General features: G+C 45.1%; 1 protein-coding gene across 1 annotated transcript; it reads right to left on the bottom strand.

The window, feature by feature from the left end:
- Nucleotides 1–26665: 26665 nt before the first annotated feature.
- IQGAP1 (IQ motif containing GTPase activating protein 1) lies at nt 26666–184763 on the bottom strand. The gene is made up of 38 exons (XM_077263612.1): nt 184563–184763; nt 139656–139755; nt 100706–100862; nt 99941–100018; nt 99775–99851; nt 89536–89603; nt 84183–84296; nt 80708–80886; nt 78566–78656; nt 78099–78262; nt 72370–72454; nt 70897–71060; nt 69022–69182; nt 67851–67975; nt 66746–66909; nt 54618–54708; nt 53827–53994; nt 53448–53590; nt 52707–52877; nt 51306–51389; nt 51125–51196; nt 50970–51039; nt 43791–43999; nt 43032–43187; nt 41609–41772; nt 40392–40616; nt 40157–40297; nt 38924–39008; nt 36947–37179; nt 36234–36366; nt 35045–35147; nt 33286–33421; nt 33114–33201; nt 32746–32958; nt 31427–31593; nt 30756–30872; nt 30156–30264; nt 26666–27641 (listed from the first exon to the last, which is right to left on the bottom strand). Exons 1-38 carry the CDS (start codon nt 184609–184611, stop codon nt 27528–27530), a joined length of 4968 nt encoding a protein of 1655 aa, XP_077119727.1. The 5' UTR covers nt 184612–184763; the 3' UTR covers nt 26666–27527.
- Between the last annotated feature and the right edge of the window lie 84957 nt (nt 184764–269720).

Below are 269720 nucleotides of genomic sequence, written 5' to 3'. Positions count from 1 at the left end.
ACCTGGGGGGGGTTAAAGGTTCCCTTTCAATTTGCTCCAATTAGGCTTCGGCCTACACTCTGCTCCCCCTGCTGACCCTGGGCTCCAACACCGCCAGTTGGTGTCCGGAAGTGCTGGCTGCACAGGGAAAAACACTCGCCACTGTGTCAGTGGGGTTCAGTAACGCCAGCTGTTCCCCTGCTGTGTAGCCGCCAACGTGTCCTGCAAACGCCACGCAGATACAACAGATATTAAACTGCCTCGTGTGCAGGCTTCGGCCTACACTCTGCTCCCCCTGCTGACCCTTGGCTCCAACACCACCAGTTGGTGCTCGGAAGTGCTGGCTGCACAGAGAAAAACACTCGCCTTGCCACTGTGTCAGTGGGGTTCAGCAACGCCAGCTGTTCTCCTGCTGTGTAGTCGGCAATGTGTCCTGCGACCGCCACGCAGACACAACAACAGATATTAAACTGCCTCGAGTGCAGGCTTCGGCCTACACTCTGCTCCCCCTGCTGACCCTGGGCTCCAACACCGCTAGTTGGGGCTCTAGGAAGACAATCTTGAATAGGTCCCCCTGGTTCCAGTACCGTCAGCTGCTTCCGAGCAGAGCCTTTGGCTTAGGTGCCTCCTTCTGGGTATCCGAGTTCCACCAACGTCAGGTGGTCCTTGGTAGTGCTTTCTGGCACGGGTACCTCCTGCTTAGTAACCGGGTTCCAGTAATGTCAGCTGGTCCTCGGTAGTTCCATTGGCTCTTGTACCTTCGGCTACCCATCCGGGTTCCAGTACCGTCAGCTGGTTCTCGGCAGTGTCTTTTGCTCTTGTATCTTCTGCTCCCCATCCTGGTTCCAGTACCGTCAGCTGGTTCCGGGAAGGTGCCTCCTTCTGGGTATCCGAGTTCCACCAACGTCAGGTGGTCCTTGGTAGTGCTTTCTGGCATGGGTACCTGCTGCTTAGTAACCGGGTTCCAGTAACGTCAGCTGGTCCTCGGTAGTTCCATTGGCTCTTGGACCTTCGGGTAGCCATCCGGGTTCCAGTTCCATCAGCTGGTTCTCGGCATTTTCTCAGCCTTCTTGTACCTTCTGCTACATTTCCCAGTTCAAGACCCTAAAGACGATGACCCTGAAGACCACCCCTAAGATGACGATGACACCAGAGACGACAACCCCTGAGATGACGACCCTGGAGATGACGACCCTGAAAACCACCCCGATGACGACGACGACCCCGGAGACGACGACCCTGGAGACGACGACCCGGAAGACCGAGAACCAGAAGAACAAGAAGCTGCAGAACAAAGAGCAGAAGAACATTAAGCATAAGACTAAACATCAGAGCAAAAGATATTATCTAAATTATAAGCAGAAGAAGACTAAGCAGTGTATGGGGGTGAGTCCGTTCCTCCTCTTGGTGCTCCTGGATAAAGCCCGCTGCTGCAGGCCAAACTGAACACGGACAAATCCTGTTGTAACTCTTTTGTGACAGGCAGAACGGAAGGTGTAATCTTCAAACTTTTATAGATAACAACTACAGGAATGCCTGTCACAAATAAGAATATGATGAAGAAGTAGATTATGAAGAAGAATAAGTTTAATAAAAAGAATATGAAGAATGTAACAAAAAAGAATAATAGGAAGAAGGTGAAGAAGAAGATGAATAAGGTGAAGAACAAGTTGATGTAAAAGATGCTGCTGCTGAGGATGATGAAGAAGAAAGTGTCGGAGAAGTAAAAAAGAAGGTGAAGAGCATGGAATTAGTAAAACATCAATGTCTGACAAAATATAAAAAATCTTAACATAGTCAATATCTTTGTAACTCCGAACGTCTTAAAAAAAAAAAAATTAATTCCTGCTATTCCATTTGATTGGACTAAACCTCTATGCCTTTAATGTCTCCTCCACCTCCCCCAATACATCCTACATTATTCTTAGTTGTTTTCCTTCATGTAGAAAGAACCTACAAGGAAAGAAAGGGATTATTTTATTTCTGATATTTTCGTCCCATTGACTTGCATTGGTATCGGGTATCGGTATCGGCGATATCCGATATTTTTCGAATATCGGCCGATCCAATCCGATACCGATACTTTTGGATATCGGAAGGTATCGCTCAACACTAGTGGTGATACAGAATTGCCCAAAACATTTTTTTTTAAATCCAGAGGATGAGGAGAGGATCCTGAGAGGAATAGAAGGGAGCGCCAAGTTTTTGAGTACTCCATCCCTTTTGGACTTGAAACGTAAATATGGAAATGATAGTAAGCGATTGGTTACATTGCAATTGCACCTTATGACTTTGAAGGAATATTTTGTACAAAAAAGAATACCAAGGGGCTTGCGCTCCAATATACGGCCAAATTTATTTTCCACTGTTAATGGTTTTTGTGAACGTTTTTTTGCTTTGTCTAACAAATTTGCTATGGATATTTAATTGCTAAACATGGAGTTTTTACAGAAAGAGATCCAGGAGTTGCATGGGAGTATTCTTAGCACTCAGGGTACACTTAAGGAACAATTGGGAGATGATCTATGTAAACAGTTTAAAGAAACAACTGATTCCCATTAAAAAAAAACTAGAGAGGAATTAGAAGACATTAAGAGGAAGAAATGGAACAGAGATGCTTGCTGAGGATTATCGCCATGGAAGAATCTATAATTGGCAAATGGATGCTTCTAAGACCAATAAAAATTATAACAAAAAATATCAAGTAGAGCAAGGTGGTGTTCCGTCTAAATTAAATTCCAAAACCTTATGTACTAACTGTGCCATTGCTCATGACAATGTTTTTTTTAGAGGATCCATTGGTGGACCACACCAGAAACACAGAAGGAGAGGAGGCAGGAAGCACCATCGTGGACAAAAGAGAGAAAAGACAGAAAGTGCGCATACTTCCGCAACGGCAAACGACCCTGAAAAAGAAAGACTAAACCCTGTTGTAAATTTATCCTCCAAAGTATTATCTGCTAGCCAAATATCTTTGCTTAGTAAGGGCTTTTCATTTAGTCCAAATAGTCATGTGGACTGGTTTAAATTGGAAGTAGAGTTGTTTAAATTCTTTAGAACTATCAAATTGAAATGTTGGTTCGCACAGAACCCAGGTGAATCTATACCTATGAACACTATGTTTAGTTCATGTGATCTGATGTTGTTTAACCCCTTAGTGACAGAGCCAATTTGGTACTTAATGACCGAGCCAATTTTTACAATTCTGACCACTGTCACTTTATGAGGTTATAACTCTGGAACGCTTTAGCGGATCCCGCTGATTCTGAGACTGTTTTTTCGTGACATATTGTACTTCATGATAGTGGTAACATTTCTTCGATATTACTTGCGATTATTTATGAAAAAAAATGGAAATATGGCGAAATTTTTAAAATTTTGCAATTTTCAAAATTTGCATTTTTATGCCCTTAAATCACAGAGATATGTCACAAAAAATAGTTAATAAATAACATTTCCCACATGTCTACTTTAAATCAGCACAATTTTGGAAACAAATTTTTTTTTTGTTAGGGAGTTATAAGGGATAAAAGTTGACCAGCAATTTCTCATTTTTACAACACCATTTTTTTTTTAGGGACCACATCACATTTGAAGTCATTTTGAGGGGTCTATATGATAGAAAATAACCAAGTGTGACACCATTCTAAAAACTGCACCCCTCAAGGTGCTCAAAACCACATTCAAGAAGTTTATTAACCCTTTACGTGCTTCACAGGAACTGAAATAATGTGGAAGGAAAAAATGAACATTTAACATTTTTTTGCAAACATTTTACTTCAGAACCATTTTTTTTTTATTTTCACAAGTGTAAAAACAGAAATTTAACCATAAATTTTGTTGTGCAATTTCTCCTGAATACGGCGATACCCCATATGTGGGGGTAAACCACTGTTTGGGCGAACCGCAGAGCTTGGAAGTGAAGGAGTGCCGTTTGACTTTTTCAATGCAGAATTGGCTGGAATGGAGATCGGACGCCATGTCACGTTTAGAGAGCCCCTGATGTGCCTAAACAGTAAAAAAAAAACCCACAAGTGACACCATTTTGGAAACTAGACCCCTTAAGGAACTTATCTAGATGTGTGGTGAGCACTTTGAACTCCCAAGTGCTTCACAGAAGTTTATAACGAAGAGCCGTGAAAATAAAAAATGGCATTTTTTCTACAAAAATGATCTTTTTGCCCCAAAATTTTTATTTTCACAAGGGTAACAGGAGAAATTAGACCACAAAAATTGTTGGTCAATTTCTCCTGAGTACATCGATACCCCATATGTGGGGGTTAACGTTAACCACTGTTTGGGCGCACCGCAGAGCTTGGAAGAGAAGGAGCGCCGTTTTACATTTTCAATGTAGAATTGGCTGGAATTGAGATCGGACGCCATGTTGCGTTTGGAGAGCCCCTGATGTGCCTAAACAGTGGAAATCCCCAACAAGTGACACCATTTTGGAAACTAGACCCCTTAAGGAACTTATCTAGATGTGTGGTGAGCACTTTAAACCCCCAGGTGTTTCACAGAAGTTTATAACGTAGAGCCGTGAAAATAAAAAATCACATTTTTTCTACAAAAATTATCTTTTTGCCCCCAAATTTTTATTTTCACAAGGGTAACAGGAGAAATTGGACCCCAAAAGTTGTTGTCCAATTTATCCCGAGTACGCTGATGCCCCATATGTGGGGGTAAACCACTGTTTGGGCACACGGCAGAGCTCAGAAGGGATGGAGCACCATTTGACTTTTTGAGCACAAAATTGGCTGTCGTGTTTGGAGACCCCCTGATGTACCTAAACAGTGGAAACCCCCCAATTCTAACTCCAACCCTAACCCCCAACACACCCCTAACCCTAATCCCAACCCGATCCATAATCCTAATTACAACCCTAACAATAATCACAACCCTAACCCCAAAACAACCCTAATCTCAACCCTAACCATAACCCTAATCAAAACCCTAAATCCAACACACCCCTAATCCTAATCTCAACCCTAACCTCAAACTTAACCCTAATCCCAATACACCCTAACCCTAATCCCAACCCTAACCTTAACCCTAATCCCAAACCTAACCCTAATCCCAAACGTAACCCTAATGCCAACCCTAACCCTAATACCAACCCTAATCCAAACCCTAACCCCAACTCTAACCCTAACTTTAGCCTCAACCCTAGCCCTAACTTTAGCCCCAACCCTAGCCCTAACCCTAACTTTAGCCCCAACCCTAGCCCTAACCCTAACTTTAGCCCCAACCCTAACCCTAAATTTAACCCTAACCCTAGCCCTAACTTTAGCCCCAACCCTAACCCTAGCCCTAAGGCTACTTTCACACTTGCGTCGTGTGGCATCCGTCGCAATCCGTCGTTTTGGACAAAAAACGGATCCCGCAAATGTGCCCGCAGGATGCCTTTTTTGCCCATATACTTGTATTGCCGACGGATGGCCACACGTCGCGTCCGTCGTGCACTGGATCTGTTGTGTTTTGGCGGACCGTCGTCACAAAAAAAACGTTCAATGTAACCTTTTTTTTGTACGTCGCATCCGCCATTTCCACTCATGTGTGGCCGTAACTCTGCCCCCTTCACCCCAGGACATAGACTGGGCAGCGGATGCGTTGAAAAACTGCATCCGCTGCCCACGTTATGCACAATTTTCACAACGTGCGTCGGTACGTCGGGCCGACGGATTGCGACGGCCCCGTACCGACGCAAGTGTGAAAGAAGCCTAACCCTAGCCCTAACCCTAGCCCTAACCCTAAATTTAGCCGCAACCCTAACCCTAAATTAGCCCCAACCCTAACCCTAACCCTAATTTTAGCCCCAACTCCTCTCTCCTGCCGGCCGGCAGATGGCAGCAGAGAGCGGGCGCACTGCACATACGCCTGCCATTTTCTTTCCATAGGAAGAAGCTGGCGGGCAGGAGGGGACGCAGGAGGACCCAGGGACACCGGTAAGTATAGCAGGGTCCCCGAATCCCTCTATTTCTCTGTCCTCTGATGTGCGATCACATCAGAGGACAGAGAATGACCGATCACTTTTTCTTTTTTTTTGCGACCTCCGGTAAACAGTTAATTACCGGCGATCGCAAAACAGGGGTCAGTTCTTACCCCGATCATGTTCTTTGGGGTCTCGGCTACCCCCTGCAGCCAAGACGCCAAAGATCCTCCGGGTGCCGGCCGGCGGGCGCACTGCGCATGCACCCGCCATTTTTTTGCCGAAAGAAGATGACGACGCCCATCGGAAGCCACGAAGAGCACCGAGGGAGACAGGTGAGTATCAGGGGGCTATCGGGGACCCCATTTCTCTGTCCTCTGATGTGCGATCACATCGGAGGACAGAGAAATTAAAAGGGAGATCGCTTTTTGTTTTTGGCGATCGCCGGTAAACAGTTAATTACCGGCGATCGCAACTCGGGGGTCGGTAAAAAAAACCCCAAATCATGTTCTCTGGGGTCTCCGCTTCCCCCGGAAACCGAGACCCCAGAGAAAATCCGACTCTGGGGGCGCTATTCACTTTTTCCACAGCGTCGTTAATTAACGGCGCTGTGGTTTAAGTACTCTTAGCGGCCGCCGTTAAAAGGTGTATCGGCAGTCGTTAAGGGGTTAACAAGAGTGATTTTGTTCCTGTCATAAACGTCCCAGTCATCGAAGCCAACATTACTGCTGTAAATAAGGATATTGAACGTCTAAAGCAGACATATGATAGAAATAGATTCAGGTTTCCAAACATGACCCGTGAAGAAAATTTGGCTCTAGCAGAGTTGATCCATGACGGTGACATCACCATCAAGCCGGCCGATAAGGGGGCTGGTGTCGTCGTCATGGACATTTGCAAATATGAGGCTGAGATTTTACGTCAATTGGCAGACATCAATGTATATGAAAGGTTGTCGGGTGATCCCAAGTTTCAAATTGAAAAGAAAATTAAAATAATATTGGATGAGGCAAAAAAGTCTAAAATAATAGATGATAACCTATACAAATTTTTGTTAGTAAACAAACCTATTACACCAGTAATATATATATTGACAAAAATCCATAAATCTCTAACCAGTCCCCCCGGTAGACCGATCGTATCAGGGTGTGATTCAATTTTCAGTCACATCGGAATCTTTTTAGATAAAATATTGGGGCCCTTATCTACACAGACTGTTTCTTTCATTGAGGATATGACAGATTTTTTATGTAAGCTTGATAAGGTTAAAGTTGAACAGGATGTCATTGTAACAACTCTGCTGGCATCTCGGCATGGCCTCGCATCTCTCACACTATCTTACCCACTGCTCCAGGTCATGATGTGGTTTCTGTTTTATGCCAGCTCCATGTTCTGTGTCTCTGCTCGCTTCATGGCTGTGTGTATAGGGGGGCGGCGCCTGAACTCTCTGGTTCTTATAGGAATCAGTTGCATCTGTCTAATCTGTTCCTGACCAATTGCCAGGAGGCCTCCAGTATTTAGTGCAGCTCCACCCAGTGGTCTGGGCCTGTGCAATGTGTTAGCTCAGTTAGTGTTTAGCTTCTGAGTTTGTCAGGCCTTGCTCTGTGTTACTCCCTCTCTGGAGGCTTTTCTCTGTGCTATTGCCTTGGTCTTGTTGTCCGCCCTCCAGGAGGCAGAATATCCTGGTCCCTGTGTCTTTGTCCTTGTTTCTTGTCTTGTGCCAATTCATTGTCTGAAGTTAGTCTTATCTCGGTCTCCTTGTCTGTGGCTTCCTTCCCTGCTGTGTCTTTCCTCGTGTTCTCAGTCTGCTTACACTCCGCACTCTTGCGGCTCTCCCTGCTCTGTACCTTTGTGGCTTTACCTCTGCTCCGCACTCCTGTGGTTCTGCTCCTTTCTACTCTGCTTATCATCTGCTGCTGCAGTTATCCCTTGCTGCAGCTCCTCTCCACATTCCTTGTGGCTCCGCTCTGCTTTGCTGCAGAAACCTCTCGCTGCAGCTCCTCTCCGTATTCCTTGCAGTTCGGCTCTGCGTAGCTTTTGTTGCTACACTATCTCTTGCTGCTCTACCATTCCTATCCGCAGCCTTGCGGTTCTCTTCCTGTGTGAACAGGTCCCAACCTGTTCCTTCATTCTCCTTTCCTTCTGGCTTGTTTCCGTACCTACATCTCCTGTGTGAACAGGTCCCAACCTGTTCCTTCATACCTCTTTCCTTTCTGCTTGTTTCCTTTCCTGCACCTCTTGTGTGAACAGGTCCCTACCTGTTCCTTCATATTTCATATCCGTTCCTGCACCTCCTGTGTGAACAGGTCCCTACCTGTTCCTTCATAAACCACATCAACCAGTCCTGTGTTCTCTGCCGTGCCTTCCAATCCAGTGTTCCTGCCAGTCCTGCCGTTCCTGCTGTGCCTTCCAGTCCTGTGTTTCCTGCCGTCCTAGCCAGTCCTGTGTTTCCTGCCATCCCTGCCAGTCCTGTGTTCCTGCCAGCCCTGTGTTCTCTGCCGTGTCTCTGCCAGCCCTGTGTTCTCTGCCGTGTCTGTTGTGAATTAGACTTTTTGGCTCCCTCTTGTGGTCACTAGTGGTATGACTCTGGGATTGTCTTTTTTTTGTTTGGCACTCACCTGGGTCGTTAGTCCAGGGGTGTTGCTATATTAACTTCCTGGATCCTTAGTCCAGTGCCTGGCATCGTTGTAATCAGATCCTTCTGTTGCTCCTGTCTGCTGGTCCTGGCTCTTGCAAAATTAAGCTAAGTCTTGCTTCTTTGTTTTTTGAGTTACTTGCTTTGCTACTATTTTTGTCCAGCTTGTACTAAATGTGATTTCTGACCTTGCTGGAAGCTCTAGGGGGCTGGTGTTCTCCCCCCGGCCGTTAGACGGTTCGGGGGTTCTTGAATATCCAGCGTGGATATTTTAATAGGGTTTTTTGCTGACCATATAAGTCATCTTACTATATTCTGCTATTAGCTAGTGGGCCTCTCTTTGCTAAATACCTAGCTCATTCTTATGTTTGTCTTTTCCTCTTACCTCACCGTTATTATTTGTTGGGGGCTTGTATCCAACTTTTGGGGTCTTTTCTCTGGAGGCAAGAAAGGTCTTTCTTTTCCCTTCTAGGGTTAGTTAGTTCTCCGGCTGGCGCGAGACGTCTAGAACCAACGTAGGCACGTTCCCCGGCTACTTCTATTTGTGGTGCTAGGATTAGATATATGGTCAGCCCAGTTACCACTGCCCTTTGAGCTGTTTTTTTGTGTTTGCAGACTTGGTAGTTATTCCTGAGACCCTCTGCCATTGGGGTCATAACAGTATGCCAGGCCAACATTGAATGTTTAATGCATTGCAGAAGTGGGATATAAGAAAGGAAATTCTGAATTATTTTTTTTTTCCTCTCTCCCTCCCCTTTACCTCTGAGTGGCTTGAGCTTGCTGCAGACATGAATGTCCAGACCTTGATTACAAGTGTGGACCAGCTTGCTGCTCGTGTGCAAAGCATACAAGATTTTGTTACCAGTAGTCCTATGTCTGAACCTAAAATACCTATTCCTGAACTGTTTTCTGGAGACCGATTTAAGTTTAGGAATTTCAGGGATAATTGTAAATTGTTTCTATCTCTGAGACCCCGTTCATCTGGAGACTCAGTTCAGCAAGTTAAAATTGTTATCTCTTTTTTACGGGGCGACCCTCAGGATTGGGCTTTCTCGCTAGCGCCAGGAGATCCGGCATTGGCAAATATTGATGCGTTTTTTCTGGCGCTCGGATTGGTTTACGAGGAACCCAATCTTGAGGTTCAGGCAGAAAAAGCCTTGCTGGCTATTTCTCAGGGCCAGGATGAAGCTGAAGTGTATTGCCAAAAATTTCGGAAATGGTCCGTGCTTACTCAGTGGAATGAGTGTGCTCTGGCCGCAAACTTCAGAAATGGCCTTTCTGAAGCCATTAAGAATGTGATGGCGGGTTTCTCCATTCCTACAAGTCTGAATGATTCCATGGCGCTGGCTATTCAAATTGACCGGCGTTTGCGGGAGCGCAAAACCGCTAATCCTCTGGTGGTGTTGTCTAAACAAACACCTGATTTGATGCAATGTGATAGAATTCAGACCAGAAATGAGCGGAAAAATCATAGACGTCAGAATGGGTTGTGTTTTTACTGTGGTGATTCTAAACATGTTATATCAGCATGCTCTAAACGCCTAACAAGGGTTGTTAGTCCTGTCGCCATTGGTAATTTGCAACCTAAATTTATTTTGTCTGTGACTTTAATTTGCTCATTGTCCTCTTACCCTGTTATGGCGTTTGTGGATTCAGGTGCTGCCCTGAGTCTTATGGATCTGTCATTTGCCAAGCGCTGTGGTTTTGTTCTTGAGCCGTTGGTTAATCCTATCCCTCTGAGGGGTATTGATGCTATGCCATTGGCGGAAAATAAACCGCAGTTTTGGACACAGGTAACCATGTGCATGACTCCTGAACATCGGGAGGTGATTCGTTTTCTTGTTCTGCATAAAATGCATGATTTGGTCGTTTTGGGTTTGCCATGGTTACAGACTCATAATCCAGTCTTGGATTGGAAGGCAATGTCTGTGTCAAGTTGGGGCTGTCAGGGTATTCATGGTGATTCCCCGCTGGTGTCTATTGCTTCCTCTACTCCTTCGGAAGTTCCTGAGTATTTGTCTGATTATCAGGATGTGTTTAGCGAGTCCAGGTCCAGTGTTCTGCCTCCTCATAGGGACTGTGACTGTGCCATAGATTTGATTCCAGGTAGCAAATTTCCTAAGGGAAGACTATTTAATCTGTCTGTACCTGAGCATACCGCAATGCGTTCGTATATCAAGGAATCTCTGGAGAAGGGGCATATCCGTCCTTCCTCCTCCCCTCTTGGTGCGGGATTCTTTTTTGTGGCCAAGAAGGACGGATCTTTGAGACCTTGTATTGACTATCGGCTTTTGAATAAAATCACTGTTAAATTTCAGTATCCTTTGCCTCTGTTGTCAGACTTGTTTGCCCGAATTAAAGGTGCCAAGTGGTTCACCAAGATAGATCTTCGTGGTGCGTACAACCTTGTGCGCATTAAGCGAGGAGATGAATGGAAAACCGCGTTTAATACGCCCGAAGGTCATTTTGAGTACTTGGTGATGCCTTTTGGGCTCTCTAATGCTCCTTCAGTGTTTCAGTCCTTTATGCATGATATTTTCCGGAAGTATCTGGATAAATTTATGATCGTTTATCTGGATGATATTCTGTTTTTTTCTGATGACTGGGACTCGCATGTAGAGCAGGTCAGGATGGTGTTTCAGGTTTTGCGTGAGAATGCTTTATTTGTTAAGGGCTCAAAGTGTCTCTTTGGAGTACAGAAGGTTCCCTTTTTGGGGTTTATTTTTCCCCTTCTGCGGTGGAGATGGACCCAGTCAAGGTCCGTGCTATTCATGATTGGACTCAACCCACGTCAGTTAAGAGTCTTCAGAAGTTCTTGGGTTTTGCTAACTTCTACCGTCGTTTTATTGCTAATTTTTCTAGCATTGCTAAACCTTTGACGGATATGACCAAGAAAGGTTCTGATGCTAACTGGGCTCCGGCAGCCGTGGAGGCTTTCCAGGAGTTGAAGCGCCGATTTACTTCGGCACCTGTTTTGTGCCAGCCTGATGTCTCACTTCCCTTTCAGGTTGAAGTGGATGCTTCTGAGATTGGGGCAGGGGCCGTTTTGTCGCAGAGAGGCCCTGGTTGCTCTGTGATGAGACCTTGTGCCTTTTTCTCGAGGAAGTTTTCGCCTGCTGAGCGGAATTATGATGTTGGCAATCGGGAGTTGTTGGCCATGAAGTGGGCATTTGAGGAGTGGCGTCATTGGCTCGAGGGTGCTAAGCATCGTGTGGTGGTCTTGACTGATCACAAAAATTTGATGTATCTCGAGTCTGCTAAACGCCTGAATCCTAGACAGGCCCGCTGGTCATTGTTTTTCTCCCGTTTTGACTTTGTGGTCTCGTATTTACCAGATTCAAAGAATGTGAAGGCTGATGCTCTTTCAAGGAGCTTTGTGCCTGACTCTCCGGGAGTCGCAGAACCAGTTGGTATTCTTAAAGAGGGAGTTATCTTGTCAGCCATTTCTCCGGATTTGCGACGTGTGTTGCAGAGATTTCAGGCTGGTAGACCTGACTCTTGTCCACCTGACAGACTGTTTGTTCCTGATAAGTGGACCAGCAGAGTCATTTCCGAGGTTCATTCCTCGGTGTTGGCAGGGCATCCGGGAATTTTTGGCACCAGAGACCTGGTGGCTAGGTCCTTTTGGTGGCCTTCCTTGTCATGGGATGTGCGGTCGTTTGTGCAGTCCTGTGGAACTTGTGCTCGAGCTAAGCCTTGCTGTTCTCGTGCCAGCGGGTTGCTCTTGCCCTTGCCTGTCCCGAAGAGGCCTTGGACACACATTTCCATGGATTTCATTTCAGATCTCCCGGTGTCTCAGGGCATGTCTGTCATCTGGGTGGTATGTGATCGCTTTTCTAAGATGGTCCATTTGGTACCTTTGCCTAAGCTGCCTTCCTCTTCCGATCTGGTTCCTGTGTTGGGAATTAGGCATTCAGGACCTGAAATTACGTCACGGCTTGCTGTGATTGGTCGCGTCGCGGTCACATGGGCGGCACGCAACCAATCACAAGCCGTGACGTAATTTTAAAATGCGCGCGTTTCCTGCCTCCCGTGACGTCACGGCTTGTGATTGGTCGCGTCGCCCATGTGACTGCGACGCGACCAATCACAAGCCGGAACGTAATTTTAAAATCATGAATGCCTAGAATTAGGCATTGAGGACCTGAAAATTACGTCACGGCTTGCTGTGATTGGTCGCGTCGCGGCCACATGGGCGGCACGCGACCAATCAGAAGCCGTGACATCACGGAAGGAAGTAAACGTGCGCATTTTAAGCAAAGAACGCTGCCGGTTCCCTCGGTGAGGTCCAGGCTGCGTCGGAGAGGTGAGTATAGCAATATTTTTAATTTTAATTCTTTATTTTACACATTAATGTTGTTTCGATACCGATACCCGATACCACAAAAGTATCGGATCTCGGTATCGGAATTCCGATACCCGCAAGTATCGGCCGATACCCGATACTTGCGGTATCGGAATGCTCAACACTAGTGGAGATACATAGACGATGTCCTCCTTCTTTGGAAAGGGACTGTTGCTGAGTTGGAGGACTTTAAGACATTTTTGAATGGTCTAGACAATGACATAAAATTTACGCTAGTTCACTCTGACAAAGAGATTCAATTTCTAGATGTTATTGTGAAACATGAAAATAGGATTTTTTTCCACAGAGATGTATGTGAAACCTACTGACAGAAACAATCTGCTAAAATATGAAAGTTCTCACCCTCGCAGATTGATTGAGTCCTTACCTTTTAGCCAGTTTCTACGTGTGAAAACAATTTTAAGTGATGATAGTAGACTTGAAGCATCATTGGAGTTGATGACGGACAAATTTATACAAAGAAGGTATCCAAAAAATATCTTGGGTAGGTGTAGGGATAAAGTGAAGGATGTAGATAGGACCACTTTATTGCAGAAAAAGGAAAAAGCAATGCCCTGGCCAGAATTCCCCTGGTCACAACCTTCTGTGAGGAAAGCAGTGAAATAACAGAAATAATTCGAAAGCACTGGCCCATGCTGCATAAATGCCTTCCTGAGGTTGTAGAATTTCAATTGCCCCCTTTAATTTCTTATAAAAAGTCTAATAATATCAAAGACAAATTGGTTCATTCGGACTCTGGTCCAAAGAAACTGTCAACACAGACGTCCCTTACTGGTAAACAAAGAATGGGTTGTTACCCATGTTTAGGATGCGTTAATTGCATGAATATGTTGAAGGGCGATAGTTTTCGTCATCCGATCACAAATTAATTGTTTTACATTAAGCATTTCTTGACTTGTTCCAGCGAATACGTAATTTACTTGTTGGAATGCCCATGCAAATTGTGGTATATGTGGGTGAAACAACATGGGATTTTAAAACCTGGATAAATCACCATAGGTACACCATTAGTAAAAACAAACTTGATTTACCTGTCTCAAAGCATTTTGCGGAGAAAAAGCATGCTGAGAAAAGCCTTAAATTCCGCATCATAGATGATATCCCTCCATTGAGGCGACGGGTTGACCTAATTAAGTTGCTTAAAACCAGGGAATTATTATGGATTTGTAAATTGAACACACTAAAACCTCATGGGTTAAATGCGGACTATAAACTGCATACAGTTTTGTAGAATATATTTATATGACTTTATATGGCGTGCTTCTTTTATTGTTTCTCTGGACTTTTCCTCTTTCTCTATAGGGATGGCTATTATATATCTATTACGGTACATTTTATTATTCTCTTTTTCTAGATTGGTTGAAAAATTGAATATCTTTATGATCTATGTCCCATGGCTCATCCCATTCAGAAGTTCCTGTGGATCTGCTATATGCCGCCGATTTATTTATTTATTTATTTTTCTGATCTTTTGTATTCATTTTCTAATTATATTGAAATTGCCATTAAATCTGGATTTCTCCAATTAAAATTTTTTTTTTAATGGATTATATCACTTTGTCTTTGTATGAGTTCTATAGGCTTAAGGGTTATTATAAGCCTGGGAATAGGGGTTGAGGTACATTCTCTTGGCAAGGTATGTGCCTCCCCCTTCATGTGCGGTGTGTCATCAGCCCCAGCTAATGGGGGGGGTGCGCACCGTATTCCGGCTTTTTACTCAGCCTTGAACTCAGACATGAAGTGTATGGATATAAGTTCTGTATAGGTTGCATCCTTCCTGTGATTTGTGTGGCATTAGTGGAGGATTTCACCTAATACAAGGTTGAGGCCGGGGTGTGCGTTTCTCGAGGAGATGTGCATCCCGGTTTTTACTGTTTGGGTGGCCCCACTGTATGTACACGCACTCAGGTCTTTTGCTATTGGAGAGAATCCCTTATATGGTACATTTCTGGGATGCCAATACTGTGAGGTCCCCTATATATCAGGATTTAGAATCCTGATATAGAATTGCACTGATATTTTGCGCACAAACACTATGGAATCTCTTGAGGCAATTATGCCCTAGACGCATGCGTAGTGTGGCTTGGTCGCAGCACCAATAGTTAAGATGGCAGAATATGTGCCTTTATATCTTCTCCGCATACGTGGGATGGCACTGCTTTTTGTCTAATGGATGTGATTTCCTGACATGCGTGGTTAGAACTGCAGGGCGCCGAACAGCGCGTGTTTACATATTCTGAGTGGGTTGAGCCATGGCTATGATGATTTCATTAACAGAATACAGCTGTACGCTGATTGTTAGTTGTCTTGTAAAATGTTTTTATATGAAGTTCACTATATGCACTCTATGGCACTATATTTCATGTTGATGTAATTGATACAAGTCACATTTTGCACGTTTTTTTGCATTACTATTTATGATCGAATATGCTCTTTTCAATGTGATTGATCTTAAGCTTTGTAATTACTTGCACCCTATATATACTTGTCACATGCACCTATTCATTGCTTGAAAAAGGTTCACATCTACCAGAACCAAAACGTTGCTGAGATGGGCTAATAAAAGTAGCTTCTGCTTTTTCCACTACTAATGGTGTGCTGCCTCCGTTTTTTGGATTCCTATCTTTCTATCTATCTATCTATCTATCTATCTATCTATCTATCTATCTATCGGAGTGTGGGTTGGACAAACGTAAGGTTATGTGCACATGTAGGTGTGAAAACGCAGGTCAGAATCTGCGCCTTTTTTTGGTATGTGCACACGTTGCAGATTTTTGTGCGGATTTCTTCCTTTTTTTACCCTTGCAGATTTCTATTATGGAATGGGTGCAGAAGCGCAGCAGATCTGCCAAAAGAAGTGACATAGTCCTTTTTTGAATCTGCTGCGTTTTCTGTTCAGATTTTTCCACACCATTAGCACAGCATTTTTTTGTGCCATTGATTTACATTGTACTGTAAATCACTTGCGGATCTGCAGCGTTTCTTCGCGGGAAAAAAAAGCTGCAGATCTGCAGGAAATCTGCAACGTGTGCTCATGCCCTAAAAGAGGAAGTTGGACAAGAAATGACATCACAAATCATTTTTTTTTGTTCAATTATACATCTTTATTTAGCTTTCAAAAACGCATAAAAAAATGCATCAAAAACGCGCAAAAAACGCATCAAAACAGGCAAAATGTACCTGCGTTTTCTGCCAAGAGATGCAGATTCAGTGCAGAAAAATCTGCAGGCAAATCTGCAACGTGTGCACATACCCTTACTGCTGCGTGTTGTATTGTTATTCATGTGTTATAGCATCTTCTGTCATGTGTATTATTGTACGTATGATGTGGTACTACCCTGTGTGTGATGTAGTAATCCCCTGTGTGTGTGATGTAGTAGTAATCCTCTGTGTGATGTAGTAGTAGTAATCCCCTATGTGATGTAGTAGTAATCCTCTGTGTGTGATGTAGTAGTAGTAATCCCCTATGTGATGTAGTAGTAATCCCGTGTGATGTAGTAGTAGTAATCCCTTGTGTGTAATGTAGTAGTAGTAGTAATCCCGTGTGTGATGAAGTAGTAGTAGTAGTAATCCCCTGTGTGTGATGTAGTAGTAGTAATCCCCTGTATGTAATGTAGTAGTAGTAATCCCCTGTATGTAATGTAGTAGTAGTACTAATCCCCTGTGTGTAATGTAGCAGTAGTAGTAATCCCCTGTGTGTAATGTAGTAGTAGTACTAGTAGTAGTAATCTCCAAAAGCAAGAAAAAAGCGAATGGCACTGAGTAGCGCACTTTACTTTCTATTATCGCAGAGTAGACGCGGAATCACGGATACAATACAGTGGTTGAATCACGCTGTTGAAGGTGCTTGCTGGAAAGCCACATGAGGAAATCCCAAAATGAAGAAAAATAGCAGCAACACTCCAAATGTTGGTGAAAAAAATCCTTAGATCTGGACCCGCGGAAGCGTGAATAACGTGAAACGGCCGTCGTCCTGTTTCTCTTTTCTGCATAATCTGCACTTGTCCTTGCCCGCATAACCTTGTCCATGCAATTCTTTGTAAAATAAAGGACTTAGGATTTTTTTCACCAACATTTGCAGTGTTGTTGCTATTTTTCTTCATTTTGGGGTAGTAGTAGTAATCCCCTTTGTGTAATGTAGTAGTAGTAATCCCCTGTATGTAATGTAGTAGTAATCCCGTTTGTAATGTAGTAGTAGTAGTAATCCCGTGTGTGATGTAGTAGTAGTAATCCCCTGTGTGATGTAGTAGTAATATCCTGTGTGTGATGTAGTAGTAATCCCGTGTGATATAGTAGTAGCAGCCCCGTGTGTGATGTAGCAGTAATAGTAATCCCCTGTGTGATGTAGTAGTAATCCCCTGTGTGTAATGTAGTGGTAGTAGTAGTAATCCCCTGCGTGTAATGTAGTAGTAGTAATCCCCCGTGTGTGATGTAGTAGTAGTAATCCCCTGTGTAATGTAGTAGTAGTAATCCCCTGTGTGTAATGTAGTGGTAGTAGTAGTAATCCCCTGTGTGTGATGTAGTAGTAGTAGTAATCCCCTGTGTGATGTAGTAGTAATCCCGTGTGTAATGTAGTAGTAGTAATCCCGTGTGTAATGTAGTAGTAGTAATCCCGTGTGTAATGTAGTAGTAGTAATCCCGTGTGTAATGTAGTAGTAGTAATCCCGTGTGTAATGTAGTAGTAGTAGTAATCCCATGTGTGTGTGACATAATAGTAATCCCGTGTGTGATGTAGTATTAATCCTCTGTGTGCGGCGTAGTAGTAATCCCCTGTGTGTGATGTAGTAGTAATCCCGTGTGTGTGTGATGTAGTATTAATCCTCTGTGTGCGGCGTAGTAGTAATCCCCTGTGTGTGATGTAGTAGCAGTCCCGTGTGATGTAGTAGTAGTAATAATAGTAGTAGTAATCCCCTATGTGATGCAGTAGTAATATCCTGTGTGTGATGTAGTAGTAGTAATCCCGTGTGATGTAGTAGTAATATCCTGTGTGTGATGTAGTAGTAATCCCGTGTGATATAGTAGTAGCAGCCCCGTGTGTGATGTAGCAGTAATAGTAATCCCCTGTGTAATGTAGTAGTAGTAATCCCCTGTGTGTAATGTAGTGGTAGTAGTAGTAATCCCCTGCGTGTAATGTAGTAGTAGTAATCCCCTGTGTGTGATGTAGTAGTAGTAGTAATCCCCTGTGTGATGTAGTAGTAATCCCCTGTGTGTAATGTAGTAGTAGTAATCCCTTGTGTGTAATGTAGTAGTAGTAGTAATCCCGTGTGTAATGTAGTAGTAGTAATCCCCTGTAATGTAGTAGTAATCCCCTGTGTGTAATGTAGTAGTAGTAGTAGTAATCCCGTGTGTAATGTAGTTGTTATTAGTAATCCCATGTGTGTATGTGACATAGTAGTAATCCCGTGTGTGATGTAGTATTAATCCTCTGTGTGCGGCGTAGTAGTAATCCCCTGTGTGTGATGTAGTAGCAGTCCCCTGTGTGATGTAGTAGTAATCTCGTGTGTGTGTAACATAATAGTAATCCCGTGTGTGATGTAGTATTAATCCTCTGTGTGCGGCGTAGTAGTAATCCCCTGTGTGTGATGTAGTAGCAGTCCCGGGTGATGTAGTAGTAGTAATAATAGTAGTAGTAATCCCCTATGTGATGCAGTAGTAATATCCTGTGTGTGATGTAGTAGTAATATCCTGTGTGTGATGTAGCAGTAATCCCCTGTGTGTGATGTAGTAGTAGCAGCCCTGTGTGTGATGAAGTAGTAGTAATCCCGTGTGATGTAGTAGTAGCAATCCCCTGTGTGTGTGATGTAGCTGTAATCCCCTGTGTGTGTAATGTAGTAGTTATCCCGTGTGTGGCGTAATAGTAATCCCGTGTGATGTAGTGGTAGTAGTAATCCCCTGTGTATGATGTAGGAGTAATCCGTGTGTGGCAAAGTAGTGGTAGTAATCCTCTGTGTGTGATGTAGTGGTAATCCTGTGTGATGTAGTGGTAGTAGCAATCACCTGTGTGAGGCAGTTGTATTCCTGTGTGTGATGTAGTATTAGTAATCCCCTGTGTGTGACGTAGTAGTAATCCCCTGTGTGATGTAGTAATAGTAATCCCCTCTGTGATGTAGTAGTAGTAATCCCTTGTGTGATGTCGTATTCCTCTGTGTGTGATATAGTAGCAGCAGTCCCGTGTGTGACAAAGTAGTAATCCCGTGTGATGTAGTAATCCCGTGTGTGTGATGTAGTAGTAGTATTTCCCTGTGTGTAGCGTAGTAGTAATCCCGTGTGATGTAGCAGTAAACCCGTGTGTGACGTAGTAGTAATCCACTGTGTGATGTACTAGTAATCCCGTGTGATGTAGTAGTAGTAATCCCGTGTGATGTTGTAGTAGTAGTAGTGGTAGTAATTCCCTGTGATGTAGTAGTAATCGTAATTCCCTGTGTGATGTAGTATTCGTAATCCCGTGTGATGTAGTAATCCCCTGTGTGTGATGTAGTAGTAATCCCGTGTGATGTAGTAGTAGTAGTAATCCCGTGTGATGTAGTAATAGTAATCCCGTGTGTGCTGTAGTAGTAATCATCTGTGTGTGACGTACTAGTAATCCCCTGTGTGATGTAGTGGTGGTAGTAATCCCGTGTGTGTGATGTAGTAGTATTCCTTTGTGTGTGACGTAGTAGTAATCCTCTGTGTGTGGCGTAGTAGTAGTAATCCCCTGTGTGTGATGTAGTAGTAATCCCCTATGTGTGCTGTAGTAGTAATCCACTGTGTGATGTAGTGGTAGTAGCAATTCCCTGTGTGATGTAGTAGTAGTAGTAATCCACTGTGCGTGTGATGCTGTAGTAATCCCCTGTATGATGCAGTCGTATTCCTGTGTGTGATGTAGTAGTAGCAATCACCTGTGTGTGATGTAGTAGTAATCCCCTGTGTGATGTAGTGGTAGTAATCCCCTGTGTGATGTAGTAGTAGTAATCCCGTGTGCTGTAGTAGTAATCCCGTGTGATGTAGTAGTAGTAATAATTCCCTGTGTGATGTTGTAGTAGTAGCAATCCTCTGTGTGTGTGATGTAGTAGTAATCCCGTGTGATGTAGTGGTAGTAGTAATCCTGCATAAGACTTTCCCGCTGAGGAAGCCACGCTGTGTGGCGATACGCGTGGGGTTTCTCCCCCTCCTCTATGATGTGACCGGGTTACTCTCTTTCTCCAGGATCCAACAGGTCTTATGCAGCCTTAGGGTACCGTTACACAAAACGATTTACCAACGATCACGACCAGCGATACGACCTGGCCGTGATCGTTGGTAAGTCGTTGTGTGGTCGCTGGGGAGCTGTCACACAGACAGCTCTCCAGCGACCAACGATGCCGAGGTCCCCGGGTAACCAGGGTAAACATCGGGTTACTAAGCGCAGGGCCGCGCTTAGTAACCCGATGTTTACCCTGGTTACCATCGTAAATGTAAAAAAACCAAACAGTACATACTCACATTCCGGTGTCCGTCAGGTCCCTTGCCGTCTGCTTCCCGCACTGACTGACTGCCGGCCGTAAAGTGAAAGCAGAGCACAGCGGTTACGTCACCGCTGTGCTGTACTTTCACTTTACGGCCGGCAGTCAGTCAGCGCGGGAAGCAGACGGCAAGGGACCTGACGGACACCGGAATGTGAGTATGTACTGTTTTTTTTTTTTTTACATTTACGATGGTAACCAGGGTAAACATCGGGTTACTAAGCACGGCCCTGCGCTTAGTAACCCGATGTTTACCCTGGTTACAAGCGAACGCATCGTTGGATCGGTGTCACACACACCGATCCAACGATGACAGCGGGAGATCCAGCGACGAAAGAAAGTTCCAAACGATCTGCTACGACGTACGATTCTCAGCGGGGTCCCTGATCGCTGCTGCGTGTCAGACACAGCGATATCGTATGGATATCGCTGGAACGTCACGGATCGTGCCGTCGTAGCGATCAAAGTGCCACTGTGAGACGGTACCCTTAAGGTACCTTCACACGAAGCGACGCTGCAGCGATAGCGACAACGATGCCGATCGCTGCAGCGTCGCTGTTTGATCGCTGGGGAGCTGTCACACAGACCGCTCTCCAGCGACCAACGATGCCGAGGTCCCCGGGTAACCAGGGTAAACATCGGGTTACTAAGCGCAGGGCCGCGCTTAGTAACCCGATGTTTACCCTGGTTACCAGCGTAAAAGTAAAAAAAACAAACAGTACATACTCACCTGCGCGTCCCCCAGCGTCTGCTTCCTGACACTGACTGAGCTCCGGCCCTAACAGCACAGCGGTGACGTCACCGCTGTGCTTTCACTTTCACTTTAGGGCCGGCGCTCAGTAAGTGTCAGGAAGCAGACGCTGGGGGACGCGCAGGTGAGTATGTACTGTTTGTTTTTTTTACTTTTACGCTGGTAACCAGGGTAAACAACGGGTTACTAAGCGCGGCCCTGCGCTTGGTAACCCGATGTTTACCCTGGTTACCAGTGTAAAACATCGCTGGTATCGTTGCTTTTGCTTTCAAACACAACGATACACGACGATCGGACGACCAAATAAAGTTCTGGACTTTATTCAGCGACCAGCGACATCACAGCAGGATCCTGATCGCTGCTGCGTGTCAAACTAAACGATATCGCTAGCGAGGACGCTGCAACGTCACGGATCGCTAGCGATATCGTTACAAAGTCGTTTCGTGTGAAGGTACCTTTACTCTTTCTTTTCCCTCCTTTAACCCTCTGTTTATTTCCCAGAGGCTCATTTATCTTTTTTGACCATCTCTCAGGATTACTTAACTGCTCTTAGGGAGGTTATAAGACTTATTTACTTAATAATTATTATTATTTTACTATATTTTGTGAGTCTGCAGGCCTTATCCTGTTGAGTTATTTTTGTCTTTTGTACCACGATTGGATTTTGTCATCACATTTGCTGCTATCTGCTAATTTGCCGGAGTTATCTTGGTGAGCCTCATTAGCTCTGGTTACCATCCTGAGTAGCCTAGTGTGTTTTATCATAACACACTCCCGCTGCACATAGTGGAGGAAGGTCTCTGTGTGTGTAGGGCACTTACAAGGCCCTCCACACTGTTGTTCATTTGTTAACCTTGTGGTTTTTTTAATTGTTTTTAACTTGTTTGTGGCTTGTCTAACTTTAATTATCTTAATAAAATTAATATTCTTGCTTGTTATATTGTTTGTGGTGATCCTTACCTTTACACGCTACTTTCCTCTCTTTGGTCTCACTTAGTAGTAATCCTGTGTGATGTAGTAGTAATCCAGTGTGTGATGTAGTAGTAGTAGTAATCCCCTGTGCATGTGATATACTAGTAATCCCCTGTGATGTTGTTGTAGTAGTAGTAATCCCGTGTGATGTAGTAGTAATCCCTTGCGAACTGACCTGATGACGTAGCGGTCTCGCGAGACCGCTACGTCATCACAGGTCATTGTCTCGCAAGGCATTACTGGGAACGGGAGCTGCCAGGAGCATCGCTAAGGCCTGGGCTGGATCCGGTGGCCGCCAGAAGGTGAGTATATAACCATTTTTTATTTTAATTCTCTTTTTAACAGGGTTATGGTGCCCACACTGCTATATACAACGTGGCTGTGTTATATGCTACGTGGGCTGTTATATACTACGTGGGCTGTTATATACTACGTGGGCTGTGCTATATACTACGTGGCTGTGCTATATGCTACACATTTTGCACTTTTACAAATGTTCTATGTTAATACTTTCTAATGTTTACTTTAAAAAGTTTTCCATTTTGTCATTCAATGTGTGCAGTTTTTCTTTGCAGCAAGTTCAGCTAACAATAAAATGCCTACTGGTAACTGAGGAAGAGGGAGTAGGTCACAAAAATTGGCATATAAGGGGTTGACTTATATAAAGCCCCTCTGCTGTATGGTATTGTAGAATTTACAATAGCTATCACTCATGTAAGAAGTGAAATCTGGCATTGTACTATACCTATATTTCTCTGCTGTATCTGTGCATCATGAATCGTGGTATGTGTTAAAGGGGGGGTGGGGGGGCCCACTGAGACTGTCACCCGGGGCCCTCAAAAACCTGGAGCTGGCCCAGAGTGGTAGTAATAATCCCCTTTTTGATGTAGTAGTAGTAGTAATCCCCTGTGTGATGTAGTAGTAATTCCCTGTGTGATGTAGTAGTAGGTAGTAGTAATCCCGTGTGTGTTTGATGTAGTGGTAGTAGTAGTAATCCCGTGTGATGTTGTCGTATTCCTCTGTGTGTGATGTAGTAGTAGCAATCCCATGTGTGATGTAGTAATAGTAATCCCCTGTGTAATGTAGTGGTAGTAGTAATCCCCTGTGTGATGGTGTCGTATTCCTGTGTATGATTTAGTAGTAGTTATCCCGTCACACCAGTCTGGGGAAGCTCTTACATGTAATTTCCAGCTCAAGAAATGGAGGCCACACTCCGGCTTGCACAGAATGCAAAAATACAAAGAAAAAACACAAAAACTGAGCTTGGTTTCAGTTGGTATACATGCAACACAATCGCATGTTCACATTGGCCATAAAAATACAAGAAACAAAATGATAAGACTTGACGATTTCTGTTCACCAGAGGAAGCCATCTAACTTGAAGGAGCTGGAGCAGTGTCACATTTACAGTGACAGAGAGGAGCCAGAAGACCGCAGCGTCTGATTTCTCCTACTCCTGCACTGATTAGAAGCAATTCACCTTCAAATTAAAGGGTGTCAATTTCTTTTAGCAGTGCAGGGGTTAATCTGTTCAGTTGAAAGCTCCTGGAAGCTTTCTTGCCTTAAGGCTCTCAGTAGTGCACTGTTAGCCATGCCGATCTCCTATATAAATTAAGCCTTGGCTAGCACTCATTGTCAGAGTATATAAATTAGGCCCTGCCTAGCACTCATTGTCAGAGTTAGCTTATGCTGCATGCCTGGAGGTTCTTAGTAGTTGTTATTGGAGAAGACATTTGGTGGATTTATCTGTGACTGTTGCTAGGTTTTGTGTGTGTGATAATTCCCTTTCTTCTCCTACTTCAGTTTTACCCCATCCTCAACTCACCGGTGTTTACCTCTGTTGTTTGTGTGTGTGTGTATATTTGTATGATTGGTATTTTCCTTTATCCCTGTTCGTAATACCTTGTTTTACACTACTACTCCTCCCCTCTTCCCTGGGTAAGGGGAAGGGTACAGACTGAGGGCGAATTCAGTAGCTATGGCAAGGTACATGGCCCCCGCATCTTCACTATCACAAGTAATCCAGGGAACAGTGAGAACTAGGGCACCCCTAGTGTTAAGGACAGGGGAGGAGCCCCTGGTCTTGGGACACCCTACAACAGAGTCGTGACAACCAGTTTTGCCTTAAGGAATAGGCAAACATCCAGTGGCAAGGTGTGGAAAGCTCAGAGACGTACCAAAGCAACTTGCAACTGTGATTGCTGTAAAAGGAGGCTCTACAAAATACTGATTTTTGAGAGGTAAATCATTAGGCACACTGAAGTTTTCAGTTATTTTATCCTATTTGTTATTTGAATCACAAGAAAAAAAACTAAATGTTCACAGTTGTAGGAATGTTTATTTTTTTACATGAACTGATGTAAACCATCACAATAAAAAAACAGTGAAATTTCAGGTTATGAGCTAGCAAAACACGAAAAATGCCAAGCGGGTGAATATTTTCGCAAGCCAATGAACATATGGACCTACTACATATTACGATTGGATTAGGCCTAATACACCCAGCTAGACTACTGTAAGATCAGAGCGTGTGTGTATCATACTGTTGTAAGGCTTTCATTTTGACCACTGTGTGGGATGTAAGCATAATATTTAATGTTGTTTTCTTACTTTTCTGCCTAACAAGGTACTTTGTAACAAAAATGCAACTGGACATCTGTATAATACAAACTAAGGGACAGCACAGCATAAAATGTAACTGGATAATGAAAGGATAAAAAATAAATGACATCACAGCCCACAATATAAACAAATTATCTTTTTATTCAGCTAAACAAAATACGCATACAGGCAGGCAACCCCATATACCAGAAGGCACAACACTTGGGTACGGAAGAGAAATCAATGTACTAATGAAGACTTGTGTGGTTATCAATAAATACAGATGAAAGTTGAACATTCAAAAAAAATGGGCCACAAAATATTGATGACCTATTGGTAGGTGGGGGTCTGACACCAGGCATGCTTACCAGCTGTCCACATTGCATGCAGCCCTGTGCAAACGGTTTACATCCAGCAAAGCAAATAATAGTGGATCAGTGGAGGTACAGGGTGTCTGATCCCCCCGATCTCATAATGATGACCTATCCTGAGGATAAAAGATCAATAGGCTGTGACTGGACAACCCCTTTAAGACATGATCGGCGGGGTCAATCCAAATATCAGCCATGAGATCAGCATGATCTATTCAGCTTTTCCGAAGCTACGAGCCATTCCAAATAAGCAATCCTAAGAGCGAATCCCACGTATGCTACTAAATAAACCTCTGAGATCGTGTCATCCCTTTCTAGAAAAGTGATAAATAGACCTCTAATATGCGACTACGCAGCTCGGCGGACGTGAACATGGAGTCGCTTTGTCATACCAATTTAAAAATCAATAATACATATCTCTATTACTATAAAAGTCTTATTTTATTTTCTTAAAATGTCTAGGTGTATGAATATACTATAGCATCTATCTAAAGACGGAGCCACAGCCATGAAATCTGAAGATATACTCGTGAAATAGTGTTTCTTACGTTCCCCGTGACTCCTCAGGACCTCAAACACTTAGGCTGTGTGCACATGTAGCAGATTTTTCGCATTTTTTTTCGCTATAAAAACATTATAAAACAGCAAAAAAAAACGTTCACATTAAGCATCCTATTTAATAGAATGCAATCCGCATTTTTTGTGCACATGCTGCGTTGTTTTCCTGAGCGGAATCGCATTCCAGAAAAAACCGCAGCATGTTCATTAAATTTGCGGAATCGCGGGGATTCCGCACACCTAGGAGTGCATTGATCTGCTTACTTCCCGCATGGGGCTATGTCCACCATGTGGGAAGTAAGCAGATCATGTGCGGTTGGTGCCCAGGGTGGAGGAGAGGAGACTCTCCTCCACGGACTGGTCACCATATAATTGGTAGAAAAAAAGAATTAAAATAAAAAAATAGTGATATACTCACCTTCTGATGGCTCCCGGAGTCTTCCCGCCTCTCAGCGGTGCACGCGGCCGCTTCCGTTCCCATGGATGCTTTGTGTGAAGGACCTGCGATGACGTCACGGTCACGTGACCGTGACGTCATCGCAGGTCCTGCACACAAAGCATTTATAGGAACGGAAGCCGCTGAGGAGATTGGCTGCCTTCGGAAGGTGAGAATAACCATTTTTTTAATTATTTTTAACATTATATCTTTTACTATTGATGCTGCATAGGCAGCATCAATAGTAAAAAGTTGGTCACACTTGTCAAACACTATGTTTGACAAGTGTGACCAACCTGTCAATCAGTTTTCCAAGCGATGCTACAGATCGCTTGGAAAGCGCTAGCATTCTGCAAGCTAATTATGCTTGCAAAACGCTAGTTTTTAGCAGGAGTATGTATGCCAGTTCCGCATGCGATATACCCGCGGCAGGAGTTGCAGAATTTCCGCGGAAATTTCCACGGCAATTCTGCGACGTGTGCACTTAGCCTAAATAATAAAGAGTTTACAGTATTTTTAACTATTCTCATTGCTTCTTGGGTTTTATATAAACTTTTTTTCTTATTAAATTCTATTTAAATTTTCCTTTCCTGAGTAACACAAAATTGCAATGTGAAATTTTACATTAAACCTCCCGTTAGCTCTTTTAGATAAAACTGTTGCAAAATTTAAAGCATAATTCCTACAAAAAAAAAATACAAGAAACTGAGACACAGAAGGAACCGGTTCGACTTTCTGCAAATAAAGGAAACTGAGGCTGGCGTTTCATTCCAGTTTAGCAATATGTCCTAAAAACAGCCACTCTCCGTGAATGGGTTAATCTACAATGGCCCATTATTGGCAGTGGCTATGATGTCCCGTGTCCGAGCCCAATACAAGCGAGCCATTGAGTCAATACTGACAGTAGCCGCGGAGCTGACGACACATAACCCCGCCGTAAGGAGGCGCCGATACGTACTCATAAATAAGAGACGTCAAGAATAAATTCTCATCTCTGCACAGAAACATATCAAGCAATTAAAGGAAAAAGAAAGTGCCTGCACTGTTAAATAGAAACATAGATTTGCTTTTTGAAAATTGTCAAATAATATGGAATATAATCTATAAAGACCATTTTCATCTACACAAAAAAAAAACAATTAAAAACATTGTAACATGTAGGTATGTATAGATGCAGTTAGTGCAGGTCTGTGAGAGCGGTTATTTCGTATGCGAACTAACCCTTGGCAGACGGGGTGTGTATATCCCCCTCGCTCCGCTCCTATGTAACAGTATGTAGAAGCACTGCAGCCACATGTTGCACCAGCGAGATACAGTACTTGCAGAGTTTGGGCACAAGACCTCATACATATATAAAAGCATTTTAAGTAGGTTGTAGCCACCCTTTCTCGGTGACCGGGAGGCAGAAAAGGTCCGTAGCTTGCTCCTCAGATGTGAAAGCTCCTCTGGTTTTACTTCCCATAAAATTTCTTGTTTAGGAGGAAGATCAGGAGGTTTACGTTGACTTTCGCTCTGTCGAACATCTTCATGACTGCAACCCCTTCATACTGTAGCTGAAGAAGGTCCTATGCAAAAGAAGCAAGCCACATAGTAAGAATGCAGGACTGAAACACTAACGTGTAGTGATCAGTAACACAGGAGAATATAACGTTTCCATGGACAGCGGAGCCTAGTGATTATATAGAGGTGAGTAGGGGTCACAGCCAGATCCTACTGTTGCCCCTTCCACTTACACATTAAACATGTAGACTTTCCTCTATACAGAAAAGAGGTTCTTCAGCATCTCCAGTGAGTATTATACTCTGTATTGCTGCAAAACATCACAACACACACTGCAGATTCTGCAGAACTTCTTTTAGATGGATGGGCATCTATCTTATTCCTCAGGAAGAGGATCTGTAGCAGTTGAGGTTTGTATTATAATGCATCCCCCGATTTATATTATACAGATTAGAAATCCCCACTGGGCTCTGTGACCGGTATGAATGCACAGGTCACCGTCATCAGACATTGCATTAACAGAGGTCACCGTCATCAGACATTTCAGTAACAGAGGTCACTGTCAGACATTGCAGTAACAGAGGTCACCGTCATCAGACATTGCAGTAACAGAGGTTACTGTCGTCAGACATTGCAGTAACAGAGGTCACCATCATCAGACACTGCAGTAACAGAGGTCACCGTCATCAGACATTGCAGTAACAGAGGTCACCGTCATCAGACATTGCAGTAACAGCGGTCACTTTCATCAGACATTGCAGTAACAGAGGTCACTGTCATCAGACATTACAGTAACAGAGGTCACTGTCAGACATTGCAGTAACAGAGGTCACAGTCATCAGACATTGCAGTAACAGAGGTCACTGTTGTCAGACATTGCAGTAAGAGGTCACAGTCATCAGACATTGCAGTAACAGAGGTCACTGTCGTCAGACATTGCAGTAACAGAGGTCACCGTCATCAGACATTGCAGTAACAGAGGTCACTGTCATCAGACATTGCAGTAACAGAGGTCACCGTCATCAGACATTGAAGTAACAGAGGTCACCGTCATCAGACATTGCAGTAACAGAGGTCACTGTCGTCAGACATTGCAGTAACAGAGGTCACCGTCATCAGACATTGCAGTAACAGAGGTCACCATCATCAGACATTGCAGTAACAGAGGTCACTGTCATCAGACATTGCAGTAACAGAGGTCACTGTCATCAGACATTGCAGTAACAGAGGTCACCATCATCAGACATTGCAGTAACAGACGTCTGCGGATCTTGCCCCTGATGACAGAGAAGGTGAGCGCCATGGCAGAGTGCTGGGAATCCACATACACAAGAAACCAGAGTGGTCCCCAACCTGCCGGGAACAAGAAGTCAGAGGTCCCATGTTAAAACTCCAGTGTAGAAGTGTTTATGGTCATAGAGGGGGACTATTAAATCCTGATTTTGACCGTGCCCTCGTACTGACGTGAATCTAGTTCCAGGCTAAGTACTTTTAACCCTCAGTGTCAGCCTAAAGTCTGCATAATACACAAAGCACCTGAAGAACAATGAACACAGAAAATTTTACATCTTACAGTCAAGCAATACATGAAATCAAGAAATATTTCACAGTTAAGGATATACTAATGTATTCATGGTCCACAGGTATTAAAGGGGTATTCCCCTCTTGCACATGTATGGCATACATGTATAGCAGATGTGGGTCCCATCAAGCGAGGATTGTCAGAAATCCCCATTCATTTGTATAGGAATTCAACCACCTCTCCGCTACAGCAGCTGACAATGTGGCCCAATTCTCCAATTAGATACCGGTCTCATTTGTGGCACTGCATTTACCATACATTTCCATAGAAAGCCCAAAAACGTACAAAATGGGAATACTGCTTTAAGGGTTTGTCAGCTGAAAAATTAACGTGCAATACAGGATCTGGCGGGTATTTTACTAGAGAGTTACGCAGGCCATACACGTTAGTGGTCAGCTGAACGCTCATTTGGCCAACAGCAATTCCTCCAACACCCCACACACAGCTGCAGAATCATTCTCATAAGAAAAAGCAAACAGGCATGTAAAAATCTAACATGTCTGATCTCATTTTTCCAGCATCTGCCATACAGTAGGATCTGGAGAATAATAATATAGTGCAGCCTGAGCCTCTACACGTACACGGAAATATATCCAAAAAATTTTTTGTAACAAGTTGCACATAGGAGTTAGCAGTAATTCAGGTGAAAGAAGTCGATTAAATAGTAAGTAAAAATTGTCAAAAGTTTTTTTTGTCCCTTTAAGTGATTGGGGTTTCGGGGACCTGAGATCCAAATGAGTGACCCCTGAAAAGTCCTGCAAGGCATGCACTCAGAACGGAGCACAGATTCTACAAAAAGCCTATACTTTCCATTGAATCTGTGCATGGTCAGGCCGGAGATGTTCGCTCCTGATCAGTGCACTCCTCGGTGCTCTTTTTAGCGATCAGAGGGGGTTTCAGAATCCGGCACCCACTGATCCGCATTTACTTAAAGGGACAAAACAAATATGAAAACGTTTGGTAAAGGTTTAGTTACTATTTAACCAGGAGCCATTACCTGATAATGCAGCATGTAGGTTTCCATCTGGACTCCCATGAACTTGGCTTTCACTTCAAAATCCCCAACCTCTTCTGTGGGAGTGATTTCAAAGATAACGTTCTTAAACCTGCGGATAACAGGAACATTTTGGTTCTAGTTGTCAGACATTTTTTTTGGCGAATTGCATAGACCATACAGTACAGAAAACATGGCACACAACACAAAGTAAGGCATGCAATGCAGAAATGTATGTAGTGATGCAACAACCAGAGGAACGCAGCCGTGGGCTAAAAGGGAAGGGTGTTGCTCAAGGGATGGGAGGACAAAGGTTAAGCAATCCTTTCATAACACAGATTTTTGGTCGGCATTCGGTGTCTTGCAGGGCTGTGAAGACAGAACTGTGATTGCTAGTCACCTACATAAAGGGAAGAAGTAAGAATACAGGAAAGACATCTGTGGAGCAACTAAGGATCCGGACCCAAAATACTGCGAGGAGTGTAGCAAAACAGCATGTCCAGAAACAATACATTGGGAAAATGTCACTTTAGGGCTAGATCCATAGCACAAGTATATAAGCGCACAATGTCTGCGGAAGGAGAGACAGATGGCGACACGTACTGATTGACTTGCAGATCTTCAATCTCCAATAACACGCCTTTTTCATGGAGTCGGGCTGCCGAGTATTTGAGTGAAATCTTTTTACTTTTCTTCACATGTCCTGGCTTCTTGGAAACTCTAAGTTTAAGAAAAGAGAAAAAATGTATTTGACTCATTGACCTGTGTGTCATGGTGGGAAACAGCATGAGCAAAAATATTTCATATCCTACCCGCTGGAAATCAGGAAGTGACAAAATGGGATTTAGCTTCATCTGTGAAATTACTTAAAGGAATTTCCCAGAAATGTGCTATTTTATGATCAGTGGGGGGTCCGTGCCCTTCACATGAGCCCACGGGGGCTCTCAGCCACCAATCTGTGCCAGACACTGCAGACAGCACAATTTACTTGCTGATCCCCTATTCATCCGAGTGTTGTGCAGTGGAAAAACAAAGATGGATATGTAACCCTACACCAGCGCTGAATCCCCTTCATTCTCAGAAGTGGGAGACCTCCACCAATCTTAGTGATAAGAGATGACAAAGCCCCTTTAAGTGATGTTATTGAACATTTTAGCAAAGGGCAGATTCTCTCAGCACAGGATCATAGGGTGGGCACGCCGTATTCCTGGTGCATCACTTCCATCAGCGACATTAGTACCAAGTACACCATCACAGGAACAGGCTTTACTTACTTGCCCTTGCTTGCGAGGTTGTCCAGGCACGTTTTGATGTAGCTTTTGTAGTAGTCTACCTGCTCCTCATAGAACAAGGCCTTGGAGTTGAGAGCAGCATGTGTCTGTTGCAGCTTCACTAATTCTGCTTTTCTTCTCTGACGGTATCGCCTTTGATTACGGATATCCTTGAGAGAAAGGAATAACTCACAATTACAAAACAAAATGTGACTTTTAAAAGTTTAATAAAGGGGTGGTAGAGTTACCGAAGAATAAAATCATGCTGCAGCTCTACATAATGCCTCCCTATCAGGCATACACCATGGCCTATTAGGGGGTACAGACCTTAAAAAGGGGGATCAGGAGTGCAGACTATTAGCCAGAGAGCTGCCGCACACATGGTCTGCAGCTCCGGCAGAAGTGTCTCCACCATGTATTACATTGGCAGCAAATATTAAATATCTGTGAAGTAACACTACATTCTTCCGAAAGAGAACCCTGCTGGTGTGACATGTATGGCCGGCTGTCTTATTTAAAAAAAAATGTTTAAAACGGATCAGTTGCCATATTTTACAATACAAACTGCATACATTATTAAATAGATCACTTAGATTTGACGAGGCCGGTGTACTTAGTCTGATAATCCACATCAGAATGTGTCATATCTACTTAGTGATGAGCGAACGTGCTCGGATAAGTTGTTATTCGAGCATGCTCGTGTGCCGAGTGTCTTCGACGTGCTCAAATAATATGTTCAAGTCCTCATGAATTAATGTCTCACGGCTGTTCAACAGCCGCAAGACATGCAGGGATCCTCTGGGAAAATAAATATGCGAATATCCTCTTTAGAAAGGCAGAGGACTAGAAATCTAGTGCCATCTAATAGATGTAGCAATCCTAAAAGTAAAATAAAGTCAATATCGACCCGTTGACGAGCCTTGCCACATGACGTAGGCTGAAAAGGCAAACCAGACTCTCCAGCTGCAGAAACATGATTCGGTGTATTTGTCCCTCATCAGTGCAAACCCCCCGAAACACATGTCTGCAAATGGAGTGTCTGGTCTGGCATCTTGTACTACATCATGCGTCAAAGCACTCTAAGGGGTCGATATTGACTTTCAGGATTGCTACACCGACAGATGGCACTAGAGTTTTAGTCCTCTGCTTCTCTTCAGAGGATATTTGCATTATAAAATGATTACTTTGAGGATTATACAACCAATCTGACATGGGTTTTCAAAATTAGTACACTGACTCCAACAGGTCTAAGATATCCATTTAATAATGGATTGTATTGTAAAGTCTGGTGACCGATCCACTGTACGGTACTCTGAATTTACCTTGGCAATGTCATTGATGAGATCCTGATACCGGCTCTCTGGTTTCACCATTCCAAGCTCTGCCAACTTCTTCAGCCCAGTTTGTATCTTCTCTTTCTTCTCTTGCAGAGTTAGATTGTTTCCTTGCCGTAAATTTGTGGCCTTCTTCATTTTGTCAGGCGTCTTGGCATCTCTGATGGCCCTCCTCTGCATGGCTCTCTGATGATCGGCTTCCTGGAGAGAAATAGGCAACAGACGGCTGAATAAGCCAGAAATGACGTCTAGATATTGGATCACAAGGCAAAGTAGATGAAGCCTTTGTACTGTAATCACCATCTAAAGGACACGTGCACCAGTGGGTGCAGCAATGGAAAGAAAGGACACTTCACCTGTTCAGGGGTCGCAGGAGTATCCAAAATCTCTGTCAAGGTCTCTCCAGGTTGGAACCTAATGACATCCACGATCAGCCGTTTTGTGCTGGAAGATAAAGTAATGAATTAAGAACTAAGCCAATTGTTTCTCCAAACAGAACAAATAATTCCCCAGAACTGCAGCTCTTACTTCAGTAAGATGGTCTTGGCATCTTTTTCTGAATTCTCATCGCCAAGGACTTCAAACTTGTTAGTGAGGGTAAGGGACACCTCTGTCTTTGCCAGGGCCTCTTTACTGGAATCTGGCGAAGTTCCTGGTCCCTCACCTGAAGCACACAAGAAAAAGAAAGTCAGAAAAAAGTGCATAAAATCTGGGTCATAATGTCCGAAACTGAAAGAACCTCTTCAACACAGAAATACAAAATGCACTGAACGTGGCTGGAAAAGCCCCCCGCTGCTTACACTGCTGCCACCACACAAAGGGAGAAGTGCTGTGACATCTTCTTATGCAAATAATTACTTTTCTGGGTCCAGAAAGAAATCATTGAAAATGAGAGTCGATTGCCCATATTAGCAAATTATGAAAGTGGTTATTCTGTGCCTCTCATTCCCACATTGGGGGCTGCTGACATGGCATCTGACAAATTGGGGGCTGAAGGGGGCTGCTGACATGGCACCTGGCACATTGGGGGCTGAAGGGGGCTGCTGACATGGCATCTGACACATTGGGGACTGCTGACAAGGCATCTGACACATTGGGGGCTGAAGGGGGCTGCTGACATGGCACCTGACACATTGGGGGCTGCTGACATGGCATCTGACACATTGGGGGCTGAAGGGGGCTGCTGACATGGCACCTGACACATTGGGGGCTGAAGGGGGCTGCTGACATGGCATCTGACACATTGGGGGCTGCTGACAAGGCATCTGACACATTGGGGGCTGAAGGGGGCTGCTGACATGGCATCTGACACATTGGGGGCTGAAGAGGGCTGCTGACATGGCATCTGACACATTGGGGGCTGCTGACAAGGCATCTGACACATTGGGGGCTGAAGAGGGCTGCTGACATGGCATCTGACACATTGGAGGCTGCTGACAAGGCATCTGACACATTGGGGGCTGAAGGGGGCTGCTGACATGGCATCTGACACATTGGGGGCTGAAGGGGGCTGCTGACATGGCATCTGACACATTGGGGGCTGAAGAGGGCTGCTGACATGGCATCTGACACATTGGGGGCTGCTGACAAGGCATCTGACACATTGGGGTCTGAAAGGGGCTAGTGACATGGCACCTGACACTGGGGCTGTAAGGGGCTGTTGAGCTGGCTCCTGACACATTGGGGGCTGCTGACATGGCATCAGTCACATTGGGGGCTGCTGACATGGCACCTGACACATTGGGGGCTGAAGGGGGCTGCTGACATGGCACCTGACACATTGGGGGCTGAAAGGGGCTAGTGACATGGCACCTGACACTGGGGCTGAAAGGGGCTGTTGAGCTGGCTCCTGACACATTGGGGGCTGAAGGGGGCTTCTGACATGGCACCTGACACATTGGGGGCTGAAAGGGTCTGCTGACATGGCACCTGACACATTGGGGGCTGAAGGGGGCTGCTGACATGGCATCTGTCACATTAGGGGCTGCTGACATGGCACCTGACACATTGGGGGCTGAAGGGGGCTGCTGACATGGCATCTGTCATATGAATTATAATATTAGGCGATCGATCACTGGAGGTACCAGAAAGGTTGACCTGCAGTGACTACGTGATTACCAGGAGGGCATTTTTTAGAAAAAGGGTTTTCTAAATGACATATATAACCCTTTTTAGCAAGCTGGCAGTGAACCAGGGTTAACATCTCAAACTTGTTTTTTAATGATGTTGTCACCAAACATAAATCTTATTGTCTCAACCATTCATCACATGAGCCGCAATCGCTCACCTATAAGAGACTCAAGAGTAGGAACCTCTCCAAGATCATCTAACAGCTCATGGATGGGATCGTTGTGCTCCGGGGCTATGGCGTCCTGGTGGTCCAGAAGCAGCTGCAATGGAAAGACCATGGTTACCCACTGTGCTGTGGGATCAGTCATAGCATAGAAGAACGTATGTTCAGTGTAACATACACAGACACACACGTATGTATATCCATCTATATCGTGTAGGATGCATAGATGCTGGGTTTGCACACTATTCACACAGTGTTCCATAATATTTCTATTTTTTAAGATCTGTTACATGAATAGACATGAAACCTTTTAGTATGCTTTCTAATATTCTTCATTGTCCTTAAACATAATATTTCTGAAAGGATCTTGTTCTAGTATTTTGCTGCTATTTTATCACTTTGCACTTTATATGCACAGAAGACAAAAACTTTTGAATTCTTCAGACTGTCTTTACGCTATTTGTGGTAAATGAACCATTGTTTATATTATCTATGTATAGAGGGATCTACTGGATCCATATAATAATGACATCCATTACCCATCATATGTTTGATTGGGACAGTGTGTAAAGTGTATGTATAGGACTGACTGAGGCTCCGGGGACAGAGATGTGGTGGGCCTACGTCCCAGTCCGGCTAGGCCGTTTCTCTTGTATTATTGCCATATATTGGGCCTTTTAAAGGTTTTTAACTAGTGTTTTTGGCTTGTTATATCATTAATAAAAACAATTTTAAGGTGATCCTTTTTGTGTACATACCCTCAGAACTTTGGTACTTGCACAATTTTCTTAAATTTTTTGGACAATCACTTTAACATCTAGGTTTTCTGTGCCTTATTGCTTAAGAATGTGCTTCAACATCTCAAAAACTATGCCTTGGCCATGTTTTTCGGCAATCCCATATGTATTATCCTCTCCATGGACCTACATTACATGTAGGCTGCTGTATGGTGCGGTACTCCTATAGGCGTCTAATTACGGATACCTACTATGCCGTTTGTCTTGTGTTACACCAGTGATGCCTGCCGCCTCCTACAGGACTGGACCCATTAACCCTGCCAGGTGCTACGCTGTACGACAAGCTTAACTGATAAAGATGTGCTAATGGCAAATAGGATGACATATGGCAATGATGTCAACCTAGCCTGAGCCCTACCTACAGCCGACAGGGCTGACGTACTTACAGTGTGAGTATTAACGATTTCTCCTATAGAAATATAGATGACCGGTTTGGTGAGGGTGATCAGATCTGAATATTCATCCACATTAAATTTATCCTGTGGCTCTGGAACTTCGCAAGCAGCTTGGAAGAAGCGTCTGTGGACAATGAGAAATCAGCCTTAGGATGCAGACAGTGGTGAAATCTGGACGAGGGAAGGTGGCCACACAGTGCAGCCCATGGGCCAATGTTTTCAGCCCTTAGGCAGTCTCAGTCCTTGGGACTGAACTGAAACAGTCAGCTGCAATATGTGACTGCAGACTTCTGAATCCTGACAGCGTGTGCAATGTATGCTGTAAGGATTCTCCTGTGTTGCCAGTGAGAGGATGTGATTAGTATACTTCCGATCACATTCCGACTAGACCTGCTCACCGTCTCTCGGTGCGCTTCCATTGAGCGAGGCCGAGCAAGTCTAGATGGCACGTAACCACAAGTTTGCAGATCACATGCTTGCGGTCATGTGACCTGCAACACCAAAGAATCCTGACAGTGTGCAGAGAATCCTGACAAAGTGACTGCACACTTTCAACCCAAGCCTGGACAACCCTTTAATGGTCACTTATATAAAATTTGCTGCCCCATCCCGTACACAGTCGACATCTATACTGTGAGTCCAGAGTATCACGCATCATATCTTTTCTTTTCCATATAAAGGATTATTTTAAGATTTGTAACTACCTAAATTTCTGGTAGGACTGAGCGAGGTACTCATTGATCATGCTCAGGTGGGCATTGTCCCCAAGGAACATCTTGTTGGAGGCAGCATGTTGGAGCATCTTGGCAATGGATCCAAGGTTCCGGCGCTGATCTGTGGTTAGCTGACCTCCAGCAGAAAGGTCAATGATATCAAAGGCATCTGGAGCCACAATAGCTGGGTTCATGTAGCGATAGTACAGCAGATTTCCCACGATCTATTACATAGAAGCAGAGGCAGTATTAGGGAGAAAAATCACATTTTTCTGTTAAAATAATAGTAAAAAGTAAAAAAAATAGCAACAAATTGCAATAAGCAAATGACAGACGAATCCAAAATGTGCTAATTGCTTGCTTTTCGGGGTATAATGAAAGGTAGAATCAGAACTAACTACTGTGGGACACCACTCTTGATGGGAAATTAGACTGTAACCTCTATAGGGGCATGTAAGGTTTTACATTAATACATTTTCGGTAAATTATTCCATCAAGCTGATCTATCACTGAACTTGTGAAACAAAATAATCACCTTGGTCAGAGCTAGTGCATTATCGAGGCCTCAGTGCAAAGAAGCAGAAAGCTAGAAGAACAGGAAAGAGAAAAGACTTCAGATAAAGTGCAGTGGTTGTCAGCAGAAAGAAAGAACATTGGAAATAAAGCATAGGAAAAATCGAAAACAGTGATGCTGTTGTTCTAAGAGTGCACAGCAGAGGGCGCCATGTCACTAGACTAAACAGTTTTGCATAGGGCACAATCTAAACTAATGAAGCCAGAGGCAGCAAGCACTGTGCAGGTATTCTACACACATATCTACATACTGTATATACGGACAATTCATTTTACTTTAGTTTGACGTCATATGTACTTATTTTCATTAAAGGGTATATCCGGGACTTTTGAAAAAACAAACAAAAAAATATATCTAAGCACTAAAAGGCAGGTAATTGCAACTTACCTACTTGTTGTGCACAGTGCTGTTCTTTCCTGGTACAGACCGCTCCTGGAGGGTATTCGGCTACCTCTGCTGATGCGACTGGGCGGGACTTCCGAGGTCAGTCTGATTGACAGTCGGCTCCCCCAGTTAGGCAGCTGGGATCCGGCTGTCAATCAGACTGACCTCGGAAGTCCCACCCTGTCTATAGAGTGGAGCGGAAAAGAAGGCACCGCTCTGTAGACGTGACGTCAGCAGAGGCTTTTCAGGATCTCTGCTTTAATTTTAAGGTAAGCTGTTACTTTTTCATTTTCCACCCAAGTAACTGCACTCTATATAATCATATTCATTTGTAGCCCTACACTTTATGGCCTCTCTACATCGAACGTTCAGATTTTTTTCAACAGCACAAAGAAAAAAAAAGACTGTTACCTGGCAGCCACTTATCTCTCACAGGAACAAAGGGCAGGAGAGGACCATCAACATTCATGCAGAGACCCTGATTCCACTGATATATCACTTACTTTACTGGTTGCTGCAGTTTTTGTAAAATCAGTGTTTTCTCTGTTGCAGATCTAGCAGATCTCTAAATGCTGAGCTTTGTATAGCCCAGCCCACACCACTGATTGGCAGTTTTATGTGTGCACTGTGCATAGGCACAAAGATGCCAATCAGTGGTGGGCGGAGTTACACAGAGCTCATGAATGTGGAGAAATACACGTTAGCAGGTAGTGATTATCCCCTACTGATAAAACAATGATTTTAGTAAAACTATAGCAAGCAGCCCAGTAAGTGACACATCACTGAAATTCGGGCCTGTGTCTCTACATCATGCTACTTTCAGATCAGGTAGCAAAAATCTAGTGATAGATTCCCTTTAATAAAGTGATTTACAAAATTAAATAACTTTCGATGCTTGACAGAATATGCAAAGACGTTTTTGAAAGTTTAGCAGGGCTACAAAAAGTTACTGTGTACCCAAGGCCTAATGTGTGTCCAGCTTATCTGCTCCAAACATTATAGAAACTGACCTTAAGCAATTCATCTTCTCCAGCGTCAGGGAACTTCTCATGAAGGGTATGTTTCAGGACCTTTGCAATGTAACGCATGGCATACCTGGAACCGTAGAGGAAACATCCATGAGTTACAGAGAACACGTGGCAAAGGTAAAAAGACAAATATGTAACATAAATGCCACTTGTCATCATGGACATGGAGAACTCTACTTCACATCAATACAACTGCGAGATGGTGTTCAGTAAAAGGAAAGAATAAGGTCCTTACTACTGAGAGTTCTGCTATTAGAAAGATGCAAACGGATGTCGAGTTGTAGAACACAAGCTCCTCAATCATTAGCAGCTCTCTAATATTACACCTGGGTTTCCTTTTTATTATATAGGGGGCAGGTTAGACCTGTCACACAAGCTTCATGCCGAATAGATACGTGTATAATACAGGACAGCATTTTCTTAGCAAGTCATAGATTATAGTCAAGAAGTATTGTTTCTCCTTGCGGAGATTGACATGCTCAGCATGCCGAGATGAGGAGACTTAAAGCCGCAATGCTCCTCTGGGAAATATGCTGACACAATTTGCATAATTAGCATATTTCCCAAGGAGAAACAATACTTCTTGGATATCGGTCAGACGCCTCTCACACAGCCAAACCAGATCTCCACTATGCACTGACGAGGGGCAGTACCCCGAAACACAGTGTCTGCAAATTGAGATTCTGGTTTGGCTATTATCCTAAGTCATGTGACAAGGCTCGTTAAAGGGTCGACATTGGCTGTTAGGACTGCTACTTCCAATAGGTGGCACTAGAGTTCTTGTCCTCTTCCTCTCTGAAGAGACAATTTGCATAAATAGATTATAGTCATACTGAATTCTACTATGGAAGAAATGAACGCTGCTAGAAAGAGTAATTGGCATTAATGGGCAATTACCATCTTAGCAAGGTATCGCCAGGTAGGTGATAACTTGCCGATTGCTGGGAGTCTCACCACAAATCCTATGGACGAGACTCAGACATGCCCAAATATTATGGACCAGTGGCCGCTCTCTTTGAAAAAAACAGGTTTGGCATTGGATTTCAACAATCGTTTGTTCTCAATGGAAATAAAAAGCCCCCAGCGGAGTCTGCCAGTGCCGGATCTCCACATTGAGAAGACGTGCAGAAGCGTATCACTAGCATAATATACACTTTATAAAATAAATTGTAATAAATAATGGCATAAATTACAGTAGACACCAGGAAGACTTACGGGATCTTATCCACTGAACTGATGATCGCTGAGAGGAACTTGTCTGTGACCGTCCTCATGTTCTTGATGGAGGCATCCAGTTTGTGTCTCACCTCCTCGTGTGCCATCGCTTGCTCCGGAGTCACATCATAAGGCAGTTTGCTGTTGAAAATACAGTAACAAAAATTATTATGACCGTGACAACTACAAACCGGGAAAAGATGATAAGCCTTAGTGGCAGTGGAGGGCATCTCACCTAGCTTCTCCAGTCTGAGACTCCATCTGGTTTACCCAGGACTTGTAAATATCTACTGGGTCAGTTTTGATGTTGAGGGACTTGTCATCCATGATCTCTTTCACTACTGGCGACAGGATCTGCCTCAAAGCATTCTGACCACGAGCGCCACGATTAAAGCTCACCACCATCTTTATAACAGTCGGGTTCCCAGTGACTATTTCCTGAATCATGTCCACCTTGGATCTGTGACGAGAGAGTCAAATAGTTTAGGTTTCCAAGATATTTTATATGGATCCGTCATCATGGCTATGCGCTTCATCTTCAAACAGCGCCAACTCTCAGCACATACATTATAAAGAGGAGACATTTTGTATGATCCTTCTCAGTTTGTCCTTACTCTACAGCATAGAAGAAGGATTGCTGTAAGAAGCAGTGAACAAGCAGGCTAGATGCTTAGATCTCCTGTCTTCACCTTATACTGCAGTTCCAGGGACGTCGGCATCAGGCTCTCCCTGCTCTGGCACGACATTGCCATGTTATGTGAGTGCAGGTACTGATGGGGCCTCACGCACACTTACCACGGATGAAACTAGGACATTGGATGGAAGTGTGAGTGAAGCCCCATCAGCGACCATGCCGTGGCTGGAGCTCTCACGTGGCATGACCGTGTCACACATTTACTAGGAGACTCAGCACCGACATCCCTGTAAAGGCACCAGTGTGGGAGACGAGTGTTTTTAATTTTTTTATTTTACTCGGGTGGCTACAGCATTTAACAAGGGGCCGTCTTGGTAACATATAAATACATAATGACGTTATCCAGGCTTAAAAAACCATGGCTCCTCTCTTCCACAAATAGCACCACACTTGACCATGGGATGTGCCTGGTATTTGTAGCTTAGCTCCAACGAAAAGCAAAAAATGAGGCTGAGCTGCAATATACAGACCTATGAGGCACTGATTTCGGAAAAAAAGCAGCTATGTTTTCCTAATTCTTGACAACCCATTTATCACATCAAACTGAGGTTCATCCAAAATTGGCCCAAAAAGCATTCGAGTGCGTTCAGACTGGGGATCCTTTCTGTAACTTGTACGTCTGCATGTACTGCACAACACTGGGCCCCGAAGAGGATTTGTATTTAGGAATCCATAGAGAAAATCCATTACAATGCTGCGATGTGTGAACATGGGACAGAAGGCTCGGTAATCACGTAGCCCTTAGGTAATGCACTCACTTTATCTCCTCTTGAAGAGCGGTTTTGAAGAGACGCAGCAGCAGATATTCTTCTCTTTGATTGGACGCATAGTTATAAAGAGTGAAAATGACAGAGTCCATGAATTTAGTGGATTTATTCTGGGGCATTTGGAAAATGAGCTTCGCCAGATACGTTGGATTAGTCTGCAGGAAACAATGACAGGCAGTCAGTTGAAGCATGGCATTCACGATCGACCAGCGACAGAAGCTCACTCGGGAACATTTGTGACTTGGTTACAGTCGCAGGAGGTCACATAGGAAATCATTAGATGCAACGCTGCGATTTCAGTGCTGCAGGACCCAAGCTGCCGTGTACACAGGTGTTAACCAATCTAGGTTATCGGTAAGTAGGGAAATATGGCTCAGCTTAGCATTCACTGGTTTTATTACAGGGGATCGAACAGATTGACCCCTATAAGTGCTGACATATTCTAATTTGTAATTTAGAGTTTTTCATTATTCTCTGTATATTTTCTTATCAGTTAGACTTTGCATTCATGCATTGGATAAAAGTATTGTAGAACATGAAGATGTATTGACGTCAGTAAAGGGGTTGTCCAGGTGCAGTAAAACTTTACCCAGAGGACAGGACATGTAAAAAAAAAAACAAAACAAAAAAAAACCAAATTGAGTAATACTCACCTAACAGCACCCACCTGGATCCAGAGATAGGAAGCAGTGAGAATACCATTCCTTTATCACTTTAAGGAGTGCATCTTCAGATGTTTTATAATGACACGCACCTCAAAGTCACCCGACCACTGCAGCCAATCACAGGTTGCAGCATCCGGTGACTGGTGTAACAGTGACATCATTGCTTCCTGTCTCTGAGCAGCCTGTGCTGGATCCAGGTGGGTACCAGTAGGCGAGTATGTGACCACGTTTATTTTTATATTTCCTGCCCCCTGGGCAAAGTTTAATTTAGCCCATGCAACCCCTTTAACATAAGCAATTGGATGTCGATGTGTAGATTAAATGCTGGCGCAATCTAAAGAACCACGCAATGATGTGTACCATAATAGGATAGTTTATGACCTGCTGATCGATGTGGGTCTCACTGCTGGGACCCCACCGATCCCAAGAACAGAGCTGTGCTGTGAATGCAACAACCTATGGCCTCGGCTATCTCTGGCAGTCCTATAGGCTGGACAATGAATGGAGTGGTATGGGATCATCACTCCATTCAGACAGGGAACTGCAAAAGCCCTAATAGAGGGACCCCAAACTGGTGATAACTTGATTTATTGGTGCAAACCCTTTAAATGAAGAGGTAATGGCCCCAGGAAAGAAACTAAGCTCTTAAACACCAAGTGCATATTAACTTTAAGATACATAATTCTCCCAGCCAATCATTATCTTGTTCCCTAGAACCATAGTACAAACGTGTCAACCTATTCACATACCTGCAGTAAGTAAAAGAGGTGCTGGTAGGCCTCCAGCTTTTCCCTTTTCTCCTTGCTCAGAGCCTTCAGTCCTCCCTTCTGCTTATTCAGCATCATCATATCAGAGAGCTGCTCCTTATTTTTCTTTGTTAACTTTTTACTGTGGGACACAACATCCTGGAATAAAGAAAAGAATGAGTAAAGCTTCGTATTGGGTTCTCATATGTCTCAATATTGGTAAAAGTTTAGGTCTCCTTCACTAGTGATGGAGAAAAAGCATAAAAAGGTAAGAGTGACTTACTTCTTTCTTTAACGTCTACTGATGCGAATGACCGGCTCATGGAGCTCACGGCTGTTCGTACATTTCCCAATGTTGCTGAGCTTTGTCTGTTTCTAAAGCCATGCTCAGTATTTGGTCAGTATTTTACCTCAGTATTTGTAAGCCAAAACCAGGAGTGGGTGATAAATACAGAAGTGGTGACGGGTTTCTATTATACTTTTCCTCTGACCGTTCCACCCCTGGTTTTGGCTTACAAATCCTGAGGTAAAATACTGACCAATTACTGACCGTGGCCTTATAGTCACTATATGGCTTGAGTTCTACATGACTTTAGCTGCATGTTTCTATATGTCAGGGCCATCAGAATCATTTGTATTGAATGCTTGTATATGTAATCTCATGAGACCCTTTACAGAAATGAATTTCTATCATGCATTACTGAGAGATGTAAGTAATGCCATCAAGAAGCCCGGGCAGATGGCCTGACTGCAATAACATACCTGCAGTGTAATTTTGTTTTTAACAAGAAGTCCAATCTTGATATCCATAAGATTGAGATCATTCTCCAGCTGCTGGTTTGATCTGAGAAGAGTCACTACTTCTTCTCTCAGTTTCATAACTTCCAACTCTTCCTGGAAATCCTGATCGCTTTGGTCCAAAAGATGAACAAACTTGCGCACCACGGCCATTGGTGGATCTTCTGCATTAACTGGAAGCAAGAAAGACAAAAGTATATAATTTCTATTATTAACACCTTAACATCAATCCAAGAAGACATTTTTAGGAGACTGTAACCCTATGGCTGCCCATTCATATGGCAGCTCCATACTCATGCATGCTCAGCCAAGTGTCCATCAGAGTGGACTATCGCTGAAGAGCAGTGGCACTTGCTTTGGTGGATTGCAACAGTCCATGGATTTTTAGTATATATGTGCCCGAAAATTTCCAGTGGTTATAGTACCTTATCTCCATGCAGACTTAATTTTCATAAGGATCTGTGATGTCATTAGAGATCAAAAAAATAAAGTCTCCGAGAGCAAAAAAGACATCAGTGGGGGCGTGGCTATGGAGTGAAAGGAGAAGGACGCATGCTGAGAGAGCTCCTAAAATCCTGCAAATATCCTGCACATGGGACCCCCTTCTAAATACGCAATTTGCTCCTGCTGGGACCACCTGGAAGCCTGGGAGCTGCTGGCCCTTGGAGAAGACTGCAGCGGTGGCTGGGGAGATCCAGTGAGGAGAGAAACGCTGCAGAGCGTCGAGCTCCGCGTGTAGCGGCGGCCATCTTTCAGGAGGACGCTTCACTGGCAGACAGTGCGGCGCTTACTGTGACTGTGGTTGGAGCCCCCCTCCTGAGCTCCGGAAGGTACCGGACGCCTGCGGGAGGATTCTGTGAGACCCGGGTCCGACCGAGAAGAGGAGAGACCTGTATAGGCGGCGGCGGTGGTGGTTGTGGGCAGCGGCCATTGCTAAAGCGCCCGCTCCTGCGGTAGGAGACGCGATGCGACCCACCATCATTGCAGTGTGGCTGGGAGGTGAGCACATGCCTTATACATATTAAGGGGAAAACGCGGTGAGTGCCCTGGAAAATTGGGCCCCACGTCCCCCTATTGTTACAGCTCAGCCGGCTGCACATCAGATTGGAGATCTCTTAGGCCCCCCTCTCTGCTGCTGCTGCTGAAGAAGTCTCCCTGTAACGGTGATCACCATTATACCTCCAGCCTATACCTCCTGACTATACATAAGTGCACCTTCTGATTATAGTGGTGCCCAATTGTGCTATACGTTATATATAATAACTCTGGTGTGGCTGCACGACATCTTTGACAGACCAGACCTAGATTAGCTTGCTGTGCCAAATAACTCTGACCTTGCCAATCATGCAGCGTAATAAGGGCTCGGGGGCAGCTGATAAATTAAAGGAATTAGCTAGAGTCGATCCTTCTGATAACACACGCAACCTCAGAAACAACTCCTCTCAAGTGCAACGTAAAAATCGCCCCTCTGAGGGTGCTGAGGGAGGCGAACAGGATGAACTGACGCTCAAACAAGCGTCTGACCAACTGATGCAAGCTATTTCTTTAACCAGAACATCACTCACTGAAAAAATAGAGGATGTATATACTGAGGTGGGGCGCCTCCGTCAGGATATGCAGACTATGAAGGGACGCATTGTAGAGGTGGAAACGAGGGTGTCCCATGTAGAAGATACCATTACACCTATGGAGGCTAAGTTGACCAAAGTAGCTGGCTCTATAAACGCCTGGAAACAAAAGGCGGATGACCTAGAGAACAGGCTGCGCCGGAATAATATCCGTATTATCGGTCTACCAGAACATTCAGAGGGTCAACAACCTGAAGCATTTCTGGAGGGATGGCTTAAATCTTCTCTGGGAGATGAATTTTCTCCAACGTTCGCTGTGGAAAGAGCCCACCGAGTACCCACAAAACCCCTCCCCCCTGGGGCCCCAACTAGACCTTTTCTGGCACGGATCCTTAATTGCAAGGACAGAGATACCATCTTGCGACTGGCACGGCAAAAAAGCCCCATTAAATTCAACAATGCTGTGATCTCGATCTTTCCGGATTTTTCCGTGGAACTTCAAAAGCAAAGGGCCAGGTTCATGGAGATCAAGAAGCAACTCAGAGACAGGAACATCATCTATTCAATGATCTATCCAGCCCGACTTCGGGTTGTTTACAAAGGTTCTTCTGTGTTCTTTACGGATCCAGCGGAAGCGACCGAATGGCTACGATCCCATGGAGGGTCTTGCACAAAGGAACCCTAAATGCACCTAACTTGGCAAATTCTTCTGATTTCTAAATTTGGAGCTCTCTGGAAATGTCCAGAGTACCAACTATACCGGACGCTGAATCCAGCGAGGGTATCCTCTTACTTCTTTGATAATGGGAGCACAGGACGTTGCTCCTATACTGTTTGGTTCTTGTTTAATTTTTTCTTTTTTATTGAGTTTCTCTGTTATTTAAGGAAAAACTGCCACCGACAATGCTCTTGCTTTCTAAATGCTACCTTTGACCTTTGCTTGAGTAATAGTATATATCATATTTGGATGAGCAAACATGGGATCTGACATAATATGTATGACATGGAATGTACGAGGTATTAAGTCCCCCCGAAAGAAAATTAAGGTTTTCTCGCAGATCAGGCACCACCACCCCCATATAATAGCCCTGGTAGAGACGCACTTGACCAGAGATACGGCCCGGTGTGTGCAGAAGCCGTGGGTGCAATGGTATATCCACGCTTTCCATACCAGTTACTCGAGAGGAGTCTCATTGTTAATACATAGAGATGTTAGATGGGAAGCTAAGGAGGCCCGTAGAGACTCTGAGGGTCGGTTTGTTTTTGTACACGCGCTAATTAATTCTAGTGAATATGTTATTTTATGCATCTACCCCCCCCCCCCCCCCCCCGGCTAATATGATGGCAATGAGCTTTGCTCTAAACTACCCAGACGCACAAGTCATTTGTATGGGAGATTTCAATCTAGTAATGGATAATGGCCTTGATAGATTGAGACTAGATGATGGGAGACCTGGGGAGCCCCCCCTCTTCAGCCCCGACCCAGCTGGCATCGTTCATGGAGGGTAGTGGATGGCTGGACCTATGGCGGATGCGTCACCCTGGAGTGAAGGGATATATCTGTCACTCGTCTACTAAACAGTCTCTGTCCCGCATAGATTATATATTTGGTTCCAGCGGGTTGGCAACGTGGGTGGATAGTGTGGAACATGGTAATAGAGGGATATCGGACCATAGTCCGATTATACTTAAACTTAAATATGGGCAATTAAAGAGTGGCATGATCTGGAAACTAAACCCCTTTTGGCTGAAACTAATGGATAATAACGACAGAACAGAGGACCAATTGAATTGCTTTATTTCATCTCACCCAGAGCCCCAGGATATTAATTTATTTTGGGACACCCTCAAAGCATACCTGAGAGGATGCCTGTCCTCCACAATTTCATATATAAAGAGAGTAACATCGAGAGAAGATGATGGGGTGGAGCAGAGACTGAAAGATGCGGAGGCCGCATATATATCTAACCAAACTAGCGGTAACAGAATTGAGTGGTTGACCTCACAGAGACTGTATACTCAGCATATAGACACCAAATCTAAGCGTAAGCTGTTCTTTGCACGTCAGTCATATTTTGAACTGGGGAATCAAACCGGTAAATTTCTAGCCTATCTGGTGCGCCAACATAATACATCTAAGGCTACGTTCACATTTGCGTTGTGCGCCGCAGCGTCGGCGCCGCAACGCACAACGCAAACAAAAACGCAGCAAAACGCATGCACAACGCTGCGTTTTGCGCCGCATGCGTCCTTTTTTTAATTGATTTTGGACGCAGCAAAAATGCAACTTGCTGCGTCCTCTGCGCCCGGACACGGGCGCCGCAGGGACGCATGCGGCGCAAAACGCAAGTGCGACGCATGTCCATGCGCCCCCATGTTAAATATAGGGGCGCATGACGCATGCGGCGACGCTGCGGCGCCGACCGCAAATGTGAACGTAGCCTAATACCATATTACAGATTCGCGCACCAAGTGGCCTATTGGTATCCACAACGGAGGAGATACTTCACTGCTTTTACGACTACTATGAGTCATTATATAGCTCCAAGAGTGGTCTGGGTATTTCGCAATGTCTGGATTATTTATCAGATGTAGTATTCCACACTTTAAATTCCACTCAGCGGGACTTTATGGATGCCAAATTCACACTAGAGGAGGTAGAATATGCAATAATGGACATGTCCTCTGGGAAAGCTCCTGGGCCAGACGGGTTTCCCGTTGAGCTATATAAGAGATATCGGGGTATGCTAGCACCACTCCTATTGAAAGTATTTCAGGGTATATGGGAGGGAGGATGTATGCCCGAAACTTTCTATGAGGCGAACATTGTCATACTTAAAAAGGAGGGAAAGGATCTTCTGGAATGTGGCTCCTATCGGCCCATATCGCTAGTCAATGTCGATTATAAAATTTTCACTAAAATCCTGGCCATTAGACTGAATTCCATCATACTAGACCTTATCCACCCAGATCAGACTAATTTCATGCCTGGCAAAAATACCTCTATTAACATTAGACGGGTTCAATCCATAATTCAATATAGTTCTTTGGTGTCAGATAATAAATGGGCATTAGCATCCTTAGATGCGGCCAAGGCCTTCGATTCTCTCGAATGACCCTTCCTGTTAGCATGCTTACAGAGATATGGCTTTGGAGATAGGTTTATAAAGTGGATCACTGTATTATATAAAAATCCTAAGGCGCACATAATTATAAATAATTCCATCTCTAAACCCCTCTCATTGTTTAGGGGAACCCGTCAGGGGTGCCCTCTCTCGCCGGCTCTTTTTGCTCTTGCAATAGAGGCACTGGCAATACGTATGAGATCCTCCTCTGGTATCAGGGGCATAGATATAGCGGGCCGGGTGGACACCATCGGCCTATATGCCGATGATATGGTGGTATTCATGGATAAGACAGAGGAAACATTGCCAAAGGTGATTACTATTATAGATGTCTTTAGCAAATACTCTGGCTTGTATATAAACTAGGACAAATCTGCTTTGATGCCTCTCTCTTGTGCCCCAGTGCCGAATCTTGAAACCCTGTCCTTGCTACCTGTTGTATCCAATTTCAAATACTTGGGCATTTATATGTCCCAAAATAGCAACTTTGATTTACAACTTAATGCGTATCCACTATTAGAATTAGTCAAATCTAAGTTTGCATCCTGGAGCAAACTCCCACTATCTGTTGCAGGCCGTATTAACCTAATTAAAATGATTCTACTTCCTAAACTTAGTTATTGCCTTCAACATAGCGCGGTGCCGATACCTAAGTCCCTCTTTACTAGTTTGAACTCCCAAATTACTTCCTTTATATGGGGGAAATCTAGGCCTAAACTTAGATTATCTGTTTTGCAGAGACCTAAACAGGGGGGTGGAGCGGCACTGCCGGATTTTTTTCTATATTACCTGGCCGGACAGGCTAGGGCACTGGGCGCGTGGATGCCTGGTGGTTGTCTCCCTGAACATCATCTGCTTCATTCTGCTCGGGTGGAGTGTCCATTGAGCTTTTTAGAATCGGAAAAGATGGCCACCCCCCATCCACTGCCCATGCTTCGACTGGCAAGATTGGTTTGGAGACAAATAAAAAGGTTGTGGGATATACAGACATTATAGCGGAAATGCCCCTTTGGAAAAACAATTACTTTCCGGCGCTGCTAAACCACCCATCCACTGATTTCTGGGTGATGCATGGTGTTACCTCGGTAGGGGATTTATATGACCAGGGGACCTTTATGTCATTTGAACAGTTGCAGACTAAATATGATATTCCGAGATCCCAATTTTTTCGGTTCTTACAATTGAGATCAGCATTCCAGTCATATATGAGAGGGGTAGCTACAGGCCGCACAATCTCGTCATTGCCTCTGATAGGAATTCTCAAATCCCAGGGACCCCAGGGCCTCATCTCTTCTTTATATACTTATATGCTGTCAACGGGAGCGGGATTAGCCATAGGACTCATCAGGGGGAGGTGGGAGAGACTCATCCCTGGCACACAAGACGAAGAATGGGAGGAAATCTTAGAGTCCCCACTAAAGGTATCCCCATCGATTAATAATAGAATGACACAACTATATATAATATACCAGTCATATCTGACTCCCATACGGCTTTTTAAGATGGGTCGACTCCACTCCTCGGAGTGTCTGCGCTGTCATTCACCAGATGCGGATTTTGTCCACATGATGTGGAGCTGTCCTATCATTCTTCAATATTGGAAAGAGGTTACACCATTACTTTCATCTATAGTATCACCTTCCGTTCCCCTTGAACCGTTAATCTGTTTATTTGGAGTGTGGGATGAGGAGACCTGGGGTCATCATGCTGCAATTTTCTTGCGGGAGGCACTTTTTATGGCAAGGAAGGTGGTGGCAATGCGGTGGATGGGGGGGTCGTGCCCCTCCCTCAGAGCCTGGATTGAGTTAGTAAATTCGGTTATCCCGTATGAGCGTACTTTATATCAAAATAGGGGATGCCCGGGTAAATTTGAGAAAATTTGGAGCGACTGGAACTCCTCTCATCTCACTCTTTAAATTTATAGTTGGTTATGTTGATGCAAAGTGTCAAATTTCTCTAGATGTTACGCAAGAGAGGATGCGAGATTGTTGTTCGGTGGCAGAAAAGTAGTTAGTAAGATTTAGTTGTAGTTCAATGACTGTAAATTCTTATGACTCCACGTTAGATTGTATTGTTCAAATGGAGTACAAGATATGTCAAATGCACATTATGATATTCAGTCATGCGTACAGTGTACATATCCCATATTGAATGTAACACTAATGAATATTGATATGTATATTGTATGTTTCACTTTATGGTTAATAAACGAATTTAAAAAAAAAAAAAGACATCAGTCATCCTCACAAGAACAAACATTATAAGCTGAAATGACTATTCCTATTTTCTTAGAGTACATAAAAGCCAGAACCTTCCTAGAATACTTCTAGACCTTTAGTTAGGTGTATGGTCAACATAAATAAAAGGGTTTATGACCTGATAACTCAGAAAGGCAATATTGTGTCTGAGCTCACGGAAGAGTCATTCACAGGTTAGAAAACGGAACCTACTCAAAGTCTTGTAGTCATCTCGGGCTTTGTTGGCACGGATAAAAGCTTGGATTTTTACTATATCATTAATCTGTGGACAAGAAATACAGAGGTATTAGTTGCGATCCCAGTAAAAGCAGGTGCTATAGTCAGGACATGTAGGTCAATGTACTCACGTGGTCATTGAAGTACTTCAGTCTGTCTCTATAGCGTTTCCTGGCTTGATACATTCGAGCGTATGACTGAATCTAGAATAATATACAATGATGAATTAGTCTTTATGACATATAACAATGTCCGAAGTCACTCGATCATTTATTCACCATTATTCCGACTAATCAACTAGCAGCGCAGTACCTTCACTACTTCATCACTGTGATCGTTCAGATACCGCATACGGTCCCTGAATGCTTTCCGCTGCTTCTGACCTCTGTAGTGGGACTATCAAGAAAAAGATAGGGGTCAACCGTTATCATTGTCATTTCAGATTCTTTTACTGTATACATATGCAACCACCAACCTCAAATTCTGGACAAGATAGAGGGACGTGAACACAATTTATAATGACACCAACAAATGCATTTTTTTTTAAATATCTATGCACTACTTCTAATATGTTTGTGGTGTATAGATAAAGCCTATCACAGTATAATGTATATATAGTATAATCAATGATTTCCTGGAGTAACAGTATTCATTACACATAAGAAACCATAACGGGAACCTGTCATCTGATTGATGCTGCCCCATCCACAGGTATCATGAATCGGAGCATGGCCATTTTTTTGCAGCCAGGTATGTTTATTCTGAAATGCTGCTGTATTTAAGGTAAGGACAGAGAAAAGATGGCCAGGACTATGTGTATAGGATGACAAGACCATTGTAGGTCCCGGCAACTTCTCCTTATCAGGCCTCATCTGGAATACTGTGTCCTGTTCTGGGCAGCACATTTTAAAAAAAGACAATGAAAAACTGGAGCAAGTTCAGAGAAGAGCTACCAGGATGGAAAGCGGACTGCAAAGTATGTCCTACAAGGAACAGTAAGAGGATCTGGGAATGTTTAGATTGCAAAACAGAAGTCTAAGGCCTCTTTCACACTTCATTCTTTTTGTTTCCGTCAAAATCCGTCATTTTGTGAAAAAAAAGGATCCAGCAAGTGTTGCTGCTGGACCTGTTTTTTTCTCATAGACTTGTATTAGCGACGGATTGTGACAGATGGCGTTTGACGGATCCGTCGTAAATTCTGTGTCCATCGCCCGGAGACAACGGATAAAGTAAAAGTTTCTTGCGTACGTCGAAAAATTGGCCAGCGACCAATCCTGCGCTGTCTGTCGTTGGCTATAATGGAAGCATATAGATGCAGGATCCGTCGCTGTCCGTCAAAAGACAGAATCCAGCTACGGATCGCTCTCTCTCCTTTTAAAAAGGTTTTCTCTTAAATGTTGCAGCATTTCAGAGTAAAACGTACATGGCTGCAACAACACAGCCAGATTTTGATTCATGACGCCTGTGGTTCAGGCAGTATGAAGTGGATGACAGATTCCTTTTACATGCGGCTTTAGATGACGGCGTCATACTCCTTTCAGTTGTGAACAAGGGATTGCTTCATGTTCCTGAGCCCCATAAAGATTTTGAAAATAACAGGAAACCCGCTCAAGGCTGAATAAAGACTAAACCATTACCTGCCGTAATATACTATTACAAGACACTTCATGTTATTTAGGACATACAGTATATTAAATATACTATGGAACCAACCTGAATGCAGGTCACTGCAGGAGCCTGTTCTTTTAAAAACTTCATTCTAGAGTTAAATTTCTTGCGCATCAGGTAGCCTCGACAGCGAGCTTGCAGTTTGGTGATGAAGCTTTCGTTAGCCAGCCATAACTGTTCCCGGTTGTAAGCAGCCGAAACACCAGAAATAGTGCTCTGTTAGAGTAAACCACACAAAATAATACTTATGACAACAAATCATGAGGTAAAACCATGAGGTAAAACAAACTCCTAACCACAAATACAGGAATATCGATAAGTTCAACCTACATCATCCCTTCTTATACTCCTTGAGCAGAGTTAGGGATGGATTAGTATAGACAAGGACATAGACATCACCTCTCCACTGACATCAGAGGTAGTGTGACAACTTTGTGACCATTATGGTGGATTAACAGCTCATCATTTTACAGATGTCTCAGAGAGATTTAGACCAGCGTTTTTAAGTTATTTAAAGAGTTATTCCCCAAATAGAGGCTAAGTTACTGATCACTGGGCATCCACCCGCTGGAACCCACAGCTATCTCGAGAGCAATGCACAGGTCTGCACACCACCATTAATAATCAGAATCAGGCCTAAGTAAGGCATTAGTGAACATGACAGGATGCTGCTACCCATCCGATTACTGCAGCCTCTCGTGTGCTGCCTGCAGGTAGCGCCTTCCCGGACTAACGAGCACCTTGTTATTGGGAAGTGTTGTCACGCACATCGCTCTAACCATTTACCTGAAGGTCTTCCTTTGACAGCTGAGTGTTGTTCTGCACAAATCCTGGGGGCTCTTCCCAGCTCCCTTCATTACTATTCAGGTTAAAGTAATAATGATAACCGCCCTTCACCCAGTGCTGCACCCATTCACTGCCATTGTCCCCTACAAGACAGAAACGTTTTACATGAGGAATGACTTTAATTACTCCGCTCAGATACATCAATGTAATAATGCCTGCCATGTTCTCCAACAGATTAATGCTCACTAATAACACCCAGAATAGGAGAACAATACCTTATATATATAACATGCTAAAACCATGCGTAATGATTTCACGTAATAATGAAACCTGCAGGGCACTTGTGGTATCCGAGACAGATTTCTGTGTTGCATCTTACCTGCCGATGCTTTATGATCCTTCAGGTCTGCCAGTTCCGTCTGATAAGTATGCGCACACTCGGCAGTCACCCCATAAAGTCCAACATCGGGGGATCGGAGGGCATGGAGGGTTTGGGCACTGTCACCCTTCTCTACTGCCTCATTAATAGCTAGGACACCCTGAGAGACTGGGGGACAAAGAGAAAATCACTAGTTCCATTAAAAGCTTTCAGCAATATAAAAACAATTGGCAAATACTCGTGTGTGTATATAATATAGTGTGTGTGTGTATGTATATAATATATATACAGTATATACATAGAATTTATATATCGCGTTATGTATATACATACACACATATATACACACAGAACATTAATATATATCCATATATACAAAATGAACAATGAGGCAGCACTCCAATACTTGTTCAAAGTACAAAAAAGGACTTTAAATAGCCCTAGTGGCGTGACAACGTTTCGGATACTCTGAGCCTTTCTCTTCACTTCTAAATGACAATATTCATGAAGAATGACAGGTTGTTTTTGTCCCTACAAAGCAATAGAGCCTACAGAAATGCACAGTTCGCTTCTGTTCACACCAGCAGCACGGATTCCATGTAGATCAGACAAATCCCACATTAACCCATCGTGGCTCCCTGAGAGTAATGACTGGGCTGCACACTGCTCTATTCTGGTCGGCTAAATACCGGCCAATGGAGGCTTTCACAGCGCGCCGCTTTGGGGCTCTTCACAGTCATGTATAAAGTGTGATGAGGTTAGAAAACAGCGACAGCTGCACAGATACATACATCTTTGGGCATCTTCGGTTTCTTTATTAGAGCGGAATATTCCATCCTGAATCTCATCCAGCCAAAGAACTGCAGATTCATCCCTCGTTTCCTGAGAAGAGAAACATTTTAATAAAATTTATCATTTTTACAAGATTTTTGTTATACATTTCTTCATTTATCGGAGGAGACTGGGCATAAATAAGGTGTTCAGTGGTTGTCAACCAGCAGAGGGCACTGTTACCCACCATGTGTAGATCAAAGGCACAATTTACAAGCGATTCCATACACTGTACAGAAAGATATAGGATGGGTTATATACATATATATATATATATACACACACCGGATGCTTCATATGTTCTAAGTCAGTAAGTATTTTACAAGAATCAACAACTGACACCTCATGCACAGGACACAGTCCCATCTTCTAAAGCTTTTGTTTTTGCAGATGATCACATAAGACATTACTGACTAAAGCCACCCCTCCCCCATTGTCTTCAGATATTACAGATTTCTTTTATGTAGTTGGTTTTATGGATACACACAAGACGCAGTGTTCATTAGTGTAACTTCGTGTAAACCAATGAAAAAAATATTATTTATGCACTATAATTCCATCCCCACAATACAGATCATTGTAGCAGATATGTTATAAGCATATTAACCATGAGGGGCTATAGGGGGCGATGAGGAAGCAGTCACACCCAGGACATTGGCTATAAGAGAATTTGAAGGGTTTTCCGTGTAGTTTATCCATGAGCCCACCACCGCTCCTCTGCTTCCTGTTTGTCGGGGACGGTGCACCCCTGAAAAATGGCAGTTATCATGACTCTGCAGCAAGGAAGACGCACAGGGGGACTTGGGCCAGTGATATGGCCGGCTTCAGGGTATGTGCACACATCAGGATTTCTTCAGGAATTTTAGCGTTTTTTTTTGCGGATTTCCCCGATAAAAACGCTATAATTCTGCACCAAAAATGCTTACATTATGCATCCTATCTTTTAGAATGCATTCCACATTTTTTGTGCAGATGTTGCGTTTTTTGCGTTTTCCGCAAAAAAAAAACCTGCAATCCGCAAAAAGAATGAACTTGTTCATTCTTTTTGCGGATTTTTTGCGGATTTCCCATGATTTTGGAGTGTCAGGAGAAAAACGCAAAAAAAAAAACGTGAATTTTCCGCAAAAAAAAACCGCGCAACAAACGCATGCGGATTTCTGGCAGAAATTTCCGGATTTTTGTCAGGAAAATTTCTGCAAGAAATCCTGATGTGTGCACATACCCTCAAAGCAGCGCTGGCAGCCTCTAGACCAGTGTGCCCAACTCCAGTCCTCAAGAGCCACCAACAGGTCATGTTTTCAGGATTTCCTTAGTATTGCATTGGTGATGGAATTATTGCCCGTGTAGGTGATGGAATTATTACCTGTGCAATACTAAGTAAAGCCTGAAACCTGACCTGTTGGTGGCTCTGGAGGACTGGAGTTGGGGAGCACTGCTCTGAGCATAGGGTCTGACTGCAGGGCATGCCCCTTATTTAGCTAAACCTAGGTAATGAGCCACTCTGATCCTGAAGGGTGGCCAGTAATGTAGGGAAAATTAAAAATCCCTCCATTACTGAGAACGGAGATGATCTTTGCGGTTTGATTTTACAACCATTTTGAAATTGTACCCCCCTAAGAACTTAAAACAACCCCTGGTACATAAAGGATACCAGTATGATGAATACCAAATGGTAGATGGGGAATGTAGTCATATGTAGTCATAGATTTTGCATTTGGACCCAGGAACTTGCATTTCACCTAATTACAGCATTTCTGAGTAATGTAATAAAAAAAGAGCAGAGAATCTCTGAACAGAGATTGTACTGACACAGCTGGGCAAGGCATGGTCTGACATCGCAATGTTGGGAAATGCAGGATCTGGCACATAGCAGTACTGGGCAAGGCATGGTCTGGTTATAGAAAATACTGAACGAGAGACAGTATATAGATATATATATATACAGCTCTGGCAAAAATGAAGAGATCACTATAAAATGTTAAGTTTGTCTGATTTTTCTCTTTCTAGGTATATTTTTGAGTAAAATGTAAATTGTTATTTTATTCTATAAACTTCTGACATGTCTCTGAATTTCCAAGCAATAAATGTTGTATTTTTTTCTGACAAAGAAAAATGGTTAAAATAAAAAAACCAAAAACAAAACAGTGGTTTCAGACCTCAAATAATGCAAAGAAAACAAGTTCATGATCATTTAGAAACAACAATACTAATGTTTTAACTCCGGAAGAGTTCAGAAATCAATATTTTGTGGAATAACCATGGTTTTTAATCACAGCTTTCATGTGTCTTGGCATGCTTTCCACCAGTCTTTCACGCTGCTTCTGGAGCAAAAATGTAAGCAGTTCTTCTTTGTTTGATGGCTTGTGACTATCCATCATCCTCTAGATTACATTCCAGAGGTATTCAGTGGGGTTCAGGTCTGGAGATTGGGCTGCCCAGGACAGGGTTTTGATGTGGTGGTCTCTTAATTTTTGCCAGAGCTGTATATTATGTTTATGGTTTCAAGGTATATGTATTTATGGTATGTAACTATATACTAAATCCATATAAAAGGGACCAAGAATGAAAGAATTGGACAGTTGATACTACAATGGCAGAAAAAAAACCTGAAAAAATTGAACCAAAAAGTCCAGGTAATTCCGATAATGTAAGTAAATTCAGCCTTTACTGATAACCAGGTGATAAAGGGATTTACAAAAAGAGACAAAAATATAATCAATACAGAAAGGGGACACACAATCAGGAAAAATAAAACATGTATAACTAGTGGGATCTCATTATTAATGCATACAGAAATGGATCATGCCAAGCTATTTATTATATCACATCCTATATGCAAAATGATGCCAAATAGATAATAAAGTGCCACTGCATAATAATGAGATCCCACTAGTAATACATGCGTCTTATTTTTTCTGATTGTGTGTCCCCTTTCTGCATTGATTTTATTTTTTTGTCTTTTTTTTTTTTTTTTTTAAATCCCGTTATCACCTGGTCATCAATAAAGATCAAATTACTAATTTGGCATATATCAGTATCAGGTAAATCATGGCCTGGTTATAGTAGTATTGTGTAAGGTATAGCATGGCACATAGCAATATTGGGTAAGGCACATAGCAGTATTGGGTAAGTTATAGTCTGATTACAGCAGTATTGGGTAAGGTATAATTTGGCATATATCAGTATCAGGTAGGGTATGGCCTGGTTATAGTTGTATTGGGCAAGGCCTGGCCTGGTTATAGTCGTATTGGGCAAGGCATGGCCTGGTTATAGTTGTATTGGGCAAGGCATGGCCTGGTTATAGTCACATTGGGCAAGGCATGGCCTGGTTATAGTTGTATTGGGCAAGGCATGGCCTGGTTATAGTCGCATTGGGCAAGGCATGGCCTGGTTATAGCCGCATTGGGCAAGGCATGGCCTGGTTATAGCAGTATTGGGTAACATATGGCCTGGCACATAGCAGTATTGGGTAAGGTATAATTTGGCACATAGCAGAGCTCAGGAAAGAGCCGATATTGAAGCTATGAGACGTTCTTGTCTGGCACATGTGTATTAGACCCACTAGATGTAGAATAATTCCCATACAGTTTCCCAAGGACTGAGGAGCGGGTGATGCTTTTTGAAATGTGGTTATAACATTACAGGCTGGCCTTTGTGGTGTAATATTTACCAGAAATGGTCATCATTCTGAATTTTAAGGAAATAAAAATAAAACTATTGTGACAGGAAACTAGCCTATTGTACCATGTAAGCTGCACTGGCATGAAAATATCCCCCCTATAGAAACAAGGAGGTTCAGTTTCAATAAGGAGATGTGCCCGGCGAGTAAATCATTGAGGACGGCTGCCAGTAATTACTTAGTCAAAGTCCTTTTTGTTCCAAGAGACCACACAGGTTTTCAGTGTAAAACACGACCAAACACTAGTCCGGCTTTGTGTATACGCTGACTGGAAATATACAGCCATAAATCTCGCCAAGGCTCGCAGGAGGAAGCCAGATGGCAGTTCTCACAAATCATAAACTGTACACAAGGGCTGTTGTATCGCACACTTCTGGGGTCACACAATGAAGGGGTCAATGAAACACGTCAAGAGAAGTGTAAACCGATCAGTAAATGTCTACTGTCCTGGGAAAAACAAGGCGAGCGGGTGATTAGTGACACGACGTCCTAAACATCGGGCCTGTACAAGAATAAGGCTAGTGTCACACATCCGCGTCTATTTAACTCGGTATAAAACAGAGCGTTTTTCTCGTGTCATCCATAATGCTCCAGTTTTGCATTTATGTTGTAGCTCTTTCTTTCTCATCCAGTTTTAAAAACTGAAGCTGTAGACTCAATTTTCATTTATCCATTGATTATTACAGGGGTTGTCCACACTACTCAGACAACCTCTTCTCAATCCCTATGTTTCCCCCAGTAAAACAATAACACCTGCACTCAGCTCAGGCATCCTTCCAGCTGTGTCTGCACTGGCTCTCCCAGGGATTGTATGACATTGTTATGTCATGTGAGCCCCGTGAGCGCCATTGCCAACACTGCTGGAAGGACGCCAGCACCGCAGGTAAGTGTAGCTGTTCGTTTACTCAGGGGGAATTTCGGGATTGAGGAGAGGTTTTCTGAGTAGTGGACAACTCTTAACAATGGATCAGTGAAAATCAGAGACTGGCGAAAAAGTATGCCTTCCATATTTCATATGTGCTCACCTAATCTTCCTAGACTTTAAATGGCCAAGTCTAATGCACAAAACTTACTGAGTCTCATGAATCACATGACATGCACATCAGTTTTTAAAATGGAGGTGCATGGCTCAATGAAACTCTGGGTCCATATTATGTCTATTTAAAAAAGATTGGCACACGGACGTGTACAACAAATCTGTGGATGTAGCCTTAGGATTATTAGTCGTCCTAATAAGAGGGTTGTCCTCTTTGTGCACAATTAATTTTGTCATACAGGTTTTCCAAAAAATAAGGAGATGACATTCAGTCACACTGCTGGGACCCGCAGAGATCAGCAATGACTTGCGATATAACCAAGAAATAATCACTTTATTCTCTGTCACTGCCACTGTAGGAGAAACTACACTGAAATCACCGGGCTGTGTGAGTATGGAGGTGCTGGGTTCTCCAGAGCTCTTTGTAGACCCCCAGGTAATGGATGGCATCCTCTACTATCTATCAGCCACAGTCTAGGAGCCAATGTCTCCTTTACACCCACCGCTATTAAATACATCTTTATAACCCCTACTACCTATGAGGAGCTCCTATTACCATGACTTATACTAAACCTGAGCTTCACTTACACCAATCACTATTATCTACGTCACTCTCGCACCAACTATTACCTCTGCCACGCTGATACCAACCATTACTACATATCCCATAACTATTATTTCTGCTCATCTAATGCCAACCACTAGGGTTGAGTGAAACGGATCATTCATTTTCAAAAGTCGCCGACTTTTGGCAAAGTCGGGTTTCGTGAAACCCGACCCGACTCCAGTGTGGGATCGGCCACGTGGTCGGCAATCTTGGCGCCAAAGTCGCGTTTTGTATGACGTCTTCCCCGCCATTTTTTCAGCCAATTAAGGAGTGTGGGCAGCGTGATGACATAGGTTCCGGCCTGGTTTCTGCGGCGTCATAGAGCCATATTACCGTTTGGGCTGCAGTGATTTCCGCAGTCAAACACAACATATGCTTTGCACGGAGGAGAGAGAGAGAGCGAGAGAGCGAGAGAGAGAGAGAGAGAGATATTAAGTAAATGTAAAAAATAATCCACATTGACTTGCATTGGGTTTTGTGTTCCGGTCCGGAACCCGACTTTACAGTAGAATCGGCCGATTTCACGCGATCCGACTTTCGAGAAGGTCGGGTTTCACAAAACCCAACTCGATCCTAAAAAAGCAAAAGTCGCTCAACCCTACCAACCACTATTACCACCAGCTCTGCCAAAGCCCAGGGTAAATGCTCACACAAGTGCAAGATCCATTACATTTCTATTGAATTCAATCCGCCCCATAGATGCAGGTTTACCCCGAGGCTCCAGAATCTGACATTGGTTGGAATAATCTGACTTTACATGAGCGGGACCCATTCACTGGGAAACGTCTGAGATGTAAGATTTGTGTTCTCAAGTACTGACCATCACCCTTCAGAATAAAGGACACCACCTTCATACCAACCACTATTACTTATGATGCCTTTCTTATACAAGCCATCCTTACCTATGCCAATAACAGTTTGACTGACAGCTATCTCTCCTGACTGCCCCATACACATGTATGTTCCGGCAGCCGCTCATCTCTTGTGGAAACAAAAGGATCAGGCATGTAGATTCACACGGCTCGATCCTTCTATCCCTCAGCATTATCTGTCAGAGGAGAGTCAGGAGGCCCCATATACATTAGATGGCCAGCTGATCTCACAGATCTCGGTATTCGTTAAAAAGGATTTTCTGTGGTCTATACAAATTTCTGTTATCACTATGTGTCTACAGATTGTCAAATAATGGCAGTGCGCCATGCTAACACTATCAGGAGTCCCCTGTATTCCCAGTGCAAGTGCTGACTACATTCTTATCCGCTTTGCTCAAAGTTCTATTGAGAGAAGCAGATGAGAATCTAGTCAGCACATGACCAGAAGGATGCACATTTCACATTTACTGTAACATGACAGCCCATTCCCACAGGGAAATCTCGACAGTGTGAGCATTGCACACTCACAATTTGTCAATCTGCATTCTTTAGTGTGTATAGGGGCCTTATGCCCACCACTATTACCTATGCCTATCTTACTTATATAGATACCACTCTTGAACGGTTTTCACAATGTTTTCTTCTCATTGCTGATATGATTTAAAGCCAGTGTCCTTTTATTATACTCACCCCTGATTCTGTTTTCCACCATGTAATGCATGGTATCCAGCTTTATGTATCCTTCTAACCAGCACAGAACGGGCAGCCTGCTTATGCCAGGTGAATAAGACTGTCATTTACATTACTGGGTTGAGAACATTTAGATTTCTTTGCATACGGCCAGTAACTGTAATGCTAAAAGTAACAATACAGGAGATATATATATATATATATATATATATAATGCAGAAAAGGCACAGCAAACTGTAACGTCACAGCCCGGCCTCACTATTTCCAGTGCTGCTTCAGTAGAGCGGTGAGAGACCGTGACGTGTGTATCTGGGGAAGAAACTGCAGAGGAGGGAGAGGGAATATGTAATACACCAAGAAAGAGACAGAACGCCACCAGCTCTGCCAAAGCCCAGGGTAAATGCTCACACAAGTGCAAGATCCATTACATTTCTATTGAATTCAATCCGCCCCATAGATGCAGGTTTACCCCGAGGCTCCAGAATCTGACATTGGTTGGAATAATCTGACTTTACATGAGCGGGACCCATTCACTGGGAAACGTCTGAGATGTAAGATTTGTGTTCTCAAGTACTGACCATCACCCTTCAGAATAAAAGAATATACCAAATGGTACAGCTCAAGAACACCACTGCCTGTTATACCTGGAGTCCTAGAACTTGGAATCATTTTTTAGATGTTTTTCTTCATACCATAGACATTTATGGAGTATGAAATAGATAAGCCACTAAAGGGATATTCCAATCTGAATAACTTATTACCCATCTACAAGAAATATGATAATTGTTAGATCAGAGTGGGGGGCCACTTCTAGGACCCCACCAATTGTTATAAGTCCCTGGTTTTCTTCTTGTTCTTCTCGGCTCACACGATTGTGCCCAGGCGGAGCTGAATGGTTGGGAAGGGCACATGCATCAGTGATATAGATAGGTGTATGGCACTGGAGAAAACAGCCGCGAGCAACGCAGGATCCAGAATTCTTTGTATCATTAGAGCCACAATCTGTATGTGAACAGCAGGGGGCGTACATGTTCCTCCATTCAGAAATCCCTGACCATGTTATTGCGGCCAGTGAGGAACTAGGGCAGAATGGGAAATGAACACCCATCCCACAATTACTGCTTATTCACCGAATAGTGGATAACTTGTTTTGAATAGAACACCCCCCTGCGTGTAGACCACCAACATATTGAACCTTTGCCTTTTGTGAATAGAGGGTCCCCAGATCTAGTTTTGCATAGCAGCTGTGTATGCAGGGCACAATCCCTCTACCCAGTTCACCCTAGGATGCCACCACATTGCACTGCAGAATAAGGGAAATGTCTACATTCCAGTAGATGGGCGCCTAGAGGTCCACTTATTACACGTGTATGGGATGATTCGCCGTAGGTCACTATGCACATATGATTGATACAAGCCCCCGCACATCCATTCCTGAAGGGCTCCGCTTCTGCGGCAGCCGCTTGTCTTTCACTTACGGTACCTTCCACCGCCTCCATTCTGCTTTAAAATCATATTTGACAAAATTAAAAAAAATGCATTTTTCAAAGAGTCCATTAAGACAGCACTTTCCTAGGTACGTGGCCTGCTAATAAGGCAGCAAGGAGACACCATTACAGTATATGCAGGAGCTATTGATGCTTTCCCTGTACGGCTACATTGTCACCATGGAAGACAGTCAATGCTAAATGCAGAAACATAGATCTCGGTAAGAGATATATATATCTGCGCACTTACCACGGAGCGCAGTGACATTTACTTCCACATAGTCATCTCAAGCTTTTTTTCTTATAATGTTTTGCTAAATTTGGCAATTGTGTAACCATGTCCTACGTGGCTGTGCTTTGGGTGCACGGCGTACCTCCACTCATGACTAAATAAGGCAATACTGCCCAAGTGTGAAGTGGAGCCCGGCCTAGCAGCCTCAGCTCATGAATAGAAATGGTGATTTCAGCCCAGCTCAGCAGCAGGAGGAAATGCTTGGCCTGGAAACCAGTTCCTGTACAGTCACATACACCCTGCGCTGGAGCCAAGGCATGATCTCGCTGGAAGGTTTAACTCTTGTCCACACTGGCAGGACGCTAGAATCTCATGCTAAGAGAAAAGGTCACGTGTCCTTCTGAATGTTCACACATTGCGTTTTTGCTGCAGGCAAAACCTGCCCTCTTGGCAATAAAGAAGCTGCTTACAAAAAGCAAGTTTTGCTGTGTATTTGCTTCATTTTTTTTGCTGTTTTTTTATTGAATCTTTTGCATGCTGAAAAAGTTTAATGCCCCCCCAAAAATACATGATGCAACCTGCTTAAGGCTATGTTCACTTTGCGGTTTTTGCTGCGGATCCGCAGCGGTTTTGACGATTACATCCTGTTCAACATGAAAAATTTGGTGAAAGATTCTAATCCCAACCATGATGTTGATTAGTATGCAAGTATGTTTTGTATTAGGAGTGAGAAAAACTGAAAATTACATTTGGCTGATCATGCAAATATGTTAGTGGTTATATAAATTATCATTTGGCCAACAGAGGTTGGCTTTCAATCTAGGATATAATCTTGCAATCTCAGCAAAAAAATGGTGGATGTTATACAAATCAGAGGTGTATAGCCCGGTAGTGAATATATCCCGTTGCTGTGTGTATCTACTGTGGGGCGCTAGGTCTTGTTTGTCTTCATTTACCAAGATGTCTGCATTAGTGCGCCATAACATAACCATTACTCATGTACTGAGAGCGCGCCATCACCCAGACACAAAGCGCTGATAGGGTACACGTGTCACAGCCAGCCCAGCAGTCTCTGGCCACAATACTGGAATCACTCAGTACGGTGCTGGCTTTGCTTTGAACCAGCCGGATATTTTTATAACTTACAGTCTCCAGTCATATAAACACTATTATACACAATTCCCATTGTTCTTACAAGATCACATTGTCAAATATCCTCCTATTCTGATGGAGTTTGTGTAAAGGTGTCGTCCTCTACTGGATGACAGCTTCTTAACTGCTACAGTGCGGCACATAAAAGAGAGGTAGTGACCACTGCGGCCGATCAGAGGACCCTGGTCGGCTACGGCGGTCTCGTGACAATGTGGGTGTTGCACCGCCGGCGTCAGATGAAGACTTTGTCTTTGTAATGTGGGACACTTTAGGTGTTAAGAAGGGGTTGCCTAGTATCAAACAGATCTTTTAATTAAGAAAAAAAAAAAAAAAATAGTCCGCAGCGGCTGATACATTTTAATAGCGAAAGGAAAAGGCAATGACAAGCCACAGGACTTCCGGACTTCTTAGCTCTCTCCATTGGGCGGATTAATGCGATTTCTGAAGAGCCATATCAGTAAGGTCACAACTAAGTTACCACTGCAGCCAGTCACTCCGCTCAGCCGTCAAGTCAATGTTGATGGAGCAAGACCACTGAGCCGAGTGATTGTCTGCAGGGGTTGTGTGTTGTACTTTGCATTGTACGGTCAACAAAGATTAGGGCAGTGGCAGAGAGGCAAGACTGGAGCGGCGGTGGGTAAGTAATGTACATTTTGTTAATTTTAGATAAAGGAAGCCTGAGCCCCCAAAAAATAAACTTGGGCAATCCCTTTAAGTATTTTTTCTCTATTTCATAGAAAACACAATACAGTACAAAGAGTGATGTGTGTTTTTTTTCCTGGATAATTGGTATGTACAGACTTTCTTCACATCCATTTCCCCTGCCTCGGCAGTCATCAGTGATATTTATTCCCGGGTCGGCTATTTCCATACTACTGTATCTACAGATCAGATGGCATTTTTCTAAGGTTACAAGCAATCATTAAGAAACAGATAGGAGGGCTGTCATTATCCTGGGGACAGTGACAGGCAGCTCCGTTTATTATCTATGACCTTCATTTGTTAAATCTGTCTGATAATAAAGACACAGCATCAGTAACTGAGAAACAGAAGAGATGTATGCACTGCTGGCCATTCATGGGCAATGGTGGTCCCTCCTGGAGGCCACGGATCTTGGAGTACAATGTAATCTGCACATGGTTAATAATTCAGCAGGATAAAATGGAAGTTTTATTTCTAGACTTTTGTAAACAGAATTACTAAATGTGAAGTACTGAGCACCGATCATAGAAGCATCTAGGCACTTGAGATGTCAGAGGCCACTTGTACTTTTAAATAGTTTCTACTCCAGCCGAATGCATTGATATACAAGTGTAAATCCCCGGGAATGGAATAAAGCCACCAAATATCAAGGGTCTGTGGCAGTGAAGAATTATTTTTCGGTGGTGGAGAATCAGTATACGGACAGCTATACTGATAAGGCACAATGATTTATACCAACACTTTCTCAATGAAAACTGATAGTAATGATAATGGGAGGTTTACTTTAACGCATAACACCAGTGAAAAAAATAAAAACCTTACAGTGCGCCTAGGTCCTCATCTGCAATAGATTTGTGGAATTCTTCCCTTTAACTCCTTCATGACGGAGCCTTTTTCAATTTAGCGTTTCTGTTTTTGCGGAACAAGTTGTACTTTTGAATGACACCAGTGGTTTTACCATATCATGTACTCAAAAACGGGAAAAGAAATTCCAAGTGCAGCAAAATTGCAAAAAAAAAACAACTGGATTTTTTTACCATGTTCATCAAATGCTAAAACTGACCGGCCATTATGATTCCCCAGGTCATTACGAGTTCATAGACACCAAACATGTCTAGGTTCTTTTTTACTTAAGTGGTGAAAAAAAAATCCAAAATTTGTTTAAAGAAAAAAAAGATTGAGTCATTTTGACTGTATGCTTGAATCAACGCCTTCCCTGTTGTGCGGTAATCTGCAGGTTAATAGTGCTGGTTTCTGAGCCGGGAACGGCGGAGATGTATGCGATATGAATACTCCCGGCCAGAGCCCAACTAGTGGGCGCAGCCTCGCTCCATAAACTTGTATTGAGCGAGACCGCACCTACTAGATGGCCAAGTAACTAGACGGGGCATGGCCTCGATTCATGCACATGTGTGAAGCGAGGCCGTCCCACTAGTTGGGTTGGCCGGGATTATGTATAACGCATATGTACCTGGCGATCCAGGCTCAGAAACCGGCAAATCCTCGTAAAGTATTGTGCATGCACATGGGGAATTCATAAGTCTGCACTTATCATTTTAGACTGGACAACCCCTTTAAAGGTTTAGCAAACAGCTCACAAAAATTGGACTTGTCAGGACAGTACGGCTTACCTGTGCCTTTTCTCTTTTTGCTCGCACCAAAGTATCCTGGTAATGTTGAGCCACACTGGGTTCAACCCCTTCTAGCTTTGCAGCCGGCAGCTGTAATGCTTGCATGGTCTTCCTAGCATCGCCTTCATCCAAAGCTTCATTTATGAGCCCAATTGCCAAAATTCCTAAAAAGAGAAAAAAGTTTGCTTTCACAGTTATTCATGCATTAGGCATTTACTAATGGAAACCATCTCTCCTTAGAATATGGTCACGCTACCAGCCACAATCTCTCTGTTATTCTAGATAAATGTGAAAGGGACAAACATTTTTGTTTTGGTAAAACCAATACATTTGTGGGTTATAAACAAAGCTCAGACAGGCCCGCCTACACTCACTGGCCCGCCTACACTCATTGGCCCGCCTACACTCACTGGCCCGCCTACACTCACTGGCCCGCCTACACTCACTGGCCCGCCTACACTCACTGGCCCGCCCACACTCACTGGCCCGCCTACACTCACTGGCCCGCCTACGCTCATTATCCGCCCACACTCACTGGCCCGCCCACACTCACTGGCCCGCCCACATTTTAGTTTTAGGCTCACAGATAAAGAGGTGTATTGCAGATCTATCCAGCATTTAGTTTCATGCATCTAACCAAGACCTCATCTGAAACTCAGAGTAAGGTGTGAATTTTTGAAAGCCCAAATATATCAAAACCCAATACTGTATCTGCCAGCTGCACATTTGGCTGACAGCTTCTAACGACGTCTAGGGACGGCTTATCTACCCTGAGAATAAAAGCATGGAGAGTGGAATTCAAGACTCCTTATCCTTCCGTCTCACTGAAATATTGGGAGTTGCCCAAATATTAAAGATAGTTGTCCATTCCTGCCAAAATCAGGCATATAAGGGCCCCATTCCTCCTTTACTTAGATGAAATGTGCTGAAAGCATACAGAGAGCTGTAGGGACCAGGAAGAGGCAGTCTTTTCATTTCATGGCAAATCACCTACACACTGCAGTGTCTCAGAATCCTCCATCATGTCATTTTTTGACTGCAGGCTCACAATGGAATAGCCACATGTCTGTTACGATGGTTTGCAGTAACTATCATGACAACTTACTGGCGTGCTCCTCGTGTACAGTGTTATTAACCTGATGTACACATCCCTGGATATCGTTCCATGTAACAAACTCATTCCCTTCTTCCCGGGCCTGTTGTTTCAATTTCATCAATTCATCAACGTACCTGTCAAAAGGAGAATAATCAGTACAATGGACAGCAGTGTGTGTGACCAGGATAGCATATACTATAATCTAGAGGGACTGAATATTATTCTGTTTCCATGTAGCAATCTTCGTCACAATGACTGTTTCCAAGCATACGCAATGATAATAGCTGCTTTAATGCTCTAAAAGATAAACCTATTGTCTGCCATGAATCAAGATTGGACAGTTAGAAAAATCATTATTCCTACAGAAAAGAGTACTGGTAAACACTTAAACCTACTGGTAAGGCCTTTGTCTTTAATGGCATAAGACTCCTTATACTGGCATGTCTCCCTCTCCCTAGACTCAAAGCCAAACCAGATCTCATGCTTTGCACTGAGGAGGGGAAACACCCTGAAACAAGTGTCTGATATTGAGATTCTGGTTTGGCTTTTATCCCAAGTCCTGTGGAAAGTCTCTTAAAGGGTCGATATTGACTTTTAGGATTGCTACTTCCAATAAGTGGCACTAGAGTTCGAGTCCTTATCTTCTCTGAAGAGACCATTTGAATCTATATAAATGCGCAATTCCATGGTATCGTGAACAATATTCCAGATTTATATCACTGATGGGCTGAGCCTCTAGGTACAAAAATAGGAAATCCTCTTTCAAATAAGGGTGAAATATCCATGGCATACAGATGCTTAGCACTTTGCAATACTTTAATAATCTTTTAATGCAAAAAGGAAGCTTTTTAAAATATGCTCATGTTTTGTAGGTATAATCTGAGCAGCTACATATTACCTACTGAAAACCATGGATGTAGTATTGAGAAAAAATAAGCTCAGGTGTAGGCACCCACAGGCCTCATGCACAAGAGTAAAAATACAGTGGTAAAACCATGTAATAAAGTGCTGCATTAAACGTCACATAACAGGCCATGTTCACTATTATTAGCACTGAAGTAAATGACTTAAGAAATCATCAGTGAAAAGGAATCTAAATGTAACCGGATGATTAAGCGGAGGTGGATAAAAGTTCTTTCCCTAGAAATTCTCTAGTGAAGTCCAAGATGAATTCCCAAACCTCTGCAGGTTTTCGTCCTCCACGTCCATCAGGCCGGTGACTTGGTTGGTCAGCTGCTTGCACACACTGTTCACATCTCCAGTATCCAAAGCCCTGTTAATGAGAGCCACAGAGGACAACATCTCCACAGCAACGGAGAGCTCCGGATGAGTGAGGTTTCCCTGTCAGAAACGAGGTCTCAGATCAGCTCACTAATTGGGATCATTATTAGAGCAGAAAAATATATAAAGTATAAATCAGTATCACCCTGTATAGTGTATGTTTTCATGTGCTGAATGAGGAGTCCTTAAGAAGTACCTGCCGCCAGGTCAAAAGTGGCCAGTTTCTGCTCGTATTTTATTCCCACTGTAGGGATTCAGTCTCTCTGGTAGGCATTAGGCAGCATTCACACAAGCAATGCAGGTTTTACTACTTTCCACAGGTTGCACAGCACTAAAACAAACTCAGACCTAAATCCCTAGCCTTATCCAGGCGCTAACAGAACAGCCCCTGGCTACTCATACACTGCGGAGCTAACCCCAGCTCGGTCAAATAAAAACACTATTGTCCATGCATTTAATCACGATCACATGTCAGTTTGGGCTCACCCTAACACCCTAAATTACAGTCCTTTTTCCCAGAGCAGACTTCATAGACAGAAAAGGCACGATCCCACCATTTGTGGCATCCTCTCCTGTCTGAGCTCCAGCAGCTTCCAGCGCCAAACAGAAGTGTTCAGCTCTGGGTACAGTTCACATTGAACAGGCTGCAGCTACCATACGTCTCTACGCAGCTCTGACTACTTAACACAGTCTCCATTCAGAGAGACACCCCGGCATGTCTTTTTCTCCCAGCTACAGCTCACAATTTGGCTGGTCACTCACCAGCAGCACACAACTGTGCTCAACATCTAGCAGACCGACAGTCAGCAGACTGCCACACAATGAGATATTTCCTGGTTCTTAGCAAAACTCTACAGGTGTATCTAATCAAGACCCTGCAGAGCTGCAATTTAACCCTGTCCTTCCCAGCTATGCTACACTACTATTCCCCTAAGATTTCCATTTTTTTTTTTTTTTTTTTTAAATCCAACATCCGATTCTTTAGATATGGGCCTTTTAGTTTGGTGAAAATGTTTATGGTATTTTGCAAAGGGGCGTTGCTCACAGGGTAATAATGCACGCCACCAGAGAGCCTGGGAGCACCACCACTTGGTAAAGACAATAAACATTTGCACTAAATAAAAAGGCCCATAATTTTGGTACTGTATGCCGAACAATAATAATAAGGGAAGCAAAGGGAATAATATAAGAGCAAATTCTGGACAGTTGACCTGGTGACACATCCTCTTGAAAAGCCTAGCTGTGGGGTTATCATAGCATATACGGTTAATTCACCGACTCCTATGCCATGCAGTATATATGAAATGCAAGTTGGGTGAAGAACTTAGGCCGGGGTCACACTTGCGAGTTCTATGCGAGAAACTCGCACGAGTCTCTCTCATCAAGTCCCGGCACTCGGGACCAGAGTTTGCGGCTGTATGTATATCTATGTAGCCGCACGCTCTGGTCCGGAGTGCCGGTGGCAGTGCCGGGTATTGATGTGAGAGACTCGTGCGAGTTTCTCGCATTGAACTCGCAAGTGTGACCCCCGGCCTTAGAAGTTTGAACTGATGAAATGTGCGGAAGTGAATTATGTTCAGCCTTCGAGCAGTAGGACATAAACAGTATCTCCAGATGATCCTTAGTTTACCTTTTTCCAGTCCTTTAATCATGACAATTAAGCATTTCTGTATTTTTCATTCGTACAATGTACTGCCTGCGGTCATTACCATTAATAACTAAATCCCAATGGATCCCTTGAAACATTTCTGCTCGGTCACAATCTGGCGCTTACCTCTGGGCTCTGCTGCTGTAATGTGGCGAGCTCTCGCTGATAAAGGTCTTCAGCAAATGGGAAGACCTCTGGCAGCTGTGCATCGGGGTTCATCAACTCCTGTACAGTCTCCTCAGCCACCCCCTGTCTGATGGCATTATTAATCCGGACCACTGCAACGTGCCCTGTAAATAAAACAATTAAAACATTTTAGAGTTTCCAATGTCAATAATTGCAATAGATTCATTGCATCCACTTTTACCCACCCATTGAGTTTAATGTGCGGATCACCTAGTGTCTGCTGCAGTCTTCTGAACTGCCCTATTCACATTAGTCTGTTCTCTGTACATGCACGGTCTGTCATGGACACGGACAGCACACCAGAAGTTAAATGTTGCAAATGATGGCACTACGTTATGATAATGCGCTTACATAGCACACCTGTAGTTAATAAATTGATTTTAGGAGGAAAACTTGGGGGATGGCTTGTAAAAATTTCGACCATGCAGGAATTCCTGTTACTGTTGTGCGACTTTTTTCCCCAGCATAAAACATGGAGATGACAACAATTCCTTTGATTCCCGATATCTTGGCCATCACGTGTCATACATGGCCCCTTATTTTCTTGGAACTTGACCAGTAAAATCTTCTACATTGAACAGCAATCCACCCCAGCAACAGAACCATTACACAGCACGTTGCTTGACACTTGTGACATTGAAGGTTACAGGAGACAAAGGTCTTTAGAGACATATACTTGTGGTCAACACACAATCATGTACAGTGCCCCCCATTTATACAATCATGGACCCGTATATATAGGCTGCAAATCATCCAATGAACAAGTAAAACAATCATTTCCGCTTGCTTAAAAAAAATCTTCCTCCTCAGCAGCACATCGCCTTCTGTAAACATGACATGTGCTGCCGAGAACATGATGTTCTAGGAGCACAGAACAAGATCGTTCTCTGTGCATAAAAGTGCGGTCCGCCTGCCTAGTCACCCATTGATCGCTTTTCATATAGCTGATCGGCGGTTGTTCGTCGGCCAATGTCTGTGGATGCAGCCATATACAAAGAAATTAGAAAAGTATCTGATGCCGACAACATTTCTTTTTAAATGCAAACTACCAATTTTCTGCACAACTTTATATTTCGGCTTTGAACTGACAAAAATGACTCTGCAGTAGCCCCTGCAGCTACGCGGGTCTGGGGTTTAATGGCTGCAAAGTTTGTACAGATGTTATTACATCCACCATGAACAGGCTGCATTGTGTTCACCAGCAGCAATTACAGTAATGGCGGCCTCTTCTAGATAAGAGGCAGGGCAGATGGAGCAAGAATGCATTATTCCATCTAGTGCTACTATGGAGTACCTGGCGCATTGCCACGAGTGCATTCTGTACAGGGGCCGGGAGCATCCATTAGGCTGACTCATTCATGCCCTTACCTGGCTCCCACCATCACACACTGCCACACTGTTACTGATACCTACTCCTCTGCAGCTGCTGGGATAAGCCATTGGCAGCGTCCACTCCGGCCTGCAGCTCCTCCTTCTGTAGGGGGCCAGGGAAGCCGTTCTGTAGGGAATTCATGGAACATATCACATCAGTACATGTACTAACCCTGGGAAATACTAGAATACAACATGCTCATTATCACAGGTTACATACAGTGAAGTGCAGCTGCATATTAGAAATTAGAAAACTCTTATTTATATAGTGAGTTTTTACGGTATACGCACTGAATGTGCCCTAGAATGTCTGACAAATGTGTACAGTTTTCAGCAGTTTCCAGAAAAAAACAAAAACTTTATTAAGTAAATGCTAATCACATTGCCCAATTTCCATTACCTTAGGTATGCAGCAGATCTGGAAGATTTCCACCATGGCAGTAATCGCCAAACCCTGGCTCTGAACTGTTGCAAAACTACCACTCCCAAGTGCACAGAAAGTAGCTGAATACATATACATATATAAATATATATATACACTGCTCAAAAAAATAAAGGGAGCACTCAAATAACATCCTAGATCTGAATGAATGAAATATTCTCATTGAATACTTTGTTCTGTACAAAGTTGAATGTGCGGACAACAAACTCACACTAAAATCAATCATCAATGGAAATCAAATGCATTAACCAATGGAGCCCTGGATTTGGAACGATACTCAAAATCAAAGTAGAAAATCAAATTACAGGCTGTTCCAACTTCAGTGGAAATGCCTCAAAACAAGGAAATGATCCTCAGTAGTGTGTGTAGCCTCCACGTGCCTGTATGACCTCCATACATCGCCTGGGCATGCTCCTAATGAGGCGGCGGATGGTCTCCTGAGGGATCTCCTCCCAGACCTGAACTAAAGCATCCGCCAACTCCTGGACAGTCTGTGGTACAACGTGACATTGGTGGATGGTGCAAGACATGATGTCCCAGATGTGTTCAATCGGATTCAGGTCTAGGGAACGGGCGGGGCCAGTCCATAGCTTCAATGCCTTCATCTTGCAGGAACTGCTGACACACTCCAGCCACATGAGGTCTGGCATTGTCCTGCATTAGGAGGAACCCAGGGCCAACCGCACCAGCATATGGTGTCATAAGAGGTCTGAGGATCTCATCTCGGTACCTAATGGCAGTCAGGCTACCTCTGGCGAGCACATGGAGGGCTGTGCGGCCCTCCAAACAAATGCCACCCCACACCATTGCTGACCCACTGCCAATCCGGTCATGCTGAAGGATGTTGCAGGCAGCAGATCGCTCTCCATGGCATCTCCAGACTCTGTCACGTCTGTCACATGTGCTTACTGTGAACCTGCTTTCATCTGTGAAGAGCATAGGACGTCAGTGGCGAATTTGCCAATCCTGGTGTTCTGTGGCAAATGCCAAGCGTCCTCCACGGTGTTGGGCTGTGAGCACAACCCCTATCTGTGGACGTCAGGCACTCAGACCATCCTCATGGAGTTGGTTTCTAACAGTTTGGCCAGACATGCACATTTGTGGCCTGCTGGAGGTCATTTTGCAGGGCTCTAGCAGTGCTCCTCCTGTTCCTCATTGCACAAAGGCTGAGGTAGCGGTCCTGCTGCTGGGTTATTGCCCTCCTACGGCCCCCCCATGTCTCCTGGTGTACTGGCCCGTCTCCTGGTAGCACCTCCAGCCTCTGGACACTACGTTGACAGACACAGCAAACCTTCTTGCCACAGCTCGCATTGATGTGCCATCCTGGATGAGCTGAACTACCTGAGCCACTTGTGTGGGTTGTAGAGTCCATCTCATGCTACCACGAGTGTGAAAGCACAACCAACATTCAAAAGTGACCAAAACATCAGCCAGAAAGCATTGGTACTGAGATGTGGTCTGTGGTATCCACCTGCAGAACCACTCCTTTATTGAGTGTGTCTTGACAATTGCCAATAATTTCCATCTGTTGTCTATTACATTTGCACAACAGCATGTGAAATTGATTGTCAAACGGTGTTGCTTCGTAAGTGGACAGTTTGATTTCAGAGAAGTTTGATTTACTTGGAGTTATATTCTGTGGTTTAAGTGTTCCTTTTATTTTTTGGAGCAGTGTATTATATATATATATATATATATATATATATATATATATATATATATATATATATATACATATACGCATACATACATACACACACAGTACAGACCAAAAGTTTGGACACACCTTCTCATTTAAAGATATTTCTGTATTTTCATGGCTATGAAAATTGTGCATTCACACTGAAGGCATCAAAACTATAAATTAACACATGTGGAATTATATACTTAACAGTAGCCACCTTTTGCTTTGATGACTGCTTTGCACACTCTTGGCATTCTCTTGATGAGCTTCAAGTGGTAGTCACCGGGAATGGTCTTCCAACCATCTTGAAGGAGTTCCCACAGATGCTCAGAAGGACTGACTGACCTTCATTTCTTAAAGTAAGGATGGCCACTCGTTTTTCTTTACTTTGCTGCTTTTTTCTTGCCATAAAACAAATTCTAACAGTCTATTCAGTAGGACTATCAGCTGTGTATCCACCAGACTTCTGCACAGCACAACTGATGGTCCCAACCCCATTTATAAGGAAAGAAATCCCACTTATTAAACCTGACACGGCACACCTGTGAAGTGAAAACCATTCCCGGTGACTACCTCTTGAAGCTCATCAAGAGGATGCCATGAGTGTGCAAAGCAGTCATCAAAGCAAAAGGTGGCTACTTTGAAGAACCTAGAATGTAAGACATAATATCAGTTGTTTCACACTTTTTTGTTAAGTATATCATTTCACATGTGTTAATTCATAGTTTTGATGCCTTCAGTGTGAATGTACAATTTTCATAGTCATGAAAATACAGAAAAAACTTTAAATGAGGAGGTGTGTCCAAACTTTTGGTCTGTACTGTATATCTATATATATCTATATATCTATCTATCTATATATATATATATATATATATATATACATATATATATATACACATACATATATGCACGCACACACACACACACACACACACACACACACACACACACACACACACACACACATACATACATACATACATACATACACTCACGTGCATATAAATATATATACATACACAAGCACACATTCACGCTGTACATATGCACTGAATATAGAAAGTAATGAAGTCATTGATTGCAAGTTCCAGTTCTTAACCCATTTGCACCATGTACAGAAACACTGACAGACTGTAAGGTTTGGACCACTATGAGTCTTGCTGACGAGGGGTTAACAGATGACACATGAATGTTTGGCGGACTCCCTTCCCATACACACCTAGATTCCAGGCTCCGCACAGAGCGTCTTTTGTACTGCCGTCTATTTATAAATGCGGCACATACAGGAGCTATACATGTGCTTGTGGGCATGTAGGCACGTCCACGCCCAGCCAGCATAGAGGTTCAGGAAGAAACGGGCACGCTTGGCTTACACCAGATGTATTCAGGGCATGAAGACTAATAGCACGATCCAAGTAAAAACCGCAATTCATTTTCTGCTGACAACAGTGTGACGTGCTAAGGACTGTGTCATCAAAGGCTCCCGCATGAAAAGGCGGCTGCAAAAACACTAGGCGGAAGGGTGATGTGCACATAAATGCACCTGACAGAAAATGTCTTTGGGTCATGAATGTCTTCATAGACAGAGGACAAAGCGGGGACACACAATAGTCTGCCCCTCAGTGATGACAACCCGCAGTCTGCTGCCTCCCCTCCTGACTCACCCACAACTGCTTATGGGTAAACACAAGTATGAGGTGCGGAGGGCACGCCGTGTCCGTAGTACAGACAGCTTTTCTTAGTGCTAGGAATTGGATCATCTTTCTGTCCATCCTCTACGTCGGTGGCTCCATGCTTCAGAGCTCCAATTTACTTTTATGGAAGATGCGGATACTAAGCACCCGATTGGCCATTTCGGTCTTCCTAACCATCGCACATAGAGATGGGAAGACCCCCTTTAACCACCTTCGCATAACAAGCCCCCCACTACCTTCCTGATGACTTTCTTGTGCTGCACAAGTTCTCACAATTCATATCCTGACTCCTGTCCTTTTATCACCATTGTCCTCACATCTGCGCACACACTTACACTGGCAGACACAGTTTAAAGGGAACCTGTCAGCAGGAGGGGATTTTTTTTCAGTATATTTATATATACACTGTTAGAAGTCATACAGGTCAATGGAGCATCACATGAAGACCCCCCCCCCACAGGCCGCCCCCGGGGCACAGGCATATCATTAACTGAAAATAAAGATTAAACAACGACAAGATGATTTCATCAAGCCAGGTATCATTGTAATCAGTATAACCTCGCGGACCTGACACTGTCTATAGGTTACTGTGCACAATCCTGCTGACAGGTTCACTTTAAAGAGTAGCTATCATCAGTCTGGGGCTGCCCTTACCAATTTAAGAAAATAATGAGCAGCTTCAGACTGGTGATTTTTCCAAACAACTCATTAGCAGACGAGTCTCTACTGCCCCCATTAAAGATCCAATTTAGGGTTGAGTCAGCTCCCAACTTCCAGCTTGTGGTAACCTTGCATGCAAAGTGGGGTCTCACTGTAAAAGAGCGACATCTCATGTGTTATCGGGAGATCTCGTTCTTTGTACTAACCTAGCACTGCCACGTACTTTACCAAGCACTGCCTAGAAATCTATGTGACAGTGCAGGGTTAGTGCAAAGAGAAATAGCTCATTCTTCAAAGCATGGAGGTCCATGAGATTCCTGTTCTGCATGCAGGGCTCCCACATCTTGTAACAGACCAGACTTTTAATAAAGTCCTTAAGGGGGAGTATTACAGACCCCTCTATTTATTAAATATGTAATTCTACAGGATTGATTAGAGCCCCGTCAGGAACTAAGAGGGATGGGGAAGGTGTAGAGCAGGTAACTGCTGTATAGAAATCTATGGGCTAGAGAACTGACTTGTGTGCTAGGAGTTAACCCCTGTACTGGAATGTAAATGCGGCACACAAATTGGTCAGACTCTGGCGACCAAGCTCCAGAAAAAGCAGCTGTACACTACGTAAGATAAAAGCTCTCCTTACAGAAAAATAAAAGCAGATAGGAAAAGCAAGTCAATTGAAAAGTTGCTTATTTTCAAAATATGTAACTAATTAAAGCAAATTAATAATTTGAGAATACGCCTTTAAGTTTATACGTCAGTAGGTTAAAGGTATTGCCCAGGTTTGGCACAAAGTCTGCCGTTATTATATGTGAATGCAGACTTTCCAATCCTCACAGTGTGCATGTCGGGATTCTCCGGCGCCAGGAGCTGGAGTGGGGTCATGTGACTGTGTATGCAATATGCATACTCCCAGCCACATTCCAACTAGATGTGCACAGCGTTACTCAGTACAAGTGAATTGAGCAAGGCCACACACGACTAAACGGATTGTGGCTGGAAGTACTGGAAATACTCATATAACCACCTGCTTAACGCACCAGAGAATCCTGGCCGCATGCAATGGGTAAGCTGAGAGAATTCACAAGTCTTCAGTCATATAGAGTGACTGCAAACTTTTGTGCCAAACCTGGACAACCCCTTCAAGGCAGGTTTCTACTGTGTAGCTGGAGACCACACAGGGACAAATAGGCTCCTCGGTGTCACTGCAAAGTCATGATACAGATTGGCAGGCCTTACATAAAATAATAATACCGTATACTATATCTACTCAGATCAGCAGACAACTCACCTCCAGCTTCTGCTGCTTGTCATTCCGCAGCTGACTCAAGTACCATTCAGAATTGTCTCTCTGCAATGTTCTTAGTGCCAGCGCCTGACTGCTCAGAGCCTCATACAACACCGGTGGGCTGCCGTTCTCCAGAGCTTGGTCAACCCTTTCTATGGCGGATTTTACTAAACGAGAAGAAAAGCAGCAGAGTCAACAGGGAATATACTTCATATATACTCGTTCTGGAGCTAGGGTCCCCCTATCAGCAGATTTCAGACTACTGGATTTTACCCATCTGATATTTCTACCCAGTATCTGCCAGCCGCTCACGTTTTCTTGCTTTACCCAAATATCAGGACTAGCATTCTGCATGACGGAGACGGAGATAATGGTCTGACAAACAATGGATCACACCACCGTTATTGTAGAAGTGCTGGGTAACGTCTGTGAAAAGTCGCCGGCAATATACCGGTCAATGAGACACTTACAATTCACTTTGTTGACGTTGCCCTGTATTTCGGCTTGAGTTAGCAGTTCTTCATACACATCGCGTTCTCCTCCCTCATTCTCAGAAGTGATCTGACACAGAGAAAGCAGGAGATTGCCATTAATCTTACACCCAGTCAGCCACAACAAATGCTCAAATACAGTCAGACCAACTATTCATGGAAACACTCATGTACAAAACTACAAGAATTTTATGTGGTTTTTGGGTGGATTTTTTTATTCAGACACCATTTTTTGCATGCCATTTTAATTTACACAGATAAATTAGTGCCGTATATTACAGTATTCTGTATAACGATATATGGTTAAGAAAGAAAGTATACTGCAGACTGTACGTTTGTACAGGAAAAGGTGATGGAAAACAGAAGGCCATAGTGATTTTGTGTGTTCCTTTATTACAAGGCCATTTCCTAGATAGAGGTATCAAACTGTGGCTCGTGGGCCCACGATGTGTGGCTCGGAGCAGTCTGTCAGCTTGGTGCATTAGCACCAGGGATAGGAAAAGGCTATAAAGAGAAGATCTCCAACTGGTGACTCCTGAGAGTAGCCCTGAGCAGGACTGGCTGTGCAGCATATACTGGCAGTAGAAGGAGAGACAAATATGGCAAGTTAGAGATGGGGTGCTTGTAGAGGGATGCAAATAGTGCGGCGAGTGTGCTTGATGTGAGAATATCACATGGGGTAAGGTGGAAAGCTTTGGATGCAAGTATGCTGACAGGGACACAAGGTCTCTGTGTGCTTTTTTTGTGGGGAAGCTTTCTGTCATTATACCAGTTAGGATTGGGATCTAGGAGTTGTGACTATGGGGACAGGGGAGGTGGCGCAGGATGTGACTTGTGATCATCTCTCAGAGCAAAATGTGGCTCCCCGGGTAAGAAAGGTTCGGGACCACAATGTCAGAGAGAGCAGCCGCAGAGAATATGATCATCAAAGGTGAACCAAAGTTTTAAAGGTTTATTCACATCTGAGATGGGAATAAATGCTTGTAGGTCCCAACCACCAGAGGTGGGACTAAGAAAACAGACGAACATAGCTGCGTTATTTTGTTCGGGTAACTCCCATGGAAATGAATGGGGGTTATGGAAACATTAAAGAAAAGCGAACTACGCAGGGTATGTAATTCTGGAGTTAATGCCAACAGCAGCGCTCACTTTGCTACACTGTTCCTGTATCTCCCATTCACTTCTATCAGAGGTCTGCATACAGCAGCTCTGGCAGCAGACACCTAGAAGAAGCTGTTCCCATCTGGGTCATGAAAGGTAGACACAGGAATGAGTTACCAGCACACACAGGGGGCAGCACGAAATGCCTCGCAGATCTTGCTCCTGAGGAATGTCCATGATTTTCTCAATAGAATAGGCCACTGCTTATCTGACTGAGAAACAAGCTCATCTGCAGGAAATCCAAGATAACTAATCTTTCCATCACTGATGGGAACAGTCAGATACAGCCCTAAAACCTGTAGATTATAAACGGATCCTGCTCAAATCTGTGAGCTTGCTCAGCTTTAATCTCATATGTATATCCAGCATTAAAGGCGCTGGCGAGATGCCCTAAAGGTAACAGAGATCGGCAGGGACCGGAGTGGCAGCTGCTTACAGGGGTGGTTATTCTATGGTTATATTTCATTGACTGCCTTAAAAAATATATATATTATATGTAATAATTTGATTATTGTTTTTTTTTTTTTTTTAAAGGCAGGAGGTGAAATCAAACAGTAAAATAACCACCCCTGTAAGCAGCTGGCACTCCAGAACCCTGCCGATCTCCGTTACCTTTAGGACAGCTGATCACGTGGCACCCAGGGTACTGGTCTTGGCATTGACACCAGCTGCCTAGAAAAAAAATGGAGAAGCGGCAGCGGCGCTGGAGCAGTTGTGGTTTAAGGGTGAGCATTGGTCTCTTATTATTTTATCACATATATACAGATGGGGTTGTTCATTCATCAAGACATTCACCATGTATTAAATCCATAGAATGTTAAAAATGGAGGCATAAATACAAAAATAGAAATGGACATATTCCCAGCACATGAAGAAGACAGAGGCTTGGGTGTGTTCTCCATACTGCGGTAAAAGATCGTGATAGTGGAAGTTTATAGATTTGTGGAAATAATGACTCACCCGTTTCTTGGCATTCTCCATTTTATGTTGCTTGGCTTGATACAGGGCGTTCTGATAGACAGTAGAAAGGGGCTCATTAAGATTTACTAGCATGGCATTTGGATTCCTCAGGGCGGTGAACGTTTCTGCAGGAACTCCCCGGTCCACTGCTTCATTGATGGCAATTACAGCCGCATGCACTGCAAAATACCAGAGGGATTATACAGAACTTCAATATCCGCTCTTCCAAACTGACCGGCTCCAGCCAAGTATTACAACTCCTGGGGCGTCAGGCAGCAAGATGAGTGAGCGCTACCCCGTACACAGCCAAATGTCTAACCCCACAGTCCCCGCACATCAAGAGATGGTGCCAATCAATGACGTTTTCAGGAAGACTTTATTAAGTGTCAGAAAATGTATCAAGTACTAAAAGATCCCAAAATGTATAGATTAGATCCAGTCCCTAAGATCCCAAAATGTATAGATTAGATCCAGTCCCTACATGAAACATTGATTAAAGAAGGATAAAGCTTCCCTGGTGACCGGGGGGGCATGCGTGGCATAATGCCAAGGAGGACGCACAGCACTGGTACTACCCAAGTGGTAATATTACATCTTACTGGGCACATTTAGGTTGGTTTTATTTTCATGTATTGTCCATGCTCTTGCCTATTCTTCTACAGACAATCAAATATATTTTTACCATTATGGGGCCCTTAAATGTCTATTGTGTTGGAAAGTTTCAGTTGTTATCAAGTCATGTAATCAGAAGAACTTAATGGGGAGAATTGGCAACTGGCCCAGTGTGCCCAAAGAGTCATTTGTACACTTAACACAGATAATTACCGCCAGGAAATAGCCTCTAACTAGATGAATGTAGCAGAATTGGGAACAGAGTCTCTTGGAAATTGATATTTTACCAACATCAGAGGGCTCAGAACCTTTCAAGCAGAACGGCACAGCGTTATTAAGCCTCATTATAGCAGATGGTGGCACAATTACAGGAGAAACAGATGTACTCTGCATTAATACACCCCTGAAAATAAAGGAGACATTTAAAGGGAAACCCTAAAAGCACTAAACTTTTTTCACATATTGACTCTCTAAACAGTTATGGTACCACAACTCAGAGCACAGTGCCTTGAGGGATGCCCTAGCCAAGATGGAGGTCATACAGCGTTCCGATGCCACACCGCTTAGATGTCATCAATCAGTTGCTCCGTCAGTCTATAGCTATTCATCTCAACTCCTCAGCCTGTTTTCTCAATAAGGAAAGGGAAATAAGCAATGTTTCTCCTACTAGAAAAAAGGATGGGCACACTGAACTCCACCATCCTTCCAACCTTATGTTCCATCAGGGGGGAAAAAAGATCCCCCATGCCCATCAGATAATCAGCCAGTCCTGATGAAATTCATGAATTTGGATGGAATATATCTAATAAAGATGCCATGGCTGATAATTTTCCCTGGAATGACCAGCAACCTATGTTTATGGGGTCTCCTGACTGTCCAGAGACAAATTATGTCGGGGAAGAGGAGGATCACACATGTTCAATTTCAATGCCGGATCCATTTGTTGCCTTGGGAGACAATGTGTGCGGTGGCTGCCTAGTCTCCTCTCCCTACTGAAAGCAGGTCCGTGCTTAGCCAAGCAGCATGTTGGGTGGACAGCTGTTTAGGGTGTACAGACACCTTCACACTCTTGCTTGGGTAACACCAAATACACTTATATTCCAGCATCTAATGAGCAATGAAGCAATCTACATCTGCTCAAAATGGCATAACTGCCTAATATAAGACTCACAATACAAAAAATTAATTGTGCATGATGATGGTCAGGAAATGCCATCCACACCAATGTACGGTAATGGAGAAACTGCTCCGATTTTTTCCTAGAAGGTCAAATTTGGTCCTATATGCACATAGCTATCACTCTCGAGTCCCTCATACATAGGAACGCTCCGCTCTACCATGGGCCCTGTGTCCTCTAGGATAGCGCCGCTACCAGACTTCCCTGGCGGCTAATCTCCTACAGAACACACCAATGTACCCGATCCTTCTCTTCCGACACCATCTACCCATATGAAGAGGACATGACGGACCCCGACATGCAGAGATTGAACCACCACTTATCAAACATCCTTAAAAGGAATCTGACAGTTAATGTCAACCCAATACGTCTATATGAGCATGTAGGTCATAGCAAGCTGAATACAATGATACATTAATATCTGCAATCTGATGTCGTATTCCAGAGAAATACATGTTTTTCTTATATGTATTGTAAGGAGGCTAATGGCCGTCTAGTCAATGGGAGGTATGTGTCGCAGAGATGGCTGCTCCCTGCGATGCAACCCAGAGTATTTTGCTTTAGTAAGATGTTGATTAGTGCACCTGGGTCCGGGTTGTGGGTAGCTATGAGAGATGGGAGGGTCTGGTTACCCACATACCTCACCTGTGGGCTGTGGGTGTGCTTACAGCCTACATAATGGAGGCTGTTTGGCACATGGTCTGTGTCTGGGGAGGTAGAAGGCCTCGTGCGCGCGTGTGTGTGTGTGTGTGTGTGTGTGTGTGTGTGTGTGTGTGTGTGTGTGTGTGTGTGTGTGTGTGTGTGTGTGTGTGTGTGTGTGTGTGTGTGTGTATATATATATATATATATATATATATATATATATATATATATATATATATATATATATATATATGTGTGTGTGTGTGTGTGTGTATATGCGTGCTGGACACTGACCCAGGCTGTGTGCACACAGGCATGAGGGAGCAGACAGCCTGGCTAAGGACAGTTTTGTGTTTTGTCTGCTCTGTCGGCCGTTTACCGTTTGTGATTATTGCTGGGTTTATGAAGGAAATAAACCCGCGCGTACTTTCTACAGAAGCATGCCTCCTGTTTTCCTCCTGCCGCACCTGAGTACAAAACCCTTACAGTATATACAAGAAAAATGTGCATTTCTGCAGAATAATACATCAACTTATCATTGTATTCAGCCTCCCATGACCTACCAGTCCATATAGATGGCTTAGGAGGGCTGATTCTACTGGCCGATTCCCTTTAGGAGGCATTTACACTGCAAGATAATCGTGAACGAGTGTTGTTAAACCGCTAGCTTCACAATTATCTTACCATGTAAACGGGGTGCCAAACACCAGATGAACAAAGAAAATGTTTGTTCATCAGGTGAAATGTTCTTTTGCGCAGTGTAAAAGATGATCCTTCTCGGTGGTGCATCGTCCTGTGTAAGTTGATGAGAACAATGGCAGCCTATGTGCAGTAGTCTAGAGTAGGCCGCTCAGTGCTCATCGTTCACTGTAGTCTGCAAACAAGCACCAATCCATAAATGTCGGCGATCCATAAGAGTCTACCAATCGGCGGTCATACCACACTGCCAGTCGGTCCGGATCTTTAGGATAGGCTACTCCTTTTACAGACTCATATGATTACGCTGAGATCACCGCCAGCAATCCCAGCATAACCTGTACTCACATGCAGCTTCGTCTACAGAGAGCTCACTGGCCAAGATTCCTCCAATCTTACTGAAGGCAGGCATCTGAATCCCGTATTTCTCCAGCTCACTCTTCATGATATCAATCTCTTCCGCTGGAAACACAGGGGAAAAAAACCCATCATGACTCCTGCTTCATAAAATATTATGTTACATTCATAATCTAAAGCAACAGTGTAAAAGTATTAAGAAGCAAATTCATTTGAGCACCCGCTAAAATAGGCATTTCCTACAATAATGAAGTGATCTCAGGGAAATGCATTGTTACCATCATGTCCACATGCCGGGCACAAAGGCTTGAGCAATTTTTTCTCAATAAATCATGTCAGCTCGGACTATAGCATGGAACATACCCCAGTATTGGCCACACCATAAACTGTCACTTGTATGGAAATCATAACATGTTTTAATAATTGTAATTTAAATTAACACAAAGGACACATTTCTGGGGGGAAATGAAGAAAAAAGAAAAGAGGCGTCCCCGAAACAAGGGATTTTCACAATGTGAGATTTTGAGGGTAATATTAAACAGGTTTTCTATTCTCAAAAAACTTGTCCTCAAACCATTGCATGCTTGTACGGCAGCAGCTCCTTGGGCCTCCGGTCTGTGTTTTGGTAGCAGTGCTGATATGACGACTACAGAGCACATCACAGCCGCTGCAGACAATCATTAAGCTCTGCTGATGTAGACCGTAGAAGCTGCTTAGCTCAGTGATAGGTTGCAGCGGTGATGTGCAGTGTACTGATGGCGTCACTGCTACAACCAAAATATAATGACCGGAGCAGAGGCAGGAAGCCAGCGCCTGAGCCGAGAAGGGCAAATACTATCCTAGTTTATTGCTTTACAATTATGCAGTCATTTGGTCAGAAGTTTTTTGTAACTTTGAATGTTTATACTTTAATCCAGATAGTGGTAACACACCAAAACGTTAAAGGGCATCTGTCACCAAGCTTTTGCTACTCCATCTGAGAGAAGTATAATGTAGGGGCAGATACACTGATTCCAGTGATGTATCACTTACTGGGCTGCTTGCTGTTATTTTAATAAAATCCGATTTTTTTCTGCGGCAGACCTAGTAGTTGTCTGTTGTTGACCTCTGTAAAACTTGGTACACAAAGCTGCCAGTCACTGATGGGGACAGGGTTACACAGAGCTCATGGTTACAGAGGCATCATAGCATGGCAGCAGGTTTACTAATCCTCTACGGATAATATGACGATAAAACTGTGATTTTTATCAAAACGACACTAAGCAGCCCAGTAAGTGATGCGTCGCTGGAATCAGGGTCTCTGTCTACACATCATGCTGCTCTCAGATTAGGCGACAGATTCACTTTAATAAATAACTTTATATCTACATTTACACCATTTGTCAAATGTCCTTTTATTTCATTAAGATGTTAAAAAGTTTAGCAGCAATTTTTCAAGGAAATTTCCCAAAATTTTTGAACTGATTTTGTGGGACCTACAATATATACTGGAAAATTCTCCCCAAAGTGGCAATTTTTTAAAAAAAGAGCCCCCAACATAATAGAAACTGCAGACGGGTAGCTTATTATGGCTTCAGGTGCTTTTCAGGAATACACGCAAAGTGGAATGAGAAATTATATCTTCAGCACTAAAATATTGCTAACATATGGACAGCCACTGTAGCTATCAGACCCTAGGGCCATTACTTAGACCTGGAATGACATGGCAGCCATCAGGACCACACAATCGCAATACCATGGAGCTATAGTGATAGCCCCCACACTCTGTTAACCATTTAGATGCTGTAGACACTATTGACAGTAGCATCTAAGGCGTTAAGCAGCCATGGTCTGTGCCAACACCAACTGTGGCTGCTGCACCAGGTTTCAGCTACCGAGCCCAGCTGCTACATTTTCACCCTTCAGGGGGAGAAGGATGTAATTTGCTCGTATCGCAGGTCAGTAAAGATGCGGATTGCTGGCCATTCAGAGGTTTAAATCCAAACCTTTACATAACAAGCAAAAAACACTATCTGCCGACAGATAAGGAAAGGTGCAAAGAATATACGGCACAAACACGTTACAATAGTGGCTCACTAGTCCCAGAACTGAAGCCTCTTATATCTAGACTTTAATGTGCTATACGTATTTACATAAGTTTATGATTATATAGTTTGTTCCTGTCACCAGATTTGCTGGTGTAAGTCACTTTTTCCAGCACTTCACACAAACGTGTAAAATCAGTCGCCTTTACCTGCTGTGGCCGATCATGGGCCGTGCCACCCAAAACAGCAGGAACAAATAAAGCCTTCATGTCATGGATTGCTTTGTAAGGCTAAGTTCACACGTTGCAGAATTGCCGCGGAAATTTCCACGGCAATTCTGCGCCTCCTGCCGCGGGTATATCGCATGCAGAATTAGCTTGCAGAATGCTAGAGTTTTCCAAGCGATCTGTAGCATCGCTTGGAAAACTGACTGACAGGTTGGTCACACTTGTCAAACATAGTGTTTGACAAGTGTGACCAACTTTTTACTATAGATGCAGCCTATGCAGCATCAATAGTAAAAGATCGAATGTTTAAAAATAATAAAAAAAATAAAAAACATGGTTATACTCACCTGCAGACCTCTGCGGCGTCCGTTCCTATAGCTGGAGTGCAGTGAAGGGCCTGCGATGACGTCACTGTCTTGTGATTGGTCGCGCGAGTCACATGAGCGGTCACGCGACCAATCACAAGACAGTGACGTCATCACAGGTCCTGAACCACATCATCTATAGGAACGGAAGAGAGATCATGCACCGGAGAGGCGGGAACACTTCGGGGGCCATCAGACGGTGAGTATAGGACTATTTTTTATTTTAATTCTTTATTTTTTACCAATTATATGGTGCCCAGTCCGTGGAGGAGAGTCTCCTCTCCTCCACCCTGGGTACCAACCGCACATAATCTGCTTGCTTCCCGCATGGTGTGCACAGCCCCGTGCGGGAAGTAAGCAGATCAATGCACTCCTATGGGTGCAGAATCGCCACGATTCCGCAATTTTAAGGCTGTGTGCACACGTAGCATATTTTTTGCGGTTTTTCGCTATAAAAACGCTATAAAACCGCGAAAAAAACGCTTACATTAAGCATCCTATGTAATAGAATTCATTCCGCATTTTTTGTGCACATGCTGCATTTTTTTCCTGAGCGGAATCGCATTCCAGAAAAAAACGCAGCATGTTCATTAAAATTGCGGAATCGCGGCGATTCTGCACCCATAGGAGTGCATTGATCTGTTTACTTCCCGCACGGGGCTGTGCACACCATGTGGGAAGCAAGCAGATCATGTGCGGTTGGTACCCAGGGTGGAGGAGAGGAGACTCTCCTCCACGGACTGGGCACCATATAAGTGGTAAAAAATAAAGAATTAAAATAAAAAATAGTCCTATACTCACCGTCTGATGGCCCCCGAAGTGTTCCCGCCTCTCCGGTGCATGATCTCTCTTCCGTTCCTATAGATGATGTGGTTCAGGACCTGTGATGACGTCACTGTCTTGTGATTGGTCGCGTGACCGCTCATGTGACTCACGCAACCAATCACAAGACAGTGACGTCATCGCAGGCCCTTCACTGCACTCCAGCTATAGGAACGGACGCCGCTGAGGTCTGCAGGTGAGTATAACCATGTTTTTTATTATTTTTAAACATTCGATCTTTTACTATAGATGCTGCATAGGCTGCATCTATAGTAAAAAGTTGGTCACACTTGTCAAACGCTATGTTTGACAAGTGTGACCAACCTGTCAGTCAGTTTTCCAAGCGATGCTACAGATCGCTTGGAAAACTCTAGCATTCTGCAAGCTAATTATGCTTGCAAAACGCTAGTTTTCTGCGGGTATATGCATGCTAATTCTGCATGCGATATACCCGCGGCAGGAGGCGCAGAATTGCCGTGGAAATTTCCGCGGCAATTCTGCAACGTGTGAACTTAGCCTAATGAACATGCTGCGTTTTTTTCTGGAATGCGATTCCGCTCAGGAAAAAAATGCAGCATGTGCACAAAAAATGCGGAATGCATTCTATTACATAGGATGCTTAATGTAAGCGTTTTTTTCGCGGTTTTATAGCGTTTTTATAGCGAAAAAACGCGAAAAAAACGCGAAAAATATGCTACGTGTGCACACAGCCTAACAGTTGTACAAAAATAGACAATAAAATGAGAAAATAGCAGTCGGCTCCCAGGACATGTAAGGCTAGGCTCATAGTTATACGTTGTACTCCACTGGACGTATCCGTATCCATTGCGGAAAACTGCATGTAGACGTAAATGGCAGCATATCCATAGGATGGATTCCACTATGTTTTGTCAGGTTTATGTATATCATATTATGCTTTTTTTTATGCACAAAAACACAGTTTACCATTTTTTGTCCCCTCGAAAAAAACAAAAGATATGAAAGGCAAATACCTTTTGTTTTCAAACACATAGAGGTGCGTTTTAATATGTCAGACATATATACATTGTGACAAAGTCACTGGTAAAGTACTGGAGGGGAGATATGTGTCACTAGGCTTAATGGCGTTAGTGGTGGGAAAGCCAGAGTATTTTCCTCCAGCACACTAGGTGTTGTGAGGATTATGCCAAGTTATATATATGGGCTGGTTTTTATGTGGACATCCATAGAGTGGGTGGGAGGATGTCCACCTTATCTCCACCGGCAGAGCAGGCACCACTGTGTGCTGACAGGGCATGTGTGATATCACAGTCACGTGTTCAGTCTCATGGTCTGGGCCTTAAATAGCAGGGCTCCAGAGGCAGTCTTTGGTCAGCAGGACTGGAGAGAGGTTTCTCCAGTGGTTTGTGTCCTGAGGAGGAAAGACTGAGTGTGCAGCTCCCCGCAAAAGTATGGACTGTGTACAGCATTTTTGTTTTCTTTGTTGTTTTCCTGTTTTTGCCTGAAGGGCTGTGTTTATTTTCCACTGGTTGGTTTATACTGCCATAAAATAGACCAACCAAAGATGTAAAGACACAGTGTTCCTGTTTTCTACCTCCGTATACCGCCAAGTGAGTTGAACTACCACATGATGTATACGTTTTCTTGTCTGTACAATTCATAATAAATGCATTTTTTTTTTTTAAAAGTAAATGTATACATGTAGATGACGTATACATCGACATTGGGACAGAAGTAGTTTGATGTATGCTATGTGCTTGCATTCGTTTTTAAGGTATCGGTCTGCAGACACATAATTGTGGGCCCAGCCTAACACAAGCGGCTCTGTCTGCACAGAACACACCTTCCGGTAAGGACGGGTGACCTCCACGTGACTGCCAAGGAATAGTAGATAACTTCTATATAAACATGAAGAATGAATACTGACCTGTAAATTCTACTTTCCCGTACAAGTCCTGGATCTGCGGGGCGAGGCCTAGTTTAAACAGGTACAAACTGAAAAAAAAGAGGTCACAGAAACAATTGGTGATTGTATGAACGATATTTCTTATGTGCAGACAGCGGTTTCCAATGATTGGTTTCTAATATCTAGCTACAACTGAGAAATCCCACATTTATCCCATTGCTCTGCGGCAGATTAATCACAGTAGTAAATTCAGTAAAATGACGCAGAACAGCAGGACAAGTATTCCCGACACCAAGCCCAATATTAACTACAGAGCAAAATGACAGCGACTCGGAGAGAATCTCTCCAGATGAATGAAGCGTTACTTAGAAAATGGAAATAAACACAAAAGTAAACGTCAAATTCTGAGAGAATGTCAACTAATGAGCCGTCAGCGTGTGACTAATGAGCATGAAGAGCGGGGTGCACAGCAGGGGTTACAAAGTAAGGGCCATGAAACAACGTCTCCAGGTTCTAAGCCGAGCGATGGGTCAGATCTCAGTAGGGTCCATTCGGGTGATTGTAGAGGTTTCCCACCAGGAGCTCTATGTGACTGGCAGTCCGCATACCAGATTTCCTCAAAAGGAGTTGTAGCTTTCAATACAGAAAAAGACGCCCTCACACTGCAACCCTGGTAAATTATCCCAATCCTTCTTATTTCTATTACAACATGAAGGAGGTGTTTTGTTTTGGTGAATTAGGAAAGTTGATCTTTAAAAGGCTGACATTTACCACTTTTGTGACCCTATTGTCCAAATTATAGTGGCCATTTGTAACAGAGAAATACCAGAAGCACTCCGATGTTATTTATGAGTTATTGTGAAGTATCCCTATATTAGTATAGTATCCAGTGTAGTGTCCCTATCAGTACAGTATCCAGTGTAGTATCCTATCAGTATAGTATCCAGTGTAGTATCCTATCAGTATAGTATCCAGTGTAGTATCCCTATCAGTACAGTATCCAGTGTAGTATCCTATCAGTATAGTATCCAGTGTAGTGTCCTATCAGTACAGTATCCAGTGTAGTGTCCTATCAGTATAGTAACCAGCGTAGTATCCTATCAGTATAGTATCCTATCAGTATAGTATCCAGTGTAGTATCCTATCAGTATAGTATCCAGTGTAGTATCCCTATCAGTACAGTATCCAGTGTAGTATCCTATCAGTATAGTATCCAGTGTAGTGTCCTATCAGTATAGTATCCAGTGTAGTATCCCTATCAGTATAGTAACCAGCGTAGTATCCTATCAGTATAGTATCCTATCAGTATAGTATCCAGTGTAGTATCCTATCAGTATAGTATCCAGTGTAGTGTCCTATCAGTATAGTATCCAGTGTAGTGTCCTATCAGTATAGTATCCAGTGTAGTATCCTATCAGTATAGTATCCAGTGTAGTATCCTATCAGTATAGTATCCAGTGTAGTATCCCATCAGTACAGTATCCAGTGTAGTATCCTATCAGTATAGTATCCAGTGTAGTATCCTATCAGTATAGTATCCAGTGTAGTATCCTATCAGTACAGTATCCAGTGTAGTATCCTATCAGTATAGTATCCAGTGTAGTGTCCTATCAGTACAGTATCCAGTGTAGTATCCTATCAGTATAGTATCCAGTGTAGTGTCCCTATCAGTACAGTATCCAGTGTAGTATCCTATCAGTATAGTATCCAGTGTAGTATCCTATCAGTATAGTATCCAGTGTAGTATCCCTATCAGTACAGTATCCAGTGTAGTATCCTATCAGTATAGTATCCAGTGTAGTGTCCTATCAGTATAGTATCCAGTGTAGTGTCCCTATCAGTACAGTATCCACCGTAGTGTCCTATCAGTATAGTATCCAGTGTAGTATCCCTATCAGTACAGTATCCAGTGTAGTATCCTATCAGTATAGTATCCAGTGTAGTGTCCCTATCAGTATAGTATCCAGTGTAGTGTCCCTATCAGTATAGTATCCAGTGTAGTATCCTATCAGTATACTAATGCTCAGTATATAATGCTCATATAATCAGTATATACTAATGCTCAGTATATAATGCACTGTGCAGAAGACTAATGTGACTGGATGGAACCAAGCACTTCTATAAAACAGTCAGAAATCCAGTTTGTCCCACACAGCTATACTCATTACAAGGTATATACACACAAAATACACAGAAGAATGTCTTCACTTACAATCAGCAGCTGGAATATCCAGGGTCTCAATGCCTCAACCTTTGGATCTAAAACAAAGGACCCTGATTTTATACAAAGACTGAAAAATATAGACATTCAGATCCTCCTGGAAACATGGACCAGAGCCGAAAACGAATCCCTGGTGCCTATTGGATACAAGGAATTCTCGGTCCATTCCCAGAAAAATAAAAACATCAAACAGGGCCGGGGCTCAGGAGGAGTATTGATCTGGTATAAAGAGGAGCTCCACCAGTACATCAAACCGGTGAAGAAAGGAGGCAGCCACATATGGATCAGAATCAGCAGCTCCATCCTCACCTGCCAGTCTGATGTCCACCTCTGTGCCACCTATATACCACCGCCAGTCCCCCTACTTCAATCCAGACTGCTTCGAGATCTTACAAAGAGAAGCCACCCATTATCAGGCCCTGGGCAAAGTTCTCATCTTTGGAGACCTCAATGCAAGAACAGGGAGAGAGAGAGACTTCCTGACCACGGATGGAAACATCTACATACTTGGAGCAGAGAATGACGGCCAAGACCCTGTACACACTGAGAGAAAGAGCTATGACAGTACAGTCAACAAAAGTGGCAGAAAGCTCCTGAACGTATGTAGAAGTTTAGGACTTCATATCCTTAATGGACGAAGCAAGGGTGACTCCTTAGGAAGGTATACACTAAACTCCCATGTAGGGAGGAGTGTAGTAGACTACGCCATTACAGATCTGAACCTGGCAGATGTCAGCGCCCTCATAGTCACCCCACAAACGCACCTGTCAGACCACAGCCAACTTCTTCTGTACATGAAATCTACAGAGAAACCATCCACTCAGAAGCCACAGCAGAGCGGCCTCTTCACCTGGCCTCCATCCTATAAATGGTCCAAAATGTCGGCACTAAAGTATAAAGAAGCTTCCAGCAGACCTGAAATACAGCGGATGCTCCACCACTTCTACAACCTCGAGTACAAGCCAAACCCAGAGGGAGTGAGCCAAGCCGCAAAGGACCTCAACAATATATAATACGCAATGGCCAGACTGTCCGACCTTAAAAAAGTTGACTACAAGAGACCAAAAGAAACACAGGTCAATGGCTGGTTTGACAAAGAATGTAAAGCTGTACGGAAGACCCTGAGAACAGCCTCCAACAAGAAACACAGAGACCCCAACCACCTGGGTCTGAGGGAAGCCTATGACTCCATACAAAGGCAGTACAAAACCCTCCTCAGGAGGAAGAAGCAGAGTTACATCTCTACCAAGCTTAACCAACTCCAAGACGCCCTCCAAGACAACTCCTTCTGGGAACTATGGAACCACATGGGCACCAAAGACAAGAAAAACAACACCCATATCCAAAATGGCAACCTCTGGCTCCAATACTTCAGAGACCTCTATAAAGACATTCCAAAGGAAGAACTAAGCCAAGAACAGGAAAACATAATGGCGAAACTAAAAGCAATGGAGGAAAAAATAAAAAACTTCCAAAACCCGGTGGATACACCTATAACGCTACAGGAAGTAGCCGAGAGACTCTCCTCCATAAGATGTAGAAAAGCCGGTGGCCTGGACGGAATCCTACCAGAAATGCTGAAGTACAGCCCACCAGAAATACAGGCTGCAATGGTTAAACTCTTCAATATTGTGCTGAGTGCTGGCTACTTCCCTCGTATCTGGAACCAAGGCCTCATCACACCAATCCACAAGAGTGGGGACAGGTATGACCCAGCCAACTACAGAGGCATATGTGTCAGCAGCAACCTGGGAAAACTGTTCAACAGTATCCTGAACAAGAGGATCCTCACCTTCCTCACCGAGCACAACGTCCTCAGCAAGAGCCAAGCAGGGTTCATGCCGAACTACCAAACCACTGACCACATCTACACTCTGCACAGCCTCATTCAGAGACACGTCTACAATACAAAGAATGGGAAGATATACGCCTGCTTTGTGGACTTTAAAAAGGCCTTTGATTCAGTGTGGTACCCGGGCTTATTCCTGAAACTGCTGGAGAGTGGAATAGGAGGAAAGACCTATGATGTCATCAAAAGCTCCTACACTGAGAACCGCTGCAGCGTGAGTGTGAACGGCAGAAGAACGGCTTATTTCCAGCAGAGCCGCGGGGTCAGACAAGGCTGCAGCCTAAGTCCAACACTCTTCAACATTTACATCAATGAGCTGGCTACCGCCCTGGAATCCTCCTCAGCACCAGGTCTCACCCTCCACGACACGCAGGTGAAATTCCTGCTGTATGCAGATGACCTGCTGCTGCTGTCACCAACCGAGAAAGGCCTCCAGGACAACCTGAAAATCCTAGAGAAATTCAGCTCCACCTGGGCTCTACCGGTCAACCTAAAGAAAACCAACACCATGGTGCTCCAGAGGAGAAAGAGAAAATCAGACCAGCACCCATCATTTGTCCTCAACAACTGCGACCTCACAGGAACGGACAAATATACCTACCTGGGCCTAGAGATTCACCTGTCAGGGAGCTTCAAACAAGCCATAGAGACCCTGAAAGACAAGGCCTGCAAAACCTTCTATGCCATCCAAAGGAAACTCTACCATCTGAAGCCACCAGTGAGGGTCTGGCTAAAAATCTTCGACTCCATCATCGCCCCAATCCTCCTGCATGGCAGCGAAGTCTGGGGTCCTCACACCTACCCAGACTGGTCAAGGTGGGATTCCAGTCCAACAGAAATATTCCACCTGGAATTGTGCAAGCACCTTCTCCAGGTCCATCGGAGCACCTCCAACAGTGCTTGTCGGGCCGAGCTGGGCAGATTCCCTCTACACCTAACAGTTCTAAAGAGGGCGCTGTCATTCCGGGCTCACCTGCATAGGAGCAATCCAAGCTCCCATCACCATAAAGCCCTGATACATGTAGATGAAACAGAAAAACCAGAACCCTCGGAACAGCCAAGCCAAACCCAACCGGACCAGAACAATCATAACAACCTGACAAAAGCCGGAATCAGGAAGATGGCAGAAGAAGGCCAGGAGAGGTATGTCAGTGACTGGAAGAATGATATCAACAACTCACAGAAACTGATCATGTACCGGAGCCTACAGAGAGACTACAGACTGGCCCCATATCTGGAGAAACTCCCGGACCGTAAAGATCGCAAGATCCTGAGCCGATATAGACTCAGTGCCCACAGTCTGGCCATCGAATGTGGCCGACACAGGCAGAACTACAAGCCCAGGGAGGAAAGACTGTGCCAACACTGTGATCAGGAGGCCATAGAGGACGAAACCCACTTCCTGCTACACTGCTCCAAATACTCAGCAGTGAGGGACACTCACTTCAGGAGACTCTCACATCTCTTCCCGGACTTCATCACCATGAAGGAGGAAGAGAAGACATATATCCTGCTGGGAGAAGAAGAGAGAGCAGTGGAGATAGCAGCGCGGTATGTGAGCGAATGTCATAGACTGCGAGAAAGACAGCCATGATGCCATGGACTATAGCCCCCACAATTGATCTGCCTACATCCACCTTCCCTATGCCATGGACTATAGCCCCTACCCTGGATCTGCCCCCATCCACCTCCCCTACAGCTCCTACCCAACATCCCCACAGTCCCTATTCCAATTGCCTTTATACACTTGCTTTGGCAAAACTGATGTTTATTTGGTCCTGCCAATAAAGCTTCTTTGAATCTTGAATCTTGTGTCCTATCAGTATAGTATCCAGTGTAGTATCCTATCAGTATAGTATCCAGTGTAGTATCCCTATCAGTACAGTATCCAGTGTAGTATCCTATCAGTATAGTATCCAGTGTAGTGTCCTATCAGTATAGTATCCAGTGTAGTATCCCTATCAGTATAGTATCCAGTGTAGTATCCCTATCAGTACAGTATCCAGTGTAGTGTCCTATCAGTATAGTATCCAGTGTAGTGTCCCATCAGTATAGTATCCAGTGTAGTATCCCTATCAGTACAGTATCCAGTGTAGTATCCTATCAGTATAGTATCCAGTGTAGTGTCCCATCAGTATAGTATCCAGTGTAGTATCCCTATCAGTACAGTATCCAGTGTAGTATCCTATCAGTATAGTACCCAGCGTAGTGTCCTATCAGTATAGTAACCCAGCGTAGTGTCCTATCAGTATAGTATCCAGCGTAGTGTCCTATCAGTATAGCAGTGGTGTGTGTTCTTTACTGCATGTTTTTGCAGCTTCTGTGATCAGAGAAGTCCTATAACTTCACGCTGACTCCCTGAAGGTAGGGTTGCGAACCGTCAAGAAATTCCAGGACGGCCCGTAAAAATATGGCATTTTTTGCCTGATCCGTAAAAAAAAGATTAAAGGTGTCCTTGATTTTTTTTCAAGCTGAAGAAACTTACAGTTTACAGAGGCTGCAGCCAATGTCTTCATATCAGAACTATGGGCTGCAGACATAGATCACTTATAATCAATGTGTCTATAAAAAATATTGTCTGTCCACGATTATTTGGTAAGATGTCCAGAAAAATTAAAAAGTCAAGTTGGAAATCCTGGCGGGTAGTTACATAATTTCTATCTCTGACAGAGGTCAGTCAGTATGAGGTGTCCTGACTCATCTGAGGGCAGATGCTAGAGAAGATAAGGATCAGGCAGTTTACATTTCAACATGCCCAATCCTTTGTTCTTACAGAAGTCTGCCAGCAGTGTACTCCCCTCACCCCCACTGAATACACATGGGCATTTTAGGCTCAGTTGAGCAGGCAAATAAATAGGGGCTGAGCAGGAGGAATAGCTATTAGCCAAATAAACAATTAGGAAACAGCCATCTAAAGGTACCTTCACACTAAGCGACGCTGCAGCGATATCGACAACGATGCCGATCGCTGCAGCGTCGCTGTGTGGTCGCTGGAGAGCTGTCACACAGACAGCTCTCCAGCGACCAACGATGCCGAGGTCCCCGGGTAACCAGGGTAAACATCGGGTTACTAAGCGCAGGGCCGCGCTTAGTAACCCGATGTTTACCCTGGTTACCATTGTAAAAGTAAAAAAAAAACACTACATACTCACCCTCTGATGTCTGTCACACGTCCCTCGCCGTCTGCTTCCTGCACTGACTGTGAGTGCCGGCCGTAAAGTACAGCACAGCGGTGACGTCACCGCTGTGCTCTGCTTTTACTTTACGGCCGGCACTCACAGTCAGTGCGGGAAGCAGACGGCAAGGGACGTGTGACAGACATCAGAGGGTGAGTATGTACTTTTTTACTTTTACAATGGTAACCAGGGTAAACATCGGGTTACTAAGCGCGGCCCTGCGCTTAGTAACCCGATATTTACCCTGGTTACCACTGTAAAACATTGCTGGCATCGTTGCTTTGGCTGTCAAACACGACGATACACGCCGATCTGACGACCAAATAAAGTTCTGAACTTTCAGCAACGACCAGCGATATCACAGCAGGATCCTGATCGCTGCTGCGTGTCAAACACAACGATATCGCTATCCAGGACGCTGCAACGTCACGGATCGCTAGCGATATCGTTTAGTGTGAAGGTACCTTAAGTGGTATGGCCACCTTAAAGGGAACCAGTCAGGGTAATTTTACTACTGGTTGCTGTCTAAGTCATAGTACAGCAATAAAAACGATACCTGTTTTGCTGTAATCAGAAGTGTCATTACTGAGAACACATGCACTGGTAAAATCATCCTGAGAGATTCCACTTTACAGCCAATGAAGGAGTCATTGTATCAGAAAATACTATTCTTGAGGCCAAGTTTTGTCCTTAGCAGTTCCCAAGGCATACACATCAGCTATTAATTTCTGTCTCTGTAGAAGAATCTGGGTGCTTGTGTGACAAGTCCTCACCTGCCTTTATCCATCTATTCCCCAACCAGACTGCACTGGCTCCCAGTATCGGCGAGCCGCTTAATGTCTGACACCAGTAGGGAATACAGGGTAGATTCGCTAGGAAAAAAATCCTATATAGAAAAGAAATACCAACAATTCTAAAAATATGATCTATCCAGTAAATACTGCACGACAAACATATACCCAAAGAAAGTATCTACTGACAACTCAATAAATAATTTTAATCAAATTCATTTTATTTATATTAAAAGGACATAACACAACAATTATCATTATTTTATTAGAATTTTAACCGTTAAAATAACTGAATATATATTATTTTTTAAAAATATAAAAAATATATATATATATAAATATATAGCCTGTATGTGGGGGGCTGTGGTACATAAAAATGGACTGGCAACAAAAATGACAATAGACCAAATAAAGTGCTAATGCGATTACAATCAGGGTTATTTAAATATTAGAAGCACAGTCATAAACCGGCCATAATGTGCAAATAAAATAACATATGCAGAAGAATTGGAGACAAAATTTACATATAAATAATACAAATGCAAGCGCCTAATTGATATACTATTGGAAAAGCTGACGAAGCAGGTGCGAAACGCGCGTTGGAGTGGTGTGTGTGGGGGCTGCGGTGCACTCGTCCTTTTGGTAAGGTCCGGCTTCCATCTGTGTATGCCTTTGCATACCATGTGCATAACTTGAAGAAATGCGTTATAACTAATGACACTATTACTGCACTTTAGAATTTGGAGGGTTAAATGCATATTATGGCAATAATATAGATATACAATTGATTACAATTTAATTGATTCACATTATATTAATTCACATTTTGGCACATATATTTGTTTCAATATATATATATATATATATATATATATATATATATATTTTTTATTATTTATATTATTATTTATACTCACAGTTATTTGCTTGATGTATTCATTCAGAGTGATTGTTTTTTAGCTTTCTCACATATGATTTTGCAAATTTTATGTTGATTCACTAATTTCACTAATTATTTATAAATATATATACACATATATAGATATTTATTTGTGCTTGTTTTAATATATTATATAGATATATTCATTTTGCATTTGTTAATTATTCACTTGGATTATTAATTATTATATATTTTTTATTATATTGTGTATCTCTCACATATATTTATTTATATATTTATTTAATTTTTCCAATAGTATATCAATTAGGCGCTTGCATTTGTATTATTTATATGTAAATTTTGTCTCCAATTCTTCTGCATATGTTATTTTATTTGCACATTATGGCCGGTTTATGACTGTGCTTCTAATATTTAAATAACCCTGATTGTAATCGCATTAGCACTTTATTTGGTCTATTGTCATTTTTGTTGCCAGTCCATTTTTATGTACCACAGCCCCCCACATACAGGCTATATATTTATATATATATATATATATATATTTTTTATATTTTTTAAAAATAATATATATTCAGTTATTTTAACGGTTAAAATTCTAATAAAATAATGATAATTGTTGTGTTATGTCCTTTTAATATAAATAAAATGAATTTGATTAAAATTATTTATTGAGTTGTCAGTAGATACTTTCTTTGGGTATATATAGATTCGCTAGGAGACCGCACTGCTCCTGGGACTTGAGAATAATGTCCACCCTTGTCATCCAATGTGCAGATACACAGCGACATGGTAAAGAGATGCAATTTAAATGTGAAGACGTACAATTATGTCCTGGAAATGTGGGTTCTCCGGGGCGGATTTACAGACAGATACAATCTGAGCTGCAAAAATCTGCCACTCCTATTGATCACCTTGCAAAGACAAACAAGTCTAAACAGGATCTGCAGCAAAGACGCACACGCTCGGGTTTCACCAGCAGCTGGTTTGACCATTAAAAACTTTACAACAGTATTTGCGCCGATATTTCAACTTCCATTTATAATGGAGCCTTGACATATATTCAGATAATCCAATGATTTTAATAAGGTCTGTTGGGATTTATTTCATTTTGTCTTAGTAGAAAATTGCTCCAGATGCTGCTGATGTGGTCTTCAAAAATGGCAAAACCTCAGAAATAGCAAAACAAAATGGAAATTCCACCAGACCCCATTTAATGCTAATTTAAACATGGTCTAATTGTTCAATTCAAATTCACTGGAATGGCAGAACGTGAATATATACGGAAATCTAAAAGAAAACGCACAGGGTTAAAAATCCTTTACCTTAAAGCATGGATGCAATATATACAACGGGGCATATTCTTCCTATCATAGATGTCTGTGGTCTCGGGGTAAAAAATCTGAAAAAGTAGTATGGAGAGGATCAATGATATGACTGTGCAAAAGACACCTGGAAGACAACTACATGGAGCATATGGGATATACCTACCTTTGGGAGGCCAATCTCCGTCATTGCATTAAGCCACTGAATGACATTGTCCGTGTGTCTGAAGTGAAGACCGGTGGCCTAAAAAAGAAGAAGCACACAGATACACAACTGATAATTAGCAGCAGGTTCTATGAGGAGATGCCATATCACAGAGGACATCTCTTTTCTTGGATTCCCCTCTACAAGCAGCCCCTCTCGCTTAGGCAAACCAATTCTGCTCTGAATGACGACATATAACACTTAGCGGATTCCTCACAACTCTGCAGTGAAGTGTGGCCCCAGTCAGGTAATTGGGGCCGTGCTACACCCCCACCACTGTCCCAAGGCCGGCAGATTATGACCACCACTTTGCAGGGAAAATGTGCAATGTACATAATCAGAGCTGTGGCCCTTTGTTCTCGAGATCAGTGGTGAACTCCCCAGATTGATCATACCCTAGCAAGGAGTCATCACTTTATAAGATGTCCCTTTAAGCAGAATAACAGTATATATTTTGTAACCTTTATATTTTGACATTTCATGTGCCCAAAATATTAAGAGCAGGAACAAAGTCACCAGCAGTAATGTGATTCATGCATGTCCAAGGAGCTTGTCACATATTAAAGGGAACCTGTCATTAGATTCATGCTGCCCGAACCACAGGCATCATGAATAAGAGAGGCAGCATAAATGACAGGTTCCCTTTAAACATTCACTATCAGAATGGTATAAAGCTACATCTACTAGGACATTGTCGTCCATAATGGTGTACCAGTAACGGCTTACATTGTATCTGGTCTGCTCCCGATCATAGATTTTCTTCAGAGAAACCACTTTTGGACTGAAGAAGTTTCCAAGTTTTGCCAAGTAGACCCCATTCCTCAGCCCTTCCTCCAGCTCTGTAGTAGGGGGCAGATCTTCCATTAGGCAGGCTTCCATCCATCTGTAATAATCATACCATGGATTAAAATGTAAATTCAGAAAATAATGTAATAAGTAGCCCCCAGACAGCACACCTTCTCTGGGGTCTACACAGTGTATACTGTGATGGATTCTTCTCGGAGATCCTATGCTTGTACGTAATTAATCACTTTAATAGCAACGCCGTAATAAGGAAAACTACAAAGGCCAGGAGTGACTAAGCTAAAAAACGGAGAGCAACCATGGGGAGATCAATCGCCCACACGTGCTCTTACAGTAGAATACAGATTCAAATGCATTTCCAAATTGTGGCAGGAGAGTAGCTGTCATGATGTAGAGATGGCCATAACCAGAGCACCATAGCCCTCAGAATAAGGATATTTTCCCATGATAGGCATTTATCTTTTATCTGAAAAACTGATAAATGTCTGCACTGCGGACCCTAACCAAACACTAAAAGGCTGAACCCTGGAGTCAATCAATGAGGAGGAGGTGGAATGATAAGACAGTGAAGCATGCGCCCTGGGCCCGATCCAGCCTAAAAAGGAGACCTGAATTGGAGATGATCTGCAGTACCCAGCAGCGGCCACTACAGAGGGACAGAGTTGTGGTGTCTGCTCCAGATACTGTTACATCCAGCCACTACCGGAGCTAGTAACAGATGATCATTGGGGGGGTGCCAGTGTTGATCTCCGACAGATCTGATTTTAATGTCCTAGAGTAGACACAGGTCCTCAGTATCATAGTAACACCTGCAAGGAGCTTGCATATTCTCCCCAGGTTTGCGCGGGTTTCCTCCCACACTCCAAAGACATACTGATTGGGAACTTAGATTGTGAGTCTCAGTGGGGACAGTGATGTTGATGTCTGTAAAGTGCTGGGGAATATGATGGGGCTGTGTAAGCAAGTAAAATGAAAAAAATTACTAAATGGTAGTGGAAAACCCCTTTAAATGTTTTATGTAAAACAATTCAGCTTCCACATATAACAACTATCATCACGGGCATTTCTAGGGATCTATATTTAACTTTCAAGCTTTTTCTAGCCGTTCTCTAAAGTGAGTGAGAATGGGACATTCATAGCGTGACTCTGAAGGTGCAGCACCTTTCAATAGGAAACTTTGCATTTGCTGGAAAGAAAAGAGAACTGCATGAATGGCAATTACTAAGAATAGTTTTTTGTTGTTTTTTTTTTTTTTGTTTACCAAGTGAAAGCATCCTGATAATTGACAATCCGTAGTGGATTTCTTATTTTTTGTTACTAGTTTTATGTTAAGAAACTTTGTGAAAAAGAGCTGACCACCCTGTATGCTCTACATTACTATTGCAGGACTGGGCAACACCCAGACAAACCTGCAGCAGAATATCACATCTTGTCAGTCTAGTCACCGCCGACGTGCTGTAGAATTGCAGTCTGGACGCAGAACTGTAAATCTGCAGCAATATTTGGTATAATGCATGTAAAAACCCCATCCAAATATCATAGAAAACAGGGACAGAGACCCTGATTCCAACTATGCAACATTCACTAGGATGCATGCTGTAATTTTGATAAAATGCCTATTTTATCTGCTGCAGTTCTAGCAGTTTTCTGAATGCTGAGCGGTATAACCTCGCTCACACCACTGATTGTCAGATTTCTGTGTACACCGCGCATAGGCAGAAATCAGAGGTGGAGGAAATGTTATACAGAGCTCATGAATATGGGGGACTATATAGCAGCAGGTTTACCAGTCCCCTAATGAAAAAAAGTGATTTTACCAGCAGATCAAAACTACAGCAAGCAACCAAGTAAGCGGAACATTGGTGACTTTTTTTTTACCTGTGTTATTTAAAAAAAAAAACACACCGTGTGTGTTCTTTCAGCATCCCCCCCCAATTAAAGGGAATCTTTCACCACATTTTTACCACCTAATCTGAGAGTAGTACAGTGTAGAGACGCACCCCGATTCCAGTGATGAATCACTTATTGGGCTGCTTACTGTAATTTTAATAAAATCACAGTTTTAATCAGCAAGAGATTATCACTATAAATAAATAGATCTGTGGCCAGGTAGTCACGCACATTGATGAGCTCTGTATAACTCCATCATTGCCATTCCTGGTCCATAGAGGGCAGCATAAGAGACAATGCAGAAGATCTGCTTTCCATCACAGAAATAATGGGTAAATGTGCGAGTTCTAAGCCAATTACTTACACACAATGATCAGTCCTGTGCCAGGAATAAAAGCTTCAGCAGAAGGACAATTCCAGGCAGATGAATAATATATTGCTAGAACTCCTGTGGCCACAACATCAAAATAACAAATGTCACAGAATATGACGCATCTGCTCCTACAGACTCTGGCATCATGCTGGCAACTCATAAGTGAGTCAGATACACAGAAAAAGACGCCAGAGGGGCATTTCTATAAGGCCTCGTGCACACATTTGCTATTTGGTGAGTTTTCTACCTCAGTATTTACAAGCCAAAATCAGGAGAGGAAAAGTATAACAGAAACATGTCACCGCTTCTGTATTTATCACCCACTCCTGGTTTTGGCTTACAAATACTGAGGTAAAATACTGACCAAATACTGAACGCGTGAACGTGGCCTAACAATCTTGTCTAATTTTCCAACAGCAGTTTCACTATTTTTCTAAGGCCACGTTCACATATTCAGTATTTGGTCAGTATTTCTTATCAGTATTTGTAAGCCAAAACCAGGAGTGGGTGATAAATACAGAAGTGGTGACGTGTTTCTATTATACTTATCATCTGATTGTTCCTCTCCTGGTTTTGGCTTACAAATACGACTAAAGATTTTACACATTCTTAGGCCTCTTCACCTATCCGTATCTCCGGTACATGTGGTGACAGTTTTCACACGTAACTGAGACACATACACACATAGACCCATTTCCAGAAAATGGGTCTGTGCACATGTCAGTGTGTTTCCACGGACGATGTGTCCATGGGCAAAATACACTGGCATAGCCGTTGTTTTTTTTTGCTTATTTTTAACAGCAGCAAGGGCCTCAAAAGGTCCGCACATGTGCACAGTGATGACATCCATGTGCCACCTCAGTAGCACACATACCCATGCATGGGAAGTAGTGGTACTGTTAGTGCTGTTCCCCGGCGCCGGGTGCTGATGACGGCTCTCATCATTCTCCCCTGCTCTGTCGGCAATCAGTGCCAGCAGAGGAGATTGTTGACTGATAACAACAAGAGCAGGATGCGGCTGATGGGACTACTATTCCCATCAGCCTACACCAACTGCCACTATTAACAGTGAGAGCAGGCGGTGGCTGATGGGACTACTACTCCCATCAGCCTATACCTGCTGCAGCTACTAACAGTGAGAGCAGGCGGAAGCTGATGGAGTATTTGTCAGTCTGTGCTCTAGTTAAATAAAAAGAAACGGAGTGGGTTCCCCTTTATTTTTGCAGGCTGCAACCCTCAGCTGTCAGCGTTAGCATGGCTATCAAGAATAGAGGGGTCCCACCACTGTTTTTTTTTTTTTATTTAAATAATTTAAAAACACTGTGAGGGGTCCCCTTCATTTTTGACGACCAGCCTTGCTAAAGCAGACAGCTGGTATTCTCAGGCTGGTATGGGACCATGGATATTAAACCCCCCCAGCCTAAAACTGGCAGCTAAAGGTACCGTCACATTTAGCGACGCTGCAGCGATCTAGACAACGATGCCGATCGCTGCAGCGTCGCTGTTTCGTCGTTGTGTGGTCGCTGCAGAGCTGTCACACAGACAGCTCTCCAGCGACCAACGATGCCGGTCCCCGGGTAACCAGGGTAAACATCAGGTTACTAAGCGCAGGGCCGCGCTTAGTAACCCGATGTTTACCCTGGTTACCAGTGCTAATGTAAAAAAAAATCAAACACTACATACTTACATTCCGGTGTCTGTCCCCCGGCGCTGTGCTTTCCTGCACTGACTGTGAGCGCCGGCCGGAAAGCACAGCGGTGACGTCACCGCTGTAATCTGCTTTACGGCTGGCTGGCGCTGACAGTGCAGGAAAGCACAGAGCCGGGGGACAGCCACCGGAATGTAAGTATGTAGTGTTTTTTTATTTTTAGATTTACACTGGTAACCAGGGTAAACATCGGGTTACTAAGCGCGGCCCTGCGCTTAGTAACCCGATGTTTACCTTGGTTACCAGTGAAGACATCGCTGAATCGGTGTCACACACGGTGTCTGCGAGTCCAGCGACGAAATAAAGTTCTGGACTTTCTGCTCCGACCAACGATGTCACAGCAGGATCCTGATCGCTGCTGCGTGTCAAACTCAACGATATCGCTATCCAGGACGCTGCAACGTCACAGATCGGTAGCGATATCGTTCAATGTGAAGGTACCTTTAGCTTTACTCTCTTTTGTGGTCTTCAAGGTCGCCACATCATCAGTGCTTGGTGTGGAGGGGCGAGCAGACCAACATATTTCAAAAGCAAGGCCAGCCCCTTATCTGTCATGGTCTATGCATGGACAGAGAAAGGGGACCAGATTAGTAATGGAAATGAGCCAGTCAGCCCACCCCCTCTACACACAGTGGTAGTCACCAGGCCTAGAGGGGATAGCCGAAAGTACAGCCGCTGATAATAGAAGCATATGAAGAAATTGCGTAACTTAATATTTTAACCAGTTCAAGACCAGACCATTTACTCCCATTCCTGGCCAGGAACATATTTGGGGATTTTTTCATACATGCAGTTTTAAAGAGCTGTAAAAAGAGATGTTTGGGGCGGCTCTCAGAGAACACAGGAGCATTGGGCAAGATAACTGCAGGTTGAACCATCATGTCGCTGGCAGCCATCCACAGGGTAGAACATGCTTTGGTCACAGGAAACCCTTTTAAAGACAACCGGATTCATATTGCCCAGTCCAGACAGCATGAATCAGAGCCTTGTTGCTAGTTTACAGCCAGGTATATTTTGCTCTGAAACTTTCAGGAGCTGGCCAGGGACTATGTGTGTGGCCTGACTTGCCAACTCAGCACATGACCAGCTGCACCCGACGCTGCAGGTGATTGACCGGTCTCTCACTATGAGGGAGACCCATCATGCACCTCTACGAGAACGGCTTGGGCAGCATGAACCAACATACAGGTTCCCTTTAAAGGGAATCTGTTACCAGGTATTTGCTACTCATCTGACGAAACATAATGTAAGGACATAGACCCTGATACCAACAATGTGTCACTTACTGAGCTGCTTGCTTTATCTGCTGCAGATCTCCCAGTTCTCTGAATGCTGAGCTCTGTATAACCCAGCCACATCAGTGATTGGCTGTTTTCTGCTTAAACTGTGCATAGGCAGAAAGCTGCCTATCAGTGGTGGGGGTGGGCTCATGAATATAAAGGACTACATGGCAGCAGGCTTACTAGCACTTACCTCCTGCTGATAAAACAGTGATTTCCTCTAAACTACAGCATGCAGCCCATTAAGTGACACATCGCTCGAATCAGGGTCTCTTTTCCTACATTATGCTACTCTCAGATTAGCTTAAAACAAACTTGTGGACAGATTTCCCTTTAAGATTGCAATAGAATATTTTAGGATTCTGGAACTTCTTCTGGAAGCTTGAATAGCGTTTCAGTTTAGAAAAAAATAAGAGACGCCACATAATGTATGTGAATAATGCCGTAACATTTGGCTCCTCATTAACTTGATGACTTCTTGTAGTCATCTTTCTATTCAGAAACACATTTTCAGCAGATGTTGCTGTGGAAACCAGCCGTTGTGTAGACTGGGCCTCTGCCAAGAGCAGATTCTTGGTCTGAAGGGGGATGAGAGCACAGCGCTGCTGCCATCTCGGGAACGGTAGACCGCCAAATCATGGACATGGAAAAGCTATCTGATATTGAAGTGTTTCTCACAGAAATGGACTGTGGAAGCCCCGCATAGCCTGTTATTACTGCAGCCCTGAGCATTAGCGGAGGCGCTGTATCCTGCCACCAAGGCTGCCACCGCTCATTATATACAGATATTCAAATATGGACAGAAGAGGGGAAATACGTCACTTTATGGAAAGTACAGATGTTCTCATACATTCTGTAACAGGATAGTAGCAGGCCAAGACAGGAGTCACAGTCTGAAGGAACGATACATGAGAAATAAAGCGTTTGTCGCCAGCCAGATGACGAGCGCTGGATTATAACACTATATTAGGGAATAGCTATTTGCCCAGATCAGTCATAAACTGGCTTCAGTGAACCCATCTTGTATTTTACTTCAAATATCTCTAATTTTCTGCGATAACTTTCCAAGTCTAAAGCGTTAAAGGGAATCGGTCAGCAGCTTTTTTTGCTATGTAATCCGAGAACAGCACGAGGAAGAGAGCCTGATTGGTCACTTACTGGGCTCTGTTTTAGGTCACATGATCCCTGTAGCCAGTCAGTGGCTTCTTATCTATCACTTTATTTGGATGAAACTACCACTTGGGAGAAGTGAGAGCTGCAAGTCCCAGGAGAGGCGGCACCGACGCGCGCTCCAGAGGCGAGTATAGCCACTAACATTTTACATAGGAGAACCATGTTGATTGAGAAGAAGTCCGAATAGCAAACAACCCCTTCAAAGCTACGGGATTTCAGGGGGAAATTATAAACAGACTGCAATTGTGCCTCTGATCTAGGCAGCGAGATTCAGGTGACAGTCCGCTGTGTAGATTACGAACAGTCTCCCAGTTAAAGGGCAATTTACAATGTACTGTGAAACGTGCAACAATTGTAACATAAAAACAATGTAGGAATCTCGTTTTTGTTTGTAAAACGAATAAATAAGGTATTTGTAGCATAATGGGTTCACATGTCGCATATTTAGTGTAGATTTTCCACACAAAATCCACTGCACTTTACAGTATCTGAAAAGGGGATGAATTAACTTCATCTCATCTACATTCTGTGGAGGGGTTTATTTTGCATAATCTGCAGGAATTAGCTTTCATTGCATTTTTAAAACATTAAATTTTTTTTTTTTTGCTGAACTGGCCCTTTTAAGAGTGGATTTCCACTCATTTCAGGAGGGACCATATTTGGCAGCTGCTGTAGAAAACCAGCAGAACGTGGTAAACAGGTGGTGGAGCTGAAAGCTCAAGAGTCCTGTCTACGTGGATGGACACGTGGTAGAAGGAAAGCAGGTTGCCTTCCTGCCTAACATTTTAACATTCACAACATCACAATACAACTTGTCAAGCTTACAAGTGAAGCATATCTAGCCAAGCCATGTGGACGTCATGCCCAGGGTGGAATAGTCAGAAATAGACTGAACTTCTGATCTGTTCTTCCCCATTCCAAAACCCTGTTGTGAACCATGATCACAGACCAAAGAGAAAGTTGTCCTCTAGTCTGGAATGGAATGTGAAAAAAAGGAGAGTTATCTGAACTAATCTTGTCCTAAAGGCTACAAGACATTTGTAGACATAGATATGTTACTGGAGATAGGAAAGACCAGAGAAGTATGCAAGCTGAAGACAAAACAGGTCAGACCTGTTCTACACCTAAAACACTTCACACAGTCACACAACCTCCCAAACCACAAGTGAGACCACAGAAGGCTTGTAATATTCAGTTATGGACACATCTGGTGGACGCAGTAGGACACACCTGGTGGACGCAGTAGGACACACCTGGTGGACGCAGTAGGACACACCTGGTGGACGCAGTAAGACACACCTGGTGGATGCAGTAAGACACCCCTGGTGGATGCAGTAGGACACACTGGTGGATGCAGTAGGACACATCTGGTGGATGCAGTAGGACTCATCTGGTGGATGCAGTAGGACACATCTGGTGGATGCAGTAGGACACATCTGGTGGATGCAGTAGGACACATCTGGTGGATGCAGTAGCACACACCTGGTGGATGCAGTAGGACACACCTGGTGGATGCAGTAGGACACATCTGGTGGGCGCAGTAGGACACACCTGGTGGATGCCGTAGGACACATCTGGTGGATGCGTAGGACACATCTGGTGGATGCGTAGGACACATCTGGTGGATACAGTAGCACATATCTGGTGGATGCAGTAAAACACTGCCATAGGTTGCAATCAGCAGGACTATCCTGGTGGATTCTATCAAAGGTTCACCGATATGGAAGACAGAAAGGTAACCAGTAATGGTAATTTTCAAGGGCTCCAGGCAACAACATAGCTTCTGTAACAACATTCCCTAACTTGTCCTTAGCCGGGGCCACTATGCACAGCTCGGGTTGAAGACCTCAGATGCAGGTCACATCACATTTATTATCTCCGCTAACTGCATATGCTTGAATATCAACTAGTCAAATAGTGAAAAGAACATACGTTTGACCATTTTTGCCCTCCTTTAAGTTAAAATGCAATAAAAAAAATGTTACGACAATCTCTTCTTATTTTATTGTTTAAGAGTAAATTAAAAAGAAAAAATGGAAAGAAATATATCTTGGTACCGTGTTAGCCAGTAGATAGAAAAATATTTAGAATTGAGAGTCCTCAGTGGTTGATACCTTTTAATGGCTTTCAGTTAGCCATTAAAAGGTATCAACCACTGAGGACTCTCAATTCTGAAGAAAAAATGAAGAGAATACATTTTTTTCTTACACCACAATAAATATGCTATGTACGTAATGCTTTGTGCTTGTCGGAGTTAATACAACATTTCCTTTTTGGTGTAAGACAAGAAAAAAAAGAAGATTTAACAAACAGTATGGGACATTAAAATACATAACGCGAGCGCCTCTATATGCTGTAGGGATTCACTCGCTCTGGTTGGCATTAGGCCGCGTTCACACAGGCAACAAAGTTTTGGTCCAAAGTTTTTTTTAAACTTGAATGTGCGATTGTTATCCATGAGTCCACTATTTTTTACTTTTTTTTGCAGATACTCAGCCCATAAAATAACACTTACATGTCATCAGCCCCATAATCTAAAATGGGTACATATTCTTTCCATGAAGACACATACATGAATCACGGACGTCTGAACGAGGCCTTACACTTTTGGTGCAGCCGAAAGCGAGATGTGAACAAAGCCCCATGCAGGCATGATTTATCCATTACTGGTGGACCCCAAGGCATGGACGTGCCTTCACAACTCAGTATGCCTGAACTGGTTGACACGTCATGGATTTAAAGAAACCACTCTGGTCAGCCACAGATACTGGAATAGATAGGACTGTCCGTCAGACACATGATGACCTTTTATTTCCTTTACAACTTCCGAGACAGGGACACTGCATATATCAGGAAGTATTTGGAGATGTGTGGAGACCGGAGGTCGCTGTGGGGAAGCCTGGGTCATGATCTCTACATCCTCATGGGATCCCACAAGGAAGTAGATAAATAGATATGGAGAGATAACGGCCATAAGTCAGTCATCCGTTTCATGCTATAATAATTAGCCATGTTTTATTTTACATATTCTCACAACGCATCAATAAGAAAAGACATGTCCAGAGGCATCTTGGCATGTATGACTTATAAGAAGAAAAGACTGCATCATAGAAATGGGATCACCACAAATCAGGTTTCACAAAAATATCACAAATTTTATTTAGACCACACCACACAAACAACTGTATTAAAAACAATTAAAAACTCCCACACACAATGGGAGATAAGGGTCCATACAATACAAAGTGTAATACTATGAAAACATTGGAGAGTCAAGTAACACTAATAATGCCGGCTTATATAGACAAATAGTGGGCAAAGAGGTAATATATATATTGCAAAACCCTATGTGCATGCTGTGTCACCTATCAATATTGGATTAACCTCCTAATCTTCTGTTCAGGTAAATAAGACACAAAATTACCCATGCAGGCTTGTACGGGTTTGCAAACTGTCCAGAGGGAGCTGGCTGTCAGCGGCTGCAAGATAGAAAAGAGACCGCCCAGACTCCCATACCAAAACCCCCTTTACCACGAAAAGAGGCAGATAGCCGGATGGATAAATACCAGGACTCTAACAATGATTGACCCACGCGTATCAACGCTAGAGGCGTCTTCCTCAAGGTCCACAGTCATCTGGTGGCATGGACCAACTTTAAATAGTGTTCACAATAATTGGCAATACATACCAGGTGAGCAGCATGATAGCGGCCAGGGCTCATAGACGGTCCGTAGTGACGAGCACAACAGCAGAGATGCGCAGGCGCCAGGTTCCCCAAACATGATGAACTGCGCAGGCGTCAGCCTGCGAGTAAAGTTGCCAAGGCAACACCCATACACAGAGAAATCACACAACTAGTTGTGGTGATGGCGTAAATACGAGTTACATGCGCAGGCGCCAGGCTCACCCGGGACTTATTTGCGCAAGCGCCATCCTGCAATAATGGTTACCGGGGCAACCCGTATAAGAGCAGTGTCCATTGCGGTGATAAGAGACCATAATGCGCGGGTGCCCTACTCCAAAGGGAGCAGGCAAAGAAATCTATGCCCGCAGGTCTGATAGACATAGTGCTTCACATATATGGGAGAAATCCCAGGACCGGTCCATGGGAGTAATCGGTATAATGCACAGATATCAAATTCCCCAATTCCCAGGCTGCGCAAGCGTCAGCCCGTAGCCGCAAGGGCCATGACGATGGGTGATCCCATTTCTATGATGCAGTCTTTTCTTCTTGTAAAGTGTTTGGTCATACATGCAGGCATCAGGTGATCCCCTTTTAGTATTGTTGTTGGATGGTGCCCACTCAACTCTTGTTGTTTGACATGTATGACTTAATTTCAACATCTAGCTTCCCATTTAAAAAAAGGGGGAAAAAAAATTAAAGACTGATGTGGGATTTCCAATAAAGCCTGAGACAAGCTTGGGCTGCATAGTTCATTATGAAAAGGGAAAATGCCAGCGAATAAATGAAATCTATGTACTGGCACAGAATCAACTGGCACACCCAGAGGAAATAGATTTTAGACATTTTAGGTCAACCCATAGTAGAAAATAGGAACTACATTCCCTAATTCATAGTGACTGAGTAACAAGGATATGCAAATGTCACTGTCATGTTATCAATTAGCAGCAATGTCCTCTCACTTGTCTTTCTATTACTTAACAAATGAGCTGGATTATCACCCAGAAGTCAATGAATAATAGGAAAGGAAGGGGAGTGCACATGGCCAGGGACGTTAATGCCAGGGCAGGGGGAACGAGTGATTTTCTCCCATTTCTGATCTTTCATCTGTGTTTTTGAATGGATCATAAGAACTGACCATGTAGCACTCCTTCTACTATATAATTGTCTAAGGGTCACTTCCGTCTGTCTGTCTCGGATATTCGTTGGTCGCGGCCTCTGCCTGTCATGGAAATCCAACTCGCTGATTGGTTGTGGCTGTTTTGCCGCGACCAATCAGCGACGGGCACAGTCCGGCGCCAAAATGGCCGCTCCTTCCTCCCCGCAGTCAGTGCCCGCTCCATTATCCCCTCCAGTCAGCGCTCACACAGGGTTAATGGCAGCGCTAACGGACCGCGTTATGCCGCGGTGTAACGCACTCCATTAACGCTGCTATTAACCCTGTGTGACCAAATTTTTGCCTATGCAGCATCAATAGTAAAAAGATCTAATGTTAAAAATAATAAAAAAAATAAAAAATAATTATATACTCACCTTCCGCCGCCTTTCCCGCTCCTCGCAACGCTCCGTTGACCACTCCATGCAAGCGGCAGGTTCCGGTGCCAAGGATGGTATGCGAGAAGGACCTGCCATTACGTCACGGTCATGTGACTGCGACGTCATCACAGGTCCTGCGCTCATACCAACCCTGGGACCGGAAGCTCCCGTGTGCACCGCACACAGGGCCAGGACTTCAAGGGGCCTTCGGAAGGTGAGTATATGTTTATTTTTTATTTTAAGTCTGTATACTACGTGGCTCTGTGCTGTATACTCCGCCGCTGTGCAATATACTACGTGGCTGGGCAATATACTAGGTGGCTGGGCAGTATACTACGTGGCTGGGCAGTATACTACGTGGCTGGGCAGTATACTACGTGACTGGGCAGTATACTACGTGACTGGGCAGTATACTACGTGACTGGGCAATATACTACGTGACTGGGCAATATACTACGTGGACATGCATATTCTAGAATACCCGATGCGTTCGAATCGGGCCACCATCTAGTTATCAATAAGGATAGAGAATATGGAGACTGGAACAGGTTCACACCTATGAAGGCCCCCTTCACAAGTCAGTGTCTCCAGTATATGTAGAGACCGTTTTCACACGTACTAGAGACACTTACACATATACACCCATTCAAATCTATGGGTCTGCGCACATGTCAGTGTGTTCACAGGGATCATGTGTCCGTGTGCAAACCATGTAGACGTGTCCGTTTTTTGCTGGCAGTGATAACACAAGGATGACATCCTTATTTTTCCTAACCAGCTGAGGGAAAGCACACAGCTGGGGCTGGTGCTAATATTCTGGGAAAGAGCCAACATACATAAAGGTTCCCAGCATATTAACAGCTGACAGCCCTTTCCCAGCCTATTAATATCAGCCCGCAGCTGTCAGTTTTGCCTTTACTGGGTATTAAAAAGGGTGGACCCAAATAAATAAATGATATGGAGTCCCCCATATTTTTAATAAGAAAATGGTTTGGACAGCATGAAATAGCTGTAATTTCCCTTAAAAGTTCAAAATTATTTAACCCCCATAGCAAATTAAATTTATTAGCAAAATGTACATACTTTCAGAGGTTTGCTGTAAACCAAGCAAATTAGCAATTTTAAAATCTTAACACAACTAATGTAACAAGTGGTTTCTCTAACTGTCACTTGTAGGGGTCGGTCAAAGAAGTGAATAAATTGGATGAGTGCAATCCGATTGAAAATCGGAAAGCACTCTGCCCAGTGTTATAGTACGGGGAATTTCAGATCTACAATTTTTTTCTCATGTCGATTCTGCATTAGAAAAACACACCATGCTGCGAGTGGATCCCAGAATCGGATCACATGCACCCAAACAAGTCTATGAATGGGAGTGAAGCATCAGACTACACTCGAATGTCATCCGAGTGCAGTCTGATGTGCTCACACAGAGTCAATGGAGAAGATGGAGAAATTTTGCTCTCCATCTTCCCTGCACTTGTGCTGTGATATCATACTAAGTTGACACTAGGATAAAACCGTGAGAGTTTAATCAGAGTCATTAGCATAATCGGCCTGATTCTCTCGCATGAGAAAATATTTGCTAGTGTGACCCCGGCCTTACCGACGAATTATTCAACTCACTTTCACAACAAGCATCTTTGGTATTTAGTAGAGCCCCTCTGGCTGTTATGACCTGCTGCAAATGTGAAGCACAGCTAGGCACCAGATTCAGGCAGCATTCCTGAGGAATCTAAGCCCACCTCTCAAGGGCAATTGCTTCCAGTTCACTATCATGCTTGGCTTTCAATGCTGCAACGGCTTTCTTCCAATCCCATGAAAGATTGTCTATGTAGTTTAACTCAGACAACTGACGGCCATTCCAGAATCTTCAAGAAATTGACCTGAAACCAAGTCCTAGTGAACTTTGTGGTATGCTTAAAATCACTGTCTTTTTAGAAGGTCCAATGATGCCCTGGCTTCAGCCTATTGACTGAAGATATGACATTTTCCCGATACACGATTGAATGCATCTTACCCTCTACACACTGTTAGTTTCCAGTGCTAGAAGAAGCAAAGCAGTGGTAGAACATCACCAAGCCACCACCACTTCACTATAGGTAGGGTGTTATTTCATACTTCCACTTCCAGACATACAATTCAACTGATCACATAGGTCTGGAAAGTGCCAGTTTTCATTGATCGCTCCACACAACAGAATTCCAAAGCTTCTGTGTCATGGCACAGGTTTACATAGACAACCCCAATGTTCACACAGGCCCAGGGAGGCACGAGGAGTGAGAGATGGTGACCTACACAGTCACTGACGTGGCACCACACTCACAAACAACCCTAACACAAGCATTTAACCCTCGGGTTCTCTCCCCCCTGCCCTCTAGGCTGAACCTAAATCCCCTCCCCTGGAGCTTTGGAGATAAATTTCCCACAACCTATGAAAGATCATAACTCCTTTCTGGACATCATAGGGCAGCGGTTCAGGCGCCATCGGATCCAACCGGACCCCTGCTACTCAGACACTAAACACAATTTTGCTACCTAGCTGCTAGTGGCTGCTCTATGTATCTCCCTTCCCGTGCATGTTAGAATTACTCCAGACCTAGGCAGGCGCTTGCATTGTTCTGGGGATCTCGGAAATATACATGATGTACAGCTAGAACGTATAATATTTCCATATTCCATAATTCCTTTATGAAATCATGGCTGAACAAAGGATTCAGGTCACATGGCTTGGACCCACAGGGGGTCTTCCTGTGGAAGGTTGCATACCAGCTAGCTGGCGGGGGTGTGAATCCTTTGTTTGAAGATGGCCAGCTATCATGATTTTGTTTTTATAATTCCATGCCCAATAGTATACAGATGATTGACATGGAATTATGCCTCCAATATTCTTCACAACATCCACTTGTGGAACTTATTATTATTCAAAGATCTATTGATTAAGATATTGATTAAAATTAACTGTTATTGGGAAAACCCTTTTAACGCTGAACTTGAGAACTCTGTTTCCAGCTGTTCCTCTAGGAACATAATGCGTCTTTGGCATCTTTTTGCATAATTTTCCTTGTTTATTTAAAATGGGTTGTCCGATCTAGAATGACAAGTCTGCAGTCAGTCTTTGTGAATCCCACAGAGTACACACTGTGCGCTACAAGGATTTGGCGGTTTCTGAGCTGGGAGCGGCGGTGATGTATGCGATGTGCATACCTCCAGGCAGCAGTCTAGCGGGCGCGGCCTCGCTCCCATACACAGGAGCGCTCAGTCGGCAAAATATTGCAGTATAAGAATGCACCGAGGGCGTAATATGAGAACGCAGCCTAAATTGACCTTGTTTGAAAAAGTTTATTGCAAACAGCAGAAAGTTTGCAAATAAACCTAATTTGAAATGGGTGGTGGTGGGGTAAGGATCAATAATTTTGATTGCAACTGGAAGTACAGTGGGGCAAAAAAGTATTTAGTCATTCAGCAATAGTGCAAGTTCCACCACTTAAAAAGATGAGAGGCGTCTGTAATCTACATCATAGGTAGACCTCAACTATGGGAGACAAACTGAGAAAAAAAAATCCAGAAAATCACATTGTCTGTTTTTTTAACATTTTATTTGCATATTATGGTGGAAAATAAGTATTTGGTCAGAAACAAAATTTCATCTCAATACTTTGTAATATATCCTTTGTTGGCAATGACAGAGGTCAAACGTTTTCTGTAAGTCTTCACAAGGTTGCCACACACTGTTGTTGGTATGTTGGCCCATTCCTCCATGCAGATCTCCTCTAGAGCAGTGATGTTTTTGGCTTTTCGCTTGGCAACACGGACTTTCAACTCCCTCCAAAGGTTTTCTATAGGGTTGAGATCTGGAGACTGGCTAGGCCACTCCAGGACCTTGAAATGCTTCTTACGAAGCCATTCCTTCGTTGCCCTGGCGGTGTGCTTTGGATCATTGTCATGTTGAAAGACCCAGCCACGTTTCATCTTCAATGCCCTTGCTGATGGAAGGAGGTTTGCACTCAAAATCTCACGATACATGGCCCCATTCATTCTTTCATGTACCCGGATCAGTCGTCCTGGCCCCTTTGCAGAGAAACAGCCCCAAAGCATGATGTTTCCACCACCATGCTTTACAGTAGGTATGGTGTTTGATGGATGCAACTCAGTATTCTTTTTCCTCCAAACACGACAAGTTGTGTTTCTACCAAACAGTTCCAGTTTGGTTTCATCAGACCATAGGACATTCTCCCAAAACTCCTCTGGATCATCCAAATGCTCTCTAGCAAACTTCAGACGGGCCCGGACATGTACTGGCTTAAGCAGTGGGACACGTCTGGCACTGCAGGATCTGAGTCCATGGTGGCGTAGTGTGTTACTTATGGTAGGCCTTGTTACATTGGTCCCAGCTCTCTGCAGTTCATTCGCTAGGTCCCCCCACGTGGTTCTGGGATTTTTGCTCACCGTTCTTGTGATCATTCTGACCCCACGGGGTGGGATTTTGCGTGGAGCCCCAGATCGAGGGAGATTATCAGTGGTCTTGAATGTCTACCATTTTCTAATTATTGCTCCCACTGTTGATTTCTTCACTCCAAGCTGGTTGGCTATTGCAGATTCAGTCTTCCCATCCTGGTGCAGGGCTACAATTTTGTTTCTGGTGTCCTTTGACAGCTCTTTGGTCTTCACCATAGTGGAGTTTGGAGTCAGACTGTTTGAGGGTGTGCACAGGTGTCTTTTTATACTGATAACAAGTTTAAACAGGTGCCATTACTACAGGTAATGAGTGGAGGAAAGAGGAGACTCTTAAAGAAGAAGTTACAGGTCTGTGAGAGCCAGAAATCTGGATTGTTTGTTTCTGACCAAATACTTATTTTCCACCATAATATGCAAATAAAATGATAAAAAAACAGACAATGTGATTTTCTGGATTTTTTTTTCTCAGTTTGTCTCCCATAGTTGAGGTCTACCTATGATGTAAATTACAGACGCCTTTCATGTTTTTAAGTGGTGGAACTTGCACTATTGCTGAATGACTAAATACTTTTTTGCCCCACTGTATATTTAACAATGAGACATTTTATTAGATGTAGTTTTTCACACCAGCTCACGTGTGTCTATACACGGGTCTTTATAAAACACTACACGGGATTGCTAAAGGTGCGCTTCCCATTACAACACGCCATACAGATGTAAGCCACACTCATTATCCAGCAGTCATGTTAGTTGTCAGCTCACACAAGAACAGACAGGATTTGCAAATAATTCATTCGTGACAATATGGCAGACACAACTACACCAGGTTTTATGTGCAGAAGCATTAGCATATAAACAAGGGCCCATAGCAAACAATAACAACAACCATAGTAATCACCACTTCCTCCCAGGAAGTTCCTGAGCCGCTTAACCCCTTAGGTGTAAAGCAGATACATAATAAATAGTGTAGACCTGTATACAAGGAGGGAGCTTGTAAGGAATATAGTATACAAAAAATATACATATTCTCAATATTCTCACTACATTGTCAAAAATGAAGAATCTCATTCAATATGGAGATCTAATGTATAGCTTAGAATGAAGAGAAACTCCATAAAAAAATACAATTATCGTAATGCCTTTATTAAAGGGAACCTGTCACCCCCCCAGGGCCTATTAAGGTAAAAGAGCCACCTTCAGCAGCACTAAGGTTGCATTCTGTGAAGGTGGCTCTTATGTTTTTGCTCCCTAATTACGCTGAAATAATCACTTTTATAAATTGCGCGCCATACCTGTATTGAGTCCGGGGAGGTACGTTTTCTCCCCCTGACTCAGCCGCCTCGCAGCCGTCCATCCCCCTCAAGGGGCGCCACCTCTTCTGTGTTTCCCCACGTCACCGGCGCTGTGCTCTCATTTTTTGGGTATGCGCTGTGTGCGCTGCCCTGGAACTCACATCAGCTGATGTACTGGTATCGCGCCTGCGTGTAGTGGAGGCCCGAGATCCCACCCCGCAGTGTGCTATGATTTATTCACACTGCGGGGCTGGGAATCTGGCGCTGTGCACAGGCGCGATCTACTTACATCACTTGATGTAAGTTCCAGGGCAGTGCGCACGGCGCTTGCCCGAGAAATAATTGCAGAGCGCAGGCGCCAGTGACGGCACAGGACAGAGAGGAGGCGGTGCCCGGTGGGATGATGGACGGCTGCGAGGCGGCTGAGTCACGGGGAGAAAAAATACCCCCCGGAATCAATACAGGTGCGGTGAGCTATTTATAAAAGTGAATATTTCAGCAATTATAAGGGTATGTGCACACGCTGCGGATTTTGCTGCGGAACCGCAGCGTTTCCACAGCTGCGGGTCCGCAGCGGTTTCCCATGAGTTTACAGTACAATGTAAACCTATGGGAAACTAAATCTGCAGTGCACATGCTGCGGAAAAAAACGCATGGAAACGCAGAGGTTTATATTCCGCAGCATGTCAATTCTTTGTGCGGATTCTGCTGCGGGTTTACACCTGCTCCAATAGAAAACTGCAGGTGGAAACCCGCAGAGGAAACCGCACTAGAATCCGCGATAAATCCGCAGTAAAAACCGCAGCAGTTTTGCACTGCGGATTTATCAAATCCGCTGCGGAAAATTCCGCAATGGAATCCGAAGCGTGTGCACATGGCCTAACACCTATAATGCTCATAGTTCCCCAGTGCAAAGTACCTGTGGTCCTGTACTGGTATAGCACATAAGGGACCACAATATGGATATCTGAGTAACCGTATTAGATAGCACATGACAATTCCTCTGTTGACTTCACACAATGTTATTTCAAGCGGTCAAACCCACCAAGATCTCCTAGATGAAGAACCTTCAGAACCGTCAGCATTTTATTATTTTTCTTTTTTTCCATCCTATCCCGAGCACATTGTCAGTCGGTTTTGTATGGAACCTTCCCATTGCCTTGTATTATAAAAGTATGGAGTGTTTTTAGATGCCTGAAGAATAATCAGGTCACTTTGTTTAAGCGCTTGACATCTTTAGAAACGTGAAGTGTTTAGAAGACACTCAAAGACTGAACATAGATGTATCTGTTCATCCTTTGAGAGTTTTCGGGCTTCTTTTTCAAAACTGTTCAGACCTGTCTGAAAAAGATATCGGGTGCTCAAACCCTAAAGGCCCCGTCTCACACAGCGACGCTGCAGCGATACAGACAACGATGCTGATCGCTGCAGCGTCGCTGTGTGGTCGCTGGGGAGCTGTCACACAGACAGCTCTCTCCAGCGACCAACGATCAGGGGAACGACTTCGGCATCGTTGAAACTGTCTTCAACGATGCCGAAGTCCCCCTGCAGCACCCGGGTAACCAGGGTAAACATCGGGTTACTAAGCGCAGGGCCGCGCTTAGTAACCCGATGTTTACACTGGTTACCAGCGTAAATGTAAAAAAAAACAAACAGTACATACTCACCATCTGTTGCCCGTCAGGTCCCTTGCCGTCTGCTTCCTGCTCTGACTGAGCCGCCGTACAGTGAGAGCAGAGCGGTGACGTCACCGCTGCGCTCTGCTCTCACTGTACGGCGGCAGTCAGAGCAGGAAGCAGACGGCAAGGGACCTGACGGACATCAGATGGTGAGTATGTACTGTTTGTTTTTTTTTACATTTACGCTGGTAACCAGGGTAAACATCGGGTTACTAAGCGCGGCCCTGCGCTTAGTAACCCGATGTTTACCCTGGTTACCAGTGAAGACATCGCTGGATCGGTGTCACACACACCGATTCAGCGATGTCAGCGGGACCTCAACGACCAAAAAAAGGTCCAGGCCATTCTGACACGACCAGCGATCTCGCAGCAGGGGCCTGATCGCTGGTACGTGTCACACATAGCGAGATCGCTACTGAGGTCGCTGTTGCGTCACAAAACTTGTGACTCAGCAGCGATCTCGCTATGTGAGACGGGGCCTTAAGGAGTTTTACAGGAAAAAAAAGTAAAAGACTGCTTTGGATAGGATGTGATATGGAGGAACAACTACTATGAAATCAGATCAATACAGTAAGGACCCAAAGGGAAGACTGTTTTCAGTGGAATCCACGGCAGAGATGTAAGGCTGACCCATGGGTTTCTGCTGTGGACTTGTGGTCTACACACAAATTAACAGTAGGTCAGTCATAAAGGATTACCGTAATAATGACCAGTAATGGAAATCACTGAGTCTTCTGACAATTTTGCTCTGTAAACTACACAAATTTCTTTTTGCCTTTTTACTTGGTGATAAACACTATATGGAAAACCTACAAGAGCTAAATCCTCTTTATTATCTACCCCAGATAAACCTGTCTGTACGCAGCACAAAGGGTACAAAACAAGGAAGGAAACGATTCCATGTATCAACCAGGAACTCCGAACCTCTTAGGTAAGACTTTGTTTCACAACCAGATGAAGTGAAATCCATCATATGACACATTCAGTCCTTCCCTCCTCTATATCTGCTACTTGTCACCTTACAACAATGGAGACAGACATTATTATTATTATTATCACTGCACTGGACCAGAGATTGCCCCAAGTTCTTCTTGTTGAGTTGATTCAATTCCTAAACATTTTATGGTGCCATCGTGTGACAACCAAAATGGAAGCCATTTTAACTCCTACAGGATCATCACCCAACCTATACTATTCATCTGTCTGATTAGACAGAAGTATTGAGTGACTGTGTCCCTAAATAACCCACAGGACACTACAAGAGTCAAGGAGCTCTTCACTTTGGAAAACTAACACCTGTTAGGTGGGTCCCTTGTTTCACGTAACCTGATCACAATGTGGGCGATTATCTCATCTATGGGAAAACCTGCCAGTCAGTAATAAATGTCCTGCCAGAACTACCACAGGTAATATTAAACATTACATACTGATCACTAAAATCACTTAGTAGTCGGTGTAATTCAGGACAGGACAGGCAGAAGAGATGTTCTTTGTAACATTACTGGCCAAAAAATGAGGATACTGAACAGGGGAATATCCTCTAATTCCTTAATAAAGTATATCCAAAATAGGTTTTGTGAATCTAGGAAATACACTATTTTGGGGTCAATTTTAAGAAATTAAAGAAACCCTATTAAGGCACCAGTTAGGTAAATATCAGAAATATCAGCTGAACCCAACCATCCAACCCTTTATTGAGCATGGAGACCTTTCGACTCTTTCCTGACCGGTGGTGATGGAGTTGTGGAGTATCAGGCATATTAAACATTGACCATCTTTTGTTCTCTGTGAAAAAAATTGTGGCTGGTGATATCTACAACGTCTTACTCTCCTCTTACCAAGCACATGTAAGCTAGAAGCGGTCAACCAGGCATATGTATTGTGGAAGCATCGGGGGTGAACAGCTGAGGCGTATGGACACCTTAAGACCCTTCGACACTTTCAGGGTATGTGCACACGTTGTGGATTTTGCTGCGGATCCGCAGCGGTTTTCCATGAGTTTACAGTACCATGTAAACCAAAATCCGCAGTGCACATGCTGTGGAACAAAACGCGAGGAAACGCTTCGTTGTTTATTCTTTGTGCGGATTCCGCAGCGGTTTTCACCTGCTCCATTATAGGAATCCGCAGGTGTAAAACCGCAGGTGGGATCCGCACAAAAACCGCATAAAATCCGCAGGTAAAACGCAGTGCTTTTTACCTGCGGATTTCTAAAAACGGGTGCGGAAAAACCCGCAGAGGTTCCATCTACGTGTGCACACACCCTCAAAGTAACAGGTGTAGGAGAAAGACTGGCCATTTCCCACGTAGCACAAATACGGTGTCTTTTTGTATGGAAAATCTGTAGTAGAACTGTCAAAGCAAAGGGGGTGTGATTTCATGAAAACATTTAAAGAGTAACTAAAAGTCCGTCTTCACTGAATACAGATTTTACCTCAGAATTGAAAATTTTGAAGATGGCTGATCAATTCTGGCAGCGAAAGAACCACATTTTTACTTGCAATATATTATAAAGTTGCTTATTTTCATGTGTACTATTGATTTATGAAATAACAATTAAAATGCCGGTTACGCTTTAAAGATGTTGCAGAAAAAATGCATGTAGAAAAATGCAGTTGTGCTTTTTTCATTGCAGAATCTATTCTATACAAAAAAATAAAGATTAAGGCCCCATACACACGTTCAGGAATTGATGCAGAAAATTCCTGGGAAAATCCTGACATTTCTGCCGGTTTTCTGCATGAAAACCGCATGCGTTTTTTAATGCGTTTTTTGCACGGTTTTGACGCGTTTTTGATGCGGTTTTTCCCAAACATTTCCCAATGCATTAGACAGTGGAAAAACCGCGAAAAAAACGCAAAATTAATGAGCATGTCCGGATTTTTACCGCAATGCGTTTTTCATGCGGAAAAACGCACATCATGTGCACAGAAATTGCGGATTTCATTAAAAATGATAGGATGCTTAATGTATGCAGATTATTTGCGGTTTTATAGCGTTTTTATAGCGCAAAAACGCTAAAAAACCGCAAATAATCTGCACTGTGTGAACATAGCCTAAAAATGCTGCTTCAAATCTGAACAAAAAAACACATCAAATAAAGGGGAAGACTGCAAAAAACTTTAAAAAAATCAATCGCTATTGTGCATTTTGGTGCGGACACCCTTCGATAACATGCAAAAATACAAACCCAGAGCGTTCACACTACATGTGAAACCGGCGAGGAAAAAAACAGACTTCATTCAGACGTCAGTTTTTCTCATACAAGTGCTGTGTTCACAGATCCTACTTGTACCGAGTATAGTCTATGGGGCTCTGTTCAGATTTCCAATTTTTTCAATGGACTGAGAAATGCATGCAAAAGCTTGGAGATATGTCCAATATTGATCTAGGCGTCAGATTAAAATCTGCAATGCAAGTACATGGTACACTACAGAAAAAAATAAAATAAAAATCGGGAGAGCATTCAGATGCCATCCCTGTGTGGTTTGTGGACTGACAAACAGAATGTGGAAAAAAACTGATGAAACTGATGAAAATCTGTGACACTGATGAAAATCTCTGTTTTTCTTGGACGTAAAAAAAAAAACAGATGTCTGATTGAGGCCGAATACTGTTTAAACTCCATTAATTAGGGCCGGATTACAGTCAACTAGTGGAAAAAGCAGGACTTAAGGTACCGTCACACTAAACGACTTTATAACGATATCGCTAGCGATCCGTGACGTTGCAGCGTCCTCGCTAGCGATATCGTTTAGTTTGACACGCAGCAGCGATCAGGATCCTGCTGTGATGTCGCTGGTCGCTGAATAAAGTCCAGAACTTTATTTGGTCGTTTGATCGCTGTGTATCGTTGTGTTTGACACCAAATGCAACGATACCAGCGATATTTTACACTGGTAACCAGGGTAAACATCGGGTAACTAAGCGCGGGGCCGCGCTTAGTAACCCGATGTTTACCCTGGTTACCAGCGTAAAATGTAAAAAAAACAAACAGCACATACTCACATTGCGTCCCCTGCAGTCTGCTTCCTCCTCTGACTCAGCGCCGCAAAGTGAAAGTGAAAGCAGCACAGCGGTGACGTCACCGCTCTGCTCTCACTGTACGGCGCTCAGTCAGTCAGGAAGTGGACGCAGGGGGACGTGAATGTAAGTATGTGCTGTTTGTTTTTTTTACATTTTACGCTGGTAACCAGGGTAAACATCGGGTTACTAAGCGCGGCCCTGCGCTTAGTTACCCGATGTTTACCCTGGTTACCAGGGGACCTCGGCATCGTTGATCGCTGGAGAGCGGTCTGTGTGACAGCTCTCCAGCGATCAAACAGCGACGCTGCAGCGATCGGCATCGTTGTCGTTATCGCTGCAGCGTCGCTTAATGTGACGGTACCTTTAGGAGAGAGTATTATATTATTTTCTATATACTGCACCACCCAGGACATGCGCTCTTTGCATCGGGGTGTGCAAGGTGACATGTATGTGCTAGACATCCTGCTGCTTTTTCCTTCAGGGCTCTATAAAAATATATTTGTGTGCATGGAGTCTGATGCTCCTGTGCTAGATTTCTGGAATATTTTCACGGCACGGCCGCACAGATGATGTCACATCATTACCAAAAAGTGTGGACATCAGGATGTTGCATCATAAAGTGATTTTGTGATTTTCACCTCTTGGGACAGAGAAGAGATCTGCAGGGTTCAGTGGATGTAGTCACGGGTCACAGAATCGGCAGTTTTCTGCCTGAGATCAGCAGCCTCGTTCAGAGTCTGGTTTTTCACATTTATGAAAAAAGGACCAATTTCACCATACTGGATTCTTGGTACCTGGGATTTAAATATATTTAAAGGGAAAATATTTAAAGGGAATCTGTTAGCAGGTTTTGCTGTAATCTGAGATCAAAATAATGCAGGGCTGAGACCCTGATTTCAGCAATGCATCACTTGATGGACTGCTCGCTGGTGGTACTGGAGTCCACAAATAGAGGTTTATCTAGCTCTTCCAATAAAATACAAATTTTTTATTCCTTCATTTTAAAAACATTTATCAAAAAGTTAATATAGGAAAATTGACAAAATTATCAGAGGAAAAATCCCAGAGATCATTATGGTCTAGGTTGACACATTTCAAAGTAATACTTCTTACTCATAATCAGGGCTGTGGAGTGGGTAAGCCAAACCTCCGACTCCTCCATTTTCCTGACAGAGACTCCCCAGCACTGGTCACCATTGAGCATGTACATAAAGTGCACCACAGATTCATCTCCACAGCACTGGTCACCACTGAGCATGTACATAAAGTGCACCACAGATTCATCTCTACTAAAAGCCCAGATCCTTAGATCAGGAACTGAACAGACATTTATAGGACATTTCATAACTTTACCAAATTCGTATGGAAACATTTACAGCACATCCTGAACTGAACTATTGTACCAAATTTATTACATATTTTAGGATTCAGTCCATTTTATACCAACTCCACCAAAATGGACACCAACCACGACTCCACAGCCCTGCTCATAACCTGAAATATCACTTCAAAATGCGTCAACCTAGACCATAATTCTGTCTGGGATTTTTTCAATGATGATTTTGCGAATTTTCCTATTTTGTCCACATTTTGATATACATGTTTAAAATTAAGGAATATAAGTTTTGCATTTTATAGATAGTGCTGGATCAACCTCTATTTGTGGATTGCTTCTCCTTTTAAATTGGGATACCGTGCATAGGTAACGCCAATCACATTCTCCATTTTTTCACTGGTGGTACTCTAGCAGTACCAATAAAATAAGGCACATTTACAGCTTATTTTCAGCATGTACGATACGTAGGATTTTCTATCCAGTCACTGTAAAGTTGGAAAGGGTAAAGTGTTCAGTACAGCTGATGGCCTGATCATAGGAACTGGCACAAATGAATCACTACTGAGCCGTGACTGGCTAATGCAAATAATTAGGCATAGTTCTGTATCCAAAGGGAGCAAGCTGTGTGAGCCTGACCTTCTGTGCACAGAGCGCTCACTGGAAAATATGGGAAAGCTTTTATTTTCAAAAGAAAGTCCTGACCTCTTGTGAAGTTCATTTTCAGGACAAGAAAAACTACTCCTGATATAATATCCTAATTATACAAGGCAGCAGCTTCAAAGCAGCCTTTCCAACCTCTTCACCATTATATTACTGGTTGGTTCAAAGGGTCATTGTTACTGGAAATTAGGTAGCATGTTCACGTCATCTGGGCTAAAACTACATTTCTGCAGTACCTCAAATAGCCAAATCCTAGGTGTATGTGCACACAATGCGGATTTTGCTGATGATCCGCAGCGTTTCTGCAGCTGCGGGTCCACAGAAGTTTCCCATGAGTTTACAGTTCAATGTAAACCTATGGGAAACCAAAAACGCTGTGCACATGTGCGGAAAAAACACATGGAAACGCAGCGGTTTACATTCCGCAGCATGTCACTTCTTTCTGCGGATTCCACAGCGGTTTTACAGCTGCCCCTATGGAAAACCACAGTTGTAAAACCACAGTGAAAACCGCAGAAAACCCGCTGTAAATCCACGATAAATCTGCAGCAAAAACGCAGCGTTTTTACCCTGCAGATTTATCAAATCTGCTGCGGAAAAATCCGCAGTGGACAAGAATACGTGTGCACATACCCTAATAACATCCATACTGTCAGGATTTTGATCTATTGCCTGCTCAATTTGCATAGGAACGAAAGAAAGTGTATGAGAAGCCTTTAAAGTTTTCTGAGAATGAAACATAACATTTAAGAAACCGGTAAGTTATTATTGTCTGATCGGTAGGGGTGCCATCTTTTGGATTTCCACTGATTACAATAATGGGGCTTCCACTGTTTGAATGGAGCCGCTGAGTGAAAAAGATACGCTGTGTGACCACTGTTCATGATATAGAAGGGGCCGACTTCGCTTTTGAAATAAACCAATTATACAGCTCCTTCATACAAGTCACTGTTCAAGATCTCACCTGAGACAAGCCCAATTTGTAAGTGGAGCTGCCAAGGACCAGCGCTGATGACAGACGCAAAAAAAATGCATCATGCTGCATCCTCTGCGCCATGCCGCTTGCGCCAAAAAGGACGCATGCGTCCCAAAACGCAACGCATGTCCATGCGCCCCCATGTTAAATATAGGGGCGCATGACGCATGCGGCGACGCTGCGGCGCACAACGCAAATGTGAAAGTAGCCTTAGAAAGTTGTATGGAGAGAGAGAGGGCAGCGACAGAGGGGACAGAGTGAGAAAATGATTCAGAGAGGGGACAGAGAGGGCGAGCGGGGGAACAGAGGGCGAGCGGGGGAACAGAGGGCGAGCGGGAAGACAGAGAGGGCGAGCGGGAAGACAGAGAGGGCGAGCGGGAAGACAGAGAGGGCGAGCGGGAAGACAGAGAGGGCGAGCGGGAAGACAGAGAGGGCGAGCGGGAAGACAGAGAGGGCGAGCGGGAAGACAGAGAGGGAGAGCGGGAAGACAGAGAGGGCGAGCCGGGGGACAGAGAGGGCGAGCCGGGGGACAGAGAGGGCGAGCCGGGGGACAGAGAGGGCGAGCCGGGGGACAGAGAGGGCGAGCCGGGGGACAGAGAGGGCGAGCCGGGGGACAGAGAGGGCGAGCCGGGGGACAGAGAGGGCGAGCCGGGGGACAGAGAGGGCGAGCCGGGGGACAGAGAGGGCGAGCCGGGGGACAGAGAGGGCGAGCCGGGGGACAGAGAGGGCGAGCCGGGGGACAGAGAGGGCGAGCCGGGGGACAGAGAGGGCGAGCCACAGAACACCAGGATTAGCAAATTCACCACTGGCACCCCGTGCTCTTCACAGATGAAAGCAGGTTCATACTGAGCACGTGACAGACGTGACAGAGTCTGGAGATGCCGTGGAGAGCGATTTGCTGCCTGCAACATCCTTCAGCATGATCGGTTTGGCAGTGGGTCAGTAATGGTGTGGGGTGGCATTTCTTTGGAGGGCCGTACAGCCCTCCATGTGCTCGCCAGAGGTAGCTTGACTGCCATTAGGTACCGAGATGAGATCCTCAGACCCCTTGTGAGACCATATGCTGGTGCGGTTGCCCTTGGGTTCCTCCTAATGCAGGACAATGCAAGACCTCATGTGGCTGGAGTGTGTCAGCAGTTCCTGCAATATGAAGGCATTGAAGCTATGGACTGGCCTGCACGTTCCCCAGACCTGAATCCGATTGAACACATCTGGGACATCATGTCTCGCACCATCCACCAACGTCACGTTGCAACACAGACTGTCCAGGAGTTGGTGGATGCTTTATTCCAGATCTGGGAGGAGATTCCTCAGGAGACCATCTGCCACCTCATCAGGAGCATGCCCAGGCGTTGTAAGAAGGTCATACAGGCACGTGGAGGCCACACACACTACTGAGCATCATTTCCTTGTCTTAAGGCATTTCCACTGAAGTTGGATCAGCCTGTAACTTTATTTTCCACTTTGATTTTGAGCATCATTCCAACTCCAGACCTCCGTGGGATATTAGTTGTGATTTACGTTGATCATTTTTAGGTTTTATTGTTCTCAACACATTCCACTATGTAATGAATGAATGAAGATTTACAACTGGAATATTTCATTCAGTGATATCTAGGATGTGGGATTTTAGTGTTCCCTTTATTTTTATGAGCAGATGGCCCTCTATACACAATGTATGTACGGTATACACGTCCCACCTGTAGACCATTGACTGCGATTACCGGAGACTGAACAGAGGAACTCACTACATTGGGAAGTATGAGCAGCTCGGAAGTCAGTTTCCCAACAGACTGCTTTTTCCATTAAGTATTGGCACAATACATGAAAGAATTCACATTTCATACATTGACATACACATTAGCCATGATTTATATAGTCTGTGACTGGCGAACAGTCAGGGTATGTGCACACGTCAGGATTTCTTGCAGAAATTTCCTGAAGAAAACCGGAAATTTTCTGCAAGAAATCCGCATTTTTTTTTTTGCGTTTTTTTCCCGTTTTTTTCGCGTTTTTTTTAGCATTTTGCAAGCGAAATTAGCTTGCAGAATGCTAAAGTTTTCCAAGCGATCTGTAGCATCGCTTGGAAAACTGACTGACAGGTTGGTCACAATTGTCAAACATAGTGTTTGACAAGCGTGACTAACTTTTTACTATAGATGCAGCCTATGCAGCATCAATAGTAAAAGATAGAATGTTTAAAAGTAATAAAAAAAATGGTTATACTCACCTGCAGACAGCCGATCTCCTCAGCGGCGTCCGTTCCTATAGATGATGTGTGTGTGCAGGACCTTCGATGACGTCGCGGTCACATGACCGGTCTCGCGACCAATCACAAGACCGCGACGTCATCGCAGGTCCTTCACCACACACCAGCTATAGGAACCGAAGCGGCAGCATGCACCGCTGAGAGGCGGGAAGACTGAGGGGGCCATCGAAGGTAAGTATATGACTATTTTTTATTTTAATTCTTTTTTTTTTTACCAATTATATGGTGCCCAGTCCGTGGAGGAGAGTCTCCTCTCCTCCACCCTGGGTACCAACCGCACATAATCTGCTTACTTCCCGCATGGTGTGCACAGCCCCGTGCGGGAAGTAAGCAGATCAATGCATTCCTAGGTGTGCGGAACCCTGCAATTCCGCAAATTTAATGAACATGTTGCCTTTTTTTCCGCGATGCGATTTTTTCGCGGAAAAAAATGCAACATTTGCAGAAAAAATGCGGAATACCCTGAAAATAATGGGAGGCATATGTTAGCGTTTTTTTCGCGTTTTTATCACGTTTTTATAGCGAAAAAACGCGAAAAAAACGCGAAAAATACTGAACGTGTGCACATGGCCTCACTTGCTCTAATCTATAATCAGTCTCAATAATGTTTGACAATCAGAGGCTTAAGAAAACAAATTTGACTGGACTTTTATGATTCCCATGTCAGGTTCTTTCCATGAAAACAATCCATTCTAATCAGTAAGTAGATAGGTTATCTTAAGCAAATATGGCAAAATAGCACAATTATCTGATGGGAAGTATTGGGACTGGATCTGATCCAAGAATGTAAAGTTAATATCTTAAAAAAAAAAAAAAAGCACAAACAAAAAATAATAATGGGAAATCTTCTGCTATTTAACTTGAAGGGGCAATCTACTGTAGTGAAAATGTTTTTTATAACAATGTAGAAGGGTTTCTGGGCAAGAAGCAGAGTACAAAATGCTCTACCACTGATATTAATACAGTCATACAGATCTAGTAATAATCATAACACTGCCCCATACTCAACAAAGGGGTTATAGAATTGAGATTTAAAGGGAATCTGTCACCGGGCTTTTGCCACCTAATCTGAGAGCAGCATAATGTAGAGATAGAGACCATGATTACAGTGATGTGTCACTTACTGGGCTGCTTGCCGTAGTTTTTATAAATGATAGTTTTATCAGCAGGAGATTATCACTAGAGAACTAGAAAACCTGCTGCCATGTAGTCCTCCATATTCATGAGCTCTGCATAACACCACACCACTGATTGGCAGCTTTCTGCCTATGCACAGTGTACACAGAAAGCAGCCAGTCAGTGAAGCTGGCGGGGTTATACAGAACTCAGCATTCAGAGACCTGGGAAATCTGCAGCAGATAAAACAGGGATTTTCTCAGAACTGCAGCAAGCAGCCGAGTGCTCCTATGTTCTCTGTGAAAAAGTCACTGGCGGCCACTGCATATCTCACCGAGAACAAAAGGATTGAAATCTGACATGCTGGATCCTTACCTCTCCTGACATCACATTTCGAGGGATTGTTCACAGGCCCCCATAGACATTAGGTCTGAGGCCTGCAGTTATAGGCAGGTTAATCTGATATTAGTCTAATAGGTATGAAAGCCTTAAGAGCAGGGCACAGGGTAAGCAATAACTCCATACTGTCAGCAATGCTAACTATACACATTGATAGCCATGGCTAACAGGTATTTCTTCTAACGCTCACATAAATAAGAGGCGCAAACGAAGAGTCATCTTCTCTTGCTCAATCCTGTGGCTAACATTCTTCTGTATCTATAGTATGTGGTCAGAAATACACTCCAAGTAGAGAGGCGGAGGCTAAAACAACATTATTAAAGGGGAAGTATCACTTCCTAACTACTCATCCAGAAACTGCCAGCTGCTAGAAAGACTTGTTTTTTTCATAATAGAAACATTTTACTTAATTTAATATTGCATATATAGAGTATTAATAAGAAAAGTGACATGATCATGCCTCTACAGTTCACATTTTACTGAGAAAAATTACAAGGAATGGAGGCCGACCACGTGTTTTATATAGGGACAAGGGAGCAACCTGCTGTAAGCCACTCAGACCCCTCCGGCAGTGGCTTATCCCCCTGATGTCACGAGAATACAGTGACAGAGAGGGGTAAGAAGATGGCGGCATCTGGCTACACGTGCACCTAAATTGGATGGGTCTGCTTTGCCTGCCAATTAGCTGTGCAAATTTCCCTTGTTCAGGTATTGCAATGGTTAAGCTGTGTAGATTTCCCTTGCTCTGTTGTTGCAAGGGTTAAACAGTTTATTTGTCTCCTACAGCTCTCAGTCCTGAGTTCTCTTGGCTGCTCTGAGTTCTCCACTCCCCCCTGGTATAAATGCTGACCTCTTAGCAAGCTTGAGTAGTTGCCAGTGATAGCTTGCTATACCTTGGAGACGTGTTCCATGCTGTATACGTCTCTTTATAAAGTAGGAGGAGGATACATTGCTAAGAGGCTCCCAATGTACTCATACAGTGGGATATGCTGTATCCTTACCAAAGAGGCTGAGGACATGATATGAGCAGATTCATATATCTAGGTCTCGCAGTCTGATGCACGGACCAGCCACGGTGGAGGACCCAAACGCGACAGCCTCATGGATGCAGATGAGGTGGCCTACGTCAGGTCAGGTGACCCATAGCCAGTTTGTGCACCACGGGCCGTACATGGAGGGCAGTACACAGATGTGCGAATCCGGCATTAGATCCACACAGCAGAGATTCTCCGGATTCCCGCTGAGTGAACACTATTAGGTCATGTTCACACATTCAGTATTCAGTCATTTTTACCTCATTATCTGTAAGCCAAAACCAGGAGTGGGTGATAGAAACCGATCATCACCTGTATTTATCATACTCTTCCTCTGATTGTTCCACTCCTGATTTTGGCTTATAAATCCTGAGGTAAAATACTGAATGTGGCCTTAAAAGCATGAGCAGATTATTTTCACTAAAATTGTGTGGCAAACACAAGCAAGGTTTAATAGTAAAAAAATAATATACAAGGCAAGTTACGCAGATCTCCTTGACAACCCGAGGGGTTTTTTATCTATTGGAGGTCCCGGGGGAACTGGACCTGAGAAACCCTGCTCCAGAGAAGTTGTCTAATTTCCTATGGTATCCATGCGCTCACACGACCTCCTCATACATAGGGCTGCGTGGGAGAGAACATGTCTGTTTACACACAACAGTCAGCCATGAAAGAACCATGGAGGGCGCCTTTCCTTTCCTGTCCTCCGCTACTTCCCATCATCTTTTCCTTTATTGGAATATACATTATGCAGGGTCCGCTCAGTAGCTGGTATACAGTGCAGATGGACGGGGAAGGGGCTAGAGAATTTTATATTTTCTCGAAGGGAAAACCTTCGAACTCATGCCAGCAAAAATAAACATGCTACATTTAGCATGTTATTACACAATACTACAGGTTTACAGATCTTTTTGGTAAATTGATCAGTTTTCCCTTATTACAAAGTCCACAAACAAGTATCTGATGAATTTCAGAATTATATTTTACTGCGGGGTCATATTTATATACCTAATCCTAAGCTCATCTTTGGTCATAAAAAACGTAGTTTTACAGCGAAGGAGGTCACGGCCCGTATGGTAGCAGATATATGTGTATCTAAAATGGAGTAAAACAAAGACATTTCTGCTTTCGGTCTCTATACTTAGCTCTTCGGAGTGAGGTCAATGGGGGCTCTTTGGGATCTATTTGCATACCATGTTGAAAACCATCTTATTTGTCGCTACCTTCACCCACTTCCTTATAAATAACGGTAATTCACTACATATACACGGTGCCAGATCTTCCACCACACACATCAATAAGGACAAATGCTTTGTAGCAAAGATTCAATTTTCCATTTAAAGGGGTTGTCTTGTTGCGCCAATCTCTTCCTGTGTGAGAATGCCTTGAACACGGAGTTGAATTCCAGGTGATCTCAGCGCTGATGCTGTAAGAGGAGCTAGGTCTTCAGGAGGTACAGTCAAGGCTCGGTTCACAAGTAGCGTATTACCTGCGGATATTTTTGCCAATCCATAATATAGCACCAGCAATGTAGAGATTTGACAAAACTCACCTACCAGTTAGGAATATTATCCGTCCGTAGATTGGCACAGGGTGCAGTTTTCCAAATCCGGAACATTTTGACTCTGAGAAATTCCTTGTGGAATTCACCCTCAAAATTCAAAGGCTGAAGTCCGTGGAAATTCCGTAACAATATTCAACACGTGCAACACATTTGGATTTTGCAATGGATATGAGCTGATTTTGATTGTGCCAAATCTGATGCATGTGCATAAAGGGTATTCCTAAATTAACAACTTATCACCTATCTGTAAGATAGCAGGTAACTTGATGTTCGCTGGGCCTCGACCACTGGGACCCACAGCAATCCTGAAAACAGTCTCTACAGAATCCGTCCTGAATGAAACAAAGGTGCGTATGTTTGACCTCCGTTCTATTCAATGTGTATGGGGCTGTCGCAGAAAGAGGAGTTCAGTGCTTGTCTATTTCCAGTAGTCCAATAACAATGGTCACACACACATACACCTCTCCATTCCATTTAAAATGGGGCTGCAGATCCTGGTTCTCAGGGTTCCAGAGCCTCGTTCTTAGGATCACTGGTGGCCCCAGCATTAGGATCACAGTGACCAGCAAGTTATCCCTTATCTTATGGATAACTTGTCATTTTGGGAGTAACCCTTTAAGGCCTACATTCACAGTAGACAAAAGTTGCTCAAACCCACAAACTTCATCTTACAATCTAACATGTATGGGGGTTGGAATTTAATTGCCTGATCATTTACCGTATTTATTATTTGTCATCCACATTCTATGAGAGCCTAAAAAAGAAAATCATCAGTGTCCGTTTCTCTACAAATATCATAATCACACAGCAATCGCTATAGTTCTCCAGATCCAGTCAGCTCAGTGTGTTAATACGGCCATAAAAGATACAGCGCGCACATGCTTATGCAGCCTACACTAATAAGATTACTGTCGCGGCACTTATCATCCAGGGGTACAAAAAATAAAGAAATCAGGCACGGTGAAACTAAAGACTAATTTTGGCCAAATGCACCGATCCTGATGGATTCGGATGACACTCTAAAGTCCAGGTCAATTTATTGTCCGTGAAGATATCGATCGTGCATTTCTGATATAAGACTGATCTTGTTCTCCAGGAGATAAGCCGCCACCAGACAAGTCTGACGGCTTTCTTATAAAAAAAACACAGGAGCGCTCAGCCAAACGAGAGCAAACCTATGTATGGGGGGGGAGCTGGCCAAGATGGCTGGCGACCAATAATTGTATGAAGCAACCGACAGCCATCTCATGTTGGGCTTAACATGCCAATCCTCAACAAAACACGTCAGGTTACCCTTAAAAACTATACATCCACGTTTAAGGTGAAATTAGTAGTCATTTATCCAATGTAAATGGCCAGTGCACAATACAGGACTGTATCGCTGGCTGCATTGCTTGCCACATAATGGAGGTTATCATTAGTGTCCGCTCCCATACACACAGTATCAGATTTTCTGACAGGAAAATCCACCATTTTACAGTAATAGGACTGTGGATTGGCTTTTGCAAAATCTGCACATGCAGAATAAAGGTCCGCTGTAAACGTACCAGTATGAGGATCGGTTGGGAGATATTCCTCCCTCCCCCATTGACAGGCTTGATCTGTGGCGTAATTTCCGCTGATATAAGTGCAGCACCTCTGGGGTGAACCACACTTGTCAATGTATCCTACAGGCAGCTTAGTACTTTTACATGAATATGGCACATACTGTATGTGTATAGATATATATTATACATATTGAACAATATATATACCATACACATATATAATAGTGGGTGAAATGCCCTCCCATGCAGGACGCACACCTGTAGCCTCCGCTGTGATGGTACCCAGCACTGCCTGCTGGTCCATTCAGCGATCAGCACAGGCCGCACTCTGCCCGCGAGCTTAGTCTCCAAGCAACAAGTAACAAACATCCAGGGACGAGCGCAGCTGTCGGAGATGACTCACGTCCTGTCACTGTCACAGCAGCACAAAACCTTGACTTCAGCTTATGCTCTACCAGCCGTCTGTGGCTGAAAAGACAAGAAATAGCAGCTGTCTTTACACCTGTATTGTGGGCTGCACAGATGATAGTCCAGGAGATCAGGGTCTACAGAAAACACTTCATAATGAGCCATTAATCCATGACATGGGACGTGGTATTATATGGTATGGTGGTCCGAACAGAGAGCAACCACAAGTTCCTCAGGTTTATTGGTTAAGTCCTGCTGCTGATGAAGAAGTATGATGGCATATTGCGGTTTAGGAACTAAAGAGTAACCGTTGTTTTAATTTCCTCCTGCAAGTGAAAAAAATGTTGTAATATATTTTATCAGAGAAATCTGTTCCTTCCTGCTCGGGACTGATTGTTCATTCCCAATTTAAGAATAAAATCTGACATCAGTGAATACAGATTTTCCCATTGCAGAGATAGGACATGACGGTTGGTGCTCATAAGGTTCTATAGAGAACTGTAACTGTCATTTCAGGAGAATTTACAGCAGAATGTCTGTCTGCCTCTAGGGCTTCCTTCCTCCATAGACTTTTATAAGCAGCAACTGTCATCTTCCTTGTAACACCATTTTGGCCTCTTAAACTGCCCCTGCACCATATATATAATATGTATAAGTAATGTAACCTGTATAGTCAACATGATACGGTTACTCCAAACACCGCAGCATATCACTAAAAAGGAGGAAAAAAATAAATTACTTTTAATCCTCTGGCACCTGCTATGTAAATTACAGACATTCAGCCAAGAGGGAGGAGCTGGATCCTGAAACTGTCAAGGATAAGAGCCTGCGGTCACACCCCCCCGGGGTTTGATTGACAGGCAGAGAACTGTCCAAAGTCCCTCTGCTCCCTGCAGAAGTCTTGACCGTGCGCTGCCTGCTGGCTTCCCGAGGATGCGCTGTGGCATCAAAAATGAAGCTGGGGAGTACACTTTGCTTCACTAGGAAGGCAGCAGTCAGCGGGCTTGTGTGAGACTTCACCGCCATTTATCAAACTGCCGAAAATCAAAACTGACTTAGTAGCCCATAGCAACAATCCACACTTTAACATCCTAAACTGCTCTGTTAAAATGAAAATCTACACTGATTGGTTGCTAGGAGCAACAACAATAATTTTGATAATTCTGTCCTTGTCATTTCGTGGTCATGTTGTGCCCTAATACAATAGCTCTATAATACAGCTTGTGGTGACACCTTGACAAATACAATATTTTTCTACATTTATTTATTTAACCAGGCACATTTTCGGGTTTTATCATACATGCGCTTTTAAGAGCTCAAAAAAAAAAAAGGTTCTTATTCAGACTGTTAAATAATTTTTGCCTCTTTTTCACAATTCATGGAGCTTAATTTTTTGAATACAGATTTCTTTTTTACTTTTTTTTTTACTCTGTATATATTTATTTATTACGACCACAAAGAGTTGCTAAAAACATTTAGAATTACGTGTCCTTTGAAATTATTTTTATAATTTAGGACTTTTTATGGGTGTGGGGCTAGAAACAGTGATTCAGACTGGCAGTGTTTTATTTTTTTTATTAAAGTTTTGTTTTTCTTTTAAATTCATGTTTTTGATTTAATTTTTGCTGTTTTAATTTAATTTTTTTACACATTATGCCCCTCCCCCCCATAAGGTATTAAAATACCTTTTAGTGGAATATTAACATCAATACATTCTTTTTGTTTCTGATTTCCTCTATAACTGGGGCTGGTATTTATTAGTACCAGTTACAGGGGAACTTCAACCTCCTGCCTTTCCTAATTGGTATACACAAGCGCTGGTTCAGCAACGGAAAAGGTAAACTTGGCAATAAACCCTGTTCATCTTCTCTCTGGGGAGTCTGGCTGTGTCTGGCAGCCTGCTCCCGCCCCACAATCCCATTTAGTACATCAGTGCAGGGTAGTGTATAGTATATTGGCAGTCCAAAAGTAGTTAGTGTGAACTATATTATTCATTTTAAACTAAATGCTCTTTTTTAATTTTCCTTTATCGTTTCAGAGTTGAATATCTGGAATTTGATATCCAATATTCATAATCATCTACCCAGAGGACATAAGAGAGGTGTGAAGTACTAATTACTGGGCACATGTGGATGAGCTGATACTATGTGATGATTCAGTTTGCTAGACCTGGGTGAAGGTATTTTTTTTCCTTGGGGTAGGGTCATGAGCCAGATGCAATGGGTTCCCTGCGATAAGAACAGGGCCTTGATGAGTAAAGTTATTACAGTTACTGATTTTCTGATGTCTCTTGTCTAAATTGTTCAGAATTTGTCATGATTTGCTACAGTATCACTGAGTAACTATCCGCATGACTGGATCTCACATCATCACAAGGTTCAGCGTTTCGTCACCCCATCCAGACCACAACTTGGGCTGTGTAAGTTCATCTATGACATGATGACAGTCCTGTATACAGAAGTTAGCCATAACAATGGGCAAACAGCCGCCAGCATCTCTCCTCATCAAAGTCAGAACTACACAGCGCCTTTCTCCGCCAGCATGTATCTGTTAAAGTGAGCAAGTTATGAGAGGTCACAGGAGAACGCCGACCTCCGCATTCCACACTTACTCCCAGCTGAGCAACCATAGCAATAGTGCAGTCACAGCGTGTCACACCGCCAATATACCACACAGGACAGGAAGGACATAACATCTGTCATCCTTATTTCTGCTTTATTAAAGATCAGCCCCACCAGAATTTAATACACGTCATATTAGTAATTTCTGACTTCTAGTGTGCGCTAAGTGTTGCAAAAGGGAAGATCAAGTAAAAGAAAAACAGAAAATAAGCGTGTGGGAAAAGTACGGATTTACGGTGATGTCACCATGTTCCATATATCGGTTATAAATAATAGGAGAGATCACTAGATTCCTGGTGGAACCCTCCTGACACTTTCTTATTTGTGTTAGGAAGACAAGGAGTTAATGATTTTTGACACTCCTTTCTTCAGAAACATGCCATTCAAGTCTGCCATTGTTTATGAACATGTGTGCATGCCTGGGGTATACCGCACACTGTACGCTACATACCGTATACTGTGCCAGCACACGCCAAGGCTTTATGTATATGGGAGCACTTACTTTATAACACCATTATCTTCCTACCTCACTCTCCTTTATCAGATAATGTGACATAATAAAGACAGGAGCTCAAGAGCAGCTTTAGCTAAAGGGGGCGGCACACATGACTAGAGGGACGTCTGCCAACTCTCCCCAATGTCAGACAGTGGAAAAAACATGGACCGGGCAGGTGGTCTTCAACAAGAAGCAAGTGGTCTTACATTGAATTGTCCCTCTCTTCCCATAGAGTACACATGCACACTCAGCTAATGTGAGCATACATGTGTGTAGAGAGGGGCAGGATCACCTGTATCTTGGACAATCAGAAGCTACAGATATTCTCCATTACTGCGTCTTCCGTATAAAAGGCAGTATAACTGCTCCCACAAACAATGGCTTCTGTTTCCATAACTAAATCTCGGATCAGGATATGATGGGTTATTACATATTCACATGCAGCAAACTTGTTCCAGCCAGTTGGAATTTCAATGCCAATCCTTTTGCATTCACACGAGATAAGGCGCTGCCAGAGATTTCTGGCAGCAGCTTTCTCTTTTTTCCCCCCCATTAAAGGTGCCCATGCATACAGGGAGAGTCAGCCATCTGCAGATTGATAGCCAGCAGCCAGCACATGTGTATAGCCAGCTTTAGAAGATTGCTCTGCTTCCTAAGGACAGTTTTTGTGGTAATAGCTGTCTATTAGGGAATGACTACATGTGTTCACCAAACATGATGTTTTGAAAGTCTGCAATTATCAAGACATATTGGGGTGATTGATAAAAGCTTTGATGGGGGTAAAAAAAAATGCTTCGAAAAGTTGCATTTTTGTGCAAACTCAAGGCTGCGCAAAAAAAGAAAAAGGCTTTTGGCAAGTTCATGCCATTCTCGTCCCAGCTCCATCAAAGGGGGCAGAGCTGAGGCAGAAGGGGGGCAAAGCATGGCGGCTTCCGCACGTGAAATTCATGGCAAGTGGCGTCTTTGCTATGACACAAATCTTACAAACTGTGGTTTGCCCTGATGAAGAAGTGTTACACTTCAAAACACATTGACAATAAAAAACTATATGGATATTTGATTCCCGTCCATCGTCGCTTCCTTGGCTGTGCAGATCCGCTTATTTCCTACCTCTGACAGATCTTACTCCAGCAGTCACTGGAGTAAGATTTCTGGCGAGGTGAACATACCAGCGAATGCCACTATGCACCTTCCATCATTTATTGAGAGGCAGAAACGTCTGCTCCAAAACGCCCCCTCATCCCCTTCATCAAGGCCAGCGAGAGAATCGCCCCCACCATAGCGGTATGTACGCATTTGGAGAGGTAGTACTGTCCCACCATCGGTATGTGCAGATACCAGAGCATTACCTCTTAGCTTCCTCCAAGTGACACAAATACTCATAGGCGACATTCTGACGTCTCCTCTCATCCATCTCTTCTGCTGTAAGTCTTTCATCGTCCAGCACAGCTGTAGATAGAAGAAGAATATAACATTCAGATCTCTGCATCTGTCTCCATAGTCATCACACTACTTGTTTGTCCTGGGTTTACCCTTCTACCATTTTAATTGGAAGAGTAAGGCAAATTATTAGCATTGGATAAAATGATGAAAGTAGTGGGATAAACCGTCATGGACATAAAACTAAAGACTAGTGATGAGTGAGCGTGCTTGGATAAGCTGTTATCTCAGCATGCTCGGGTGCTAACAGAGTGTCTTCGGTGTGCTCTAAAAATATGTTCGAGTCCCCGCGGCTGCATGTCTCGCAGCTGTTCACCGCATGCAGGGATTAGCGAACAAACCTGCAATCCCTGCGTGTGTTACAGCTGTCGAACCGCGGGGACTCAAACATATTTTTCGAGCATGCCAAAGACACTCTGTTAGCACCCGAGCATGCTGAGATAACACCTTATCTGACCACGTTCACTCATCACTACTAAAGACCCATTTATACTGGGTAACCTGCACTTCAGGACACTGAATTATACTTATTTACAAAATTCTTATAACTTATATGCATGGAAAGGATTTATTCTATTGTTCACAATGAATGGACTCCACTGATGCGTATTCCTAGGCCTCTGCAGCATATACTATATGGAAGCTACTGTCGTATCCAGACTGCAAGACCTGTCTTCAGGCCAGGTTTTCTGACGGCAGTAGTGGTGGTCCTCCATGAACCGCTAGGCTCCAAATAGAAGTGTGAAAGAAGAAAGTGATGGGCCCCAAGGAGCAGTAGGGACCATTTTGGCCTTTTTGTGCACTTAGCCTCTGCCCCCTCTGTAGTGTGAGACTGTATGGACCACTCTTGAAAGGTCCTCTAGGGATGCAGCCAGGATCAAGTACAAGGTAGGTGACATGAAAGTTAGTGGCAGCCTTTGAGGCTTCCAGATAATTAAAAAGTAGTAACACTGCTCAATGTGCAGGATTTAAAGGGGCTGTGTCACTAAACAATTATTTATTAGCTAAATCAAGTTTAAATATGCATATAGTGTGTGTGTGTGTGTGTGTGTGTGTGTGTGTGTGTGTGTGTGTGTGTGTGTGTGTGTGTGTGTGTGTGTGTATATTCACAAAAAAGGAACAGCACAAATCTTTATATATATATATATATATATATATATATATATATATATATAGATAGATAGATAGATAGATAGATAGATAGATAAAAAAAAAAAAAAAAACAACCAGCACCCCTAATGTGAACACGTGCAAAGCTGCAAGCTGCATCATATAGACAAAAAAACACAGCAGCACATGTACATGAATCTAGGCCATGTGAAAACACAGACAAATATTCAATATGAATTATATTTCAAAAATATTTAAAAAAAAAAAAAACTTACAGTAATGAAGATTCTTAGCGCATAAATTGGCCAATTCATGTGTGCCCATCAACCACGGCAAGGTGATCTCCCTCTGATGGGTCCTACTCTACCGTACATGCCACTCTTGGGCCACCAGCCTACAACTATGGACAAAACATGTCACTCTGGGCTAAACCTACAATTTATGGGCAGGTAGAGCTGATTCATTACTGTAAGTTTTATGAAAAAAAAATTTGTAAAAAAATATTTTTGAAGTATAATTCCATATTGAATATTTGTCTGTGTTTTCACATGGCCTAGATTCATGTACATGTGCTGCTGTGTTTTTTTGTATATATATATATATATATATATATATATATATATATATATATATATATATATTCGTCTAAGGTCCACTTCCGTCTGTTTGTCACGGAAATCCACGGAAATGGTCGTGGCCGGCTGGGTGCGACCAATCAGCGACAGGCACAGTCCGGCCGCGAATTGGCCCCTGCCTACTCCCCTCCAGTCAGCGCCCACATAGCGTTTTAGCAGTCCGTTAAACGGTTGAATAAACTATCACAATTTTGACACTTATCTAAAGAGAGTGCGGTGAATTCTATAGATTGCGTTAAACGGACTACGTTGCCCCACGGCATAACGCAGTCCGTTAACGCTGCCATTAACCCTGTGTGACCAACTTTTTACTATTGATGCTGCCTATGCAGCATCAATAGTAAAAACATATAATGTTACAAATAATAATAAAAAAAAATCATTATATTGTCACCTTCTGGCGTCCACTGCAGCCTTTCCTGCTCTTCGCGACGCTCCGGTCCAAAAGAATGCATTGCGGCAACGACCCGTGATGACGTGGTGGTCTCGCGAGACCGCTACCTCATCACGGGTTATTGCCGCAAGGCATTACTGGGAATGGAGCGTCACGAGGAGCATCGCTAAAGGCCTGGGCTGGATCCGGGGGCCGCCGGAAGGTGAGTATATAACTATTTTTTAATTCTTTTTTTTAACATAACAGGGATATGGTGCCCACATTGCTATATACTACGCGGGCTGTGTTATATACTACGTCGCTGTGCTCTACACTACGTGGGCTGTGCTATATACTACGTGGTTGTGCAATATACTATGTGGCTGTGTTATATACTACGTGGGCTGTGTTACATACTACGTGGGCTGTGTTACATACTACGTGGGCTGTGTTACATACTACGTGGGCTGTGTTACATACTACGTGGGCTGTGTTACATACTACGTGGGCTGTGTTACATACTACGTGGGCTGTGTTACATACTACGTGGGCTGTGTTACATACTACGTGGGCTGTGTTACATACTACGTGGGCTGTGTTACATACTACGTGGGCTGTGTTACATACTACGTGGGCTGTGTTATATACTACGTGGGCTGTGTTATATACTACGTGGGCTGTGTTATATACTACGTGGGCTGTGTTATATACTACGTGGGTTGTATGCTACGTGGCTGTGCTATATTTCTCTGCTGTATCTGTGCATCATGAATCGTGGTATGTGTTAAAGAGGGGGGCCCACTGAGACTCTTTCGCCCAGGGCCCTCAAAAACCTGGAGCAGGCCCTAGCTTCACTGATTGTTCACGGCCGGGCATGACCAATCAGCGACAGGCGCAGTCCGGCTGCAAATTGGCGTGGAATTTGAACCACGCTTCGCTAATTGGTCGCGGCCGGCCGGCCGAATCCTGTGTATAAGTTACATTATTCTGAAAATTCATAAATAAACTACATACATTTTGTAGAATACCCGATGCGTTGGAATCGGGCCACCATCTTGTGATCTTGTGTGTATGTATGTATGTATGTATGTATGTATGTATGTATGTATGTATGTATGTATGTATGTATGTATGTATGTATGTATGTATGTATGTATGTATGTATGTATGTATGTATGTATGTATGTATGTATGTATGTATGTATGTATGTATGTACGTACGTACGTACGTACGTACGTATATATATATATATATATATATATATATATATATATATATATATAGTGTGTGCGTGTGCGCCAAGGAAAAATTTACTTTGCATATTGGCAAGTCTTACCCCTCAAATTCACCATGTAAAATATGTTGACATTAAATTGATTTACCACTTGCTCAAGGCATGTGAATTATTCCATGTTTTTAATTTTCCACAATATTGTACACACAATAACCACTCAGTTTGTCATCATATCTTTAACTGGATATACTATTTATAATTAAAAAAACATAGAATGGCAATAAACATTCTATTACAGTAAAATATGCACTACACAATTATGTACATTGTACATGTATCAGTACTTCGTAGCAGTCAGTTCAGTTTTTCACGTAAATATAATTAATCTGATTGGTAAAAGGCATAACATACCATACATAACGCGGGATATGCATGACGATAAATATTAAACAAACATTTAAAACTGCAATATGATGTGCCATTGATCAACCAGTAAATGATAATTACTCTTAAAAAAGAAAATAATAAAATATCTATGAACAAAATTAGGAGGTAAGACCTTCAAAAACTTGCTACTTAATTTTTACCATGCATTTACTTGGCACCCTAATATATCTATATATATTTTTTTTATTTCCCATATCACTATCAATGTTAAAATAAATTGTGTTATTTACAAATTGTTTTCACATTTTTTACACTAGCTACCAAGTCTAATTGTAGACTCACACTTCCTGTTCAATACAGAGGACTTTTCCAGTCTCATTATCATCATTACTAAGCGCTTAGTAACTCGATATTTACCCTGGTTACCATTGTAAATGTAAAAAAAAAAAAAAAACACTACATACTTACATTCTGTGTCTGTCGCGTCCCCCGGCGTTCTGCTTCCCTGCACTGTGTCAGCGCCGGCTGGCCGTAAAGCAGGGCACAGCGGTGACATCACCGCTCTGCTTTACGGCCGGCGCTTACAGTGCAGGGAAGCAAAACGCCGGGGGACCCGACAGACACCGGAATGTAAGTATGTAGTGTTTGTTTGTTTTTTACATTTACACTGGTAACCAGGGTAAACATCGGGTTACTAAGCGCGGCCCTGCGCTTAGTAACCCGATGTTTACCCTGGTTACCCGGGGACTTCGGCATCGTTGGTCGCTGGAGAGCTGTCTGTGTGACAGCTCTCCAGCGACCACACAGCGACGCTGCAGCGATCGGCATCGTTGTCTAGATCGCTGCAGCGTCGCTAAATGTGACGTACCTTTACAAGGAAAGGTAACACTTCTATTTAAAGTGGATAAGACAATACACCACCCACTATAGGTGGTCACAGCTCACCTCCATCCCCTCTCTGCACAGCAACTTTTGCCCCCAGATGCCCACACCGCCATCTCAGAGAGTTGCCATACAAAAGATAAGCTTTGAGCTACTCTAGGTCATGTACTCAATAAGTAGGAGCCAGTGTACCAAAAATTTAGATTTTATATTGTTTAATATAGAAAGTAAAAAAAAAAATTGATTTCACAGAACAATGTGATTCAAACAATGGGTCATTTTCTGATGACAATCCTTTTAACAAACTGTTTTCTTCCTGCAATAGAGAAGTATTGCACGTGCTAATAAAACAGGTGAACAGAGGTAACCTGCTCTGCTCGGTTTCTGTCTGGCCATGGGCTTAGAATAGAGGGGTGGGGCGATTTCTGGACTGCAGCTCTTTCTGGGGTGGGTTTTAAGATGGGGAGACACCAGACCCCAGGATGTACGGTCGTTGTTACCAGAGAGGCACAAAAAAAGCTAAAGACAGCCATCATTTGAAGCTAATTTTTCTTTTAAGCCAAAACTTAAAATGTTATTAAAAAAAAAAATCTGAATTATTGTAAAAAAACATTCTGCAACAGGAAATCCTTCCAGCATGTCTGATTGCAGCATGTAAATGGATGACCGCAGCTGAAACATCTGCAACAGATTGGCTGCTTGTGAACGTTACTTCTACTTATGGCTCCTGCCTTACGCATGAAAACCATGCAGAAAAACTGCAAAACGTGACCTTCGACCAAGGAAGATAATATAATAATGGCTAATATAACTCGTTTTCATTGAACATTTGCAGTCCATAATGACTAGGTGTAGGTCCTGTAGGTCAATCGTCTATAAGAGGCAGGATAGCAGCGTCCGCGCAGCACAAGGTGGCCATTCTGTTTGCAGGGAGCTATGTATAATGCATGAAGGGTTCTGAGTAAATTTGTCAAGTCTCCTAGAGAAATGCCACATACAGGAAACTAATCACTTCCTCTCCTGTTTCTACAACACTTTTTAGTGTATCTTCGAATCCGCAGAGACCTTACATGTTGGTGGATCCCGCGCTTTCCTTCTCGCACCTTTCACACAGTCACAACCCACTGTACTTACACCTGTCCTAAGAGACTGTCACATGTGTACAGATGTGTGACAATGAGGATAATACAACAATGCCCCTTATGGATTTTGCTGGTGAAAATGACTTAAGTGATTTTTAGGAGCACAATTAAAAAAAATTGCCTCAAATATTCTCTCTCTCTCGGACATTTGAATCCCGGAATTTCTCCACTGAAATTGTGGCAACAACACAAACGACGCATCCGTCTTTACACTGGATGCATCACACACATTTTTCAATATTTTCGTGACGTCCGTCAATGCGTCATTTTACTGCACAACGACGCACAGCAGAAGACAGAAGTGTGAAAGAGACCTTAGTCTTAAGCTTCTTTCACACTTCCGTCAGTACGGGGCAGTCACGAAGCGTCGGCGCGACGTACCGACGGAAGTGTTTGCCTTCACATTTCCGTCTGCGTTGCCGAGCAGGAAAGATCGTGAGAGCGATATTTCCTGCTGGGCATGCGCAGTGTGAAACACTGGATGCGACGTACGGAAAAACGTTCCCTTGAACGTCTTTCCGAGGCGACGGTCCGCCAAAACCCGACACATCCAGTGGACGACGCATGCAATGTATGGCCATACGTCGCAATGCATCACTAATGCAAGTCTATGGCGAAAAAAAGCATCCTGCGGGCAACTTTGCAGGATGCGTTTTTTCTCCAAAACAACGCATTGCGACGTTGGCCAAACGACAGAAGTGTGAAAGAAGCCTTAGGAGTAATTTCTAATCCTGCTGTCGAGTTTTTAAAACTTAGGAATTCATAGAATTTACTGATAAAGACTCATTTGAAGATTGTCAAATTCCTACTGATTTTTATTTTTAATGATTAGTTTCTCTCGTCTCTTGTGAAGTGACGGCATACCATTAGGATACAGTATTATGTTATGATCGGTGGTGGTCCGATTTATCAGACCCCCAGCCATCCTTTGTATAAACTGATATGCTGCATTTTTCCCCATTTCTGGTGCTTCCATCACGGATCATATAGTAATCTGCTACACAACCCCATACAAGTGAATGCGGCCAGTAGCTGGGAACATCACTGGGCGAGGAGAACAGAGGAGACGCAGGACGAGATCACACTATTTTCAGTAACGGTGGCGATCCCCTGCGTAAAGTGATGGCATTTCCTCAGAAATGTGACATCACATCATAGAGGAAAATGCACAAAAAAGTGAAACCCATATATAAGTAATCTATTTTTGGAAAATTGAATATCACAATATCTACGTAGATTTGCTCATTCATAATCATAGGTTTCATATGATTGATCATGGGTTCAAGACTTCGGATTGTGAAACTGTGTGGCCAAGGTCTGAACCCACACAGTACATTTTGATAATGCCATTGCTTCATATCATTCAGGTGTGGCATAGAAGATCAACCTGTTGGAGGGGGCAGGCCTGCTACCAATAAAGCCTCAGGAAAAATGGCATGTATGCTCACTGCACGTCGAGCATGTAGTGACCTATCCACATTTTCTACAGTGAGAACGCACAACACACTCAGGTGGTCTACTGCTGGATTTACCTGCAAATCAACTGACACAGCCCGTATCATTCGCCACTAAGAATAATCCACATATTTTGCATAGCACATGTTCTTCTTTAATGTAAATATTCCTCTAGTATAATTTCACCTGTGTTTGGCAAAGAATAAAAAAATAAAATAAAAAGGTCCTATCCTCAGGATGGTGAGAGCTCTAGGATGGAGAGAGTTCACTCTTGGCATACTAGCCAATCAGTGTGTTGAAAGGGATTCTGTGAGCATTGCAAACTCTTTAATTTTTACATTAGCTTTCAGGCCTATTGATACTTTACTGTGCCACCCTTTTCTTAGGGGTGGATGCAAGGTAGTATTACAGCATTGTCTCACTTAAGCCAATAAAAGAATGTTCCACCTTTCATTCTTCTACAAAAATATGGTTACCCTGAAACAAAATTCCACTTTCCTTGCCTCAAAGGTCTCTCTGTAAATGATTACAAAAATGCTCTAGTCTCTAAAAATTCTGTGTAATGTAAAACAGAGAACAGAAGACAGGGAGGAGGGGGATGCAGCTGCAGTCTCTCTGCCTTCGCTGTTTCTTACGCTGCATGCTGTGCAGAAGGGGTGGGGAGTACACATGATGGGCTCAGTGCAGGAGAACACTTACACCATGCCATGGAGCGCATGCTTATTTAGCAAGCATGCAGCATGAAAATGAATGTAGACCGGAAAGGGGAGGGGGGTGACTAACGTGAATGGCGAGTCTTATAACAATATGTTACAGTTCAGTTTTTCTCAATGAAGAAGGAATAATTATTTAGGATAACACGCACGCCATCATTAACTCATTGCAGGTAACAAGTCCCTAGCTCACACTACATCATGAATGACAGTCACCATACTGCCAGTCTGCCACGAATACTGGGCATCACAGAGGAGTGTGTGTTGGTATAAATACAGATTAACAGCAAGAATGCTGCAGGTGCAGAAATGATGCCAAGCTTTGGGGCAAACACAAAGGGAGTGTTCTTTCCAACAACAAGATGACCTATTCATGCACATTAACAGATACTCACATATTAGGTTCCTTCTTACTACAAGTATACAAATGGGACATAATGTATGTATTGTAACAGGTAAGGGGGGGGGGGGGGGGGAGTAATTGACTATGGTTTATAGGGAATGTATTTTCTTTCTTTCATCGTGACCTCTCGAATTATCCCCCATCCGTTATCTTGTTGCTGCATGCTGGAACAAATTAGAGGACTGACTCCCACCATGAGCTTTTGAAGTTGCAGAATTTCTGCACCTATTATGTAACTTGGGTTACTTGAGTTTTTTCATTGCATTTTTGAGGCTGCGGTTTTTGCTTCTTTTTTGGCGTGTCATGCTTTAAATAAAGCTGCCTTGTTTTTAATACTTCCTTGTATTTGACTTTGACAAAACTTTATTGATATACTTCTGTGCGAATTACATGGGTTTTTACCTGTGGATGTTCCACATCTAATGCATTTCTATATGGAAAATCTGCACAGAAAAAGCAGCTTACCAGCAAGAAAAGCCTATCTGCAGGTACATTTCTCAATGTGACAGGATCCCTTTAATTCCCGAAGGGGATCACTGCCAAAAATTATATTCACAGTAAAATTTATAATACTTGATTCTTCTTATGAGCAGTATAATTAGGGGAGGCAACTGGTCTTACAGATCTGATCAGGAAATTGATCAATGACTCTCTAGGCATAAAACTACATTGTATTTTCTCTAGCTCTAATTATGCACAATGTAGGTGTTCCCTAATGATACCTTTTACACAACCCAGTCATTTACCAATTGACTACAATTAAAAAAAGAGGTGACCTGAGGATTTCTCTTAGTTGATCCAAATTTTGATCAAATCTAAAAAGGCACACAGACACAATAGATAGCTGCTAGGTGAACCATCATTCAGCCGGCAGCTATCTATCCTGACTACTCCGCACACAGAAGCACCAACTCCGCAGCAACTTACTTCACCGAGAACAAATGGACCGGCTGTCCAAAATCGGTCATGCTGGACCCTTATCATGGCCCCCAATATCAGGTTTTGAGGAAAAGTCAGGAGACCTCAATATGAAGGGTTTGTCCTCATTAGTCCAATGTTTATGGGGGCAATAAAGCTCTGATCACGTGTCTAGTTGTCATCCTTTTCGATCCGTTCTAAAAATGGATGCATTCTTTGGTTTCCATTTTGCATCCATTTTTTCTTCTGTCTGTAATGGATGTTTTAACTAGAGGTGTCTCTTAAAGGGAACCTGTCAGCAGGATTGTGCACAGTAACCTACAGACAGGGTCTGATTAAAATGATACCTGGGTGATGAAATCCGTCTTATGATTGTTGTTTATTCTTTATTTTCACTTTTCAGTTAATGATATGCTTGTGGGCGGCCTGTGGGGGTGGGGGGTCTTCATGTAGTGCTCTGATTAGGTATGCATCTGTATGGGCTTATGACAGGTCACTGGTCCTTCACTGATCTGCCCCCTATATTTTCCATGATGTATAGAATATTGTGGGATTAGAAAAAAAATTACATTCGGCAAAATGGGGCTGGCAGTGGCAGATGCACAGTAGCATGTGACACAAAATGCATATAATATTAGATGCTACTGTGTGTGCGCCACCACCATTTTTCTGGACCAAAAATAAATTGTCTGCAGCAAAATGGTGCCGGAGCAGTAGCATCTATGGGCAACAGATGCTACTATCGGCGATAGATGCTACTGCGCCTCCGCCATTTTGCTGAAGGTTTTTTTTTTTTTCGAAGCCAACATTATATATTATATGCAGTATGTAGAAGAGGAGGCAGGTCAATGAGGGATCAGTGACCTGTCAGAAGCCATACAGATGAATATGTAAGCAGAGCACCACTTACTGTCCCCCCCATAGGCCGCCCCGAGAACCAGAATCCCATTAACTGAAAACTACAAATAAACATTAACCCCTTTACCCCCAAGGGTGGTTTGCACGTTAATGACCAGGCCAATTTTTACAATTCTGACCACTGTCCCTTTATGAGGTTATAACTCTGGAACGCTTCAACGGATCCCAGTGATTCTGACATTGTTTTCTCATGACATATTGTACTTCATGATAGTGGTAAAATTTCTTTGATATTACCTGTGTTTATTTGTGAAAAAAATGGAAATTTGGCAAAATTTAGTAAATTTCGCAATTTTCCAACTTTGAATTTTTATGCAATTAAATCACAGAGATATGTCACACAAAATACTTAATAAGTAACATTTCCCACATGTCTACTTTACATCAGCACAATTTTGGAGCCAAAGTTTTTTTTTGTTAGGGAGTTATAAGGGTTAAAAGTTGACCAGCAATTTCTCATTTTTACAACACCATTTTTTTTTAGGGACCACATCTCATTTGAAGTCATTTTGAGGGGTCTATATGATAGAAAATAACCAAGTGTGACACCATTCTAAAAACGGCACCCCTCAAGGTGCTCAAAACCACATTCAAGAAGTTTATTAACCCTTCAGGTGTTTGACAGGAATTTTTGGAATGTTTAAATAAAAATGAACATTTAACTTTTTTCACCAAAAATTTACTTCAGCTCCAATTTGTTTTATTTTGCCAAGGGTAACAGGAGAAAATGGACCCCAAACGTTGTTGTACAATTTGTCCTGAGTACGCCGATACCCGATATGTGGGGGTAAACCACTGTTTGGGCGCATGGCAGAGCTCGGAAGCGAAGGAGCGCCATGTTGCGTTTGGGGAGCCCCTGATGTGCCTAAACAGTGGAAACCCCCACAAGTGACACCATTTTGGAAAGTAGACCCCCTAAGGAACTTATCTAGATGTGTGGTGAGCACTTTGACCCATTAAGTGATTCACAGAAGTTTATAATGCAGAGCCGTAAAAATAAAAAATCATATTTTTTCCCAAAAATTATTTTTTTGCCCCCAATTTTTTATTTTCCCAAGGGTAAGAGAAGAAATTGGACCCCAAAAGTTGTTGTACAATTTGTCCTGACTACACTGATACCCCATATGTGGGGGTAAACCCCTGTTTGGGCGCACGGGAGAGCTCGGAAGGGAAGGAGCACTGTTTTACTTTTTCAACGCAGAATTGGCTGGAATTGAGATCGGACGCCATGTCGCTTTTGGAGAGCCACTGATGTACCTAAACAGTAGAAACCCCCCAATTATAACTGAAACCCTAACCCAAACACACCCATAACCCTAATCCTAACGGTAACCCTAACCACACCCCTAACCCTGACACACCCCTAACCCTAATCCCAACCCTATTCCCAACCGTAAATGTAATCCAAACCTTAACCCTAACTTTAGCCCCAACCCTAACCCTAACTTTAGCCCTAACCTTAACCCTAACTTTAGCCTAAACCCTAACTGTAGCCTTAACCCTAGCCCCAACCCTAACCCTAGCCCTAACCCTAACCCTAATGGGAAAATGGAAATAAATACATTTTTTTAATTTTTCGCTAACTAAGGGGGTGATGAAGGGGGGTTTGATTTACTTTTATAGCGGGTTTTTTAGCGGATTTTTATGATTGGCAGCCGTCACACACTGAAAGACGCTTTTTATTGCAAAAAATATTTTTTGCGTTACCACATTTTGAGAGCTATAATTTTTCCATATTTTGGTCCACAGAGTCATGTGAGGTCTTGTTTTTGACGTTTTTATTTGTAACAGTTTCGGGCACGTGACATTTTTTGATAGCTTTTTCTTCCGATTTTTATGAGGCAGAATGACCAAAAACCAGCTATTCATGAATTTCTTTTGGGGGAGGCGTTTATACGGTTCCGCGTTTGCTAAAATGGATAAAGCAGTTTTATTCTTTGGGTCAGTACGATTAGAGCGATACCTCATTTATATCATTTTTTTATGTTTTGGGGCTTTTATACGATAAAAACTATTTTATAGAAAAATAATTAAATTTGCATCGCTTTATTCTGAGGACTATAACTTTTTTATTTTTTCTTTGATGATGCTGTATGGTGGCTCGTTTTTTGCGGGACAAGATGACGTTTTCAGCGGTACCATGGTTATTTATATCCGTCTTTTTGATCACGTGTTATTCCACTTTTTGTTTTTTTTTTACGGTGTTTACTGAAGGGGTTAACTAGTGGGACAGTTTTATAGGTCGGGTCACTACGGACGCGGCGATACTAAATATGTGTACTTGTATTGTTTTGTTTTTTTATTTAGATAAAGAAATGTATTTATAGGAACAATATATATATTTTTTTTTGCATTTTTTTTGGGGGGGGAATTTTTTTTTATTTTTTTTTACACTTGTGAATATTTTTTTTTTTTACACTATAACATTGCCCCGGGGGGGCATCATGTTATAGTGTAAGATCGCTGATCTGACAGTTTGCACAGCACTCTGTCAGATCGGCGATCTGACGTGCACAGCTCCTCCAGGCTTCCCGGCGCCTGCTCTGACCAGGCGCTGTGAAGCCACCTCCCTGCAGGACCCGGATGCCGCGGCCATTTTGGATCCAGGCCTGCTGCAGAGAGGAGGTAAGAGACCCTCGGAGCAATGTGATCACATCGCGTTGCTCCGGGGGTCTCAGGGAAGCACACAGGGAGCCCCCTCCCTGCGCGATGCTTCCCTATACCGCCGGAACACTGCGATCATGTTTGATCGCAGTGTGCCGGGGGGTTAATGTGCCGGGGGCGGTCCGTGACCGCTCCTGGCACATAGTGCAGGATGTCAGCTGCGATAGTCAGCTGACACCCGGCCGCGATCGGCTGCGCTCCCCCCGTGAGCGCGGCCGATCGCTATGACGTACTATCCCGTCGAGGGTCAGATAGGCCCAGGTCACCTCGACGGGATAGTACGTCTAAGGTCAGAGAGGGGTTAAACAACAACCACAAGACGGATTTCATCAACCCAGGTATCATTTTAATCAGTATAAGGGTATGTGCACACGTAGGAAAAGAGGTGCAGAATTTTCTGCACAAAATCCGCATCTCCTGGCAAAATCCGCAGCCGCGGATTTACCGCGGTTTTTATGCGGATTTTGTGCGGAATTGATGCGGATTTTGTGCGGATTTTCAGCAGTTTTTGCCTCTGCGGAATTTTAACATGGAGGGGTGCAGAAACGCTGCAGATCCGCACAAAAGAAGTGACATGCACTTCTTTGAAATCCGCAGCAATTTCGCACTGATTTTTCCGCACCATATGCACATCTTTTTTTTTTGCTATTGTATAACATTATACTGTACATCACAGTGCGGATCTGCAGCGATACTGCGTGGAAAAATCCACTGCGGATCCGCAGCAAATCTGCATCATGTGCACATAGCCTTACGGCGCCGACCTGACTGTGTCTGTAGGTTACTGCGCACAATCCTGCTGATTCACTTTAACACCTCAAGTGCTATGGGTATGTGCAGTGCTTAAAGAAGCACTCCTCCTCCTCCCATCAAAGTTTTTATCCTCTTAGTATATTGCAGTCATCATATTATATAGCATCATGTACTTACAATTGTTTATTTTGCCTTTCTACCCACTTATTCTTCTCTACTATGTAGAAACAGGAAGTCTCTTGTCCATGCAGAAATCTTTCCTCCCTTCAACTCCTGACCCAGCTGCTCCCATCCACCCGCCACTGACTTTTGCAGTGACTTATGACTCATACAGGCCAAACTGATCTCCTGTTTCTACATGGAGCTTAGAAGGATTCAGATAGTCAGTTTGTAATGATGTAATGTCATAGACCTAATGGAAATGAGAAGAATTATCTGGGTAGAAAGGCAAAATGAGCAATTGTAAGTGAACAGTGCTATGTAATATGATGATTGAAATAGATTAAGAGGATAAAAGTTTCAATGATAGTGCTTCTTTAACAAAGTGGATCCATTAAAGGGAACCTGTCACCCCGTTTTTTCCGTATGAGATAAAAATACTGTTACAATAGTGTATTTTGTGGACCCCGATTTCCCACCTATGCTGCCGAAATACGTTACCAAAGTAGCCGTTTTCGCCTGTCAATCAGGCTGGTCTGGTCAGATGGGCGTGGTGTCTTCCCCCAGATCTTGCTTAGTTTTCCGTTGGTGGCGTAGTGGTGTGCGCATGCCCAAGTCCAGAATCCACTGCACAGGGGAGAGAAAAGAGCGCGATCTGCGCTATTCCCCTGGTGATCGGTGGGGGCGGCCATCTTCCTGTGGCCGCGCGTGCGCAGATCGAGCGCTCTGCTGCCCGGGGCTTCAGGAAAATGGCCGCGGGATGCCGCGCGTGCGCAGATGGAGATCGCGGCGGCCATTTTCCTGAAGCAGAGTTCGCATCTCGGCTTCAGGAAAATGGCCGCCGCGATCTCCATCTGCGCACACCACTACGCCACCAACGGAAAACTAAGCAAGATCTGGGGGAAGACACCACGCCCATCTGACCAGACCAGCCTGATTGACAGGCGAAAACGGCTACTTTGGTAATGTATTTCGGCAGCATAGGTGGGGAATCGGGGTCCACAAAATACACTATTGTAATGCACAGCTCAGGCCCTATTTAACAGTATTTGTATCTCATACGGAAAAAACGGGGTGACAGGTTCCCTTTAACAGATGAAATAATAGGTGACTATCCATGGTCTATTTTCCATAGTCGTCAATGTAAAGAAAAAAAACAAAAGAAAAAAAAAGCAGAACCAATCCATTGATTTCACCTTGACAAAATAGTTGTGCAGCCTACTTTTTTTGATCCAGATAAAGTCAAATAGAGGGCAGTTTAGGACATTTACATCTCCATTAAAAGGAATGGATCATTTTATATCTGTGCTGCGTTCCCTATGAAAGAGATGCTGCAAAACTGCTCGGATGACAGCTCATCTCCGGGGAAAACAAAGTAAATCAGTTGCCAAAATTCAGCAAGCTGGATCTTTCTCTGCCCTGATATGTCGGGGGAGAGTTGGGTGGCCCCCATACACTTTAGACTGTTGGCAAGTTCAGATGACTTTAGTCTAATGTTTATGTCTAAACTGCTTTGGCGAGTGGCAACATTTCCTCCTGGATTATGTTGCGTTGGGCGGAGAAGAGGATCCTACAGGCTGAGCTTCATCTTGCCTGAATCTATTGTTTTCCCAGTACTGTCTGGGTCTCGCATGCCCACCCGTTACACTATATAAAGTGAAAACCCCACTCAGACAAGGCAATCATGCATGTGTGTGAGCAGAGACTGAAAGGGGTCGGACAACAACATATGTGTGACCCAAATTATACAGATTAGGAATGGAAATAAAGATCTTCTACTGTGTTCTTAATTGTATCTTCCTAACATCAAAAGTGGGAATGTGAGGATCATCTAATTGGGTGTAAAATATAAATCCTCTTTAAATCCTACATTGTACCTTCATTTAATAAGAAAAACACAAAAAACAAAAAAAAAAAAGTTTGCTTATGAAAATTTGAAATATCCATGTTCTATTAGAGCAAAAGATTATTCTGAGAATCCCATGCTATGCATAAAGTGTCTTTCTTGTACGTTTGTGTGTTTTTTCATCTCCGCCTGCCCCTCGATGTATCCAGCTTCACGTAGCTGAATGGCCAATCCTATTCTTATTTGCTAAAACTACAATTCCCAGCAGCACTTGCTTCTCCTCAGTGCTGAAGACTCCTCCTCTGCTTGGTTGTGTGCACTTTCCTAGCTCTACCTCTCTGACTTATTATTATTTATTTATTTATATAGCACCATTAATTCCATGGTGCTGTACATGAGAAAGGGGTTACATACAGGGTTATAAATATCATTTACAGTAATCAAGTTTACAGTGACAGACAGGTACAGAGGAGAGAGGACCCTGTTCTTGCGGACTTACATTCTATGGGATAGTGGGGAAGAGACAGAAGGTCGGAGGTGCAGCAGCTCTGGCGGTGGTGAGGCGGCTGCTCTGGCGATGGCGAGGCAGCAGAATGGTTATTGCAGGCTGTAGGGTTTCTTGAAGAGATGGGTTTTCAGGTTCCGTCTGAAGGATCCGAGGGTGGTGGATAGTCGGACGTGTTGAGGAATGGAATTCCAGAGGATGGGGGATATTCGGGAGAAATCTTGGAGGCGGTTGTGTGAGGACCGAATAAGTGTGGTGGAGAGTAGGAGGTCTTGGGAGGATCGGAGAATACATGAGGGAAGATATTGGGAGATTAGTTCAGAGATATAGGGAGGGGACAGGTTGTGGATGGCTTTGTAGATCAGTGTTAGTAGTTTGAACTGGATTCGTTGGGGGATTGGGAGCCAGTGGAGGGATTTGCAGAGGGGAGAAGCAGGGGAGTAGCGAGGATAGAGGTGGATTAGCCGGGCAGCAGAGTTGAGGACAGACTGGAGTGGTGCAAGAGAGTTAGCGGGGAGGCCACAGAGGAGGGTGTTGCAGTAGTCGAGGCGGGAGATAAGGGCATGCACAAGAGTCTTAGTAGATTGTGGGGTAAGGAAGGGACGGATTCTGGCAATATTTTTGAGTTGGAGGCGACAGGAGGTGGCAAGAGTTTGAACGTGCGGTTTGAAGGACAAGGCAGAGTCGAGAGTTACCCCGAGGCAGCGGATTTCAGGTGTGGGAGAGAACGTGATGCCGTTTACCATAATAGATAGATCAGGTAGGTGGAATACGTGAGATGGGGGAAATATGATGAGTTCGGTTTTGTCTACATTGAGTTTTAGGAAGCGAGAGGTGAAGAAGAAGGATATGGCTGACAGACACTCCGGGATTCTGGACAGAAGAGAGGCGACATCTGAGCCAGAGAGGTAGATCTGAGTATCGTCCGCATACAGGTGGTACTGGAAGCAATAGGACTTTATGAGTTGCCCTAGGCCAAGGGTATAGATGGAGAAAAGTAGGGGCCCTAGGACAGAGCCTTGAGGGACTACAACAGAGAGAGGGCGGGATGAGGAGGTAGTGTGGGAGTGGGAAACGCTAAATGTGCGGTCGGAAAGGTATGAGGCAATCCAGGACAGGGCAAGGTCTTTGATGCCAAGGGAAGAAAGAATCTGTAGCAGTTGGCAGTGATCGACTGTGTCAAAAGCAGAGGACAGGTCAAGAAGGAGGGGGATGGAGAACTGTCTGTTAGCTTTGGCTGTAAGTCATTAGTAATTTTTGTCAGGGCAGTTTCGGTGGAGTGGTGGGGGCGGAAGCCAGATTGGAGGTTGTCAAGGAGAGAGTTAGATGAGAGGTGGGAGGAAATTTGAGCATGGACATGCTGCTCAAGGAGTTTTGAAGCAAACGGGAGCAGTGATATGGGGCGGTAGCTGGGCATAGCAGTTGGGTCAAGGTTAGTTTTTTGAGGATGGGTGTGATGGTGGCATGTTTGAAGGCAGAGGGGAAGGTACCAGAAGATAGCGATAGGTTGAAGAGATGGGTTAGGGCTGTAATGAGCATGTTAGTGAGGTTGGGGAGCAAGTGGGAGGGGATGGGGTCAAGTGCACAGGTGGTGAGGTGTGATTTGGAGAAGAGGCGAGTAAGCTCTCCTTCAGTGATGTTGGAGAGGGAGGTTATTAGGGAAGGGCAGAGGTCTGGTATATGGAGTGGATGGGGACGTGGAACAGTTAGGGTTTGCCTTGTTTGGTCGATCTTGTTTTTGAAGTAGGTGGCAAAGTCCTCAGAGGAGATGAGGGGAGTTGGGGGTGGCAGTGGTGGGCGGAGGAGGGAGTTAAATGTGCTGAACAGTTGTTTTGGGTTGTAGGATAGTGAAGATACAAGGTTAGTGAAATAGGTCTGTTTAGTGGAGGTGAGGGCTAATTTGAAGTCAAATGTAGCTTGTTTGAAAGCAGTGAAGTCGTCTGGCAGGCGTGTTTTCTTCCAACGTCGCTCTGCGACCCTGGATGCTTGTCGAAGTTTTTTTGTGAGATTGTTATGCCAAGGTTGCCTATTGGTTCGTCGCACTTTGCCATGCATGAGAGGGGCGACTGAGTCTATGGCTGATGTGAGAGTGGAGTTATAGAACACGGTGGCGCTGTCCGTGTCGTGGAGTGAAGATATGGAGGACAGGGGTAGGAGAGAGTCTGAGAGTCTCTGAATGTCTAGATGTGCGAGGTTTCTGCGTGGATGTGGTAATGGCTGGACATAGGGGGCAGGTGAGGAGGACAAGGATGAGAAGGTGAGTAGATGGTGGTCAGATAGGGGGAAGGGAGAGGTTGCGAGATTAGATAGGGAACAGAGGCGGGTGAAGAGGAGGTCTAGTGTATGTCCGTCTGTGTGGGTGGCTGTGGAGGACCACTGGGTGAGTCCAAAGGATGAAGTAAGGGCCAGTAGCTTGGAGGCTGCTGGCTGGAGGGTTATCAAGTTAATCTAAATGTAGAATTAATTCTATGCTTCTGTGTACTCTGTTCCTGTACAGTACCCTGCCTTACGGATTTTATCTTCTGCCATCCACATCAGTGTAGCTGCTGTGTGGTTTTATATCATCAGCTGGTTCAATCCAAGCTAAACTCTCATGATCTTCTCCACAACCACAGTATAGAGCTTTGATTATTGAAAGCTGCCGATAAATCAGTGATGTGAAACTGCAAATACTGTGCTATTTATGCATACAGCAGAAGACAATTCTCTGCCATATGCATCAATAGACCAGAATTTGCAGTTTCACATCACTGATCTCTCAGCAGCAAGCAACAAACACAGCACGACTAATCTCAAGTTCCTATCCACAGAGTCACATCCTGGAGAATAGCTTTCTTCTCAGCCCCTTTTTATACAGCCCATCATGCAGTATGCCTCTCATCTCAGCCCATTTATATACAGCCCATCATGCGGTATGTCTCTCCTCTCAGCTCCTTTATATACGGCCCATCATGCAGTACATCTCTCCTCCCAGCCCCTTTATATACAGCCCATCATGCAGTATATCTCTCCTCTCGGCCCTTTTGTATACAGCCCATCATGCAGTACATCTCTCCTCTCAGCCTTTATATACAGCCTATCATGCAGCATATCTCTCCTCTCAGCCCCTTTATATACAGTCGATCATGCAGTATATCTCTCCTCTCAGCCCCTTTATACACCGACCATCAAACAGTATATCTCCTCCTCTCAGCTCCTTAATAAACAGCCCATCATGCAGTATATCTCTCCCCTCAGCCCCTTTATATACAGCCCATCATGAAGTATACCTCTCCTCCCAGCCCCTTTATATACAGACCCATCATGCAGTACATCTCTTCCTCCCAGCCCCTTTATATACAGCCCATCATACAGTACATCTCTTCCTCCCAGCCCCTTTATATACAGACCCATCATGCAGTACATCTCTTCCTCCCAGCCCCTTTATATACAGCCCATCATACAGTACATCTCTTCCTCCCAGCCCATTTATATACAGCCCATCATGCAGTACATCTCTTCCTCCCAGCCCCTTTATATACAGCCCATCATGCAGTACATCTCTCCTCCCAGCCCATTTATATACCGCCCATTATGCAGTACATCTCTTCCTCCTAGCCCCTTTATATACAGCCCATCATGCAGTACATCTCTTCCTCCCAGCCCCTTTATATACAGCCCATCATGCAGTACATCTCTTCCTCCCAGCCCCTTTATATACAGCCCATCATGCAGTACATCTCTCCTCCCAGCCCATTTATATACCGCCCATTATGCAGTACATCTCTTCCTCCCAGCCCATTTATATACAGTCCATCATGCAGTACATCTCTTCCTCTCAGCCCATTTATATACTGTCCATCATGCAGTACATCTCTCCCTCCCAGCCCCTTTATATACAGCCCATCATGCAGTACATCTCTTCCTCCCAGCCCATTTATATACAGTCCATCATGCGGTACATCTCTTCCTCCCAGTCCATTTATATACCGCCCATTATGCAGTACATCTCTTCCTCCCAGCCCATTTATATACAGTCCATCATGCAGTACATCTCTTCCTCTCAGCCCATTTATATACTGTCCATCATGCAGTACATCTCTCCCTCCCAGCCCCTTTATATACAGCCCATCATGCAGTACATCTCTTCCTCCCAGCCCCTTTATATACAGCCCATCATGCAGTACATCTCTCCTCCCAGCCCATTTATATACAGTCCATCATGCAGTACATCTCTCCCTCCCAGCCCCTTTATATACAGCCCATCATGCAGTACATCTCTTCCTCCCAGCCCATTTATATACAGTCCATCATGCGGTACATCTCTTCCTCTCAGCCCATTTATATACTGTCCATCATGCAGTACATCTCTTCCTCTCAGCCCATTTATATACTGTCCATCATGCAGTACATCTCTCCCTCCCAGCCCCTTTATATACAGCCCATCATGCAGTACATCTCTTCCTCTCAGCCCATTTATATACTGTCCATCATGCAGTACATCTCTCCCTCCCAGCCCCTTTATATACAGCCCATCATGCAGTACATCTCTTCCTCCCAGCCCCTTTATATACAGCCCATCATGCAGTACATCTCTTCCTCCCAGCCCATTTATATACAGTCCATCATGCGGTACATCTCTCCTCTCAGCCCCTTTGTATACAGCCCATACTGCAGTCGCGTTGCTCCGCTTTATTACTAGAACACAGGCACAACACATCTTCCTTCTGTGAACTCTGCGCTGTAATGAAGGAGGCGCCACCTCTTTCGGTGACCTCCTTTGCAGTAGAAGCTTAATTCTAGACAAGTCCCAGAGCAAAGAAATGCAGGCAGGAGGCCAACTGGGAGAGGCTGAACTGCACAGGGCACCTGAAACTACAGGATGTTAGCAATGGCAACTGAAGGGTAATTAAAGCCTGGAGTAGCAGCATCCTTAGGTGGGTGATACGTGCAAAATTGGGCAGATTTAAAAATGGGTTATATTGGAGCAAATGAGTAAATCTAGGAGTACATTATTCTAAGACCACATTGTGATTTTGGGAATATCCCTTTAAATTTGTACATCTAAATGGCGCCTGGATTTCTACATTTAATTGACAACTCACAGGCAGGGAGGTGCGATAATAAAATGCCATGCAGGAACATGCCCGTAACACTGCAGTCTTACATTAACTGCACACTAAACATTTCAAAGGCTGTCAGGCTCGGAGCTGTAATGTAACGATATGTTCTTGTAACCAGGGAGAATGATCACGTTTAATGAAACAGCTAAGGCTTGCGAGATAATGATTTGAATGAATTTGCATAAAGCATAAAACAAAAACGTACTTGTAGGAGAACAGAATTTCTATTATTTCTAACTACTCTAGTCTTCTCAGTGGACAATAAATGTTAGCAAGAGATTTCTTAAAAAGTATCAGATTTTATCTGCAACCAGGTCTTTGCTATGTAATCTGAGAGCATTATGATGTAGGGACAGATACCCTAATTCTAACAATGTATCACTTATTGTGCTGTTTGCTGTAGTTTTGATAAAATCACTGTTTTCTCTGCTGCTGCAGATTTACCAATTCTCTGAATGCTGATATCTGTATAATCCACCCGCATCAGTGAATGGAAACCTTCTATGTACACTGTGCATAGGCAGAAAACTGATAATCAGTGGTGAAGGAATGATTACAAAGTACCAGACAACTTGCCCTCTAGTGATAATCTCATGCTGACAAAACACTGATTTTATTGAAACTACAAACAGCCTATTAAGTGCCATTACTGGAATCAGGGTCTTTGTCCCAACATCATGCTGCTCTCAGGATGCATAAAACTGCTGACAGATTCTGTTTTGAGAACAAAAGAAAAGTTTGACAGGAAGAAAGGTATGAACGCTACATAAGAGGAGTTATGGGCGTTAAGTCACCAGATATGCAAATGAAAGAAGAATTTGATGATGCACTAAAACATGCCACAGTATTCTGACTGATTGGGGGTCTGAGACCAGGAAACCAACAGGATGCGAGGACCACTCAACAATTCTCCTGCACAGTGACACCTGTAGCCACCCGATATACAGGGAACTGCGACATAGCGTTAATCAAGTGAAGAGATTGTGCTGAGAGTGGTCAACAGCAGCATGGTGGTCCTTTCATTCTGAGGATCAATGGGCAAAAGACCCTCAATCAGGAAGTGACAGCAGACACTAGAAATGTGAAAAGACTGATTTAACGCCCTTAAATTTATATTCATCAATATAAAATCAGTGGGGTCCAGCACTAGGAACCCGTAGTAGTCTAATGTAAAGGATGTGCAGAGCCAAAGCAGCACAACTCCATATACTCTGTTGTGGCCAATCCCGTTTCCTATTGAAGTGATTGGAAGATGAGCTGCAATACCATAGTATAGCCAATAAGTACAGAGGTGTGCTGTTCCAGCCCCGTACACCGCTTACGTCCTGCCTCCACCAGAGAGGAGTGCAGCTGATCATGAAGGAAGGGGTCCGATGTTGGATCCCCACTGATTTGATTTTGGTAACCTGTCCTATGGATAGGTTAACAGTTTTAAATTTGTGGAAACACCTTTACGTAGAGTAGAACACAATGCCACCTAAATTTACTTCAGTGGTTTACAAATAAACAGATGATTTCAAAAGGGCATGTCACCCAAAAAGCACTATAGTTATTTCTTATTCAGGCACATTTTAAAGAAAATTGTTACCATATTTTTTCTACTTCATCTGAGAGCACCATGATGTAGTGTCAGAAAACCTGAATCCAGCGATGTGTCACTTACTGGGTTTGCATTTTGCGATAAATCCCAGATTTCTCTGCTGCATACCTAGCGGTTCTCTGAATTCTGAGCTCTGTATAACCCCGCCCACATCACTTATTGACTGCTTTCTATATACACTGTGCATAGGCAGAAAGCTGCCAATAAGGGGCGGTGGGGGAGTTACACAGATGTTGTGAATATGGTTTAATAGGTCTCTAATGATAAAATCACTGATTTATCAGCTGGAAATGATCAAAACTACAGTAAGCAGTCCAATAAGTGACACATCGTTGTAATCAGTGTTTCTGTCTCTACATCATGACACTCTCAGATTAAGTGGCTAAAACTTGGTGACAGACTCCCTTTAAGAAAAACTTGACCCCCTCATCCGGGTAAATGGCACATACGCAGCACAATCTAGTGATACATTATACTGTGCTATGTATTAAGGTGAACAGAAGTTGTGGGAAAGTTTTAGTGATACTTCTGTAGATTTCAGGACCGCCCTTCCTACAAGTGCCGAACGAGGAGTCACAGCTAGGTCTTCTACTGATGAGTGGGTGACTAGGGAAAATGATGTCATGCATAGTGCTGATGGGAGAGGCTCGGAAATAGTTGCCAAGATCCCTGTACTTATTGGTGAACTCCCCAGCCTGGAGCCATTTCTTCCATTCACAGTTCCCCAACACAAGTAGTCAGACGGGAAAGCCAGGACTATGCAATCCAATCTGCAGAAGATCCCTCCACTACTACAGTATAGCCCACAAGTGACATAGAGGTTTACAAATGTGCTCAGGGCTGAAAATAGCTAAACCTGGCATTAACAGAAAGGACACGCATTAGTGATCTCACTGTTCACACTGGTCCATACATACAGTTGGAAAGTCTGCTGAGTATTACAGTAAATCTTGGCTTCTGGCTCTAGAGAAAACCTGCCAATGTATACTGCTGACTTTCCCCAGTGATTTCCCCCTTTACAATACAGGAAAGCGATCATCGCGATATGACCCATATGCACGGACAACAATGCTCAGCGGAGGCCATAGTCAGAGACGATTCTGGGATGACCCATTGTGAGTAACACAGGGAACCTGGGCATCACTATTTGCCACTTCTTTGCCCATCGTCAGATATATTTTCAGACTTGCAGAAGACTCCACACCCTTAATTGCTCCTTACTTTGTTTCCGTGAAGCTACACACAGCAATTACCATTAGGCCTCTCCCCAAGCTACGGACGAGCAGATTAACACACCTACATGCAACAATGGATACTGGGAGGAAATACACTAAGATCCGGAACCAGAGACTGAATGAATGGCGAGTACCTGCCCCATCACTAACACAGGAACAGTACCGCAGGCAGGACATTTTTTGACGTTAAAAGGCAAGTCCGATTGAAACAAAATTTCCCCCATTTTTGAGATAAGTGATAACTAAATAATAATAATAATCTTTATTATTCCGCAACGCTTTACAGTTTGCACATATTATCATCACTGTCCCCGATGGGGCTCACAATCTAAATTCCCTATCAGTATGTCTTTGGAATGTGGGAGGAAACCGGAGTACCCGGAGGAAACCCACGCAAACACGGGGAGAACATACAACTCCTTGCAGATGTTGTCCTTGGTGGGATTAGAACCCAGGACTCCAGCGCTACAAGGCTGCAAGGCTAACCACTGAGCCACCGCGCTACCATAACTTGCTGAGCGGTGAGTGTTCCACCACTGGAAACTCGCCTATCGGAAAATCAGAGAATTTGTACCCCCATTACAAGATGGCGTGGCATGTCGGACTCCCGAATGCCCTTTCATTCCTTCTCAGCGGCCCCTTAGGGAATGAATAGAGACGGTTGAGCATGTGCACTGCTGATCCATCACAACAGGAATTATAAGGCCTTGGTCTCCTGATCGGTGCAGATAGGTGATACCTAGCTTTAACCGCACAACCCATTTAGTAAATAAATAGGGCATCAGGATCACCTACAAAAGCAGCGCCAAAGGGGCAGATTTACTAACCCCGTACAACAGGCAGCATACACTAATCAGTTTTAGGCTATGTGCACACGTAAAAGGTGCAGAATTTTATGCACAAAATCTCCATCTCCTGGCAGAATCCGCAGCTGCGGATTTGCCACGGTTTTTATGCAGATTTAGTGCGGAATTGATGCGGATTTTGTGCAGTTTTTACCACTGCAGATTTCTATCATGGAGGGGTGCAGAAACGCTGCAGATCCGCACAAAAGAAGTGACATGCACTTCTTTGAAATCCGCAGCAATTCCGCACAGCTTTTTTTTTTCCCATAGACTAACATTATACTGTACATCACAGCGTCTGCAGCGTTTCTGCGTGGAAAAAAACGCTGCGGATCCGCACTAAATCCGCATCGTGTGCACACAGCCTTAGGCCGGCTCCACACATCCAGCATTTATGATCTAAGTACAGACCACCGTGATGTCTGGACCAGCAGCAGATCTCCTGACCTAAACTGGTCATGAGACCCAGGACCAGACCTGACAACTTACCGTATGTACGATATAGGAGACCATCTTCATAAAACACCATCTTTACCATAGTAGCCGCGCATGCTGTAAGAAACCGCCCCAGATTTATCAATTTCTAGACTGTCTGGTTTAAGTCTACACTAGATTTAATTACCTAACTTACGTTTATACCACTTTTCAACCGCAAAAATAGAGCAGACATTTAGCGACTGCTATAATTTACCGACAAACTTAGCGATAACTACTCAGTCTGGAAACCCGTGTGTTTCTAGCATTTCTCAGGTCATTTTTACAAGCAGTTTTGTTGTACTTTCTGGACTTTTTACATGCAACATGCATTTTTTGGGGTCTTGTTTTAAGTACACGTGGCAGGTCGATAGGAAAAATTAACAGAAAAAAAGAAAAAACAAAAAACACCCTACCCAAACAAAACATGCTTCACTTTAAAAAAAAAAGGCACAAACTGAAAAATAAACAACCTTAAAAATAAATTCCAGGTAGACTTTTCAATAACTTACTACTGACATTAGTCTATATTTTTTCGGCTGTAACTTCTGTAGCTTTAACAAAAAAAAAAAAACAATTTTAAGAGGACAACAAAAATGTAACAAAATGCTGAATGTGAATCCTGAATGGAACAGATAAAAGTAATGTAAAAACAAAGTTTTGAACGTGGCCAAAGACTAAAGTTTATTTAATAATTTGCATTTGAAGAATATTTATAGAGGATTGTTATTGCTGTCGTGGACAAACCATGTACTGCCCGGGGACTGCACACTGACTTCATTATGGGGGAGCAGTACAGATGATCAGTGTGTTATGCGCCATCAGTAAAGTGACCTCACATAGCTGGCCAGTCAGCCATGAACAAACATTTACTTGTAGGCTGTAGGGATAACATGCAGTTTCCTCAGGTATGTGGGATGCTTCTGGGCCAGCGCATTACAATTCGGAAAGCTAATGTACGTCCTTGCACTGCGGCAGCAGGACCCTTCTCATCCCCGACACCAGCACACACTTCACATCTGCAGACTTACAAGAATTTTGGTAACTCTAGAACAACAGGACAGCTTTTATAATATGTCGGCCTAGAAATGTTCCACACCTGACTACATCTACCATTTCATAATATGACAAACTTACCTACCTTGTTAAACGGAATCCGTCAGCAGGATGTCATCCCCCAAACTATATATATGGCAAGGAGCTTTTTCAAAGACATGCAATACCTTTATATGACCAGTCTGTTCCTCCATTACTGGGAAATCAGTGTTTGAATTGATGTAAAAATAGGCTATGGTAAAAAGGAAGCCTCAGTCACTCCAGCTCTATTCCCTGCCCAAAGCTGCCTTCTCCTGTTTCTTTGCTCGGCCACCGTTGCGATTTAATGTACAATAGGCTATGGTAAATCGGAAGCCTCAGTCACTCCAGCTCTATTCCCTGCCCAAAGCCGCCTTCTCCTGCTTCTTTGCTCTGCCACCGTTGCGATTTTTCTATAATTTAACCTACGACTAGAGAGCGGCTTCCCATAATAAGAATGTCCATCCCTCTTCTAAATCCTGAAGCAGTTGAAGGAAGTAACAAAATACTGAAGATGTGCACAGCAATGTCATTTTATTGTGCATTATGTTAAAGGGGTATTTCCATCTGCAAGAACCTATCCCAATATGCAGTAGGCGTAATATTAATAATATTAGAAATAAAGTACAGCTTTTTGATTCGCTATGTCCCCTTCCTCCTGAGCAGGCATTGCAGGTCCTTAGGTATCCTTGGTTAGGTTTTTCACATTGACCAAATGCCTACATGGAAGAAAGAAACAAAACCACAGCACGCACTAGTCTCGCCCGTATTTCGGATGAGATTACCCCTCCCCTCATCTAAATTAGATCACATGCGTGTCAACCGTATAGTGCTCAATATTCAATTTTAACAGATAAATGGCAACTCCGAACATAGGAAACGGTTTTCAGCCTTCTCTTCTGGAAGAAAACAAAGTTTATGCGGTCTTGTGAACTTGGCCTAAGTTTTAATAGAAACATATACAGTGGGGCAAAAAAGTATTTAGTCATTCAGCAATAGTGCAAGTTCCACCACTTAAAAAGATGAGAGGCGTCTGTAATTTACATCATAGGTAGACCTCAACTATGGGAGACAAACTGAGAAAAAAAAATCCAGAAAATCACATTGTCTGTTTTTTTATCATTTTATTTGCATATTCTGGTGGAAAATAAGTATTTGGTCAGAAACAAAATTTCATCTCAATACTTTGTAATATATCCTTTGTTGGCAATGACAGAGGTCAAACGTTTTCTGTAAGTCTTCACAAGGTTGCCACACACTGTTGTTGGTATGTTGGCCCATTCCTCCATGCAGATCTCCTCTAGAGCAGTGATGTTTTTGGCTTTTCGCTTGGCAACACGGACTTTCAACTCCCTCCAAAGGTTTTCTATAGGGTTGAGATCTGGAGACTGGCTAGGCCACTCCAGGACCTTGAAATGCTTCTTACGAAGCCACTCTTTCCTTGCCCTGGCGGTGTGCTTTGGATCATTGTCATGTTGAAAGACCCAGCCACGTTTCATCTTCAATGCCCTTGCTGATGGAAGGAGGTTTGCACTCAAAATCTCACGATACATGGCCCCATTCATTCTTTCATGTACCCGGATCAGTCGTCCTGGCCCCTTTGCAGAGAAACAGCCCCAAAGCATGATGTTTCCACCACCATGCTTTACAGTAGGTATGGTGTTTGATGGATGCAATTCAGTATTCTTTTTCCTCCAAACACGACAAGTTGTGTTTCTACCAAACAGTTCCAGTTTGGTTTCATCAGACCATAGGACATTCTCCCAAAATTCCTCTGGATCATACAAATGCTCTCTAGCAAACTTCAGACGGGCCCGGACATGTACTGGCTTAAGCAGTGGGACACATCTGGCACTGCAGGATCTGAGTCAATGGTGGCGTAGTGTGTTACTTATGGTAGGCCTTGTTACATTGGTCCCAGCTCTCTGCAGTTCATTCATTAGGTCCCCCCGCGTGGTTCTGGGATTTTTGCTCACCGTTCTTGTGATCATTCTGACCCCACGGGGTGGGATTTTGCGTGGAGCCCCAGATCGAGGGAGATTATCAGTGGTCTTGAATGTCTTCCATTTTCTAATTATTGCTCCCACTGTTGATTTCTTCACTCCAAGCTGGTTGGCTATTGCAGATTCAGTCTTCCCAGCCTGGTGCAGGGCTACAATTTTGTTTCTGGTGTCCTTTGACAGCTCTTTGGTCTTCACCATAGTGGAGTTTGGAGTCAGACTGTTTGATGGTGTGCACAGGTGTCTTTTTATACTGATAACAAGTTTAAACAGGTGCCATTACTACAGGTAATGAGTGGAGGAAAGAGGAGACTCTTAAAGAAGAAGTTACAGGTCTGTGAGAGCCAGAAATCTTGATTGTTTGTTTCTGACCAAATACTTATTTTCCACCATAATATGCAAATAAAATGATAAAAATAACAGACAATGTGATTTTCTGGATTTTTTTTTCTCAGTTTGTCTCCCATAGTTGAGGTCTACCTATGATGTAAATTACAGACGCCTCTCATCTTTTTAAGTGGTGGAACTTGCACTATTGCTGACTGACTAAATACTTTTTTGCCCCACTGTACATTTGGGACTAACATGTTAAATCAAGTATTTTTAGGTGGGGTTACTCCTAATGGCTTCCATAGTAACAGACCACTTACATTGGTATCAGACTTTTTTCAAGATCTTTAAAAAAATAAATAAATAACGCGATAGCTATTTATTATATGGCAGCTGGTGGAGAACCTAAGGCGTCTTTTCTTGCTCTTCTGTTTTTCATCTAAGACAAGCAGTGGTGGACGGGCCTAGCAGCTCGTCACCCTCCAGTCTATCCAAGGCACATACAGCTATGATTAATATGGCCGTGACACGTTCCTTTCTGTTCTGACATCACTTTTAACCAAAGGGCCTATGCGGCTGTCTACATACAAGACATTGGCAATTTAACCCGCAGCTGAGAACCCATGATACAGACAACAACCCAGGACAACATTCCTGCTACATCTGAACATGGCTACACCTTCAGGGCTCAGAATTTTCTTTTATGTACAGAAAAATGTCATCTTCTACTCCAAAAATCCCCAAAGTTAATACATCAAGGCAAAAAAATTAAACCCATGAACGGTGTTCAGACCAAACCCACAGTAAAGTTTCATGTCTATTATAGGCAAGTACAAGAAATCACTTAGAAAAATGTTTATACACCCAAACTTCTGTCTCCATTTATCAGAGTATTATAATAAATAGAGTAATTACAGGTCATATTAGTGGTTTGGGGATTTTCTACAAACACTTTCTGCCCACATACCGTAAATGAGGTAATCAACTGGGAAATATTTGTACGTACGATCACCACCTTGTTTAAGTGTGTCTGAAAAATGCAGCAATTGAATGAGCTTTCCAAGAGAATGACTTTCATATAACCAAGAACGTTAGGATTCGGGCAGAATAAGAGCAATGCAAGAGCTCCCATAATTAACTGGGAGAATGCTTTTATCCATTCATGTATTTCCTGAAGGGAAAATATAAGCAAACGTTTCCCATTACAGCTTTATACCGTGAACAACAAGATAAAAATTCAAGCAGTTTTCTGGTTTAGAAAACCCATTTGAAATTTTTAGGGAATTCTGAGTAAATGGAAGAATCCTTATTTCTTGGCCAAAGTGGGAGAGGTACAGAGAGCTCTGGAGGACCGGCATTGCACAGACAATTGAGAGCTATGTTCTCCTGTGGGGGTGCTGTAGGTAACGAGAACCCTTACTCCCCAAAGATTACATCTAATCACTGGTTGTCTTAGGATACCACTTCAAAAAAGTAGGGATTGTCTAAAGTAGAGAACTCCTTTTAGACATAAAAAATTTCAAGGCCTGATTCAGACATCCTTTTTTCACACGTGTTCTATCCTAAAAAAAAAACCCAGACTATGTTTTTGATCTTAGCTACAGCTCAAAATCACCCATTTTAGTTTGAGTGAAAATCCAATTTCTGTCCAGTCATAACATTACAATGAGTAGAAGGAGGTTTATATATTTTTCTACAGTATATGAGAAAAACACTGACAAAACACTGATGAAAATCTGATCCAAAACACAGACGTGCGAGTGAGGTATAACTCTGACTTTATGGTTTTCTCTCACATGTAAAAAATCAGTCTGTTATTACCTACAGAAATCCATCTAATGACACCGGACCGTGCATTTTAGATGAAATTTACAAGGTGGCTTTCTTACAGCCGTGGCTGTGACGCATGCTTCATAAAGCTTTTATGCGGTGGCATTTAGAGGAGAGTTGCGGATCCTCCCTGCTGCACGCTGTTACTTTTTACCTTGTTTTCGCTTTCCATATTCCCTGTAAATTCGATTGGACTTTAATTACTTGTTCCCACAAAAATCTAGTGAAAACCTCCTGAGGAAACGCTCCTTCTTTGAGGAGTTTTTTTTCTGAATCAGCTTGGACGTCTTTCAAGCATTTTTGAAGACATTTTTTTACTGGTGTTTTTTTTCAGCCTTTTTAATTGACGGCATATTCCATCGGAAGCAGTTTTAAAAGGGAACCTGTCACCAGAAAAAACACTATTAACCTGCAGATATTAATCTGACCGCTGCCTGCACTTCGGTAAACGCTGCGGGGAGAAAATGGACTATATTCCCCCCGGCAGCATTTGGCTCCAGACACAGGGGCTGCGCTGGTTCAGTCATTGCTCTGAGAATACACACCAGCGGCTGTAACCGCGCCCCGACCCTGACTGACACTGGCTCTGCGTTATGGCCGGATGTCAGTCAGGATCGGGAGTGCGGTTACAGCAGCCACTCACTGTACCCAGAGCGGTGGCTGAACCTATGATGCCCCCGTGACTGAAACCCTGGGGGGATAAAGTTTATTTTCTCCCAGCAGCAATCAGTTAAGTGGCAGCACTGAGGTTAGTAACGCAATTAACCTGCAGATTAACCCAATACTTGCAGGCTGATACAGCGTCCTTTTCTGGTGACAGGTTCCCTTTAAAACTGCAATCCACTTTCTTTTCTCCAACCAGGAATGATCATATGAACAACAAGCCGTTCTTCTAGAGAAATTAATAGGGATATTCTTTTTTAGAGTGTTGTGGGCACTTTTTCCACATTTTTAGGAGCGGATCTTCTCAAGAAATTCCAAACAAAACGCTCAGTGTGAACATACTTTCATTAGACTTTTCTGTGACTAATACTGATAACCTGTCCATATTTCCTGAAGGAATAGAAGACCCCTATTATAGAAGAGAGGTCCCTTTTTAGCTTCAAATGCGAAATGTTGCCTCTATATGCCAATATCATATCAAATTACAAATAAACGCAGATTTTTTTCCCAAGAGTTTTGTACTATCCAACGAAAACGTAAGAAAATGTCGGTCATTTTCTGGCTCGTACACATGTCATAAATGTCCAGCAGGTCAGCAGTTAATGACATCCTCCTCAGTTATATCTTACAGACCCCCGGTGTGAAGTCACAAGTCTGGTCTTGGAGGAGATACATGACTAAACAGGAATCATTTTGAGGCACAAGCCAGACATTTCTTGATAAGGCAGAAGGAAACTGTGACAACACTGACAGATTACATCATGGTTTGAAGTAAATAAGGATGCTTGAAAAATAAGTTTCTCTATAATAAAACTTAAAGGGGTTGTCCACAAAGCTAAAAAGGGTTTCAAACTGAAATGAAAGGAAACCTCTTTGACTGTCCTTAAAGGGTTACGCTCATCTCCATAGATGAATACAGCACCAGCAAGACAAGAATCACAAATTCTGGTGCTGACCAGCAAACCAGGCAGGAGAGCTGGATTTCTCTGCTGACACAAGGGACTGAAAAAAGGAAGAGATCTTTTGTAAGTAGATGAATGTTGTGAAATCTCTGTTATTACCACCCCACAGTTTGGGTAAAAGTTGAGTCTCACTGTAATGACCAATTCACATACGGTACTTGGGATTTTAGCAGCGGTTCGTTGTCACTCAATTCACTCACATTCTGTCTCCAATGCATGTGAATAAGGTTCGTTATTCCCCTTACATTTCTTGGTGAAATAACAAAGGAATGTGACAACACAGAGTTGTATGAAAAGATGTCAGAAGTGGTGATTGCTCACCTCCAAGATCAATGTTACTCTAAAAGGAATTATTTTTACATGATAATCGCGAGTGTGGTGTGTTACTCACTTATGTGACTAAAACTCACAGAATACGACCACAGCAGCAATAAAACACACGAGTGACAACTAAAAGAGCAGAGAGGCTACCACATACCTCAAAGGTGAACACTTCGGGTTCAGCACCCAATATGGCTGCCTCGTATAGGGCACAACAGTGCCCTATAAGTCAGTGACTAAACCCATTCGATTACCATCTGCTAAACCCGCGACCATTTAATGTGCATGGAGTCATAGATTTCTACATGTCTGAGCCTTTTATTTTCAGGAGAGATAAATAACGGGGTGTATGACAGTGACTTAAGGTGCATTTACACTGAAAAATGATCATAAAAATATTATTAGGAACGCTTAATCCATGATATTCTGTGTAAACAGGCTGCCGATCTCCCAATGAAGGAGAAACACACTGGTTCATAGGGTGAAATGATGCTTTATGTAGAATAAAAGATTATCTTTATAGGCGGTGCAAAGGCCTGTGTAAGCAGGATTTGCGGTGGTGAGAAAAATGGCAGCCTAGGCGCACTGAGTGATTACAGATCGTTTAGTGCTCAGGAGTTACCTCGGTCTGCCTGTGTACACAGGCTATTAAGAAAATGGACCAATGGCCCCAAGTAACAGTAAAAAACAAAATTCACCGCACTCTCTATATAATTCTTATGCAAAATTTGGTATAAATTTATTATACATAATCTGGGAGCGTAACAGAATATTACAGCATATGCGATCTTTGTACAACGTTTACAGCGATTACGTGACAAAGGCTCAGATTATGTATAATAAATTTATACCAAATTTTGCATAAGAATCATATAGAAAATTTTGGTTTTTACACAGGCTATTAATTGACTACCAAATGTTAAAAGCTTACTGATAGGTGGTCAACCAGAGCCACAGGTCGGTTCGCGTAAACAGACCCTTGTTCTCCTCGCCCCATTCAGATGCTCAATTAGCGGTCAGAAAACTAAAGTATATGGCCAATGTAAGGAGTTAAACTTTGTAGCATCTCCACTTGGTGCTGATCCGCTAATTCTGGAACAGTTTTTCATCTGTGCCTTCTGTTCCAAAGTTATGCCCCCCAGTATTAATGGTGACAATTTTTCCTTCAACGAACTGAGTGTGTGCCACAGAACTTCTCTGTGGATACTTGCTTTCTTTCCTCTGATGCAGGCCATTCAAAACACGGAAGCAACCACACTTTTGAGGTATACGTCCAGTTGGCTGAAGGTAAAACTTGCACCATTATTGCTGGTGGGGGGGGGGGGGGACATAACTTTGAAACAAAAGGGCAAAGAAGAAAAAGAAAAATGTTCCAGAATCAGTGGTTCAGAGCCAATTGGTGGAGGTACACCACAGATTTGATTTAAAAAATCCAATGTATTGTCCTCTTTAAAGTGGTTGTCTGGCCTCAGGCTACAAGTCTGCAGTTAGTCTTTTGACTGCAGACTTGTGAATCCTCATATCGTGGCCACTGCTCACTGTGAGGATTCTCCAAAGCAGGAAGAGGTGGTCATGACTGCAAGTATGCAATCTGCACACTGCCAGCCACATTCTGACTAGACATGTCCAGCTTCACTTAATACACATTGAGCAAAGCCGAGGACCGCATGTATGCAAATCACAAACCTGTGGTCACACGCCCGCCGCTTCCAGAGGCAGCGCCAGAGAATTGCACGTTTTTAGAGAGTGACTGAGGATTTGCAGCCCAAAGTCAGACAACCCCTCTAAAAATTACTTTCCCACACTATACCATTTTCCACCCCAGCAATGGGTGCAGAATATCCTCCCTGCAGCATTGTGAATGACATTTCACAAAATTTCATTTTCCTGCGACAAAGAAAATCCACAGCAAAAATTCAGTAGTGCTACAGACTAGTGTCAAATACTACTAGGAACGTCACCTCAGAGTTCATCCTTTGTATGTAAGGCTGCGCTTCCAATGAGTTTTTTGATACTGAAGAATTTCCGCACCATTTCTGCACCTATTATATAATTAGGTTACATGCGTTTTTTTCATTGGTTTTTGGCTTTGCTTTTAAAAACATTATTGATATGTGGATTATAAGTTTTTTTTAGGTGTTTCTGCTGTGGAAATGCACTATAAACGTATGTGTTTTTTTACCTTCAGATTTTCTTAACTTGATGCAAGTCTATGGGGAAAATCTGCACAGAAAACTCAGCGCAACCGCAAGAGAAATGGATATGAAACTCTCACCAGAGATCAGTTTACGCTGATTAAAATATAAGCACAGTGGGTAGGAGAGATCTATAAATCCCATCCACTTTGCTGAAACCGTAAGACACAACGTTTTTGACGCAGCGTCAAAACGCACAAAAATCACATTGCAGCCTAAAGGGTCAATTATGCTGTAACATCAATGTATTTCCACAACAAAATCCTCAGATTTCACTGTGTGGTCCTCTAAGGCCATGTGCACACGCTGCGGATTCTATTGCAGAATTTTCCGCAGCGGTTTTGATAAATCCGCAGTGCAAAACCGCTGCGGTTTTTCCTGCGGATTTATCGCGGTTTCCGCTGCGGGTTTTCACCTGCAGTTTTCTATTGGAGCAGGTGTAAACCCGCAGAGGAATCCGCACAAAGAATTGACATGCTGCGGAATGTAAACCGCTGCGTTTCCGCGCGTTTTTTTCCAGCATGTGCACTGCAGATTTCGTTTCCCATAGGTTTACATTATACTGTAAATGCATGGGAAACCGCTGCGGAGCCGCAGCTGCGGAAACACTGCGGATCCGCAGCAAAATCCGCAGCGTGTGCACATACCCTAAAAGTCCCAAGACAACGTCCCCACATAGGCCATATGCACACATTTAGGTGAGTTTTTTACCTCAGTATTTGAAAGCCAAAACCAGGCGTGGGTGATAAATACAGAAGTGGTGACGTGTTTCTATTATACTTTTCCTCTGATTGTTCCACTCCTGATTTTGGCTTACAAATACTGAGGTAAAAAACTCACCAAATACTGAACGTGTGAAAGTGGCCTTAAAGTTCACTGCAGATCACAATCCCTATTGTAAATGGCTGAGCAGAAACCAAAGGCAGAAAAATAAATCAGAGAGTGATTCATAAATGACTCCCAGTTTAATTCCAAATTACAGTGTGGAGTAAATTGCAGCTTCCAGCATTCTGCTTGTGTGCACATGATCTGTAGTGCGGCCATTTTGCATAGTTGTGATCCATTTTAATAACATATTTTGCATTAAATCTAAAATGTTTATGTACCATTACAGCAAAAGACCTTGCATTGTATGAAACATAAGTGTGTTGCCCATTGCTTTAAAGACTAAAAATCCCTGTTACATTCACTTAAACAGAATACAAAAATCCCTGTATAATGTTACAATAAGCAGCGGTGGATCCACAGCTTTTCTGCAGCACGTACAAAGATGCAACAAGTCTTTTGCAAGAGACCAACGTCCCATTTTTTTGGAAATATAACAGTTATACGGTTCTCAACAAGTACGGTAATACCTTTCTCCGTTATCTACATTGTACTTTTAAGGCTTGGGATATATAGCGCCTTCAGACAGGGCAGGGTCACGTCGAGAGGCCAAAGATGGCGTGATGCCAATGCTGCAACGCATGATAATGAAGCAAATTGTAAGAAATCTAAATCTGCTGGACATGCTTGTCATGGGAATTAGTTGGCTGTAGTGCGACTATATTCCCATTCATTATTGGGTGACGTAGCATCGGAATAGTGCAATATCTGGTCGTGCAACTTCTGTCAAGGACAAAACTGCCATGTAGTCCGAGCCTTGGTGTTTTATGCACAATGTAGACCCTTGTGTACAGGGCCTGTAGCGAGGCTCTACAGTGTGGTCCCCGGAGGTGTGGTAACGCGAGTCTAGAAAAAATATATCCTCCATACAGCTCAGCAAAGCACTGGAGTAGTAAAGCCGCATAGAAGTCTATGTACCACATGTTACAGTGTTGTACAACCGAGGATCATGAGGCCGTAATATGCCCGTGTGCATGAGACCTATAGGGATGTAGTCATGAGATAAAGCACCTATAAATCGAGACCGAGATCAGAACGCAGTGCATGGTCTGGCCATCAGCATGTCTGCAGAATAGAAATGCATGAAGGGTCACACTTGGGTTGGAAGAGCCGACTGCCAGTCCGTGAACTGCATTCTGATCTTGGTCCGATTTATACAACCGACTGACTGCAACCTAATAGAAATGCATATAAGGCCTCATTAAGAAGTCCAGATTTCACATAAATGTTTTATCCCCGATTTTCACGTACATAACATATACCCATTAAGGTCTATGGGGCTATTTACATGTCCTTGTTTTTTGTGGACCGTGCGTGTCTGTGCAAAGTCACATAGACATGTCCATTATTTGCTGGCATCATAGATGAAAAGTACCAATACAAGTCTATAGGTCCATGAAAATCATGAACAGCGCATAGATGGCATCAGTGTGCGGTCTATGATTACTGTTGGAAAGGACAGGAGAAGCTTTGTACTGTATTTATTCATCCATACGTGAAAACACTAATGCCACACGGATGGTAAAAGCTGACACACTGTCCAAGCACTGATGACACACGGATGGTAAAAGCTGACACACTGTCCAAACACTGATGACACACTGATGGTAAAAGCTGACACACTGTCCAAACACTGATGCCACACTGATGGTAAAAGTTGATACTGTACAAACACTGATGCCACACTGATGGTAAAAGTTGACACACTGTGCAAACACTGATGACAGACTGATGGTAAAAGCCGACACACTGTCCAAACACTGATGACACACTGATGGTAAAAGCTGACACACTGACCAAACACTGGTGACACTCTTATCAAACACTGATGACACACTGATGGTAAAAGCTGACACACTGACCAAACACTGGTGACACTCTTATCAAACACTGATGACACACTGATGGTAAAAGCTGACACACTGATGGTAAAAGCTGATACACTGACCAAACACTGGTGACACTCTTATCAAACACTGATGACACACTGATGGTAAAAGCTGACACACTAATCGTTTTTTTGCACACGTGAAACATGGACATCTGATTGAGGCCTAATGAAGCAGAGGCCTGCATCCCAGCTTCACTACAATGATGGAAGACATAAGACTGTGCTCGTTCAAACGAGTTTAGAATCTGACCGTGTGTGCCACGGACCGCCCACGAAGAGAATGCAGACCCATTAAAGCCAATGCACATGGTCGATTTTTCACACACCGACAGTCTGGGTGAACAACAATGGCAGCACACACTTCTTTGGTCGGTTATATGGACCAGAACAACACATACAATGTACCGTAATTACAGCAACAGCACCCGCCCAAAATGTGAACAAACACACAAAGTGGCACACACAGACCAGTCACATCAGTAATTTGTGACTGGACCATTTTTCAATACGACCATCTGGACCCGGACGTAGTCTGGAAACAACTTTGGGAACACTTTCCAGCTGGCGTCACACAAGGATGTTTAGCTCTTCAGCTATGAAGTGAACATATGGTTAAAAGGAAAAGAGCTGGAAAGAAACGCTTCTACTCCTCAGTCAAGACGTCATGTCGGCCATCTTCCCAGCAAGCTGCATCACAGTCTGGGAAGCTGGAGGGATGTTCATACATTGTCTGGCATTTGGCTTCATGGATAAGATTTAGTGCGCGCGTTTCATACAGCTTAATCTACGGCTTATCCTCAGGTAATAAAGTCTCTGCACCTGGGCTCCATACGTGACTCAACATATCACTCCATAATAAAGGAGAATACATGAGACTTTCTCTACAGAATAATAAGGCAACTTTGCTGTGATTACAAATAATTCATCAAAAAAGTGACAAAAGGTCTTTAACTGAATCCCTAAAAATCAGACAGTGCACTCCATCAGTCCAGCCAGGATCACCCGGGTCGCCTGGTTTACCGGATCTAGTATTTTTAGGCTTCATCCAGATCTGCATTTGTGTGTCCAATAAGAGCCTCTATCGCAGACATCAAAGGACGCAGGAAGAAAACTGTGCGGCAGCTGCGCTTCTGGAAAAATGAACAACACCATTATGGAAGTCCACGACGAGCCCCATTATTGGCAAAATGGTCTGATGGGCCGCAGCGGCATCCTCCATGCGATGGACCCAACAGTGCTGCTATCTGAATCATGCGGACTTTACCGAGCGTCTCGTTCTGCTATCAGCTGTGGATTTTACATCAACAAATCTGCACCTAAAATTCACAATTTTGTCCCAGGTGAATCTTTACATTTTTTTTATTGAATCAAGCTTTTCTACTACTAGATTACCAGCTATATAAGAAGTATTATCAGAAAAACTTCACTAAATATATACAACGGTACAAGTAAGATTAAAGGACAAGTGGAACAGATTTTAGTATGGATATGCACAGCATTGGGTGAAATCCATGGTATATCTAGGGGGTGGGGGGAATCAAACATGTTGCAGAATTAAGGAGAATCTGTCACCAGGCTTTTGATATGTAATCTGAGAACAGCATGGTGTAGCGGAACAGAGCATGATTCCAGGTATGTGTTCCACTAGGTTGTGTTTTGCTGTTTCAATACAATCAATGTTTAATCAGCAGGAGATTATCACTAAGGGACAACTGCCCTCATGACTCCTAGTCCAACTTCACACAGAGCACTGATTACCAGCTCTCTATCACAATACAACGTACACAGACAGTGTTGGACTGGGGTGCCAAGGGCCCACCGGTAACCAATTCCAGAGCCCCAATTTTTAACTACATGTAAATGTGACATTATCCTCAATCACAAATTTATATAACAATGAACTGGGTAGATAGATAAAAGAATAAGATGTCGCCTTTGCCTGTGCATAGTGATTCACATATATTGTGCCAAGTACGGCTCATATAAGAGGAAGGTGGCCCACCAGAGGATTCTCCAGTTCAAGCCTGTACACAGAAAGCTGTGGTGTGGATGAGGTTGTACACAGAACAACAACTAAACTCTGATAGATCTGCAGCACAAAAAAATGATTCTATCATAACTGCTGCACCCAGTAAACTAAGTGATATATCGCTAGAATCAGGGTTTCTGTCTCTACTTCATGCTGCTGTCAGTTTACACAGCAGATTCCTTTAAAAGCTGCATCGTACCCCCAATCCATGTTAGGCCGGTGTCACACTTGCGAGTGCAATGCGAGAAACTCGCGAAAGTCTCTTGCATCAATAGCCGGCACTGCCGCCGACACTCGCGACCGGGGCGTGCAGCTGCATAGAAATATATGCATCCGTACGCTCCAGTCTCAAGTGCCGGCAGCAGTGCCGGGTATTGATGTGCGAGTTTCCCGCATTGCACTCACAAGTGTGACACCGGCCTTATACTGCTACAAAAACACAACATGACCACACTGTGTGATTCCAAGAAAGAGGCCACCAAGTCTTCCTACAACTGTACCATCTCAATAAATCCACATAATACAGTCATCACACGACGTAACGTTAGGTGCCTGCAACAATCCGGAGGAGCAGTCACCCCCCATCAGCGGCGCAGTCTGGGTGTGACCATCATATTAGTTGCATTCATAATACCTTTGTGCCTACCAGTGTACAGAGAAATATCATTTATATTAATAAAATCATATATTCAGCTACTGAAGACTTTAATACGGAGGTCAGCAAAAGTTTTGACAGCGGCCCCTGGATGTGACCCCAGTACTGAGCCGCTGTAGATATACACATACACAGACCTTAGTGGACGGCTGAACGTTCCTGTATACTCTGATGTGACCCCAGTACTGAGCCCCTGTAGATATACACATACACACAGACCTTAGTTGGCGGCGGAGGGTTCCTGTATACTCTGATGTGACCCCAGTACTGAGCCCTGTAGATATACACATACACAGACCTTAGTGGACGGTGGAGGGTTCCTGTATACTCTGATGTGACCCCAGTACTGAGCCCCTGTAGATATACACATACACACAGACCTTAGTTGGCGGCGGAGGGTTCCTGTATACTCTGATGTGACCCCAGTACTGAGCCCCATAGATATACACATACACAGACCTTAGTGGACGGTGGAGGGTTCCTGTATACTCTGATGTGACCCCAGTACTGAGCCCCTTTAGATATACACATACACACAGACCTTAGTGGACGGCCGAGGGTTCCTGTATACTCTGATGTGACCCCAGTACTGAGCCCCTGTAGATATACACATACACACAGACATTAGTGGACAGCCGAGGGTTCCTGTATACTCTGATGTGACCCCAGTACTGAGCCCCATAGATATACACATACACAGACCTTAGTGGACGGCGGAGGGTTCCTGTATACTCTGATGTGATCCCAGTACTGAGCCCCTGTAGATATACACATACACACAGACCTTAGTGGACGGCCGAGGGTTCCTGTATACTCTGATGTGACCCCAGTACTGAGTCTCGTAGATATACACATACACACAGACCTTAGTGGACAGCTGAGGGTTCCTGTATACTCTGATGTGACCCCAGTACTGAGCCCTGTAGATATACACATACACACAGACCTTAGTAGACGGCCGACGGTTCCTGTATACTCTGATGTGACCCCAGTACTGAGCCCTGTAGATATACACATACACACAGACCTTAGTAGACGGCCGACGGTTCCTGTATACTCTGATGTGACCCCAGTACTGAGTCTCGTAGATATACACATACACACAGATCTTAGTGGACGGCCGAGGGTTCCTGTATACTCTGATGTGACCCCAGTACTGAGCCCCTGTAGATATACACATACACACAGACCTTAGTGGACAGCCGAGGGTTCCTGTATACTCTGATGTGACCCCAGTACTGAGCCCCATAGATATACACATACACAGACCTTAGTGGACGGCGGAGGGTTCCTGTATACTCTGATGTGACCCCAGTACTGAGCCCCTTTAGATATACACATACACACAGACCTTAGTGGACGGCCGAGGGTTCCTGTATACTCTGATGTGACCCCAGTACTGAGCCCCTGTAGATATACACATACACACAGACCTTAGTGGACAGCTGAGGGTTCCTGTATACTCTGATGTGACCCCAGTACTGAGTCTTGTAGATATACACATACACATAGACCTTAGTGGACGGCCGAGGGTTCCTGTATACTCTGATGTGACCCCAGTACTGAGCCCTGTAGATATACACATACACACAGACCTTAGTAGACGGCCGACGGTTCCTGTATACTCTGATGTGACCCCAGTACTGAGCCCTGTAGATATACACATACACACAGACCTTAGTTGGCGGCGGGGGGTTCCTGTATACTCTGATGTGACCCCAGTACTGAGCCCTGTAGATATACACATACACACAGACCTTAGTGGACGGCCGAGGGTTCCTGTATACTCTGATGTGACCCCAGTACTGAGTCCCGTAGATATACACATACACACAGACCTTAGTGGACGGCGGAGGGTTCCTGTATACTCTGATGTGACCCCAGTACGGAGCCCCCTATATATACATACACACAGACCTTAGTGGACGGCGGAGGGTTCCTGTATACTCTGATGTGACCCCAGTACTGAGCCCCCTATATATACATACACACAGACCTTAGTGGACGGCCGAGGGTTCCTGTATACTCTGATGTGACCCCAGTACTGAGCCCCCTATATATACATACACAGAGACCTTAGTGGACGGCCGAGGGTTCCTGTATACTCTGATGTGACCCCAGTACTGAGCCCCCTATATATACATACACACAGACCTTAGTGGACGGCCGAGGGTTCCTGTATACTCTGATGTGACCCCAGTACTGAGCCCCCTATATATACATACACACAGACCTTAGTGGACGGCCGAGGGTTCCTGTATACTCTGATGTGACCCCAGTACTGAGCCCCCTATATATACATACACACAGACCTTAGTGGATGGCTGAGGGTTCCTGTATACTCTGATGTGACCCCAGTACGGAGCCCCTGTAGATATACACATACACAGAGACCTTAGTGGACGGCCGAGGGTTCCTGTATACTCTGATGTGACCCCAGTACTGAGTCCCGTAGATATACACATACACAGACCTTAGTGGACGGCCGAGGGTTCCTGTATACTCTGATGTGACCCCAGTACTGAGCCCCCTATATATACATACACACAGACCTTAGTGGACGGCCGAGGGTTCCTGTATACTCTGATGTGACCCCAGTACTGAGCCCCCTATATATACATACACACAGACCTTAGTGGATGGCTGAGGGTTCCTGTATACTCTGATGTGACCCCAGTACGGAGCCCCTGTAGATATACACATACACAGAGACCTTAGTGGACGGCCGAGGGTTCCTGTATACTCTGATGTGACCCCAGTACTGAGCCCCCTATATATACATACACAGAGACCTTAGTGGACGGCCGAGGGTTCCTGTATACTCTGATGTGACCCCAGTACTGAGCCCCCTATATATACATACACACAGACCTTAGTGGACGGCCGAGGGTTCCTGTATACTCTGATGTGACCCCAGTACTGAGCCCCCTATATATACATACACACAGACCTTAGTGGATGGCTGAGGGTTCCTGTATACTCTGATGTGACCCCAGTACGGAGCCCCTGTAGATATACACATACACAGAGACCTTAGTGGACGGCCGAGGGTTCCTGTATACTCTGATGTGACCCCAGTACTGAGTCCCGTAGATATACACATACACAGACCTTAGTGGACGGCCGAGGGTTCCTGTATACTCTGATGTGACCCCAGTACTGAGTCCCGTAGATATACACATACACACAGACCTTAGTGGACGGCTGAGGGTTCCTGTATACTCTGATGTGACCCCAGTACGGAGCCCCTGTAGATATACACATACACACAGTCCTTAGTGGACGGCCGAGGGTTCCTGTATACTCTGATGTGACCCCAGTACTGAGCCCCGTAGATATACACATACACACAGTCCTTAGTTGGTGGCGGAGGGTTCCTGTATACTCTGATGTGACCCCAGTACTGAGCCCCATAGATATACACATACACATAGACCTTAGTGGACGGCCGAGGGTTCCTGTATACTCTGATGTGACCCCAGTACTGAGCCCCATAGATATACACATACACATAGACCTTAGTGGACGGCCGAGGGTTCCTGTATACTCTGATGTGACCCCAGTACTGAGCCCTGTAGATATACACATACACACAGACCTCAGTGGACGGCTGAGGGTTCCTGTATACTCTGATGTGACTGCTGACGCCTTATGTTTCCCATGTATACATATATACTCACACACACACCCTGTATATATATACACACATGTACACTGTATATAAATTCACTCCTGGCTATTCTCTGTGGACACAGTCACAATCCTATACTCCGCACTGGACCAAGAAGTAGGAAGTGACAGGCCGTCTTCATTTTGCTCTCCTGCTGCACAGAGCCTATATACTATACGCTATATACTGGCGGGGCGGAGCAGCGGCATTTCCACATTAACCCTATATTCGCTGTGCAGCTTAGGACACATCCTATGGGGCCCACTATAAGCATATGTAGTGGGCGTCCGTTGTTTCGTGTGACTGGCAGGAGAGCGGACCCGTGCCTACTATCAGACTGCAGACTTTCCTCCGCTGTCCCTCCTGGAAGCTCTCTATGAGAGGACCACTGGATGTCACTACTTGGGGGTGTGTCTTTAGTCTGACACCGACCAATGAACATGAATGGTACCGGACGGTAGACACGCCCGTTTGGCAGTAAAGGCTGGCGCCCAGATGTCAATACGCTGGTGCATTTCCAGGAGGGCAAACACTGGGATGGTGCAGTGTGAGGAAAGGTGACAGTGCTGGGAGATAGCAGAACTAGTGGCCAGTTCCGACCATCTAGGAGCCACATGACTTTTCTGCAGCAATAAGAACTTTATTAGATCTTACAGAAAGTATTGCAGAGGAAAGGCACTACCAGGAAACTGCTGGGACTAATAGTGCTGCCAGCTGCACTGACGGGCCACTTACTGAAGTCTGTGAGTGGCGCCCTCTCCCCAGCAGGACGCGTCTCCCCTGCACGGGCTGAGCGATGACACTTCCCCGCGGGGAGACAGCTCCGTGGCAGGAAGCGCCGTCCTCGCCCCTCTCACCCCTAGAAACGATCACAGATCCCACCCCAAACAGCCCCCCACAATGTCAGTCTGCAGGCCACCGGCGCTGCACGGGTTAACACGCCGCCTTCTAACTTACAGCCATAGTGAGGACGGAGGAGCCCGTCCACATCATCCGAGGAGGACATGGTGACCGCTGCCGGCGTCTGGGTCCGATCCGACCGGTTCAGTTCCACCCGATGGAGAGAAGGGGAGGGACGGTGAGAAGGGGCAGCGAGGACACGACACAACTTCTCCGGAGGTGCGGGAGCCTCCTCGGTGCCCGAGACGGAGCAGCCCGGGTGTGTCCGCCCCGCCCCTGCTATCCGCAGCCAATCACAGCGCGCAGCCATTCACACTGGCAGCTGCCAAACGCGGAGATCGTCACCACAGTCTGGCACAGGTCCTGGCACTGCTCATCTACCAGTACTACCACATGTCCTGGCACCGCTCATCTTCCAGTACTAACACAGCCTGCCACCGCTCATCTACCAGTACTACCACAGCCTGCCACCACTCATCTACCAGTACTACCACAGCCTGCCACCACTCATCTACCAGTACTACCACAGCCTGCCACCACTCATCTACCAGTACTACCACAGCCTGCCACCACTCATCTACCAGTACTACCACATGTCCTGGCACCGCTCATCTACCAGTACTACCACAGCCTGCCACCACTCATCTACCAGTACTACCACATGTCCTGGCACCGCTCATCTTCCAGTACTACCACAGCCTGCCACCACTCATCTATCAGTACTACCACAGCCTGGCACATGTCCTGGCACCGCTCATCTACCAGAACAACCACAGCCTGGCACCACTCATCTACCAGTACTACCACAGCCTGCCACCACTCATCTACCAGTACTACCAGAGCCTGGCACCACTCATCTACCAGTACTACCACAGCCTGCCACCACTCATCTACCAGTACTACCACAGCCTGCCACCACTCATCTACCAGTACTACCACATGTCCTGGCACCACTCATCTTCCAGTACTACCACAGCCTGCCACCACTCATCTACCAGTACTACCACAGCCTGCCAACACTCATCTACCAGTACTACCACATGTCCGGGCACCGCTCATCTACCAGTACTACCACAGCCTGCCACCACTCATCTACCAGTACTACCACATGTCCTGGCACCGCTCATCTTCCAGTACTACCACAGCCTGCCACCACTCATCTATCAGTACTACCACAGCCTGGCACATGTCCTGGCACCGCTCATCTACCAGAACAACCACAGCCTGGCACCACTCATCTACCAGTACTACCACAGCCTGCCACCACTCATCTACCAGTACTACCAGAGCCTGGCACCACTCATCTACCAGTACTACCACAGCCTGCCACCAGTCATCTACCAGTACTACCACAGCCTGCCACCACTCATCTACCAGTACTACCACATGTCCTGGCACCACTCATCTTCCAGTACTACCACAGCCTGCCACCACTCATCTACCAGTGCTACCACAGCCTGCCAACACTCATCTACCAGTACTACCACATGTCCTGGCACCGCTCATCTTCCAGTACTACCACAGCCTGCCACCACTCATCTACCAGTACTACCACGGCCTGCCACCACTCATCTTCCAGTACTACCACAGCCTGGCACCACTCATCTACCAGTACTACCACAGCCTGCCACCACTCATCTACCAGTACTACCACACCACAGCCTGGCACCACTCATCTACCAGTACTACCACAGCCTGCCACCACTCATCTACCAGTACTACCAAAACCTGCCACCGCTCATCTACCAGTACTACCACAGCCTGCCACCACTCATCTACCAGTACTACCACAGCCTGCCACCACTCATCTACCAGTACTACCACAGCCTGCCACCACTCATCTACCAGTACTACCACATGTCCTGGCACCGCTTATCTTCCAGTAGTACCACAGCCTGCCACCACTCATCTTCCAGTACTACCACAGCCTGCCACCACTCATCTTCCAGTACTACCGCAGCCTGCCATCACTCATCTACCAGTACTACCACAGCCTGCCACCACTCATCTACCAGTACTACCACAGCCTGCCACCACTCATCTACCAGTACTACCACAGCCTGCCACCACTCATCTACCAGTACTACCACATGTCCTGGCACCGCTCATCTACCAGTACTACCACAGCCTGCCACCACTCATCTACCAGTACTACCACATGTCCTGGCACCGCTCATCTACCAGTACTACCACAGCCTGCCACCACTCATCTACCAGTACTACCACATGTCCTGGCACCGCTCATCTACCAGTACTACCACAGCCTGCCACCACTCATCTACCAGTACTACCACATGTCCTGGCACTGCTCATCTACCAGAACAACCACAGCCTGTCACCACTCATCTACCAGTACTACCACAGCCTGCCACCACTCATCTACCAGTACTACCACAGCCTGCCACCACTCATCTACCAGTACTACCACAGCCTGCCACCACTCATCTACCAGTACAACCACAAGTCCTGGCACCACTCATCTTCCAGTACTACCACAGCCTGCCACCACTCATCTACCAGTACTACCACAGCCTGCCACCACTCATCTACCAGTACTACCACAGCCTGCCACCACTCATCTACCAGTACTACCACAGCCTGCCACCACTCATCTTCCAGTACTACTACAGCCTGCCACCACTCATCTACCAGTACTACCACAGCCCGCCACCACTCATCTACCAGTATTACCACATGTCCTGGCACCGCTCATCTAACAGTACTACCACAGCCTGCCACCACTCATCTACCAGTACTACCACGTCCTGGCACCGCTCATCTTCCAGTACTACCACAGCCTGCCACCACTCATCTACCAGTACTACCACAGCCTGCCACCACTCATCTACCAGTACTACCACAGCCTGGCACCACTCATCTACCAGTACTACCACAGCCTGCCACCACTCATCTACCAGTACTACCACAGCCTGGCACCACTCATCTACCAGTACTACCACAGCCTGCCACCACTCATCTACCAGTACTACCACAGCCTGCCACCACTCATTTACCAGTACTACCACATGTCCTGGCACCACTCATCTTCCAGTACTACCACAGCCTGCCACCACTCATCTACCAGAACTACCACAGCCTGCCACCACTCATCTACCAGTACTACCACATGTCCTGGCACCGCTCATCTTCCAGTACTACCACAGCCTGCCACCACTCATCTTCCAGTACTACCACAGCCTGGCACATGTCCTGGCACTGCTCATCTACCAGAACAACCACAGCCTGGCACCACTCATCTACCAGCACTACCACAGCCTGCCACCACTCATCTACCAGTACTACCACAGCCTGCCACCACTCATCTACCAGTACTACCACAGCCTGCCACCACTCATCTACCAGTACTACCACAGCCTGCCACCACTCATCTACCAGTACTACCACATGTCATGGCACCACTCATCTTCCAGTACTACCACAGCCTGCCACCACTCATCTACCAGTACTACCACAGCCTGCCACCACTCATCCACCAGTACTACCACATGTCATGGCACCACTCATCTTCCAGTACTACCACAACCTGCCACCACTCATCTACCAGTACTACCACAGCCTGCCACCACTCATCTACCAGAACTACCACAGCCTGCCACCACTCATCTACCAGTACTACCACATGTCCTGGCACCGCTCATCTTCCAGTACTACCACAGCCTGCCACCACTCATCTTCCAGTACTACCACAGCCTGGCACATGTCCTGGCACTGCTCATCTAACAGAACAACCACAGTCTGGCACCACTCATCTACCAGCACTACCACAGCCTGCCACCACTCATCTACCAGTACTACCACAGCCTGCCACCACTCATCTACCAGTACTACCACAGCCTGCCACCACTCATCTACCAGTACTACCACAGCCTGCCACCACTCATCTACCAGTACTACCACATGTCATGGCACCACTCATCTTCCAGTACTACCACAGCCTGCCACCACTCATCTACCAGTACTACCACAGCCTGCCACCACTCATCCACCAGTACTACCACATGTCATGGCACCACTCATCTTCCAGTACTACCACAACCTGCCACCACTCATCTACCAGTACTACCACAGCCTGCCACCACTCATCTACCAGTACTACCACATGTCCTGGCACCACTCATCTTCCAGTACTACCACAGCCTGCCACCACTCATCTACCAGTACTACCACAGCCTGCCACAACTCATCTACCAGTACTACCACATGTCCTGGCACCGCTCATCTTCCAGTACTACCACAGCCTGCCACCACTCATCTTCCAGTACTACCACAGCCTGGCACAACTCATCTACCAGTACTACCACAGCCTGCCACCACTCATCTACCAGTACTACCACATGTCCTGGCACCGCTCAGCTTCCAGTACTACCACAGCCTGCCACCACTCATCTACAAGTACTACCACAGCCTGCCACCACTCATCTACCAGTACTACCACATGTCCTGGCACCACTCATCTTCCAGTACTACCACAGCCTGCCACCACTCATCTACCAGTACTAACACAGCCTGCCACCACTCATCTACCAGTACTACCACAGCCTGCCACCACTCATCTACCAGTACTACCACATGTCCTGGCACCGCTCATCTACCAGAACAACCACAGCCTGGTACCACTCATCTACCAGTACTACCACAGCCTGGCACCACTCATCTACCAGTACTACCACAGCCTGCCACCACTCATCTACCAGTACTACCACAGCCTGGCACCACTCATCTACCAGTACTACCACAGCCTGCCACCACTCATCTACCAGTACTACCACAGCCTGCCACCACTCATCTACGAGTACTACCACAGCCTGCCACCACTCATCTACCAGTACTACCACATGTCCTGGCACCGCTCATCTTCCAGTACTACCACAGCCTGCCACCACTCATCTTCCAGTACTACCACAGACTGGCACCACTCATCTACCAGTACTACCACAGCCTGCCACCACTCATCTACCAGTACTACCACATGTCCTGGCACCGCTCATCTACCAGTACTACCACAGCCTGACACTACTCATCTACCAGTACTACCACAGCCTGCCACCACTCATCTACCAGTACTACCACATGTCCTGGCACCGCTCATCTACCAGTACTACCACAGCCTGCCACCACTCATCTACCAGTACTACCACATGTCCTGGCACCGCTCATCTTCCAGTACTACCACAGCCTGCCACCACTCATCTACCAGTACTACCACAGCCTGGCACATGTCCTGGCACCGCTCATCTACCAGAACAACCACAGCCTGGCACCACTCATCTACCAGTACTACCACAGCCTGGCACCACTCATCTACCAGTACTACCACAGCCTGCCACCACTCATCTACCAGTACTACCACAGCCTGGCACCACTCATCTACCAGTACTACCACAGCCTGCCACCACTCATCTACCAGTACTACCACAGCCTGCCACCACTCATCTACCAGTACTACCACATGTCCTGGCACCGCTCATCTTCCAGTACTACCACAGCCTGCCACCACTCATCTACTAGTACTACCACAGCCTGGCACATGTCCTGGCACCGCTCATCTACCAGAACAACCACAGCCTGGCACCACTCATCTACCAGTACTACCACAGCCTGGCACCACTCATCTACCGGTACTACCACAGCCTGGCACCACTCATCTACCAGTACTACCACAGCCTGGCACCACTCATCTACCAGTACTACCACCAGGGCCGGACTGGCCATCGGGCAGTTCTGGCAAATGCCAGAAGGGCCAGTGGCAGTAGTGGGCCGCTCGAGTGTGCCGCTGTCGGCACACTCTCCCCGCTGTCGGCGCACTCCCGGCCCCGCATTCAACTATACCGGCGTCATAGACGCCGGTACAGTTGAATGCAATGATGGAGGAGAGAGCGTCTGCTGTGTGACCGGGCGGGCAGACTGCGACTGCTGAGACCAGAGCCAGAGCAGCGCGGGGCAGGAGGAAAGGTGAGTAGAGTGTTTTGTTTTTTTATCAATGAGTGATGACTGGATTGTGGAGCTATTGGGGGGGGGGGGGGGAAGGGTTGTGCTGCATTCCATTCTATGGGCCTCGGCTGCATTATATTCTATGGGACTGTGCTGCATTCCATTCTATGGGACTCTGCTGCATTATATTCTATGGGCCTGTGCTGCATTCCATTCTATGGGCCTCTGCTGCATTATATTCTATGGGCCTGTGCTGCATTCCATTCTATGGGCCTCTGGTGCATTATATTCTATGGGGCTGTGCTGCATTCCATTCTATGGGCCTCTGCTGCATTATATTCTATGGGCCTGTGCTGCATTCCATTCTATGGGCCTCTGCTGCATTATATTCTATGGGCCTGTGCTGCATTCCATTCTATGGGCCTCTGCTGCATTATATTCTATGGGCCTGTGCTGCATTCCATTCTATGGGCCTCTGGTGCATTATATTCTATGGGGCTGGCTGCATTCCATTCTATGGGCCTCTGCTGCATTATATTCTATGGGCCTGTGCTGCATTCCATTCTATGGGCCTCTGCTGCATTATATTCTATGGGCTTGTGCTGCATTCCATTCTATGGGCCTCTGCTGCATTATATTCTATGGGCCTGTGCTGCATTCCATTCTATGGGCTTCTGCTGCATTATATTCTATGGGGCTGGCTGCATTCCGTTCTACGGGCCTCTGCTGCATTATATTCTATGGGCCTGTGCTGCATTCCATTCTATGGGCCTCTGCTGCATTATATTCTATGGGCCTGTGCTGCATTCCATTCTATGGGCCTCTGCTGCATTATATTCTATGGGCCTGTGCTGCATTCCATTCTATGGGCCTCTGCGGCATTATATTCTATGGGCCTGTGCTGCATTCCATTCTATGGGCCTCTGCTGCATTATATTCTATGGGCCTGTGCTGCATTCCATTCTATGGGCCTCTGCTGCATTATATTCTATGGGGCTGGCTGCATTCCATTCTATGGGCCTCTGCTGCATTATATTCTATGGGGCTGTGCTGCATTCCATTCTATGGACCTGTGCTGCATTATATTCTATGGGGGCTGGCTGTATTACATTCTATGGGGGCTGGCTGTATTACATTCTATGGGACTGTGCTGCATTACATTCTATGGGGGCTGTGCTGCATTACATTCTATGGGGGCTGTGCAGCATTACATTCTATGGGGCTGTGCTGTATTATAGTCTATGGGGACTGGCTGTATTACATTCTATGGGGGCTGTGCTGTAATGCTGGATACAGCTGTAATTATATGTTATATAGTCGTGTTACACTCCCCTCACTTCTTGTAGCCTACAAGTGTACAAAGATATTATACAGTCACCATGTGACAAGTGGGCCTGTGTGACTTCAAATGCCAGGGCTGAATTTTAGTCCCAGTCCGGCCCTGACTACCACAGCCTGGCACCACTCATCTACCAGTACTACCACATGTCCTGGCAACGCTCATCTTCCAGTACTACCACAGCCTGCCACCACTCATCTACCAGTACTACCACAGCCTGGCACCACTCATCTACCAGTACTACCACATGTCCTGGCACCGCTCATCTTCCAGTACTACCACAGCCTGCCACCACTCATCTACCAGTACTACCACAGCCTGGCACCACTCATCTACCAGTACTACCACAGCCTGCCACCACTCATCTACCAGTACTACCACATGTCCTGGCACCGCTCATCTTCCAGTACTACCACAGCCTGCCACCACTCATCTACCAGTACTACCACAGCCTGGCACCACTCATCTACCAGTACTACCACAGTCTGGCACCACTCATCTACCAGTACTACCACAGCCTGGCACCACTCATCTACCAGTACTACCACAGCCTGGCACATGTCCTGGCACCGCTCATCTAACAGTACTACCACAGCCTGGCACCACTCATCTACCAGTACTACCACAGCCTGGCACATGTCCTGGCACCACTCATTTACCAGTACTACCACAGCCTGGCACCACTCATCTACCAGTACTACCACAGTCTGGCACCACTCATCTACCAGTACTACCACAGCCTGGCACCACTCATCTACCAGTACTACCACAGCCTGGCACATGTCCTGGCACCACTCATCTACCAGTACTACCACAGCCTGGCACATGTCCTGGCACCGCTCATCTAGCAGTACTACCACAGCCTGGCACCACTCATCTACCAGTACTACCACAGCCTGGCACATGTCCTGGCACCACTCATTTACCAGTACTACCACAGCCTGGCACATGTCCTGCCACCACTCATCTACCAGTACTACCACAGCCTGGTACATGTCCTGGCACCGCTCATCTACCAGTACTATCACAGACTGCCACCACTCATCTACCAGTACTACCACAGCCTGGCACATGTCCTGGCACCACTCATCTACCAGTACTACCACAGCCTGCCACCACTCATCTACCAGTGCTACCACAGCCTGGCACATGTCCTGGCACCGCTCATCTACCAGTACTACCACAGCCTGCCACCACTCATCTACCAGTACTACCACAGCCTGCCACCACTCATCTACCAGTGCTACCACAGCCTGGCACATGTCCTGGCACCACTCATCTACCAGTACTGCCACAGCCTGGCACGTGTCCTGGCACCGCTCATCTACCAGTACTACCACAGCCTGGCACCACTCATCCACCAGTACTACCACAGCCTGGCACCACTCATCTACCAGTACTACCACAGCCTGGCACCACTCATCTACCAGTACTACCACAGCCTGGCACATGTCCTGGCACCACTCATCTACCAGTACTACCACAGCCTGGCACATGTCCTGCCACCACTCATCTACCAGTACTACCACAGCCTGGCACATGTCCTGGCACAGCTCATCTACCAGTACTACCACAGCCTGCCACCACTCATCTACCAGTACAACCACAGCCTGGCACCACTCATCTACCAGTACTACCACAGCCTGCCACCATTCATCTACCAGTACTACCACAGCCTGGCACATGTCCTGGCACCACTCATCTACCAGTACTACCACCACTCATCTACCAGTGCTACCACAGCCTGGCACATGTCCTGGCACCGCTCATCTACCAGTACTACCACAGCCTGCCACCACTCATCTACCAGTACTACCACAGCCTGCCACCACTCATCTACCAGTACTACCACAGCCTGGCACCACTCATCTACCAGTACTACCACAGCCTGGCACATGTCCTGGTACCGCTCATCTACCAGTACTACCACAGCCTGGCACCACTCATCTACCAGTACTACCACAGCCTGCCACCACTCATCTACCAGTACAACCACTTGTCCTGGCACCACTCATCTTCCAGTACTACCACAGCCTGCCATCACTCATCTACCAGTGCTACCACATGTCCTGGCACCACTCATCTTCCAGTACTACTACAGCCTGCCACCATTCATCTACCAGTACTACCACAGCCCGCCACCGCTCATCTACCAGTACTACCACATGTCCTGGCACCGCTCATCTACCAGTACTACCACAGCCTGCCACCACTCATCTACCAGTACTACCACATGTCCTGGCACCGTTCATCTTCCAGTACTACCACAGCCTGCCACCACTCATCTACCAGTACTACCACAGCCTGCCACCACTCATCTACCAGTACTGCCACAGCCTGGCACCACTCATCTACCAGTACTACCACAGCCTGCCACCACTCATCTACAAGTACTACCACAGCCTGCCACCACTCATCTACCAGTACTACCACAGCCTGCCACCACTCATCTACCAGTACTACCACATGTCCTGGCACCGCTTATCTTCCAGTAGTACCACAGCCTGCCACCACTCATCTTCCAGTACTACTACAGCCTGGCACATGTCCTGGCACTGCTCATCTACCAGAACAACCACAGCCTGTCACCACTCATCTACCAGTACTACCACAGCCTGCCACCACTCATCTACCAGTACTACCACAGCCTGCCACCACTCATCTACCAGTACTACCACAGCCTGCCACCACTCATCTACCAGTACAACCACAAGTCCTGGCACCACTCATCTTCCAGTACTACCACAGCCTGCCACCACTCATCTACCAGTACTACCACAGCCTGCCACCACTCATCTACCAGTACTACCACAGCCTGCCACCACTCATCTACCAGTACTACCACAGCCTGCCACCACTCATCTTCCAGTACTACTACAGCCTGCCACCACTCATCTACCAGTACTACCACAGCCCGCCACCACTCATCTACCAGTATTACCACATGTCCTGGCACCGCTCATCTAACAGTACTACCACAGCCTGCCACCACTCATCTACCAGTACTACCACGTCCTGGCACCGCTCATCTTCCAGTACTACCACAGCCTGCCACCACTCATCTACCAGTACTACCACAGCCTGCCACCACTCATCTACCAGTACTACCACAGCCTGGCACCACTCATCTACCAGTACTACCACAGCCTGCCACCACTCATCTACCAGTACTACCACAGCCTGGCACCACTCATCTACCAGTACTACCACAGCCTGCCACCACTCATCTACCAGTACTACCACAGCCTGCCACCACTCATTTACCAGTACTACCACATGTCCTGGCACCACTCATCTTCCAGTACTACCACAGCCTGCCACCACTCATCTACCAGAACTACCACAGCCTGCCACCACTCATCTACCAGTACTACCACATGTCCTGGCACCGCTCATCTTCCAGTACTACCACAGCCTGCCACCACTCATCTTCCAGTACTACCACAGCCTGGCACATGTCCTGGCACTGCTCATCTACCAGAACAACCACAGCCTGGCACCACTCATCTACCAGCACTACCACAGCCTGCCACCACTCATCTACCAGTACTACCACAGCCTGCCACCACTCATCTACCAGTACTACCACAGCCTGCCACCACTCATCTACCAGTACTACCACAGCCTGCCACCACTCATCTACCAGTACTACCACATGTCATGGCACCACTCATCTTCCAGTACTACCACAGCCTGCCACCACTCATCTACCAGTACTACCACAGCCTGCCACCACTCATCCACCAGTACTACCACATGTCATGGCACCACTCATCTTCCAGTACTACCACAACCTGCCACCACTCATCTACCAGTACTACCACAGCCTGCCACCACTCATCTACCAGAACTACCACAGCCTGCCACCACTCATCTACCAGTACTACCACATGTCCTGGCACCGCTCATCTTCCAGTACTACCACAGCCTGCCACCACTCATCTTCCAGTACTACCACAGCCTGGCACATGTCCTGGCACTGCTCATCTAACAGAACAACCACAGTCTGGCACCACTCATCTACCAGCACTACCACAGCCTGCCACCACTCATCTACCAGTACTACCACAGCCTGCCACCACTCATCTACCAGTACTACCACAGCCTGCCACCACTCATCTACCAGTACTACCACAGCCTGCCACCACTCATCTACCAGTACTACCACATGTCATGGCACCACTCATCTTCCAGTACTACCACAGCCTGCCACCACTCATCTACCAGTACTACCACAGCCTGCCACCACTCATCCACCAGTACTACCACATGTCATGGCACCACTCATCTTCCAGTACTACCACAACCTGCCACCACTCATCTACCAGTACTACCACAGCCTGCCACCACTCATCTACCAGTACTACCACATGTCCTGGCACCACTCATCTTCCAGTACTACCACAGCCTGCCACCACTCATCTACCAGTACTACCACAGCCTGCCACAACTCATCTACCAGTACTACCACATGTCCTGGCACCGCTCATCTTCCAGTACTACCACAGCCTGCCACCACTCATCTTCCAGTACTACCACAGCCTGGCACAACTCATCTACCAGTACTACCACAGCCTGCCACCACTCATCTACCAGTACTACCACATGTCCTGGCACCGCTCAGCTTCCAGTACTACCACAGCCTGCCACCACTCATCTACAAGTACTACCACAGCCTGCCACCACTCATCTACCAGTACTACCACATGTCCTGGCACCACTCATCTTCCAGTACTACCACAGCCTGCCACCACTCATCTACCAGTACTAACACAGCCTGCCACCACTCATCTACCAGTACTACCACAGCCTGCCACCACTCATCTACCAGTACTACCACATGTCCTGGCACCGCTCATCTACCAGAACAACCACAGCCTGGTACCACTCATCTACCAGTACTACCACAGCCTGGCACCACTCATCTACCAGTACTACCACAGCCTGCCACCACTCATCTACCAGTACTACCACAGCCTGGCACCACTCATCTACCAGTACTACCACAGCCTGCCACCACTCATCTACCAGTACTACCACAGCCTGCCACCACTCATCTACGAGTACTACCACAGCCTGCCACCACTCATCTACCAGTACTACCACATGTCCTGGCACCGCTCATCTTCCAGTACTACCACAGCCTGCCACCACTCATCTTCCAGTACTACCACAGACTGGCACCACTCATCTACCAGTACTACCACAGCCTGCCACCACTCATCTACCAGTACTACCACATGTCCTGGCACCGCTCATCTACCAGTACTACCACAGCCTGACACTACTCATCTACCAGTACTACCACAGCCTGCCACCACTCATCTACCAGTACTACCACATGTCCTGGCACCGCTCATCTACCAGTACTACCACAGCCTGCCACCACTCATCTACCAGTACTACCACATGTCCTGGCACCGCTCATCTTCCAGTACTACCACAGCCTGCCACCACTCATCTACCAGTACTACCACAGCCTGGCACATGTCCTGGCACCGCTCATCTACCAGAACAACCACAGCCTGGCACCACTCATCTACCAGTACTACCACAGCCTGGCACCACTCATCTACCAGTACTACCACAGCCTGCCACCACTCATCTACCAGTACTACCACAGCCTGGCACCACTCATCTACCAGTACTACCACAGCCTGCCACCACTCATCTACCAGTACTACCACAGCCTGCCACCACTCATCTACCAGTACTACCACATGTCCTGGCACCGCTCATCTTCCAGTACTACCACAGCCTGCCACCACTCATCTACTAGTACTACCACAGCCTGGCACATGTCCTGGCACCGCTCATCTACCAGAACAACCACAGCCTGGCACCACTCATCTACCAGTACTACCACAGCCTGGCACCACTCATCTACCGGTACTACCACAGCCTGGCACCACTCATCTACCAGTACTACCACAGCCTGGCACCACTCATCTACCAGTACTACCACCAGGGCCGGACTGGCCATCAGGCAGTTCTGGCAAATGCCAGAAGGGCCAGTGGCAGTAGTGGGCCGCTCGAGTGTGCCGCTGTCGGCACACTCTCCCCGCTGTCGGCGCACTCCCGGCCCCGCATTCAACTATACCGGCGTCATAGACGCCGGTACAGTTGAATGTAATGATGGAGGAGAGAGCGTCTGCTGTGTGACCGGGCGGGCAGACTGCGACTGCTGAGACCAGAGCCAGAGCAGCGCGGGGCAGGAGGAAAGGTGAGTAGAGTGTTTTGTTTTTTTATCAATGAGTGATGACTGGATTGTGGAGCTATTGGGGGGGGGGGGGGGAAGGGTTGTGCTGCATTCCATTCTATGGGCCTCGGCTGCATTATATTCTATGGGACTGTGCTGCATTCCATTCTATGGGACTCTGCTGCATTATATTCTATGGGCCTGTGCTGCATTCCATTCTATGGGCCTCTGCTGCATTATATTCTATGGGCCTGTGCTGCATTCCATTCTATGGGCCTCTGGTGCATTATATTCTATGGGGCTGTGCTGCATTCCATTCTATGGGCCTCTGCTGCATTATATTCTATGGGCCTGTGCTGCATTCCATTCTATGGGCCTCTGCTGCATTATATTCTATGGGCCTGTGCTGCATTCCATTCTATGGGCCTCTGCTGCATTATATTCTATGGGCCTGTGCTGCATTCCATTCTATGGGCCTCTGGTGCATTATATTCTATGGGGCTGGCTGCATTCCATTCTATGGGCCTCTGCTGCATTATATTCTATGGGCCTGTGCTGCATTCCATTCTATGGGCCTCTGCTGCATTATATTCTATGGGCTTGTGCTGCATTCCATTCTATGGGCCTCTGCTGCATTATATTCTATGGGCCTGTGCTGCATTCCATTCTATGGGCTTCTGCTGCATTATATTCTATGGGGCTGGCTGCATTCCGTTCTACGGGCCTCTGCTGCATTATATTCTATGGGCCTGTGCTGCATTCCATTCTATGGGCCTCTGCTGCATTATATTCTATGGGCCTGTGCTGCATTCCATTCTATGGGCCTCTGCTGCATTATATTCTATGGGCCTGTGCTGCATTCCATTCTATGGGCCTCTGCGGCATTATATTCTATGGGCCTGTGCTGCATTCCATTCTATGGGCCTCTGCTGCATTATATTCTATGGGCCTGTGCTGCATTCCATTCTATGGGCCTCTGCTGCATTATATTCTATGGGGCTGGCTGCATTCCATTCTATGGGCCTCTGCTGCATTATATTCTATGGGGCTGTGCTGCATTCCATTCTATGGACCTGTGCTGCATTATATTCTATGGGGGCTGGCTGTATTACATTCTATGGGGGCTGGCTGTATTACATTCTATGGGACTGTGCTGCATTACATTCTATGGGGGCTGTGCTGCATTACATTCTATGGGGGCTGTGCAGCATTACATTCTATGGGGCTGTGCTGTATTATAGTCTATGGGGACTGGCTGTATTACATTCTATGGGGGCTGTGCTGTAATGCTGGATACAGCTGTAATTATATGTTATATAGTCGTGTTACACTCCCCTCACTTCTTGTAGCCTACAAGTGTACAAAGATATTATACAGTCACCATGTGACAAGTGGGCCTGTGTGACTTCAAATGCCAGGGCTGAATTTTAGTCCCAGTCCGGCCCTGACTACCACAGCCTGGCACCACTCATCTACCAGTACTACCACATGTCCTGGCAACGCTCATCTTCCAGTACTACCACAGCCTGGCACCACTCATCTACCAGTACTACCACAGCCTGCCACCACTCATCTACCAGTACTACCACATGTCCTGGCACCGCTCATCTTCCAGTACTACCACAGCCTGCCACCACTCATCTACCAGTACTACCACAGCCTGGCACCACTCATCTACCAGTACTACCACAGTCTGGCACCACTCATCTACCAGTACTACCACAGCCTGGCACCACTCATCTACCAGTACTACCACAGCCTGGCACATGTCCTGGCACCGCTCATCTAACAGTACTACCACAGCCTGGCACCACTCATCTACCAGTACTACCACAGCCTGGCACATGTCCTGGCACCACTCATTTACCAGTACTACCACAGCCTGGCACCACTCATCTACCAGTACTACCACAGTCTGGCACCACTCATCTACCAGTACTACCACAGCCTGGCACCACTCATCTACCAGTACTACCACAGCCTGGCACATGTCCTGGCACCACTCATCTACCAGTACTACCACAGCCTGGCACATGTCCTGGCACCGCTCATCTAGCAGTACTACCACAGCCTGGCACCACTCATCTACCAGTACTACCACAGCCTGGCACATGTCCTGGCACCACTCATTTACCAGTACTACCACAGCCTGGCACATGTCCTGCCACCACTCATCTACCAGTACTACCACAGCCTGGTACATGTCCTGGCACCGCTCATCTACCAGTACTATCACAGACTGCCACCACTCATCTACCAGTACTACCACAGCCTGGCACATGTCCTGGCACCACTCATCTACCAGTACTACCACAGCCTGCCACCACTCATCTACCAGTGCTACCACAGCCTGGCACATGTCCTGGCACCGCTCATCTACCAGTACTACCACAGCCTGCCACCACTCATCTACCAGTACTACCACAGCCTGCCACCACTCATCTACCAGTGCTACCACAGCCTGGCACATGTCCTGGCACCACTCATCTACCAGTACTGCCACAGCCTGGCACGTGTCCTGGCACCGCTCATCTACCAGTACTACCACAGCCTGGCACCACTCATCCACCAGTACTACCACAGCCTGGCACCACTCATCTACCAGTACTACCACAGCCTGGCACCACTCATCTACCAGTACTACCACAGCCTGGCACATGTCCTGGCACCACTCATCTACCAGTACTACCACAGCCTGGCACATGTCCTGCCACCACTCATCTACCAGTACTACCACAGCCTGGCACATGTCCTGGCACAGCTCATCTACCAGTACTACCACAGCCTGCCACCACTCATCTACCAGTACAACCACAGCCTGGCACCACTCATCTACCAGTACTACCACAGCCTGCCACCATTCATCTACCAGTACTACCACAGCCTGGCACATGTCCTGGCACCACTCATCTACCAGTACTACCACCACTCATCTACCAGTGCTACCACAGCCTGGCACATGTCCTGGCACCGCTCATCTACCAGTACTACCACAGCCTGCCACCACTCATCTACCAGTACTACCACAGCCTGCCACCACTCATCTACCAGTACTACCACAGCCTGGCACCACTCATCTACCAGTACTACCACAGCCTGGCACATGTCCTGGTACCGCTCATCTACCAGTACTACCACAGCCTGGCACCACTCATCTACCAGTACTACCACAGCCTGGCACATGTCCTGGCACCACTCATCTAACAGTACTACCACAGCTTGGCACCGGTCCTGGCACCACTCATCTACCAGTACTACCACATCCTGGCACCACTCATCTACCAGTACTACCACAGCCTGGCACATGTCCTGGCACCACTCATCTACCAGTACTACCACAGCCTGGCACCACTCATCTACCAGTACTACCACAGCCTGGCACATGTCCTGGCACCACTCATCTACCAGTACTACCACAGCCTGGCACATGTCCTGCCACCACTCATCTACCAGTACTACCACAGCCTGCCCCCATTCATCTACCAGTACAACCACAGCCTGGCACCACTCATCTACCAGTACTACCACAGCCTGCCACCATTCATCTACCAGTACTACCACAGCCTGGCACATGTCCTGGCACCACTCATCTACCAGTACTACCACCACTCATCTACCAGTGCTACCACAGCCTGGCACATGTCCTGGCACCGCTCATTTACCAAGTACTACCACAGCCTGCCACCACTCATCTACCAGTACAACCACAGCCTGGCACCACTCATCTACCAGTACTACCACAGCCTGGCACCACTCATCTACCAGTACTACCACAGCCTGGCACAAGTCCTGGTACCGCTCATCTACCAGTACTACCACAGCCTGGCACCACTCATCTACCAGTACTACCACAGCCTGGCACATGTCCTGGCACCACTCATCTACCAGTACTACCACAGCCTGGCACATGTCCTGGCACCGCTCATCTACCAGTACTACCACAGCCTGCCCCCACTCATCTACCAGTACAACCACAGCCTGGCACCACTCATCTACCAGTACTACCACAGCCTGCCACCATTCATCTACCAGTACTACCACAGCCTGGCACATGTCCTGGCACCACTCATCTACCAGTACTACCACCACTCATCTACCAGTGCTACCACAGCCTGGCACATGTCCTGGCACCGCTCATTTACCAGTACTACCACAGCCTGCCACCACTCATCTACCAGTACAACCACAGCCTGGCACCACTCATCTACCAGTACTACCACTGCCTGGCACCACTCATCTACCAGTACTACCACAGCCTGGCACATGTCCTGGTACCGCTCATCTACCAGTACTACCACAGCCTGGCACCACTCATCTACCAGTACTAACACAGCCTGGCACATGTCCTGGCACCACTCATCTAACAGTACTACCACAGCCTGGCACCGGTCCTGGCACCACTCATCTACCAGTACTACCACATCCTGACACCACTCATCTACCAGTACTACCACAGCCTGGCACATGTCCTGGCACAGCTCATCTACCAGTACTACCACAGACTGCCACCAGTCATCTACCAGTACAACCACAGCCTGGCACCACTCATCTACCAGTACTACCACAGCCTGGCACCACTCATCTACCAGTACTACCACAGCCTGCCACCACTCATCTACCAGTACTACCACAGCCTGCCACATGTCCTACACCGCTCATCTACCAGAACAACCACAGCCTGGCACATCTCCTGGCACCACTAATCTACCAGTACTACCACTGCCTGCCACCACTCATCTACCAGTACTACCACAGCCTGGCACCACTCATCTACCAGTACTACCACAGCCTGCCACATGTCCTACACCGCTTATCTACCAGTACCACCACAGCCTGGCACATGTCCTGGCACCGCTCATCTACCAGTACTACCATAGCCTGGCACCACTCATCTACCAGTACCACCACAGCCTGGCACATGTCCTGGCACCACTCATCTACTAGTACTACCACAGCCTGGCACATGTCTTGGCACCACTCATCTACCAGTACTACCACAACCTGGCACATTTCCTGGCACCACTCATCTACCAGTACTACCACAGCCCAGCACATGTCCTGGCACCAGTCATCTACCAGTACTACCACAGCCTTGTACATATCCTGGTACTGCTCAACTACCTACGGTGATTTGCTGCAAGTTGTCAAGGGACCTCCACCACCCCCACCCACACACAAAGCAGTGGACTATTTCTGGGTCGGGGACGGGCCCTTCTGGTGCTGGGGACACATGGCTTTGAAGTGTCGTGGCTGTTTGCAGAGATGACATAGTCAGAGTTCCCCCACCGATGTGGAGAGGGAAGCTTGTGCAGGTGCCCCCTTGTGCTTTGGGGCAGTGACAGCAGGCACCACGTTCGTCTTACTCCCTCTCCAGCAGACAGGTTTCTTGTCCTCTGAAGACCTTTTGTTGGAGTACTTGTTTGCAACTGTCGCTGGTGCAGAGGCCTCCGTTCTCTTCCGGTCATGGATATAGTACTGGAGGTCCTCGGGGCAGTTCCACAAAGACTGCTTTGTCGCGATGAGGACCTTCAGCTGTTTGACGGTGGTGAGCTGCAATCCTGTGATCCATTCATCGACTGCTCTCAGTAGTGCCTGCATGAAATCAGCCCAGCTATCTGCATACTCCAGAGCTTCTTCCAGTACGTCTCAGGGGTCAAGTTGTACTGCTGGGCCAGAGCCTGCTTGATGTCCTCATAGCTCAGGGTGGTCTCGCTGGGCAGGTACCCAAGATTTCCAGGACCTTACCCCTGAGACGAGGGGTTAAGAACCAGACACATTGGTCCTCAGGCAGATGATACTGATGTCAAGTTTTTTTCAAAGGCCAACAAGAAAGTGTCTATGTCCCCTCCTTTGTCCAGCAGGGGGGAGAAGTCCTCGCACTCCCATTGATGTTCTTCAGCTTTCTCAAAACATTCTGCCGCTGCCTCGCAATATTCTTCTGCTGCCTCGCAACGTTCTACAGCTTCCACTGCCTCGCGACGTTGTGCTGCTTCCACTACTTCGCAACGTTTTTCTGCTGCTATGAGGTCTCGTAGGAGACCTTGTCTCCTTGCTTGAGTCTGGCCAGGGCAGCCTGTGTAACTGAGCTTGCCTGGCTGGGGGGACAGGCAGGTGGTCAGCGGCCACTGTGGGACTGACTGCCTGCGACTGACTCCTTGTGGAGCCTGGGCTGGACTCCCCCCCTGCTTGAGCAATATCGTCTTCCACCTCCTCTCCATTGTCTGTAGCATTGGGCATCTCCCTGACTCAAGGGCTTTGTTTTTATTGTGGTAGTGCTTCGCATTTACTCCATTCCTGCCCCTTTCGGTGAGGAGACTCCTTCACCTAAGTCAGATAGGAGAAGCCTCCTTGGGTGTATGTGACTCCTCTCTAGCTTAACTATGTCTGTCCAGATAACTTCTGCGAATGGGCGCTAATCTGTGTTGGCATATTTGGATTTGGGCGCGGCAGGCAACTTCAATTGTCTGGAGGAGGTCAAGAAGCACCAGATCACAGTCAGGATCCTAAAGGAGGCGCGTCTGATTTCTTCTGTGGATGGAAGGCCTTTACAAGAGACCGTCACGAGGGTTACGGAAGAGGTGGAGTTGCAGGTGGGGGCTCTGCATCGCGGGAGAATCGCATTCTATGTCTTGTCCAATTTATCCCATGCAATTCTTCTCGGGCTACCTTGGCTGAGAGCGCATGAACTTATCCTGGACTGGCGCTCGGGGAACGTTCTTCGTTGGGGCCAGCATTGCCATGATCAATGCCTGTTATCACTTCGCCCTGCCATAATTTCTCATCCCATCTCCACTCTGGCGGGATTACCAGTCGCTTATTGGTCTTTCGCAGATGTCTTTTGCAAGAGGGAGGCGGAGAGTCTTCCCCCCCAAATCGGCCATATGATTGCCCAATTGAACTAATTCCTGGCTCTAAGCCTCCCAGGGGCAGAATCTATCCGCTCTCTCCAGTTGAATCGCAAGCAATGTCGGAGTATATTAAGGAGAATCTCGCCAAAGGCTTTATCCAAAAGTCTTCCTCTTCCGCTGGCGCTGATTTCTTCTTTGTCAATAAAAAAGATGGCTCACTTCATCCTTGCATTGATTACAGAGGGCTTAGTGAAATTACCGTCAAGAACAAGTACCCACTGCTGCTTATCCCTGAGCAATTTCATCGCCTGCGAGGAGCTAGAATTTTTACTAAGCTTGACCTCCGTGGGTCTTACAATTTGGTCCGCATCCATGCTAGTGACGAGTGGAAGACCGCATTCAACATCTGGGATGGGCCCTACGAATATTTGGTCATGCCCTTCGGTCTTTGCAATGCTCCTGCAGTGATTCAAGAGTTTATAAATGACGTCTTCTGGATCTTTTGTATTCCTGCGTTGTGGTGTACCTCAATGACATTCTCGTTTTTTCTCCGGATCTGCCTACCCATAGACGGAACGTTCATCAAGTGTTACTTCATTTGAGAGAGAACCGTCTCTACGCCAAGTACGAAAAATGTATCTTCAAACAGACATCCCTGCCTTTTTTGGTGTACATCATCTCTGATTCCGGTTTAAAGATGGATCCTGAAAAGGTGTCCGCCATCCTCAACTGGCCGCGACCCCTCAGGGTGAACGCCATCCAAAGATTCCTCGATTTTGCGAACTATTACAGGCAGTTCGTGCCCCACTTCTCCTCGTTGACCATGCACCGCTCGCAAGGGAGCTGATCCCAGTGTTTGACCTTCGGAGGCCGAGGGCACCTTTTTGACTCTGAAGCAAGCCTTCGCACAAGCACCGGTACGTCATCGCCCAGACACTAATAGACCATTCATTCTCGAGGTGGATGCCTCCTCCACAGGGGCCGGGGCTGTGCTCTCCCAGAGGTCGTCATCTGGTCGTTTGATCACTTGCAGATTCTTCTCCAAGGCATTTTCTACTTTGGAATGCAACTATTCCATCGGTGACAGAGAACTACTGGCCATCAAGTTAGCGTTGGAGGAGTGGCGGTATCTTCTGGAAGGCGCGGTACACCCCTTCATAATTTTCACCGATCACAAGAATCTAGCTTATATTCAATCAGCCCAAAAACTAAACCCTAGGCAAGCTCGGTGGTCCCTGTTCTTCGCCCAATTTGCTTTTGAGCTTCACTTCCAACCAGGCGAAAAGAACATTAAGGCTGATGTGCTGTCAAGGTCCTTCCAGTCAGCTGATTTTGAAGAAGAACCATCTCACATTATTGATCCCTACAAAATCATCTCGGTGGCTACCTTACCCGCGGGTAAGACATTCATCTCTGAGAAAGACAGAGAGAGGGTGTTGCGCTGGGGACACTCTTCTAAAATTGCCGGTCATGCTGGAACTAAGAAGGCGTGCTTTCTTATCTCTCGCCACTACTGGTGGCCATCCTTGTGCCAGGATATCAAAGAATTTTCATCTTCCTGTCCTTCCTGCGCCTGAAGCAAGATTCCGAGACAACTACCCTCTGGGGTCCTGCATCCTCTTCCCATGCCCTCGTTTCCCTGGCGCCATATTGCAATGGACTTTGTTACTGATCTTCCTCACTGCATGAGTTGCACAACTATCCTGGTGGTTGTGGATCGGTTTTCTAAGATGGCCCACTTTGTCCCACTGCCTGGTTTGCCCTCAGCTCCCGAGTTGGCAAGAATTTTTATTCAGCACATCTTCAAATTCCATGGTTTCCCGCAACACATCTTGTCAGATAGGGGAGTCCAATTCACCTCTCGGTTTTGGAGAGCTCTCTGTAAACTTTTGAAAGTGACCTTAGATTTCTCTTCAGCCTATCATCCCCAGTCCAATGGTCAGGTGGAGGGATTAATCAGATCTTGGCCTCGTATGTCTGACATTTTTCTAATGCCCACCAGGACGATTGTGTTGACCTACTCCTTTGGGCCGAGTTTGCCTATAACCATCACTCTGGTGAGTCTTCTTCCAAGTCCCCATTCTTCATCGTCTCTGGACAACATCCCAACCTGCCTCTTCCAGTTTCTCCTGGTTCGGGTGTTCCAGCTGCCGACTCCCTGTCTTGGGAGGGCACCAAGGATGCGTTTGAGAGGTCTTGCATTAGGACGAGAAAGCATGCTGACAAAAGGCGTTTGGATGTTCCTCCTTATCAACCTGGCGATAAAGTCTGGCTTTCGTCCAAGTATATCCATATTAAGATTCCCTCCTATAAATTGGGTCCTCCCTACATTGGTCCCTTTGAGATCTTGGCTCAAATCAATGATGTAGCCTACAAGTTGAGGTTGCCTGCCTCGCTCCGTATCTCCAACTCTTTTCATGTGTCTCTCCTTAAACCTGTGGTCCTTAACCACCATCATTCTGTTGGTTCTTCTCCGCTACCTGTTAGCACAGATAACATTTTTGAAGTAAGAGATATACTTGCCAGGAGAAAGGTTAGGGGGAGAACCTTCTTCTTGATTGATTGGAAGGGGTATGGGCCTGAGGAGAGGTCATGGGAATCATGGGAGAACTGTTATGATCCTTAGTGGCTGAGGATCACGAATAGACCAGCAAGTGAATAAACTAAGGACAAGCTCTAGGGAGATGGTAACTGGACTGATCGCAAATCTGAACCTATCCAACACAACTAGAGGTAGCCAGTGAACGTGCCTAAAAAATTCCTAGACGTCTCGAGCCAGCCTGAGGAACTAGCTACCCCTAAAGAGAAAGAAAGACCTCGCTTGCCTCCAGAGAAATAATCCCCAAAGATATAGAAGCCCCCAACAAATATTAACGGTGAAGTAAGAAGAAGGCACATACGTAGGGATGAAATCAGATTCAGCGAAAGAGGCCCACTAGTACTAGAAAGCAGAAAATAGAGCAGGGGTCTATGCGATAAATAAAAAACCCTTACAAAATATCCATCCTGAGATTTCAAGAACCCACGCACCAACTAATGGTGTGTGGGGAGAAACTCAGTCCACTAGAGCATCCAGCAAGCGAGGGAATCACATTTTAGCAAGCTGGACAAGAAAACATGATAAACACTGCTGATCAAAAAAAGAGCAAACAAAACTTAGCTTGTCCTGGATGGACTGGGAGCAAGGTAGTCAGAAGGAATCTGAGTAGCACTGATTACATCGACAGCCGGCAACAAGTGGAAGTAAAACAGAGCTATATAGGAACCTCCCAGAGGATAACGAACCAGCTGATAGCCAGAGACCAGCAGGATAACAAACAAAGCCACCAGGGGGAGCCCAAAGCAAAAGTCACACCATACCACCAGTGACCACAAGAGGGAGCCTGAAAACAGAGTTCACAACAGTACCCCCCCCTTAAGGAGGGGTCACCGAACCCTCATGAAAACCCCCAGGGCGATCAGGATGAGCCACATGGAAGGCACGAACCAAATCGGCCGCATGAACATCAGAGGCGACAACCCAAGAATTATCCTCTTGACCATAGCCCTTCCACTTGACCAAATACTGGAGCCTCCGTCTAGAAACACGAGAATCCAAGATCTTCTCCACCACGTATTCCAATTCTCCCTCAACCAGCACCGGGGCAGGAGGCTCAACCGGAGGAACCACAGGTACCACATACCTCCGCAACAACGAGCGATGGAACACATTATGAATAGCAAATGATGCCGGGAGGTCCAGACAGAATGACACAGGGCTGTTGTGAATTTGGTTTCTGGGCTCCCCCGGTGGTTACTGGTGGTACTGAACTTGTGTGCTTCATCTCCTCTGTTCACCTGTTTCCATCAGGATGTGGGAGTTTCTATTTAGCCTTGCTCCTCAGTCATTTCTATGCCGGCCAACAATGTTACCAGAAGCCTTTCTGTTGCATGTTCCTGCTCCTAGACTACTATCAGCTAAGTTGGACTTGTAGTCCTAAGATTGTTTTGCATTTTTGTTCCAGTTCTCTGTGTTTGAATATTTCTGAGGCTGGAAGCTCTTGTGAGCTGAAATTGCCACTCTGGTGTCATGAGTTGATATTAGAGTCTTAAAGTAATTTCAGGATGGTGTTTTGAAAGGGTTTTCAGCTGACTGTGAAGTTCCCTTTTCTGTCTTCCTACTATCTAGTAAGCGGACCTCATTTTGCTAAACCTATCTTCATACTTCGTATGTCAATTTCCTCTAAAATCACCGACAATATATGTGGGGGCTACTGTCTGCCTTTTGGGGAAAATTTCTCTAGAGGTAAGCCAGGTCTGTATTTTCCTCTGCTAGGGTCAGTCAGTCCTCCGGCTGGCGCTGGGCGTCTAGGGATAAAACGTAGGCACGCTACCCGGCCACTGTTAGTTGTGCGGTAGGTTTAGCTCACAGTCAGCTCGAGTTCCCATCTTCCAAGAGCTAGTCCTTTTGTATGCTTTACTACGGTCTCTTGCCATTGAGAACCATGACAGTTTGGCCGGCCCAGGGTTAAAATAATTGGCAGAAGAAAGGAGAGAAAAGAAGTCTGCAGAGAATTTTTTTTTTTTTTTTTTTCTGAGTTTGCTCATTAGTTGATTCACTTGCATCTCTGCTTTCTGCAGCCTTCGTCTCTCTCTCCTTCTAATCCTTGAATGGTTCTGATTTCACCTGATTAAAATGGATCCTCAGGCTACGTTCACACGATCCGGATTTTGATCCGGATCCGTAGCGGATTTTCAGCTGCGGATCCGGATCAGTTTTCCATGTTGGTTACAGTACAATGTAACCCAATGGAAAACCAAAACCGCTGTGCTAACGATCCGTTTTTCCGCTGGAAAATCCGCGCGGATTTTCCAGCGGAAAAAAGAAGTAGCATGTCAATTCTTTCAGCGGATTCCGCACTGGTTTTCCAGCAGCTCCAATAGGAAACTGCTATTGGAAACCCGCAGTGGAAAACGCTGAAGAAAAAGGATCAGAAAACGCAGCTCAAATTCACTGCGGAATTTAGCTGCCGTTTTCCAAAAACGGGCAGGAAAAAAAAAGGATGTAAATCCTGATCGTGTGAACGTAGCCTCAGAGTTTAGCTACAGGTTTGGATAATCTCGCTATGAAGGTTCAAAGTTTACAAGATTTTGTAATTCATGCTCCTATATCTGAACCTAGAATTCCTTTACCTGAATTTTTATCCGGGGATAGATCTCGCTTCCAGAATTTCAAACATAATTGTAAATTATTTTTGTCTCTGAGATCTCGCTCCGCTGGAGATCCTGCACAGCAGGTCAGGATTGTAATTTCCTTGCTCCGGGGTGACCCTCAGGATTGGGCATTTGCTTTGGCACCAGGGGATCCTGCGTTGCTCAATGTGGATGCGTTTTTCCTGGCTTTGGGGTTGCTTTATGGGGAACCTCATTTAGAGATTCAGGCTGAAAAAGCCTTGATGGCCCTGTCTCAAGGGCAAGATGAGGCTGAAATATACTGCCAAAAATTTCGTAAGTGGTCTGTGCTTACTCAGTGGAATGAGTGCGCCCTGGCGGCGAATTTCAGAGAGGGTCTCTCTGATGCCATTAAAGATGTTATGGTGGGGTTCCCTGTGCCTACAGGTCTGAATGAGTCCATGACAATGGCTATTCAGATTGATCGGCGTTTGCGGGAGTGCAAACCTGTGCACCATTTGGCGGTGTCTACTGAGAAGGCGCCAGAGATTATGCAGTGTGATAGAATTCTGTCCAGAAGCGAACGACAGAATTTTAGGCGAAAAAATGGGTTATGCTTCTATTGTGGTGATTCAACTCATGTTATATCAGCATGCTCTAAACGTACTAAGAAGGTTGATAAGTCTGTTTCAATTGGCACTTTACAGTCTAAGTTTATTCTATCTGTGACCCTGATTTGCTCTTTATCGTCTATTACCGCGGACGCCTATGTCGACTCTGGCGCCGCTTTGAGTCTTATGGATTGGTCCTTTGCCAAACGCTGTGGGTTTAATTTAGAGCCTCTGGAAGTTCCTATACCTCTGAAGGGTATTGACTCCACGCCATTGGCTAGTAATAAACCACAATACTGGACACAAGTAACTATGCGTATTAATCCGGATCACCAGGAGATTATTCGCTTCCTTGTGTTGTATAATCTACATGATGTGTTGGTGCTTGGATTGCCATGGCTGCAATCTCATAACCCAGTCCTCGACTGGAAAGCAATGTCTGTGTTAAGCTGGGGATGTCAGGGGACTCATGGGGACGTACCTTTGGTTTCCATTTCGTCATCTATTCCCTCTGAGATTCCGGAATTTTTATCTGATTATCGTGACGTTTTTGAGGAGCCTAAACTTGGTTCACTACCTCCGCACAGAGATTGCGATTGTACTATAGATCTGTTTCCGGGCAGTAAGTTTCCAAAGGGTCGTTTATTTAATCTGTCTGTGCCTGAACATGCTGCTATGCGGGAATATATTAAGGAGTCCTTGGAAAAGGGACATATTCGTCCTTCGTCATCTCCCTTAGGAGCCGGTTTTTTCTTTGTATCTAAAAAAGATGGCTCTTTGAGGCCGTGTATTGATTATCGGCTTTTGAATAAAATCACGGTTAAATATCAGTATCCTTTGCCACTGCTTACTGATTTGTTTGCTTGAATAAAGGGGGCCAAGTGGTTCTCTAAGATTGATCTTCGTGGGGCGTATAATTTAGTGCGAATTAAGCAGGGGAATGAGTGGAAAACCGCATTTAATACGCCTGAGGGCCATTTTGAGTATTTAGTAATGCCTTTTGGTCTTTCAAATGCCCCTTCAGTCTTTCAGTCTTTTATGCATGACATTTTCCGTGAATATTTGGATAAATTTATGATTGTGTATCTGGATGATATTTTGATTTTTTCGGATGACTGGGACTCTCATGTCCAACAGGTCAGGAGGGTTTTTCAGGTTTTGCGCTCTAATTCCTTGTGTGTAAAGGGTTCTAAGTGTGTTTTTGGGGTTCAAAAGATTTTGTTTTTGGGGTACATTTTTTCCCCCTCTTCCATTGAGATGGACCCTGTCAAGGTTCAGGCTATTTGTGATTGGACGCAACCCTCTTCTCTTAAGAGCCTTCAGAAGTTTTTGGGCTTTGCTAATTTTTATCGTCGATTTATAACTGGTTTTTCTGATGTTGCTAAGCCGTTGACTGATTTGACTAAGAAGGGTGCTGATGTTGCTGATTGGTCCCCTGCTGCTGTGGAGGCCTTTCGGGAGCTTAAGCGCCGCTTTTCTTCTGCCCCTGTATTGCGTCAGCCTGATGTTACTCTTCCTTTTCAGGTTGAGGTCGATGCTTCAGAAATCGGAGCTGGGGCGGTTTTGTCGCAGAAAAGTTCCGACTGCTCCGTGATGAGACCTTGCGCATTCTTTTCTCGTAAATTTTCGCCCGCTGAGCGAAATTATGATATTGGTAATCGGGAGCTCTTGGCTATGAAGTGGGCTTTTGAGGAGTGGCGTCATTGGCTTGAGGGGGCTAGACATCAGGTGGTGGTATTGACCGACCACAAGAATTTGATTTATCTTGAGTCTGCCAGGCGCCTGAATCCTAGACAGGCGCGCTGGTCGTTATTTTTCTCTCGGTTTAATTTTGTGGTTTCTTACCTACCGGGTTCTAAAAATGTGAAGGCGGATGCCCTTTCTAGGAGTTTTGAGCCTGATTCCCCTGGTAATTCTGAACCTACAGGTATCCTTAAGGATGGAGTGATATTATCTGCTGTTTCCCCAGACTTGCGACGGGTCTTGCAGGAGTTTCAGGCGGATAGACCTGATCGTTGCCCGCCTAATAGACTGTTTGTTCCGGATGATTGGACCAGTAGAGTCATCTCGGAGGTCCATTCTTCTGCGTTAGCTGGTCATCCTGGAATCTTTGGTACCAGGGATTTGGTGGCTAGGTCCTTCTGGTGGCCTTCCCTGTCGCGAGATGTGCGAGGTTTTGTGCAGTCTTGTGATGTTTGTGCTCGGGCCAAGCCTTGTTGTTCTCGGGCTAGTGGATTGTTGTTATCTTTGCCTATTCCGAAGAGGCCTTGGACTCACATCTCCATGGATTTTATTTCTGATCTCCCTGTTTCTCAGAAGATGTCTGTCATCTGGGTGGTGTGTGACCGTTTCTCTAAGATGGTCCATTTGGTCCCCTTGCCTAAATTGCCTTCCTCATCCGAGCTGGTTCCTCTGTTTTTTCAAAATGTGGTTCGCTTGCATGGTATTCCAGAGAATATCGTTTCTGACAGGGGAACCCAATTCGTGTCTAGATTTTTGCGAGCGTTCTGTGCTAGGATGGGCATTGATTTGTCTTTTTCGTCTGCTTTCCATCCTCAGACTAATGGCCAGACCGAGCGAACTAATCAGACCTTGGAGACTTATTTGAGGTGTTTTGTGTCTGCGGATCAGGATGATTGGGTTGCCTTTTTGCCCTTGGCGGAGTTTGCCCTCAATAACCGGGCTAGTTCTGCCACCTTGGTTTCTCCTTTCTTCTGTAATTCGGGGTTTCATCCTCGTTTCTCTTCCGGTCAGGTGGAGTCTTCGGATTGTCCTGGAGTGGATGCTGTGGTGGAGAGGTTGCATCAGATTTGGGGGCATGTGGTGGACAATTTGAAGTTGTCCCAGGAGAAGACTCAGCAGTTTGCCAACCGCCGTCGTCGTGCTGGTCCTCGTCTTTGTGTTGGGGACTTGGTGTGGTTGTCTTCTCGTTTTGTCCCTATGAAGGTTTCTTCTCCTAAGTTTAAGCCTCGGTTCATCGGCCCGTACAAGATATTGGAGATTCTTAACCCTGTGTCCTTTCGTTTGGACCTCCCTGCATCTTTTTCTATTCATAATGTCTTCCATCGGTCATTGTTGCGCAGGTATGAGGTACCGGTTGTGCCTTCCGTTGAGCCTCCTGCTCCGGTGTTGGTTGAGGGTGAGTTGGAGTACGTTGTCGAGAAGATCTTGGACTCCCGTGTTTCCAGACGGAGACTTCAGTATTTGGTCAAGTGGAAGGGCTATGGTCAGGAGGATAATTCTTGGGTGACAGCCTCTGATGTTCATGCCTCCGATTTGGTCCGTGCCTTTCATAGGGCTCATTCTGATCGCCCTGGTGGTTCTGGTGAGGGTTCGGTGCCCCCTCCTTGAGGGGGGGGTACTGTTGTGAATTTGGTTTCTGGGCTCCCCCGGTGGTTACTGGTGGTACTGAACTTGTGTGCTTCATCTCCTCTGTTCACCTGTTTCCATCAGGATGTGGGAGTTTCTATTTAGCCTTGCTCCTCAGTCATTTCTATGCCGGCCAACAATGTTACCAGAAGCCTTTCTGTTGCATGTTCCTGCTCCTAGACTACTATCAGCTAAGTTGGACTTGTAGTCCTAAGATTGTTTTGCATTTTTGTTCCAGTTCTCTGTGTTTGAATATTTCTGAGGCTGGAAGCTCTTGTGAGCTGAAATTGCCACTCTGGTGTCATGAGTTGATATTAGAGTCTTAAAGTAATTTCAGGATGGTGTTTTGAAAGGGTTTTCAGCTGACTGCGAAGTTCCCTTTTCTGTCTTCCTACTATCTAGTAAGCGGACCTCATTTTGCTAAACCTATCTTCATACTTCGTATGTCAATTTCCTCTAAAATCACCGACAATATATGTGGGGGCTACTGTCTGCCTTTTGGGGAAAATTTCTCTAGAGGTAAGCCAGGTCTGTATTTTCCTCTGCTAGGGTCAGTCAGTCCTCCGGCTGGCGCTGGGCGTCTAGGGATAAAACGTAGGCACGCTACCCGGCCACTGTTAGTTGTGCGGTAGGTTTAGCTCACAGTCAGCTCGAGTTCCCATCTTCCAAGAGCTAGTCCTTTTGTATGCTTTACTATGGTCTCTTGCCATTGAGAACCATGACACAGGGCCAAGGACTTCCAGAATCTTATAAGGACCGATAAACCGAGGCTTGAACTTAGGAGAGGAGACCTTCATAGGAACAAAGCGAGAAGACAACCACACCAAGTCCCCAACGCGAAGTCGGGGACCCACACAGCGACGGCGGTTGGCAAAGAGCTGAGCCTTCTCTTGTGACAACTTCAAATTGTCCACCACATGTGTTGTGAATTTGGATTCTGGGCTCCCCCGGTGGCCGCTTGTGGAATTGGACTTGTCATCCTCTTTCCTGTTTCACCTGATTCCATCAGTAGTGGGTGTCGCTATTTAAGCTCATTTCTCTGGTGGTTTCTTGCCGGTCAACAATGTTATCTGATGCCTCTCAGTGCTTGTTCCTGCTTCTAGACTACTACTAGATAAGTTGGACTTTTGTCCATGTTTTGTTTTGCCTATTTGTTCCAGTTCACAGCTGAAGTTTTGTTACTGTGTCTGGAAAGCTCTCGTTGATCAGGGATTGCTACTCTGGCGTTATGAGTTAATGCCAGAGTTTAAGGTAATCTCTGGATGGTGTTTTGTTAGTGTTTTTCTGCTGACCATGAAAGTATACTATCTGTCTTCTGCTATCTAGTAAGCGGACCTCAAATTTGCTAAGACTATTTTCCTGCTGCGTTTGTTGTTTCATCTGAACTCACCGTCATTATATGTGGGGGGCTACTGTCTTCTTTGGAATATTTCTCTAGAGGTGAGCCAGGTCTTATATTTCCCTCTGCTAGCTATTTAGGTCTTAGGCCAGAGCTGGGCATCTAGCGATAAATAGGAAATGCTACCTGGCTATTTCTAGTTGCGCGGCAGGCTTAGTTCATGGTCAGTATAGTTCCATCTTCCGAGAGCTTGTCCCTCTATAGGCTTGCTATGATCTCTGCCTGCAGAGATCATGACAGTTTGACCGGCCCATAAAGTGTTAAAGACCCAGGTTGAGAAAGGAGAGCTATAAGAAGTCTGCTGAAATTTTTTTTTTTTTTTTTTTTCCTCCAGTCTGCCTTGCTGCAGTCTTTTCTCTCTCTCTCCTCCTAATCTCTGTATGCTCTGTGTGCACCTGACAATAATGGATCTCCAGAGTGTAACTGCGGGTTTGAATAATCTCATCACGAAAGTACAAAATTTACAAGATTTTGTGGTACATGCTCCGGTATCTGAGCCGAGAATTCCTTTGCCGGAGTTCTTCACAGGGAATAGAGCTAGCTTCCAGAATTTCCGAAATAATTGTAAGCTTTATTTGTCCCTGAAGTCTCGTTCAGCTGGAGACCCTGCTCAGCAGGTTAGGATTGTGATTTCCTTGCTCAGGGGTGACCCTCAAGATTGGGCCTTCTCATTGCCAGCAGGGGATCCTGCGTTACGCGATGTGGATGCGTTTTTTCTGGCCTTGGGCTTGCTTTATGAGGAACCTCATTTGGAACTTCAGGCAGAAAAAACTTTGATGGCACTATCTCAGGGGCAAGACGAAGCTGAAGTTTTCTGCCAAAAATTCCGTAAATGGTCTGTGCTTACTCAGTGGAATGAGTGCGCCTTGGCGGCAACTTTCAGAGAAGGTCTCTCTGATGCCGTTAAGGATGTTATGGTGGGGTTCCCTTTGCCTGCAGGTCTGAATGAGTCCATGACAATGGCTATTCAGATTGATAGGCGTCTGCGGGAGCGCAAACCGGTGCACCATCTGGCGGTGTCTATGGAAAAGACGCCAGAAAGTATGCAGTGTGATAGAATTCTGTCCAGGAGCGAGCGACAGAATTTTAGACGGAAGAATGGATTGTGTTTCTATTGTGGGGATTCTACTCATGTTATATCAGCATGCTCTAGGCGTACAAAGAAGCTTGATAAGTCTGTTTCCATTAGCACCATTCAGTCTAAGTTTATTTTGTCTGTAACCCTGATTTGCTCTTTGTCATCCATTGCCACGGACGCCTATGTTGACTCTGGCGCCGCTCTGAGTCTTATGGATTGGTCCTTTGCCAATCGTTGTGGTTTTGATTTAGAGCCTTTGGAGACTCTTATTCCTCTGAAGGGGATTGACTCCACCCCATTGGCTAATAATAAACCACAATACTGGACACAAGTAACCATGCGTATCAATCCGGATCACCAGGAGATTATTCGTTTCCTGGTGCTGTATAATTTACATGACGATTTGGTACTGGGATTGCCATGGTTGCAGTCTCACAACCCAGTCTTGGACTGGAGAGCAATGTCTGTGTTGAGCTGGGGATGTAAGGGTATTCATGGGGACGTACCTTTGGTTTCTATTTCGTCGTCCATTCCCTCTGAAGTCCCTGAGTTCCTCTCTGATTATCAAGACGTCTTTGACGAACCCAAGCTTGGGTCGTTACCTCCGCACCGTGAGTGCGATTGTGCCATAGATTTGATACCGGGTTGTAAATATCCAAAGGGTCGTTTGTTTAATTTGTCTGTGCCGGAACATGCTGCTATGCGGGAATATATAAAGGAGTCTTTGGAAAAGGGACATATTCGTCCATCTTCTTCTCCCTTGGGAGCTGGGTTTTTCTTTGTCTCAAAAAAAGACGGCTCTTTGAGACCATGTATTGATTATCGGCTTCTGAATAAGATCACTGTTAAGTATCAATACCCATTGCCATTGCTTACTGATTTGTTTGCTCGTATAGAGGGTGCTAAGTGGTTCTCTAAAATTGATCTTCGTGGGGCGTATAATTTGGTGCGGATCAGGCAGGGGGATGAGTGGAAGACCGCATTTAATACGCCCGAGGGCCACTTTGAGTATTTGGTCATGCCTTTTGGTCTTTCTAATGCCCCTTCAGTTTTCCAGTCTTTTATGCATGATATTTTCCGCGATTTTCTGGATAAATTTATGATAATATATCTGGATGATATTCTGATTTTTTCTGATGACTGGGACTCTCATGTCCAGCAGGTCAGGAGAGTTTTTCAGGTTCTGCGGTCTAATTCTTTATGTGTGAAGGGGTCTAAGTGCGTTTTTGGGGTCCAGAAAATTTCCTTTTTGGGGTATATTTTTTCTCCCTCTTCCATTGAGATGGATCCCGTCAAGGTGCAAGCTATTTGTGACTGGACTCAGCCCTCCTCTCTTAAGGGTCTTCAGAGATTTTTGGGCTTTGCCAACTTTTACCGCCGATTTATTGCTGGTTTTTCGGATGTCGTTAAACCACTGACTGATTTGACCAGACAAGGCGCTGATGTTGCTAATTGGTCCCCTCATGCTGTAGAGGCCTTTCAGGAGCTTAAGCGCCGTTTTGCCTCTGCCCCTGTGTTGCGTCAGCCTGATGTGAATCTGCCTTTTCAGGTTGAGGTTGACGCTTCGGAGATCGGAGCTGGGGCAGTGTTGTCGCAGAAAGGTTCCGACTGCTCCGTCATTAGGACTTGTGCCTTCTTTTCTCGCAAATTTTCGCCCGCAGAGCGGAATTATGATGTTGGGAATCGGGAGCTTTTGGCCATGAAGTGGGCGTTTGAGGAGTGGCGCCATTGGCTCGAGGGGGCTAGACATCAGGTGGTGGTATTGACTGACCACAAAAATTTGATTTATCTTGAGACTGCCAGACGCCTGAATCCTAGACAGGCGCGCTGGTCTTTATTTTTTTCTCGCTTTAATTTTGTGGTGTCATACCTACCGGGTTCTAAGAATGTTAAGGCAGATGCCCTTTCTAGGAGTTTTGACCCGGACTCTCCTGGTAATTCTGAACCCACAGGTATCCTTAGGGAGGGAGTAATTTTGTCGGCCGTTTCTCCTGATCTGCGGCGGTCCTTGCAAGAGTTTCAGGCGGATAGACCGGATCGTTGTCCGCCTGATAGACTGTTTGTTCCGGATGATTGGACCAGCAGAGTCATCTCTGAGGTACATTCTTCTGCATTGGCAGGTCATCCCGGAATTTTTGGTACCAGGGATTTGGTGGCAAGATCCTTCTGGTGGCCTTCTCTGTCACGAGATGTGCGAGTCTTTGTGCAGTCATGTGACGTTTGTGCTCGGGCCAAGTCTTGTAGTTCTCGGGCTAGCGGACTGCTGTTGCCCTTGCCTATTCCTAAGAGGCCTTGGACACACATCTCGATGGATTTTATTTCAGATCTGCCTGTTTCCCAGAAGATGTCTGTCATCTGGGTGGTCTGTGACCGTTTCTCTAAAATGGTCCATTTGGTTCCTCTGCCCAAGTTGCCTTCTTCTTCTGAGTTGGTTCCTCTGTTTTTTCAGAATGTTGTCCGATTGCACGGTATTCCTGAGAATATTGTTTCTGACAGAGGTACCCAATTTGTGTCTAGATTTTGGCGGGCATTCTGTGCTAGGATGGGCATAGATTTGTCTTTTTCGTCTGCTTTTCACCCTCAGACTAATGGCCAGACCGAGCGGACTAATCAGACCCTTGAGACATATCTGAGGTGTTTTGTCTCTGCTGACCAGGATGATTGGGTTGCTTTTTTGCCATTGGCAGAGTTCGCCCTCAATAATCGGGCCAGTTCTTCCACCTTGGTGTCCCCGTTTTTCTGTAATTCGGGGTTTCACCCTCGATTTTCCTCCGGTCAGGTGGAATCCTCGGATTGTCCTGGAGTGGATGCGGTGGTAGAGAGATTGCATCACATTTGGGGGCAGGTTATGGACAATTTGAAGTTGTCCCGGGAGAAGACTCAGCGTTTTGCCAACCGTCATCGTCGTGTTGGTTCTCGGCTTTGTGTTGGAGATTTAGTGTGGTTGTCTTCTCGTTTTGTCCCTATGAGGGTCTCTTCTCCTAAGTTTAAACCTCGGTTCATCGGCCCTTATAGAATATTGGAGATTCTTAATCCTGTTTCTTTCCGTTTGGACCTCCCTGCGTCCTTTTCCATTCATAACGTTTTTCATCGGTCGTTATTGCGCAGGTATGAGGTACCTGTTGTACCTTCAGTTGAGCCTCCTGCTCCGGTGTTGGTTGAGGGTGAGTTGGAGTACGTTGTGGAGAAAATTTTGGACTCTCGTGTTTCCAGACGGAAACTCCAGTATCTGGTCAACTGGAAGGGTTACGGCCAGGAGGATAATTCTTGGGTCAATGCATCTGATGTTCATGCTTCTGATCTTGTTCGTGCCTTCCATAGGGCTCATCCTGGTCGCCCTGGTGGATCTGGTGAGGGTTCGGTGCCCCCTCCTTGAGGGGGGGGTACTGTTGTGAATTTGGATTCTGGGCTCCCCCGGTGGCCGCTTGTGGAATTGGACTTGTCATCCTCTTTCCTGTTTCACCTGATTCCATCAGTAGTGGGTGTCGCTATTTAAGCTCATTTCTCTGGTGGTTTCTTGCCGGTCAACAATGTTATCTGATGCCTCTCAGTGCTTGTTCCTGCTTCTAGACTACTACTAGATAAGTTGGACTTTTGTCCATGTTTTGTTTTGCCTATTTGTTCCAGTTCACAGCTGAAGTTTTGTTACTGTGTCTGGAAAGCTCTCGTTGATCAGGGATTGCTACTCTGGCGTTATGAGTTAATGCCAGAGTTTAAGGTAATCTCTGGATGGTGTTTTGTTAGTGTTTTTCTGCTGACCATGAAAGTATACTATCTGTCTTCTGCTATCTAGTAAGCGGACCTCAAATTTGCTAAGACTATTTTCCTGCTGCGTTTGTTGTTTCATCTGAACTCACCGTCATTATATGTGGGGGGCTACTGTCTTCTTTGGAATATTTCTCTAGAGGTGAGCCAGGTCTTATATTTCCCTCTGCTAGCTATTTAGGTCTTAGGCCAGAGCTGGGCATCTAGCGATAAATAGGAAATGCTACCTGGCTATTTCTAGTTGCGCGGCAGGCTTAGTTCATGGTCAGTATAGTTCCATCTTCCGAGAGCTTGTCCCTCTATAGGCTTGCTATGATCTCTGCCTGCAGAGATCATGACACACATGATTCCAAATCTGATGCAACCTATCCACCACAACATCCACTCCAGGACAGTCAGAAGGCTCCACCTGACCCGAGAAAAAACGAGGATGAAACCCCGAATTACAAAAAAAAGGAGAAACCAAAGTAGCAGAACTAGCCCGATTATTAAGGGCAAACTCGGCCAACGGCAAAAAAGTAACCCAGTCGTCCTGGTCAGCAGAAACAAAACATCTTAAATAAGTCTCCAAGGTCTGATTAGTTCGCTCGGTTTGGCCATTCGTCTGAGGATGGAAGGCCGACGAAAAAGACAATTCAATGCCCAACTTAGCACAAAAGGTCCGCCAAAATCTAGACACAAACTGGGATCCTCTGTCAGAAACAATGTTCTCAGGAATCCCGTGCAAACGAACCACATTTTGAAAAAACAGTGGAACCAACTCGGAGGAGGAAGGCAACTTAGGCAAGGGCACCAAATGGACCATCTTAGAAAAATGATCACACACCACCCAGATGACAGACATTCTCTGAGAGACAGGGAGATCTGAAATAAAATCCATGGAAATGTGCGTCCAAGGCCTCTTCGGGACAGGCAAAGGTAACAGCAAACCACTGGCACGAGAACAGCAAGGCTTCGCCCGAGCACAAATTCCACAAGACTGCACAAAGGAACGCACATCCCGCGACAAGGAAGGCCACCAAAAAGACCTGGCCACCAAGTCTCTGGTACCAAATATTCCAGGATGGCCCGCCAACACCGAAGAATGAACCTCGGAGATGACTCTGTTGGTCCATCTATCTGGGACAAACAGTCTCTCCGGTGGACAGCGGTCAGGTCTATCCGCCTGAAACTCTTGCAGCACACGTCGCAAATCTGGGGAGATAGCAGACAAAATCACCCCTTCTCTAAGGATACCAGCCGGCTCTGAATCTCCAGGAGAGTCAGGCACAAAACTCCTAGAAAGAGCATCAGCCTTCACATTCTTCGAACCTGGCAAGTACGAGACCATGAAATCAAAACGAGAGAAAAACAACGACCAACGAGCCTGTCTGGGATTCAGCCGCTTGGCCGACTCGAGATAAATCAAATTCTTGTGATCAGTCAAGACCACCACACGATGTTTAGCTCCCTCGAGCCAATGTCGCCACTCCTCAAATGCCCACTTCATAGCCAACAGCTCTCGATTACCGACATCATAATTCCGCTCGGCAGGCGAAAACTTTCTTGAAAAGAAAGCACATGGCTTCATCACAGAGCCATCGGGGCTTCTCTGCGACAAAACAGCCCCCGCTCCAATCTCGGAAGCATCAACCTCCACCTGGAAGGGAAGTGAGACATCTGGCTGACATAAGACCGGAGCCGAAGAAAACCGACGCTTCAGCTCCCGAAAGGCCTCCACAGCCGCAGAAGACCAATTAGTCACATCAGAACCCTTCTTGGTCAAATCCGTCAAAGGCTTAACAACGCCAGAAAAATTAGCTATGAAGCGACGGTAAAAATTAGCAAAACCCAAGAACTTCTGAAGACTCTTAACAGATGTAGGCTGCGTCCAGTCATGAATAGCCTGAACCTTGACTGGGTCCATCTCAATAGTAGAAGGAGAAAAAATGAAACCCAAAAAAGAAATCTTCTGGACTCCAAAAAGACATTTTGAGCCCTTCACAAATAAAGCATTGTCACGCAGGACCTGAAAGACCATCCTGACCTGCTTAACATGAGACTCCCAATCATCCGAAAAAAACAGAATATCATCCAGATACACAATCATAAACTTATCCAGATATTCACGGGAGATGTCATGCATAAAGGACTGAAAGACTGAAGGAGCATTAGAAAGTCCAAAAGGCATCACCAAGTACTCAAAATGGCCTTCAGGCGTATTAAATGCAGTTTTCCATTCATCACCCTGTTTTATACGCACAAGGTTATACGCACCACGAAGATCTATCTTGGTGAACCAACTATACCCCCTAATGCGAGCAAACAAATCAGTTAACAATGGCAAAGGATACTGAAATTTGACCGTGATTTTATTCAAAAGGCGATAATCAATACAGGGTCTCAGGGAACCATCCTTTTTAGCCACAAAAAAGAATCCTGCACCAAGAGGGGATGAGGACGGGCGAATATGTCCCTTCTCTAAAGACTCCTTTATATAACTCTGCATGGCAGCATGCTCCGGCACAGATAAATTGAAAAGTCGTCCCTTAGGAAACTTACTACCAGGAATCAAATTTATAGCACAATCACAGTCCCTATGAGGAGGTAGAGAATTGAGTTTGGGCTCCTCAAATACATCCTGGTAGTCTGACAAAAACGTAGGGACTTCAGAAGGAGTGGACGAAGCAATTGACACCACAGGAGCGTCACCATGAATTCCCTGACAACCCCAACTTGACACCGACATAGCTTTCCAATCCAGGACTGGATTATGAGTCTGCAACCATGGTAGACCCAACACGACGACATCATGCAAATTATGCAGTACAAGAAAGCGAATCACCTCCTGATGAACAGGAGTCATGCACATGGTCACTTGTGTCCAGTACTGAGGTCTATTCGTAGCCAATGGTGTAGAATCAATTCCCCTTAGTGGAATAGGGAATTTTAAAGGCTCCAAATCAAAACCACAGCGCCTGGCAAATGACCAATCCATCAGACTCAGGGCGGCTAGGGTTGAGCGAAACGGGTCGTTCATTTTCAAAAGTCGCCGACTTTTGGCTAATTCGGCGTCTCATGAAACCCGATCCGACCCCTGTGCTTGTCGGCCATGCGGTATGCGACTTTCGCGCCAAAGTCGCGTTTCAATGACGCGAAAAGCGCCATTTCTCAGCCAATGAAGGTGAACGCAGAGTGTGGGCAGCGTGATGACATAGGTCCTGGTCCCCACCATCTTAGAGAAGGGCATTGCAGTGATTGGCTTGCTGTCTGCGGCGTCACAGGGGCTATAAAGGGGCGTTCCCGCCGACCGCCATCTTACTGCTGCTGATCTGAGCTTAGGGAGAGGTTGCTGCCGCTTCGTCAGAAGCAGGGATAGCGTTAGGCAGGGTCCACTAACCACCAAACCGCTTGTGCTGTAGCGATTTCCACTGTCCAACACCACCTTCGGTGTATACACAAGAACCAAAAGAGAGAAACATAGTTCCGAATAAAAACCAGATAATTTATTCAATAAATACAATTTTACTTGTGACATATATAAATATACAATTTTACATAAAGACAAAAGTGGATAGATATAACTTCACGGGTGTAACACCCAAGGCCAGCAAATATATGTGGATGGGAGGGCCAGGCAAGATAGTCTCCCTTTAACCCCAGACCGTTATCCACATTGGTAAAAACATACACCGCTAAATAGGATGATAACAGATATCAATCTTATAAAGTGCTATGTACACAGACAACGTCCATATGACTAAAGTGTCTATTGTATCAAAAAACAGCGGCTACGCCATACCATAAATCCTATAACAGGTCATTAATTCAGGGGGGACAAGTAAACCGCTAGTGGGGTAATGCCAGGCAAACTCACCCATGAATCTCCACGCTGGACCCTGAGTGATAAAGCCCCAACCAACTGCTTTTTTCAAAGAACATATCCTCTTGTTCCTTCCTTTCTGCACAGCTATCTTTTTTGTTTGTCCACACTTTTTATTTAATTTGTGCATCAGTCCACTCCTATTGCTGCCTGCCATACCTGGCTTACATTACTGCAGGGAGATAGTAATTGTAGGACAGTCCCTGTTTTTTTTTTTTTTTTGTTTTTTGTGGAAGATTAAGATTGGCATTTCTGCTACAGTGCCATCCCTGTGTGTGCCATCTCTCACTGAGTGGGCCATAGAAAGCCTATTTATTTTTTTCCTTGATTTGTGTTCTAAAATCTACCTCAACACAAAAACACTACATCAATCAGTGGGAGAAAAATATTGGCCTCAGTCAGGGCTTGTGTGCCACTCCTGTGTGTGCCATCTCTCATTCAGTGGGCCATACAAAGCCTATTTATTTTTTTGTTTTTTTTAATATTATTGGGTTTCTAAAGTCTCCGTGAAAAAAAAAAATACATAAAAAAACAGTGGGAGAGTAATATTGCCCTTTCAGCTTGTGTGCCAGTCTTGACTCCTGGGTGTGCCACCTCTCTCTCTCTAATTGTGGGCCATAGAAAGCCTATTTATTTTTTTGCTTTTTTTAATATTATTTGGTTTCTAAAGTCTCCCTGAAAAAAAAAAAATACATAAAAAAACAGTGGGAGAGTAATATTGCCCTTTCAGCTTGTGTGCCAGTCTTGACTCCTGGGTGTGCCACCTCTCTCTCTCTAATTGTGGGCCATAGAAAGCCTATTTATTTTTTTCCTAGATTTGTGTTCTAAAATCTACCTCAACACAAAAACACTACATCAATCAGTGGGAGAAAAATATTGGCCTCAGTCAGGGCTTGTGTGCCACTCCTGTGTGTGCCATCTCTCATTCAGTGGGCCATACAAAGCCTATTTATTTATTTATTTTTTTTAATATTATTGGGTTTCTAAAGTCTCCGTGAAAAAAAAACAAAAACATAAAAAAACAGTGGGAGAGTAATATTGCCCCTTCAGCTTGTGTGCCAGTCTTGACTCCTGGATGTGCCACCTCTCTCTCTCTAATTGTGGGCCATAGAAAGCCTATTTATTTTTTTGCTTTTTTTAATATTATTTGGTTTCTAAAGTCTCCCTGAAAAAAAAATACATAAAAAAACAGTGGGAGAGTAATATTGCCCTTTCAGCTTGTGTGCCAGTCTTGACTCCTGGGTGTGCCACCTCTCTCTCTCTAATTGTGGGCCATAGAAAGCCTATTTATTTTTTTGCTTTTTTTAATATTATTTGGTTTCTAAAGTCTCCCTGAAAAAAAAAAATACATAAAAAAACAGTGGGAGAGTAATATTGCCCTTTCAGCTTGTGTGCCAGTCTTGACTCCTGGGTGTGCCACCTCTCTCTCTCTAATTGTGGGCCATAGAAAGCCTATTTATTTTTTTCCTAGATTTGTGTTCTAAAATCTACCTCAACACAAAAACACTACATCAATCAGTGGGAGAAAAATATTGGCCTCAGTCAGGGCTTGTGTGCCACTCCTGTGTGTGCCATCTCTCATTCAGTGGGCCATACAAAGCCTATTTATTTATTTATTTTTTTAATATTATTGGGTTTCTAAAGTCTCCCTGAAAAAAAAAAAAAAAACATAAAAAAACAGTGGGAGAGTAATATTGCCCTTTCAGCTTGTGTGCCAGTCTTGACTCCTGGGTGTGCCACCTCTCTCTCTCTAATTGTGGGCCATAGAAAGCCTATTTATTTTTTTCCTAGATTTGTGTTCTAAAATCTACCTCAACACAAAAACACTACATCAATCAGTGGGAGAAAAATATTGGCCTCAGTCAGGGCTTGTGTGCCACTCCTGTGTGTGCCATCTCTCATTCAGTGGGCCATACAAAGCCTATTTATTTATTTATTTTTTTTAATATTATTGGGTTTCTAAAGTCTCCGTAAAAAAAAAAAAAACATAAAAAAACTGTGGGAGAGTAATATTGCCCTTTCAGCTTGTGTGCCAGTCTTGACTCCTGGGTGTGCCACCTCTCTCTCTCTAATTGTGGGCCATAGAAAGCCTATTTATTTTTTTCCTAGATTTGTGTTCTAAAATCTACCTCAACACAAAAACACTACATCAATCAGTGGGAGAAAAATATTGGCCTCAGTCAGGGCTTGTGTGCCACTCCTGTGTGTGCCATCTCTCATTCAGTGGGCCATACAAAGCCTATTTATTTATTTATTTTTTTAATATTATTGGGTTTCTAAAGTCTCCGTGAAAAAAAAAAAAAAAACATAAAAAAACAGTGGGAGAGTAATATTGCCCTTTCAGCTTGTGTGCCAGTCTTGACTCCTGGGTGTGCCACCTCTCTCTCTCTAATTGTGGGCCATAGAAAGCCTATTTATTTTTTTGCTTTTTTTAATATTATTTGGTTTCTAAAGTCTCCTTGAAAAAAAAAAATACATAAAAAAACAGTGGGAGAGTAATATTGCCCTTTCAGCTTGTGTGCCAGTCTTGACTCCTGGGTGTGCCACCTCTCTCTCTCTAATTGTGGGCCATAGAAAGCCTATTTATTTTTTTGCTTTTTTTAATATTATTTGGTTTCTAAAGTCTCCCTGAAAAAAAAAAATACATAAAAAAACAGTGGGAGAGTAATATTGCCCTTTCAGCTTGTGTGCCAGTCTTGACTCCTGGGTGTGCCACCTCTCTCTCTCTAATTGTGGGCCATAGAAAGCCTATTTATTTTTTTCCTAGATTTGTGTTCTAAAATCTACCTCAACACAAAAACACTACATCAATCAGTGGGAGAAAAATATTGGCCTCAGTCAGGGCTTGTGTGCCACTCCTGTGTGTGCCATCTCTCATTCAGTGGGCCATACAAAGCCTATTTATTTATTTTTTTTTTTAATATTATTGGGTTTCTAAAGTCTCCGTGAAAAAAAAAAAATACATAAAAAAACAGTGGGAGAGTAATATTGCCCTTTCAGCTTGTGTGCCAGTCTTGACTCCTGGGTGTGCCACCTCTCTCTAATTGTGGGCCATAGAAAGCCTATTTATTTTTTTGCTTTTTTTAATATTATTTGGTTTCTAAAGTCTCCCTGAAAAAAAAAAATACATAAAAAAACAGTGGGAGAGTAATATTGCCCTTTCAGCTTGTGTGCCAGTCTTGACTCCTGGGTGTGCCACCTCTCTCTCTCTAATTGTGGGCCATAGAAAGCCTATTTATTTTTTTTGCTTTTTTTAATATTATTTGGTTTCTAAAGTCTCCCTGAAAAAAAAAAAATACATAAAAAAACAGTGGGAGAGTAATATTGCCCTTTCAGCTTGTGTGCCAGTCTTGACTCCTGGGTGTGCCACCTCTCTCTCTCTAATTGTGGGCCATAGAAAGCCTATTTATTTTTTTCCTAGATTTGTGTTCTAAAATCTACCTCAACACAAAAACACTACATCAATCAGTGGGAGAAAAATATTGGCCTCAGTCAGGGCTTGTGTGCCACTCCTGTGTGTGCCATCTCTCATTCAGTGGGCCATACAAAGCCTATTTATTTATTTATTTTTTTAATATTATTGGGTTTCTAAAGTCTCCCTGAAAAAAAAAAATACATAAAAAAACAGTGGGAGAGTAATATTGCCCTTTCAGCTTGTGTGCCAGTCTTGACTCCTGGGTGTGCCACCTCTCTCTCTCTAATTGTGGGCCATAGAAAGCCTATTTATTTTTTTGCTTTTTTTAATATTATTGGGTTTCTAAAGTCTCCCTGAAAAAAAAAAAAAAACATAAAAAAACAGTGGGAGAGTAATATTGCCCTTTCAGCTTGTGTGCCAGTCTTGACTCCTGGGTGTGCCACCTCTCTCTCTCTAATTGTGGGCCATAGAAAGCCTATTTATTTTTTAGTTTTTTTTAATATTATTGGGTTTCTAAAGTCTCCGTGAAAAAAAAAAAAATACATAAAAAAACAGTGGGAGAGTAATATTGCCCTTTCAGCTTGTGTGCCAGTCTTGACTCCTGGGTGTGCCACCTCTCTCTCTCTAATTGTGGGCCATAGAAAGCCTATTTATTTTTTTCCTAGATTTGTGTTCTAAAATCTACCTCAACACAAAAACACTACATCAATCAGTGGGAGAAAAATATTGGCCTCAGTCAGGGCTTGTGTGCCACTCCTGTGTGTGCCATCTCTCATTCAGTGGGCCATACAAAGCCTATTTATTTATTTATTTTTTTAATATTATTGGGTTTCTAAAGTCTCCCTGAAAAAAAAAAATACATAAAAAAACAGTGGGAGAGTAATATTGCCCTTTCAGCTTGTGTGCCAGTCTTGACTCCTGGGTGTGCCACCTCTCTCTCTCTAATTGTGGGCCATAGAAAGCCTATTTATTTTTTTGCTTTTTTTAATATTATTGGGTTTCTAAAGTCTCCCTGAAAAAAAAAAAAAAACATAAAAAAACAGTGGGAGAGTAATATTGCCCTTTCAGCTTGTGTGCCAGTCTTGACTCCTGGGTGTGCCACCTCTCTCTCTCTAATTGTGGGCCATAGAAAGCCTATTTATTTTTTAGTTTTTTTTAATATTATTGGGTTTCTAAAGTCTCCGTGAAAAAAAAAAAAATACATAAAAAAACAGTGGGAGAGTAATATTGCCCTTTCAGCTTGTGTGCCAGTCTTGACTCCTGGGTGTGCCACCTCTCTCTCTCTAATTGTGGGCCATAGAAAGCCTATTTATTTTTTTGTTTTTTTAATATTATTGGGTTTCTAAAGTCTCCGTGAAAAAAAAAAAAAACATAAAAAAACAGTGGGAGAGTAATATTGCCCTTTCAGCTTGTGTGCCAGTCTTGACTCCTGGGTGTGCCACCTCTCTCTCTCTAATTGTGGGCCATAGAAAGGCTATTTTTTTTTTTTTTTTTTATTAGTATTTGGTTTCTAAATTGTCCCTGAAAAAAACATTTTATCTTATTTGGTTTCTAAAGTCTCCCTGAGGAAAAAAAAAAAAAAATTAGGTGGGAGAATAATATTGACATTAGTGCTTGAGTGACAGTCCTGCGTGTGTGTCATCTCTGTGATTTTGTGCCACAGAAAACAGAGTGTGTAACATTGTGCCTGATTTTCCTTGTGGTCTCACCAACCTGTTAAGGGATATAGAAATCATACTGAAGTTATAGCTCACCGTGTAAGTTGTTTGACAGCAACAAATAAAGTTACTTTGGTTAATTTTTTAAAACAATGAGGAAGTCTGGTGCAAGAGGTCGTGGCCGTGGGCGTTCATTGTCAGCTGGTAATGATGGTAGTGGTAGTGGAGCATCAGGTGGTCGTGGGGATAAAAATATTCCACCTAAGTCTGGAGCTGTGGAGCCAGTTTCGTCGTCTGGCTACACAAGGCCTCGAACGCTCTCTTTTCTGGGAGTAGGAAAAACGCTTTTAAAGCCGGAGCAGCAACAGCAAGTTTTGGCTTACATTGCAGACTCAGCCTCTAGCTCTTTTGCCTCCTCTTCTGAAACTGGTAAATGTAAAAGCAGCGCGTCGCTTGTGGATGTTCACGGTCAGGGACAAGTCGCTTCCTTGTCCTCCTCAGCAAAAACTACAACAAGAGAGAAGGATGCAGCAGGCGACACAACGGGTCACTCCATGGAGCTCTTTACACATACCGTCCCTGGCTTAGAAAGTGAAACACTTAACAGGCCATGCCCATTACAAGTAGATTCTGACATGGAGTGCACTGATGCACAGCCACAGCCAGAGTACTATGCTGCTCCTTTGACTCAGACCACCACATTGCCCTCTCAGGGTACAGATCCACAATCAGACCCTGATGAGACTATGTTGCCCCGCCACGAACGCTATACCACAGACCGACACAGTGACACAGACGAAGTTGCACACGAGCTCGAAGAAGAGGTAATAGATGACCCGGTTGTTGACCCCGATTGGCAGCCATTGGGGGAACAGGGTGCAGGCAGCAGTAGTTCAGAAGCGGAGGTGGAGGAGGGGCCGCAGCAGGCATCAACATCGCAACAGGTTCCATCTGCCGGGCCCCTATCTGGCCCAAAACGCGTGTCAAAGCCAAAACCTGTTGGAGCACAGCGTTGCCATCCGATTAAAGCTCAGTCTGCAATCCCTGAAAAGGGATCCGATGCTAGGAAGAGTGCAGTCTGGCATTTTTTTAAACAACATCCAATTGATCAGCGCAAAGTCATCTGTCAAAAATGTTCTACTAGCTTAAGCAGAGCTCAGAATCTGAAAAGTCTCAATACTAGTTGCATGCATAGACACTTAACCACCATGCATTTTCAAGCCTGGACTAACTACCAAACGTCCCTTAAGGTTGTAGCACCCTCGGCCAATGAAGCTAGTCATCAACGCAACATCCCTTCCGTCACTGTAAGGCCACCATTTTCCGCACCACCGGCAGTATCTGTGCAGGTTTCTTTGCCAGCCAAAAGCAGTCAGGGTCAGGGAATCACCAGTTTTGTAGGCGGAAATATTGCATCTAGGGCACCGGCGGAAACAATACCGTCTCCAACCGTCTCTCAGTCTGCCATGTCCACCGGCACACCCGCAAGTTCCACGATCTCCATCTCTCCAGTTCAGCTCACACTACATGAGACTCTGGTTAGAAAAAGGAAGTACTTATCCTCGCATCCGCGTACACAGGGTTTTAACGCCCACATAGCTAGACTAATCTCGTTAGAGATGATGCCCTACCGGTTAGTTGAAAGCGAAGCTTTCAAAGCCCTGATGGAGTACGCTGAACCACGATACAAGCTACCCAGTCGACACTTTTTTTCCAGAAAAGCCATCCCAGCCCTGCACCAGCATGTTAAACAGCGCATCGTCCATGCACTCAGGCAATCTGTGAGTACAAAGGTGCACCTGACTACAGATGCATGGACCAGTAGGCATGGCCAGGGACGTTATGTGTCCATCACGGCACACTGGGTGAATGTGGTGGATGCAGGGTCCACAGGGGACATCAATTTCGGGACAGTTGTGCCTAGCCCACGGTGTAGGAAACAGTTGGCTGTAGGCGTTCGCACCCCCTCCTCCTCCTCCTCCTCGTCCTCCTGCAGAAGCTACAGCTCTTCCACAGACCGCAGTCGGCCAACCACTCCATCGGCAGATGACACTGTTGCACACCAGTTGTCCCATTATGGGCCAGCTACTGGCAAGCGTCAGCAGGCTGTATTGGCTATGAAGTGTTTGGGCGACAACAGACACACCGCGGAAGTTCTGTTCGAGTTCTTGCAACAAGAAACGCAGTCGTGGCTGGGCACAGTAGATCTTGAGGCAGGCAAGGTAGTTAGTGATAACGGAAGGAATTTCATGTCTGCCATCTCCCTTTCCCAACTGAAACACATTCCTTGCCTGGCTCACACTTTAAACCTGGTGGTGCAGTGCTTATTGAAAACTTATCCTGGGTTCTCCGACCTGCTCCTCAAAGTGCGTGGACTTTGCTCACATATCCGACGTTCGCCTGTACACGCCAGCCGTATGCAGACCTATCAGCGGTCTTTGAACCTTCCCCAGCATCGCCTAATCATAGACTTTGCAACAAGGTGGAACTCAACACTGCACATGCTTCAGAGACTGTGCCAACAGAGGCGGGCTGTTATGTTTTTGTGGGAGGATACACATACACGGGCAGGCAGTAGGATGGCAGACATGGAGTTGTCAGGTGTGCAGTGGTCGAAGATACAAGACATGTGTCAAGTCCTTCAGTGTTTTGAGGAATGCACACGGCTGGTTAGTGCAGACAACGCCGTAATAAGCATGAGCATCCCCCTAATGCGTCTGCTGATGCAAAGTTTGACGCACATAAAGGAGCAGGCGTCTGCACCAGAGGAAGAGGAAAGCCTTGATGACAGTCAGCCATTGTCTGGTCAGGGCAGTGTACAGGACGAGGTAGCGGGCGAAGAGGAGGTGGAGGACGAGGAGGATGATGGGGATGAGTATATTTTTAATGCGGAACCTTTCCCGGGGGCACTGGAAATTGGTTGCGTGTCAAGGCCGGGTTCTGGTTTTTTGAGGGACACAAGTGACGTAGATTTGCCTGCAACTGCCCCTCACCCAATCACAACCGGAGATTTGACAACTGGAACTTTGGCCCACATGGCGGATTATGCCTTACGTATCCTAAAAAGGGACACACGCATTACGAAAATGATGAACGATGACGATTACTGGTTGGCCTGCCTCCTTGATCCACGCTATAAAGGCAAATTGCAAAATATTATGCCACATGAGAACTTGGAACTAATATTAGCAACCAAACAATCAACTCTTGTTGACCGTTTGCTTCAGGCATTCCCAGCACACAGCGCACGTGATCGTTCTCACACGAGCTCAAGGGGGCAACAGACTAGGAGTGTTAGGGGTGCACACATCAGAAGTGGCGTTGGACAGAGGGGTTTTCTGACCATGTTGTGGAGTGATTTTGCTATGACCGCAGACAGGACAGGTACTGCTGCATCAATTGAAAGTGACAGGAGACAACATTTGTCCAGTATGGTTACTAACTATTTTTCATCCCTTATCGATGTTCTCCCTCAACCGTCATTCCCATTTGATTACTGGGCATCAAAATTAGACACCTGGCCAGAATTGGCAGAATATGCATTGCAGGAGCTTGCTTGCCCGGCAGCAAGTGTCCTATCAGAAAGAGTATTCAGTGCTGCAGGTTCAATATTAACCGAAAAAAGGACTCGTCTGGCTACCCAAAATGTTGACGATCTAACATTCATTAAAATGAACCACAACTGGATTTCGAAATCTTTTGCCCCACCTTGCCCGGCCGACACCTAGCTTTCCTATGAAAAGCTCTTGCCTGTGGACTACTGTGAATTACTTTTCTAATGTCTAATTTGCTGCAGCTGATTGTCCAGCATACGACATGTTTACACCTCCCTAAATGGCCAAACTCCCCACACGGGGCCGTGGTATCGCGACTTGGCGCAAGCACCCGTGAGACTGCTGTTTGTCTGAAGAGGTGGGTGTACTCGCTTTTGGTCGACGGCATTGCTACTGGGTTCCTCATAGTACAATAAAGTGTCTCTGGCGGTGGTGGTGCGCACCCAACGTCAGACACACTGTTGTAACATGAGGGGCCTTGGGCCTGTAACGCCGGCCACAAGAGAGTTCACCCACCCCCAGGTCAAACATTGCTCTACCACTTCCACAGTTATCTCTCACACTTCCACCAATGTTAAGTCTATGCGCTGACATCCTTCCATACCTGCCACTGACAATACCATTGTGTTGACATGTATGATGGTACTTAACATAGTCAGGGGCAGTGTCCTCTATTTACCACAGTAAATACTTTGCGCAAAATTAGTAGGTCTGAAACAACGCAGAGGATCCCACCCCTGAACCTAATGATTGCACCCTTTAGTGTTTTTGTTTTGTTTTAATGCGAGACATTCACATTTAGTTGTTGTTTTGGACTACTAACTGGCAGACACTCATTACAATCGGCCTCCATTGACCAGACCACTGCTGCCCGTGTACCCCTGTAACTAATAATAAAGTGCCTACAGCCAGCCCAATTTAATTATGTTAGGCCTTCGAAGCCTGTCTGCGGTCCCTCCTTCCACTAGGCCTCCACTGACCAGACCACTGCTGCCCGTGTACCCCTGGAACCAATTATAAAGTGCCTACAGCCAGCCCAATTTAATTATGTTAGGCCTTCGAAGCCTGTCTGCGGTCCCTCCTTCCACTAGGCCTCCACTGACCAGACCACTGCTGCCCGTGTACCCCTGGAACTAATAATAAAGTGCCTACAGCCAGCCCAATTTAATTATGTTAGGCCTTCGAAGCCTGTCTGCGGTCCCTCCTTCCACTAGGCCTCCACTGACCAGACCACTGCTGCCCGTGTACCCCTGTAACTAATAATAAAGTGCCTACAGCCAGCCCAATTTAATTATGTTAGGCCTTCGAAGCCTGTCTGCGGTCCCTCCTTCCACTAGGCCTCCACTGACCAGACCACTGCTGCCCGTGTACCCCTGTAACTAATAATAAAGTGCCTACAGCCAGCCCAATTTAATTATGTTAGGCCTTCAAAGCCTGTCTGCGGTCCCTCCTTCCACTAGGCCTCCACTGACCAGACCACTGCTGCCCGTGTACCCCTGGAACCAATTATAAAGTGGCTACAGCCAGCCCAATTTAATTATGTTAGGCCTTCGAAGCCTGTCTGCGGTCCCTCCTTCCACTAGGCCTCCACTGACCAGACCACTGCTGCCCGTGTACCCCTGTAACTAATAATAAAGTGCCTACAGCCAGCCCAATTTAATTATGTTAGGCCTTCGAAGCCTGTCTGCGGTCCCTCCTTCCACTAGGCCTCCACTGACCAGACCACTGCTGCCCGTGTACCCCTGGAACCAATTATAAAGTGCCTACAGCCAGCCCAATTTAATTATGTTAGGCCTTCGAAGCCTGTCTGCGGTCCCTCCTTCCACTAGGCCTCCACTGACCAGACCACTGCTGCCCGTGTACCCCTGGAACCAATTATAAAGTGGCTACAGCCAGCCCAATTTAATTATGTTAGGCCTTCGAAGCCTGTCTGCGGTCCCTCCTTCCACTAGGCCTCCACTGACCAGACCACTGCTGCCCGTGTACCCCTGTAACTAATAATAAAGTGCCTACAGCCAGCCCAATTTAATTATGTTAGGCCTTCGAAGCCTGTCTGCGGTCCCTCCTTCCACTAGGCCTCCACTGACCAGACCACTGCTGCCCGTGTACCCCTGGAACCAATTATAAAGTGCATAGAGCCTATTTTTTAATTTAATTTAATATTAATAAAGCCAGGATGAACTACGATATACCACGCTATGAGCTACCCAGTTGACAATTCTTTTGCGAGAAAAGCCATCCCACCCCTCCACCTGCATGTTAAAGACCGCATTGTCCTTGCATTCTGTCAATTTGTCAGTCCAAAGGTATACCTGACAACAGACACATGGACCTGTAGGCCTGGCCACGGAAGGTTACGTGTCCTTTGTGGCTCAATGGGTTAATGTATTGGATGCATGGTCCACACAGGGGACAGCCTGCAAAGTCTGTCTGCAGTCCCTAATTCAAGTTGGCCTCAACTGAATAAAGCTGAACTTCTACCTTCTGGCTCAGATTAACTGCTGTTTTTAAAAAAATTGGCTTTTCCGTCCTTCTAAAGGTGTCTGCCCCTGCCTGGTGTTGTCCTCAACTGAATAAAGCTAAGCTTCAACCTTCAGTTCCAAACATACAACAAAAAACTGGTACAATACAAAAAGTGGCCTCCAGCTACAAAAACTTTCTCCTACAAGTAGTTAACTGACAGTTTTTTTTCCAGTGAAAACACAGATATGGCATCCAACGAGTGTTGTCCTGTCTCGTCTTCTTTATATTATTGCCAAGAAGCTGCAACTGAATAAAGCTGTGCTTCAACCTTCAGTTCCAAATTACCATTTTTAAAAATGCAATTGGCTGTTCCGGCCTACTAAAGGTGTCTGTCTGCCCCTGCCTGGTGTTGTCCTCAACTGAATAAAGCTGAGCTTCAACCTTCAGTTCCAAACATACAACCAAAAACTGGTACAATACAAAAAGTGGCCTCCAGCTACAAAAACTTTCTCCTACAAGTAGTTAACTGCCGTTTTTTTTCCAGTGAAAACACAGATATGGCATCCAACGAGTGTTGTCCTGTCTCGTCTTCTTTATATTATTGCCAAGAAGCTGCAACTGAATAAAGCTGTGCTTCAACCTTCAGTTCCAAATTACCATTTTTAAAAATGCAATTGGCTGTTCCGGCCTACTAAAGGTGAATGTCTGCCCCTGCCTGGTGTTGTCCTCAACTGAATAAAGCTGAGCTTCTACCTTCTGTTCCAAATTACCATTTTTAAAAATGCCATTGGCTGTTCCGGCCTACTAAAGGTGTCTGTCTGCCCCTGCCTGGTGTTGTCCTCAACTGAATAAAGCTAAGCTTCAACCTTCAGTTCCAAACATGCAACCAAAAACTGGTACAATACAAAAAGTGGCCTCCAGCTACAAAAACTTTCTCCTACAAGTAGTTAAATGACAGTTTTTTTTCCAGTGAAAACACAGATATGGCATCCAACGAGTGTTGTCCTGTCTCGTCTTCTTTATATTATTGCCAAGAAGCTGCAACTGAATAAAGCTGTGCTTCAACCTTCAGTTCCAAATTACCATTTTTAAAAATGCAATTGGCTGTTCCGGCCTACTAAAGGTGAATGTCTGCCCCTGCCTGGTGTTGTCCTCAACTGAATAAAGCTGAGCTTCTACCTTCTGTTCCAAATTACCATTTTTAAAAATGCCATTGGCTGTTCCGGCCTACTAAAGGTGTCTGTCTGCCCCTGCCTGGTGTTGTCCTCAACTGAATAAAGCTGAGCTTCTACCTTCTGTTCCAAATTACCATTTTTAAAAATGCAATTGGCTGTTCCGGCCTACTAAAGGTGTCTGTCTGCCCCTGCCTGGTGTTGTCCTCAACTGAATAAAGCTGAGCTTCTACCTTCTGCCTCTTACTAACTGCTGTTTTTTAAAAAAATTGGCTGTTCCGGCCTACTAAAGGTGTCTGTCTGCCCCTGCCTGGTGTTGTCCTCAACTGAACAAAGCTGAGCTTCCACATTCTGGCTTTCGCCCTATACTATCAGATATTAAACTGCATTTGGCCTACTAGTGTGGTTAGGCCCTTGAAACAGTGTCTGCTGCTCTTGGGTTTGCTACTCCACTGAACAAAGCAATGCCGCCTGTTTAGTCCTGTTACCAATTTTGAACTGCATTTAGCCTACTTTATTCTTTGGCCCTATATCTGTTTCCTCCTCATCCTGCCCATTGCCCAGCCACTGCTAGATGAGTCTGCTGGTACATTGACCTACACCACTACATTCCCCTTATACTCTACACAGCCAGAATCTGACCCTGCTGAAAGTAAGGTTCCCCTTCCCGCATGTTATACCACCTTACACAGGGACAGAGAGGAAGGTGCAGATGAAAGTGCAGGTTCCTTCATCAGGTGGGGGGGCATACTCGTTGGCGACGTCACTGGCACAGGGCCCCTCAGAGTACGCAAAAGTGTCGCTGCTGGTGGGAGGCGCCCCCGCCATGCAAACACACCGCTGTACTTTGAGGGGCCCTGTGCCAGTGCCAATGCGAACGAGTGGGCCCCCCCTGCTTGCTCAGGATCACAGCACTTGCAACGTTGAAATACTTACCTTTCCCTGCAACACCGCCGTGACGTAGTCCGCATTTCCTGGGCCCACGAAAAACTTGAGCCAGCCCTACTCCCCCCACAACTTTTGCCAAATGACCCCCAATTCCCTATGCCCAACTATTATTATAAAGTTAATTAAGATTGACAAGCTTCAGAAACAAGAATGGATGTTTTTGGCATTAAAATGGGCACTGTAGGTGTTTTCCTGGCCTCCACTCACTGCCGACTATGCTTCCCCATTGACTTGCATTGGGTTTCGTGTTTCGGTCGATCCCCGACTTTTAGCGATAATCGGCCGACTGCACTCGACTCGACTCTGGACAAAATCGGGTTTCACAAAACCCGACTCGATCTTAAAAAAATGAAAGTCGCTCAACTCTAAGGGCGGCACCTGAATCTACAAAAGCATTAACCGGGTAAGATGACAGGGAACAAATCAGGGTAACAGACAAAATGAACTTAGGCTGTAAAGTACCAATGGTGACAGATTTATCAACCTTTTTTTTGCGCTTAGAGCATGCTGACATAACATGAGCTGAGTCACCACAGTAAAAGCACAACCCATTTTGCCGTCTATAATTTTGCCGTTCACTTCTGGTTAGAATTCTGTCACATTGCATAGATTCAGGTGTCTGTTCAGAAGACACCGCCAAATGGTGCACAGGTTTGCGCTCCCGCAAACGCCGATCAATCTGAATGGCCTGAGTCATTGACTCATTCAGACCAGCAGGCATAGGGAACCCCACCATGACATTCTTAATGGCTTCAGAAAGACCTTCTCTGAAATTTGCAGCCAGGGCACACTCATTCCACTGAGTAAGCACCGACCATTTCTGAAATTTCTGGCAGTACACCTCTGCTTCATCTTGCCCCTGCGAGAGGGCCAATAACGTTTTTTCAGCCTGGTTCTCAAGATTAGGTTCCTCATAGAGCAATCCAAGGGCTAGAAAAAACGCATCTACACTAAGCAATGCAGGATCCCCTGGCGCCAATGCGAAGGCCCAATCTTGAGGGTCACCACGCAAAAAGGAAATAATAATCTTAACTTGCTGAACGGCATCACCAGAGGAACGAGGTTTCAAGGAAAGAAACAACTTACAATTGTTCCTAAAATTCAGGAACCTAGATCTATCTCCAGAAAACAACTCCGGAATAGGTATTCTAGGCTCTGACATAGGACTGTGAACAACAAAATCCTGAATACTTTGAACCCTAGCAGCAAGATGATCCAGACTGGAAGCCAAGCTCTGGACATCCATGTCAGCAGCTGAACTCAGAGCCACACCAAGATTAAGAGGAGGAGAGAAGCTAGCCACAGCAGCTAGACACACGGCAAAAAAAAAAAAAAAATTCTCAAGGCTTCTTTTCTCCTGCTTCTGCCATGCAATTAACACTTTATGGGCCGGCTGTACTGTTATGATCCTTAGTGGCTGAGGATCACGAATAGACCAGCAAGTGAATAAACTAAGGACAAGCTCTAGGGAGATGGTAACTGGACTGATCGCAAATCTGAACCTATCCAACACAACTAGAGGTAGCCAGTGAACGTGCCTAAAAAATTCCTAGACGTCTCGAGCCAGCCTGAGGAACTAGCTACCCCTAAAGAGAAAGAAAGACCTCGCTTGCCTCCAGAGAAATAATCCCCAAAGATATAGAAGCCCCCAACAAATATTAACGGTGAAGTAAGAAGAAGGTACATACGTAGGGATGAAATCAGATTCAGCAAAAGAGGCCCACTAGTACTAGAAAGCAGAAAATAGAGCAAGGGGTCTATGCGATAAATAAAAAACCCTTACAAAATATCCATCCTGAGATTTCAAGAACCCACGCACCAACTAATGGTGTGTGGGGAGAAACTCAGTCCACTAGAGCATCCAGCAAGCGAGGGAATCACATTTTAGCAAGCTGGACAAGAAAACATGATAAACACTGCTGATCAAAAAAAGAGCAAACAAAACTTAGCTTGTCCTGGATGGACTGGGAGCAAGGTAGTCAGAAGGAATCTGAGTAGCACTGATTACATCGACAGCCGGCAACAAGTGGAAGTAAAACAGAGCTATATAGGAACCTCCCAAAGGATAACGAACCAGCTGATAGCCAGAGACCAGCAGGATAACAAACAAAGCCACCAGGGGGAGCCCAAAGCAAAAGTCACACCATACCACCAGTGACCACAAGAGGGAGCCTGAAAACAGAGTTCACAACAGAGAACATCAACGCTCCTCGTATCTTGAGATTTCTTTCCAGCTTTAAGAAAGAGGGATGTAAGGGAAGAGGTACTATTACGGCGCACTGTGATACTCACCTAGCTTCCTGGGTCCCTCGCCACGTTCCTCCTCCTCTTCCGGGTCCTCAGCCATGCTGGGGATCCCTTTCCCCGCGCATGCGCGCTAGGCCGCTTAGGTCGCGTTCGTGCGCACTCCCGGCTTCTTTATGATGCTGGGTTGTACTGACCTGGAAGCGCTGTCCGGTCTGGGCAGCGGCCTCCGGGTATATCAGGTCGCTTCCTACTAGAGGAAGCGCCTGATTATTATTGTGTCCCTCCGTGCTTTCACCAGGTCCACTTAGGTTTCAGAACATCAGGTCCCTGTATGCTTCCAGTGTGTGCGTGCTCTGCTCAGTCCCTGTACACTTCCAGTGCGTGCGTGTTCTGTTCAGTCCCTGTACGCTTCCAGTGTTAGAATCTGTTTTGTTTTTGACCATCCGCCATCTTGTTGTGGTTTTCTGGCTGCTGGTCTTTTTCCCCTGCCAGTCCTTGCTGGACAACAGTGTTAATCCGCTAGAGTTCTGGCTAGGTGCTTTGATAGCTTTCTGTGTTTGTTATTGTGCAGTTCTGGGACCCCCGGTTCTGCTATCCTTAGTTTCTGTTTTCCGTTGGTTTCTGCAGCCTTCTCTGTATTTTCTATTAGGAGGTGACCTGTTTTGATACCCAGTCCTAAGATCTTTTAGGGACCTCCTTCCCCCTGTCTATAGGTCTTCGCTTGAGATTAACCTAGGATCGCCGGTGGGTCTATTTGCAAGGAATGGGTCGCCCACTCCATCGTAGGGTATCAGCCTAGTATAGGGTCAGTTTTCCCTCTTCTATCCTAGTTCTGTGTTGCAGTTCCTTAACATCCAGTGTGTACGTGCTCTGCTCAGTCCCTGTATACTTCCAGTGCGTGCGTGCTCTGCTCAGTCTCTGTACACTTCCAGTGCGTGCTCTGCTCTGTCCCTGTATGCTTCCAGTGTGTGCGTGCTATGCTCTGTCCCTGTACGCTTCCAGTGTGTGCGTGCTCTGCTCACTCCCTGTACGCTTCTAGTGCGTGCTCTGCTCAGTCCCTGTACGCCTCCAGTGCGTGCTCTGCTCTGTCCCTGTACGCTTCCAGTGTGTGTCTGTGCTCTGCTCTGTCCCTGTACTTCTTCTAGTGCATGCTCTGCTCCATCCTGTATCCGGTACCCTCTGTGTGAACCCTGCCATGTCCTGAGTCCCGGGTTTTCTCTGTGGTTGCTCCACCCGTCTGGTCCTCGGTGAGTCCCTGTATAGGGGTCGGTTCCACCTGGTCAACTCGCTTGGGAACGGTTGTCACCGCGAACCAGTGGGTCCACTCTGGGAATCATAACACTCTCCCTGATGGTATTTGGTATTCAGTTCTATATACTCCTGCACCATCCTTTCCATTTGCTCACCAAGTGTAAGACTTGTACTCTGTTGTGCTGGTGCACGAGCTGATCTAAAAAAGTGTCAAAGGACTCACAGAAATTGCTTCTTCCACTTCCAGTACGCTAATGTTTTGGCGTTGACGAATTGACCTGCCAGAGGTTGGAAGTCTAGAGCTGCGTGAACACTCTGTGCTTCACTGCTGTCTTGGGGAAAACCTCTCTTAAGCTTGTGTAAAAGTATATTGTGATACTCCAGCATTCGCTGGTCCCTTTCCAGGGCAGGAAGCATCTGGTAAAATTTGGTTTTATAACATGGATCTAACAGAGTGGCAACCCAGTAGTCTGCACTATTTCTAATCTTAACTATACAGATATCATGTTGCAGAAAGTGCATCAAGAAGGCAATCATATGTCTGGCTCTACCATGAGGTCCAAGCCCATGCTGTGTTGGTGGCTGGGTAACACTGATGCTTGTTTCCTCCGTCCCCTCCCACCAACCATGAACAACAGAGAGGGAATGATTATCCTCTTCATCTCCTGACAGTTGCTTGCCCATCACCTCTTTCTCCTCCATTTATTCCTTGGATCTTGCACCTTCACTAACAGTTTGTCTGTTATCACCAGCCCCCCTCGATCGCAGTAATCCACCCTCCTTTGGCACCCACCTGTGTGACGAAAGTCTGGAACTTTGAGACAATGTTATCCCTTCCGCATCCTCCTCTGTTTCCTCCTTTTCCTCTTGGACAACCACCTCCTCCCACAGGCTATTCAAAGTCTGCTACGGCATATAGATGACCGGACTAGTGATGCTGATAACTGTGTCATCAGCGTTAACCATCTTAATAGCCATTTCGAAACTGTACAGAAGGGTGCAGACATCATTAATCTGTAAACGTGATATACTCCACGTCCGTACGGCGTTGACCCAGGCTACACGACATGACATACTGCATGAGGGCTCGTTGCTGCTGCCACAGTCGCTGCAACATGTGCAGAGTGTAATTCCACCATGTCCACACATCACATATCAACCTGTTAACTGGCATGGACAAAGACCTCTGTATCGATGCAATTCGATGACCTGAGGAGTGCGAACTGCAGAAGTGAGCACACAGCTTCCGTGCTTTCTGCAGCAGCTCATCAAGGCCAGGATAGTGGCTGAGAAATGCTGTACCACCAGGTTGAGGACATGCACCATGCAAGACATGTGTGAGCTTGCCTTGCCATAGGGCCACCACCAGGTTCACACCATTATCGGACATGACCTTCCTTTGATGCAGGGTCAGCGGAGACGGCCATTGCTCAAACTCGGCTTGGAGAGCTGTTTACCACTCTTCATCTGTATGACTGTGATCACCAAGGCATATCAATTTTAACACTGCCTGACTGTGGTGAGCCCTGCCTGCGCGGTACGAAGGTGGTGGGGATTCGCTCTGCACTGTTGGAATGCGTGACTCAGTAAGACAGAGGTTGAGGGCGCAGATGGAGGCCCTAGAGGAGATAGAGGAGGAGACAGAAGCATTGAAGTAATTGTTAAATGTAGAGGTTTGTCCTGCAAGCCTTGGGAATTTCAAGATTTCAAGACTTGTGGAGCAGCACCTGACCCACGGCCACCAGAGTCAACCAGTGCCCAGTCAGCGAGATGTAACGCCCTTGGCTATGCTTACTAATCCACGTTTCTGAGGTGAAATGTACCCTGGCAGACGGAGATTTTGTCAAGGAATGGGTGATGTTGTCTGCGACATGCTGGTGTAGCGCAGGCACAGCTTTCTTAGAAAAGTAATGGCGACTGCTACTGGGGAACTTTGACTGCCATCAGCTTTCGGAAACCGTCTGTATCTACCAGGCAGAAAGGCAGCATTTCCGTAGCCAAAAGATTGGAGATGGTGAAGTTCAACCTCAAACTGCTGGACCTTGAGGGAGATGCAGGCGGAGATGTTAAGGTGGATTGAGAAAGTTATGGTGTGCTTGTTCTCTGAGATCAGTCAAAACAGCAGGCATGTCCGCTGTCGGCAGGCTTTCAGTCGTGATGCAGTGAGGGAAATTATATGCAAGGGATGGTATGTATCCACCAGGATGCGCATAGAAGCATATTGAGCCCGCTGGAGTGCATTGCAGTCACAGACATAGCTGTGGTTGCAGTGCAGAATAAAAGTAATTTTGGACTTGGTCAAGCTATTTGGCCAAGGCAGATTTAAGAAAATCCAGCATAGTCTTTTATTTTTGGAGTGACCTACAGGATAGCAGTGGGCCAGTTCACTCCCACCGGTCGGGTGTTACACGTGGCCCTTGGGCACAGATTCCATTTAAAAAACCTTCAGCAAAGGTTTGGGTGTGTCAGTGTTGGTTTGCAAGCTGCAGAGCAAGTGGCTCTGCAACATCCGGCTTGTGTGAAGCTAATACAAAGCCAAGGGAAGCAAAACGCCTGTCACCCCTCAGCAAGACACGGTGGTGCAGTCCCCCATGGCATCTGGTTTCCGAGGATACCATTTGCCTTTGAGTCACCCACCAGAGCCTAGGGGTACTCGGTACCGGGTCCGGTACTTAAAGGGGATGTCACGGTGGCTGTGACCCAGTCTGTGGCCCTGGGCACCCAAGTAAAAAGGAAAGGTCTTTTAAGGGAGTTGTAATAATGTTTGTGTTTGTGACGCCACCTGTGGTTCTCGGTCAGAGGGGACCAACGCTGCTTAAAGGGGTCCTCTGGGGTGATGTTTCTGCAGCAAAGATAGTGAGGTACCCAGGGCTCCCAATGTGTATGGCAAGGGTGGTGAATGCCGGCAAATAAATGGAGGACACAAGGTTGCAATGTCTTTACCTGGTTTACTGGTGGTAGCAGGCCACAGTCCAGGGTACCAGGAACAGGTGATGATATGGTCCGGCCGGCCTGGAGGCAATGGTGGATCCCTCTCCCAGGTGAGATCCGTAAGCCTTTCTGCTCGCACTCGTATGCGAGGTCCTTGCTGCCTGTGGCTCGCTGACAAAGTCCTCTCTCTCCTGTCCTGGGACAGTTGCCCGTATGATGGGCAGTGCGAGCTTTTTTATAGGGTCTTTATCACGACCCGGGCTCCTAGTGTACTGTTTCACTTCCAGGTGTGGGTGCAGACAAAATACTTAAAGTCCTTTGCCCTCCTGTTCTGCTGTGCGACCTAGAGTTCAACACAACCTCGGGCTCCTGGTGCCTGGTTCCTGCGCTTCGGCTCAGAGGGTGCCAGGTCACAGTTCCCCTCTAAACCCTTTCCTTCTCCTGTGCTCCTTTCCTCAGATGCTCACTACATTTCAACCCCTCACGTTATCTTCCTTTCCTGGAGCTGCAGCTCACACGTGGCTGCACGGCCCCACTCTTTGCTCTTCCGCCTCTCTCTTCCACTGTCTCCGAACAACTAACTCCCCCTCCAGACCAGAATACTTAAAGTTGGGGAAGCTCCCCTGAATTCAGGTTCAGAGCTCCCCCTTCTGGCCTGGATTCAGAATCTGTTGCATGTAGGTGCTTACCTGATAAATGAACTCCTCCCTGCCTCCAAGCATGATATCGCCCTCCCCGAAAGGAAGGAAACATCACTGTAACAACTAGTTACCTGCGGTGTTACACCTTTAATTTCTGAGTTTTTGGAAAATAAAGACATTTGCGCTGAACTTTACTGAGTCACTGCCTCATTACAGCATGGTGTAAACACCGCCGCACTACAGTCAGCGTGATTGGAGTGGTTAAGGAACCTGAGGTTCTAAGCTCAGGAACCTGCATCTCAATAGTTCGCATGGTAAAAGAGGAGGAGGAAGAAGCAGCAGATGCGATTTATGGGAATGCTGATGGTTGTTGAGGTCCGCATTTATACATGTAGTAGTCAAATTATTGCACTTTTTACCTCTACTTTTTTTTGCAAAGTTGGCATATTACGTGAGTTGGGTCATCCTTTGCAGTGTCAAAATAGGCACAGGCTAGGCAACTTTTGCCACTCCTGTGTAAACTCACTATGCCACAAGCCAGACTAACCTTGTAGGGGCGTGACTAGGCAGCTACCTTGGTGTTGACTGGAGCCTCTAGTGGTGAGGTCAGGCTTGTGCGGCAGGTAGCTGCCAGGTAGCACTCCAGGGTGACTTTGGCAGTAGTAGATGTCCCCACAGGGGGACAGAATGCTAACGACAGGTGCAGGCAAGTATTGTAGATAGCTGATGTTTAGACTGGCAAGTACTGGTGGGCATGGATGATGTACAGGTGCAGGAACGGCGGACACCCCGGCAGGCGGGCACAGGTTACACTCTGGCAGGCGGGCACGGCTGACACTCTGGCAGGCAGACAGGCACTGGAGGAACAGGAACTGTTGCAGGAAAGGCAGGAACACTAGCAGGTACGAGTGGGATATGGGAACAGTTAGGAACCAGAACAGACTAGAGACAGTTTCAGGAAGGACCTGGACACAGGCAGGAATAAGAAATCATACAAAAGAAAGCACCATGAATACCAGTAAAATTACAAAAGTTTATTGAAAGAATATTAAAAACAAGAGGAATACAACAACGTGTAATAGGGATGTGACACGGTCAACCAATAGTAGATGGCACCACAGGCAAGAACAGAGTAACAATCAGGTATGTATTAAAGGTACAAAGTGCATGCTCAAGAGTAATATACCAGCAGATGTGCAAAAAGGCATAAACAGCAAGTAGAAAGCAAAGGGGCTGTACACCACCCTTGCAAATAATGAGCAGACAAGACAGTAAAGTGACTGAGTGCTAATAGTGATATACCTGAAAGTACTCTGGAGCACTGAGGTTGCCACCGTCCCTCAGTGCTCCAGAGCAGAGGTGCAGATGTGGAGAGGGAGCAGAGCAAGGCCACAGATGCAGGGCCGCGCTTAGTAACCCGATGTTTACCCTGGTTACCAGTGTAAATGTAAAAAAACAAACACTACATACTTACATTCGCGTCCCCCGGCGTCCGCTTCCCTGCACTGTGTGAGCGCCGGCCCTAACAGCAGAGCGGTGATGTCACCGCTGTGCTTTGCTTTCCGGCCGGCACTGACACACTCAGTGCAGGAAGCTCTGAGCAGCAGCGCGGACGCCGGGGGACGTGACAGACATCAGAGGGTGAGTATGTAGTGTTTTTTTTTTACTTTTACAATGGTAACCAGGGTAAATATCGGGTTACTAAGCGCGGCCCTGCGCTTAGTAACCCGATATTTACCCTGGTTACCATTGTAAAACATCGCTGGCATCGTTGCTTTTGCTGTCAAACACGATGATACACGCCGATCTGACGACCAAATAAAGTTCTGAACTTTCAGCAACGACCAGCGATATCACAGCAGGATCCAGATCGCTGCTGCGTGTCAAACACAACGATATCGCTATCCAGGACGCTGCAACGTCACGGATCGCTATCGTTATCGTTGTAAAGTCGCTTAGTGTGAAGGTACCTTTAGTTTAGGCAAGGTGAAACACAGGTACTAGTTCAAGATACAGGATTACGACCTGGGTATACAGCCCCCAGGGTGACAGACATAAAAGCAGGGACAGGATAGGACAGGACCTGGCAACTCAGAAGTTGAAAACAGACTGAGTGAGAATGTTGCTCAGACATTTTCCCATTGGTGGAGATGCCTTAAGTACCCGGTGCCTCTTGGCAGTAGGCTGGTGACACATTAGGAATGCGCACACTGTCCCTTTAAGAATCAGGAAGTGTAGGCACCACCATCCTAAGCATACAGCCAGGAAGGGTGCACACAGCAAGCAGAGGATACAGCATGGAGCAGACAGAAGGCAGAACTCACAGCATGGCCCGGAGTGGTGAGTAAGTCGGTGTATCAGCCTGATGGGAGATGGGAAGCCATGTAGTGATGCCATCAGGGATGTTACACCCTGCGAGCTGCAGACCCATGGACAGTGCTGGTCACAGCCACAGTTGTGGGTGAGGATACATTGCTCGCCGTGGCAGCATCACTACATGTCTGTGACGTACAATGCAATGTAACCTCCTCGTCTTCCTTCTCAGATGACCTACTCAGCTGTGTGCCTCTGAGTTCATGCCAACTGTTATCTACCACCTCATCATCATCCTCTGTGTTATCACATTCCTTGCCCTTGGAGTCGCTCTCCTCCTCTTCCTGCTCTGACAGCACAGTACAGTCCATGTGAGCCTCAGATATCTGAGTCTCATCAGGATCACCTTCCCCCTGGGGGTTAACATCTGGTGACAAGGGTCAGTTGTACTGTTGAAGAGTTGGGAAGCGGGGGAAGCAAGGGTAATTTGGGTGCCAAGCCGCATTGATGCAGTAATTGATGCAAAAGGAGTCCCGACAAAGTGTTCAGTGCAAGTATTTACTGAACATATATTTCAGTATGCCAACATTTTGGATTTTAAAATAATTTTTCAAGCTGGTGTTATAAAGTATTCTAATTTACTAGGATAATGACTTTTGGGTTTTCAGCAACATTAACAGAAATAAACACTTAAAGGGCCACTGTCACCCCCTCCAGCCGTTATAAACTAAAAGAGCCACCTTGTGCAGCAGTAATGCTGCATTCTAACAAGGTGGCTCTTTTAGTTTTAGTTTCAAGTATACCCCAAAAAACGCGATTTGATACTTAGCCATAATTGGTGTCTCTAGCCACGTAGGCTGGTCCTCCCTCCCCAGCTCAAAACGCTCCTCTGCCGTCACTCACATCTTCTTGGTCTTTCTGCGCCGCCCCATCAGCGCTGTTTACGTTTTCAAACCGGCGCCTGCGCTGTGTAGTACTGTTCTGCGCAGACGCAGTAAGCTCTGGCGGCTGGCCGTCTGCCGTCCAAGCCAGGCTTTCACACTGCGCCTGCGTGGGCAGTGCGGCCCCCACCTTTGGAATCCCCACCCCACACTGTGTTATGCATTATGCACAGTGCGGGGCTGGTATTCCTGGGCATGCGCACAGCGTGTTGCATCCTGTCAGCCCGGTCCCCCGCCTTACTGCGTCTGAATACAGTATACAGCTGATCGTGCCTCCTCCTCCTAGCAATCGCCGGGCAAGAAGCAACTTTGGAAACTTGCCTGCTAGGTGGTGTGTGTTGTGTCTAGGTGTGTTATTTATGGGTCTTGATCTGATAATAAATTGGGGGTGATCTTTACCCACCTAGCAGGCAAGTTTCCAAAGTTGCTTCTTGCCCGGCGATTGCTAGAGGAGGAGGAGGCACGATCTGTATATTGTATCCAGACGCAGTAAGGCGGGGGACCGGGCTGACAGGATGCAACACGCTGTGCGCATGCCCAGGAATACCAGCCCCGCACTGTGCATAATGCATAACACAGTGCGGGGCGGGGATTCCAAAGGTGGGGGCCGCACTGCCCACGCAGGCGCAGTGTGAAAGCCTGGCTTGGACGGCAGACGGCCAGAGCTTACTGCGTCTGCGCAGAACAGTACTACACAGCGCAGGCGCCGGTTTGAAAACGTAAACAGCGCTGAGGGGGCGGCGCAGTAAGACCAAGAAGATGTGAGTGACGGCAGAGGAGCGTTTCGAGCTGGGGAGGGAGGACCAGCCTACGTGGCTAGAGACACCAATTATGGCTAAGTATCAAATCGCGTTTTTTGGGGTATACTTGAACCTAAAACTATAGATCACTCTGTTTGTAATGACTCTAATATGTGAGTTTCACTTTGTGTATTGCAAAACTGAAATAAATTAACTTTTTGATGATATTCTAATTTTGTGAGAAGCACCTGTATATTACCATGGTTGTGTATTTTGACGAAATCCTGACATGCTCCCCTGACCTTCCGTACCAAAGACAGCACGTCCGTCAAGTTGTGCATCGTCTCCGGGAGAACAATTTGTTTGTCAAACTGTCCAAATGAGTTTTTGAAAAAAACTCCTAGCCTTTCCTCGGCTATACTGTCTCCAATCAAGGTCTTGAAATAGATCCAAAGAAGGATCCTTCAATTCTATCCTGGCCCAGTTCTCAGGGTCTGTGTGCCATCCAGCGCTTCATGGGTTTCACCAACTTCTACAGGCAATTTATACAGTGCCTTGCGAAAGTATTCGGTTCCCTGGAACTTTTCACCCTTTTCCAACATATCATGCTTCAAACATAAAGATACCAAATGTACAGTACAGACCAAAAGTTTGGACACACTTTCTCATTTAAAGATTTTTCTGTATTTTCATGACTATGAAAATTGTACAATCACGCTGAAGGCATCAAAACTATGAATTAACACATGTGGAATTATATACTGAACAAAAAAGTGTGAAACAACTGAAATTATGTCTTATATTCTAGGTTCTTCAAAGCAGCCACCTCTTGCTTTGATGACTGCTTTGCACACTCTTGGCATTCTCTTGATGAGCTTCAAGAGGTAGTCTCCAGGAATGGTTTTCACTTCACAGGTGTGCCTGGTCAGGTTTAATAAGTGGGATTTCTTGCCTTATAAATTGTGTTGGGACCATCAGTTGTGTTGTGTAGAAGTCTGGTGGATACACAGCTGATAGTCCTACTGAATAGACTGTTAGAATTTGAATTATGGCAAGAAATTAGCAGCTAAGTAAAGAAAAATGAGTGGCCATCATTACTTTAAGAAATGAAGGTCAGTCAGTCCGAAAAATTGGGAAAACTTTGAAAGTGTCCCCAAGTGCAGTGGCAAAGACCATCAAGCGCTACAAAGAAACTGGCTCACATGAAGACCGCCCCAGGAAATGAAGACCCAGAGTCACCTCTGCTTCTGAGGATAAGTTTATCCGAGTCACCAGCCTCAGACATCACAGGTAAACAGCAGCTCAGATAAGAGACCAGGTCAATGCCACACAGAGTTCTAGCAGCAGCACATCTCTACAACTGTTAAGAGGAGACTTTGTGCAGCAGGCCTTCATGGTAAAATAGCTGCTAGGAAACCACTGCTAAGGACAGGCAACAAGCAGTAGAGACTTGTTTGGGCTAAAGAACACAAGGAATGGACATTAGACCAGTGGAAATCTGTGCTTTGGTCTGATGAGTACAAATTTGAGATGATAATAATAATAATAATCTTTATTTATGTAGCGCCAACATATTCCGCAGCGCTTTACAGTTTAAAGGTACCGTCACACTAAACGATATCGCTAGCGATCCGTGACATTGCAGCGTCCTCGCTAGCGATATCGTTTAGTTTGACACGCAGCAGCGATCAGGATCATGCTGTGATGTCGCTGGTCGCTGAATAAAGTCCAGAACTTTATTTGGTCGTCCGATCGTCGTGTATCGTTGTGTTTGACACCAAAAGCAACGATACCAGCGATGTTTTACACTGGTAACCAGGGTAAACATCGGGTTACCAAGCGCAGGGCCGCGCTTAGTAACCCGATGTTTACCCTGGTTACCAGCGTAAAAGTAAAAAAAACAAACAGTACATACTCACCCAGCGTCATACCTCCCCCAGCGTCTGCTTCCTGACACTTACTGAGCGCCGGCCCTAAAGTGAAAGTGAAAGCCGCTGTGCTGTTAGGGCCGGAGCTCAGTCAGTGTCAGGAAGCAGACGCTGGGGGACGCTGGGTGAGTATGTAGTGTTTGTTTTTTTACTTTTACGCTGGTAACCAGGGTAAACATCGGGTTACTAAGCGCGGCCCTGCGCTTAGTAACCCGATGTTTACCCTGGTTACCCGGGGACCTCGGCATCGTTAGTCGCTGGAGAGCGGTCTGTGTGACAGCTCTCCAGCGATCAAACAGCGACGCTGCAGCGATCGGCATCGTTGTCGCTATCGCTGCAGCGTCGCTTAATGTGACGGTACCTTTACAGTTTCAAACACAACAGTCATAGGTAACAACGTTAACAATACAATAATAAAGCAAAATAAGACGACCCTGCTCGTGAGAGCTTACAATCTACAATGAGGTGGGGGAGATACAAAGTACAGGTGTGTATTTACAATGATGTATTTACAATGATGGTCCAGCCATCTTCAGGGGGTGGGGGGTGGATGGAGATAGTGAATGGGCTACACACAGACACAAACATAAAATGACTTTGATTAGTTAACATGGTAGGCCGCTCTGAACAAATGTATTTTGAGCGAGCGCCTAAAACTATGCAAGTTGTGGATGGTCCTAATATCTTGAGGTAGAGCATTCCAGAGGATTGGCGCAGCACGGGAGAAGTCTTGGAGTCGGGAGTGAGAGGTACGGATTAGTGCAGAGGTTAGTCGAAAGTCATTTGCAGAGCGCAGCGGTCGGCTAGGACGATAGACAGAAATGAGGGAGGAGATGTAAGGGGGTGCCGCACTGTGGAGAGCTTTGTGGGTGAGAACAAGTTTTTTGAATTGTATCCTGTAATGAATGGGCAGCCTGTGTAATGACTGGCGAAGAGCGGATGCATCTGAGTAACGATTAGCCAGATAGACAACCCTGGCTGCTGCATTAAGGATAGACTGGAGAGGGGAAAGAGATCTTTGGTTCCAACCACGGTGTCTTTGTGCGACGCAGAAAAGGTGAACGGATGGACTCTACATGCCTGGTTCCCACCGTGAAGCATGGAGGAGGAGGTGTGATGGTGTGGGGGTGCTTTGCTGGTGACACTGTTGGGGATTTATTCAAAATTGAAGGCATACTGAACCAGCATGGCTACCACAGCATCTTGCAGCGGCATGCTATTCCATCCGATTTGCGTTTAGTTGGACCATCATTTATTTTTCAACAGGACAATGACCCCAAACACACCTCCAGGCTGTGTAAGGGCTATTTGACCAAAAAGGAGAGTGATAGGGTGCTGCGCCAGATGACCTGGCCTCCACAGTCACCAGACCTGAACCCAATCGAGATGGTTTGGGGTGAACTGGACAGCAGAGCAAAGGCAAAAGGGCTAGCAAGTGCTAAGCATCTCTGGGAACTCCTTCAAGATTGTTGAAAGACCATTCCCGGTGACTACCTCTTGAAGCTCATCAAGAGAATGCCAAGAGTGTGCAAAGCAGTCATCAAAGCAACAGGTGGCTACTTTGAAGAACATAGAATTTAAGAGATAATTTCAGTTGGTTCACACTTTTTTGCTAAGTATATAATTCCACATGTGTTAATTAATAGTTTTGATGCCTTCAGTGTGAATGTACAATTTTCATAGTCATGAAAATACAGAAAAATCTTGAAATGAGGTGTGTCCAAACTTTTGGTCTGTACTGTAAATTTTTGGTGAAGAATCAACAACAAGTGGAACACAATTGTGAAGTTAAACGAAAATTTATTGGTTATTTTAAGTTTTTGTGGAAATTCCAAAACTGAAAAGTGGGGCGTGCAATATTATTGGGGTAGTGATGGACCACCACCCTAGAAGAGGGATGGAGGTGACGCTTGGAATGAACGTGCTGCGAGATTTGAATCACAAGATTTATGCCAGTGAGGGACGTGTGCTACAAGCCACTGACCCACACAGAGAATGTTGCACCATCAAGTGCTGAGCTGCGACCTGCTGAAGAGTGCAATCCCAAGGGGCTGGGTGGGCTTAGTTCGAATGCCCTCGCCGAGCACGATCTTGCTGGCACCCAGACAAGAGGAACTCTTAATGCTGATGGTGGGAGCTGCACAGAGATTGAATGGGCTTGAAGTACTACTGGAACCAGCCCCAGAGAAGTCCTCATTTGCCAAGGTACACGTGGCTCGGTCTCTGGCGATTGTGAAGAATGGACGGGTGCCGGTCCGATGCATCAATGTTTTAGATGAGGCTGTTACAATTCCCGCTGGGACCATTCTGGTCGAACTGTTTGTGCCAACGGAGAAGGTGCCTAACAAGGCAGGGTTTGAACTGCGCCCAGACCAACAGTCATCCTGGACATATGCAGTCGAGGTAGGCCGGAACGAACCCCTTACTGAAGAATGGAATGGTCATGTGATCATGGATCAGATGGGAGTGGATCGGAAGAAATTGACCTCCATGCAGTTGGAGCAGTTGTACAGAGTTTTGTGGCAGCATCAAGAGACCTTTTCGCGAAATGGGGAGGACTTCGGATGTGCCCCGACGATTGAGCATGAGATTCCAACGGGGGATTCTCCTCCCATTAGGGAAAGATATCGTCAAATTCCCCCAGCGCTCTATCAAGAGGTGAAGGGCATGGTGGCCAGCATGCTTGACAATCAAGTGATCTGAGAGAGCCAGAGCCCCTGAGCAGCTTCTGTAGTCTTGGTCTGAAAGACGGATGGGACCCTTTGATTTTGTGTTGACTATCAAAAATTGAATGCCCACACGGTACAGGACGCATATCCTTTACCCCATATTGAAGAAGCCCTGTCAGCATTGGGTCAGACCAAGTATTTCTCAACGTTCCATTTGGCAAGTGGCTACTGGCAGGTACCAATGGCCGAAAAAGATTGGGCCAAGATGGCGTTTGTCTTACTGATGGGGCTCTATGAGTTCACCCGGATGCCCTTCGGGCTCGCTAATGCCCCAGGAAACTTCCAACATCTGATGGAACATTGCTTAGGGGACCTGAATTTTGAATCAGTCCTGATATATCTAGATGACATCATGGCATTCGGGACCTCATTTGAAGACCATCTTGTGAAGCTGCGTCAAGTTCTCCGGCGGCTCAGTAGCTATGGCCTGAAAATATAGCCAAAAAAAGTCAACAGTTCCAGAGCCAGATTGAATATTTTGGACAGGTGGTGACCCTGGATGGGGTGCTACCTGTGGCCAGTAAAGTTAAGGCGGTACAGGAGTGGCCTCCTCCCCTCAACCTGTGAGAGGTGCGGGCCTTCTTGGGCTTAGCGGGGTACTATTGGTGATTTGTGCCTAACTTCTCACAAGTGGTGGGTCCCTTGAATGAAGTTTTAAGAGGGACAGCGCTGGGTCCTAGAAACCTGTTGTGAACTGTGTTTCTGGGCTCCCTCTGGTGGTCACTAACGGTATTGTGTTAGGCATGTCTTGTTGCAGGCCTGAGCTCCAGCTGTGTCGTTAAGCAGCAGGTGTTCCCTATTTAAGTCTCCTCCGGACTCAGTCTCTTGCCTGGCATCATTGTATCCAGACCTATATGGTCTCCTCCGGATTCCTTTCAGTCTGTCTCATGCAAGAAAAGCTAAGTCCGTTTTGTATAATTTGGATCGTTTGCATTTTTCAGTGTCTTTGTCCAGCTTGCTTAATATTTGATTTTCTGGCTCGCTGGAAGCTCTAGGGGGGCTGATATTCTCCCTCCGCACCGTCAGTTGGTGTGGGGGTTCTTGAATGTTCAGCGTGGATGTTTTTGTAGGGTTTTCTGCTGACCGCATAGTCCACTCTCTATTTTCTGTCTATCTAGACTAGTGGGCCTCACTTTGCTGAATCTAGTTCATCTCTACGTTTGTGTTTTCCTCTTGCCTCACCGTTATTATTTGTTGGGGGCTTTCTATATCTTTGGGGTTCAATTTCTCTGGAGGCAAGTGAGGTCTTATTTTCCCTCTAGGGGTAGTCAGTTCTCCGACTGGCTCGAGACGTCTAGAACCAACGTAGGCACGTTCACCGGCTGCTTCTAGTTGTGTGTGTTAGGATCAGGTATGCGGTTAGCCCAGTTTCCCAGTTGCGCAGAAGCGGCGCTCTGCTGGCCGCGGCTTCAGGAAAATGGCTGCGGGATGCCGCGCGTGCGCAGATGGATATCGCGGCGGCCATTTTCCTGAAGCCGCGGCCAGCAGAGCGCCGCTTCTGCGCACGCGCGGCCAAAGGAAGATGGCCGCGCCCACCGATCACCAATGAAATAACGAACAGCGCGCTCTTTTAAATCCCCTGGCAGAGGATTCGGGACCTTGGGCATGCGCACACCACTACGCCACCAACGGAAAACTACGCAAAATCTGGGGGAAGACAACGCCCTTTTGACCAGACCAGCCTGATTGACAGGCGAAAACGGAGACTTTGCAAAGGTATTTCGGCAACTTAGGTGGGTAATAAACGCATAACAAACACACTAATGTAACGCCCACCTCTGCCCCTATTTAACGCTATTTTTATCCCATCTTCCAAAAACGTGGTGACAGGTTCCCTTTAACTCACAGTCAATATATGTGGGGGGCTGCCTTTACCTTTGGGGAATTTCTCTGAGGCAAGGTTAGGCTTCTATTTCTATCTTTAGGGGTAGTTAGCTCTTAGGCTGTGAAGAGGCGTCTAGGGAGAGTTGGGTACGCTCCATGGCTATTTCTAGTGTGTGTGATAGGAGTAGGGTTTGCGGTCAGCATAGTTCCCACTTCCCAGAGCTAGTTCCGATTTTGAGTTTACTCATCAGGTCATTCCGGGTGCTCCTAACCACCAGGTCCATAACAGGATTCCTTCAGAACCTCCATATTCTGTCTCATCGCAGTCAGCCTTTCCTCCACTGCCGGAACCGGAGAATTAATTAGAGACCTAGGCACAATACACGGATGATAACCCAGATTGGCAAAGAAAGGTGTAAATTTAGTGGAGGTGCTCTGAGAATTATTATATGAAAATTCGGCTAACGGCAACAACTCCAACCAATCATCCTGGAGATGGCTGACATAACATCTTAGATATTGTTCCAGGGTCTGGTTGGTACGCTCAGTCTGACCATTTGTCTGGGGATGGTAAGCGGAAGAGAGACAGACATTAATATTGCGTGCAGAGCAAAACCCCTTCCAGAATCTTGAAGTGAACTGTACTCCACGGTCAGAGATGATCTCATCCGGAACCCCATGTAACCGAAAGACATTCTGTATAACCAAGTTCAAGTTGTATCCTTAGCTGAGGGGAGGCCGGTGCACGGAACAAAATGAGCAGCTTTAGTCAGGCGATCAACTACCACCATGATTGTATTCATGCCCCCCGATGTAGGCAGCTCCACAATAAAGTCCATTGATATAGACCCCCAAGGGCGGGACGGAACAGGTAATGGTTGTAGAAGACCCGTAGGTGCCACATGAGGAGTCTTGTAACGGGCACATACCTCGCAAGAGGGAACATAGTCCTTGGTATCCTTCAGGCAAGTTGGCCACCAGAAGAATCGGCTCAGGAACTCTTCTGTCTTCTGTACCCCTCTGTGACCAGCCAACTTGGAGTCATGTACCAACTTGAGGATCTGCAGACGGACGACCTCCGGGACGTAGATACGTCGATCTCTGAACCACATGCCACCCTTAAAGACAAGATTAATATCCACAGGTGGGTTGGCCAGAAATACATCACCTTCATAGGCCTCCCTGCACTCCTTCCACAAGTCCTGATCGTGGATAACTCCGATGAAATTGGCATCAGATAGAATGGTCTTGGACGGGGCTCCAGGTACGGAATCCGCAGCATGGATTCGGGATAAAGCATCAGCCTTCCCATTACGAGAACCTGGACGGTACGAGATAACAAAGTTAAACTGATTTAAAAATAAGTTCCAACGAGCCTGACGAGGAGAAAGACATCTAGCGGATCTAAGGAACTCTAGATTGCAATGGTCGGTTAGCACTATGATCTGTTGTGCAGCTCCTTGCAGATGATGCCTCCATTCTTTGAAAGCCGCAATAATAGCCAGCCATTCCTTGTCTCCCACGTCGTAATTCTTCTCTGCTGAGGTTAGTCTACGGGAAAAGAAAGCACAAGGATGTATTAGACCCTTCTCTCCAGTTCTTTGGGAGAGAATAGCCCCCAAAGCATTATCAGAAGCGTCCACCTCCACAATGAAAGGAAGTGTTGGATCTGGGTGTATCAACAGCGGTGCTGATGTGAAACAGATCTTAAGCCGATCAAAAGCTTCTTGAGCCTGTGATGACCACTTAAAGGGCTTTTCCTTCTTTGTCAAGGAGGTAATGGGACGGACAATATCAGAAAAATTTTGACTGAAGCGTCTGTAGAAATTTGCAAAACCAATAAAACGTTGGACCTCCTTAACGTTCTTGGGTACCAGCCAGTCAAGGATACCCTGAATCTTATCAGATTCCATGTTCAGCCCCTGGGGAGAGATGATATAATCTAAGAACTGTATCTCAGAACGATGGAACTCGCATTTCTCCGGCTTAATATACAGATGGTTCTCTTTCAGACATCTTAAAACAGTTTTGACATGTTCTTCATGTTCCTGTAGAGAGTCAGAAAAGATTAGTATATCGTTCAAATAGATCACTACAAACTGGTCCAACAAATCTCTGAAAATTGAATTAGCAAGGTGTTGAAATGTTGCCGGGGCGTTACAAAACCCGAAGGGCATCACAAGAGATTCAAAGTGTCCATACCAGCATCTGAATGCTGTCTTCCACTCATCCCCTGGACGAATACTACGCACCAAATTATAAGTCCCACGAAGATCCAGTTTAGAGAACACCTTAGCATGGCGGACTCTTTCCAGTAATTCGGGAATCAGAGGCAAAGGGTAACGGTTTTGTATGGTTACCTTATTGAGTTCTCGATAGTCAACACAGGGTCTCAGGGTCCCATCCTTCTTCTTTACAAAAAAGATAGGTGCCCCTGCTGGTGAGGAAGAAGGACGTATGAAGCTTTTGGCCAGATTTTCATCAATATACTCTTTTAAGGCTTGAAGCTCAGTTGCCGCCAAAGGGTATACGTTACCAAAAGGAATGGCTGCCCCGGGAAGCAGCTCAATGGGACAGTCATAATGCCTGTGTGGAGGAAGCTGATCTGCATTCTTCTTGTCACAGATGTCAGAGAACTCTTTATAAGCTGGAGGTAAAGAAAATACCTGTACATGTGGTTCCGTAGCCATGGACTCAGGGACAGCTTCTGTTAACACTGAGTTGCTCCTTGTTGGGTTGTTGGGAAGATAATCTCCTTGGTGTCCCAGTTGATAATTGGGTTCTGAGAATGCAACCAAGGAATGCCTAAAATCACAGGAAAATGAGGAGAAGAAATTAGCAAGAAAGAAAGTTGCTCCTGATGATTAGGCTCCAACAAAATTTCAAGGGGTACGGTCTCCTGATCCACAGGCCCAGATATTAAAGGTGACCCATCCACTGTTTCCATGGTAATTGGAGAGGCTCTTTGCTGAATTTTAATACCATGTTCCTTGGCAAATGCGATATCCATGAAATTGCCACCTGCACCAGAGTCAATCATAGCTGAACTGGAAATCCACTGTCCTGAACACAGGATCTTAATAGGGAGAGAACAGTGAGAGTTCTTTTCCTTCAGCTCCTTGGGGGGTAAAGCCATAGAAAGTGAATGGAATACAGCGTTTAAAGGCAGGCTACATTCAGAGATGTCAGATTCATCATCACAGTTGTCATACTCCCCTATTGCTGCTAGCACCTTGTTAGGCCGTCTAGGACACTTAGGACAATTGATCAAGAAGTGGTCAGACTGGCCGCAGTAGAAACATAGACTTTTACGAAGGCGATGCTCCTGGCGCTCATTGATCTCGCGCCTCTGAACGGAATCAATTTGCATGGGCATCTCCTCTACCTCCCGAGAGGTTTTACCTGCAGGCTCTTTGGAAGGAAGGGAAAAGTTAGAAACACGGTTATATGCAGCAAATTTCTCCTGCCTACGCTCAGTAAGGCGAATGTCTATGCGCACACAATGCTGTATAAATGTCTCTAGCTCTTGTGGTGACTCAGAGCGGGCTAGTTCATCTTTTACAATACTAGACAGACCCCTTTTAAAAATAGGCAATTGTGCATAACTGTCCCAATTGGTATCTACCGCCAATCTCCTGAATTCAGTGGCATACTCAATAACAGAACGTTTAGCCTGGCATAAAGACAACAAAGCAGATTCAGCGGTTGCACGGCGATTAGGGTCATCAAACATTAATGCCATAGCGGCCAAGAAATCATCCAAGTCATTTAACCGTGGGTCACGAGACTCAATCATCGGATTCGCCCAGGCGAGCGCTCGTGAGGTCAGTAGCATTATTACACACAATACTTTGGATCTATCAGTAGGAAAAAGGTCAGCATGCACATCAAAATATAGCATACATTGATTCACAAAGCCACGAAATTTGTCGCGATCACCATTAAATCTGAATGGGGGCAACTTAGGTGGGCCAGCTGGTGGCGGTTGCCCAGAGAGTAAAGTCACTTGTGCAGCTATTTGCGTGCTTATGTCCTGAAAAGCCCGTCCATACTGGGACTCTATGCCAGCAAGTTTGTTTTCCTGGGCTGCCATGCGGTTTCTCAAGTCCTTCAAAGTTTGTCCAAACACTTGTTGATTGTGTTCAAAGCTTCCAAACTTCTTTTGCAGACCTTCCACATCTTTCTGCAGTGATCTAATTATGGAAAACACCTGTTCTAATTTGCTTTCTGCAGTCATTGTTCCAGGAGTCTCCTTTTTTTTTTTTAGGCTAGAGTATCCTGTAATAATTATAGGGGATAACTCAGGAGACTCTTTGCGTGGAACAAGACAACTACAGGACACAGTTTTATAAGTGGTAAAGTCTATATTGTCACATGGTGATTCAAACAGGTGCAGAGAGAAACTCAACTCCACAACACTTGGTGCAAATAATAAACGCAGCTTAGCGGTCTATAGGAAACTTCAGAGGAAAATGCAATCAAGCAGAAAGTCTATGAAGCACAGTTATTCTTGAGGATACTTGACACGAATAAATCCTTGTCTTAGTCCAGGCACAGATAGATATGCTTATTAGGCAGTTCAAATCATATCTTAGCTCAACCAGGGAGGCCTGGTTAATAGTCTCAGGTTATTGCAAAGCAGAAACAGCTTACATGTCCAGCAAATGCAGATGGAAGTAAACACGAACAGCAGATGAAGGAAGATTACTGGAAACTTGTGTATGCAGCAGGAACTCAGAGCAGAGTAGCAGGATCACCACACAGGTTCACAGGAGCAGGTGTATAGCCAGGGAGTAATCAGAGGTCAGGAGCTGGATGCAAGGCAGAATACTCTAGCACAGACTGAAGGCTGGGGTGGAGTTTTATAGCAGGAAGACACAGTGCACGAGACCAAAGACGCCATCTTGGAAAAGGGCAGTAATGCACAAAAGGTAAAAAATGTTCAGAGTCCTGACACTGAGCTGCAACACAGGTACTAACTGGTGATCCCTGTGAAGCTGGGCCGGTGGTCGCTGGAGAGGCGCATGAGAAAGGAGCCCACTTTGGAAGTGAAAAGACACTTCAGTGGTTACAGTGAGGGCTCTATTGCCCTAGGTTGGGAGGGATGGTGGCAGACGTGTGTCAGCAGTGTCGGGTCTGTGGGCTCAATAAAAGCCCTAAGCAACGGGCCCCCACACAGCCTATTCAGACGTCTGCAGCGCTAGAGCTACTCATGATTGACTATGTTTTGATAGGGTACTCCATATCTAGGTACACCTATTGTCTGGTAATGACAGATCACTCTACCAAGTATGCTCTAGCGGTGCCAACAAGAGACCAGATGGCAGAGTCGGCGGCTGAGGCCGTGTGTCGACATTTCCTCCAAGTGTTCGGGTGTTGGCAGAGAATACACTCGGATCAGGGGGCATGCTTCCAGGGGATGCTGATGAAAGAGCTGTACCAGCTGTATGGTCTCGAAGAGTCGAGAACGATGCCTTATCACCCAAGAACGATGCCTTATCACCCCCAGGGCAACGGAGCATGTGAGCGCTTTAATCTGACCCTGTTGCACATGTTGAAGACATTAGAGGGTAAACAGTAAGCGTGCTGGACTGAGTATCTCCCCGAATTGATGTGGGCCTACAGTAAGAGAGTGTACAGCACTACTGGCTATTCACCACACATGTTGATGTTTTGGAGGCCCGGCAGGGATATTGAGGATTTGAGGATGCCGGATCCCTGCTCCAATCCCCTTCGGACTGCATTCGAATGGGTACAAGAGCACCGGCGGTGATTAAGGGTTGTGCATCAGGTGGTGGGTGATCGCCTACGTCTGATGGCCCATAGGGACACACGACCCGTGCAAGCAGAGCCGTTTTCTCTGGGGGATAGAGTGTTGGTGAGAGCCAAACGACGGTCGGGGAAGTTGAGTGACCGGTGGGAGGCAATTCCGTATCTGATAAAAAAACGGGTGAATCCTGAGATTCCAGTTTACAAGGTTGAGCCGGTGGGGACAGGGGGGCAAACTCGTAATCTTCACCCTAACATGCTACAACGGTGTTGGTTTGAAGATTCAGCCCCCATTCCCACGGAGCCAGAGGCTGCATCTCCAGTGTCTAGTGTTTTTGAATTTGATGGTGTGCCTTCTCCCGCACATGCTTACTTGTCCCCTGTGATCAATCTGTCCCCGTGTGAAGAGAGTGTTGAGAATGTTGTATGTCCTGCTGAGGAGGGAGAGTCAAGTCAGTTACTTAACCTGGAAGTTGTGTCACAGGGCGCTACTCCTCAGGAGGAATCAGTCTCATTTGCTCCCTCTGATGATCCCACGGAAAAGTCTCCTGCTCCATCTGGGACTAAGCTGTTGGAGTGGGTCTCAGGAGAACTACTCGATCTATGGCAGGAAAACCACCTCAGTGCTATGCCCAAGACGATGTTGAGTGAGAAGGTATGTCGAGGACGCCAACCTCTAGTGGGGTGGCATGTAAGAGGATGAACTGTGATAATATCAGGAGAGCATTAGGACCCTGCTGCTGCACGTCTGAGCTAAGAGAAAAAGCCCGAGAAAGTGTGTGTGAAGGGGAGTGGGGTCTATTGTCTGCTGTTTAGAAATGCTGTGAAGTGAAGCTTCCTGAAGGAGAGACTGCTATGATAGATGCTGTGTGTGAGGCAGCTGAGAAACAGCAAGGAGACTGGTGTGAATTCCGTTCTGGAGCTCCCTCCTGTGGTTGCTAATGGTATTTTTGTGAGTTCTGCCCTTGGGCTCCCTCTGGTGGTTTCGAGTGGAACTGTTGCTCCTTTAGGTAGCTGTGGCAGCTGCCTTCACTAATCGCCTTGCCTGGGTTTGTTATTTAAACCTGCTCTGGGCTTTAGTTCATGCCAGCTGTCAATGTTCTTGGTTGGATTTGGTTCTCTCCTTGGATTTCTCATATGGCCTGTCCTTGTCAGCAAAAGATAAGTTTTTGCTAGTTTTTGTTTGTCTATTTGCTTGGACTCTATTGCTCTGCAAATATGTCTCTTTTTGTCCAGCTTGTCACTATATCATATTCAGGCTAGCTGGAAGCTCTGGGAAAGCAGATTTGCCCCTCCACACCGTGAGTCGGTGTGGAGTTCATTTTTGTAAACTCTGCGTGGATTTTGTAGTTTTTAATACTGACCGCACAGTATCCATTTCTCTCTGTCTATCAAGTTTAGTATTGGCCTCCTTTGCTGAAATCTGATTTAATTTCTGTGTACGTCATTTCCCTCTTCACTCACAGTCAATATTTGTGGGGGGCTGTCTTTCCTTTTGGGGTTTTCTCTGAGGCAAGATAGCTTTCTATTTCCTTCTTTAGGGGCAGTTAGTTCTTAGGCTGTGAAGAGGTGTCTAGGGAGAGTCAGGAACATCCCACGGCTATTACTAGTGTTGTTGTTAGGATTAGGGACTGCGGTCAGTAGAGATACCACCTTCCCAGAGCTCGTCCCATGTTGCGTTTTAGCCACCAGGTCATATCAGTGTGGCCTCTTAACCACCAGGTCATAACAGAATGGACTCTGTAAAGACTGTTTGCTGCCAGCGTATGTGTGAGGGTATTACCCCTTCATCTTGTAAACTTGTGGTTCTGTTGTGGAACAAGGACAGCATTCTTGAGAGCTGTATGACTGTGGAGCTCTATGGAGTCCCTTTTGTGGTGAGCTGAGAAGCAATAAAAAATATCCTGTGCAGATTCAGGCAGTTTGCTCTTAGGAGAATTCGTGAGTGACTGCTGGAGGAGAGACGGTACTCTGTACCTTCCATGTTGAGAGGGACCCAGACAAGCCCCGTTGAAGTGCTATCCCGAGCCGTATCCTGAGGCTACAGAACTGTAAGTCTCCAGCGAGTGGGCTCGGCATCGGCCGACAAGATGTGGAGCTTTGTTTTTCTATAGCTGTTTTGGCTCCGAAGATCTTGGAAGCGGCTGCAGCCGATGCAAGTTATATGTGTAGAGACTTCTCTCAGGTTAATGGTACCATACTAATAGATACCCGGGTATCCCCAGATTAAGTGTTTTAGAGCTCCTGTTATATCTATAGGTATTGTATTGTGGGTTTTGATCTATTTATACTCAGTGTGCCATCCCATGGGGTCCCATAATACCACCTCATCCGATTTACACCTGTTTTCTTAGTGCCCGATTTGACCTTTTGGACAGGTAAATTTATCCTATATCCCAGTGTAACACACTCAAAAAGGGAACCTTGGGAATGGCATATTGATTTCAGCTCTGGCTGAGTTGGTGTATTCAAAAAGGGGATTTCAGTCTGTTTCTTTCAAATACTAAATCTCACTCCTACTGTTATTTTAGTAAAGACAATATTGGGATTTCTGCCTCAGTCTCGGTTTGTGACCCACTGGATCTTATTAGGACCTCTGATCATTACACTAGATGGCTCATCTGTCAGTGCTTGAGCACTGCTTCTGCAAACCTTGTTCGGGGAAGTCTGTCTCCTGCACTTATCTGTCCAAACTGTTTTGTCGGTTGAGCAAAATTATACTATTGGGAATCATGAACTTCTAGGTGTCAAGATGTCTCTTTATGAGTGGTGACATCTATTGGAGGGTGCCAGCACTCTGGTGATAATTTACATGGAGAATAAAAATTTAACCTTTTGCAGTATCCTCAATAGTTGAATCCCCGCCAAGCCAGGTGGGCACTCTTCTTTGCTCGTTTTAACTTCGAACTGCATTTCTGTCCTGCAGAGAAGAATGTTAAGTCCGATGCCCTGTCTCTATCCTTTGATGTGACCAATTCCGGCCAGGATTATTGAGGCAGTCCATGTACTTTTAAAGGATATTCCTCAGGGGAAGACGTTTGTCCCCTCTGCTAGAAGGAAGAAAATTCTGTCCTGGAAACATGAGTCAAAGTTGACAGGTCATATCGGCATGCGCAAGTCCACCGAGCTGATTACTCGCCGCTTCTGGTGGCACTCAATGGTCAAGGATGTCTGGGACTTCATAGCTGCCTGTTCACAATGTGCCAGAAACAACTCTTCCAGGGATAAGCATGCTGGTCTCCTCCAGTCTCTGCCGGTTCTTTCCGCTCCCCGGCAACATATTGCTATGGATTTTATCATGGATCTGCCCCTCTCCAAGAGTTGTAACAGCATCTGGGTAATGGAGGATTGGTTCTCTAAGCTGGCTCATTTCATACCTCTGACAGGCCTTCCTTCTGCTCCTAAGCTTGCCAAACAATTCTACCAGCATGTATTTAGTCTCCACGTTCTTCCTCTTCACAGTCTCTGACCGTTGAGTCCACTTCACTTTTAAGTTTTGGAGCGCCCTGTGCAAACTGCTAAACATCCATCTGGACTTCTCTACACACTATCCACAGAGCAATGGGTAAGTGGAATGCTAGAACCAGATTCTCGAGAGCTACCTTCGTCACTTCATCTCTGCCTGCCAGGATGATTGGGTGCAGCTACTCCCCTGGGCAGAATTTTCCTACAATAACCATGTTGGGGAATTTTCCGGAGAATCTCCATTCTTCGTGGTATACTTTCAGCATCCTCAGGTACCCACTCCTATGTCTGCTTCTTCCAGAATACCTGCTGCTGATTCATCTTATGGTGACTTCCTTCACATCTGGTGGCAAACCTAGTCCTCCCTCCGTAGGGGCGTGTCCCAGATGAAGAGAAGCTCGTCACCTCAGTATCACCCTGGAGATAAGGTCTGGTTATCTTGTCAGAATATTCGTCTGAAGGTGCCTTCATACAAGTTTGCTCCTTGGTATCTTGGACCATTCAGGATTCTCAGGCAAATCAACCTGGAGTCCTATAAGCGTCAGCTGCTGCCCAATCTTCTCATCCCAAATGCACTTCATGCCTCGCTCTTGAAATAGTCCTAAAGCGGTCCTTCGAGGTCTGTACTCCTGCCCCTATGTCCTATGCTAGAGGTCCTTCATACATGTTCGAGAAAAAGGACATTTTAGACTGTATTTGGCCGCCTCCACAGCTCCCCTCTACTCACTGTGTGGTTTCTTCGCGAGTCAAGCTATTAGGCTAATCTGCCTCATGCAGCACTGCTGCATTTGCTTACTGAATTCATTTATCCATAGGGGATGTGGCCGGTCTCTGCAAAGATTAGGTTCCCAGCCTATCCCGTGCAAGCAGCGCCTTTATTAGGCAGCTCTGCCTTCCACTCCTCACCCAAACGTTGGTTCTTACACTATTTGTATATGTGTGTGTAGTCTTATGTATTCCGTTTCACTTTGCTGACCCAGCTAGTTCATCTGTCCTGCCTGAATTTTCCACTCCTGACCTCAGCTACTCCTACTGATTCTGTGCTGCCTGCCCTGATCTGGGACTGTCTGACCATGTTTAGTCTTTGCCCTTCTGTACCATACACCTGTGCCTCTGACTGTTGTGAATTCTGCTCTTGGGCTCCCTCCGGTGGTTGTTGGTGGTACTGCAGTTGTCTTGGGGTTGTAATCCGGGCAGGTGTTTCTGCTGATTGCAGCTCTATTAGGTATTTAGGTGTGCAGGATCCATGAGTCTGTGCCAGTTGTCCATTGTACTTGGAGGGATTGCATCTCTCTCTGGCTCCTCATGCCCTGCTGCAAATTCAGCTAAGATAAGTGTCTGTTTTTTTTGTCTCTGTGCACACATGCAGTGTTCTTTGCAATTCAGTGCAATTTATTGTGTTTTTGTCCAGCTTAGACTTTGTTTGGATTTTTCAGTCATGCTGGATTCTCAGGAGATGCAGATATACTTTCTATGTCTTTAGTTAGATGTGGAATATTTGTATTATCTGCTGTGGATGTTTTTAGGATTTTAATACTGACCGCTTAGAATTCTGTCCTATCCTTTTCTATTTAGCTAGAAGTGCCTCTTTTGCTAAATCCTGTTTTTCTGCCTGCGTGTGTCTTTCCTCTTATACTCACAGTCAATATTTGTGGGGGGCTGCCTATCCTTTGGGGTTCTGCTCTGAGGCAAGATAGAATTCCCATTTCCATCTATAGGGGTATTTAGTCCTCCGGCTGTGTCGAGATGTCTAGGACGTGTTAGGTACATCCCACGGCTACTTCTAGTTGCGGTGTTAGATAAGGGTTTGCGGTCAGTACAGGTACCACCTACTCCTGAGAAAGTCTCTCATGCGGCTCCAAGGTCACCAGATCATAACAGTACAACTGGCCCACAATGAGTTAAATGCATCTCAGAAGAAGGGAAGAAAGAGCCATTTTTTTTCTGTAGCCTGTTTTGTCTTTTCTTCCCTCTTTTCCTCTGGGTGACTGAGGAGTCTTGTGCTAGCATGGATGTTCAGGGATTAGTTTCTCGTGTAGACCAGCTTGCTGCTAGGGTACAGGGTATTTCTGATTATATTGCTCAGACTCCGCTTTTAGAGCCTAGGATTCCTACTCCTGATTTGTTTTTTGGGGACAGGTCCAAATTTTTGAGTTTTAAAAACAACTGTAAACTGTTTTTTGCTCTGAAGCCTCGTTCCTCTGGTGATCCCATTCAGCAGATTAAAATTGTCATCTCCCTGCTGCGTGGCGACCCTCAGGATTGGGCATTTTCCCTGGAATCTGGGAATCCGGTATTGCTTAATGTAGATGACTTTTTTCAGGCTCTAGGATTATTATATGATGAACCAAATTCTGTGGATCAAGCGGAGAAGACCTTGTTGGCCCTGTCTCAGGGTCAAGAAGCGGCAGAATTGTATTGTCAGAAATTTAGAAAATGGTCTGTGCTGACTAAATGGAATGAGGATGCTTTGGCGGCAATTTTCAGAAAGGGTCTTTCTGAATCTGTTAAAGATGTTATGGTGGGGTTTCCCACGCCTGTTGGTCTGAGTGATTCTATGTCTCTGGCCATTCAGATCGATCGGCGCTTGCGGGAGCGCAGAACTGTGCGCGCTGTGGCATTGTCTTCAGAGCAGATGCCTGAGCCTATGCAGTGTGATAGGATTCTGTCTAGAACGGGACAACAAGGATTCAGACGTCAGAATAGGTTGTGTTTTTATTGTGGCGATGCTTCTCATGTCATTTCAGTCTGCCCAAAGCGTACAAAGAGAATCGCTAGTTCAGTTACCATCTGAACTGTACAACCTAAATTTCTGTTATCTGTGACCTTGATCTGCTCACTGTCGTCATTTTCTGTCATGGCGTTTGTGGATTCAGGCGCCGCTTTGAACTTAATGGACTTTGAATTTGCCAGGCGTTGTGGTTTCCCCTTGCAGTCTTTGCAGAACACTATTCCTTTAAGGAGCATTGATGCTACACCTTTGGCTAAAAATAAACCCCAGTTTTGGACACAGGTGACCATGTGCATGGCGCCAGCCCATCAGGAAGATTGTCGTTTTCTGGTGTTGCATAATTTGCATGATGCTATTGTGCTGGGGTTTCCATGGTTGCAGATACATAATCCTGTGTTGGATTGGAAGTCTATGTCTGTGACTAGTTGGGGTTGTCAGGGGGTTCATAATGACGTTCCTGTGATGTCAATCTCCTCTTCTTCCTCTTCTGAAGTTCCAGAGTTTTTGTCTGATTTTCAGGATGTATTCGATCAGCCCAAGTCCAGTTCCCTTCCACCGCATAGGGACTGTGATTGTGCTATTGACTTGATTCCGGGCTGCAAGTTTCCTAAGGGCCAACTTTTCAACCTGTCTGTGCCGGAACATACCCCCATGCGGAGCTATGTTAAGGAGTCTTTGGAGAAAGGGCATATTCGGCCATCTTCTTCACCGTTGGGAGCGGGATTTTTTTTTGTTGCTAAGAAGGATGGCTCCTTGAGACCCTGTATTGATTATCGCCTCTTGAATAAGATCACGGTCAAGTTTAAATACCCTTTACCTTTGCTTTCCGATTTGTTTGCCAGGATTAAGGGGGCTAGTTGGTTTACTAAAATCGACCTTCGGGGGGCATATAATCTTGTTCGTATTAAGCAGGGTGACGAATGGAAAACTGCGTTTAATACGCCCGAAGGCCATTTTGAATACCTTGTGATGCCATTCGGGCTCTCTAATGCTCCATCTGTTTTTCAGTCCTTCATGCATGATATCTTCTGGAATTATCTTGATAAATTCATGATTGTATATTTGGATGACATCTTAATTTTTTCCGATGATTGGGAGTCTCATGTGAAACAGGTCAGGATGGTATTTCAGATCCTTCGTGACAATGCTTTGTTTGTGAAGGGGTCTAAATGTCTCTTTGGAGTGCAGAAGGTTTCTTTTTTGGGTTTCATTTTTTCTCCCTCATCTATAGAGATGGATCCGGTTAAGATTCAGGCCATTCATGATTGGATTCAGCCCACATCCGTGAAGAGCCTTCAGAAATTTTTGGGCTTTGCTAATTTTTATCGCCATTTCATTGCTAACTTCTCCAGTGTGGTTAAACCCCTGACCGATTTGCCGAACAAAGGCGCTGATGTGACGAATTGGTCCTCTGTGGCTGTCTCTGCCTTTCAGGAGCTTAACCGCCAATTTACTTCTGCCCCGGTGTTGCGTCAGCCAGATGTTTCTCTTCTGTTTCAGGTTGAGGTTGACGTTCCCGTGCTAGTGGGTTGCTTTTGCCTTTGCCAGTCCCTGAGAGGCCCTGGACGCATATTTCTATGGATTTTATTTCAGATCTTCTGGTTTCCCAGAGGATGTCGGTTATCTGGGTGGTTTGTGACCGGTTTTCTAAGATGGTTCATTTGGTGCCTTTGCCTTAATTGCCTTCCTCTTCTGATTTGGTTCCGTTGTTTTTTCAGCATGTGGTTCGTTTGCATGGTATTCCGGAGAATATTGTGTCTGACAGAGGTTCCCAGTTTGTTTCTAGGTTTTGGCGGGCCTTTTGTGCTAGGCTGGGCATTGATTTGTCTTTTTCTTCCGCATTTATCCTCAGACAAATGGCCAGACCGAGCGAACTAATCAGACTTTGGAAACTTTTTTGAGATGCTTTGTGTCTGCTGATCAGGATGATTGGGTGGCTTTCTTGCCATTGGCCGAGTTTGCCCTTAATAATCAGGCTAGTTCGGCTACCTTGGTTTCGCCCTTCTTTTGTAATTTTGGTTTTCATCCTCGTTTTTCTTTGGGGCAGATTGAGCCTTCTGATTGTCCTGGTGTGGATTCTGTGGTTGACAGGTTGCAGCAGATTTGGGCTCATGTGGTGGACAATTTGGTGTTGTCTCAGGAGGAGGCTCAGCATTTTGCTAACCGTCGTCGGTGTGTTGGTTCCCGGCTTCGGGTTGGGGATTTGGTCTGGTTGTCTTCCCGTCATGTTCCTATGAAGGTTTCTTCCCCTAAGTTTAAGCCTCGGTTTATTGGTCCTTATAGGATTTCTGAGATTATCAATCCGGTGTCTTTTCGTTTGGCCCTTCCGGCCTCTTTTGCCATCCATAATGTTTTCCATAGATCTTCATTGCGGAAATATGTGGTGCCCGTTGTTCCCTCCTGCTCCTGTGTTGGTTGATGGGGAGTTGGAGTATGTGGTTGAGAAGATTTTGGATTCTCGCTTTTCGAGGCGGAGGCTTCAGTACCTTGTCAAATGGAAGGGTTATGGCCAGGAGGATAATTCTTGGGTTTTTGCCTCTGATGTCCATGCTGCTGATTTGGTCCGTGCCTTTCATCTGGCTCGTCCTGATCGGCCTGGGGGCTCTGGTGAGGGTTCGGTGACCCCTCTTCAAGGGGGGGGGTACAGTTGTGAATTCTGCTCTTGGGCTCCCTCCGGTGGGTGTTGGTGGTTGTGCAGTTGTCTTGGGGTTGTAATCCGGGCAGGTGTTTCTGCTGATTGCAGCTTTATTAGGTATTTAGGTGTGCAGGATCCATGAGTCTGTGCCAGTTGTCCATTGTACTTGGAGGGATTGCATCTCTCTCTGGCTCCTCATGCCCTGCTGCAAATTCAGCTAAGATAAGTGTCTGGTTTTTTGTCTCTGTGCACACATGCAGTGTTCTTTGCAATTCAGTGCAATTTAT

The sequence above is a fragment of the Ranitomeya variabilis genome, chromosome 5, assembly GCF_051348905.1.
Source record: "Ranitomeya variabilis isolate aRanVar5 chromosome 5, aRanVar5.hap1, whole genome shotgun sequence".
Lineage (NCBI taxonomy): Eukaryota > Metazoa > Chordata > Amphibia > Anura > Dendrobatidae > Ranitomeya > Ranitomeya variabilis.
This window is presented reverse-complemented; position numbering and strand designations above follow the sequence as displayed.

Excerpts from the sequence above, each read along its gene's own strand:
- IQGAP1 (XM_077263612.1), bottom strand. The coding sequence starts at position 184,611 with ATGTCCTCCTCGGATGATGTGGACGGGCTCCTCCGTCCTCACTATGGC. Across the intron at positions 71,061-72,369 it reads ATCCCAGCAGCTGCAGAGGA|GGCACGTTGCAGTGGTCCGG; the intron begins GTAGGTATCAGT and ends TTTTATTTACAG. Across the intron at positions 54,709-66,745 it reads CAAAAAGAGAAAAGGCACAG|GAAACGAGGGATGAATCTGC; the intron begins GTAAGCCGTACT and ends TTCTCTTCTCAG.